This window comes from Rattus norvegicus, chromosome 11, assembly GCF_021556685.1.
Source record: "Rattus norvegicus strain SHRSP/BbbUtx chromosome 11, alternate assembly SHRSP_T2T, whole genome shotgun sequence".
In the NCBI taxonomy this organism is placed as follows: Eukaryota; Metazoa; Chordata; class Mammalia; order Rodentia; family Muridae; genus Rattus; species Rattus norvegicus.
The window spans coordinates 65,246,027-65,491,870 of NC_141544.1; the positions used below are offsets into that span (position 1 = coordinate 65,246,027).

A 245,844-nucleotide genomic window follows, 5' to 3' on the forward strand; every position below is an offset into this window, starting at 1 on the left:
CCTGGGCTTGAAGATAAGCCTTTGAAATAACCTAGTTGGGTATTTACTATGTATCTATGTACATATGTAAGTGAGTGAGTAATGTGTCTGTATCTGTGTGTATGTATGTCTATGTATAAACATGTATGTGCAAGTTAGTGTAAGTGCCTATGTGTGTATATAGAAACCAGAGGAGGGCATCAGGTGGCTTTCTCCATCACTCTATACATTATTCACTAAGGCAGCATCTTTCCCTAAGCCTGGAATAGATAATTGCCAACAAACGTAACTGTGGCTTTCCCACCTGTACACAAGATTCCTGAAATAAAAGCTCCAAGCTTCTATATGAATAAATGCTGAGGCTAACAGCTCTGGCTCTGTTCCCTGACCAGCTGCTATCTTCATCTCCCATTTATTTTATTCTATGTTTTGCCACATGGCTGGTTACCTGGTCCTCAGTTTCATACAACCGTCTCTTTCTTTGTCTCAAGGTGAATAGCCATGCCTGACTCTTCCATTAATCCTTTTTCCCTACCAGAGGTCCCGCCTTTTAATTTTGTCTCAGCTCATTGACCAATCAATCAGCCTCTTACTGACAGGTGATGTTTCCATTCAGTACAAGAGATTATCTTCACAAACAAATCCCAATAATCCTTTGTCTTCAGCACTACCAGTGCTGGAGAAACTTACTTCACCTGTAATGGCATCCTTTAGTCAAAGGATTGAAAAAGATGTACCATGAAAGTGGCACAAACAGCAGGTGTACTGTGACCAGTTCTCTGAATTCTAGTCAGAGTTCCCATCCTGCAGTAAACCTCTGTCGAGCAAGCTACTCTTCTATGGTTGGGCACTGTTTGCTGAGCTCAAAAAAAGCCCCAATAAGCATTAGATCAAAAGAGTCCCGATAAGCAGTAGTTAACATCACTAACATAGAACTTTCCCAATATCTGGATTTGTCTACACCTTATGCTTACTCAGCCTCTAATCACCTCTTCTGCTTTAACACTAAATAGCACTCTGAGCCCAGGTTTGCATCAACTCATCTGTAAACTTGACCCACCATATAAAATAAGGGTTTGGTAACCAGATGTTGGTGACTTTGGGAACATAATTATGTAGTCACTCATCGTTTCAAAATTCACATCTAATAAAATCTTTCTATTTATCAAGATGTGCACATTCTTCTTTGGATTGTCTGCACTGATTCACTTCAAAGGTAGATGTTCATTTTACATCAATTCTGGAGAGCTGTACACCAGCAGGAGCAGCTATGATTATATCAAATAAAACAGACTTCCAATAAAAACTTAGAAAGGGACAAAGAATGCCACTGTATGGTCGATGAGGAAATTATTGTCAATACATATTCATTTAACATCGGGGTGCCCAATTATATAAAGCAAGCATTATTGCATTTAAAAGGAGAGACAAACTCTAAAGCAGTAATAGTTTAGCACTTCAATATCTAATTTTAATCAAGACAATTGTGGGGCCAAGGACGAACCAGGGAGCCTTGGAGCAGCTCGGTGCCAGGAGTGGAGTCCAACTAGTCATGACCAAACCCTGGAAATCTCATCCTGAGATCAGCAGGAATGTGATAACTTCCCTGATGCCTCAGGTCTACTTGTTCCTGCACAGGTAGCCTATGGACTCCACATTTGCCCTCTCCAGGAGGATGTGTAGCCCAGAAGCTAAGTTTAACTTTCTAGCCCCTTAAATGGTCATGTCCAGCAGCACCTGGAATTCCTCCTTATGCTAATGAGGCATCCCAACACCCTGGCCCTAGCCAATGATGTACATTCACCCTGAATGCCCCACACCCCCAAAGATTCAAATAGCCTTTGTTCCTCCCCTTTAAATGCCTCTCAAGAGTCTGTTCCCACCATGAAAGCTACCTGTAGTCTCTTGGCTCCTGTTCCTGGCTGTTCTACCCCACCTCAATTCCTCTCTCAGTATCTATCAGTAGTGATTTTGGGTCAATCACCAAGGTCAGGAAAGCAGAGCCTGAATCACAACAGATCACCCAGACAAAGAGCTACAGAGAAACAATAGGATTAACCTATCCTAGAGATCAAATGAACTTAGCTGGTGTTTGTGAAACATTGAATCCAACAGTGCTTCCTAAATTTACATTCTTAACAGCAGCACTTGAAACAGTTGTCACCAGAGGCTGATATGGGATTCAAGGTCTGTCTAGGCTTTACAGAAACACACTGTCAAGAACAAAACCACTTTAAAATAAGTCTCATGAAATAAATTCAGACATCATACTCGATAATCATGTTTGTTCTTATTTTATATTTTAACTATACTATGAAAAGGACACATGATGTGAAAAAATTGTATATTTCTATCTGGAAATCTTTGGACACAACTATATTCGAGGCTATGAACAATGAACTGTTTGCTTAGAGTTTCATGGGTTGGTAGGTACAAATCAAGACTGGGTGTTGTCTTTGTGAAAAAAAGAACCTCAATCCAGGAGATACTGCCTTGCTGCTCTATTCTTGTTCACTCTTCATTCATTTATCTTTCACCTTCTAGAAAGCTTTCTCTGGCCATCTTATTTAAAAATGGCAGCTTCAGGGAATGGGCAGATAACTCAGTCAGAACTCCTAGAACCTATGAAAAGTTAGGTGAGGTAGAGTATACTTGTAACCCCAATCCTGAAGAGATGGAGACCAGTGGATCCCAGGAGTTCACTGTGCTAATTGTCAAGCCCCAGGTCTTAGTGAGGGATACTAACTCTCCCGCCCCCATTTCAAAAACAAGGTAGTTATTTTTGAAGAGCAACACCCAAGGTTGACCTTTGATATCCAAATGCATGCACATATACATGGGCACACATATACATCTGTGTACACACACACACACACACACACACACACACACAGAGAGAGAGAGAGAGAGATAGAGACAGAGACAGAGACAGAGAGACAGAGAGAGTAAAGTAAAATATCAGCCTTACTTTTTTACCATTTAATGTAGCAAATCCTCCTATGTGCTATGTCTGCTGTCTCTGAATAACCCCAGTAAAATTCAAGCTCCATGGGGTAGGATTTGGCCCATTTTGTTTTTCTGATAGCCACTCACACCTACAGCCCCCAGTACATGGCTCACAGGTTTCTTAGACGAACAAGTTCTCAAAGGCTGTGATGCCTTGGCCTTAGTGGAATTTATCTGTATCCAAGCAGATGTTTCCACAAACAGTTCTGCTCACAGACCATGTCTAGGAACACCAAGAATAAGCAACCTGCCAGTTTGAGAAGGCATCCCAGTGTCTGCTCTCCGGTTCCTTCCTTCATCATGATCCCTACCTTGTCCCCAGTGTCTCCTGCTCCACCTTCTATTTCAGAACCCACTCTTCCCCTTTCCACTTGTCACTATTAAAACACAGCTCCCTGCTTCTGTTATGCAAAGACCTGGCACCTTCTCTTCTAAGCTGATAAATGCACCGAAGCTTAAAGAGTAGTGAATTACAGGATCTGTACCTCCAGGAAAACAATTTGCATTTAAACGACTTTTGGTGTCTGAGTGCAAAGGGGTGTGATGGGGGAAATCCTGAGGAGACTGCAAGCCTTGGACATTTGTGGAGAGCTCCCAGAGGCAAACTCAAATTACAGTCCTCAATATTATCCAAGGACACAAAGTACCACAAGAGGCAAAGGATGTGAAGAAAGGAGCTCATGTACTCTACATAGACATACATTGGTAATCTTTGTGGAGAAATTTATGGAGTTTCCTGGAAAAAAAATTGCAAATAGATCAACTATATGATCCAGCCAGCTCACTATGTGGAATGTATCCAAAAGAGCAGACCAATTTATTATGGCACTGTTGACAGTAGCAGCACTAGTCTCAACAGTATAGGAAATCAAACTCGATTTCCATCAATGAACAAATGGATAGAGGAAATCTGGCATATGTATACAGTGAATATTCTGCCTTTTTATTCAGCCATATAAAGAAAACATCAATCCTGCCATTGGACAGTAAGTGAATTAAGTCAGACACAGAAAGATAAATCACATGATCTTACTCACAGATGGGGGCTAGCACTTAATCTCACAGATATTCAAGGTGGAATCGTGGTTACCAAAAACTGGGGAGGATAGAGAGTCAACAAGAAGAAAAGCCTTATCCTTTGATGGGGAGGATGGTGTGTTTTACAAGTGTACGGCACGGTGGGATGAGTATGATTAACAATTTTAATAAATTAATAAATGACTAATTATTAATAAATTAATTTCAATATAGGAGAAACTTGAAGAAATAAATTAATATAATAAAGGAGTAGTGGTTTTAATTAGAATGGAGAACTAGAACGCATAGGTTCATTTATTTGAGTGCTTGGTTACCAGGGAGAGGCGTTATTTGAAAGAATTAGGAGGATTGGGGAGTGTTGGAGGAAGGGTGTCACTGGGAGTAGGTTTTGAAGTTTCAAAAGCTCATGTCAAGCCCAGAGTCTCCCTCTCTGCTCACGAATAAGGATTTAATTCTCAGCTACCTCTCCAGCACTGTATCTGCCTATGAAGTACCATGCTTCCCACTATGATGATAACGGATTAAACCCCTGAAACTCTAAGCAATTCCCTAACTCAGTGCTTTCTCTTACAATAGTTGCCTTGATCATGGTGTCTTTAAGCAACAATAGAACAGTGACTAAGACAAAAAGACTTACCAATTTACTAATAAACTTGTTTAAGAAATACTTAGTTTACAAAGTAGAATCTAGCCAAAGGAGTTTTGCTGTAATATAACTTGAAGACCAGGTAATGTAAGGAGTGCAGTAAAGAAACTGTTGAATTAATCGATCACCTTATGGTTAAGGTGGAGGTTTTTATTGTAGGAGAGAGAGAGAGAGAGAGAGAGAGAGAGAGAGAGAGAGAGAGAGAGAGAGAGAGAGAGAGCAGTCAGAGGCATCTGAAAAAGTCTGGGGTGGAGAGAAGATGAAGCAGACTGGCCATCATCAGGCCTAAAGAGGTTGGGTGTGGAAAAGTCATGGGGCGTGGAAAAATAATGTAGGTTATAGTGACAAAAAGCTGACAGGAGGGAAGTCTGGGAACTGGGAGAACCTTGGAGTTTAGGGTAGAGGAGGAGGTGAGAAGACCTAGCAGACTTTGAAATCCATACAGGTGCATGCCAATTGGGACCTAAGGGGATTGCAAGGTGGCATGAACTTTGGTAGGTGACCACAGGGGCAAGTCGAGGGAACTGGCCTTTCCAGCAGGCAGAAACCCGCTTCACAGGTCTCAGAGAGCCAGCTTTTCTCTACCTGCCAGCAATCCCACTTACTTCAATCTGTTAATGTCCAGCTGAAGCTGAGCCCAGGTTGTCATCTTGGACATAGTGGGTCTTTCCTTTTGGGTTCATTTGTAGCTTCAGATAGCATGCAGTCTTGTTAGAACCTATAGGAAAAATTTTGTACCTCTAACAAAATTAAAGTTGTGGAATGTTGAGACTTTCTGTTAAGATTTGTTCACTAAGACTGCCGCCAATTAGGCCCTATTCCCAATTCCAAGGGATGATACTGGGTAACAGGCTCTCAGCTCATTAGGTCCTATTCTACCATTAGGTCCCAGTGTTCTTATTAGGGAAAGATAGTGCTGCCACACAGGATAACCCTTGGTAACAACTACTGGAAAAGAGCAACACTGGCCTATTTGAAATGTAATTGTGACAATATCGTCATTGTGCAAATCTCTCACTTGACCAAAAGAGCCAGACTTGCAGTCACCTGTTTCTGTTTAAACTACTCCAAGTGTGACTGTGTAGGTCATATTTAAAGCTTAAGGCCTGTATAAACTAGTAAAAAACAGTCTGTCCTGGCCCTGTTTTCCTTTGGGTGTTAGCCAGACATAATGCATGCATTGAAAAGCTTTTGCTTTGCTCCCAAAATTTTTGTAGTGAATTTTGGTGTGAAGGGGGATGGGAACCTGTTGTATCAACCACAAAAAAAAATGGGTGTAATAGCTATATTACCATTCCAGTACCAAAATTATACATAAACAAAAATAACATTGCATTTCATAAATATGTACAAATACAACATACCTTTAAATTATGAATATGCAAGTTAATAAATACCATAGTCCACCAGAAGCTGTTCAGCTTGTCTGTGTAGAACAAGTCCAACCATGTCTGTCTGTCTGTCTATCTATCTATCTATCTATCTATCTATCTATCTATCTATCTATCTACCTACCTATCTATCTATCTGTTTCCATCTACATATATATGTATAGGTGTGTATGTGTTACATATATGTATCCTCACAGTATGTCTTTCCCACTTCAGCAGGGTGCTGTTATAAGTGACTGGGAATATAAGCCCATTACTTGTGGTATATGTATGCACTTACAATACGATGGACTCCTTCCCTTAGTGATCTGACAACATCTTACGTAGCTCAGGATTTTTCCCCACCAGACTTTAAGTATATATAATAAGCATACAAATCAAGCATTACTAATAAAAAATAAATTACAGAGAGTTTTAATACATTTCTTTGGTATACATACAAATTTTCCAGACAGTAAAGCAAATTTATATACTAATGTGTATGTATATATATACATACATATGTATATGTATGTATATATATATACCTTATTGCTTATTTTTACATGATAAATTAAGTCTTGGCTAAACATGTAATACTGCAGGATTTTTTCCAAGTGGACTGATATTTTGATTTTATAATTGTCAGTGCTGTTTTGTATAAATGCATAGAGGCAATTTCGGAAATTGTTGAAAATACTATCCTAACCCCAAGCCAAAATTCATTTAACTTCTTTTCATGAACTCAATTCAGCATTGCACATATAAGATTCCAAAATCCAAATATTCTGATGCAATACAAGTTCAAAACATACTAATTTGAACCTAAACGACGAGGAAACACGTTTAAAATGTTAAAAAGCCTTTGCTTTCCATGATTAAATCATATGTCTGTAAGACAGAAATTTTTGTATATGCAGTGAACCACTGAGTTCATAGCTTAAGTCAGAGATAGGATCTGTTGGGCAGTGTTAGAGTTGGGTGCTGAAACAGTCTGGTCAGTGTAGAGAGTACATTGTGTTCATAATGAAGGCTTGCAGTGACATCACCTGATACCACATAGCTGAGGGCTGCGAGAAACACAAGGGTTCAGCACATGTTGGATTTTGAACCAATTTTAGTTGTTGCATATCAGGAATCATTTAGGGTTTATTTTGCAACCTCCCATTCAATTATATGATCTGCTATGAGTTATGACCAACAGTCTGAGAAGCGCTACAAGTTCAAATCACAGACAGTTACTCTGCAGTCAATTTCAAAGCATGCCCATTCTGCTTGTCCTGGAATATTTGACCCTCTAAGGATATAAAAAGCATTCTTAAAGATTGGAGTCTTTTTGTACCTTGGCCCTGAAGAGGAGATTTAGTGAACTAAAAAGTTGTCTAGGGTTATGACCGAGAAAAGCCTTGCTAGTGATGAGTTCTTTTGAATCATTGAAGATGTCGGGGTGTGAGAAGGCAGGGAGCCATGGAATCTCTATGCAGAGTGGACACTGTTGGAGGCATCAGGCAAGATGACATTTATTTCCGATCTTGTATTTGAAGGGTCTGTTAATTTTTTCTGTTAATTTCGTGACTGTACTTTAAGCACAATATTTCTCCCTTCCCTTTCCTCTGTCTAGCCCTTCACTCCACTCCTCTCTGCTCTGCCTCAGGTTCATGGGCCTCCTTTTCATTAATTGCTATTGCATGTGCACATGTGTTACACACATACATGTACACAGTTAATTAAGTACATGGCCCCAGAACTTCCAAGTGTAACACAGGGCATCTCCGGATCTCCCTGTCTGCAGTGTGTACAAACCTTTCTATTCACTTTCCAGCTTTAGAGAAAATGACTGCTTCCAAGGCCAGCTGACAGACTTAGGCAGCCAGCTGCTCAGTGATACTTGCCCTTGATGTCTCTTTTGCATCTACCACAGCAACAGGAGGAGACTCCATTAGCTCCTTTGATGGCCTTGTCATGGCTGCCACAGGAGTCATTGCCTCCATGATGATTAACCATTTCCTTACCAAAATGGCTGTCAAATACAATCAAATCTTACAAAGCAATTCTGTCTTCAGATCACATCTGGATACCTATTAACATACCTTTGATGATGGTTAATCTTGATAATCAACTTGATGAGGTCTAGGCTCACCTGAGAGATTGGGGGATTCGCTTGATTAGGTTAAATAAGGGGAGGAAATGCAGACACTGTGGATGACATCATTTCCTGAAGTAGGATTCTGGACTGTATGAAAAAAAAGTGAACTGATATTTATCACTCTGCTTCTTCAAACCCTGGACGGAGTGGCACAGCTCCAGCTGCAGTGGCTTCCTTATCAACATGGAGTGAATCTTGAATGGTGAACTAAAATAAACGCTTCTTTAAGTTGCTTTGTCAGGGTATTTTTTTCGTAGCAACAGAATTTATTTACCACACCTTCTGTTTGCCCAGCTCTGAAAGATCTTGAAGAAAAGGTATGGTACCCCTTCTGATTTCACAAAATGGTAATCTCTTCTAGGGGAGAGATTAATATGTTGTATAAATTATAAGTATATAAATATACAATACACTGAGACAGTATGCCTGAAAATGGTGGTTCTGTTTCTGAATGGTATTACTGCCATGGGTGTTTGGGAGGACATGTCTGAGGTAACTACTATGGGATGGCACTGTGAGAATGAACCTTTTGCAACATATGGAAGAAACCATATGTGTGTTTGGGGTTTGATGGTGGCAGGATGTGCAGTCCTCTGAGGAGCTGCTAGGACCTGACTTTTCGGGCAATTCATGTCTTACTACAAAAGATCAAAGCTGTAGAAAGACTTTTGCGTCAGGGTGAAGGGTTTGGCTCTGGTGACTCAGCCACACTGTGGCTTAGAGCCACATTTTAAGCCTACTTTTCAGGCACATGATTTGAACACAGCACAGAGCTCTGCACCAGGTTCCGGAAACACTTCCGGTAGAGGCTCCTGGATCTGTCTGCAGTGGTCCCTGTTCATCTCTACACATTTGTCATTTGCCCTATTTTAAAATATTCGCCATGCGTGCAGCTACTTGCTTACTTTACCCTGATCAGAGGATGAGATCGTTAACTAACTAAGAAGGAAGAGAGAGAATGTAGCGGTGTCCTCACAGACCCTGGAAAAGAAGCCACGAGGTAGTAACAGTTGAGGTGGGCTGGGAGCGCGTGCTCACAGCAGCAGTTCGAGGTTAACAACCACCTCCATATGTGGCCCTTGCTGGTAGCGCTGCTGTTAGGTTCTTTTCACTGTGGTAAGTGACTCCGATCTCACAGTCCTGAGGCCTGTAGGCTGGCACCCTGCCAGCCGCAGAAGGCATCTGCCCAGAATGCAGACCTGAGAGGTCTCCGTGGAGATTGGGTGCCTTATGCCTCCTCTCTTTACCAAGATGAGAGGAGGGCTAGAGAGCTTTACCCTCTCCACATACTCCAGTAAAAACCACAGTTCTGCAAACGCGAACTGCGAGGTGGGTGGGATCTGATACAGAACGCAAGCTCAAGGAGCAACAACCCCGGTAACCCCCATCCCCACCAACTAACACACACACACACTACCCTCAGTACCTTCACTTGGCTTTAGGGGGTCAAAGGACAAGAATGAGAGAGCTTCTCCATGCGGAGTAAGTGGAGGAAGGCCATCACAAGGGACTTTACTATGAACTTGTAATCATCATAATTAGGAGACGCATTCTAATATAAGTTTTAGGGTCAGCCCTTGGGCAATGGCATCTTTAAAAGGTAGACTTGAGAGACCTCACTTGGGAAGCCACTTAAACTAGTGAGCGATTAATAGTGAAAAGCAGAGAATGATTTATCCCACGTGGCCACAATAAGAAAAGGAACAAATATTTAGTAGCAGTGATCCTTTGCCACAAACCTATCTTTACGACTCTGACAGAAGGGTTGGGGTTAGGTTTAATTTCAAGAACAAGAGTTGTGTATAACCATGTAGTCTCTGTCCAAATCAACTTCTGTTCCAACCCATCACCTCTCATAATCAGCTGTGAAGGAAACTCTCCTGTAAGGTGGCAGCATGCTTCTGCCTTTTTCCTTCTCCCAGTGTGAGATATTTTTGGGAGGAAATTTCAGTTCTGTAGGACTCATTGTTTTGATAGTCTGAATAGCTAACTAGTGGGCAGAACCACCTCTCTCTTTTCTAAATATGTGTTTATTTCATGTGTGTCAGTTCTTACCTATGGATATGTATGTGCACAATGTATACACCTGATGCCTGAAGAGGCCAGAGGAGAGAGCACTGGATCTCGAACTGGAGCTACAGAAGGCTGTTTCTCACACATTGTTTCTATGAGAAGCTGGAGCTTCTCTGAGGACAAGGCTCTTAAGCTCTGAGCGGGCAGTAGTGGTCCACGCCTTTGCTCTCAGTGCTCAGGAGGCAGAGGCAGATGGATCTCTGTGAGTTCCAGCACAGCCTGGTCTACACAGCTAGTTCCAGGACAGCCAGGGCTGCACAAAGAAGCTCATCTCTTGAAAGACCAAGAAGAAAAAAGAATCATCTCTTAAAATACCTTCGTTCCTGCCAAGGTTTATCATTGTATTAATGGTTTAAGATTGAAAATAACCTACAGGACATTTTGTGACCTCAACACACACGCACGCACACACACACACACACACACACACACACACACACACACACACACACACACATATACACATCATTTATCCTCACTCTTGAACCATGATCTCATTGTATGTGTGTAGTGCCTCCAACTTGTGGGCCTGGCCAGTACATCAGCTCTTATGCAGTGGTCATGGGCTTTACTTTTATACTGGTTTGTTTTATTCTGGACTGCATTTTTAAAGTAGAAAAATGCTTTTTTTTTTGCTATTCATTTGCACATTTGTATGTTCTCTTCATGTTGTATGCTTTTTTTGTCAAAACATGTAAAAGAGCAAGCGCTTTAAAGACCTAAAGAAAAAAATAATAGTCACTTAAATCAAGCATCTGATTGAGGAGTATTATAGTTTATCCAGATTCATTTCTTTTAAATGCATGGGACTTAGAGTTTAAAAATTGTTGATATTGGATTTAGTCCAATCAAAGTGAGTATGTAGTCAATATTGTTAGCATTAAGGCTAACTCAGGTATGTTTAATTTTCTCTGTTGGATGCTGAGGAACACAAGATGGTGAGTTTCCCTGAGGTGCGAGAACAAAACAGAGCCTGCAGCTCTTCTGCCGCAGACACACTGACTTGTCTTTTAAGTTTTTTATGAAGGCAAAGAATGAAGACCGTCTTTGTTAATAAGTTCATGTAAATGGCAATCTTGGGATAACGGTTAAAAAAGAAATATAATAGATGTATATAAATAGGATAATCATTTCTAGTGAACTTTTAATATAACTTAAAATGTAAAGTTATGTAAACATAAATGATACTTATAAGGTCTGTGTCCTATCTAAGTAAATTAAATTCACGTAAAGCCTATTTTTCACACATTTTCACCTCACCTTCTCCTTGTCCCAACTCCTTCCGTGTCTGGCTTCCTCAAATTTATGACCTCTGGAATGCTTCCCGAGTCTTACATGTAGACGATGCTTTGCAGATTTATCATTTGGATATGGGCATGCCATGATCAGTTGCTCTCTTATATACCTCTGTCTTCTTGGAAAGATAATTCTTTCCATTTACATTTCTATCTATTACAAAGGGAGAAATCTTGATAAGATCTAGATCTGAGTTTTTCACCAAAACCTCTGATTTATTAAAGATGCAAAGAAACCCACAGTTTATCAAATAACCTATGTTACCTTACAAAGTTATAGCTGTATAACCTTATAACTAGATCAGTTATGACTTTAATTAATATTTCTAAAGTAATAATTAATATTATTCTAATTAGTAATTATTTCTGATTAATATTTTAAAGTAATAATTAATATTAGTAAAGTAATAACTGATTTATTTGTAACTGCAAATGATAGACTTGGACCTTTGTACAGTGTTAAGTATTGAGACCCATTCTTCACTAAAGTCTACAAAAAATACCAAAAGACTACAGTTAGTATAAAATTTCTATGTAGGATTTGACAGCCCACAAACTTATATCCTTGGTCCATAAATTGGTGATGATCTCCAGGAATTTAGTAATAAAATGTTGCAATGTTACAAGTCATATCTCACGACAGGTAACTACAAATATGCAAAGCCTCGTGTATGAAATCATCGGCTACACTCCAGTGGAATGTTTTAATTTTGAGGAGTGTCTCCAGTCATTCGCATACGTAGGAACATAAGGCCTCAATAAGAAACAAGGAGGAGGATCCAATGCAGTCTGTGATATTTTGGGATTCGATCTAAACACTGGCTTTTCTTTTACATGGCATCATCATATCCAAAGAGATTGGAGTCAGGGATTTAGGTTCAACAGTATAGAGCTCAGGTGTCAGATTTGTTGCTCTTGAGTTGGGGTTAGCAATGTAACATAATAGCATCCCATCCCTAGTTATGTGACATATAGATGACCTAGTAGCTTAACTCTCCATAGTCCAACAGACTTCTGTAGATCTTCGTGATAGTTTCGAATAGCCTAAGAGCTCTAGAGTGCTTATCAGTTAATCAAAGCAACATTTGTGTGACTTAATTTCATGAAAAAAGGTATCTTACAAGAAAAGAAACAAAATGAACTGAATATGAAAACCAAGCTCTTAGGGAACAAGCACCTCATGAAGTGTCTGGAATTGACCCAGCCAAGCGTTCTCATGGTTGGGTTTGCAGCCTCCCGATCAGCAGTCTACATTTTTTGGTATTGTTGCAGATTGTGCTTTTCACTGTTATCTTCAGGCTCTCTCTTGTTGTCTATCTAATCCTGAGAAGGCCAACTCTCTCAAAAGAGTATTGGCTCAGTGTTGTGGAGTGGGGGCTGCTGTGGGAGTAACAAAATAAAATCTTAACGTTGACGGCACCACAGAACTGCACTGAGACCACTTTTCCTTCTGCCTCTTCATTGCTCAATTGAAGCCTTGGCCATCATAGTGACTTTCATTGTTTTCCTATAATGTGAGGCCAGGGCAAATAAGACAAGTTCAGTTTGACCCTCAGGGATAATGAAAATGCCAACACAAACTGGTTAGTCAGCAAGGCTTTTGGAGCAAAAATCTTGACCTAAGTGGGGGGAGATGTGAAAACTATGCTGCCAAGTGAAGTTGTTGCAATCACAACCCACTAAAATGCTCCAAAGAACAATAGTGGGGGACACTCACCAGCACTTTCTCCAGTAAGTATTTTCCCAGGTCAGTGCAATGAAACTGCTTTCTATCACTTTAAGCCAAATTTCTCCTACCTAATGGTGCGGTGGCCAACTAGGATTTCAATGCTGTTTTGACGCAGTGACTGTGGCCACTCAGGAACCAGTGCTTGTCCACACTTGTGCAATATCTTGAGTACCACTGATCTTTCTCATAGATTAACTCATACAAATTTTCCTGCCCCAAGGAAATCTTTATCTTTTCTTTGTTCCTCGGACTTACCAAAGGTCACTCGAGCCTGTGCAGGTGAGTCGTGGATTACAATGCTAGTCTTTGTTTACTCCCAAATAAGAGTTCCCTTACTAGAAAGCTGTCATATCTTTGTGGGATTATGGCGCACCCCCTATAATAACCGATGATGGCACACTGTTTTCATGATGCCCCTGTGTGCCTGATTACTCCTTCCTTTCCTCCATAATCTCCTGGAATGTTGCAATCTAGTAATCAAGAGCTCTATTATCCAAGTGCTGAGAGTTTGCATAACGTTTACTGTTAGCATCCTCAGAGTGGCCTGATAACCATTGCCATCATTACAGCTAAAGTAAGTTTTTTATGCTATCTTATTTATCTTATATATCTTACAGTCATATCAATATCGAACTAGCGCTAACCACGAAATAGAATGTCCCAAAGGCAGACCATTGTGTATAAAAAGTATAAACCATGTACTGATTTTAAGATGAGAGAGTCCTGTCTTCAAGTAGATTAAAGAGAACGGTTATGAAATAACTTTGAGGGATATAAATTCTGGAAAGCCTTCACCAGCTACAGCTAAGATTACACTTAACAGACACTCATTTTCTTAGAGCATTAACAAGACTTGATTCTTCTGAGTCACATAGTTAAGAATTTATAGTACTTTATTCTACTTATTATTAACCTGAAAATACAAAACAACATAATAAGCATTTGGCTTGTGCTATGTTAGGTATTGTATGTAAAATTAAAAAGAAAAACCAATAATGTTTGTCAAAATGAAAGGCGTATTCTGTGCATATTTAATACATGGCTGCAAGAGGACAGGTAGAAAGACATGACAACCGTCTCAGAACACACACAATTATAATCTGAAGGACCGGAGAGACTGAATTTCTAATCTGGACAGAATTAGAACACCATGGATTCGAGCACTCATTTGTGCTGATATCTCTGATCTTGCTTTCAGTTTCACTGAAACTGGTAATCAGGGGCCAGGCTTGGTAACCTTCACAGTTTCAGTGACCCCTGTTGTAAAAGAAGTAACCACTAATGCCAATTAAAGACAGACCAAAGCCTACTGGAATGGTTTACAAAATACAGAACAAATGGCCATGTTCTTTCCTCTTATGTCCAATTAAACTTTGTTTAAAAGAACAGCAGTTTCTGTACTGGAGTCGTTAACTAGTGAGTGCGGCTTTAAATACTGTCAGCGCTGCACTTTTAACTGCCATGATGATTGGGTTGCTTTTAGAGACTTAGTGTGTTGTGTAAGTGGGAATTGTTCCCCACAGTCTTGTGTGTTCAACGCTTTGTCCCCAGCTTGTGGAACTGTTTAGTAAGCCCATGGAACCTCTAGGAGATAAGGCATCACTGAAGGAAAATATCGCCAGGCGAGATTTGAGCTGTTATAACCTACCTCTACATCTGTTTGCTTCCTGCTTCTGAACTGCCAGTGCAATGAGACTGGCTGGCCTCAGGTCCATGCTTTCTCTGCCATGAAGGACTGTAGCCGTCTGGGACTAGAAGTCAAAACAAACCCTGCCTCCATTAACTTGCTCTTGCCAGGGTCTTGCTACATGCCCTAGTCCATCTTACAAGGACATATTAAAATTCTGCTGCAAAAATAGTAGTGAAGAGATTCCATTCCAGCTGCCCCCTGACACTGTAAACACTCACACCCTAACAGTCTTCTCACTCCCCTGCTTCAGCCTGCTCCAGAAGAACCCCTGTTCACTTGTCCAGGGGAATGACAGCCCATCGTCCCTCTTTCATATCCACCACTTGGAGACCTTCTCCTGCACTTCGTTCCTCAGCCTTGTATCTGAGATCTTACCATTGCCGTTGACTCCTTCCCCCGAGCTCCCACAATCAAGTTTTACCTCATAATAAAAAAAGAAAACAGAGGCCCAAGAAGATTAAAAGAAATCCTGTCTTGTCCCAACTTTTGCACTTACTTATAGGAATTTCTTACTGTGTTAGTTTTATGTATGTATTTATGCATATTTGCTTCTGGATAGGTATAGAGGACAGAGGTTAATCTCACCTTGGCCATTTATTATTATTATTATTATTATTATTATTATTATTATTATTTTATATTATATTATTATTATTATTATCATCGCTGCTGCTGGTGGTGGTTTTGTTTTGTTTTTAACAGTCTCTTGATTGGCCTGGAACTTTGGCTGACTGGCCAGGGAGTCCCAGGCATCCCCCTGTCTCTGCTTCCCCAGCACTGAAATGTCAAACGTGGTACCTTACTGCCTCTGACATGAGCTCTGGTAGATCAAGCGCAGGTCCCCAAGCTTGAGTGGCAAGCATTTTACTCTACTGAGCCCTGTTCCAGGTTTACAGAATGAGAATCCCTATTGTTTTCTTTTTTATCACCTTAGTGCACATTCTATGTGGTACCATTTGTTTATCAACTTTGCTACTGATAACGAGCTAGTTTTCAATCCCAAGGCCGGTTTTCATCATTAACACTGCTTATATCTACCTTGTCCATATGATGTCTACCCGCCTGGCAGTCTTCCATATCAGCATGATGGTTTGTTTTGTTTGCTCCTTTTGCTTCTTTCACTCTTTTACTTCCTTGACATGATCTCTTTGAGAATTATTTCCATGAATATTGAAGCTCCCAAGCTTTTGTTCTCTGTTGTTTGCTGAGAGAGAGAGAGAGAGAGAGAGAGAGAGAGAGAGAGAGAGAGAGAGACACCCCGTGGGCAATCTTCTTTATGATGGCATTTCCAACTACCAGCAATATTCCTGCTGATTCTCAAGTCTGTATAGCTCTGTCCTTTCCTCAAATCTAGACGGTCTGCTGGACATGACCACTTTATTGTGTCACTGATGTTTTTAATGCTCACACCAAAACTTTTGAAGGATAACGTCCCTACATTTTCAGCTTCTTTTCCAATAATTAATCTATCACCAGCTAGTTCCATGACTATATTGGTTGCCTATTTTCATTTTTCCCCTTTGTATCTCTCGCTCATCTCCCAAGTGACTTCTGTTGACTTTGTTGTTTTTACATTTTTTAACTGCCATTTTTTTTAGGTTTTAGATATCTTCTTCAGTGGCCATTTACCCGGACTGTGACAGTACGTTCTTGATGGACTTCCTTCCCTTTGCTTTTTGCCTCCTTCCTGCCCTCCATCTTCCTTTCATACTGTTGTCAAGTGTTATCTTTTGGAGATGAAAACAAATCTGAGTTGAACCTTCTGTTGTCAAGTTTAAACTGCTCAGAATGACATTCAAGAATCTTTGCAGATTTTAAAAAATTCATTGCTCAAATCTCATTTCTTAAATGCCCCCCCAAAAAAACTCATGCTTTCATTTGTTTGCTTTCTTAACATAGATACTCCTTTACACACATATTATTGAAACTCTGAGAGAGCACTTTCTTTACCACAGCACTCCTGAACATCCTTAAAATCCAGTTTTAATATCTCCCCATAACTAAGTCGTTCATTTATGAAGACTTTGAGAAATATTTCTATCCATGCAGACAGCTGATTTCCCATTCCACGAAACAGTCCCATGACTCTATAAACAGGTAGAGAGAAGCGTTAGGGAATTCCCATGAAGTAAGAAGAGGGAAGATTTTTAAATGACTTTGCTTGAAATTTTTAATTTTGCTCTAAATGTTTCATATCCATAAGGTATGTGCGGTATTCTTTCTTCTGGATGCTTAGTAAGTTCCTTAAGATTCTAACACAGAATCATCCCTGAGAAGTCATCTTCTGAGACTACTGAAAGGTTAAGCAAAGCAGTAAGTCTAACATTTGGTGAGAGGTAAAGTGATAACAGTTGAATTCTGAACAGCTGCAGTAAGAAATGTCAAGACTGGCTCAGAGAGGCAAGAGTGATCCCCTCCATGATGCTAGGACAAGAAGAATGGAAGTAGGCCCACTATATCTGCATCTTTACTAAGTAGTTGCTAGGAATGCGAAAGGTTAGAGCTTCATGTTCATCTTCTCGTTAAATCTTCACATCTCACACGTTGTAGATGAGGACACCGACTCAGTTCAAGTATCTTGCCTAAGGTTCTACTACAGTGTAAGATATGTCTTCAATGTCAGTGTAAGATATGTGTGTGTGCTCTTAATCATAGTACATTCTCTACCGGAGGGAAAGATACGACTCTAAATGAGTCGTGGAACATGGGCTAAGGCATGGCAGAGAAGTGCATTTGTTTATTCTTGGGATCTCAGGAAGATCGCTCATGGGGAGTTTAGTTTCGAGATGAGAGAATGGACACAGGATACTTAGATGAAATGGCTCTTGGAGAGTCTTGGCCTGAGAAAGGGCGGTGTTATGAAAGGGAGGATGCTTATTGGGCAATGAAATGCACTTAGGCAGTTATTTTGAGGACTATAAATTGTACCAGGGTTGACATACAGAAATATTGAGGATAAAGACAGGGATCCAGGTCAGATTTATGGGAACCGCCATTGACAAGGGTAGAAATGTAATTCCTTCAACAAACATGCATTAGATTTAGGAACTATTGGATAGGGTGAGCCTCTCAGAAATTTTCCAGGATTAATAAGAGAGGGTAATCTTTATTTATTGCTGGGTGCAAGTCTGCTTGGTTAGTAGATAATTGTAAACAGTTGAAGGAGATAGAGTGTGTTTAGATTTTTGAACATGATGATTTAAAAAATCATTATTGCATAATAGAGCATTAACTAGGGCTTGCAATTAGAAGCAGGCTGTGACCTAGATCAGTAAGAAAAATTGTTAAAGACACAGCAGTGATGGAGAAAATGAGAAAAGTTGCTGACTATGACCCCACTAGGGACACTGACATTTAGTGGAAGCTAAGGGATAGTTTGAGAAGTAGAATATGGTAGAGTAGAAAAGACAAGGAATTGATTTGAGAATTACAGAAAAGTCAGGATAGAATGAGACACATATGTGATATTTTTGAAATGACTCACGCATATGTGATATATGTCACAATTTTTACTTCTCTCCTTAATTGAAGAAAATAAAGAAGTTTTTTACAAAAGCGTCTAAAAGAAGAATTGGATCATGAGGCTCATTTATAGAGAAATAAGAGTGCTAATGTGAATTTGTGAACACGTGCAAAACTAGTTTGGCAGCTTCAAAGAAATAAAATAACATCCTTTGGTACCCTCTTCCACCAGGTAGAAGTTAGTTGCCAACAAAATTTATATCTTCATGGGCATGGCTTATGCACTGTCCACAACTGACAAACAGCAGATAGCTCAGCTGAAGTTAAATGAAGCGTGAGCCCTGTAGAATGGACTTCTGAGAACCTACTAGACAGTTCCCAACCACACTGACAGGAGCCCCAAGGAGCTTTCTGTCCATTTCTAAATCATTTAGGGTATTTTCCAATGCTTGCCTTCCTCATACACCTGCTCTTCCCTTGGTCTCTCCCCTGTACACTTTGGTCCTACATCCAGTGACTTTTTTTTTTCTCCAAAGAAATAAATCACAACTTCAATGTTTTGGAGAATGTAATTGGATATCTATGTTTTGCCTGGGGGTTCCTAATACTTGTGTGGCAGAAAATGTAGAGAGCTATGAAAGTTGAACGTTGGACATCCCCAAGAATATGTATGGTAGCATATTCCTAATACCATGGAGAAGGTTCCAGATCATTATAGTAGATCATCCACTGTCCATATTTCCAGTATTGCCTTCTGGTATCACTTAGGGAGCATTTCTTAGATGTTTTATGCTATGATGTATCCCACTCTTCTAGGAAGTCACCCACTCTTTGCATGGATCCTCCTTATTAAACCGTGCCATAGAAAAGTGAATTATTTAAGACCTCTCACCAGTATGTGACAGGCAAAGGACTTGTGCATAAGTTTTCTTGAACAGAGTCCAGATTCTATTGTAGTATAGATGCTTATATTCAACTCATGGATATTTATATTCCACTTTGTATATTTATTAATAGTAACACGGTTAGAGTAATATCTCATGTCCTTGATTTTATTTCTAGTTTGTATAGGAAGATGAATTAAAGATTAACAAAGGTAATGTTTTATATTTGTTAGTACTTTTTTAAAGGAAAAGTTAAAAACCTAGATGAAAGTCTTGAAAAATGAGTGGTGTGGAAGACAACTGGCTTTTCCATATCTTTGTTATTTGAGTGACTGGTGAGCCTTGTGTATGGCAGGGCAGTCGGTGGTGGCTTGTGCCATTGAGAAGAGCCATGGGGTGTTTCCTACTTGTTAGCGGCATTCGTTCTTGATTTCAACTCGTTTCTTGAACTTGTGAGTAGTTAAGAGTTTCTTGGAGGAAGACATACTTGTAATCTATATTTGGGAATTGTTCAGTAGATTCAGTGAAATATTGGGTAGGAAAATGCCAGTCAATTGTGTATAACCTTTTGTAAGACTTATGTAAAAAATGGCTCTTGCTTTATTTTTAGCAATAGTTAGTAGCTGTGGAAAATACTTTCCTGAATATGCTTTAAAATGTTCCATCATAGTGGGCAGATAGGACTTTGTTGATCAGACTTACTTGAATATTAAAGTAGAGTAGAACTGGCCACTTGTTACAGACGTGTAGTATAGATATAACATTTCACAGCTGTTCAGCAAGTGCTATCTTCAAGCATATTGAAGATGAACGTGGTATCTGGGTAGTTTTGGTTTAAAAATTTCCCGTTGTAAGGAAGATGTATTTATTATTTGACAGAAATAATTGCTTCCACATCTCCAAAGGTATTACTATAACTGTATGCTCCAACACAGTTGTTGCATTATTTTTTTTTTTTCGGAGCTGGGGACTGAACCCAGGGCCTTGTGCTTGCTAGGCAAGCGCTCTACCACTGAGCTAAATCCCCAACCCCTTGTTGCATTATTTTTTAACTAAAATATATGGTGATGTATTTTTGATATTGCTGAAAATGAATGAAGAAGATTCGTAGTGTTCTGTGCCCTTCATAAAAGTTAACATTGGAATTACTTAATACTGTTTTTCACCTACCTAATTTCTGTCATTCTTTGCATCCACAAATGATTGCATCATTGTTTCTTAAGTGTTTGTAATAGCTGTAAGATTTGATAATACAGAATTACATAATTATATGAAATTATTTATGTTTTTCTTTCCAGGTTTGGCACAGCTATTGTTTAAAAATATTAGCTCTGTGAAAATTGACCATTGCAAGAACATTGTTCTCATTCCGTGCTATGTCTCCAACCTAGAGGCAGAAAACATCAATGAATTATTTTTGAAGTGGAAATTTGGACGTAATTCGGATATAATTTTTGTCTTTGATGGATATGCAAACAAATCTGCTGCATTTTATAAATTTTCAAGTGCACATATTTTCCCCTCAGAATTTCTAAAAGGAAATGCTTCTTTGAACGTGGCTAAGGAGGAAGTTAAAAATGGAAAATACACATGCGAAGTGACAGAATTAAGCAGAGAGGGACAACAGACCGTGGATCTACAATACACTGATGGTGAGTGACACACTTTGAATAGAGCTTGTCTCCTTGTAGACACATCTCAAATCTTGATTGACCTTGGGTCCATTTTGGTGGTAGTATTAAAGTAGAGGCCATTAATGCTGTTTTGAGGAGTGGGTTAATTATTGCCATCCAGGGTTTGTTGGAAAGCACCTGTGGATTATGCCATTTCCTCTTTGAGTTAATGTCATGTGAGAGGTATCCCAGGCAATATCATCAGAACCCATGTGGATGTCAGACTGGGGATGCAGCCCAGTTAAAGAAGTATCTGCAACTTGTGTGTGAAGACTTGTGTTCAGATCTCCAATGACCAATAAAAAATAAATCCTGGGTTTGGATTTGCATCCTCAGAGCCAGCCTGAGGATCAGCATGGAGACAGCCCTACCTCTAGAGATTGTAGTCAGGTAGTCCTGCCCAATTATGGAACTCCAGGATTACTAGGAGACTCATAGACTGGACTGATGCACATTCATAGAAAGCAACAGGAGGAGGAAGGAGGAAAAGTAGCAGCTACGAAGATGTCAATGCTATGACTGTTGTTTTCTCTGTTTCTAAAACCATATACCAACATAAACTCTCCCCTTTATAACTTCCCTAGATGTGGGTAGTCTGTTACAGCAATGGAACTCAACTAACAAAATTATATTTCTAAAAACCCTTTCTTTTTCTATGTCCTGTTACAACTGATCTTACTGGAAAGGAGGGAAATGGGTTAAGAGACTGCACTTAAAAAGCAAATCACCTTACTGCCATTATCAAATACTGCTAGAACATCCGTGATAGGTCCCGTGTGAAATGATCCCTACATGTTCATGTATTTGACCAGTTGGTCCCCAGCTGGCAGCATAATTTAGTTGTTAGCAGAATCTCTGAAAAATGCAGCCTAACTGGTTAAGAAAGGAAGGAAGGAAGGAAGGAAGGAAGGAAGGAAGGAAGGAAGGAAGGAAAAAATAGGGGGAGGTCTGGAACGTTATATTTGCTTTTGTGTGCTTGCCTTTGGTTCTGGCCATGCACTCTCCTTTCTGGTTTGCTGTCATGTAAAGCCCTCCTCTCCCCTCCCTCCCACCTGGCTCAACCATCCCTGTCTGTCCTGTCCCTACCACTTCACTTGCTATCCCACAAAACTGAACCAATGACAAACCTCTAGTTTTTCTGTCTTAGCAGAAAGAAAACCGTGCAAGGCCTTTCATCATTAAGGCAATCGTTTCTATCTGATTTCTTCTTTTACTTTTTTTTTTACATTGAAATTCACTATGTGCGTTTATTGTATAGTTGTCAGAATTTTGGCCTAAAGACTCTCCTATTTGGACAATGTGACCTGGTCTCATGCATCTTGCGTTATTTGTACCACCATCAAACTGTAATCGTTATATACATTTTTTCCTCTCTTTTCCCTATATTTGTTTCTTTTTCCCTTTACTTTTTATTTTTATTATATTTTTATTATTTAAAACAAATTTTAAATTTAAATGTTGACCATATTCTTCCCCTCCACTAAGTTCTTCCATATTCCCTTCCCCCTTCCCTATCCATTCACCTTTAAGTTCTTTCTCAAAAACCCAATACAAAAGCACAACTCCTCAACCCCCCCAAAAAAAACAAAGCAAAAAACAAAATAAAGTCTTACTTGAAATTAAACTGTAACCAAATATGAGCATGAAACAAAACAAAAAAACCTGTGAAGTCCATTACATGTTGGTCAACTACTCCTGAACTGAGTTGATTAACCCAGCGTCAGTCTATTGGAAAAAACTGACTTTCCCTCCCCCAGCAAGTATAAATGACAATCCAGTTATTAACTTTTAGTAAATAGGTGGCTAGACTTTCATTGTTTTAAAACATAACAAAAGAAAATATAGTCAGATAAAACAAATGTATCACATTAAAGTTAGACAAGATAAACCAACAGGAGGAAAAAGAAGGAAAGCTATGAGACAGCCTAGGTATAGGGTAAAAGGAAATAATAATGGTCTAAGAAAGAAAACTGTAGTGATAAGCTGAGTCCTGGTGACATTCTGCTATACTTGTTAGCTGTCACCAGAGAAGCTTCCTCTTGCTGTAGAAGGGAACAAATATAGAGACCCACAGCCAGACATTACAAGGAGAGTGAACGACCTGGGAACACACATCCCTGAACAGGATGTCTCCATTAAATCCCAGAGCTCCAGGAACCCTGTGGAAGAGGAGGTAAAAAGAGTGGAAGCCCCAGAAGGGGTGGAAGAAACCAAAAAACAAAGCCCTTTAAACCAACATAATGTTTGGATTTACCTTTTATCTTACACACCTAGGCTACCTCTGGTAGGTTTTTCTTTTTTTCTTGCTACTTTGTGGTATCATTATGGATTCTTCCCCTAAGAGCTCGGCTCACCTTCTCCTGGCTCAACAGTCTCCAATTTTCACTCTGCTCAATCTCTTTTCTTTTCTTCTCTCAGCCCGCTGAACCCTCTTTCTTCTTGCACCAACTGTCTTCTGTAACCCTACTCTCTGACCCTACTTTTCTGCCACCCGAATCCTACTCTCTTCCCTACTCCAATGCTACTCTCCTCTGTCAGACTCTGCTGGCTTTTTGCATCTTCTCTTGTTCCTAGAAACTCAAGAGGCAACTGAAACTGAAAGTCATAGGGTCAAGTAGTTCTAACAGCTAAACATTTCCAAAGGGCCAGTTCACAAGTAGCTGGGATTCCTTTAAAGAGACAGGCACACTGACTGGGTCAGTGCTTATGTTTCCCTTTTGAGAGTGTGCAAAGTATGTTCTTGTAAGGAGAGACAATAACACGTGGAGGTGAACGCTCTGTGTAGGCACCAGCTCAACATTTCCATCCTCAATGAGTTGTGTAGGTGTTGTCTTTAGCAATGGGATTTTGGTGTCAGTTTGTACAGGGCAAAATACAGTCTTGATTATGACCTGAATTGTTTGCGAATTCCTGTAGGGCCCTTTTGGCCAACAATTCAATCAGATATACTCCAATCTCAGTACTGGAAGCTTCATTTGATGACGAGATGGCCAGTTATGACTCTGACTCCCCCATTATTGGGTAATTTTATTTATACTACCTTCATGTATGTATTTATTTTCAGAAGTTTCTATTGCATTCGGTTTCCATACCACCCCTCAAATACCCCTTAATTTTAACTGTCTTTCCCTGTATTCCCTCCCACAATCCCCTTGTCCCTTCCACTTGATCCTCACATTCTATCCCCCGCACCTATCCATCCATAACTGTCTATTCTGTTTTTACTTTTGTAGTGAGCTATTTTTCCTTTAGTGCCTTACCTTATGCCTACTCTCTTACTCTCTATGGTTCTATGGATTGTAGATTGGTTGTCGCTGACTTCACAGATGACATCTCTATACACACCATCTTTATCTTTCAGGTTCCAGGATGCCTCATTCAGAATGATTTTTTTCTAGTTCCATCCATTTTCCTGACAATTTCATGATGTCTTTTTTGAAAAACGACTGCTCCATTGTGTAAATGTACTCCATTTTCTCTATCTATTCCAGTTTCTGACTATTATTAATAGAGTAGCAGTGAACATGTTTGGGCCTGTGTCTTTATGGTAAGAGGAAGAATTATTAGAGTATATGACTAAGAGTGTTTTAGCATGATATCGAGATGGATTCCCTCCCATCTTCCTGTAGCACTGCCACACTGATTTCCACAGGGACTGCATGAGTTTGCACTTCTAGCAATCTAGGAGTGATCTTCTTAGTCCTCTTCCCCTCTGGCATAGGTCTCACTCTTTTTGTTGACCTTAGTCTGACTACTTTGATAAAGTAGTTTTACTTGCATTTCCCTGAAGGGCTAAGGATGTGGACATTTTCTTTAAGTGTTTCTCAGCCATCTAAGTCCTCTGCTGACAATTTTCTGTTTAGTTCTGTGCCCCATTTTAAAATTTGGTTATTTGCTCATTAGATACTTAGTTGCTTGAGTTCTTTATATATTTTTCTATATTAGTCCTCTCTCAGAGGTGCAGTTAGTAAAAATCTTTTCCCATTCTATAGGTTTCTACTTTGTCCAAATGATGATGCGGGTTTTTGTTTGTTTGTTTTTTGCTTTTTTTTTTTTTGCCTTACATAAGTTTTTCAGCAGCATGAAGTTCCACTTATTGTTTATCTTAGTACCTGGGCTAACAGTATTCTTTTCAGAAAGTCTTTTCCTGTGCCAAGGAGTTTAAGAATATTTTCATCTTTTTCTAATCGTTTAGTCTCTTGTATGTTTTTCTTTGTTAGCACCCATCTCTTCAAAGACTTAGCAAGTTCTAGCCATGCTCCCTATGCAAAGAGAAGAAATAGAACCAGATGATTTTAATTGTGAAAACATAGAATCAGCAAGCAGTTATAACTAACCCAGCACACTGGTATATAACCAAATGACCACGGTTGGCAGCCATTGTGTTTACAGTATGGAGAGGTGATAGACTACATACCCAGGAAATTCTGATGTAGCTAGCATCCCCCAACATCCTGACCAGGAGATCTAATTTCTATAATGCTCATGGCTTTTGGCAGATTAGTCACTTGAGCCAGTTCCTCCTCCTTGCTTGGCTCCCCTCTGAGAGTTCCCACTAAGTCTTGCAAACAACTATCCAGCAAGACCTTCCTAACCTTTTGATAATCATCTAGCTGTTGTTTGGAACAGGCCGGTGGGCAAATCATTGCCAGAACCATGTTCCCACTGAGAGAGAATATGCAGACATTATCTGATGTACACGGAACAGGTTCTTGTAGTCACTCAGCTGCATCATCATTATTAACAAACAGAGGAGTATTAGTGATCTTTTCCACTCCCATCATCCTCAAATTCTCTGAGGCAAAGAAGAGTGAATTATGGCCCCAGCTTTCTTTTTCTGATTCTGGAGAAACATCTGTCACAGAAGTAGTAAAAGTAAACCTGCCATTAGCAGAGCCAAACATCAAATGGAAAGCAGATGTGAACCGACCATTCCCTCAGGAAGTGCCAGGCGATTCTGCACAAACATCCTAAAAGGCCCTTGTCATGTGGGGACCCAAATCCTCAGCCCCAACTCTACGGAGAGCAGTCTGCATTACATTCATGCACCATTCCCAGAAGAGGCTTGGCCACCCCCAGAAGAGTTCAATTATAACAATTAGTACTTTGTCTGTTTGTTTTATCTTTTACTATTTCAAAATGTGTATTATCTATTGTGGTACTGGAATTAGTGAACTTCGTTTGATGATATTTTTTGGAAATCATTTATAATTGGGAATCAGATTTTAGTTAAACATCCTCTACATGAGCGTATCCTGTGCTGCACCATATTCTGTACAGCAGAAGTGCATAGTTCACCTCTGTGATCTTGACAAGCTATTTCCTGAGCTCAACCACCATCCATTTTAAAATCAACACTTGCATTTATGTTAGCCACAGAATCAAATGAGCATCTAGTGAGATTCTGTGTTTGGAAATTCTTTGAACAGCCGCAGGTGTTGTAAGCATTCCTATTTTTCTTGGACGTTTACGATTTGTTTTTCAGCTATTTTTGACTAGAAATAAAACCAAATAAAATACTCCTCAGAATGAAAGATTAAGTGTTGCAGGATTTTGTTGGACAGTACATATTTGCTTCCCCCCCATCTTTATTAATTGGGTATTTCTTATTTACATTTCAATTGTTATTGCTTTTCCCAGTTTCCAGGCCAGGGGTTAGGGGGCTGTTCCCCTCCCCATCCTCCCCCCATTACCGCCCTTCCTCCAAGAATCCCATTCACTGGGGGTCCAGCCTTGGCAGGACCAAGGGCTTCCCCTTCCACTGGTGCCTTTACTAGGCTATTCATTGCTACCCATAGATTGGAGCCCAGAGTCAGTCCATGTATATAGTCTTTGGGTAGTGGCTTAGTCCTGGAAGCTCTGGTTGGTTGGCATTGTTGTTCATATGGGGTCTCAAGCCCCTTCAGCTCTTTCAGTCCTTTCTCTGATTCCTTCAACGGGGGTCCCATTCTCAGTTCAGTGGTTTGCTGCTGGCATTTGCCTATGTACTTGCCATACTCTAGCTGTGTCTCTCAGGAGAGATCTACATCTGGTTCCTGTCAGCCTGAACTTCTTTGCTTCATCCTCTTATCTAGTTTGGTGGATGTATATATATGGGCCACATGTGGGGGGCAGGCTCTGAATGGCCATTTTTTCAGCCTCTGTTCTAACCCTGCCAAGGGTGTTCTTGTTCCCCTTTTAAAGAAGGAGTGAAGCATCTGCATTTTGGTCATCCTTCTTGAGTTTCACGTGTTCTGTGCATCTAGGGTAATTCAAGCATTTGGGCTAATAGCCACTCATCAATGAATGCATACCATGTGTTTTTTTCTGTGATTGCATTACCTCACTCAGGATGATATTTTCCAGTTCCATCCATTTGCCTATGAATTTCATAAAGTCATTTTTTGATAGCTGAGAAGTATTCCATTGCGTAGATGTACCACATTTTCTGTATCCATTCCTCTGTTGAAGAGCATCTGAGTTCTGGCTATTATAAATAAGGCTGCTATGAACATAGTGGAGCATGTGTCTTTGTTGTATGTTGGGGCATCTTTTGGGTATATGCCCAAGAGAGGTATAGCTGGATCCTCAGGCAGTTCAATGTCCAATTTTCTGAGGAACCTCCAGACTGATTTCCAGAATGGTTGTACCAGTCTGCAATCCCACCAACAATGGAGGAGTGTTCCTCTTTCTCCACATCCTCGCCAGCATCTGCTGTCATCTGAGTTTTTGATCTTAGCCAATCGCACTGGTGTGAGGTGAAATCTCAGGGTTGTTTTGATTTGCATTTCCCTTAGGACTAAAGATGTTGAACACTACATATTTGCTTTTAAAAGCAAGATTTATGTATTCTTCAGCCTTAGGAGATTTTTGACGTTAAAGCCCTATCCTGGCTAGTTTCCTGTCAACTTGACAAAAGCTCCAGTCATTTGGAAGAGGGGCTTTCAATTGATAAAATGCCTTCCTAAGATTTTTCTGAGGGCAAGTCTGCAGTGTATTTTCTTGATTAATGGTTAATATGGGAAAGCCAAGCTCACTGAGGGACATGCCACTCCTGAGCAAGTAGCCCTGATAGGTTTATAAAAGCAAATTGAACAAGCCAGGAGAGACAAGTCATGACTAAATGGCATTCTTCCATTAAACTCTGCTCCAGCCCCTGTCTCCGGGTTCCTACCTTGATTTCGGGTTATGATATCCTTAATGACAGAGTGTGTCTGGAGACATGTAAGGTGAAATAGATCTCTTCTTCCCTGGGTCCTTTTGGTCACTGTGTTTTATCACAGCAATAACATATCCTAAGGCAAAGCCATTTTGACTATGCTGTGTTTTTTGTTTGTTTGTTTGATTGATTTTTTTCTCTGTTTTAAATGCAAGCATAAATGAACAGTAGAAATTACTCACTAGAGAACAAGTACTAGTGGTCCATCCTTGCTTTCAAGTAACAAGACTGACTGGATAAACACGGCAAGACAGTTTTGAATGTTGTCCATACCAGTCCGTGGTGTAGAGCTGTGGGAAGCAGAGGACCTGTATCAGGAAAGCCTTTTTCTGTACTGAATCATAGCCTAGCTTGAGAAAAGAATGTCAACAAATCCCCCCCACCCAGTTTTTTGTCAGTAAGTTGAGAATGTCATCTATACCACAGGAAGAATTGAATCGTATGTAACATCTCTCTTCATTGACAAAGCTTTGTTGAGTAAAATGTGTAAGTGCTAATATGGACACTAGATTCAGTGAAGGCACACACGTCACTGGATCTTAGATGTCACTACAGTGCACATAGGAAAGGTTAAATGAACTAACTCTGATTGGAGCAAATGCTTATACATTTTATGCCCCTTGTTCTTTACAAAAACTCTGATAAAGCAGACCGTTAGGGCAGACCTCATGCCAGCACTCTGGAAGCTAAGAAAGGAAGTTTTTAAATCTGGAGCCAGCCTGAGATATACAATATAACCCTGAAAATCTTTACACAAAACTAAAGACCCCATAGACGCAGATCTTACTATTTTTGTTTAACAAACCGGAGACACAAAAGAGATCCAAGATACTTGTTCATGGACAAAGCTATGGGCACATTTAAAAAAAATAATTAGATATATTTCTTTACTTACATTTCAAATGTTTTTCTCCTTCCCGGTTTCCTGTCCATAAACCCCCATCCCATCCCATCCCCCTCCCCCATACAGGTATTCTCCCTATACATCCCCCTTACTGCCCTCCCCATATTCCCCTGCACTGGGGGTCCAACCTTGGCAGGACCAAGGGCTTCCCCTTCCACTGGTGCCCCAACAAGGCTATTCTCTGCTACATATGCAGTTGGAGCCCTGGGTCAGTCCATGTATAGTCTTTCGGTTGTGGTTTAGTCCCTGGAAGCTCTGATTGGTTGGCATTGTTGTTTTTATGGGGTTGCAAGTTCTTTCAACTCTTTCAATACTTCCTCTATTTCCCCCCAAGGGGGTCCTGTTCTCAGTTCAATGGTTTGCTGCTAGCAATGACCTCTGTATTGGACATGCTCTGGATGTTTCTCTCAGGAGAGATCTATATCCGGTCCCTTTCAGCATGCATTTTTTAGCTTAATCAATCTTATCTAGTTTTGGTGGCTGTATATATATGGGCCACATGTGGGGCAGGATCTGAATGGCCGATCCTTCAGTTGTTGCTCTAAACTTCCCCTCCTATGGATATTTTTTTTACTCTTTTAAGAAGGAGTGGGAGCATCCGCATTTTGGTCATCCTTCTTGAGCTTCCTGTGGTCTGTGGATTGCATCTTTGGTAATTCGAGCTTTTTGGCTAATATCCACTTATCAATGAGTGCATACCAAGTGTGTTTTTCTGTGTTTGAGTTACCCCACTCAGGATGATATTTTCCAGTTCATTCCGTTTGCCTATGATTTTCATGAAGTCATTGTTTTTGATAGCTGAGTAATACTCCATTGTATAGATGTACCACATTTTTTAATCCATTCCTCTGTTGAAGGGCATCTGGGTTCTTTCCAGCTTCTGGCTATTATAAATAAGGCGCTATGAACATAGTGGAATATGTGTCTGTATTGTATGTTGGAGCATCTTTTGGGTATATGCCCAAGAGAGGTATAGCTGGGTCCTCAGGTAGTGCAATGTCCAATTTTCTGAGGAACCTTCAAACTGATTTCCAGAGTGGTTGTACAAGTTTGCAGTCTAACCAACAATGGAGGAGTGATCCCCTTTCTCCACATTCTCACCAGGATCTGCTATCATCTGAGTTTTTATCTTAGCCATTCTGAATGGCGTGAATTGGAATTTCAGAGTTGTTTGATTTGCATTTCCCTGGTGACTAAGGATGTTGAACATTTCTTAAGGTGCTTTTCGGCCATTAGATATTCCTCAGCTGACAATGTTTTGTTTAGCTCTGTACCCCATTTTTAATAGGGTTATTTGGCTCTCTGGAGTGTAACTTCTTGAGTTCTTTGTACATTTTGGATATTAGCCTTCTATCAGATGTAGGATTGGTAAAGATCTTTTCAGAATCTGTTGGTTGCTGTTTTGTCCTAATGACAGTGTCTTTTGCCTTACAGAAGCTTTGCAGTTTTATTAGGTCCCATTTGTCGATTCTTGATCTTAGAGCATAAGCCATTGTGTCTTTTTCAGGAAATTTTCCCCAGTGCCTATGTGTTTGAGACTCTTCCCCACTTTTTTTTCTATTAGTTTGAGTGTATCTGGTTTGATGTGGAGGTCTTTGATCCACTTGGACTTAAACTTTGGACATGGTGATAAGAATGGATCGATGTGCATTCTTCTACATGCTGACCTCCAGTTAAACCAGCACCATTTGTTGAAAATGCTATCTTTCTTCCACTGGATGGTTTTAGCTCCTTTGTCAAAGATCAAGTGACCATAGGTGTGTGGGTTCATTTCTGGGTCTTCAATTCTGTACCACTGATCTATCTGCCTGTCGCTGTGCCAATACCATACAGTTTTTATGACTATTGCTCTGTAATACTGCTTGAAGTCAGGGATGGTGATTCCCCCAGAAGTTCTTTTATTGTTGAGTATAGTTTCCACTATCCTGGGTCTTTTGTTATTCCAAATGTATTTGCAAATTGTTTTTTCTACCTCTATAAATAATTGAGTAGGAATTTTGATGGGAATTGCATTGAATCTGTAGATTACTTTTCTGGCCACAAAACTACCATGGTTTGCATTTTTTTCTTGCAAAAATACTGTGTAAGCAACCAAACTAAATCTGAGTGCAGCATGGAAGTCACTGAATAACGTTGGCTTCAATCTCTATGCTATTCCTTAGGTAAGCATTGCCAACTTTGACCAAGTAGCAAATTCCAGGAGTAAACAATTCCTAAGTTATAACTGAGCACCATTCTGTACATTGGGATAAAATCTTGCACCATTCAGCCCTATCTTACCTGGAATATAATTCATTAATTTTCATGTGACATCTCCATTGCATATACTTACCTAACAGCCAAATATTTACTTCCTGCTCACCAGAAGAACTGGCATGGAATCTCAATGCTTACGTTTTACCTGTTCTGCTTTAGTTATTGTTATGAAATACTTACTTTGCATTACACTGGGGGCGGGGTAGGACTGCAGCTCAGTAGTACAGTGAAAGTTTGCAAGTACCCGTGTATGTACACACACATAAATACAAACATAAACACATGTACATACACATATATGCACATACATATACATATACACATACATAATAATATATACATATATACATACATAACACATATACACACATACACACACATACATAGGAAGCAGAGATATGTTCAGGTAATTTGGGTGATCTGTTTTTATTTTTGTTTGTTTGTTTTTTTAATAGAGCTTGAGAAGTGAGGTCTTGGCCATTAGTAATGCTTAGGCTTGGAAGCAAAAATTAAATTCTTATTCACAGACCATATCCTCTGTGCTGATATTCACCCTTACTCAATGATAAAAGAAGGAGGTAGAGGAAGGGTGGGAGGAAGGAAGGAAGGAAGGAAGGAAGGAAGGAAGGAAGGAAGGAAGGAGAACATGAATGCTCCTAGGTGTGGTGAAAGAGAAAGTTTATTGTAGATATTAGGGAGAGGATAGTCAGAGGCAGGGCCATCTGGGAGAGTCCACACTGAACATGACCAGACTGAGCTGGGCCATGTGAGGAGGGGTGGGAGGGGAGAAATGGAAGGGGCTGGCTTGGGCCAAAGGCCTGGCCAAGAGGGTAAAAGGTAAACCAAAGGGCCAGGTAACCTAAATGGTTGGATTATATAGGGAAGGCAGATGGGGAAAAGACATCCCAGCTCCAGGGCAGGAGAGGTTTAGGATAAGGAGCTAGGTATGCAATCCATAACCTACAGCAGGGAGGAACTAAGGGATGCTGGGAGAACCCGGCTACCAGTATCTGCCTTGCTGTGTTAATGGGCACCTCAGTTAGCCATTTGTCCTGGGCTTGAAACCTAACACTTACAAACTTGGAATGTAGGAGACAGAGTTACAGTCATATTTTAGATGGTATAAAGGAATGAATGCCTTTGAAGTCTCCTTTCCAATCCTAAAATGGAAAGATATCAGCTGTGATTCTTAGATTGTGTTAAGCTTAATTAATTATCATAGTGTCCTGGGAAGACCTCAAAGGGGTCTTCAAGAAGTATCTTGCCTCACGCTCCCCTGGAAAAAGAGTTAATCACAGTTAGTAACACATCCATGAGAAATCAATCGCTTAATGGACAGCAGAGTGGTTTTATTTGAATGACTAGTATTTTTCCTGCCAGCAAGTTTCTTCTGAGACAGGTTCTTACTATACATGATTCAGGGTAGCCTGAAACTCATCATCCTCTCAAGTCATTCCTTAGGGTTGGGATTCAGACATATTCCACTAGACCTTGCTTAACTGATTCTTAACTATCTAGCTCAGTAGTTCTCATCATCATGAAAGGTTGGGGCCAGGAGCTAGATTCTAGCAGCTATCTTCACCAGTAATTTTAAACAGAGAGTCATAGACAGCTCCCCTATAACTTCTCCCATACCTACTTCCAGGGAATATGTGCATGTCTTAATGTGATAATGACAGGAGAGAGTGTCGTGAAGCTTGCATCAAACCCTGGGTAATCTAATGATCTCCAGCTAAGAAATCATTTGTCAGTAATAGTTTTTGTTGTATAATCTCACTTTCTTTCCATCATTAGACTGTCTGTTCTCTTTTTAATTTATATATATTTTAATTAAGTTAGAATTATGTCGTTTGTCCTCTTTCCCTGTAAGAGAATACCGAGAAGGCCACTGTGAAACAATCTGTCGTAGAAATGGCTGAATGAAAAAGACTGAGGAGAACTTCAATAGACATGCTAACGTGAAAGAGGGTGGAAATTCCAGGGGATCCCTTCCCAACAAAGAAGTACAGGCAACTTAAGATTGTTGAGAGAAAGGGAGAAATAGCCTCTCCCAGGGATGAGCACCCCAACTGGTTATCTAAGATCTGCTCTCTTCCATTTCTCATTACATCATCATAGGCTCTTTGAGTCCTTGAGTAGACAACAATGGTCATGGCAACTCATCTCTGCTCTCTCTCTTGTGCCAGGCAGCGTACTTGTGACCATTGCAGTTTGCCACCTAACTGCTTAGTGTACAGAGACACCATAACTTCCCAGGGTCCTGTCTGACTTTGCGAGACAGGTCTTCCTCCAGTGTAGCTGTGACTTGCTGTGCTGTGATTTCTTTCTCCCTTGCTGGAGGGAGCCAGAGCTGCTGCTCTCCCAGGCCTCTTATCTCTGATGTAGCCCAATTCACTCTGCCATAACTGATCCTCATTCGTATCACTCTCCTTTGGGTCAGTTCTCTCTTTCAACTTGAAGTGTGACAAGTAAGACTGCTCCCAGGATGGTACTTGCTGGTCACATGCTTCTCTTTCTTGGTCACTCATCATTAACTTTTGACTTTTGACTCATCTGTAACCTTTGACTGGTCTATTTCTCTGGGCTCCATCCTATGGGGCTGACAGACAGACTGGATGATTTTCCTTCTCTTCCAGTCACCTGCCGCCAAAACTTGGAATTAAATCTGTACTCCATAAAGACCCATATCACTAGATTTCAGCCATAATGGCCATCATTTGGCTTCCCTGTTTTCACATGGAAAGCTCCTTCCTCCTCAAGTTTCAGTCCAGGTCATCTCGCCAGAAGACTGTTCCAGAACCACTTCCAGAGAAGTTTGTTCTCCTACCACTGCTCCTTCTTCAACTGGAGGACTCATGTACTGTTAAAAGCTGTCTACTGAGGCCTGTAGGGCTTCATGTGAACACTGTTGGGATCAGGATAAAAAATTGTTGATCACTGCTCAAAGAATCTCCTTTAATTAATGGGTTCCTGCTGGTATATCTTAAGGTTGCTATTTGTTTAAGAGTTGAGGACTACGATGAGACACTTCAATTTCGGTTCTCATTGAACATGGCGTCATACATTAACTGTATTTGGGTATGAGATGCAGCAGAATTTTCTATCTGCTTACATGAGAGAATTCAAGCAGAACCATCAAGTTATTGTTCATTAGTTTATTTCGTTGGTTTCTTTTGTTTTGTTCTACCTTGTGTGATAGAAGTAATTTGTCTATCACCACTGAACTGAGAACACATGTTCTGTTGGTCTTTGTCTGCTTTTATTTTAAAAATCACCACAAGGAACATAAAGCAGACATGGATTAAAGATTCAGATATAAGTTCTAAAACTATAGAACAGACGAAAACCTAGAGGAACTACTTCAAGATAAAGCAATGAGCAAGAATTTTATTTTCTTTCTTTCATATTTTTAAATAAAACCCCAAAAGCATAGGCAAAAAGGAGATACAAAATATTTTCAATAAAAAATGTTAATATTCAGAATATGTGATGAGTCAGCTTACTAAAAACCAGCAACATCAAATAGAAAGAAGACCAACAACCAAATGATCCAGTGCAAACTAGTCACTGTCCTTAACAGTGAAGATGAGCTAAAGTAGAGGACACTCAGAGATCACACTGGGTCATGGGTCAGAGGAAGTCTTTTAAAATGTAAAGTGTTTTAATAATGTAAAATGTACCCATACTTAAAAACAAAGCAAGCAACAGACCTAAATAGATATTCTAATTAGATACCTTTTCTTATTAATAAATTTTATAATTTAATAATTTCATTCACGGATAGAATGGATTCTATTTATTTTAACCCTTATCTACTCTTCTCTTCTTCCTACCCCTATTATCCTCTTGCCCTCAACCCCCACTCATCACCATAGGATCCCTTCTCCAAGTTTGGGTTTCTTTGTTTTGTTTTCTGACAGACTGGCTTTAACGAAGGCCATCTATCTGTATGACCATAGGTTTGGAACTGTCCATTGGATCTTGGTGGGATTGTCACTGGGAACACAGTGGAAACTATACTGATTCCTCCTTCAGAACCCATCAGTATCCAGTAGTCTCCCTGGAAATAGTATGGCCCCAGAAGTTCCTCTCTAGTTCATGATCAGCTCTGGACAGGCTCACTCTTGTGTGTAGGCCCATGTAGGCAACCAAAGCTGAGTTCATGTTTGCAATGGTAGTGCCATGCTTTAAAGATAGCATTCCACAGCCCTTCTTTCTGTCTCCCAGTTATATTATTTTCGTTCCCTCTTCTGTGATGCTTCCTGGGCCTTAAAGGGGGTTGTAAAAATGTTCACTTTATGTCTGTCTCTCAGCTTCTACTTATTCTTAGCACCATGAACAGCCATGAGTCACTCCCTTCACTACAAAGAGACTATTCTTTGGTTGAGGAAGAGAGTAGCAATTGTCTATGAGAATAAACTTAAATATTTAGGCTGTAGTTTGATGCCCTGTCACTTTAGCTAAGCAATGGGAATCTGTTTCTACCCTAGAGCCTTTGATCTGCAATATCATGAGGTTTTGACTGGGTTTGTAGCACTGGGCATGTATTTTCTTCTGTGAAGAGGCCCTTTAATCTGATCAGAGATTATTTTGTTGCCCTATGATCGTCCTACCATATTGTGCCAGTGGACACATCTTGCTTGACAGATGGGCTTTGTAGCTTGTAGGGCTTACAAATGAACAAGACCACTAGTGTCCTATTCCCTCGATAGTCTGCATGCCACCAATTAACAACTAACAGCTTCAGAGGAGGACATGTCCAACTCAGTCGGAGCTGGGTTTTCCTGTCTTTAACCAAGATATGTGGCATCTTTAGGAATAAGGTTATATCATCTGGTTCTGGTGGGCAACCAAGAGTAGAAACAAGAGTGTGTGTTGGTTTTGGAGCCTGTGGGACTTCCCTATAGGATAATCCTGTGGAGGAATCCTATAATCCAGCACTGTGAATTTTAAACAGTGGCTTCTAGGAAGAACATTGTCTACTCACATGGGAAATCTCACTTGTACTTTTCTATCTATAGTGCGCTTACAAGGCCTTAGGTTTCCAAATGGTGTTTCATAGTTCCCTCACTTTACTTCAACCTCCCCATTCTTTCTCAGAATACTCATCACTTCAACATTTCTACCCCAGCATTTTCTCTCTGCCTTTATATCGTCTGTATTCTACTAACCTGCAGCCCTCAAGGACCCTTCCACGGACTGCTCTGTACTTTACTGGCTTTGACAGATACTCTAGGTTACATTGAAAGCTCTGCAGCTAGGACCCATGTATAAGAGTGACCATGCAGCACTTATCACTCTGAGCCCAGGTTACTTTACTCAGTATAATATTTTTCCAGTTCTTTTCATTTACCTTTAAATTTCATCATTTCATTTTTCTTTACAGCTAATTAGAATTCCACTGTGTATATGTGTCACATACTCATTACTGAGTCATCTATGGATGACATCTAAGCTGGTCTCTCTTTGTAGCTATTCTACATAGGGGCATAAAAAATATGGATGTGCAAGCATCTCTGTAGTAGAACATAGAGTTCTTTGGCTATGCTCTCCCATGTGGTAGTTCTGTTTGTATTCTTTGGGAGGAATCTTCATATCACTTTTATAGTGGATGCATAGGTCTACACCCCCTCCAAAAGTGAATAAAAGTCCCCTTTGTCTCCAAACTTATTAGTATCTAATGCCACTTGACTCTTTGATAATAGTCATTCTGGCTAGAGTGAGATGGAACTTTAAAGCAGTTTTAATTTGCATTTCCCTGATGGCCAAGGATGTTGAGCAGTTTTGAAGTATTCATTATCATACACTGATGTATCTTATTCTGAGCACTCTGCTTGGTGCTAGAATCCATTACTTTTAAGTTTGTGTGTGTGTGTGTGTGTGTGTGTGTGTGTGTGTGTGTGTGTGTGTGTGAGAGAGAGAGAGAGAGAGAGAGAGAGAGAGAGAGAGAGAGAGAGAGAGGGAGGGAGGGGGAGAGAGATTTTTATTTTTTCAGTTCTTCCTATATTCTAGATATTAACTCTCTGTTGGTTGTGTAAGTGATCGCAATTTTCCCCCCATTCTGCAGTCTTCATCTTCACTCAGTTAACAGTAGCGTCATTTGCTATACAGAATTTAGTGTTTTTATCTGCCACTTGTTGGCCTTATTCAGTGAGATTCCTGAGTGCTGTTAGAGATCATCCTTATAGACACCTGTATCTTTGTTACGGTGAAAGGGAAGTCCTAGTTTTATTTGACATGAGATCCAGTTTTCCCAACACCATTTGCGAAGAGGCTGTCTTTTCTCCAGTGTGCATTTTTTTGAGGAATTTTGACAATGTTTGCCTTGGTCTACATTTACAGCATTTTGAATAATAATAATAATAATAATAATAATAATAATAATAATAATAATGTAGTTGTAGTTGCATGGTTCAAATAGGCTACAGGTATATGAAAAATGTTTAGCATAAACAATCATCAGGGAACTCACAAAGCCATTATGAGATGCTCTCTAGTTGTTATCTAACAAAGGCTAGCATGGCTATGGAATAAAAGGAACCCTTACAAACTATTGAGATGAGTATACATTAGCACATTATGAAAAACTCTTCAGCTTCCCAAAAAATTACAAATAGATTTATCACATTTCCCACCAATGCCAATAATAGCTAATGCTGTCAGATTGATGGGATTTAGGAAAGAAAAGCACTGGGCCCATCTGTGATTGCATTCATAGGGCTATCTGTTTCCATGGAAGATTCACTGTAGTTGTGTATAACACCACATGGCTGGTGGTGTTGGCATGGACTGGCATCTTAGGCTAAATTAAAGAGAGAATGGTAACCGAGTGCCACCAGTCCTTGCTGTCTGTTTCCTAACTGAAATGGGATTAGTCGCCCTGCACTCTTACTACCATGCCTTCCCTGACATCACGTAGTGCACTCTTAAATTATGAGCCAAAAGAAATAAGACACTAATCTATGAGTATAGCCTAGGATCATTAGGAGTCATTTTATCACTAAATTTTTTGCTCTTGTTGTTTTAGACCAGTAATACTTGGATTTACCCTAGGTCCCTGGGCTATCTAGTCTCAGGTTTTGAGTTACCTAAGTAGTGTTGGGCATTGGTCTCACCTTGTGGAGTGGGCTTTATCTCAAATCAATTTTTAGTTGGTTACTCCCACAGCATTGTGCCAGTCACCATTGCCCTAGCCTATCTTGAAGGCAGGACATTCTTGTAGATAAAGAATGTGTGGGTGGCTTGGTGTATATGGTTCTCTTTTGATAGCATGCATAACACATCCCTATACCAAACATGCAGAACTTAGGAGTGAAGGCTCTATGTAGGCACCAGCTTGACGTCTTCATGTTCAATGCAGATATTGTCTTCAGTAATGGGGTCCTGCTGTCAGTTTGTGGAGATCAAATCATAGTCTTGGCAATAGCCTGCATTGTTTGGGGATATCCAGGGCCCTTTTGGTCAACAATTCAATTAGATGTAAACCTATAAGTTTTGTCACAGAGAGAAGGAAGATGGCTAATAGCATTGCTATGATAGAATATCTGGCAGAAGCAACTTAAGGGATGAAGGTTTTCTGTTTTTGTTTGGTTTGGTTTTTGTTGTTGTCATTATTCTTTAACTTTGACTTATGTTTCAGAGGATTGGTGTCTATTGTGAGGGAGAGAACATGGCAAAGGACTCTGAGAGTGGAAGTGAATACATAAAGCATCTTGTCACATTCTAGCAAGTAGCTCAGCTAGAGGTAGGGTCAGGCTGTAGTCTTTAAAGACTGACTTCCTGTGTCCTCTATCATCCAGCTCTGCCTCCCCCTTAAAAGCTTCCACAGTTTCCCAAAACAGTTTTTGCCAACTGGGGTCCAAGTATACATGAACCTATAAAATGGCAGGTGGGGCATTCCAAATTCAAACTATGGCATATCCAGTGAACACTAAATTACTAAGTCGAATAAAGATCTTCAATTCCTTATTGATTATAGCACTAGTCACAGTAGTCAGGAAGTGGAACTAGTCTAAAAGGCAACTGATGAATGAGAATGAAAAATGAGATGCATATACAGAATGGACCACTGCTTAATTATGAGAAAGGTATAAAATCCTATCATTTGAAGCACCACAAATGGAACGATAGTTCATTAGTCAGACAAAAGTGAAATACTGCAAGACCTCACTAGGTAGAATTTAAAATCCTTGGATTTTATGCAAATTTCAAGAAGACAATAGTTATCAGATAGGTGTAGAAGGGTTAGGACAGGGGAAAGTAGTGGATCAACTGTCACCAAGGCCAATAAGAAAAGTACTGAGATTCTATTACACAGTAAGTGATTATAATGATAATGTTGTTCAGAAAGCTAGAATGTTTACACTGTGAATAAGTGATGTTTGAGGGGTAGGTTAATTCATATTTGACTTCTATGCAATAAATATGCATCTCAAAATGTCACCTGACTAGCTGTATACACAATTTTCTGTCAGCTCATCTTTCTTACACTTACTTTCAGTGATGTGAGGACAAGCTGGCTGTCCAAAATACTCACTGTCCTTGGGGTCAGACTTTGGAGAAGTACATTATTGCTGCTTTAAGTAAATTTTGACACTTTGCACACACATAAAACATACACAAAGATAACCATAGTTCACAGTTACCTAGCGTATGGTAAGAGTCAACCTTTGAGGGTTGCCTGCAGATGTTCTCAGTTTTCACTGTTCCCTAAGACCAACAGATCACTAGACCAACAGATCAGCAGATCAACTCCCTCCATATCATTCCCACCCATCTCCTGTGGATTCCCACAGGGGATCTCTTCTAACCTCGCTTTCCTGATTTGTCACTGCATCCCGGTCTCCAACACCAGCACACATTAGTCGGGAACACACCAGCTGGGCAGGTGAGTAACACAGGCAACGAAGAATCATCACACTCCCCAAAAATCTAGAGAGAAAACAGAATCCAAGGAACAAAACGCCCACCCAACAAAGAGAAACCCAGAAATCAACACCTAGACCTATAATTGCCCCAAACCCAGATGCCTAAAAGCCAACTTAAAAACAAAATCAACAACATCCAAGGCAGGATGTCTCAGCCAGAGCCCAGCTATTCTATCACAGCAGACCCTGAATATTTCAACATAGCTGAAGCACATGCAAAGGACATTAAAATCAGCTGTAATAAGATGATACAGCTCCTTAAAGAGGAAACAAGTAAGTCCCTTATAGAAATCCAGGGAAGCACAGACAACTGTGAATGAAAGCCAAGAAAACATAAATACACAATTGGAAGAAATGAATAAATCCCTTAAGGAAATTCAGGGAAATATAAAGAAACAGTTGAAGGAAACCAATAAAAACAGTTCAAGACCTGAAGATAGGAGCAGAAATGATAAAGGAAATCACAATCTGAGCATGTTTGGGAAATCAGAATTGAAGAATTTGAACAGGAACTACAGAAGCAAATTTTATCAACAGAATCCAGGAGAAGAAACAATCTCAGGCATCGACAATACCATAGTAGAAATGGATACATTGTTAAATCTAAAACATTCCTGACACAAAACAGTCAGGAAGTCTGGAAAACTATGAAAGGATCAAACCTACAAATAATAGGAATAGAGAAAGTAGAAGAATTCCAAATTAAAGATGCAGAAACTATTTTCAAAGAAATGATAGAGGATTTTTCTCTGTTTTTCTTTTATTGGATATATTTTTTTTTTGGTTCTTTTTTTCGGAGCTGGGGACCGAACCCAGGGCCTTGTACTTCCTAGGTAAGTGCTCTACCACTGAGCTAAATCCCCAGCCCCTGATATTTTTTATTTTCATTTTAAATGTTATCCTCTTTTCCTGTTTCCCCTCCAGAAACCCATTATCCCATCCCCCCTTCCCCTGCTCCTATGAGGGTGTTCCCTTACTCACAGACCCACTCCCTCCCACCTCCCCACCCGGATATTCCCATACACTGGGCATCAAGCCTTGACAGGACCTAGAGCCTCTACTCCCAATAATGCCATACAAGCCTATCCTCTGCCACATATGCAGATGGAGCCATAGGCCAGCCCTGTGTACTCTTGGGATGGTGATTTAGAAGATTTTTCTAACCTAAAGAAGGAGATGATTATACAGGTACAAGAAGACTACAGAATACCAAATAGTTTGGACCAGAAAAGAAAATAGATACAGAAAAGATACAGAACAGAGAAAGAATATTTAAACGTTTCAAGGGAAAAAGACCAAGTAACACATAAAGGCAAACTTATTAGAATTACACCAGACCTCTACAATGAAGACTCTAAAACCCAGGAAAGAATAGACAGACATACCTCAGACTCTAAGAGACCACAAATGTCAGCCCAGACTACAATTCCCAGCAAAACTTTCAATCACCATAGATTGAAAAAAAGCATGATATTCCATAAAATAAGTCAAATTTAAGCAATAGCTAAGTCCAAACCTACAGAAGGTGCTAGAAGGAAAACTCCAACCTAAAGAGGTTAACTTCTACCATGAAAACTCAGCAAATAATCTCATACCAGCGAAACTAAAAGAAAAGTACATACATGGGTACACATACCACCACCAGCACTGTTGCTAGCCCTACCACCACCACCACCACCAACAACAACAACAAAGTAACTAGAATCAACAATCATTGGTCATTGAGATCCCTCAATATAAATGATCGTAATTCCTCAATAAAAAGACACAGAATGAATGCAACAACAGGATCCATATTCCTGCTGCATCAAAGCAACACATCCCGACATCACTTATAAATATTAACTTAAGGTAAAAGGTTGGAAAAAGATATTTCAAGGAAATGAACAAAAGAAACAAACTGATGTAGCCATTTACTATCTAACAAAATAGACATCAAACCAAAACTAATGAAAAGATATGGTGAAAGATATTACATACTCATCAAAGGAAACATCCACCAAGATAACACTTCAGTTAGCTCTTAACATCTATGTACCAAAAACAAGGGCACACAGACAATAAAAGAAACATTATACCTTAAATCAAATACTGATCCTATCACACACTGATAGTGGGTGACTTCAACATTCCTCACACCAATAGACAGGTCACCTAGACAAAAACTAAACAGAGAAATACTGGACCTAGCAGAAGAGATAAACAAAATGTAACTAACATATTTAGAGAACATTTCACCAAAGGAATGTGCCTTTTCTCGGTATCTCATGGAACTATTTCCAAAATTAACTACATACTAGTAGAAAAAAAAACAAAGCTCAACAGACACAAGAAAATTGAAATAACTTCCTGAACCCTATCAGACCACCAGATTAAAGTGGATATCAATAACAAAGAGAAAGCTTACAAACTCATAGAAACTGAACAACTCTCCATTGAAGAAAAAACATGGATCAAGACAGAAATAAAAAAAAAAAAGAAAGGCTGTAGAATTCAATGAAAATGAATACACAGCATACCCAGACTTATAGGACACAATAAAAACAGTCTTAAGAGGCAAGGGCATAGCACTAAGTGCCTATATTATAGAAGGAGGAGGAAGAGAAGGAGGAGGAGAATTAGGAGGAGGAGGAGGAGGAGGAAGAGGAGGAGGAAGAGGAGTAGGAGGAGGAGAATTAGGAGGAGGAGAGTTAGGAGGAGGAGAATTAGGAGGAGGAGGAGAATTAGGTGGAGGAGGAGGAAGAGAATTAGGTGTAGGAGGAGGAGGAAGAAGAAGAAGAAGAAGAAGAAGAAGAAGAAGAAGAAGAAGAAGAAGAAGAAGAAGAAGAAGAAGAAGAAGAAGAAGAAGAAGAAGAGGAGGAGGAGGAGGAGGAGGAGGAGGAGGAGGAGGAGGAGGAGGAGGAGGGGGAGGAGGAGGAGGAGGAGGAGAAGAAGAAGAAGAAGAAGAAGAAGAAGAAGAAGAAGAAGAAGAAGAAGAAGAAGAAGAAGAAGAAGAAGAAGAAGAAGCAGAGAGATCCCATACTAACAACTTGAAAGCATACCTGAAAGCTCTAGAACAAATAGGAGTAATCAAACCATGAGAATAGGAGTAATCAAACCATGAGAAGTAGACAGCAGAAATTAATCAAACTGAGGGCCGAAATCAATAAATTAGAAACAAAGAACAATACAAAGAATCAATGAAAGAATTAGTTCTTTCATAAAATTAACAAAATAAACAAACCTTTATCCCAAATAAGTAAAAGACAAAGGCTATCCAAATTAACAAAATCAGATAAGCAATCTAAATAGACCTGTAACCCCTGCTGAAATAGAAGCCATCATTAAAAGTCTCCAAAAATAAAAATAGAAAAATAAAAAAAATTTAAAAAAAACAAAAATCCTAGGGCCAGATGGGATTTTTTAGTACAGAATTATACCAGATTTCCAAAGAAGAGTTAATGCCAGACCCAGAAAGACAAATATGGTAAAGTATTCATGTATAAGTGTATATTAACCAGTAAGTAAATAAACAAAGTAAAATTCTGTAGACTGAGAGATGTTAAGTAAAGAAGGGGGTCTGTCTAGGTTAAGGTGTAGGGTTGATGCATGGATATTTCTGGGAAGGGGAAATAGCACATCTTTTATGGGTGTACTTAGGATAGGGTGGGCATAGGAATTGGAGGGATCAAGTGGGAGGGGGATATGAGATGGAGGAAGAGACTGTGGGGAGAGATAGCTGAAATTGGAGGGGCTGTTGTGGGTTGTGGGGAACCATAATGCAGTGGAAACTTCCTTAAATCTATGAAGGTGACCCTAAAGAGGACTCCTAGTAATGGGACACAGAATATCAACTGGCCATCTCTTGTAAACCTTCATTTGGATCTGGATTGCATTCAATTGAATTATTGGCCAAGGGGGTCCATGGAAATCCCCAAACAACCCAAGCTGATGCTAAGACCAAAAGGGTTGCTCCCCCCCCAAAAAAACCCAGACAGTGAGACCTCATTGCCAAGGACAATATCTGTACAACTCATTGAACATGGAGAAGTCGAGCTGGTACATACAAGGAGCTTTTACAACCCTATGTTCTAGAGGCAACATAGATTCACTATTGTAAAAGATACTCTCCGCAGGATACCAAAGAAGAAATGTGAACACCTACCGAGCAACAAACTCTTTGACCTACAATCTACCAGGCTTGCAATACACCAGGGAAATGGTTCAGGATAAACTCAGTCAAGCACTCCTCATTCAGCCTGCCCAAGTGGTATTTCCAACACCCCAGCAGCAGGGTGAAATGAAGACCCATGATAGCTATCTTTGTATTTTTATGGGACTCCTGATTGAAAACAAGTATGTTTCCAACTCTCTTGCCTGCTCTTGGAACTCTTTGGTTCCTGCTGTGTAGTTATATCCAACATTGATAGGATAATTTTTGCTTCATCTTATTATATTTTATTTTGTCATATTTGGCTTGTTATCCTTAGAAGACTTTTATTTTCTGTGAGAGACAGGGTGTGGACCTAAACAGGTGAGGAGAAAGTGGGAGGAAAGAATGGAAGGAAGAGAAAAACTATAGTCAGAATATATTGTATGAGAAAAAATCTATTTTCAATAAAAATGAAAAGCCAACCCTTGCCCTAAACCCTTTGCATATATTATTCTTGTCAACAGTCAGAGCTGTCTGTTAATGGGTAGGAACAACAGGTATCTTTCCTGGTTAAGGATAGTGACAAGCAGAGGCGCTCAGGTGCTATCTGTCCTCACAGATTGTGAGTCAGAGTGTGGTGAGGATCTGTTCTTAGGAACTGTGCCACGCTTCTACACAGTACAGGTCAGAAGGAAGGAGAAACGTCCAAGTAACCAGTACTTTGGGCATCCTAAATAAAATTTGTTGTATAAGAGTAAATCATATGTAAAATTTCATTTGTATGTAAATGTATATAAACTGTGGCTACAGCTTTTAGTTATTTTAGTCTTCCACCTGTATAATAAAAATATATTTGAGACTGTTAAAGATCTTTAGTTATTGTAAATACTAACTATGGTTTTTGCTTTTCTTTCTCCTCAGGTTCATTGTTTACTTTAAAGGAACATATTTCCATTATTATTTTGCCATTTTTGACTCTAATTCTGTTCTGGGCACAGTTTGGTATTTTAAGTAAGTATTTACATCTAGTTTCATTACTATTTGAGTGATAAAACTGCTATGCCAGGAGCACTAATATGAACTGTCCTGTGTCACCTGCTCTGGGAAAAGTCGTATTTTGATAAATAAGATATACATTGTTTGAATAATAATGGAATAAGGGTGTTTATGAATGATATAATGTCCCTAACATACTGCTACTATTGAATTTGTAAGATGTTTTATAGTATTTTAAAATTCTTTTCAAAGAGAAAGCTGGAAATACTATTTAGACCATCTAAATAGTATTTAGCATGGTTGTACCAACAAATACAATTTTATTTGATAAGCAGATGGTCAGAGGCTGAAATAATATAAAGGCAGAGCCCCACGCTCTGGAGCCCGATATCCCTGTTCATTTTCCCAGTTAGCACGTTTTTCCAGACAAAGCCCTATTTGTACTACGATGCAGCTTTGTGGTTCGTGCAGCAGCTGGAGTGGAACTGTGCTTTGTGATATTGCTTTGGATGCTGTGTAAAATCCAAATCTCTGGGGGGCAAAAACTGATGCTCTATCTTATTTTTATATGAACAATTAAGAATTTTCATCACAAGCTAATATAGTTTGAATATGAAACGTGGAGCATAGACTCATGTATTTGAACAATGCCCAGTCAAGACATTTTTTTTTGGTAGTTTGAGCTAATTTATTTGGGGTGTGGTGCTTACCTGGACAAAGTCAACTGGAGCTGATGGTCTTTGATATGCATAATACAACTTCCTGGATAGTCTTTTCTTCCTGATCTGTCTATATGAGAGGAAGTGGCCCCATGCTCCACTCACAACCCCTGAAAGCTGTTTCTGCAGCCATCCTTCCCTGACATAATAGAGTGTTTCCCTGACCATGAGCCAAAATGAATTCTCTCTCGATAAGTTGCTTCTTGTCAGGCATTTGGTCATAGAATTACGAAAAGTACACAAGGTGCTAAGTCATATGCCTTCCAGTTGGGGTTTATCCTTAACCATATTTCCATTCAAATTTGGCAAAGGAAAGTTGTTACATTACTATAGTCCTCAGGTGACAGACTAAACTTTCAAGCTTTTAAACTCTAAGATCTCTTCCTACTCAGTCTGTAAATCCCTCACACAGTGACTGAAGACCAGTAAACACCTATTCAGGTAAGGTGAAAATGGTGCTATTTAAATTTGCTCTGCAGCCTTTAGAGAGCTGTGCACTAGTGAATACTAAATTGTTGGGAAACCCTGCTACTTAAATGTAGCAATCTACCATGTCCAGATTGCTCCTCTGAGCCTAGTGCAAAATGGAGGACTCGTTTTTCCAATAAGACTTGCCCTTCTCTGACTCGCACCTTCTACCTGACGAAGGTCACTTAGTCCTTGGCAAACCTACAAGTCCTCAGAGATGGCCTTTTCTCCCTCTTCCCCAAACCCAACTCCAGACACATACCACAGGCAAAGGGTGCCTGCTGGATAGTTCATGAAGTTCGTTCCTTGGTATGTCAGGCTGTGTGTCCTCAGTGAGACAGAAAAACAAACATGAGATGACCGGCAGTTTATTTGAAGAGTTTTGCACAATGCACAAAGTCATGGAAATGCTTAGTGATTTCAGAAATGTCCCCAGATTATGTCTAAATGGACAAAGAGCAGAACACGGCCTGACTCTGGCAACTGCCAAGATACCATAGCCCTTACCTCCAAAACCGTAGACACTGTTAGAAGTCATCTTAGAATCTCAGTAAGCTTCTTATTTTAAGGGAAGGGCTGATATGGCCGCAGGCCCTGCTCCACAGTCACTGAAGTTAGGGAAACCTTTCAGTCACATTGGCAGACCTAGGCTTTCAGGTCTGAGTCCTGGGATTCAGACAGGAAATAGCCTTTATTGAGATCATTACATGATTTTCCAATGCTATGATTTGTTGAGTGAATGACAGAAGATTGTCTATCAAGGTACTATCATTAACAACATTACATTTTTGTTTATTTTAAATAAAAAATTAAATGTAGTGATAGAACTGATCAAAAGATATTTTTATCTGAGTATGTCATGAATTTGAACGTTCTCCTTTCTCTCCCTTCTCCATTGTATTAGTCTTCGTTTAGGCTCATGTTTGGAGAGGACGCTCCATCGTGTCAGGGTAGGATGGCTGCAGGAGCAGCTCTCAGCTGCTAAATGTGGATACTTTTTCATCCACAGGCTATTTCATTTTTAGTCTCACTTTATATATAAAAGTGATTTTATTTATATATAAATACGAATAAAAACCATGGTATTTTTCTAAGTCTAACTCATTTTTCCAAAGATGAGATTGAAATTCTTTTTGCATAGCAAATGAAAGAACTGAGTAAGAAGGCAGGTGACGTAATTGCACTCCTCTTTATGGTTGCATGAGAACTCTCTTGTGTATACGGGCTACATTTCTTTATCCATTCATCTGTTGACTGACACATCAGTGGATTCCGTAACCTGGCCATTGTGAGTAACACTGTGATAAACACATGTGTGCAAGTACTTCTGTGATATGTCGATCTGGACTCCTTCATGTATGTATGCAAGAGAGGTGCAGTTGGGACATGAATACAGGCTGCTACCTTGGTGAGGACCCTTCAGCTGATTTCGATCATGGCCGGAATAAGTTATAATCCACCATCTACGCCCTCCCAGCTTCCCTTGGTTGTTTTTCTAGTAACAGTCATTCTAACTGGTGTGAAATGGACTGTCCATGTTGACTTCCTCCAAATTCCCCTGCTGTCTAATGATGCTGAAAACCTTGCCATATGTTCCTGGTCATTTGTATTTATTTCATCTTTCAAGAACTGTTTAGTTCATTAGCTCAATTATTGATGGGGTGTGTGATTTCTTCCCATTTCATGATTGAATTCTTTATACAGATATGTGGATACCAGTTAGCAAAGTCTCTCTCCCATGCCATGGACGGACTTCTCAGTTGCTTCATTTCCTATGCAAAAGTAATTTTAATTTCACACAATCCCATTTTTTTTTAAATTCATGGTTTTATTGCCTCAGTCGTTGTTCTATTCAGAAAACCCTTGTTCATGCCTATGTCTTGAAATATTCCCTTTGAAAGGTTCCAGAGTCCCAGATTTTCCATCAAGGTCTTTAACTCATCTTAATTTTTGTTGTATTTAATGAGAGGTGCAGCTTGAGTTCCATGTTTCTACATGGGGATATCCAGTTTCCCCAGCACCATTTGCTATAGAGCATCTTTTCTCCAATGTACATTTCTGACACCATTGTCAAATATTGTGTGGTTATAGCTGTGTGTTATTATTTCTGGATTCGTTGTTTGATCTGATTCATCTACAAGTCAGTTTTATTCCAGTGTCATGCTGTTGAAATTAGCACTGTTCTTTCCGGGAAGGATTCTGTTGACCAGAAGTGGTAGTTGTCGTTGTTGCTGCTGCTGCTGTTGTTGTAGTTGTTGATGATGATGATGATGGGGGGGTTGTTTTTTGGTTTTTGGTTTTGTTTTTTTTTGTTTTTTTTGTTTTTGTTTTTGCTTCCTGTGAACTTTTAATTTTTTTATGTATTTCCATGGAAAACATCATTAGAATTTTGGTGAGGACTGCATTGAATCTGTAGATAGCCACTTTCACAATTGATAAATTCTCCTGATACATGAGCATGGTGTCTTTTTCATCATGTAATTTCTATAGTTTCTTTCTTCAGTGTTTTACATTTTTCAGTGTAGGGGCACTCAAGTTCCCTTGTTAGGTTTGTTCTTGGGAATTCTTTAAGCAACTGTTTGTTTGCTTTTTCTGATTGATTTTTTCATCAGTTGGGTATTTATTGGTATATATGAAGGTTGTTGATTTTTATATGTTGGTCTTTCATTTTGCCATTTTGTGAAAAGTGTTTATTTGCTCTAAATGTATTCTATAAGATGGAGTCTATCATACATACAGGATCACACTATCTGCAGATAGCGACAATTTCTTTCTTTTTGATCTGAATCCTTTCAGTTCCTTTCTCTTGTCTTTTGCTCTAGCTAAGACTTTCAGGACTTCACGAATAAATAGAGCTCACACTTTATAGAAGATAAGAGTGGAAAAAGTAGCCACCTTTTGTTTCTGATGTTATTGGAGATGCTGTGAGTTCTCCAGTTCATATGATGCTAGATATATGGTAAACACCCAATAGACTTTCTTATGATGAATTATGTTTAGTTTTGTCCTGTCTCTTTTCATGAAGGGATGTTGGTCTTTCTCAAAGAATTTTCTCAATCTATTGATATGCTCATGTGATTTAGTCCTTGATTCTGTGATTGATTTGAGCATATCAAATCATACTTGTATTGCTGCAGATTTGGTCATCGTGAATAACCTTCTTTGATGTTTAATTTGTTTTGCTACTATATTATTGAGATACTGGTGACCTACATTTGTGTCTTTATCTGGTTTTGGCATCAGAATAAAACTGGTTCCATAAATTGGGTTTAGTGTGTCCTTCCCTTTCTATTTATTCAAATAATGTGAAAAGCATTGATCTTATTTCTTTAAAGATCGGTTAAACTTCAAGAGGGAATACAGGTAGGCCTTGGAGTTTCAGTTGAGAATTTTTTTTCTCTACATATAAGCCCAGCTAGCAAAATACTCACTATGTAAACCAGACTCTTCTTGAACTCAAAGATCCTCTGCCTCTCCCTCTGGATGCCCGAGTTTAAAGGTGCACACAACCATAATTGGTTAGTTACAGATCCATTTGGGTTGTTTATAACCTATCTTTAAACCTTTTCCCTTTATCATTAGTTTTCATTTACATCTTCTTGATTTAATTTTAATAGGTCATGTAAGTCTAGCAGTGTATCCATTTCTTTGATGCTTTACAATTCTTTGAATTATAAATTTTCTTTTCTCCTTTTTCACATTCTACCTTCAAAGTGCACTTGGGAATTTCATTGGAATCTGTTTTAATGTTCTTCCTCTTTCATCTCTAGTTTTATTACTTTGGCACCTCTTGCTTTCTTTTTATTAGTGTGACCAAGGTTGTATCAATTTGTTAACTCTTTCAAGCCTGCCTATCTGGTCCAATGACTTGTTTTGTATCGCATTTCATTTTTTTATTGCATTCATTTCTCTCCATCTTATAATTTGGATTTAGCTTGTTACTGTTTTCCTAACGCCGCCAGGTGAGTCATTAATTATTTGTTTACATTTCTCTCACTTTAAGACTTTTATAGCTACAAAGCTCCTTCTTAGACTGGCTTTGCTTGTATTCTAGATGTTCTGTTGGGCTGCACTTTCATTATCAGTCATTTCTAAGAACTTTTTAATTTCTCTCCCTATTTACTCAGTAGCCTATTCATTGTTCAATTCTGTATTATTCTGTCTCCGTGTGTTTCTACATCTTCTCTAATTTTTCTCACTGATTGCCACACCCACTCCAGTAGAGTCTGTGTGACATGAAGCTCTTGTGCTTCGTTTCTATCCAGAGCAGAGGCCTGTGCCTAGAATGGCTTGGCCTCCTCCAGGTCCCTGGCCGTCTCCCTACAAATAGATGATGACCAGGGTCTATGCTTGCGGTTGAGGTGCCTTCTGTGTTCTAGCCTTGGTGATCTTGGCAACTTTAAGCCTGTCAGCAATATCTGATTTTAAGAATATAGCAGTGTGGGAAGATGGTCATGGACCTTTAGATGTCTCAGGAACTGAAAGTTCAGAGATAGAAACGTCTCATACCACCATGATCCTGATAAACTCAATGGCTGCGATGAATTCAGCTGTTGTATCCACTGGTTCCCAGTAAATAGGAGAGAAATTAATTGCAGCTACTAACAAAATGACTGTTCCAGAAAAGCTTTTCCCCCTTTTGGGAAAGTTTTGTTTACCATGATTCAGAATAGTAGTGACTCTTTTAGAAAGACCATGGATAAGTTCCAACAAGTTGAACAAACTTATCAAGAGTTAACTAAAAGGAAAAGAAAAATTAACATTGAGCAAGAAATGACAGAAATTATACAATGGTTACAAAGTTTCCTTATTATTCTGAGGGGCCATAAACATAGAGTTTAAACTTTATTAAAACAAAGGTAAATGTTGAATGCATACCTGGTGCCCACAAGTCTGGCAGTATAACTGCAGTTTTCTAAACTATTGTCTGCGGCTGAGAACTGTTTCATAGACTGTATGTTCAGCTTTCCTCCTTGCAAGAGACATTTGGTGGGGTGATGAATAAGAGTTGGATGATTGCCAATTATGATGTACCTGTTCTAACTGCTTAAATCTACGCCAAGAAGTAAAGCTTTTCGCAGCAGCACACACCTTAAGTTTGTGTCTGTCTGTCGAGCCGAATCCATTCTCTACCTGAAATCCAAGCCTTGGTCCCTCTGCTGACACATTCCCCTGTGTAGTCTGTGGCAGTTGATTTCTAGTTCTACTACACTGTGATCAGAGAGATTATAAGAAATTCAATTTCTTTTATTTGCCAAGACTTGCTTTGTGACCTAAAATATGGTTTGTTTTCATAAGAGCATTTCTTGAGCTTCTGAGAACCATCAGTATTCTAGAGGCTTTGGTTAGAATATTCTGTAAATGTCTGATAATGTGATCTATAGTGTCATTTAAGTATGATGTTGCTTTGATGGTATTTGTTAGTTGATGGCCAGTCTACTGATGAACTGGAGTACTGTCATCACCCACTATGATCTCTGCTTCCACTTTCTAGCAGAATTTGCTCTATGAATCTGAGCATGCTGATATTTAGAATTGTAGTATTTCTTTGATGAGTCATGCCCTTAATCAATACAAATTTGTCTTCTTTATTACTTTTGACTATTTTGGACTTAGAGTCTCCTGTCAAATGTTAGTGTAGATAAATGTGATTTAATTTGTTTGGCTTACTACTTGTGTTTTTTGCATTGGAATTTCTACAGCTTAAATTACAATTAACAATGAAACAACATATAGCTTTTCAGTATTGAGGTATTTGCAATGTTCAAAGGGAGCTTGGTCCTACCAGGATTGAGTTTGTTCCCTCAGTTAGTACTCTTGGGGCACTATAAGTAGTCTCTAGCACCACTTTGGAAGTAGAATATTAATTTCAGAATCAACTATAATTTTTAAGACACCCTTTATGAAACACAGTATTAGTGGACTTAAGACAATTGATCCTTCAACTCCAATAACTTTTAGAGAATAAAGGAACAAAACAGTAAGCACATATGCTAGAATATTATTCCCAGATGCAAGGCAGGACAGAAAATAATAGTCCGGGTAGAACTGAGAATTTTTATAAAAATAGCAGTAAAATTTGATGAAGAGAAAGTTAATAGGAAAGGATGGTAGTTTGCTTTCTATCACTGGAACAGATCAGTCAGTATCCTTAACTTTGTGACATCTTTAAATCCTCCTTTATAAATGTCAATATTTCTGTATGTTCTCTAACTGCCTCCTTTTTACCGTGAGCATCCCTTGCCTTGTCAAGTTTTTCATCCGCTTTCAAAATTATGGGTCAAATGTGGGTCCCCTTTTGTGCCGACCTAGGACAGTGATATCTACTCCCTCATGTCCAAGTCCAGAACTTGTACTCAACAGAAAAAAATATTTTATTGGAATGGATCCATAATCGATGAGTTCAGAGTCAGCTATATTTTTACAACTTTGTTTTTAAAAGTTAATACAGGTCACCTTACATAATATCATATCAGAATCAATCAAGAAAAAAAATTCATCTAGAAAAAATTACTGGTGTGTTCTAGTAATCCACAAACTTTTTCTGTATTGATTTTTTATAGTTTTAGCTTAGTGGCTTGAATATGGTTTAAATTTGTTGTCCAAAGGCTGTGGATTAGAGGCTTAGTCATTGGAGTGTTAGAGGATCCATTAAGTGTGGTAGAACCCTTAAATGATGGTAGTATTTTTAAGTGATGGGGCGTAGAAGAGTTTCATGGTCCACTGGAGGTACAACCTTCAGAAGATTAGTAAATACAATAATAAAACATTTTCAGGTGGCTGGATCATACTGAAACATAGATTTCTTTTAAATCATGGTTATTGTGCAGTTTGGTGGATTTGATTCATTCAATCTATTCATTTTATTAGAATAAAAGTCAAAGAAAACTGAAATTTTAAGTATTTCCCTCTAATCACCATCACCCACTGAATACCAAAAAGGAGACATTTGTGTGTGGTGAAATTATCAATGGCATTTCACCCAAACACCCTGGAGTTCTCAGTTCCTCTGCCTCTCAGCCTCACCTTGGGTGGTCTTTAATGGTGTGTGTGTGTGTGTGTGTGTGTGTGTGTGTGTGTGTGTGTGTGTGTGTAAATTAATACAAAATGTCCTGTTGTCTCAGGGAAAACACAGACACAAAAGGATGCAGACACACGAGGATGAGCCTGTTTTGGGAGCCATGATTTCCGTGATTAATCCTCTTGAACCTTGGGCATGTAATTTCATTTAATATCTTGGCTATAAGTCCTTGGCATTTTCTTCCATCAGAATTTGACCAACATATGATTTGCTCAATATTTAGTGTTTATTTTCAAAACAAATTTCCTAAATGTATAGATTTCTACTCATTTCATACTGTGTGGGGCTTGGTTCCTTTTTTCTTATGTTGCTAGTTAACTAGTTACTGTCTATCAGTTTTGTGCACTTCGCTACTGTGTGGTCAGTCTGGAATCACTTTGCTTGTCAGGGAATACTAACAATATTTAAGAGTGACATATAATGGGTGATATTACTGTGTGGAATCTAGATATTCCTCTCAAAGTTCTATCGTAATAATGTACAGACCTACCCCCACATTGAAAGACTGACACGGGAACTTAAAAATGCCCTAATTAAGAAAATTGTTATAACTTGCTCTGTAAAATAGATTAGAACTAAGTGCCACCCCCATACTCACATGCTATACATGTGTGTTGTCATGGTCCTACCTATCAATTACTTATAAATGGTGTGAGTATGAGTTTTATTTAAGTGTCACACGGAGTTGTCAATTTGTCTTTGCACTTTATATGCTGTGGCGATACCTTAGTTTCTGATTAAGTTTATGTAATTATTTCTCTCTTTTTTTAAGTACAAAAATATAAATCCAACCCTGTAAACAGGAAAACTATTATTTTATTTGCTACTGGACTATTGATCACCATCGTTGTCATTACTGGAGCCAGCCTTTTGATCCCAGGTAAGACGCACAGATACTGGGCTGTAGTGTTGGGGCTGATGTGAGGAGATCTCGAAAGGAAGTGTACTGATTCCTACAGTTGTTGGGCCGACTGCAGCACACGATGTGGTCTCAAAGAACAGAAAATACCTCATTGATCTGGACCCCACCCCTATGCATGAAACTCTGGTGTCCTCTGCCTGGGGAAGACGGTGCTATTCTATTTCCTGCCTCTTGTAACTTCCAGTGTTTGCAGGCAAAGGCTGGCTTCCTTAGCCTGGGGCAGAGTAGCTCCCATATCTGCCCTTCTATCTTCTCCTTTGTCCCGTTCTCCCTGTGTCCGTCTCCGTGTTTGTGTGTTGGCGATGCCATTGAAATTAAAGATACTTGTTTAACTCAGTTTAGGATCTTCATTCTAAACCCTTAATCATATCATCGTCATGTAATCACATAGGTTTAGGGGACGGGAAGGTGAGAATGTAAGGGGATCACCATTCAATCCATTGTGGGGGCAGAGTGCTCTGGCTAAGATGTGGAAATGGGCATGGACCCGGAGCTCTATCTGAAGTGATCGTTGCAGCTGAGAGCTGGAAGTGAGAGTGGGAAATAGAGGCAGGGAGAAGATGAGAAGGGAAAGTCAAATCCCGGGGCTCTCCGTGGCAGACCATAGCGTTCCACTGCCGCCACTGCCATCTCTTAGGAAAACAAATCTTGGAGCTCACATGGCAGACCATAATGCACCACTGCTGTCTCTTAGGGACACTGCAGCACGGGAGGATCTTAGGAACAGATTTGGTAACTATGTTTGCATTCAGGCCTGGTGAGGGCCTGAAGAGCTGAAGAAATCAGAAGACGACGGGAAAGAGCAGTAAATTTGGCTTGGGGGGCACAGACTGAATACTGAGAATGAGTGGATGGTTGAAGGTGAGGGCAACTGGAATTACGTAAGGCAGTTAAAGAGTTAAAGCCAAATGAAGGTTTTCATGTGAGGAAACTGATGCGATTGAAAACGTTGAGTCACTGTAAATTTGGAAGAAGAATATTTTCAACATTTCATAGTTTATGAGTGCAGTATGCAGGGCAATGAATTTAATAAATTCAGTACATTAACTTTGCAAGCAGTAGAAACACAGAGAGAAATAAATTTCTGTTTGTTAACAGGTGGCTTTGCAAAAAGGAAAGGCTATGGGTTTGCTTTCCTCACTACTCCTTCAGTGATACCTGTATTTCTCCAGTACCATAAGTTTAAGCCAGGTGAGCATTTGCTGTTCTAATGATTTTAAATACCTTTGCATTTCAAAGACAGCGTTTTGGGGAAAACCTTTTTTTCTTTTTCTTTTATTTTTATTTATTTTATTTTTAGCTAATTTTTCTCAACCCTTCTTCAGTTCCTCCTTTCCCTGCCTCCATATCCCCACAAAGTTTCCGTCACAACTTCATGTCTTTTTGTTTTTAAAATTGATAGCCTACTAAATCCACTTAAGTGCTAAGCCATATGTGCATGAATGTGAAGTCACCCCCTGGGGCATTGGGAACCCACCATTAGCCATAGCCTCAGAAGAATCATTCTCCCTGGGTGTGGCAGTATCCAGTCACTCCTTAGTAAGGCGGATCCTAGATTACACCTCCACTGTCTAGTCCAGGGCTCTGACTCTCCTGATCGTATCTTCTGGTCTTGCCCAGGTAACCAGAGTGATTGGGAGCTTGGGAAAGTGATAGCCATGTCATGTCCAGTAGGCAGCAACTCACAGTGGTCTTTCCTGTCATCAGCCTCCAACATGGCTTTCAACGTTTCCAAAATGTTCTATGGCCCTAGTTGTTTATTGTTGGTAGGTGATATAGATGACCCAGTAGGGCTGAGAACCCTCATTCTCACCTGACTGTTTCCCCCTGCAGGAAAGAAACTTTCTGACTGAGGGAGGGAGCAGCCCAGATGCATTGGGTATAAAATCTTCCAAAGGCAATTTGACAATTAGTAAAATAACAATTACAGGTTCTACCCTAAGGCCTGCGAACACCCCAGCAACGTGTTGTTGTTGTTGTTGTTGTTGTTTGTTTGTTTGTTTGTTTGTTTGTTTTTTGGTTTGGGGGGTTGTTTTGTTTTTTTGGGTTTTTTTCTCCAGGATTGTTATACCAAGCATGAGATGTCCTTCTGTTGAGCAAATCTCACACTCCATAGCAGAAATGCCACTAATGTACCAAGAAGTACATCCTGCCAGGCAAGGCTGCTATTGTAGCACGCAGGGTCTATACTGGGGAAAATCACTGATGGCTTCTGTACCCTAGAAACATGCATAGCACCTTTGGAAACTGTGAAAAGTAGCCAGCAGAGGGGAAGCTTTCCCATTTGTTTTAATAATGATGTTCATAAATTGGCTTATTGAAAATATTTTCCATGCTATTCTTAATGACATCTCCCCATAAGGATGAATTCCAGTGTCATCTTAGATCTTCGATGTATTTTTATTTTTTTAAAAATGTGATTTTTTTAAAATATATGCGACTAAGAACCATTTTGAATTTCAGTTTTTCAGAGTGTGAGATATTTGAATAAACTGTTCTGTTTGAACAGCCAAACTCAGGAGAGACAACATCCAATATGCTCCAAAATGGGAAAATTTTGACTACCAGACCTCAAGTTTTTGTGATAGGAATATTTGGCCTGCGATACCTCAAGATTACCTTTACATTCTGAAGTATATTATTGAATAGTCATAAACATATTTCAAGAGGCATAAACATATGCCTCTGCATTAATAAGACTATTTCCATAGGATGAGGTTACAAATCAAGAACACTGAACACAATTGTGTATGTGTGTGTCTTTTTGTTGTTGTTGTTGTTGGAAACCTTTACACAAATCTTAAGAAGAAAGTATGTGTATCAAAGTATGAATTAGTATTTTCTTTACACGTTAACCACTTGCATATTTTGTTATTGTAATTAAAAATGCCCATTTGGCCAGTGAGATCGCTCATCAGTTAAAAGTGTGTGCCATCCAGGGTCTCTCTCTTGGATTGCCTTATATGGTAAAGGTTCCATTTTAAAAGCACAGATCCTCAAAATACACAATAGAGTTGACCATGTCGTGAGTAGTAGTAATCATTCCTGATGTAGGATGACCAAAGACAGTCAAAGCAGCACTGGTTTCAGATTTACAGTTAAAAGTTTCAATACTGTTCAGAAGAAAATGGCAGCAAATGTATTATTTGCTGCATGGGTAATCTAGAGTCACGCTTGCTGGGAAGGGTGTGGTCACTGGAAAAGTATCTGTCATTTGAAAACTTAACCGTAGCCAGTCTTTGGTCAGAGGACTGTACCAAAGGCAAGTAGAAGTTACTGCTTCGTTTTCATTCTCAACATGCTCCTGCTACATCCATTTCTTTCTCTTAGCGATTGGGAGGACTCTCCATACCGTGATCATGTTAACCATCATTCAGGCAGTGGGCACTGTACTCACTGTGGCGGGACTCTATCACAGTTCATTAGGTAAGAGTCATGTTTTTCTGGAGTCTTGATTTATATTTCTCTGACAGAGCTCTTAATTTTCTTTGTACATAAACTTCATTGTTTTAAAAAGATGTTTAGGTTCATAACAAAATTCAATGGACATTACATACTTTTTATAAAAGTGTCTCTTATGTAATGTTCTTCACAGTCACATTTTCTTCACTATTACCAACCAGACAACACATTGTTTTCTAATTGATGAGCCAATATTGAAAGACCACTATCCACAGATTACATTGTGACTCCTCCTTTGCCTGTGGTGGATGCATATGAGATGTATTAGTCACTGTGTTTATAGATTGTCATTTTACCTTCACTAGTATACACCCCTTGTTCACTACCTATTTATTTCTCTATCCCCACAGTTCCCTGACAATGCTGATATTTTTAGTATCTCTATTGATTTGCATTTTAATAATGGTTTTTAAAGATTTATTTATTTTATGTATGTGAGTACACCATTGCTATCCTTAGACACAGCAGAAAAGGGGATCGGATCCTATTATAGATGATTACGAGCCACCATGTGATTGCTGGGAATTGAACTCAGGACCTCTGGAAGAGCAGTCAGGGCACTTACCTATTGAGCCATCTCTCCAGCCCCTTACGAATGTTTTTAATTTGAAAACATATGGGGTGTAACCTTTTGGCATAGTCTTCATTCACTTAGAAATGGACATACATGCTTTCCCTGGGCTTTTAGTGGTTTCATGCTTCACTATTGCCAAGTGCGGAGTATTCATGAGGACACACAGTAGTAGTTTATTGACATACTCACCGAACAAAGAATAAGCTGGTTGCCTTGAGATTTGTTGTAACTACAAACAGAATTGGTACAAACATACATGTTATTTACCTATGACTGTATGTCATCAACTTCATCTGCATAAATGCTGGATTGCAGACTAAGGACATAGTTTTACAACTGTTTGTATGAAAATACCTCCAGCGTTTAGCATCACCAGCACCAATGATTATCATTTCTTCACATGCTTAGCACCTTCTGGCTTAAGATTTTCTTTTTTTAATATATTTCTTCCAGTGGGAATTAACTTTTGATGCTGGTACAAGAATATTGTTTATATATACCTCATGAGTATCCTCCAGACATACAAATTATTATGGCTAGATTCACAGAAGAACTTTAAAAGTAACCAGGCTCAAATTGTTTGAGGACGGCATTTTCTATTAGTCCTGATAATGTATGTTATGCAGATGTGAATTTTTCCTTAAAGCAATTTGAAATCATTTTATTAACTGAGTTAATGATAATTAGCATGTATAAACTATCTCTTGAACAATGATTACTTTCCTTAAAATTCGATATTACTTATTTAGTTCTATAAGCAGTTTGTTTGCATCTATACTATGCAATTTCTTTGTTTTTACAGACTGCGTACCAAGATATGGCTCCATACTAATTTTAGGTTTGGCCATAGTAGCTCTAGGAGAATTATTTGGACTAATTTACATGAAATGCTTTGGTAAGTCAGTTTTGTCATGCTATCCCCTGCCAAGTATATCGAATTCATAACTTGGAATATGCTTTAACTGTTTCTTCCACTTTAGGGACACAGAAATGTACTACAGATAACTCAACTAGGGGATGGTGTTGTGGTAAATATGTGAATTTAGATGTGCTAACAGCATGGATACTGCAAGTTGTACTCCCTCAGGAACAGGATTGCTGGGTCAAAGGGTATGATAGGTTTCTTTACTGATTGGTTGAGGTTCCTATGTTTGTTATGCAGACAGAAGTTACATGGTGTTGTAACATTTTGTCATGTTGTTGTAATGCTCAGTGTTGTTTGAGGTATTTAAGATACTGTTTGGTACAGTACGGATTTTGGTGACCCCCTCCTATGTTTATGAAGAGACTGAAAATTTGATGAGAATATATCAAATTTATGTACCACTTTATGTAATATGAACTCTTTATAATAATGATTGTTTCATTTAATGGTCACGGAATGTCTTCCCATTTGTGTACAGGGCCTTTATTGATTTTTGTTACTGTGTTATAACTTACAATGAAGAAGTCTTTCACCTTCTGATTTACATTTATTCCTAGAAATTTTATTCTGGAAATACTGACATTGACATAATACATTGTTTTATTTGGTTGGCTTTTGTTTGCTTTGTTCTTGAGCAATGCTATCGCTATATAAAATGGTTAATGGGTTTTATATGTTTATTTTGCACCCTGCAACATTATTAAATGTGTTAATTCTAAAGAGATTTAGTGGTATTTGGTCTGCTGTAAAAGCTTATTGTTTATACTTTTGGAAATGATTTGGTAGCAAGAATGTGGAGACAGAGTCCTTGAATTAGAAAGGTGTGGATATAGAAACTGTAGATAAGAACAGTAGAAGAAATAGAAAGAGTGGACATATCTATTATTGACTTGGAGGAATTGGTGGTCAAAGAATTAGGAAACATCAAACACTAGTCATAACTATAAATGAAATAAGAACCTCAGATTTGGATTTAGAGAGATGTTGAAACTTTAAACAAAGGGTTGCCATAGGAGAGTGGAAAGTTGGTAATGATGTGTCCCAGTTTGTGACAGTGGGAATGGAATGCCATGATATTACATTTAAACATCATAAATCTGTTAATTCTTTTCCTTATGATTCTTAAATCTCAAGATTTGTTTAATGGCTTATGAAGGAAAAGTATATTGTATGTTGATCTATTATTAGAGTAAAAATAAATTTCGGAACTGTCTGCAGTCTTCAGAAATAATCAATATGGTGTCTCTACTTACATTTTACTTACAATACATGTATAAATACACATGAAGACCTTATTTTGAAATGAGTGCTGTTTCCTAACATTTCTCCCTTTACCAAAAACATCAATAACTTATCCAGAAAAGAGGGAAACTTTTATGGCAACGACTTTTTCAAGCTGCACACATTTTCTCGATTTGTTGTGTTTTAGTATTGGGAGCTTTAAAATTTTTCTATATTTATCTTACTACATCTATAATAAAAAATTGATAGTCATGTTGGGAAGATTCTCTGCCAAGTTTGTATAATCAATCATTTTTTCTAATACTATAAAATTGAAACATTAAATGACTAACCTGTTTAGTTTTCTTTTGAAAGAAAAAATAAAATAAAAATCTTGCTATGGAGGATAGAGTTAATCATTTTAAAATCTTCTATCCCACCATGGAATTAGAATTTATTCTGGTGACAGTAGCTCTCCTAATTGGTTCCCTTTATGTTTTCTTTTAGAGAATTTAAATCAATGCAAACATTCCTTAAAGTAGATATTTCTTAAAGACTAAAATCCCTAATCTCAGCATAATAAAAACAGGTTTATCTTATGTACACTCACTATATTGTGTGTGCACGAATATTTCCAACCATGCTTATCACTTCCTTGAGTATTGAGAGGTTCTTTGAAAACCATGATCACAATGGCTGCTTTCGGTTTGTACTATATTGGACTATATTTCATGAGTTGTGATATAATTAAAGCCATCATTAATATAATTGGCACATGAATTGAATTAACTTTAGCATATTTACTACAAAAGCAGTATGTGTCACATGTAGCCAGCTTTACAAGTGAGAAGGTATCATTTTGAGAAGCAGTATGCAATCAATGTCAAATGTGTATTCGCTCGCAGCCATTTCTAGCAGCTGCCATACAATGTACACTGATTCAGATGTGAGTGGGACCCACCTGCAAAGCTAACATTTTAGTGTATACAGAGTGATCGACCTCTCAAGGCTCTTGTATGCCAAACTGTGTGTGTGCTTTAAAAGAAAGACTATACTATTAAAAAATTGTAATAGTCTAATTTTTCTTCCACAACATATTAAGAATTTCCATTCTGCTGGACCTAGATAATATCAAGTTTCATGTTTGCAAGAGAAATAATACAAATGTAAATTAATTTAATTTCCTGGGGTCAGATACCAAGTCCTAATTTCTGTACATGTTTAAAATTTACACTGTGACTTTTTTGCTTGTCTTTGACAGACCCACTGATTGAATTTCAATAAGACTTGAAAGCACAGGCTGCGTCGTCTTTCTTCCCTACTTTGTCTCAGTAGCTCACAAGGTAATTTCATTGCATATGATTTTTTAAATGAAACAAGAGATTTTTCTTGTGTTTATGCCTATGTTTATGTGTCTGTATATAAAAAGTTGTATGTTCCAATGCCAATGTATCTCTAAGAGAATGTCAGTACCACTTGGAGCTGGAATTAAGATGGCCCATCGAATGTGGGTGCTGCATTCTGAACTCTAAGATCCTATACAAGAAAAAATTTCTAAGGTGTCTTTCTAACTCTGACATCCTGTCTTAACCACAAAGAATCAGGATGGGGCTGGAGAGATGGCTCTGCAGTAAGGAGTACTGGCTGCTCTTCCAGACGACCCAGGTTTAATCACACTTGGTGGCTCATTAACATCTATACCTCTAGTCTACAAGCAAGGGGAGAGTCTAAATCTTCTATCCTCCCTGGGCACTGCACAAATATCCTGCATGTGTACACATATTCAGGAAAACACTCATATACATAAAAATAAATAAAATGTTGAAAGATTATCAGGGAATAGCATGAAGGCAGCTCCCATTAGCATAGAGGAGGAAAATGCCCGGGTTTAGAGGAGAAGCCGGAAGAGGATGATCTTAGGAGGAGATAATAACATGAAGATGTATGTAAAGGAAAGGGACAGTAAAAAACCAAAAAACAAAAAACAAAAAAACTGCTGACATGACCATTCCATGATAGGGTTAAGGGGAAATGTTTTACTATCTATATGACAGAAAGAATAGCCAGAGGCTTCTGGAAGAGTCCAGAACAAAAAGAGAAAGAAGTAAGCTGAACACAGCCATAAGAATGGACACTGAACATAGCTAGGGTTATCTGTGAGAAAGGGGGTGACAGCAAGGAATGGCAAATTGCAAAAGCACAGAACAGCAATGACAGTGGGGGAAATCCTTGCTTTAATAAGGAGAACAGATGTGCATCTGGGAGGAGGGAAGCCTAGGGAAGTGAGAAACCATGCAGTGACTTTGAGATGTATAAGCGCTGTGATACTGAGGAAGGGTCCAGACTGAATATGGATAGCAGATTCACCAGATCATGAGAAGTGGGGAGTGAGGTTAGAGAGTGAGAGAGGAGAAAGGGAAGAAGAGAAGAGAGGACAAGAGAGAGGGGATCTGGGGAAGATTCATAGGCAGAACCAGCAAGAAACATGTAGCCAAGAGAGCAAAACGACAGGCCACCATCGATTTACTATTAAACCACAAGTATATGTCCATGGAAAGCCATGTATCCCTTCTGCCAGAACTGAGGGAAATTACTCCTTTTGGCAGATTGGACATAGTTTCACAAGTTTCTGAGGAATGTTGGCTTTTATCTAACCACCAGAAATCCTCCTAACATCCAGGTTGGGCTCATTTTTGGATATTTAGACTGCCTTGTATAGTTTGGAAATTTGGACTTGACAAAAGGAGGCAAAATCAGAAGTCATCCCACATCTTCCTAAGTAAATTAAGCCAAGGAGAATAATTTGTGGCAGACCACAGAGTTTAACCTACAGGACACAGAGGGCAGAAGAAGCTGGAGAACTGAAGGGGAAAAAAAAATGAAGACATGTATGAGTTGAGGGGAAAGTTTGTTATAGACATGTGGTAGAGCACAGCCAGAGGCACTTGGAAGGGTCCAGACTGAATATGGATAGCAGACTCACCAGAACATGAGAAGAGGGGAGTCAGGTTAGAGAGTGAGAGAGGAGAAAGGGAAGAAGAAAAGAGAGGACAAGAGAGAGGGGATCTGTGGAAATTCACAGCAAGAAACGTGTGGTCAAGAGAGCAAAACGACAGGTCGCCAAAATTGCTGACTTTATATAAGGATCAGAGAAGCTGAGGGAAGGGACTTGAAGCTCAGGGGTTGGAAGCTTCAGGGTAGGGATCCAGGTGAAAAGTGCTGAAAGGAACCAGGAGCCAGAATTCTATAAACAGGTATTGGAAATACTGAGAGACAAGGGAAGCCAGAGTTTGCTGTGCAATGTTAAATAGGCAATAGGTTAATGGAAGAATCATGTGTTCTTGCCAGAGATAAGAAAAATATGCCTTTTAGCAGCACAGAGAGGGAAAGGGAGAGGGAGAGGGAGAGGGAGAGGGAGAGGGAGAGGGAGAGGGAGAGAAGGATCATGCTTGTGAGATAGCCCTATGGTGATTGCTACCAAACCTGAGGGCCTGAGATCCATTCCTAGGCTCTACATGGTAGAGAGACCAACTTCTACAAGTTGTCCTTTGATACACACACACACACACACACACACACACACACACACACACACACACACACCACGCTATGGCATCTATATGCATTGTGCATGCTTGAGTGGGCAAATAGCAAATAAATGTAGTCTTAAAAATTAAGAAGTGTTCACATTCAAGACAACATCCTGAGTGGAATCAAGATTGCTATGCAGGTGTGTCATAATGTAGGCATAACGTAGCCTTGGGGAGAAGCTGAGACAGATCGTGCAGCCTTCTTTTTCATGAAACTGAAGGACAAATACCTCATCACTTTCAATAAACCTGCTTCCAAAAGGCACCATCATTGACAGCCCCCATTCCCTTCTTTATGCAGCTTAGAAGAACCATTTGGCAATTTTCCCCCCACCCATGCCCCCTCTCCTGTTCTGTGGTAAGATGACTGTTAGAAACTCAAAGTGAGAATGTTCTGCTGTCATGCCACCTTGTCAGCAGCTTTCCTTTACTCACCCAAGACTTCAGTGTTACTTGGGCCAGCATGAGAATTGGATGCCTCCTCTCCTTGTCCAAGCTCCCCACCATCGTCATAAAGCTCCAAGCAGAGGAACTTCTCTGTGACGTTGACAGATCAGAACCCCTCAGACAGTGGGGTTCTTGGTTAGAATTCTTCACTAAGTACACACACTGCATATGTGGGCGAGCTACAGGGAGAGTGGATTTGAGTTATAACACCTCCAGTTTAATAAGAGGAAAGAAATTAGGGTAGCTTTTTTTTTTTATTAACTTGAGTATTTCTTATATACATTTCGAGTGTTATTCCCTTTCCCGGTTTCCGGGCAAACATCCCCCTCCCCCCTCCCCTTCCTTATGGGTGTTCCCCTCCCAACTCTCCCCCCATTGCCGCCCTCCCCCCATAGACTAGTTCATTGGGGGTTCAGTCTTAGCAGGACCCAGGGCTTCCCCTTCCACTGGTGCTCTTACTAGGATATTCATTGCTACCTATGGGGTCAGAGTCCAGGGTCAGTCCATGTATAGTCTTTAGGTAGTGGCTTAGTCCCTGGAAGCTCTGGTTGCTTGGCATTGTTGTACTTTTGGGGTCTCGAGCCCCTTCAAGCTCTTCCAGTTCTTTCTCTGATTCCTTCAATGGGGGACCTATTCTCAGTTCAGTGGTTTGCTGCTGGCATTCGCCTCTGTATTTGCTGTATTCTGGCTGTGTCTCTCAGGAGCAATCTACATCCGGCTCCTGTCGGTCTGCACTTCTTTGCTTCATCCATCTTGTCTAATAGGGTGGCTGTATATGTATGGGCCACATGTGGGGCAGGCTCTGAATGGGTGTTCCTTCAGTCTCTGTTTTAATCTTTGCCTCTCCCTTCTCTGCTAAGTGTATTCTTTTTCCTCATTTAAAGAAGGAGTGAAGCATTCACATTTTGATCATCCGTCTTGAGTTTCGTTTGTTCTAGGGATCTAGGGTAATTCAAGCATTTGGGCTAATAGCCACTTATCAATGAGTGCATACCATGTATGTCTTTCTGTGATTGGGTTAGCTCACTCAGGATGATATTTTCCAGTTCCAACCATTTGCCTACGAATTTCATAAACTCGTTTTTGATAGCTGAGTAATATTCCATTGTGTAGATGTACCACATTTTCTGTATCCATTCCTCTGTTGAAGGGCATCTGGGTTCTTTCCATTTTCTGGCTATTATAAATAAGGCTGCGATGAACATAGTGGAGCACGTGTCTCTTGTATATGTTGAGGCATCTTTTGGGTATATGCCCAAGAGAGGTATAGCTGGATCCTCAGGCAGTTCAATGTCCAATTTTCTGAGGAACCTCCAGACTGATTTCCAGAATGGTTTTACCAGTCTGCAATCCCACCAACAATGGAGGAGTGTTCCTCTTTCTCCACATCCTCGCCAGCATCTGCTGTCACCTGAGTTTTTGATCTTAGCCAATCGCACTGGTGTGAGGTGAAATCTCAGGGTTGTTTTGATTTGCATTTCCCTTATGACTAAAGATGTTGAACATTTCTTTAGGTGTTTCTCAGCCATTCGGCATTCCTCAGCTGTGAATTCTTTGTTTAGCTCTGAACCCCATTTTTTAATAGGGTTATTTGTTTCCCTGCGGTCTAACTTCTTGAGTTCTTTGTATATTTTGGATATAAGGCCTCTATCTGTTGTAGGATTGGTAAAGATCTTTTCCCAATCTGTTGGTTGCCGTTTTGTCCTAACCACAGTGTCCTTTGCCTTACAGAAGCTTTGCAGTTTTATGAGATCCCATTTGTCGATTCTTGATCTTAGAGCATAAGCCATTGGTGTTTTGTTCAGGAAATTTTTTCCAGTGCCTATGTGTTCCAGATGCTTCCCTAGTTTTTCTTCTATTAGTTTGAGTGTGTCTGGTTTGATGTGGAGGTCCTTGATCCACTTGGACTTAAGCTTTGTACAGGGTGATAAGCATGGATCGATCTGCACTCTTCTACATGTTGCCCTCCAGTTGAACCAGCACCATTTGCTGAAAATGCTATCTTTTTTCCATTGGATGGTTTTGGCTCCTTTGTCAAAAATCAAGTGACCATAGGTGTGTGGGTTCATTTCTGGGTCTTCAATTCTATTCCATTGGTCTATCTGTCTGTCTCTGTACCAATACCATGCAGTTTTTATCACTATTGCTCTGTAATACTGCTTGAGTTCAGGGATAGTGATTCCCCCTGAAGTCCTTTTATTGTTGAGGATAGCTTTAGCTATCCTGGGTTTTTTGTTATTCCAGATGAATTTGCAAATTGTTCTGTCTAACTCTTTGAAGAATTGGATTGGTATTTTGATGGGGATTGCATTGAATCTGTAGATTGCTTTTGGTAAAATGGCCATTTTTACTATATTAATCCTGCCAATCCATGAGCATGGGAGATCTTTCCATCTTCTGAGGTCTTCTTCAATTTCTTTCCTCAGTGTCTTGAAGTTCTTATTGTACAGATCTTTTACTTGCTTGGTTAAAGTCACACCGAGGTACTTTATATTATTTGGGTCTATTATGAAGGGTGTCGTTTCCCTAATTTCTTTCTCGGCTTGTTTCTCTTTTGTATAGAGGAAGGCAACTGATTTATTTGAGTTAATTTTATACCCAACCACTTTGCTGAAGTTGTTTATCAGCTTTAGTAGTTCTCTGGTGGAACTTTTGGGATCACTTAAATATACTATCATGTCATCTGCAAATAGTGATATTTTGACCTCTTCTTTTCCGATCTGTATCCCTTTGATCTCCTTTTGTTGTCTGATTGCTCTGGCTAGAACTTCAAGAACTATATTGAATAAGTAGGGAGAGAGTGGGCAGCCTTGTCTAGTCCCTGATTTTAGTGGGATTGCTTCAAGTTTCTCTCCATTTAGTTTAATGTTAGCAACTGGTTTGCTGTATATGGCTTTTACTATGTTTAGGTATGGGCCTTGAATTCCTATTCTTTCCAGGACTTTTATCATGAAGGGGTGTTGAATTTTGTCAAATGCTTTCTCAGCATCTAATGAAATGATCATGTGGTTCTGTTCTTTCAGTTTGTTTATATAATGGATCACGTTGATGGTTTTCCGTATATTAAACCATCCCTGCATGCCTGGGATGAAGCCAACTTGATCATGGTGGATGATTGTTTTGATGTGCTCTTGGATTCGGTTTGCCAGAATTTTATTGAGTATTTTTGCGTCGATATTCATAAGGGAAATTGGTCTGAAGTTCTCTTTCTTTGTTGTGTCTTTGTGTGGTTTAGGTATAAGAGTAATTGTGGCTTCGTAGAAGGAATTCGGTAGGGCTCCATCTGTTTCAATTTTGTGGAATAGTTTGGATAATATTGGTATGAGGTCTTCTATGAAGGTTTGATAGAATTCTGCACTAAACCCGTCTGGACCTGGGCTCTTTTTGGTTGGGAGACCTTTAATGACTGCTTCTATTTCCTTAGGAGTTATGGGGTTGTTTAACTGGTTTATCTGTTCCTGATTTAACTTCGATACCTGGTATCTGTCTAGGAAATTGTCCATTTCCTGAAGATTTTCAAGTTTTGTTGAATATAGGTTTTTATAGTAAGATCTGATGATTTTTTGAATTTCCTCTGAATCTGTAGTTATGTCTCCCTTTTCATTTCTGATTTTGTTAATTTGGACGCACTCTCTGTGTCCTCTCGTTAGTCTGGCTAAGGGTTTATCTATCTTGTTGATTTTCTCAAAGAACCAACTTTTGGTTCTGTTGATTCTTTCTATGGTCCTTTTTGTTTCTACTTGGTTGATTTCAGCTCTGAGTTTGATTATTTCCTGCCTTCTACTCCTCCTGGGTGTATTTGCTTCTTTTTGTTCTAGAGCTTTTAGGTGTGCTGTCAAGCTGCTGACATATGCTCTTTCCTGTTTCTTTCTGCAGGCACTCAGCGCTATGAGTTTTCCTCTTAGCACAGCTTTCATTGTGTCCCATAAGTTTGAGTATGTTGTATCTTCATTTTCATTAAATTCTAAAAAGTTTTTAATTTCTTTCTTTATTTCTTCCTTGACCAGGTTATCATTGAGTAGAGCATTGTTCAATTTCCACGTATATGTGGGCATTCTTCCCTTATTGTTATTGAAGACCAGTTTTAGGCCGTGGTGGTCCAATAGCACGCATGGGATTATTTCTATCTTTCTGTACCTGTTGAGGCCCGTTTTTTGACCAATTATATGGTCAGTTTTGGAGAAAGTACCATGAGGAGCTGAGAAGAAGGTATATCCTTTTGCTTTAGGATAGAATGTTCTATAAATATCCGTTAAGTCCATTTGGCTCATGACTTCTCTTAGTCTGTCGACATCACTGTTTAATTTCTGTTTCCATGATCTGTCCATTGATGAGAGTGGGGTGTTGAAATCTCCCACTATTATTGTGTGAGGTGCAATGTGTGTTTTGAGCTTTAGTAAGGTTTCTTTTACGTATGTAGGTGCCCTTGTATTTGGGGCATAGATATTTAGGATTGAGAGTTCATCTTGGTGGATTTTTCCTTTGATGAATATGAAGTGTCCTTCCTTATCTTTTTTGATGACTTTTAGTTGGAAATTGATTTTATTTGATATTAGAATGGCTACTCCAGCTTGCTTCTTCTGACCATTTGCTTGGAAAGTTGTTTTCCAGCCTTTCACTCTGAGGTAGTGTCTGTCTTTGTCTCTGAGGTGTGTTTCCTGTAGGCAGCAGAATGCAGGGTCCTCGTTGCGTATCCAGTTTGTTAATCTATGTCTTTTTATTGGGGAGTTGAGGCCATTGATATTGAGAGATATTAAGGAATAGTGATTATTGCTTCCCGTTATATTCATATTTGGATGTGAGGTTATGTTTGTGTGCTTTCATTCTCTTTGTTTTGTTGCCAAGACGATTAGTTTCTTGCTTCTTCTAGGGTATAGCTTGCCTCCTTATGTTGGGCTTTACCATTTATTATCCTTTGTAGTGCTGGATTTGTGGAAAGATATTGTGTAAATTTGGTTTTGTCATGGAATATCTTGGTTTCTCCATCAATGTTAATTGAGAGTTTTGCTGGATACAGTAACCTGGGCTGGCATTTGCGTTCTCTTAGGGTCTGTATGACATCAGTCCAGGATCTTCTGGCCTTCATAGTTTCTGGCGAGAAGTCTGGTGTGATTCTGATAGGTCTCCCTTTATATGTTACTTGACCTTTTTCCCTTACTGCTTTTAATATTCTTTCTTTATTTTATGTGTTTGGTGTTTTGACAATTATGTGACGGGAGGTGTTTCTTTTCTGGTCCAATCTATTTGGAGTTCTGTAGGCTTCTTGTATGTCTATGGGTATCTCTTTTTTTAGGTTAGGGAAGTTTTCTTCTATGATTTTGTTGAAGATATTTACTGGTCCTTTGAGCTGGGAGTCTTCACTCTCTTCTATACCTATTATCCTTAGGTTTGATCTTCTCATTGAGTCCTGGATTTCCTGTATGTTTTGGACCAGTAGCTTTTTCCGCTTTACATTATCTTTGACAGTTGAGTCAATGATTTCTATGGAATCTTCTGCTCCCGAGATTCTCTCTTCCATCTCTTGTATTCTGTTGGTGAAGCTTGTATCTACAGCTCCTTGTCTCTTCTTTTGGTTTTCTATATCCAGGGTTGTTTCCATGTGTTCTTTCTTGATTGCTTCTATTTCCATTTTTAATTCCTTCAACTGTTTGATTGTGTTTTCCTGGAATTCTTTCAGGGATTTTTGCGATTCCTCTCTGTAGGCTTCTACTTGTTTATTAATGTTTTCCTGTGTTTCCCTAAGTGTGTTCATGTCTTTCTTGAAGTCCTCCAGCATCATGATCAAATATGATTTTGAAACTAGATCTTGCTTTTCTGGTGTGTTTGGATATTCCATGTTTGTTTTGGTGGGAGAATTGGGCTCTGATGATGGCATGTAGTCTTGGTTTCTGTTGCTTGGGTTCCTGCGCTTGCCTCTCGCCATCAGATATCTCTAGTGTTACTTTGTTCTGCTATTTCTGACAGTGGCTAGACTGTCCTATAAGCCTGTGTGTCAGGAGTGCTGTATACCTGTTTTCCTCTCTTTCAGTCAGTTATGGGGACAGAGTGTTCTGCTTTCGGGCGTGTAGTTTTTCCTCTCTACAGGTCTTCAGCTGTTCCTGTGGGCCTGTGTCTTGAGTTCACCAGGCAGCTTTCTTGCAGCAGGAAATTTGGTCTTACCTGTGGTCCCGAGGCTCAGGTTTGCTCGTGGGGTGCTGCCCACGGGCTCTCTGTAGCGGCAGCAACCAGGAAGACCTGTGCCGCCTCTTCCGGGAGCTTCAGTGCACCAGGGTTCCAGATGGTCTTTGGCTTTTTCCTCTGGCGTCCGAGATGTGTGTGCAGGGAGCAGTCTCTTCTGGTTTCCCAGGCTTGTCTGCCTCTCTGAAGGTTTAGCTCTCCCTCCCACGGGATTTGGGTGCAGAGAACTGTTTATCCGGTCTGTTTCCTTCAGGTTCCGGCGGTGTCTCTAGGGTAGCTCTTAAAAGTATACTTTATTACTCCCTGCCTCTCAAAGGAGCATCTCCCAAAGATGCTTTTGGCCTCCACAGCCAACAACCTTTTTTTTTGACCATATAAGTTTTACCTGAAAAAAAAAGTTACTTCCACAGAATTACGTTTGTAGAAGTTCAAAAATAGAGAGAAACCTGTGTTTCAGTCTGTGAGCCAAAAAACAAAACAAAACCAACAACTGTGTCGTGATATAAGTGGTATAGAGCCCAGGTTAGGAGTTAACGTCCAGGCACGGTGGGAAGATGGAACTGAGGACCCGTGGAATGCTGGGAAATGGGGCACTGTCTATTAACTTGGTGGAAACAGTAACCACATGATATTTCAATTCATGGCTCTGTTCATCTTTGCTCCATTGATAGTTAACAAAATTCATTATTTAAAATATCCATCCTAACTAGACAGTCATGGAAACTGCTCCATGAGGTTGAGTTTGCTGGACCTCGCCGTGCTTTAGCTTTTTATTTTATTATTTGAATCCTTCCAGTGGAAGACATTAGGAGGAGGAAAAGGACCATTTTCTAATGGTGTAATTATGTTTTAACTTAAATTTTTTGAAATATATTAAGAGAAAGTAAGTAGGAGAGTAACTTTGGTGAAGAGTACCCTGAGCACAGATCCATGGCCTTCACTGGATGCTTTCCGAGGGAGAGCCCAAGCTTGGAAGTCCTGATGACGCTGTGGGGATACCAAGCACATCAAGCACGTGCCTCTCTCTAAAGTGTCAGTTTAGGTGAAATGCAGCCAAGGGCTCCGTTGTACATTCCAAACTGCTGCCTTGCATTAGACTCCTTTTAGACTGAGGGAAAAGTATCATGAAGAAGCTAATTGAAGACCATCCCTATCCCATCTCCTGACCCAGAGAGGCTTAATCCTCCATTCTCATCACAAAGGGGTTTTTCTACAACCTCTCATTCTCAATTAAACCTGAATAGACCAGGAAGATTCTGAAACCCTCCATGAAGCCTGTAACAGCTGATAAACCAGCCTCCTCCATCTTGAGCCTGAAAGCCATCTTATCATAAGGACAAACTAGGTTCATTCCTATTTATGATTAAACCTCTGTTTCTCAAGAATTGGGCTATGTTGCACCTTCAACCTTAACTACAAGTGGTTCTGCACTTCCTATTCCGGGAAATGGCAACCACGCCAACTGCTGATATGACCATCTGTTATTATAACTACATTACGATCACCTTGCATTATGCTAATGCTTTGTTTCTGTAATCACCACCATATATTTGGATGTCAAATCCATTTGGAAACTCCATATCCATGATATATATGTAATTATTTTCTATATCCATCTTAGGAAGAGTCAGCATGTGTACACAAGTAGAAAAGCTTGCTTTAATTAATTTGGCCATTATGATTTGGGTAGGTAGTCTTTCTCCTGGAATCTTTGAGATTAACACAGCCAGTGGAACAGAGACCAGACTGAGCAGCCACAAAACTACATAAGAGCCTAGAGTTATGCTCAACCAAAGTGGTGTAATGCTAAATAGAATGAAATTATATGTCCTATTTCTTGGGGCTATTGAAACTACTTAATGTATAATGTTTCTATTCCCGCACAAACATCATGACCAAGAAACAAGTTGGGGAGGAAAGGGTTTATTCAGTTTACACTTTCCACATTGCTGTTCATCACTAAGGGAAGTCAGGACTGGAACTCAAGCAGGTCAGGAAACAGGAGCTGATGCAGAGGCCATGGAGGATGTTATTTACTGGCTTGCATGCTCCTGTGGCTTGCCCAGCTTGCTCTCTTATAGAACCCAGGACTACAAGCCCATTGATGGCACCACCCACAATGAGACCTCCCACCATTGATCACTAATTGAGAAAATACCTTACAGCTGGATCTCACAGAGGCATTTCCTCAAGGGAGTTTCCTTTCTCTGTGATAACTCCCGCTTGTGTTATGTTGACACACAAAACCAGCCAGTACACTTAGTATGAAGGGAAACTGAGAAGCACTTATATCCTCGCAAGCTTTCTTTAGCCTTGCAGTAGAAAGGTGTGCAAACATTTGAAAGGCAGCAGAACATCTTAGTCACTCCTTTTAAAGAATTTGAGAATAACTCAAAAAGGCAGACAGATCAATATTTCATTGCATATGAAATGCTACTTTATAAGTAGTAAGAACCTATTCAGAAAGCTGATATCTTTTTTCAGATGGAGATACCCATTTTAAAGGATACCCCAGGGAATAGATGATTTTCATTCTGAATTAGCCCTGTGCTCTGTACTTCTTATTAATTGGTAGAAAATATACTGCAAGATGAGCTAAGTGGGTCTTTAGTAACTCAGGATCTCCAAATTTGTACCTTTAGGAATCCTAAATTCAACAATTTCTAGTCCCGAGCAGTTTGCCAGATGTGCCAAGCATCATTGGGTCACCTCGCTTTTCTCATCACTTGCAGCCAACTGATCGTTCTCCAAGGATACTGTTTTCTCTAAGCCAGTGCGGACTAGAATGCTGGGTGAAGGCTAGTTTGTAGTCTTATTGCTTTGTAAAAAATGTCAATTCATTGATTGTAACAGAAAACAATAAAAACATTAAAATAAACAATAGCCTTAGTGCATCTCTTCTCCCTCCCGACCTTCGCTTTAACCAAGACTCCAGTTGATCATGTGCAGTGTCTGTAGGCTTCCCATAAAGAGACACTGAGGCTGGGAGCACTCTGGTCTCGCTTGGACTCTCAGCTGTGATCTTAGAAGGAAGAGCCTTTCCATTATGGAAGGTATTTTGTTTTGTTGACTTCTGCCCTCCACAAAAATAAGTTTTTAAAAAGCGATATATCAGAACGCCACCCCCAGAGCTACTGTTTGTTATGTCTTCATCCAATTCATTGATTCTAGTCTACACAGAACCGAGGCAATGGATCACTTCCTTATTTTGGGTTCCTAGCTTTGGTGGCTTCAATGATTTGGCTTTTCTGACTTTAGTAATAAACTTTCCCTTCAAACTGAGACAATACACCAAGGTTCACATGATTAATATGGGGTTTGAACTTTATCCAGAGGTACACCATGTTTTGTATATTAAAGATAACATCGGACAACACACGAAGCTGATGGGTACACAGATAAGACTTGATCTCCTGAAAAGTCATCTGTAAACTTTGATCAAATCTTTTCAAATGTTCTACATCTCCATCTAACCTACTTCCAAAACTTGATCATGACTGCATGACTAGGTTTTCTAATATGAAGTACAAGTAATTATTTTTAGTTTTTCTATTGTAGCCACTAAATACCAGTAATTGTTTCATGCTAAAAATCACATGTGCTTTTAACCACAAAAAAATGTATTAGGTATCATAACAAGTAGCATGAGGCTCCTCCCACCTAATACTGACAAAGAGCTGTAAAGAAGAGAGTCCTGTAACAGCTGCATTCGGACTTCCACAGGATGACCTTCACCCTTCACCTACTGGCACAGGTCCTTCTCCAAGCTTAGTATGTTTGGTGCTCCTTAAAGCTGCAGTGTCTTTCCAAGTTAGTATGTATCCTAATCATCCATAACTTTAAAACATAATCTAAATTGCATGTGGGAAATTTTTACTAACATATAAAGGGATACCTTAAAGGATACTAGACAACTTGAAATATGTTTTCACTATAGGAATAAAATTTGAACTGAGGATGACTTGTACAAAACTGAGACCTGACTCCTCTGCACATTTGACTGTTCGAGAAATGGGAATCCAAGATGACTCCGGTACTGAAAAGAGCTATGAAGACGCGTGTGCTCCTTCCAGTAAATCCAGGCCAACTAGTGTCAGTAGCTCTTCTCCAAGGAGCTTGTCCTTTATTCCAACACTTCCCTGAGAAGGCCCAGGATATCCTGGGGATTAACCCACATTCCATGGCCTTTCCATGGGTTTCTTAGTTGATCTTCATCTATCACCAACACCTGACACCCACCCCAAAGAAAGATTATGGTTTCTGAGAAACCATTATTGAGGAAGTTCCAATGACAATCTGGAGGAGGTATTTCACCAGTTCTGACCCCGTGAACATTTGTGCAACAGGGAGCTGCTCCTCTTGCTTCCTACACCTGTCCCTAACCGGGCAAAGCAATAAGAGATAGTTGTTTCCAAATTGTCTTCATGCCCAGCCTCTATGGCAAGGCTAGGTGTTCTGAAGGTGACAGTGGTACTAATTGCCTTAGAACTTTACTCATGCCTGCAAAGTTGAAGGAGACTGGCAGGAAGTAGGAGGAAAAGGTCCAGGGGAGCTGGTTATTGAGAACTTACCTTGGGCCTGGAGTAATAATTTTTCAACTGTCATAGTGCTTGGGGTCCTATAGTGACCTTATGTACATATAATAGAAACTCCTCTGTTTTTAACTACAAAATCTGCTACAGATTTTTGCTTGTTTCCCACTTTAGTATAAAACCATTCAAGGAACAAAATTCTAGAACATGCTCCTCCTCTTAGCTCCACTGCCACAACCCAGAGCTTGTATAAGCTGCCTCAGATTATGGTCCACACAAGCATGGAGTCTACATGTGTCTTGATTAGGAAGGTCTACCTAGAAGTTCAAAGCACCTAACTATGGCAATGCCTGCTCCACAGTGCTAACAGAAATTTTTGTCAAATGTCACCAAGATACAGGGATGATGTCTTAGTCAGGGTTTCTATTCCTGTACAAACATCATGACCAAGAAGCAAGTTGGGGGAGGAAAGGGTTTATTCAGCTTACACTTCCACATTGCTGTTCATTACCAAAGGAAGTCAGGACTGGAACTCATGCAGGAAGCAGGAGCTGATGCAGAGGCCATGGAGAGATGTTATTTACTGGCTTGCTTGCCTCCCCTGGCTTGCTCAGTTTGCTCTCTTACTGAGCTCAAGACCACCAGCCCAGGGATGGTACCACCCACAAGGGGTCCTCCCACCCTTGATCACTAATTGAGGAAATGTGTCACAGCTGAATCTCACGGAGGCATTTCCTCAAGGGAGGCTGCTTTCTCTTTGATAACTCCAGCTTGTGTCAGATTGACACACAAAGCCAGCCAGCACAGACGAGTCAAGCAAAGTTAGATAACTTGAAAATGCATTCCTCATCATGTAACAGACTCCATGAAGCATAGACAGAGGGTTCTTCTCTGAGTGCTAGGCATGGGGAAATGGAGGGAAGAAGAAGCATGCCTTTCTCTAACATCAAAATTGATGCTTATGTCTGTTTAGTCTTCTGTGTGAAACTTTAGGAGAGACTTCTCATGCTATTGAGAATCAAAAAGGAATCCATTAATCTAAGAGGCAATTGTCTTCCTTTGGATCAGGACGTTTTCTTCATCCTCTCCTTAGCTTGCTATTCATGCCACATATTTATTTCTTAAAGGCTTGCTTCCAGCTGTCTTTTTTTTTTTTAATGAAAAGAAACTCCTTCTTCTCGAACCTGGAAAACAGAATGTATGTCAGTGTGTGTCACGACATCCAGTGACTGGATGGCAGGGCACACTCAGACCCATGTGAACCCTTTCCAGAGGGAAGCAGGCCTCAACAGCTCTCCATGCCGCCCCCCCAAAAAAGCAGGGGTTTAGGCAATTATCCACTAGCAGAAAGCAGACTCTGGTGACTCACCCCAAGGGCTGGCTGTCACTCTTCATTTCTGCCTCCCCTCCCCCACTGGAAAAGACGCTGCAAACACATCACAGGTTTGCTCCAGACCCGTGCATCAGAAAACCCCTTTCCTTTGTGCACAGCAGTTGAAGGATTTTAGGCTCTTATGTGAATAGGGGGCAATTAGTCATCACACTGCTCAGCAAGGTTTCCCTGTTCATCTCCTGACAGAAGCAATTGCCGATTCACTTGTTTTATTCATTCTTGGACACAACTGTGACAAGGTGAAATGTGGGTGTGTTTTGAAGGCCCCTCCGTAAGCAAATCCTTCTGTGGCTTTGCTGGACAGACTCTGCCTTGGAGAGACCCCAAATCAGTGGGGTGACACTTCTCTAGGTAAGGCCAGCAGTCAAGCCACTCCCCTAGAGCCCTCTAACTGGGCCTTACACTTAAGGCAACCGTTCAGGCAGCTGTGAGATCTCTCTGGCCTACCAATGACTCAAATTTCTCAGACTTAGATCTCAGCATCTTCCATGGAGCCAACTTTAGCCTCCTCCAACAAGATCGATATTTATTATTGGCAATCCTGTCAGCTTACCTTGAAGGGCTACCAGTAACTCATTTACCAAAAATGAGTAGGCTAGGCATGTACCAAATTTTGAAAGTGAATGCCTCCATCTGTTCTGGGAACTGTGCTCACTGCTTTTCAGACATTGTATAAAAGGTAGCTACTTATTCAGTTTCTTCTAATTCCCTTCTCCTAAAGGCAGATGTCATTTACAAACCATGTTTCAATAAACTCTCAGTGAGGGTGCAGAGACACTTTGTTCCTGCCCAGCATCCATTTCTGAGTTCATTCTTGTTCCTTCCAGTTTCTCTTTACAGAGAAGCACTGGCCTCCCTGACATGGACATGGAAAGACATTTCCGTGCTTCAGGGAAGAGTCAGAAGGTGGATACTGGGACCTAGAAAGCAGGATTCCACAATTTGTGGTCGACCCCTGGCTCACTTCTGACCACCTTCTCCCTAGTTTTCAGTTTGACCTGATACAAACTCACATGCTTGTCCACTGTGAAAAGAATTCACTCAGAATTTCAAGGTCTGTTTGTACTTTAGAAATCCCCTTTGCTCCGTGAATTCCTCAGTATTCTGCACAAATGAATTAAAGGTCCAAGGCTTGGCACTCACAAGTTAACCTGGCATGAAGGACTTAAAAAAATATAACTAGAATGTTTTTCCATTTCAAACGCTTATCACTTCCCTACTCCCTGGATACGTAGAATTTAATAAGTAGGGGAAGAACTTTATTTGAACTTGTTTGGCTATTAAAAAAAAAAAGATTTGAAAAGAAAAGCAAGACATTCCTTGCTGTACTAACCCACATGATGCCCTGAGCCCTGAAGCAACAGAGTTTCCGAGGGATTGTACCTTTCTCTCAAGCTCCTTCGCTCTAGCTCTGAGTTTATTGACTTGCGATTCTGCGGCCTCTGCTCTCTCCTTGGCTTCGTTCAACTCGTGCTGCTGCTTCTTATACTTAGAAAGGTATTGATTAGCCTGTGCCTCCTGTCAAACGAAAACCACAGAATGTGAAGGTACAGCCGCTCCTAAATGGCGGTCTCTGCTCTGAAACAATAGACTGGAAACCAGAAGAGGATACAAACCCAGCCTGAATCAAATGTGTCACTTGGGTCTAAGACATACAAGTTAGGCTTAAGAGGAGGAACGGAGGCTGGAGAGACGACTCAACAGTTAAGAGCTATAGCTGCTCTTCCAGAAGACCCAGCAGGCTTTCCTGTTGAATACAGCTCACAAGCACCTGTTAACTACGGTTTCAGAGCATCTGATGCCCTCTTCTGGCCAATCTAGGCACGAGAAAATCATATAAAGATTTTATACAAATCTACATGTAACGCAAAGTGCACGTGCATATAAAGAAGAATGAAATCAGGAACTTTTGTTTTAAGAGAAAGAACAGAGATCCCTTTTACAGCTGTTGTCCCCTGGAAATTCAGAATGGGTGAATATTCACCAACTGTATGACTTTCACACACTTGCATACTAGAAGCAGTCATAATTATTGGCTTAAAATCAGATTCACATCCTAAGCTACCCTCAGGAACAGGTGGTTGTCCTTTCAAGTTATGCATTGATAAGTTATTCTTGGGCATAATAGCCAACTATACAATTCAAAATTTCCTAAAATATCAGGCATAAATTAATACATATGTCACTTAAGCTTTAATGTATTTGTTATAGAAAATTTGATCTGAGGCCAATTAGCTAAGGAGTAAGAAAAAGGACATTTAAATGATAGTGGGTTTGCTCACATTGTTGCTGGGTTCATCTGAAAAAAAGTGTATTACAAATTTTGATTGTGTTCACGCAAAATCTAAAGCTGAAGGAGACCCACAAAGAAACCCTACAAAAATTTGCCAATCCTGCATGGCACCCTGATTTTATCCTTGGCTCATTTCTGCTAATGTATATGTTTGAGTCTAGCCACCAGGTCAAGGGAGAGAGGTCCGGCTTCCTGCAGGGAAAGCAGCACAATTTTCTTGTTTCTCCCTCCTGTAAGCTATAGTGCTAATTTATATAAAAGCGGAGAATGGACAGATGTGGCTGGTGTTCAGATGGTTGTCTCTGCTGAGCAGTTTCCCAAGCTCAGAGCATTAACCAAAAGCAGTGGCTGGGAACTCCACGATGCTGAACCGGCACTTACGACTGCTTCCACCTGCTGTTTGTAACTCTGCACTTTCAGCTGAAGTTTGTCAGACAGAGCCTGCATCCTGCTCAGATTTTTCTTGTCTTCTTCTGCCTGAAATGCATAGACATAAATGGGAAATTCATTTGAAGGATCCAACAGTGTGCATTAAATGTACTCCCACATGAGGAATTAAAGGTTGGAATTATACACATATATATCTTTTATACAATCTGATAACAGTACATTAAAAGATACATTTAACTCTGTACATCCTGAGTTTTGAGACCGTCTGAAAGGCTCTGAGAAATGGCAATGACTTTTCTCTTGATCTTTACAGCCAGCCCACCAGTCTTTGCTTGAATGGAAGTCAAGGTTATTAGGTTTAATATATTCTTCAGTCTTTTCATTCCCGATAAGCTACCCTTACCTAGGATTTCTTCCTAGGAATAACATTTATTATTACAAAAGTCATTTATGCAAAATGGATATCCAAAAGCCCTCAATCAAAACAAGTGAACCTCTGAGCTTCTGAATTGGCATTTGACTTCATGTAATAAACTACAGGAAAGCTAAGTTTCTTGGCATTCGGCCACGAGCATCAGTAAAAGTGGTGAGCAATGGTTTGCAAACTGTGGATCTTGGTGTGGCCACCATCCTCAGTTCTGTCATTGCTTGTGCTTCAACACAACATGGAGACATGGAGAGGTAGAGTTTCTCAACAGTTCTCCATGGAGTCTTTGACATTCTAAGGAAGAAGGATGTTGGTGTGACACTTCATGTTCCTGACCCTCTTCCCACACTGCTAAAAACACTGCAGGATTTTCAATCCAAAGCTGTTGAACCTCCAAAGAAACCAAGTGTTTCTTCTGAAGAGTGAGAGACTAATTTAATAAAGATTACTTCTGAGCTCATTTCTTTACTGGCTGTAGTTTACCTCTTCTACCAAGTACATTCCCCCAAAGACACTAAAGTCAAGTGGTAAAAGCTGACATGAGAAGGTCTTTTAAGACCTCCAAAAGAGGGGTTGTAATAGAAAGTCATAGGATGTGTGATCCCCGAAAGAATGATGGATCTCAGATCCCTTTCCTGGCCTTGAGATTAGCATGTTTTGCTTTATAGACACCAAAGCAACAAGAACAACATCATGGGTCACTAAGGTCCTCTGTCATAGTGATGACAAGCTGACTTTACAGTGTGACATTGGTCCTCCTCCTACTCTGTAAATTCCCACTTCAAATAGGCTTGTCTCCCTCCCACAGCATTCTGCCTGCTACTCCTTATATTGGTTTGGCTAAGCTACGTCCAACACCTGACCACATTTCTGTTTGTTTGTTTGTTTGATTTTCAAGACAAGATTTCTGTGTGTAGTCCTGGCTATTCTAGAACTCACTCTGAAGATCAGACTGGCTTCAAACTCACAGAGATCCATCTCTTTCCACCCAGCATCTTTTTAACACCTGAAAGCAGCCTCCCATCCCAAGTTCTGTCTGACACTACAATTTGATACTAATCTTAAGATTAGCCAAGCCCTGAGGAAACACATAGGGTTCAACCTGGTTGGGGAGCTGAGGCTAACCTGTGTTTTAAATAAAATCTCTCCTCCACTTTCAACCACTGTAGAAGGATGAAGAAATTAAAAATTTTGTAACACTATCTATATACAGCAAATTCTAAAACCAAGAGAGTTAGTTCCTATTAACTTACCGAGGAGACAGATATAACCAAAGAGGCCAAGCAGAAGTAAGCCGGAAAAAGCTCTAAGTGGGTGCTTCTCCTGGGATTGTTCATCCCACTGAGAAGGTAAAGCCTCAGATGTGAAACCTGAGTTCACGTCTCCCCTTTCAGGCATCACCTAACTGTGTTAGTCATGACTGTGTGTTGGGTGTCCCTTCCAGAAAAGAACCTGTCATTCAGCTGCAGGAAGTGCCATCACATGACAACTATCACAAGCAGGGACTTTTGGAGTCAGTCACAGCAATGGCACCGAGTCAAACAGTTCCAGGGAATAACTGGACTTAGTGGAACAGGTGAGCCAAGTGTAACTACTGCTGTCTGGCCATTTCTGCCTGACAGGAGTCTCCTATCTAGGCAACTGCCATGCTGGAGATTTTCTCCACATTTCCCCAGGGCCTTCTGGAGCTACCTGGAGGCTCGCTTTGTCCCACCCATCCTTTCACACTTGGTGGCTCTCAGCCTGCACTTTGACGTGCCATCTGTCACTCAGAGTCCATCTTGCTCTTCAGAGCTGTAGCTGTCAGAGAATCCTGTGCACTTGCAATGTGATCCTGTCATCTTGGCCCTGAGCATAGACCCGACACTGTGACTTTAACTTTTGCTTCCCTGTCCCTAAAAATAAAGATGCTGTGTCTACACTAAATCGTGTAAAGTGTGAATAAAGTCCATGCACAGATTCCTGAATACAGGATGTGTCAGAGACAAAATGAGGTAGCTGAGTGGAGAGCGGAAGGGGCACGGTCAAGCTTTACCTTCTACACAGTGAAAAGCTACCAATCTTAGGCCTTGCATTCCTGGAACATTTCTTTAGGCTCCTAAGTTGACAAATGGACAGTGAGCACAAGCTGTTAAATTATTTTAGAATAAGATCACACTCAGTTGCTTTTCCAGTGTGCAGTTATAGACTCTTCCCAGAGGAATTTACTTGGAAAAGAAGACAGTTGTGTTCTTCTAATAATGACATTTTCCCCCTAAGTGACACCTGTGAATGTTCTATCACAAAAATTCTGCCCTATAGTCAAAAGTTTATATTGATGTTAGGAAAATGAACTAAATTGACTCAGAATCAACTTTAAATATTACTTTAAGAAAGCCACTAATATCAATCAGTGTGGGGATCTTTATAGACCACTTTCAACTCACAGGGTTCAGTTCTAACATATAAAGTACTGCTCAGTGGGTATCTTCTGACTTCCTGGTGGGAAGTCATATGTAACTGAATGCATATACTTGAAACACTGCAGAGACACAAGGGGGAAAAAGGGAAATGCACTCTATGGAGTCCCTGGGACTCTCTGCTTAGCCAAAGGGCATGTGTGAACGGCATAGCCTGAAATCTAATTCATGAGAACATGAGTCAACAAAAGAAAAAAAGGGAAACAGAGAATAACTCTAAGTCAGGACATGGGAAGCATCAATACTGTTGAGGAAAAAATTAATCAGCAGCAGAGCAAAAATGCACTCTTTGTGAAAGTGAAAATAAAATGCAGGTTTGGTTTTGGTTCTATAACAGCCGTTCTCAACCTGTAGGTTTCAACACCTTTGTGGGGGGGATTGAACTACACTTTCATAGGGGTCAGTTAAGACCATCCAGTATATTAGATATTTACAGTAAGATTCATAGCAGTATCGATGTTATAGTTATAAAGTAGCAGCAAAAATAATTTTAATGCTAGAGGGTCATGACAACATGAGGAATTATTAAAGGGTCATGACATTAGGAAGGCTGAGAACCACTTCTAAAATGAAATATTTATAGAGAAAAACAATAAAAACAGTTCATGGACAAGAAAAAAATACATTATTAACAAATGATGTCCCACTCCATCATAATAGGCAGTTTCTCAAATTTAGTGCAGAGTCACAAAATGCAGAATCTCTAAGGTTGTTACTTTTTTAGTCATGCCAACTTTGACTTTCAGAGCTCATTGTTTAAAACAATGTCAAGCTTATCTTAGAAAAAGAGCCATGTATTCAGAAATCAACTGTCCATGTGTCCGGAGAGATGTTGCAGTATGTATAAGCATTCTTTGTTCTTGTAGAGGACATAGCTTCAGTCTCAGCATTCACATGGTACAGAACTATCCAGAATTACAGTTCCAGGGGACCCAATACCCCATTCAGAAATCCTCAGGCTCCCAGTATACGCACAATGTATCTATGTACATGAAGGTACAACACTCAAAACAAATAAAATAAAAAATAAATGAATAGATAGATAAATGGATAGAGGATAGATAGGTAAGTAGATAGATAGATAGATAGATAGATAGATAGATAGATAGATAGATAGATAGATAGATAGATGGGTAGATAGATGGGTAGATAGACAGACAGATAGATAGATGATAGATAGATAGATAGATAGATAGATAGATAGATAGATAGATAGATAGATTGATTTGGTCACTGACCTCCTGTGGGAATGGTGTTAGTCAACCAGTTATAACAGAGCTGAAAAATTACTGTTATTCGGTGTATGACTGAAGAAAACGTAAGGCAAGAGGCCATGGCAGAAGAGCCCTAAAACAATTGCTAGGCCATTGTGAATTTAACAAAGGCTTTGGAGACCTCTGCAAGCTCCTTACAAAGCTTGAAACACTAAAAGGTTTACATGAACACAAAAGAATGATCATGATCATTATCTTCGGACGAGCAAACATATAATGAGAAAACGAAGCCAAGAAAGTTACCATGGGCAGATTTGTGAAGAGAGAGGTCCCTCCGCAAGAGGAAAATCAGAAAGAACCTTCGAGAGAGTATTTCAGAAGAAGCAGTTACTGTTGAGTGAGATGAAAGTCCACCTAAGTAACATATGACATCGGAGCAGTACAAGATATGCAGGCACAAGGCTGCGATAGTTAACAAGCCAAACCCTGTATAAGCCTAGGCTAATGCGTGTGTCTATTTTTCTCTCTTATTATATAATTAAACTTGTATTGTATATTCATTGGTGTTTTGCCTGCACGTATATCTGTGTGAGGGTTTCAGAAGCCCTGGACCTGGAGTTACAGACAGTTGTGAACTTCCATGCAAGCGCCGGGAGTTGAGCTGAGAACCTCTGGAAGAGCAGCCGCCCATGTTCTTAAGTGCTGAATCATATTTCCATCCCTTAATGTGTGTTTCTTAATAACAAAATAACTATAAAGTAAAAAACCTCTATGGACATGTATGAAAATGTCATAACGAGACCTATTACTCTGTATAGTTTAATATATGTTCATAAAGAAATTAAAAATTATAAAGTGAGAACAAAAAGGATGGATAATAAAGGTGTAGCACATATTTTTTAGTGAAACTTTACTAAGCTATAAAGAAGATAAAATTTTCAGGAAAATGATGAAACTGGCAGTGTTATATGAGTGAAATTCAGGCTCAGAAAGGCAAACACCATATGTTCCTTCGTACGCAGATGCTAGCTTCTGAGACACATATTATTTTCTACCTATAAATCTGCATGGATTATGTGGATGTTGGTGTAGGTAGAGACCAGGAAGGTAGGAACGTGAACAGAGTGGGGAAAGAATGCAGCAGAGAAAAACCAACCAAAACTTATGTATGAAGATGCCATAAAGCAACTGGCTATTTTGTATGCTAATGAAAAATAAACAAAAGAGATATAAAAGGGGAAATATACATCTATACAGTTACTTAAGAACTGGGAGTTACTGTGAGTCAAAAAATTAAAATATATTTAAAATTTATAAACTAAATCATTCAGCTGGGGAAAATTAAAAATACTGTTTCATAAATCCATGACAGCTAATATACCATGCTGATAAAGTCCACAGTACTGTGCAGTTATGTCTAGAACTCATATATTTTCTCACCTAAGTAACTTCTGATTCTTTAAGATCCATTAATAATAATGCCCTACATATAAGGTATATCATTTTTAGGGTATTAAAAACATTTTTAATCTGGCAGTTCCTCAGAAAATTGGAAATAGTTCTACATGTAGACCCAGTTATACCACCTTGAGCATATACCCAAAAGGTACCCCACAATACCACAAGAACACATGCTCCACTATGTTCATAGCAGCCTTATTGGTAATAGCCTGAAGTGGGAAACAGAAGAATGGATAACAAAAATGTGGTTCATCTACACCATGGAATGCTATTCACCTATTAAAAACGAGGACATCATGAATTTTGTAGGCAAATGGATAGAACTAGAAAATATCATCCTGAGTGAGGTAACTCAAACACAAAAGGACATGCATGGTATGTAATTACTGATAAGTGGATATTAGCCAAAAAGTACAAAATACCTAGGATACAACCTACAGACTGTATGAAGTGTAACAAGCAGAAATATCCAAGTGAGGAGGCCTCAACTCCACTTAGAAGGGGGAAGGAAACAATCGCCAGAGGGAGGGACCTGGGTGGGAGAGCAGAGGGGCAAGGAGAAGAGTGAACAAGATCAGATATGGAGGGAAGGGGCAAGAGAGAAGTTCAGAGGACCAAAAGAATGAATGAAAATGAATAGTTTTGAGGAGTGGGTGGGGGGACCCTCTAGAGAGTACCAGAGACTTGGGAAGTGAGACACTGTCAGGATTCATTGGGGGTGTCCTTAGCCAAAAGTCCCCAACATTAGGAAAAAGGAACTCTAAGAGTCCACCTCCAATAGATAAACAAGGTCTCAAGTGGAGGAACAGGGTTACTGAGCCACAATCAAAATTCCTGACCCAGAATTGTTCCTGTCTAAAAGAACTGCAAGGACGAAAATGGAGAAGAGACTGAGGGAAAGAAGGTCCAATGACAGGCCCAACTTGAGACCCATCTCATGGAGGGACACCAAGACCTGACACTACTATGCTACACTGTGCTCACAGATGGGACCCTGGCATAACTGTCCTCTGAGAGGCCCTACCGGCAGCTGCCTGAGACAGAAGCAGATACCTGCATCCAACCATTGGATTGAAGTCAGGAACCGCTGTGGTTGAATTAGGGGAAGGATTAAAGAAACTGAAGGGGAGCGACCCCATAGGAAGAACAGCAGCCTCAACTAACCCAGGCCACAGGGAGATCCCAGAAACTGAGCCACCAACCAGAAGCATACAGAGGCTGGTCCAAGGCCCGTGGCACATTTGTAGCAAACGTCTGCCTTGTGTCTCCCTCAGTGGGAGAATATGCACCTAATCCTGAAGAGTGGGCTGAGGAACTGTGAAAGGGGGGATTAAAGGGGGTAAGGAATGGAATGTAAATAAAATAATTTAAATTAAAATTAAATAAAAACAATTTATACCATGTTATTCTTTACCTTCTAAGTTTAGACATGTGTATAAACAAGTATTCAGCACTGTGACGCACTGTCTACAGAACTCAGTCCAGCAGAATGCTGAACAGGTTTTAGAATGAGAGCAGCTTTCCTGGGTATCAGGCTACAGGCATCAGGTTTGTAATACTCTGTTGATACATCACCACTGAACTGCCATGTTCCCTTAAGTCACTTCTCAAACCACAGCCTTGTCCTTTAGCAATGCAGAAACAGATACATACCAACTGGGTGCTAAAAGGATGCTGTACCCTGGAGTGGAGAACAATCAATGATCTCTGCTCTCAGGGGCTCTGTTCCATTAGAAAGAAAAAGCAAGAAAAGCTGAATGTGGTGTCTCAGTCCCCTTGTCCCAACACTTGGGAGGCTGGGGTTGCATGATTGTTGGAGTGCACAAGGTAAAGGCCAGCCTGGTTAGCACAGCAAGGGTCCAACTCAACAACAGAGGTCGTAGGAGAAAGGGAAGTCAGAGTGTAGATGTCCTGGATTTAGAGCTGCACTGCTTATAAGTAGGAAACTTGTCCACCTACTCTCAGTTATTTTTTTCGAGCATACGTAAATGTTATTTTACAGGTTGGCTCCAGAAAGCCTCTGCAAAGAGAACTACATTGTAGTATAGATGTTTTCATTTAGCCCCAAGAACAAACTCCTCAAAATTGTCGACTTGTCTCCAGTCCAGTTAGCATCCCATGCAATCAACTGGTGAGGCAGCCACTCTTAGTGTGTGCCAATCACTTCACTTACATGTTATCTTCAATGAGCATCTTTTTGACAGTGCCACTATGTTGGAAAAAAAACAGAGATGGCAGAAATAGCCTTTCACCTCAATTGTACCTTGTTGCCTCGCCCTGTGAGCTCTGGAAATGGTAGACCCAAGCCATGAGAGCCAGCCCAGACAGGGTAAGAAAATGTCCTCCACTCAGAGACAACTGCAGAGTCCCAGAAGTTCTATTCAGTCTGGAAGGTTCATATGGCTGCAGGAGGACCCTAACAATATCCTAGAGAATGGCTTCCTGGAGTACCTGATAAGTCAGTTCTTTGATGCCTCTCTCCAGTCTGCGAGCTTCCCGCTGGGCTTCTGCACTGCGCCTGACTTCACTCTCCAGTTCACCTTCCAGGTCCCGCACCTGTAACAAAAGGTCACTTCAGCCCACAGGCTGGTAACAAGGCTGTTGCCTTAGGGTTTTACTGCTGTGAACAGACACCAAGACCAAGGCATGTCTTAAAAGCACAGCTTTAATTGGGGCTGATTTATAGGTTCAGAGGTTCAGTCCATCATCATCAAGGTGGAGCAGGGCAGCATCTGGGCAGGCATGGTGCAGGTAGAGCTGAGAGCTCTACATCTTCATGTGAAGGCTGCTAATGGAAGACTCGACTCCAAACAGCTAGGTTGAGGGTATTTAAGCCCACATTCACAGTGACACACCTACTCCAAGGCCACACTTCTTAATAGTCCCATTTCCTGGGCTGAGCATATACAAATCATCACAGTTGTCCTACTATTACCCACTGAAGAGTGTACTTAAAGAATAGTTAAAGGAAGGCATATCCATTTTCGTGCTTGTAGTGACTAAATAGGACAATCTCTCTGGAATTAAAGCACCACCCAAACTGAGGCTATTAACCTACGGGTGTTCATGAAAGCATGGTTAAGACCCAACATTGTTAGAGACTGATTCAAGGAGAGGAGGTAAGCCTCTCTTCTTACATTGCAACATTGCAAAATTGTGTGTGTGTGTGTGTGTGTGTGTGTGTGTGTGTGTGCATGCACATTTGTGCCTATGTGTGTATTTGTGTTGTATGTGTGTATTCTCATGTTTTGTGTCTGTATGTCTGTCTGTATATGCTCTCTGTGTGTGTATGTATGTATATGTGTGTATATATATAGATATATATATTTAATTTTAGTACTAAATTTTTAAGGATGAATGGTTTTTCTTTTCGAAATAAACTTGTTTTTTTAATTGAAACATAAAAATTACATGATTTTTCCATTAAAACACATAAAACAGTGAATTTCAAAGGTCTAAGTTCCATCTCTTTTGGTCTCTTCTTAGGACGACTTGTTTTTATTGGTCTTTCTTGATCAGAAGATTGTAAACACTTTGTAACACTTTTACTACCTTTATATTATTATTCATGATCTCCAGAATATATTACTGAGACCATCCTCATTTTTTCAGCCAACACAACTGAATAGATCACTAGTCTGTGTTGATATTTCATTACATGGCTGTGCCAGAAATACACCTAAGTGTATGTGGTACTTTTCAGGGGTCCCTCCGAGCCATTCAATCCCTGCAGAATAGTCTTTTAACTTTTATGAAGTGTACTATACACATAATCATTGTAATCAAGTCAGTAATCTTAAAAATCCTGTTTTAGGGTAGTGTCATTAAGTGCTGTTAACGTCCCTTATGGTGGATTCCACATCATTTGTATCTGGCTTGCTTGTATCTGCACTGAGTCTGTCTGGATCATGGGTGTGTTTTCTCCCCTTCCTTTACCTGTTAGGAAAGCAGTGTTCTCTTTAGAGAAAATGATGGAAACGTTGGCACAGGAGCAAGACTGCAAGGGTGTATTTGGGGAGAGTGGGCTAAGAGCCTAGAACGGGTGTGCCAAATGGGGGAAGATGTTTTGTCATCCATCAGTAAGAGCGAAGACAACTTTCCTCCAGACCCAGAAAAGCCCTATCAGCGGACCCAAGGTCAAACGATAATGAACACACGTATTCAGATCATACGCTGCCAGCGTCTGAACGTGCCATTAAACAACGTGATGAGCTGTGATGTTCCAGGACATTAAGGCCTTGAATGAAGGCTGTTAGGCCCCCACCATTACCCAAACAAATGCCTACCCTGGATTCCAGTTTCTGGATTTGCTTTTTACTCCCCACCACAGCAGTCTGTTCTGCTTCATCCAGCCTTTTCTGCAAGTCCTTAATCGTCTGCTCCATATTCTTCCTCGTCCTCTCCAAGTGAGCATTCGTGTCCTGTTCTTTCTTCAGTTCTTCCCACATGTTGGCTGCCTAAGACGGGAGGAAAGAAGGACGGAGGAGATTGCTCAGTGGTTAGGGTGCTTGCCGTTCTTCATCTGAGGCAGGCTGGTTCCCAGAACCCATACTAGAGCTCCAGCTTCAGTGGACTCCATGCCCTCTTTCTGGCCTCTGAGGGCATCAAACACACTTTGGTTCATGCACATGTGGGCAAAGAATCATACACAGAAAATAAAAATATACACATCTTTTAAAAAGAAGAATGGAAGGAAATGGACTTGGCTAAAACTATAGGAAACATCATATTCCAATGAGCTTTGATTCCCAATCTTATGGAGGAAGGGGGTATATAACTGACCTCCATATACATAACCTCTTTCCACCCTGCTCCCCCTAATCCCTTGGCTTTGTCAAATCAGTCAGTAGACAATGAAGTAAAGAGAGTTGAGTATTGATGAGAAAAAGCCAAAGATACACTGTGTACATAAGACAGCTCATATGTGGAAAGCAAGTGAACTAAGTGAAACAATGACTTTTAACTAAATACAGTGCCATAAATCATGTGTAAGTGAGTAAAATAAATGCTGTCATATAAGGCACCAGGAAAGATGTAGGAAAATACCAACAAAATAGCTATGGAAATAAGTATCTTCTGATTTGATACTGTAAACATATTTACCTTCCAGGAATTTGATAGTGTCCAATATTTTGTGTACAATTAATCTTACAAATAAATTTACAAAGAAGGTAGGTTGTGGTTCTTCTTTGGTCTTTAGCTCTGTGTACAATGGCTTAGCTTCTTTTTTTAATTTTATTTTTCTTGAATATTTTATGTATTTAAATTTCAAATGTTATCCCCTCCCCTCCTTCACTCCTCCCCTCTCCCTGCTTCTATGAGGATCCTCCCACTCCCCCCACCCACTCCCACCTCAACACCCTGGCATCTTAATAGAATTCAAGCTGTTTCCACTTTTTGTGTGCTTTACTCATGAGCAAATCTTTTCTGTCTATCTTGTTATCTTTGTGTATGGATTGGGTATGGTGATATTGGGAGCTAAGATCTTTAAGAGTTGGTACCTAATGGGAGATCCTTAGATAAATTAGAGATGTCTCAAATTGGATTGTGGGAATGTGGGCTCTTTGATTTTCTGATAAAATTATAGCTTCTTCCCATTGTGTTCTGTCCCCTGCAATGTCTTCTACCAGGAAGTCCTCTCCATAGCATGGTTAGCACCAAGCCTCTGAAAACTCTCAGGACCATGAGCTAGACAAACCCCTTTGCTTTATAAAGTTACTCAACATCAGAATTTTTCTATAGCAACAAGGTTCATGACTTAAATAGGAAGTTGATATTTGTATTAGTTACTTTCTTGTTGCCATGGCAGACTATTTGACAGAAATATCTGTTAAAGGATGAATGATTTATTATGGCTTACAGCTCAGGGGAAACATGCCCACATGGTGAGAAGACATGGGGGCAGGAACAACTTGCAGCTGTGACAGTGTTAGACAAGAGTGAATATCCTTCTGTCAAGGGCATAGACTCTGGCCTCAGTGACGACTCAGCATTCCACCTGAGTGAATCAGTCACTTGGCTAAGAGAAGAACCCCTAAGGTGGAGGGTCTCACTGTGGGTCATGATGAAGAACAGACGAGTAGGATAATTTTCTCTTTAAGGAGATACCATGCATTCTCCTTCCTAGAACCCCTAGGGAAGTAGCGAGTTCCTATGCAGTAACTTACCACACCATAGCCATGCAAATTCATACAGCTGCTCATTTTTCTGAGTCGCTCAGAAAAGTGTCATTTTTCCTTTTTCTTCTATGGTTTTTTTTTCTCAGCACACTTTTCTTAACATTTGTCCAAAATGTTGGGCTTTCTAACTCTTTCTCTAATACCCTATTCCCTGGTACTTGTCACTCAAGCATTTGGCCTCCATGTCAGTTAATTAGCATGGCTTTATCCATCTATCCTCCACTCTCCTCCCCTGGGTGGGAGTCACAGTTTACAGCTAGTCTGCCCTAGGGTTTTCCTTTCAATCTCTTATGAAAGTGTTCTGAAGCTCCCATTTGAATCCATTTTAAAAATTCTTTGAATTAATGAGATTAAGAACCCCAAAAGGGTGGTTACATCAATCACTCTGGTAGTCAGGAAGCAACAAGATAGTCCAGGATGCTCATTGCCTAGTGCTCACTTACTCCAGCTCGGCCTCACTTCCTAAAGGCTCCCAACAGCCAAAACCAGCACCATCAGCCATGTACCCGTTGTTTGACAATGGGAGACATTGCAGAGTCAAACATTAACTTTTCGGAAAGGAGTATCATTAATATAGTGGTGGGTGTAAAATGGAGCAGAAAGTCCTGATTCTCTGGTTCTCACGACACCCAAGCAGGAGGATTACCTTCCCGCAGGGTTAGCTGTACAAATACAAAGCTTAAGTCCAAGTGGATCAAGGACTCCCCATCAAACCAGATGCAATCAAACTAATAGAAGAAAAAGTGGGGAAGAGCATTGAACACATGGGCACTGGAGAAAATTTCCTGAACAAAACACCAATGGCTTATGCTCTAAGATCAAGAATCAACAAATGGGACCTCAGAAAACTGCAAAGCTTTTGTAAAGTAAAAGACGCTGTCATTAGGACAAAACAGCAACCAACAGAATGGAAAAATATTTTTACCAATCCTACAACGGATAAAGGGCTTATATCCAAAATATACAAAGAACTTACGAAGTTAGACTGCAGGGAGACAAATAACCCTATTAAAAAGTGGGATTCAGAGCTAAACAAAGAATTCTCAGCTGAGGAATGCCAAATGGCTGAGAAACACCTAAAGAAATGTTCAACATCTTTAGTCATAAGGAAATGCAAATCAAAACAACCCTGAGATTTCACCTCACACCAGTCAGAATGGCTAAGATCAAAAACTCAGGTGACAGCAAGGCGAGGATGCGGAGAAAGAGGAACACTCCTCCATTGTTGGTGGGATTGCAGACTGGTAAAACCATTCTGGAAATCAGTCTGGAGGTTCCTCAGAAAATTGGACATTGAACTACCTGAAGACCCACCTATACCTCTCTTGGGCATATACCCAAAAGATGCCCCAACATATAAAAAAGACACGTGCTCCACTATGTTCATCGCAGCCTTATTTATAATAGCCAGAAGCTGGAAAGAACCCAGATGCCCTTCAACAGAGGAATGGATACAGAAAAGGTGGTACCTCTACACAATGGAATATTACTCAGCTATCAAAAACAATGACTTTATGAAATTCATAGGCAAATGGCTGGAACTGGAAAATACCTTCCTGAGTGAGGTAACCCAATCACAGAAAAACACGCATGGTATGCACTCATTGATAAGTGGCTATTAGCCCAAATGCTTGAATTACCCTAGGTGCATAGTTCTAACTCAAGAAGGATGACCAAAATGCAGATGCTTCACTCCTTCTTTAAAAGGGGAACAAGAATACCCTTAAGAGGGGATAGGGAGGTAAAGTTTAGAACAGAGGCTGAAGGAACGCCCATTCAGAGCCTGCCCCCCCCCCACATGTGGCCCATACATATACAGCCACTCAATTAGACAAGATGGATGAAGCAAAGAAGTGCAGACCGACAGGAACTGGATGTAGATCTCTCCTGAGAGACACTTGCCAGAATATGGCAAATACATAGGTGAATGCCAGCAGCAAACCACTGAACTGAGAACGGGACCCCTGTAGAATGAATCAGAGAAAAGACTGAAAGAGCTGAAGAGGCTTGAGACCCCATATGAACAACAATGCCAAGCAACCAGAGCTTCCAGGGACTAAGCCACTACCCAAAGATTATACATGGACTGACCCTGGACTCCAAAAGGAATGAATCCATAGGTAGCAATAAATAGTCTAGTAGGGGCACCAGTGGAAGGACAAGCCCTTGGTCCTGCCAAGGCTGGACCCCCAGTGAACGGGATTGTTCGGGGGAGGGTAGTAATGGGGGAGGATGAGGAATGGAACATCTATATAGAAGGGGAGGGGGAGGTGCTAGGGGGATGTTGGCCTGGAAACCAGGAAAGGGAGTAACACTTGAAATGTAAACAAGGAATACCCAATTTAATAAAGACAGAAAAAAAGTTACTAAAAAATAAAATAAAATAAAAATAAAGCAGGGTTAGAACACTGCATATAGCTGCACATTTGATAGACTCCAGAAAAGCCCCCAGAGGCTAAGCAGAGACTGAAATCATGCTCACATACATTTATAAACCCTGAAACTTCCCGCCCTGGGCTCTGAATACACAAACTTCCCTTTTCTCCATTAATAGCTTTTTCTCAATAGCACTGTTCATTTACTATGTGTTTTAATAGAAGCATAGCATCTGCTCATAGACAGTGCAGGGACTGGAGGGCACGAGTTTTTCTTGTTGGGTTTGGCAGCTAGCACTTGCACTTAGTGCCATCAAGGAAAAGCAACACCACCGCCAACTTTCAGTTCACAAAGGAGTATGGTTCACCAGCCCTGACCACTGCTTTTCCCGTCTGATTTTGCTACCCCAGTAGGAGTATGGATTGTAAACTGTAAGTGGCTTAACCACTCTTTTCAGATCATCGTCATCATCATCACCACCACCACCATCATCATCAATCATCGGACCATTACATAACTGAAGAGAAATGGAAATTTGTAAGGAAGTACAGAAAGAATTATTTCTAAACACTGCCTATATTGAATCACAATTGAAAAATAGCTAACCTAAAAAGAAAGACTCTTTTTTTTCCCCACAGGATTTTGCTTTTAGCTTTTCAACCATCCCTTCTCATTGTCAAGGTGGGTTAGAAGACAACTGTCAATTGGCCTAAATGTTCTGGCTAATGGGGAAAGGGCAAGGTCAGCTAACTTCTTCCTGATTGTATAGGGGATCAATAGAATCCATTTGGGCTGAAGCAGGCCCTGCCTTTGGGCCATAGTGAGCTATAGTGAGTTTTGTTGCTATAGTGAACTCCAGAGGCCAGAAGTGGGCAGGCAGTCAACAGACCCACCTCAGCAGCTGTCTTCTTGGCCTTTTCTTCTGCCTTCTGACAAGCCTGAAGCATCTCCCCAGCTTCCTTCTGCGCCTGAGCAACATCAGCCTCCAGTTTCTTCTTCTGGCTGAGGAGGCTTGCGTTCTAAGGAAGGACAGCATTCCGGTTAGGTAAGCTGAGGCCAGCGAAGTACAGGCAAGAGCTCTGGGTACTGAGCATAGTCAGCCTTAGGCAGTTAAGCAAGATCTCCAGCTTGAGTGGTGGCTTGGTCACAAAAGGCAGATCAAATGAGGGGGTTTTATTTAGAGGTTCGGGAGGAAAGAGATGGATGCCTGACTCAGAAAGGAGGATTTGGAATATTGCAGAGCGAGAGCATGGATTTAGTTTCTAACTTATTGAGGAATGTTTTTCTGCCTTTACAGTGTGATAGAAACAAATGTCCTCGAGCAGAAGTCACAGTCACCTGCAGCCACCTGGAGGTTTCCAGCACACTGCTACAGGAGGAAAACCAATTTCCCTCTTTCCCACTTCCGTCCTTCTTATTCTTCAGTGAAGAGGCGGAGGAGGAGGGAGAGAAGGGGAAGGCCGGAGAGGGAAGGGGATGAGGGGGAAGGAGATGAGGAAAATGGGGTGATGGCGGTAGGAAAGCAGATTGCAGAAAGCTCAGACCCAGTCCCTAGAACTCTATTAAAGGAAGGCCTTTGTGTTCCACAGCCACGCTGCCCCAGTTCCTTCCTGATTGTGGCGCTGGAGGCCAAGCTCCCGTCTACCGCATCTGCCCTGTGTTTGAAGTACAGCTTTTGTGAGCATGGGAAACCTTAGCACAAAGAGGGTGCGCAAAAAGCACGGGCTGCCGGCTTTTCATTTCTCTCTTCAGTTCATCCTTTCACACCACCTTTCCCTTCCCTCCCTTACAGCCTTTCTCGGGGCAGATTAAGCCTCAAGCAGAGAAAGAAGGCATCCAGGCCTCACAGGTTCTACCTGCCCTGTACCAGCTCCATCAAGCAAGCCGCTCTCCATCCTATGGAGGGGCAGGGCCTGGGCTCTGCAGGATTGCCATTGCTTTCAGTGTGGTCCGGGGGAATGAAGTGTATGTTCCTGGATTGTGTTATGGGTGCCCACTGCATATAATTCCACAGGAGTTCTCTCAGTGTGAAGGGCAGTACAAGTCCACACACTGATCTGATTGTGATTTGATTCCACCCCAGCTTCCGTTTTCAGAGGGAAGAAGTTTAAGGTATAATGTGGAGAGGACTCTTTGTGTGAGTTTTACTTAGCTGTATGTTTCTAAGCAAGGGAGTTTTAAAAGGAGTGCCACACCTCCTGGGTTAATGCTGGACGACCAGGGGCATCACCTGAGATTTTGTTGAGCCTCTATCTGCTGGAGAGCTGTGGACCTCATAGATCGGTGAGATTTGAGTGTTGGTACTCATGCTAATGACTCTTTGAAGTTTCAGGAATTGCCCTATAGACCAAGGCCCTGTTACCTAAGAGTCCTAATTGACTTCTCTGTTGCTGTGATAAAACACTGACCAATGCCATCTTGGGGAGGAGAGATTTTATTTCAATTTATACTGTCTTCAAGGAAAGTCCAGGAAACCAAGAGGCAGGAACTGATGCAGAGGCCACAGCTGAGTGCTGCTTACTGGCTATGGCTTTGTGCAGCCTGCTGTTTTATATAACCCAGGATCACCTGCCCAGGACCTAAGGTGGGATGGCCCCAATCACAGCAATCATTAATGAAGAAAATGCCCCACAGTCTACAGGCCAATCGTATGGAAGCGGTTTCTTAACTGACATTTTCTTTCTAGGTGTCTTCTGTTTATGTCAGGGTTACAAAAAGTAAGTAATATACGTCAGTACATTGCTTCATTTTCCCTCCCTCAAAACCATATTCTGCTGTTGCCTTTGTGTTCTCTTCTTCCTGTCCCCCTTTTCTCTCCTTCTCTTCTACCTCCTTCTATCCTTTTTCACAATGGAACACAGTACATTATTAGTTATGACATTTACATCTAATGACTTGTCACCAGTAGTTACTATGCATGGCAGACAATGGATAATATAGTTTCAAAGAAAAGATCCAATATGCCACATTTTATTATTGAGCTAAACCTTCTTAAGGGAGAAAAAAATGTGATTTGTTTGCTGGGTTTTGTTTTGTTTTTGTTTTTGTTTTCTCTATTGCAGCTGGGTTGAACTCAAGGCTTCATATACTCAAGTCAAGTGCTCTACCACTGACAAAAACTCTCAAAGATGAGTGTTGAAATTAGTTGACCTACTAATAATTATGCATACACTGCAGCATATTTGTTCTTGAACCATGGCACCCAGAGAAATGATGTCATTGCATAAACCTACTGTAGACATGGACTAACTGTAACCCCTTGAGGGCACTACTGATGTTCTGGGAACAGTGATTCCGAGATATGGGAATCAGATGATACTTCTGTGATATGGGATCATATGGTATTTCAAAGGAAGTCTCTAGACCCTGCCCACAAAATGCAAGTGACACTTCTGAGTCAAATGCAGCCAAAATGACCCAAGATATTTTCAGCACTTCCCAGAGCGACAGTCTGTCCTCAACTGCTTTAATCTATCCTTCTCAACAGTCACCAGCGTCCCTGTTTCCATCCACTTTCTTAAATTTTGTTTCTACCACCATTTCTCTCTCCCACATCTTTCATGACTAGGGAGAAAACTCTCGTGCCTGCCCAACATTATCTAGGACCACTGAGGGCATTCTGCAGTGTCCTGTATTCCATATGGTGCTCATAATAGTACAGTATGGTTATTTACATTTGTCTTTACTTGTTGGGGACAGTAAGGACACTATTTATCATATTGAGTAATACTTATCTAACTTATAGCATGTGCCCTAAAATGCTCAGTGTTTGACACAGTTACTCTCAGCATTTGTCCCTGCTATTGCCCAAGAGATTAAGTGATTGAGTGATCAAGGAATAATCAAGGAATCCCACTAATTCTCACTTACATAAGTTTATAGGAGAAACCAGAATATTGACAGAAACCCTTTGGAATAATGGAGATTCCTAGATGGTGGGAAGCAAGTCTCTGAGAGAGACAAGGGAATAAGGGGGCCAGCAAATACTTTTAGACCAATGAGAAATGTTCATCTGTTTTCCGCCATCCTGGCTGAGGATGCCCTGACAGTCCAATCTTCATACAGAAACTTAGTGTGACAATTGCACCATACTCTCACCATGCCACAAAAGCTTATATTGAACTCCTTAGTCATAGTTTTGAAAAGTATCACCCTATTCAGAAATGAGCTAATCAAGCTTTAAATGAGTTAAGTTGATATTGGATCATTAAGATGGGCCATAATTCCATATGATGTATCTGTATATAAAGGATGAATTCAAACATAGACACAAGAGAAAAGAGGCAAGCAGAATACCATGTGAGAACAAGGAATTGAAACAGGGCATCGATAGAAAGAGTGTCAGGAAACCCCTCAGAAGCCAGGATGAGCTGATTCATCTCTGGGTTTCAGAGGGAGCATGGCTCTTAAAATATCTTGATTTTTGATGACTAGCACCCAGGTCTATGAAAAAATAAATCTGTTGAAAGACATCAGTTGATGGCATTTTGTTACACCTGCTCTGGGAAGCTAATGCTTGGAATGAAAGGTGTGACCAGCTCCTTGGTTGCATAGCTTTCTGTGCCTCTCTTGTCACAACTAAGACTCGACATGGCCATCATACCTATCCTAGCTGACTCAGAGTTGGCAACTACGTCTTTCAACCAGCTGACTTTGCTAATAGAGAGAATTCAAGGGTCTCACCTGGGTGTGGAAAAGACTGATTCTTTCTGTGGCTTCTAGGAGCTCCTTTTCTGCCAGCTTTCTCCCGCGCTCTGTCTGCTCTTGCAAGGACCTCAGCTCTTCAAGTTCAGACTGAAGGAGAATGTTGCGCTGCTCAGCCAGAGCCACCTGGTCCTTCAGGTCTTTGTTCTGGTAAATGCTGTCATCCAGGTGTTGTTGAAGGTCCTGCAAAAGAAAAACATGGCCCTGGCATGGATACCTTCGAGTTCAACTGTTAGCATGGCAGGGGGACCACCAGACAAAGACAAGTTTCCGAGTTCTTGATCACATAGATAGAAGGTTTCTAAGTGACCCCAAGAGGCAGCTCTAGGATAGTTTACTGAAATCAAAGTGTCTTGAGCAACAGGGCAGAAAGCTGTTGCTCTCAGCAGCTGCCAGTAGGACTGGGATATAGAGAAAGCCAAGAAGCTAAACTCTCTGTGTTAGAAGTCAGAGAGCAGGCAGGATCAGCAGAGTATGCAAGCAACTGACCTGAGAGGTAGAGCTCTGGGGATATGTATTGGCAATGGTTCACTAAGGAGTCAGTTATTTCTCCTTAGTTTGCCCTTAACTTCTTCTTTTTTTTTTTTTGGTTCTTTTTTTTTTCCGGAGCTGGGGACTGAACCCAGGGCCTTGCACTTCCTAGGCAAGCGCTCTACCACTGAGCTAAATCCCCAACCCCTGCCCTTAACTTCTATGGTATTTCTTCTAGACTGTTCGCTTATGCTGGACCTTAGGTTATACAAACACAATCTTCTTTAGTGCAGGAGAGAATTTACTTTCAAGGAAGTCTGTTTGACAAAAAAGCCCCTGCTGTTGGCCTCAAATAATGCTACCCAACCTACTGTGTCCACCAAGAGGAGGCTCCGAATTGAACTGTCATTCTGATATACCTCAAATAGTGTCTTGGAAGCAGATGACTGCCAAGACTGTCCATTCTTTTTTCCTATTTAATGGCCTGCTCACAAAATCGGATGTGTCCCTGTGCATTCATGATTCTGCTTCACCTATGTTCAGTGTAAGCCTGCTCTAGCTTTCTGGAAGGGTGAAATGGTTTTTTCTTTCACTGCTCAACAGATTCTGTCACTTAGTTTCTGCATGTGTCTGTTCTTCAGTGTTGTTTGAAAGTACCTTCATTTGACTCTGAAGCTGGCCTAAGGCTCTGGTCGTTTGTGACACCTGTCTGTTGGCAGTACAAAGCTGAATCTCCATCTCCTTGAGGTCCCCTTCGATCTTCTTCCTCATCTTAGTTGCCTCAATTCTGCTTGAAGCTTCAGAATCCAGACTAGACTGCAGGGAACCCAGAGCCTGCTGATGCTTCTCCCTGATTTCAGAATAACATTTGGGGAGAACATCAGACACCCAAATCAAGAGCAGTTACCTCTTCTTTTCAAGTTATGGGAAACACATTAAAATAAAAGATAACTCCCATAGATTAAAAAACGAGTCTAAAGATTTTTTATTTTATAAATAGCAAAAGGTTGGCATTAGATTAATGAGTCTACATTATAACAGACTAATAAGGATTCTAGGTTAGATTCAACATAGAACCATAAACCACTAGAATCATTTCAAGGTTGCTGTGTTAGCTTTATCTAAGACTTATGAAAGGATTGTTCTGGGCAGTTTTATGTCAGTTTGACACAAGGTAGAATCATTTCAGAAGAAAGAACTTCAATTGAGAAACTGCCCCCACTAGGTTGGCCTATGGGGAAGCTGTGAAACATTTTCATTTATTATTGACAATCGGCACTCTTCTCTAGGCTGGTGGTTCTGGGTGGTACAAGATAGCAGTCTGGAAAGCCATGAGGAGAAAGCTAGTGAAAATCATTCTGCCATAGCTTCGACTCTAATGTCCATTGTGAGTTCCTGCCCCCACTTCCTTCGATGATGGAGTTAGAAGATGTAAGATAAAATAAATCTTTTCTTCCCCAACTTGCTTTTGGTCACAGTGTTCTATGACAGCAACAGAAATCCTAACAAAGACAAGACAGAAATGATAAATTCTAGATTTCCTAAGGTGTTTACAGATGAAGAATATATATTCTTTTAGACAAACATAATATTTAAGCTACCCTCAAATCTTACAAAAAGAGTCCAAACATAACAGGAAAGAGATACAGAGGCTGAAATTAAAACAAGCCCAGATATGCAGCTATGCTCCCTAATGGTCTGAGACATGCTGAGGTTAGGTCTTTTGCTGTATATTGTAACCAAACCTAGTTGCTCCAAGACAAGAATATGTGACCTTGCCCCCAAGTTATTTCTGATTGGTAAGTAAAGATGCTGACAGTCGATAGGTAGGCATAAGAGATAGAGGTAGGGTTTAGGGTTCCCTGGGTTAGAGGCTCTGAAGAGAACCACAAGAAGAGAGAAGGTGAGGAGGAAGAAGAAGCTGCCCTGGGCTAGGTGAATTCATGAAACCGTGGCCCTGAGGGCTGGCCAATTGGAATTAGAACAACCCAGGTGAAACATAGTAAGTAATAACTCAGGGTTATCAATAGGAAAGTAGATTCTAACAGCACAGAGGGTAAATATCTGCCCAGCTCTTGTGTTATTTAAGGCTTATAGTAATTACTAAAAGTTGTGTCTTTTAATTGGGAACTAAATGGTCAAGGTGGGGTAGAAAGCTCAGATTGTGATTAAAATGTTTTATAACACAGACAGCCTACAATAATAGCATGGGGTTTTGTTTTGTTTTACTTTATCTCCTTAAAAGTTCCAAGGATAGTAGCTAATTGAGAAAACTAATTCCTATGAAGTATAGACATACTTCAATACCCTTTTGTAAAATAAATGTTTATACAAAATTATAATCGTAAAGTACTACCAATTCAGTTAATTTCCCTGTATTCAAGAATGCAAAGAGAAATTTGAGCAAATCTCGGAAATTTTCCTTTGTATGCAACACTGGCAGAGAGTTAAGTACTATGGGACCAACTGCTAATTTGTATATTGGGACTGCAGTGCAATAGACCATTAAAACCTCTCCCATAAGATGTCAAACCACAGTTTCTACAACTTCTCCTCCTCACCTGTGGTATCACAGGGTACCGAAGACTTTGGTCTGTGCAACAACTTTGAATAGTGACTTACTCCCCATTCTACCCTAGTTCAGACTCTACTCAGAAAAGTACACTGACTTCTCCTGTTTTAACTCCTCTGTATTTGGTGGTTGTTCATCAAGACATATTGACAGTTATTAGAAGTCTATGTCCTCTTAAGCTCAACCATTGCAACAGAGCCCTAGTTCTAGATAAATAAGCAGAAGATAGAGTTCTTTTATCTTTTTTATCCTTATAGAGGTTTTAACAACAAATTGGAAACATGTGTTTGTTATGTGTCTGAATTGGATGCCATGCCAAATTGCCATAGAGTGCATCCAGACCTCCCGTCAATCTGAAGAGCATCGCTGTTAGTAGAGTTATGTTTGCATTTGAATGTGCTTCTCAGGAAGGGGACTCTTCACATGACCACATTCCATTGTGGAAGAAAGGGCCTCAGACAGAAGTAGTTATAGAAAATATGGGAAGTAACTTTTACTTCATAGCTTAGTGTTAAAGCCGGTCTTCTGTCTTCTGTTTAGTGCATAGCCCTAGTGCGTACACCTCACAGTTCAATCAGCTTGTAGGCATATGATAAATGGAGCTGTTATAGATTTAATTGGGTAGCCTCCAAATTATGATGCTAAAACATTAAGCCCCAGGAACACAATACTGTGCTTGGAGATGAAGCTATAAGGACAATGCAAGTGTCTTTTTTTAAAAAAAGATTTATTTATTATATATAAGTTCACGGTAGCTGTCTTCAGACACGCCAGAGGATGACATCAGATCTCATTATTGATGGTTGTGAGCCACCACTTGGTTGCTAGGATTTGAACTCAAGACCTCTGGAAGAGCAGTCAGTGCTCTTAACCAGTGAGCCATCTCTCCAGCCCTATGCAAGCGTCTTTAAAGAAACAATGCAGGGGAAGGGCCCTAATCCACTAGCAGAGTGATAAGAAGAAGACAGCAGGAATATGTACTCACAGATGAAATACCACGTGGAAACATAACAGCTATCTGCCTTCAAGTTAAGGACAGAGGTCTCGGGGAAAATGTACTTGTTTACATTAGAATCTCTGATCTCTAGTGCCCAGACTGTGAAAATGTGAATTTGTATTGTGTAAGTCATCCAGTCTGTGGGATTTTTGTTTGTTTAGTTTTGTTTGGTTTTGACAGCACCCATTGCAAACTAGTAAAGGAACAGGCATTCTCTCCATCACTTAAATCCCGAGGAAGCCTGCCTGCCTTCCCATAGGGGAGCTCCCTGTTCTGCTTCAGGTAACACTCCCCTACCAGAAACACTAAAATCTCTGTGGCCTGCCATCAATCATCTGTCAACAAATATATTCTGTTTCAGCAAACTGAGTGTTTCAAATGCTAGCTTTCCTGTAGCTATCTGCAAAACTTCATAAATGTTAACGAGAAGCAGAAAATTCTATGGTTTAAGGAGAACGGAATGACAATGGCCTAAGTGACGACTATAACACAGTCAACACCACTCAACAATGTCAAACAAATCCCCAAACATAGCTTAAGAAAGGAAGGAAGGAAGGAAGGAAGGAAGGAGGAAAGGAAGGAAGAAAGGAAGGAAGACAGACTGATGATGAATCAATGGTTTATGAAGATTTGCTTCTTTTGCAGAGGACCCATGTTTGGGTCCCAGCACCCAACATTGGGCAGCCCAAACTTCCTATATCTCAAGCTCCAGAGGATTCAATACCCTCCTCTGGTGGTGGTAGTGATGATGATGATGATGATGATGATGATGATGATGGTGGTGGTGGTGGTGGTGGTGGTGGTGGTGGTGGTGGTGATGGCGGTGGTGGTGGTGGTGGTGGTGGTAATGATGATAGTGTGGAGAAGGAAGAGGTGGTAGTTGTGAATTAAGAGGGAGTTTAGAGTAAATTTGAAGAATTGGAAGAGGAAGAGAAGATACAAGTTATGTAAATATATTCATATATGAAATTCTCAAAAATAAATTTAAAAATTAAAAATAAATAAGTGAAAAGCATTATCCTTGAAGAAAATCCATGTTTTTAATACCTTGACGGTTGTTTCTGCATTTATATTATCATAGATTTCTTAAAGGCTATCTACTCTAGTAATGTTACCAAGCAAAGGGAACTTTTGAAAAACTGAGTTGTTTCTACCTTAGGAAATAAAGACATGAAAAAGATCCAAATCATCCTTGAGTTTGGAAGCCCAGACTACAGCAGCACAGGAAGCATCCTGCCCACACTGACAGCTCAAATATTTGTTAGAAGTAAATATCTCTCAGGCCAGATGCTTGGCTTTTTCCTCACCAATGGGCCTCTCTCTGGGGCGCACCCAGAATTCCTCCCTAGACTCTCAGAACATTCAGCAGTGACAAATAAGTGGGGACAGTCCCACAGGTGCTGTGTTATTAAAGCCTTGCCTTCTCTTTTACCTTCTTGGCCTCTTCTACCTTCTGGTTCATCTCCTAATAGACATCTTTAGTTTCTGTGTTAATGTACATGATTTCTGTTAACATAGAATCTTCAACAGTGTCCTGCCCTCAGATGATATTTTTTATGAGGTCTATAATTTATATTTGTTATTCTTTATTACCCTTGTATATTTTCTTTATTACCCAAGTATATTTTCCCTTGTATTCTACTCCATCTCCTCCTAGCCCTAGACTCAGATTAGGGCAAGGCATTCGCTACAGTCTGCACCCCCACAGAGCAGAGAGGGTTTGGGGTGGGGTGTGCACTGTTTTGTGAGATGCTCATCTGTCCTTTCTGGATGTACTGATTATAGCCACTGTGAATCATCAGCTAAAGCGTGCCCTGAGCTCGTGCCAGAGCCTCAGCCGCCCCTTCCTTTTCCAGCCCGTCACAGCTCATGTTCCCTTCAGCTTTCTCCTCTTAACCTTCGCTGTTTGGATCTCTGACTTCCTTTGCTCTGATGATTATAATTGGGGAACTGTTCTCTGACATTCAGATGTACCTGATGCGACACAGACTCTCTGCGGATTCATTTTCCTCCCAGGGTTTATTTATAGCTGAGGTTTGACGTTACCTGAAGTCAAGCATTTTTTTTAACTACAAAAGGAAATGTTCATTTTTGTTCCTTTTGTACAGATACACAAATATTAGGGTTTATATGTTTCCCCCTTTCCAAAAAATTATTTCAGATACTCTGAGGTACATCAGATATCTTCTCTACAGCCAGTTCCATGAAAATGCTTGTGAATTAGGGTTGTGTTAATTCAGAGCACACAGAAGGATAAACTTGGCTCCAAATCCTCAGTAAATATTGACCATCTGGAAGTTTGCATCGAAAACAAGCTATGGGGGAAAGCCTAGTTCAACAGACACCATTAACATGGCATTGGCTTGTTTCGTTAGTTTAACAAAGACATTGCAAACAAGTGGCCACTTGAGCCCCGGTCTAATATATGATCTTTGCAGACTTTGGTTAAGGCAGTGGTTCTTAACTTGTAGGTCATGACCCTTTGGAGGTCAAGCTGTCCTTTCACAAGGGTCACCTGAGACCACTGGAAAAACACAGACATTTATACTACATTTTATAACAGTAGCAAAATTACAGTTATGAAATATCAATAAAAATAATTTTTATGGTTGGGGGTCACCAACCATAAAAGAACTATATTGAAGGGTTGTAACATTAAGAAGGTTGTGAACCATTGGGTTAAAGGAACAAAATAACCAAAGAGGTCATTTAGTCATCCCTAACTTTGAGTGTTTATTGGAGATCTGTAGAATAAGAAGCACTTTGCAGGAATCAGCTTTCTGACCAATCCCAACTACCTTATGTGGCATGTGGGGCCATTTTGTCCCTCCCCTGAATATCTAAGCAGTAGAGTGTCTAAAGTTATCAGCCAGAAAATAAAGAAAAGGTCCAGCCACTGGAGATCCTGTCTCACTTAGCAACTTGGCAGGTCAGACTCTGCAAGACCCTGCTGTCTCAACAAACAGCCTTACTCTTTCTTGGCTCTGCTTTCATCCTGGGGACAGGCTCGCTCTCTCTCTCTCTCTCTCTCTCTCTCTCTCTCTCTCTCTCTCTCTCTCTCTCTCTCTCATCCAACATTAGCTTAAAAACACAGAGCCGAACAATCTGACCTTGAATGGGACTTGATAGAAACAGACCCACACGTCTCAGATTGTCTCTACCTAACACAGTCCTCCCCACACTGGAGAACAGAAAAACAGTAAGAGTAAGCAATGGTTGTATGTGAGTATTCCTCCTTAAACAGTTATGCACTTAGTGGGAAACCCTCATGTCAATTCGACCAAGTGTCCTTGGGCCATGTTCTGGCGGGGGTCTTGAAAGCAGCACCACAGTGACTTCTGCTCATTCTGGGACTTTGACATGCATGGCTGTTGTTCAGCAACAGGAGCCTAAGTACCTCAACCTCCCTGCTTCATCCTCTTTCTCTGACAGCTTTCTTCCCAGCTCTGCTTTAGCCTCTGAGAGGTCCAGCTGGAAACGAAGGATCTTGCTTTCATTCCGTTCCAGAGCTCCCTGTAACAGAAAGCACCCAAGGAAGTCTCTTTTTGAACAACAACAACAATAACAGAAAAAAAGAGTTTTCTTCCCTTAAAACCTGTATCCTGAACGTAGCTCTCTTTAGAGTAACTGGATGAAATCTAGGTTCAAGTCAGGCCCCCGAGGTTAGACTAGGACAAGCGATGGCTCTCATCCATCATTCTGTATCTAGCTCTGACATTGTTTGTTCTTTGAATAGCAGCCTATGGCGGGACCAGAGATACCACTCAATCATAAAGTTTTTGCCTGGCATAGATGGGGGCTTGTGTTCAATTCTCAGTACTCCTAAAGGAAAAATATGTAGCTTAAAAACTAAAATGGTGAAGCATTTTAAATAGAAAATCTCGATGAGCTCTGTCACTGTGTGTAATATTTAATTGCTGTCTGTACTCGTCTGTATTTCTAATTCACTCCATCTTTTGGGGTGAGTGAAAAAAAGCTTCAAGGCAAGAATAAGGGAGGGGCTGACACCTGCTCAGAGTCACTGCTGATTTTGGACACCTAGGAAGTGCTCTCACCTAGGAAGTGAGCCACTTAATCGTGACTATTATTATCACTACAAACAGGAGCTTTAATGTGTAGAAGATCTTCTGCAACTGAGTATTCAAATAATAAAGGCCGGGGACATTTTTCCCAAGAATGCTCTTAAAGTGTCATTCAATTATAAAGTGGAAATTTGGTAAAAATCTTCGAAGCCTTTTCTGAGGAAAACTTGTGTCAAAGAAGTACAATCAAGCAAACGACAGCTTTGCCCCTTCTCTGAGGAGTGTGTTTTATCTCTCGCAGAGTGAATTGTGTAGTCACAGTCAAACAGTGACAATGATGGCGACAAAAGTAAGCTGTGGGGGCTTTTAAGAAGGCCTCCTTAGTTCCTCTCTCAGTCCCGACAAACATAAATCAAAAGCAAATGCTCTATAAGCAATCTCCACAGAGGGAATGGTAGTTTCTTGGAGGGGAAATTCACCCTCTAGACTGTACTAAGAAAGTTAATCGTTAGAGGTGACCTCAAATCATTTCAGTCTTATGATCTGAGAGGGATTATTGAGTTTTTCATAAAGCCACAGCCCCCAAAAGAAATAATCTGAAGTCACCAATACACTGGTAAGTGATGCCTTTGTAAGGCTCAAGTCAGATCTCCACAAGAAGACAGAGAGGTGTGCTGCCATCTAGTGGTAGTGAGCGGTACAAGTGTAATGGCCGAAATACAGCTTTGACGCGGTTGCCAGTTGTTGATTTAAAATACTTCTATCCCGATATATTACACAACACTAAAACTGCCCCGAGTCGTGTCTTATTGCTATAATGTTTAAATAGATAATAAAAGTTACTTCTTTCACTTAACACTGTGGCGTTAGAAAGTTCTCAGCCAATGGAGCCAGAGCCCCAAAGACAAGAAAATTAAAACGAAGTTCTCAACTTTGTACAAAGCAGTCTTCCCAAGGGGTGTCACTGCCAACTGAGGGGGTTGTCAATAGAATGAAGAGGTCCTTCAGAAATATTTATGCATAAAAGAGCAATAACGGAGTTGAGAGCTCTTCACATCAAAGGGGCACACAGAGGTGTGGCACATCTGACTTGCCAGGCTCTTACAGAGCTGAAGCAGTGAGGTAACTCTGACAGTAAGTGCTCAGAGGGAGAAGTTGTCACAGCATGATTCCGTGTTATTGTACTCCCCAGAGGCCCCATCTACAGCCGTCTACCCCATCTTTCAAAACTCGTTTTCTCCATGGGAAGGGTACATGAATTTTAATATGTCCAGACAGACATTCTCAACTGCTTCAAGATGAAATGCAGTTGAGAGAGCAAAGAGTCTCTCTAGAGCTCATGACTAATCGACCACCTAGTGGCTCTGGAAGGGTGACTTCCTTTTCAGGACACATCATCTTCGTTAGCATCAGATCTTCTCAGTGGCACTGTCAATCACCCAGTCCACATCTAGGGATAAAGCATGAGAAGTTTCCAGAACGCGGCAAACATCCCTGTCAAAGACTCTGCACACGACTGACCTTACAAGGCTGGGATGTCTGAGAATTTCATACGGAACCTCATCTCTCCAACAGATTTTTTGAGGGAGAAGAGTGCATTCAACAGACTGTTTTAAGAAGACATACATACAAATGCATTTAAACTTCTGACTTTGGGTAAATGTTTACTGAGTATCCTCTGGGCCAACAGTCTTCCAGCAAATGCATCTCTGGGTTATAATATTCCAGGAAGCCCCACGGGATCTAGTTTAAATGCAGATTTTGATTCAATAAAGTTTGGGACAAGGAGGATATTCTGAAAGTCTAACAAGCTCCTAGATGTTCATGCGCATGGTCTGTGAGGCTGTAGGCTGGGGATAAATTAAAGAAACACATCATGATTGTTTGCCCCGCCACTGGAGAACTTGCATTTACAGGTGATTATCTTGCTTTCCAAGCCTGTTCGTTTCCTTTGTAAAATGGAGAAAGGGGTTTGGTGGGTTGATTAAAGCATGTGGCATGGTTCAGAGCATATACTGAACACCCCCGAAGTAAGTGCCACATGATGGTGGCCGTTTCTAATGAAGACAGATCTGCTTTGCCTCTGAGAGCGTCACCCTCCCTGGCAATCTACCTCTGCTTCTTCCAGCCTCGCTTGGATTTCAGTCTTCTCTTGCTCAATCAATTTCTTGGCCTTTTCCACTTCAGTCAAATTCTTGATCCCTTCTCTCACCTGGTTTGTGAGACAACAAATCCGTTCTGAAAGGAGGAAGATTAGGCATGTTAGTGGAAACCCACTCCCATCACAAAATTCTGGGACCGTGTAGCCTCAGCAACTCCCCAGAAAAGCTGACTCTCATCTACAGAGAACCCTATTTGGGATTAGGGAAAAAGGAAACCCTTCTTCAGGGTATTCCTTTGTCATATGCCAAAAGTTGACCTCAACAGTTAGTGAGCAGAGTGCTTCGTGGGTTCTTGAGCATTGGAGAGCCTGTGCAACTTCAGACAGCTTTCTGCTTGCTGGGATCATGACTAAGTCCACGTAGAGATCCACCTCTACCTCTCTCTCTCTCTCTCTCTCTCTCTCTCTCTCTCTCACACACACACACACACACACACACATCAGGTATCCCCACACTTTAGTGGGTAAGTTTTAATGTCAACACCACTGGCTGCCATTGTTCCAGCCACCACCCAACACTGGAACAGAAAACTTAAGCATAAGCCAGGTCATCACCTACAACAGTCAGAAAAGTGGAGGATGCTCTGGGAAGACAATGGCTGTCACTCAGGCACATGACAATTCTGGTTAGACTTTCCTGAAGCTGTGACAGATTAGGTCAGCAGTGAGGAACCCCCATTACCTGACACTACCTTGTGGTTGGGTCTGACACTTCACACCGAGGAACACTCTAGGCCCTAACTGTTAGGCTGTATAGCTAAGAAACTTGGGGATTTACCAAGCCCAGGAGAGAACTCAACAGCTCACCTGTTTCTCTGGTCCTCAGTCCTGGCCTAAGATTAAATAGGTGCCAGGTGTGAGATATCTCTGTATAAGATGTTGTTGGGGAGACCCGAGAGCCCCCTTAAAACATAAGCTATTGGCATATGTCTTGGCTAACTATCATAACTGAACTGTAAAACCCTATTTCTGGAGCCATTATACACCTCAGTTGCAGGAAACAGAGAGAGAGAGAAGCAAGTTGGAAATGAGCTGGAAGGTGCCAAACGAGAAGGTGCCAAATAGGCTTCTGTGGGGAAAATTACCAGTGCTTTCCCTGTGAAGTTTGCATGACCCAATACTGACCTTTCAGGCAAAATACACTTGCTGGCACAACAGGGACATGACCATTATGTGGGTAACCCAACATTTGTTGATTTGATTTAAGGCTCACTCTACGATAGGAAGTTCATACCTGGCACTATAAACTTGGTCAAAAGTCTACTGCTGGGGCAATCACAGGCCCCAGTGAGGAATCTAATCCCACTGCTCTCTAACGGACTTGCTGCCAAGTTGCCTTATTGATATTGATGTTTACACTCACAAAGTAGAGCTGCCTGCAAGCCTTGGTCAGCTACGCTTCCCTTTGCAGCAGGCAGCAGTTTATACGGAGATGCTGGTTTAAATGCCGAGACTGAGTGATCGTTGCGCATTCTACCCTGCACTAGATACCTGTGCTGTCACCTTCAAGTCTCAGGGAACAAGGCAGAAGAGGATGCAGAAAGAATGTAAGAACCTGAGGATGGGCAGAGTGTCGTGAATATCTTCTCTTGGACATACATAGAAGTCACACTCATGAAATCACACCAGCTGTAGTTACACGTCACAAGACATGCACAAGACTGGGACCACCCATCATGGATAGGGGAGGAAGTGATAAGGCCCCAACCTGTCCCTGGCCCTCTGTAGGCAGTTAAGGGCTGCTAGGGGAAGAGGAGTCATTTTCCTTGGTCATGGTCATTGGTTTGATGCCCATGGTCCAGTAAATGTTCAGTCCATGTTCATGGGATCTTCACTAATTAAACTCAGCCTGTTAGCAACAACAACGGCAGCAAAGGAGGGAACATAAGGGGCAAACTTGTTGCAGAAAAGAGAAGGTACAACAGAAGAAGGGAGATAAGAGAGGGGATAGCGATGGAGGTTTATGATTAAAATATATTATATGTGTGCTTGAAATTATTACAGAATAATGATTTAAATGATTTCAGAATTCTTGCAAAAAATTAGAAGAACATATATAATCTTTTTCTGCAGAGAAAAAAACCTCAAAGCAGGTTCTTCTCAACTCTGACTAAACTGTATGATCATCTTAAGAACTTTAAAATAAAAGGCCAAACATGGGGTTTGGGATTTAGCTCAGTGGTAGAGCGCTTGCCTAGCAAGCACAAGGCCCTGGGTTCAGTCCCCAGCTCCAAAAACAAACAAACAAACAAACAAAAAAAAAAGCCCAAACGTGTGTAAACCCCATACCAGGCCACACGTGGAATCCATTGACCTCGATTGAGAGCTTATTAAAAGTGAAAATTCATAAGCTCTACCTCAGATCCACTGAATCTGGACCTCTATGGTAGGTGTTGCAGTCTGTCCCCAGATGGAAACAGCTGGAACTCTGTTGCCACAGATCTAGCACAGCCCAGTGAGTTAATTGTGAACTGCACGAGGCCACCAAGAAGACTCATGCCTCCGAGAGTAATGAGTTTGCATCCAGGGCACATCAGCGTTTTCATGCATATCACTGTAGGCTTTGAAATAACTTGGCAGTCTCTTCGAGTTGCTCTTTGGCAATATACCAGAAAGTTTAAGTCTATTTCCTCAACTCGTCAATTTCACTTCTAGAGATCTATCCTATTGAAATATTTTAAATATGCATAAATACATGTGTAGGAATATGTAGTATATAATTATTCAGAGTTGTGTTTAATCAGGTTTAAAATTAATGAGATCTAGTTAACTAGGTGTGAGTTATACTTATTATGAAGTATTATGCAGTTTCTTTTTTTAACAGTGTAGCACGTCTCCAAGGCTTGGCATGCTAAGAACCACAAGGTGCATAGGACAGTAGCATAGCTCAGTAAAGTATGCACAGATAGGAGCCCAGATGGTTGGGCTCAAGTCCCAGATCTATAACTTATGAACTGTAAATTCAGATAAGTAACCTAACCTTGTATTTTGCAGATCAGGACATTAAAATGAAGGCTAATCTCACATTTGAACTATGAATAAATGGATGTAGAAGAACCCAACATATAGCATGGGTTTCAGAAATTTTAATATATTCAAAATGTATTGATAAGTGAAAGGTAAATTATACAGAAAATGTATAACTTGGGCAATATATTTCTATGAATATGTATCTGGAAAGATCACAATAAGGCTATAGAAATGAAGATATTCTTGAGAGTGGTTTCTTTATAGTAAGGAACTAGGTCAAAGGTGTGGCCCTAATATTGCCTTTAGAATTAATTCAATAAAATAACATTTGCAGTATTCTTTTTTTCAGAATCAAGTATTAAAACTTTGAAAGTCGAACATAGATGAGAATATGAAAACGCCAAGGCTCTCCACCCCAGGAAGATAGCTTTGCCCAAGCCAGACTCTCCCCAAGCCCTTGTCTTGCTTTGGCTGCGAGCCCAGCTGACAGTACCCTGAAGGTCCTGGTTCTGCCTCTTCAGGGTCTCCTGGGCCTCGTTGCTCTCCTCACAGGCTTGCCTGAGCATGAGGACCTCAGAGCTGAGAGCTCGGGCCTCCTTCTGAGAGGCCTGCAGCAGCTCCTGGGCCTCTTCCTGCTTCTGCTTCCAGGAAGCCAGAGCCTTGTCAGAGTGCTGCTGTTTTTGCCCCAATGCTGCTGCCACAGAGCGAGCCTTTCCCAGGTCAGAAAGGGCATCCCCCAGCTCCAGCTGGAGCCTGTGCCTGGCCCTCTCCAGGGAGGCATTCTTGGCATTGGACACCTCCATGGCTTCAGCGGCCTCCTGCAATCGAATCGCCAGCTTCTTCCTGAGGAGAGAGCCAAAGGGTTCGGTATGGATAGCTCGAGCATCAAAGCGTTTTTTCACAAAGCCAGCCTGCTACTGCTGCCCAGCCTCTGGCTTCTGTGTCAACATGGATGTTACTTACCCTCCCTTACCAGCCTGGTTCTGAAATTCTGACTCTCTTTAAACTCCTATTAAGAAATATTTGCTTATCCTAACCTTTCATAGCTAATAAAATGACACTGATATTTCATAAGAAAGAGGGGAAACAAGTTTGTTTTGAACACCTTAGCAAGCTGGTTCCGATACTTACGCATGTTGGTAGAGTCCCAAAAGCGTTCCTTGGATGTGTCTTCCAATGGACACTATTGTGCTCTCCTGCCCAGCCTCTTCCTGCTATCACTTGCTTTCCAGTTCTTACAATACCTTTCTCTGTGATTTCCCCCAGCATCTCGAACCCCCAGATATGCGTTCATCGCAGATCCACCGACCGCACCGACTTAGCGGGTCTTACAGTTTTAGCCTCCCGCTCTCCCGCCCCCAGCACCGTGTATGTTAAGAGTGATGTGTTCAGTGTACCTCCTCTGTCCATATGGTACATAACTCTTGGAAATTTTAATGCATGGGTTATGTTTTCTTGCTCACGTGTCCTGCAGAAATGCAGCTTCCCCGCCACACTCCTTCATTAAAATGAGTAGATTTTCTTTCACGAAACGAACTGTAGGTACCAACGCTTTGGCCCCACTGTGACTTTATGAGAACAGACTGCACAAGTATCACTCAACCAGCCTCAAATCAGTGTGGCATGGCTGCCGACCTATGGGATTCTAAAGCAATCCGGTCTGTGCTTGTTATCTGGAAGGCCATGTGCTCTACTCCTTCCGCGTTCACTGGCTTCATAATGTCACACATGGTTGCACTTTCATATAGGAAATGCTGGCACTCATACCAGCCTAAAAGAGTATGCTGCTAAAATCATCATATAATTTTTAATTATGCCTATGATGATTGGCACCAGAAAATTGCTCTGGTTTGGAGACTAACTATCCTGGTTTTCTAAGGACGGAAAGTTTTTAGTAATACTAGAGACATTTAATATTTCGTCTGAGAAATCCCAGAGCAAACTGGACACACTGATCGCCTCGTTTTATTGCTAATTTGCTGTATATTTAATAGCAACTATTACTTTTTTTTGTGCTGTAACTTTCCAACAGCACGTGCTTTCTCAACTACCTACCTTATAAAAAGAGATATGAGAGAATACGAAATTAAACACGCTATTCTCAGAGCAGAACCAGACAATAGACTCAGGGAGAGGATCTTTTACTCTCCACCTGAAAAATCCCAGGACTTTTCACTTCTCTTGCCTTCCTGAGGCGATTAGGAGAAAAGGTATATTTATGTAAAATTCAAATAATGTAAACACAAAACCATTCAAATACTACCCTGTTACCCAGTATTTTTTCCTTTGTCCATCATCTCTATAAAACCAATTACAACAAATACATGTGATCAAATGCATTATCTATATTTTTTCCTTCCTTTCTAACACCCAAAGAATCAGCTATCAGCTGTGATAATGAGTAGAAACTTTCACCTGGAATCTTCCTTCAATCATTAACAAGAAAACGAGAATAGCTTGTTTAGAAGTGAATGACAAATTTGGGTATAAAGAGGAGTTTCCGGTCAACTCCTCCCTTGGGTCCAGAATTTTGTAAACCCCTACTATGGATATTTTTAGTATCTGTCATTCCTAAGTCATTCTTGAGGTACTGTGGACAGAGGTGGATTATTTGGTTCCCTTCTGGGCGACAGCATAACAGCTATTCTGTAAGTGGGCTCACAATTCAGGTGAGGAACTGCACGTTATTTCTGGCTGAAGCAAAAAAAAATGTATTGATCATTCTTGGATCTTTGCCAAGCTATCAAATCATGTTCTTTGAAGCCTTTAATGGTTGTAAGCTGGAGAGCCAATTTTATGATTTCTCTCAAACACACACAGTTACTCAGTCCATAAACCAATAAGCACTTTTTGGTGCTGGATTTTGGACTAACTGCTCTCCCAACTCCTAAAGATTTTTAGAATAGCTTTCAAAAATATTGTGCGTCTAATTTTAGGAGTGTCCCAAGGATGAATTCTTTAAAAGGGGCCTCTGTTCCACAAGACAAATAATAACTGTGATAATAAATATTAATAGGTTTTCAGTTGTCCCATCTCCACAGGCCCAGTGTCTCTCATGGTGGATACACATACATATATGAAATTAATTATTTGTGGTACCAAATAAAATGTATGATTACAAAGCGACGGAACCATTCATCTACATGCAAATGAGACTGCGTGACAAAGTTCTGGCCTTCACCAGAGAGGTGCCTGGCCTAAGAAGTTTTGGATAAAATCATTTATTTATACAACTGTTTCTGGTGTTCCTTACTTGCCCTACTCTTTTTTTTTTTTTAAATAAAACCATGCATGGTCTGAGATGGTCTCGGGGAGAGAAACAGAACTGGAACTAATACCTGGATCAAAACTGAACTTAATTAATGAAACCATTAGCAGGAAGTCTTTATTTTGCCCATCCCCCCTACAGGCTGGAACAGAGGCCAAGATTGTGGATGGGTAAGAACCCACAAATAAATTTGGAAACATTTCCTGCTTATTCTGTAGTGATAATGTCAGTCTGAATAAGCTTCTAGAAATAGATAATATGCAGAGGATTTTAGGAAACCAAGAGTCAGGGAAGCTAGATTAGTCATTAGGCGTCTTACTGCATCTAACTGGAGAATATTACAATAATAAGGATAGTGACTTTGAGGAGACTAAGATTCGGTACAAAAATAAAGGGACATGGTTTGCATAAATTTCTAGCTTCATAGGAAGGCTGGATACACAGGGCTGCCTGCCCCTACAGAATTGTAGAACATCTGAAGAAAAATTACCCTTAAGGAAACAAGTGTTAAAGGAAGCTTTGGAAGCCCTAAAACACTCTCCTCACACACAATGGTGGAATGAGGTTAAAGAGCATATGAGGAGACAGACATATATGACATACAAGAACTAGAAAGGAAATGAGAAGTGAAAAGGCTTCAAATGGGTTATAATTCAGCTCATTGAGTTTTCATTTGCTTATTAAAATCAAATGTAAAAGGTTAATTTTTTCTCAGGCTTCAAATGGTTTAGCACCTGTAACTGCAAAGTTTTGACTGGGGTTGCGGGGGGGGAGTGAAAGCCCCTCCCTGGCTTAGCTAAAATTTGTCTGACTGGCACAGGATATGTGGCCATTAAACTTTAGGCTATAACCATTTTTAAAAGGTTTTGTTTCATTCTCCTTGAATAGCTATGTATTAGAAATTCTTTGAAATGCAAATATGAAATGTTGTAATTACTGCTGTAAGAAATAAAAATGAATCCTGTGGCCCTGAGAAAGCAGCTTCAGTCTCTGTGATTTGTCTCTCGAGTCCAGACACAGACAACACATTCTCGTTTCAGAAGCTCAGGAAAAATTCAAACTGCTGTCTGGAGTAATGCTTTTTTGTTGTTTTGCTCTTGTTATTTTGTTTCTTTGTTTGTCTTTAGGATGTATTTATTATATATAAGTACACTGTAGCTGTCTTCAGACACACTAGAAGAAGGCATCAGATCCCATTACAGATGGTTGTAAGCCACCATGTGGTTGCTGGGATTTGAACTCAGAACCTCCGAAAGAGCAGTCAGTGCTCTTAACCACTGAGCCATCTCTCCAGCACTGGGGCAATCCTTTTTAATTCACCTGCTACATCCACCTTTCTTGGGTCCTGTATTCTGATGGAGCTGTTCCCCAGCAACAAGTGCTAGTAGCTCAAAGTCCCAATCGTCTAGAAATATTTTTATTATGCCCCTACAAAGAGCTTTTTTCTTTCTCTATGATCCTTTTATAGTCTCAATAACCTATATCATAATATTGTAGCTTTTCTATATTATATGATTCTTACCAGATGTAACTGTTTCAGCTTTTGTCTTGAGCTTATTTTAAAAAAACTCTCAAGAAAACAGGGATCATGAGGAGACATTGCCATTCCTCTCATTCTCCTGTACGTGACCAATTTTGGATTGAACATAATCTTGACCTACTCACTTAGCTTCCTCCAAGTCTTCAGTTCTTTGCATAGCATCGTGTTCATACTTTGTTCTCCATTGTACTGTTTCCTTGTTGCCTTTAGATAAAGCCCGGTGCAACTCAGACTTCACTTCCTGTTCTTCTTCATACTGCTCTCGTAGAAGGTCATAGTCATGCTTGGTTGACTGCAGAGCATGGGCCAGGGCACTCTGAGACTGTAAAAGACGTACACATGCAGATTTTACCATTCGGAATGCAATCTTTGGAAGTGACATAATCTTTTCAAGCAAAGCTAACACTATCTATAAAATTAAAGTTGAACTTAAAACCAGTGAGGAATGACTAAGAAAAGGTAAAAAGGACAGAGTGTCTAACCTGTCACCAAGGAAAGAAATGTGTATTTAAAGAAATGGAGCTGATCCAGTCCCACAGCTCTCTGTACCCAGGTCCCCTGGGGAGAGAACTGGACTCTCAGAAGTGCAGACAATCCTGAGAGCATAGGGGAGACCACCCCTTCTTTCAATTTTGAATATCTATGCTCCAAATAGAAGGGTACCTATATTCATAAAGGAAAACTCACTAAAGCTCAAAGCACACATTGCGCCTCACACAATAATAGTGGGAGACTTCAACATCCCACTCTCTGCAATGGACAGATCATGGAAACAGAAACTAAACAGAGACACAGAAAAACTAACAGAAATTATGAACCAAATGAATTTAACCGATATCTATAGAACATTTCATCCTAATACAAAAGAATATACCTTCTTTTCAGAACCTCACGGTACTTTCTCCAAAACTGCCCATATAATTGGTCACAAAACAGGCCTCAAGAGATACAGGAAGATTGAAATAATCACATGCATCCTATCAAGTAAACAAAGACTAAGGCTGTTTTTCAATAACAATAAAACTGACAGAAAGCCCACATATACATGGAAGCTGAACAGTGCTCTCCTCAATGATAACTTGGTCAAGGAAGAAATAAAGAAGAAATTAAAGACTTACAATTTAATGAAAATGAAGGTACAACAAACCCAAACTTATGGAACACAATGGTAGCAGGGTAAGAGGAAAACTCACAGCTCTGAGGGCCTCCAAGAGGAAACGGGAGAGAGCATATGTCAGCAGCTTGACAGCACACCTAAAACCTCTAGAACAAGAAGAAGCAAACACACCCAGCAGGAGTAGAAGGCAAGAAATAATCAAACTCGGGGCTGAAAACAATGAGGTAGAAACAAAAAGAACTATATGAAGAATCAAGAAAAACAGGAGCTGGTCTTTGAGAAAATCAACAAGATAGATACATCCTTAGCCAGACTAACCAGAGGGCACACAGAGAGTATATCCAAATTAACAAATCAGAAATGAAAAGGAAAATATAACAACAGAATCTGAGGAAATTTTAAAAAAAACATCAGATCCTATTACAAAAGCCTATCATCAACATCACTGGAAAATCTGGAGGAAAGGAACAATTTTCTAGACAGATACCAGGTATCAATGTTAAATCAGGAACAGAAAAACCATTTAAACAGTCCAATAACTGCTAAAGAAATATAAGCAAATATAAAAAATCTCCCAACCAAAAAGAGCCCAGGACCAGATGGGTTTAGTGCAGAATTCTATCAAACCTTTATAGAAGATCTCATGCCAGTACTGTCTGAATATTCCACAAAATAGAAACAGAAGGAACACTACCTAATTCCTTCTTTGAAGCCACAATTACACTTATACCTAAACTACACAAAGACCAAAAAAAGAAAGAGAACTTCAGACCAATTTTCCTTATAAATATCACTGCAAAAATACTCAATAAAATTCTTGCAAACTGCAACTAAGAACACATCAAAATGATCATCCATCATGATCAAGTGCGTTTCACCCAGGGATGCAGGGATAGTTCAATATATGGAAATACATTAATGTAACCCACTATACAAACAAACTCAAAGGAAAAAAATTATATGATCATCTCATTAGATGCTGAAAAACACTTGACAAAATTCAACACCCCTTTGGGTTAAAAGTCTTGGAAAGATCAGGAATTCAAGGCCTATACCTAAACATAGTAAAAACAGTATACAAGAAAGTAGTAGTCAACATCAAACTAAATGGAGAGAAACTTGAAGCAATCCCACTAAAATTAAGAACTAGACAAGGCTGCCCACTTTCTCCTTACCTACTCAATATAGTACTCAAACAGAGCAATCAGACAACAAAAGGTGGTCAAAGACATACAAATTGGGAAGGAAGAAGTCAAAATATCACTATTTGCAAATGATATGATAATATGCTTAAGTGACCCCAAAAGTTCCACCAGAGAACTACTAAGCCTGTTAAACAACTTCAACAAAATGGCTGGGTATAAAGAAGATCTCAGAAGACGGAAAGAGCTCCCATGCTCATGGATGGGCAGGATTAATATAGTAACCTTAGAGATTTTGCCAAAAGCAATCTACAGATTCAATGCAATACCCATCAAAATTCCAACTCAATTCTTCATAGAGTTAGAAAGAACAATTTGCAAATTCATCTGGAATAACAACAGCAACAACAACAACTGAGGATAGTGAAAAGTATACTGAACAATAAAAGAACTTCTGGGGGAATCACCATCTCTGACCTCAAGCTGTATTACAGAGCAATAGTGATAAAAACAGCATGATATTAGTACAGAGACAGGCAGGTAGATCAATGGATCAGAATCGAAGACCCAGAAATGAACCTACACACCTATGATCACTTGATCTTTGGCAAAGGAACTAAAACTATCCAGTGCAAAAAAGATAGCAGTTTCAACAAATGGTGCAGGTTCAACAGGCAGTCAGACTGTAAAAGAATATACTTCGATCCTATTTTATTGCCCTATTTAAAGCTTAAGTCCAAGTAGATCAAGTACCTCTACATCAAACCAGATACACTCAAAGTAATAGAAGAAAAAGTGGAAAAGAGCATCAAACACATGAGCATAGGGGAAATTTTCCTGAACAGAACACCAATGGCTTCTGCACTAAGATCAAGAATCGTCAAATGGGACCTCATAAAATTGCAAAGCTTCTGTAAGGCAAAGGACAAGGTCATTAGGACAAATCGGCAATGAACAGATTGGGGCAACTTCTTTACCAATCTTACACTTGAAAGAGGGCTGATATCCAATATATAAAAAGAACTCAAGAAGTTAGACCCCAGAGAATCAAATTACCCTATTAAAACATGGGGTACACACCTAAACAAAGAGTTCTCAGCTCAGGAATACCAAATGGCTGAAAAGTACCAAAAGAAATGTTCAACATCGTTAGTCATCAGGGAAATGCAAATCAAAACAACCCTGAGATTCCACCTCACACTAGTGAGAATGGCTAAGATCAAAAACTCAGGTGACAACAGATGCTGGTGAGGATGTGGAGAAAGAGGAACACTCCTCCATTGTTGGTGGGATTGCTAGCTGGCACAACCACTCTGGAAATCAGTCTGGCATTTCCGCAGAAAATCGGACATTTTTCCTCCTGAGGGCACAGCTATACCACTCCTGGGCATATACCCAAATGATACTCCGACATACAACAAAGACCCATGTTGCACTATGTTCATAGCAGATTTATTTATAATAGCCAGAAGCTGGAAAGAACTCAGATGACTTCAACAGAGGCATGGATACAGAAAATGTGATACATCTACACAATGGAATATTACTCAGCTATCAAAAACAATGATTTTATGAAATTTATAGGCAAATGAATGGAACTAAAAAATATCAGTCTGTGTGAGGTAAGCCAATTCCAAAAAGCACACATGGCATGAACTCTCTGGTAAGTGGATATTAGCCCAAAAGCTCAAATTACCCAAGATACAATTCACAGACCAATTCTTGAGCTACAATTCATGAAGCTCAAGAAGAAGGACAACCAAAATGCAGATGCTCAGTCCTTCTTAGAAGGGGGAGCAAAAATATTCATAGGAAGAGATACAGAGACAAAGTTTGGAGCAGAGACTGAAGGAATGGCCATCCAGAGACTGCCCCACCTGGGGATCCATCCATATACATATAGCCACCAAAACGAGACAATATTGCTGATGCCAAGAAGTGCATGCTGACAGGAGTCTGATATAGCTGTGTCCTGAAAGGCTCAGCCAGAGCATGACAAACACAGAGGCAAATGCTAGTGGCAAACCATTGAACTGAAAACAGGACCCATTGGAGGAGTTAGAGAAGGGATTGAAAGGAGCTGAAGGGGTTTGCAACCCCATAAGGACAATACCAACCAATCAGATCTCCCAGGAACTAAACCATCATCCAAAAAGTACACATGAACAGTCCATGGCTCCAACTGCATGTGTAGCAGAGAATGGCCTTGTTGGGCACCAATGGGAGGAGAAGCCCTTGGTCCTGCCAAGGCTCGATGCTCCAGTAGGGGAATGTCAGGGTGGGCAGACGGGAAGGAATGGTTGGATGGGTGGGGAAGCACCCTCATAGAAGAAGGGGGAGGGGAGATTGGATTGGGGGGAGTCTATGGATAGAAAACTAGGAAAGAGAATAGCATTTGGAATGTAAATAAAAAATATCCAATTAAAAAAATAAAAAAATAAAAACTAAAAAAGAAGAAATGGAAGCCTGACTGTGTGAATTTTAGTAGCAGAAAGGCTCAGCATATAGTGGGAAATCTTCATTCTCATTTATATAATATGATTTATATTTAACAATACGTCAGTCAGATTCTGTTCAAGCCAGAATGTGAAAGATTTACTCTACCCTTTCATTCTACTCATCAGAAAACTAAAACCCTTATGTTTACATTTAGATAACTACAGTGTTATAGTATTTTCTATGTTTGTTGGACAACAAAATGGCACCAGGAGATAAGCTCCTGAAGAGACTTAGGCTTCCATCAGTTTCCATGGGTCTTTTTGGATAAGTTGAAAAGCAAAACAAAACAAGCACCATCTTAGACAAGGGCCTGTCTGCAAGTGCATGGAGGAGCTAATGGCATCTGCGACATATCCCCATGGTGATTGAGGAGCATTAACACCAAATGACATTGATAGAATGGGGATGGAAGGATGAAAAAAATCTCTAAAGATTTACAAAAATCATTACATAAAAATATTCAAATTATGAGTATTTCATAAACATCCGGGTTGAAGGGGGAGATGAATGTTGAGTTTTTCGGAAGCATTTCACCAGTCTTGGGAAAGATGAAGATAACAGGCATCAGGTTCTAAGATTTCTGAAATTTCCAAAGCGTTTTGACCAATAAAGTCTGCACCATGATAGTATATTCAACTAAATCAGAAATCCAAGTCAAAAGAGAGTTAGAAAACTAGAAAAGCAGTACTGACTCACATGCTCCAATTAGACTAACAGCAAACTCTTAGCAGAAAATCCAGAAGCCAGGAGGAAATAGAATGGTATAATCAAATTCTGAGGAAAGAATCTTTCAACCGTAAAAGAGAAATAAGACAATCCAGGGTAAGCAAGAAGCAAAGGACTCCTAGTTGTGACTGAGACTGGTTTCATAGGAAGCACAGAAGCTGAAGGAGAAATGAAACTCCACACAGTTGAGTAGCATCATTATAAAAGGACAATACATGGCATTCTAGGAGGTCAGTAGTACCATAATGAAAGCACACATACACATGGATAGGACATGACTGCTGCCATCTTGAAGGAGAGCAGCTCTCTCTCTCTCTCTCTCTCTCTCTCTCTCTCTCTCTCTCTCTCTCTCTCTCTCTCTCTCTCTCTCTCTTTCTCTCTCACTTTCAGGAGAGTCTCTAGAGACTGGGCCTATTAATATTATGTTGTAGAGAAAGGTAAAGGCCCATGCACTCACCAGGCTTAGCAGCCTGACTGGGGTCATGACTCTGTGATAGCCTCACCATGTTCCTCTACTCCTTATGGTTATAAAGAACTAAGGTTATAAGGAATGTGTAAAGTTGTCTCAGGGTAGGAGATTTGGGGTGTATAGCTACCAGTATGTCACGTGGTAGGACATTCAGTAGTGTAACTTTTTGTGAGTGAATAAAACTCCTCACTTGTGTCCCTGCCCAGACACCTCCCAAGAGTTTCCTGGTGGTATCTTCCAGTCATCCATGTTCCTATAGGTAAACCCATTAAACTCATTGGTCCACCATACTGGACCTGGAGGAAATCTTCTCTTTGATATGACGGTACCCTCTTTATCTATGGTGGATAGATGTTTCTTTACTTCTTCCCAAATCTCAATCGCAATGCAAGTATACACAAATAATTTTTTAAAAAAGAATCAAACTTTATCGCAATAGAAAATCACCAAACCCCAAAAGTAAACCAGAAGAGAAATGGAAAGGAATAACAGAGAATATATAAAATAATCAGAAAACAGTGAACAGAAGTAAATGCTTACACATGCATATTGTGAAACTCACTGGAAATGTACCACTTGGTGATGGACGAATAAATGCTTAACCCCTGTTGACCTTCAGCTCAAGCATGGTAGAAACACACATCTTTCTTGCCCCAAATCTGACAAACTACAGATGTAATTTTAATAATACGAAAATCCTTCCATTACCAGAGGTCCTCCTGGCACAAAGACCAACATGTCACTTCCCCACTATATCTTGAATGTTTTCACCTTTCTCCTTTTCAAGAGAAAACACTGATTCTCCCCATCCAAGCACTACTTTTGTTTCACTTTGGTTTTTTAAACATATAACATGTGACTGGGAAGAAACAATTGCCACGTTACCTTGCTCTCCTCCTCCAGCTGCACCCTCAGTTCTTCAACTTGCAGAATGAGGTTGCTCTTTTCTCTGGAAAGTTGGCTTATCAGGGCCTCCTTTTCTTCCAGTCTTTTAAAAAACTCCCCTGGGGAAAGATTTCATGAGATAAATTAATTATGGTCCTTCTAAGTGATTGCCATTACTGCTTATTGACTTTCAGAACCATGACAGCGACTCCTACACAAACACTGTTTACATTTAGAGAACACCCAGGAGTCCACATGCTAGCAAAACCAGGACAACGAACCTTTCCCAGACACAGAAGGAAACTCTAAAAGAACCGATCTTAAGCAGTAAGTCTGAATCTCTTGGGTTGGAGAATTACTCCCAGGAGAGGCAGCCACACGTCTACCCACCACTCTCGTTCTGAAGCTTTGTCCTCTGTGACGTCAGATCCTTTGCTAACTGAGTCGCCTCATCCAGTTTTGTGTTTGCTTCATTCAGGCGCCTCTCATACAGACCACAGAGTTTCTCAGCATTTGCCTGTGAGTTGCAAAAGAAGGGTTAGTCTTGGCATAGAAGGGCCACAATAAATCAGCTACATAGGAAGGATGGCAATGCTTTCTGCAAGACCTATATGACTTCTGCTTCTGGAGTAAAGACCACAGCCAGCATCAGGAAAATGTATATTTTAAATTAAGCACCTTGAAAAGCCCAAAGCTTCTTGGTCCTCAAATCCAACTCCCTGGATTCTCAGAGCCTCTCTAGAATTCTACAGTCTTCTAGAAAAGGCAGCATGTCACACGGCAATGTAGTGTCAGATATAATGATATAATGATACTGTATTAAATATTCATCTGTCTCTTCCAATAAGCTGTGTTTCTTGGGGATAAATGTTCTGCTCATTCTTAGATTATTGATTTCCTAGAATAAAACTTAACTGCATTAGAGGAGAAAAGGCAAGAAAAAAAGGATGGATAGGAAGGGGAAGGGCATAGAAGAAAATCTAGTAGGGTGAGCAGGGTTAAGAGAAGAACCTGGACAGATCTGAGCTTCAATAGCTCAGTACATCCATGTAAAGACCTGTACCCTCTCATCAAGAGGGCTGAGGCTCAAGACAATGCTGCTAACATTGCAGTTTCGAACTCTAACTTCTCTGAATTCGCTTTTCATGCTCAGTCAAAGGAATACATCAGCCTTTCTACTCCTCCCTGATATAAGTAACAAGTCTAATCACATCCAGGCACCATGTTCTTGTCACATTCTGGAAACTCACGCAAGTCATTTCAATTCTCAAGACCCTCAGAGAGGAGTAAATGCAAGATCGAAGTGTGGTGACTACCTCAGAAGTAACTGCAGCTTACACTCTCATGCTTTATATGATTAAAAATGATAAACTATGTTGGTGTGCTCTATGGTTCTATACACTTTAAATGGTGGGGTTTTGTTGTTCTTTTGTTTTATTTTGTTTTGTGAAACTCTTCTGCCTTACCTACTGACGACAGTAAATAACAGCAAAAATAGCTGGAGTAGAAGTTAAATAAAGTAATGTACAGTAAAGTTCAATAGCCTCTTTATATTATGTTAAATTTCAATCTGTAACAATCACAGAAATGCATTATCTCTCTAAAGAGAGAGGACTGTAGAAATTAAATAAGGAGATGAGAGATGATTTACTCTGGCATTTGAGGAAACCCCGAGACGCAGGGAGGTGGTGAAAGATGACGGTAAACTTGAGGGTTGCAATGTTAGCTTAGTTGTTATGAACTACTAATGGTTAAGACCAGCCAAATCTCGAGGCGCCCAAAAAACAGTGGGAAACTTCTGAGCCAACAAAACCCTTAGACATTTGTAGCTGGAGCTTCTGTTTTGTTGGAGATTGCTCTCTTTAAGCTTATGCTAAGGAGTAGTCTAAGCTTCCCACAACCAATTACTAGCGTGTACCCTCTTATACCTCCAAATGTATACCTAGCATAAAATAGGTACTTAACACATGCCTAAACATTTAAACTATTGTAGAGCTTAGTAAGAGGTTGACTAGTATATCTACTGGTCATATTTAAACTTTCCTCATAAAATAGATTCCAAGTATTGGTTTTATTACAATGATAGAATATCATCCCCAGATTAGCAAAGACAAAGAAGCAGGAAGAAGAGGAGCAGGAGGAGGAGGAGGGGGAGAGAGGGGAGGGGAGGGAAGAGGAGGAGGAGGGAGAGGAGGAGGAGGAGGAGAATTCCAGCACATGCCTATTGGGGGGCTGACAGAGAATACCATAAAGTTCCAGCTTATGGATACTCTACAGTATCTACACAGGCTTGTTGGTAATTGGTAAGCCAAGTCTGGTAGAGAATCAATGACCAGATTCTCATACAATACCACCAGCATAAGGGTAGCCACAGCATTAATGTTAAATGCCAGATGTGTTTAATTATCCACACACCACAAACAATGAAAGAAGATGGAATCATGATTAATGTAACCATTTGGGGGTCACCTGCTATTACAAAATGTCTTTTAAATGTGGAACATTTTCCTCTCATATTCAAAAGTGATTTTGATAATTACAGTTGGTGCATTGTTTCTTTCCTCACGATATCCCTCAGAAGTTGAAGACGGCTTTATTTTATGAAAAAAAAAACAGTATCCCAGAGGCTTAATATCCTGCCCACATTCAGAAGGGTAAGTGTCAGATTTGAACTAAAATCGTCTGTGTGAATATAATTAGAAAGAAAACATAAAATATTGAATTCTTAGGCATCTATCATATGAAGAACTAATCATAAAGGCGATGTTAAATATTAAATCACTAGATGTACTAATTGATACAGGCTGTCCAAAGTCTGGGTCACTTAGAAGACCAGATAAATGCTTTACCATATAAACTATTTTAAATCTCCAATGAGAAATTACTCTAACCAAATAAGGGACCAGGAAAGAAGCAGGTTCCAGAGAGAAAGAAGTGCCAAGGGAAACATCTGCTTCAGGAGGAGGTGGTGGATTTGGATTTATATGTGCTGATTTGTGAGAAATAAGATATTACTGAGTATGAAAGATATTATGCTTTTAAGAAGAGCATAGAGGGTTGTAAGATGCACTTCTGGTCATACCTTGAGGTATACTGCATTATATATCTGTCTTAAAGGAGTAAAAGATGACTTTATACATACATAGAATATACATACACATATATACACATATGCATATATACACATATATACACATATATATGCATATATACACAATACATATATATACATATACACACACACATATATATGTGTATGTATATATATATATATATATATATATATATATATATATAAATGAATAAATGATACCTCACTGGGAAAGGCAAGAAAATGAGCCACAGTGTGGTAGTGTTTTAGGAAACATCCTGTGATGACATATTGCTGAGCTGTACCTACTTGCAAGTTATCAACCCACCTGGGAAGACAAAAACCTGTTTCCTTTAGGCACAGCTTCACATGCTGGGTACCTGTGAGTAGTGTGGTATTTTAATTAATAAAGCGCTTTATAATCAGGATTTGCAATAGACCGTATGGATGTGTATCTAATAGTTGCCTGCACAGAAATATATCTTGCAAAAGAATTACAGCTTGAAAAGAACTTCAATTAAAACCTAAAGACAAATAATACATTTTGATTTGGAGAAAGAAGAAGCTAATGGGACGCACGTTCATCTTAATTCTCCTTTTCTCCCCCCATGCAATCGCATTAGGGTCTCTTTATTCAAGCTGGAGCTTGAGCCGCGACACTGTCTCTGATGCAGGAGAACGGGAGGGAACAGTTTCAGGAAAGCATTTATAGAGGCAAGAAGGGGGTGGTACACATCTCATTGCGGATGCATTATGGCCTTTAACATAATTGGCTGGTGCTGGGAGCCAAACCATAAACTTCACTTCTGCTTTTCTCCTGATTGGTGGTTGCTAGGAAGTGAAGTGTCAGGGGCGGGCTTGTTGGGAAATAACCTGGAAACTGGTGCTAGACATAGATCTTGTTGAAGGGTAGCCCGGATCTGGTGCTGTGTGAGAATTTTTTATCACATCTCAATTGCCCCGGGGCTCTCTATCGGAATTTGAAAATGCTTTAGCCTCCTTTGAGCAATGCCAGTCTTTCTATTATAACTTAGGAAAACAACTCAGATAAAAGTTCAGCATAATATTTATGCCTTTAAGAGTGAACACAATTTAAATTGTGTATGTACATGTATGTGTGAGTGTGTGTACATGCATGTGTGTACATGCATGTGTGTGTGTACATGCCTGTGTGCACACATAGGCACAACTGCCACAGAAGTCATCTGGAGGTCAGAGAACAGCTTGCCGGCGTCAGTTCTCTTCTTCCAGTATGTGGGCCCCAGAGACTGTACTCAAGTCACCAGGATTGGCAGCAAGCACCTTTACCTAGAGAGCCATTTTGTCAGCCCCAGAATCAATATGTATTATCAAAACTAGTCAAAGCATCAAAAGAATGTGGCCATGTGCTTGTGTGCATCTAATTAGGAGATGAAGCCAATCTCTTCTGCCTAAATGTGACACTTTGAGCAAAAGGCATATGTGGATGCTAATGCCAGCGACTGCAGAGAGTGTACAAATCATTGTAAATATGAACAAAATAAGACTTAGTTTCACGCAAGGCTACTGAGGCAGGAGTGGGGGAGCACCCTCATAGAGGCAGCAGGGAGGGAAGAGGGCCTAGTGGAGGGGAAACTGAAGGGGAATAACATTTGAAATTAAAAAAAAAAGACTTAGTTTCTGCTTTAGAGAAGCTTTTCTTTAAGAATGTTTAAAAACTGCATGCCAGAGTAACGGAGAGACTTTGACAGCCCAGGTTATCACAGTGCCTGCTGTTGCCACTCAGCTCTCCTATATGTTTTTCCACTGGAGTTATGAGCTGCCTGTCCTTCTGTCCTGTGGTATTCAAAACAAACTTTCCTTCTGCAGTGTGCACTTGGGGGCGGTTCTTGGAAGAGTGAGGAGACAGCCTGTCAGCCTCTGCTCATTAACCTAAGGACCATGTGACCAGTGAGGTGGCCATCTTGTGATTTGGTCTGCATTATTTGTTGGAAAAATGCCACAAGAAGATCACACTGGGATTTAGAAGTTTCTGGCTAATACTTAGCCAGGTAGCCTTTTGTGGCCAGATTGGTCTACAAAGAGAAACAGCATTTTGGAAAAGTGAAATAGCTTTGTAACCTAACATGCAATTGGTTCAATAAAGACTTCAAATTTCTAAAAAAAAAAAAAAAAAAAAAAAAAAAAAAAAAAAAAAAAAAAGAATGTTTAAAAAACTTTGAATTACAACAGTGCAGGAAAGATTCCCAAAGTGCGACTAGATTTCTAGAACAGGGAAGATTTTAAAACAGAAAAAAGAATTTGAGTATTCCAGAGAAGAAATTAATGTAGAAAAACTGATGGCTGGGTGAGGTGGCACACACTTTTAATCAAAGTACTTGGGAGGCTGAGGCAGGTGGATCCCTATGAGTTCAAGGCCTGGTCTACATAGTGAGTAAATGAGTTTCAGGCCAGCCAGTTACATGATGAGAGCCCATCTCAAAACAAAATGAAAACAAAATAAAGAGGGAGAGAGGGAGAAGAAGAGGGAGAGAGAGAATATGATGAGAAAAGTGATACTTTGGTGAAAGACAAACCTTTATATTTAAATGAAAATAACTCAAATTAGTGAAATCTAGAACTGGTGGCAACGGAGTCCATGTTTTACTCTGAAAGCAGATAGGTGGTGTTCATCTGTCAGTGGAGGTATAATTCCGTAAATTCATAGTTTAGAAAAGAATGATATAGATACTGTATAGGATGGATTGGAATAGTAAAATATTAAAACAAAAACAATAATTTAGGGAACCAAAATAGTCCAGCTGCAAGGTAAGAGAGACCAACGTGAGAATGGGGCAGGGGTGGGGGTGGGGCAGAAAGACAATGAAGCGTTGACTTGTTGCAGTCATGACATGGAAAACAAAGAAGGCAGAAGAAGCAAGCGATTGAGGCACAGAGCCAGGCTGGTTGGAAGAACTGGATGCCGGAGGCAGAAATGCACAAAGGGAATGAACGCCCTACTGCAGGTGAAGGTGGTGGGCTTGGTTTTACACGTGCCGATTTGTTGAAAATAAGGCCATTAGGGATCTTTGAGAGAACCACTTAAGAGAACACTTCCAGAAAAGGCTGGGGAAATAAAGTTAGGTCGAAGGGATGTACGGAATGAGCAGGTGATTAGCTGTACACACATCCCACTTGGAGAGAAAAAATAGCATGAATGTTTTATTGCAATTTGAGTTGCAACCAGCAGTTATCTGATCTTTTCAGCGGCTTCTAAAGATGAACAAATTCTTCATTTGTTTATATATTTGCTAGCTTTCAGGAACCATCGTGTTCATGAATATAAGCATATTTCATTGTATGACCAATTAGAATAGCTATTACATTGCCCTCATATTTGTTGCTTCATCTACAAGTCCAGAAATGTGAAGACCTCCAGTGCCAAGCAGTTCAAAGAGGAAGCCTATATTGCATATTGGACTTCAGGACTCACTGCTGGGGGATATTCTGAGTGCCTGTTGCCTGCATGCCAATGCTTTTCTCTCCTGCCATCCCATATGTGGCTCAGACCAACAATTCAACATGCACTCTTTGATGACATCCACACGTTATTAACTATATAGGACCACAATACAAGAACTATGCGAATGTTGATATATCCCACCTTAAATTAAAAGTGTGTTTTGAAGAGCTTTGAAGTTCAGACAGGACAGTAGGAGCTTTGCTACAGCTGAAAATTTTGATTCTCTATAATTTGGAATGGCTAGGAGAGTTGCCCGGGCAACCATGACTTCAGGCCAGTTGCAATTTCAAAGCCCTTCTGAGCTACAGTCCATTCTAGGCAACTTGACGAGACCCTGTCTCAAAGTTTAGCTATCCCAAGGTGGCTGGGGCTATCATCCTGTGAAGCAGGCATGTTTAATCCCTTCAATACTGCGAAGGAAAAACTTACACTATCCATTAGTAAACATTTTCAATTAATCTGATTTTTCTCTGCCTTTCCCTCCTCTGCTACTTCCGTGTCGCGATGTCTGTAAGGAAAGTTTAGACGTGTCTACCTTAGCTCTGGCCATCTGATCAACACGTGTCAGGAGGTCATCCACTTGAAGCTGCAGGTCACTCTTCTCTTGATCGAGCACTTGCCTGACCTGCTGTAAATGTTCTACCTGGCCCTCAAGCTCAGCCACGTTCTCTGCATGTCTCCTTTTCAGAGAGACAGAAGTTGCCTCAAAGTGTCGTGTGGTCTCTTCCATGTCATGGCGAAGCTTCTGAAATCTTGCTTCCTGTTGCCTAGTTATCTCCATCTGAGCCAAACTGGTCCCCCCTGCCTCCTCCAGCCTCTCATTCAAATCTTCTAGGTCTTGAGCGAGGTCACCTCTCTCTCTTTCCACCTTGGCTCTAATGGTCCTTTCGCTTTCCAGCTCCTCCTTCAAATTTAATATTTGAGTCTGGGGGAATAAATAATGTTGACATGTAATAATTACTTGTAACATATTTCTATGTGCAACAAGGTTATCACATTAATTTTTGTCTCATCTTAAAAAGCAAACATGACATTTTTCATTGCTAATTTATAACTAAAGGAAATTGAACACCTTGAAATGAAGTGATTTTTCTCCAAATCAATACAAGGAGCATAATTACATTTTTAGTACTTCCAGATTCCCCCGGCCTTACATTATAGCCAGCATCATTAAATTATGCACATGGAGGAAGATTCTTACTAAAAGAGCCCCCCTCAAAAAAGAAAGGTGCGGTAGGTATGTGAGAAGGATCTGGAAGGATTTGGAGGAAGGGAAACTGTGAGGAAAATATATTGGATAAACAAAATCTATTTTCAATAAAAAAGAAACAGGTTTCTCATAAAAAGAAACATTTTAAAGGAACTTCTTTCATATGCCAAGAACAAATTTTAAAGGTAGCTTACAAATATATAACATAGTGACTCATGTATGCAAAAAAAATGTTTCCATCTGCAATTTGTTTAACCATCTTAATAACTAAAGATTTCAAAATTCTGACCACAGAATAAACACCCATTTAAGCAACTTGCCCTTAAGAAACAGCATCTACTCAACCCTACACACATGTCAGGCCAAGTTACTCCATTGTCTTCTTAGTTTTCAGATTCCAAGTAGTAGATTCTCAGTGATGAATTAGAATTGGTGAAGGAATGGGAACTACTAAAGTGAAGGGACAGTGGTCTCAGTGGTCTAAGATACTATTATAGACAGGGGTATTAGTAAACAAAAGTACTGATAAATTTCTCAGAACTCTGGACCTTCTAGTGCAGTGGTAAAACGTTCTGGAAACAATCATAGAGCCAGTGTATCCAGTGCAGTGATGTACATTAATAATGTCTTGGGTAATTAGGTTCAGGTTAGTGGAGAAGATTATTTAGAAAATGTTTTTCTTTACATTAAATAAAGTGGCTTAGAGAAAGCTATTTCTCTAGGTCATACCAGCTAACTAATTTACCAGTTTTGTATCCAAGGTGTCTCCTGGGAAGTACTTAAAAAGCTTTAATTTCTACCTACAAGTAAATGCAGCTCCTGTTAAGTGGTTATTGAATTTGAAATATCTCAAAAAATACTGTGCTTGGCTCAAAACCATCAGAAGCATTTCTTTATAAATAAACTTCAGAGAGTCGTTAAGGTACAAAAATGTTTCTTTTGGATGAATTGACAGTTTTATTTTATTTTGGGTAAAGTTAAGTGTCATTTGAAGATATGCCCAGAAATTATGATTCTTGGTGCTTAATGTTGTTTCTGAAAATACAGCATATTCACAATGAGAATGGTTTTCTTATCAGGCTCAAAATATCCCAGATGATAAGAAGCAAAGGAAGCATTATTGAGATGTTAATGCGACATAAAAACATTTATATGGATATATATGTAACATCATAGACGCATATGTGTATAGCCATAACAGTGTTTTTTAATTGCCTTATAACATGGTGATGTAGTGTAAAATAACCACTTCGTCTAAAACTTCCAAATTGCTATCCATTATCAAATAATGCTTTTGGTTTATGAATAGCTACAGAATCTACTGAATTTTAAATTAATTGCTTTCTAACCATAAAAGTTAAAACACTAAACTAATGGCACAATGGGTCATCTACTGTTTTTCTCATGTAAATATCTTGTTGGATTTAATAATTTGAACTCAATGGTGTTAAGATTAATGTGTTAAAAATTATGTGGTTGGAATTTAGCACAAAGTATAGTCCATAACAAAAGTTCAAAGAACAACCTACTTGTTATTATTCCTAGTAGAAAGGAATTTAAGCTTAAAAGGTAATTATCCCTGCAGGGTCATACATTGGTAGGATTCCACTTGCCTTCTTAATTGCTACTCTTTACTCCCTCTGTCTATAGCTGGCTAAGGGTATGGGTTGTGGAGTGCCAGCATTCATGGATCTAAATGCTGGTGTATGTACAGAGATGTCTTATAACTGGTTACCTGGAGCTCTTTCACCGTCTTCTGAAGCTGAGACACCAGGTTCTTCTCATTCTCCACTTTTGAATTCATCTGACCCATTTCAAATTCTTTCCTGTTTCAAGAAGTGTGACAAAGGTAATCTGTCAGAATAATAATATATATTTATATACTTTAAAATTATGAAATAACATACGAGTTCCTGGTGTAAAACTCTAACCATTACATCTACAACTGAAGTCTTCATGAGTATTACATAGATCCTGGGCTCTTTCTACAAACCGTGATCACATGTTTCATGTGTATCTTTCTGAACTTTTTTCTGGGTACTCAACAAATGTGTGTGTGTGTGTGTGTGTGTGTGTGTGTGTACGTGTTCACACATATGCACACGCACATGCGTGCACACATCTGTGTAATACTAGAAATACTTTCCTTTTCTTTACTGTAGAATCTGTAATATTGAATGAATTTTATGTACAAATATATAGCATAACCAGAGCTACATAATGTAAGGGACATGCTTCTACATGGTCCTTCACAGGGATTGCTTTATAAGTTTATGACACAAATTAAACATTTTCAAACTCTGGCCTACAGCCTACAAAGGCACAGAGCATAATCTTCACTTTGCCAAACTGACATAATTCTCAACACTGACAGCAAAGAGAACCCTGTCATCATCTTCTAGCATACTGTTTAATTAAACTCTTAAGGTTATCCCAGACACATGTCAAGTGTAATAAATTAGGAATAAAGAATTAGTCAGGTTTCACCAAGAGCAGGCTTGAGATCAAGGCACACATGCAAACAAAGCCAGAAACTCAAGCTGCTTGCCTGACTATTTTTCAAACTATGGACCCCAATTTTGATATGTTCTCTATCTATGTCTAACTATGTTTGATAGATTCTTTAACCTTGTATTTTAAACTTGCCTTTTCCCTCTTCTTTGGTAGAATCTAAAACTTTAAGAGAATCTAAAACTTTAAGCATTATCCAAAAAAAAAAAAAAAAGGCTAGGAAACAAAAGATACAAAGTGTTAAAATATATTTCACCAACCAACAGATATAAACAGGAAGCCATTTTCTCATCAGTTCCATGTGGCACAAAGAATTCAAGGGAACTTAGCGAAATTTTCCATAATTTTTATCACTTCATGTAATTACAATTTTAGGTTTTAAGAATCAATATTTACATATTTTACAAATAAAGACCCAACAAAATAATAATGAAGGTGTATAAGACAAAGAAAGGTGATATTATTTAAGTGACCACACAGCTTTCTAGACTTCACATGACGGTTAGGATTTTGGCATGTTCATGTTACCACTGGCCTTATCACAAGTAAAAGAAACCAACCACTTTTTGTAGACCTGGATAGCCATAATTCACCTCTCATATACCTTATACCTTTCAAAATTCTCATCGTCTAGGTGGATTCTTTCTGTTATATCTTCTTTTTAAATTTTTTATTAGACATATTTCTTTACTTACATCTCAAAGGTTATTCCCCTTCCTGGTTTCCTGTCCATAAGCCCCCATCCCCTCCCCTACCCCTACCCCTCCCCCATACAGGCATTCCCCCGTATACATTCTCCTTATTGCTCCCCCATATTCCCCTGCACTGTTATATCTTATAGATTATGTCTTTACTCTATTTTTGCTACTGTATAATAGAGCCCATCAAATAAAAACACTCCACTTTGCAAGCTTCTAGTCACTGTCTTGGGTCTTGAGATATCTGGCTCTGACCTAGAAACCTGTTGCTAAAGGAAATGAGAGCCCTGTTCCTCCCAGTGTTGAGATTTTTCCAGAATCCCTTGGTAGTTAGTTGAAAGGTGCTCACTTCCTCAGCTGCTCTATCAGCTGTTGCCGGCTGCTCTCCAGGTTCTCAGCACCCTCCTGGTTCAGCTTTAACTCGCCCTCCAGCTTGTGCTTCTCCCTCTCACACTTCATTCTGGCTTTCCTCTCCCGTTCAAGGTCTCCTTCCAACTGACAGAAAGAAAGACTGTTTAATCAAATGGAAGGCAGAGTTTATATTTATTGCAGGTGTTAACATTAACCACATTCGGAAAAGCGGAAGAACAAATTTTGCAAATGGTGCATAGAAGCGTTTTGGGGGGTCCAAACAGGGCTCAGCGAAGTCTGCTGAGACAAATCTAAAGACCTGAGTTTGACCCCCAGGATCCATGTGCTAGAAAGAAAGAATCAACTCTCAAATTATAATCTGACATCTACTTGTGTACTATGCATTAATGTGCACCACCAGAACACAAAAATCAAATAAATCACTCAATCAGCCTCATTTTAAAAGGTTAAGGAGTTAAGTAAAAATTACACACATCAGTAGGTTACAAAGAAAATTGAGAAATCAATAATGGGTGAAAGCTCTACAGACTATAGATAAGGTCCATCCTAGAATGGCAACCAATAGTGAGTGGCCAGTTTGCCCATTTGATTGCTTCCTGTGAAAGGTATCTCACATTTTCACCTGTAGGTTCACTTCCTAGATGGATAAGTCCCATTTAGTCACAGGTGCGTCTTCAAAACCCAAATGTTCTGCTTTCTAGAGCTACAGCAAGCAGTGGGTCTCTGTGTAAGTATCCATGAGTATTCGCAGCCTAAGACTCATATAGCAAGATACTTTCCCCACCTCCTTTTATACTTCCTGCCTTCATTTAGTCTATAGCATTTGTCATATTCTGACATTCTACAAAACTTCTTGGCACATTCCAACTGTCTCGGTTCATGTCAATAACAGTGCTAGAAAAGCTGGTTTAATAGGAAGCTAGGAATCAAAGTACTATCCTCTGTTTGTTGGTAGGTTTTAACAGTTTCTCATAACTAGTAAAAATATGTGAAATTCAAGGTATGCTGAAAGGGCTGCTTCTTGAAGGTATGTGTTAAAATGAAAACTAAAAGTAGACAAATTACAGATGTTGTAAAAATAGATGTATGTGTTCCCTAGAATATGATAAAATCCTAAAGTCCAAAGTGATAGCAAAGGAGAAAAGGTCCTTTGGAGTATATAGTTCAAAAGGACAGAGCTCTGATAGAAAATATCTAAGTATAGTTCATCATAACTGACATCATGTAAGGACAAGGCAAAAAGAAGTAATTTCTGAACAATAGAGTATGTCTTCACCCGACGTAACATCGGCCTGTATTTTGATTTCAGAGCTCCGAGTCTCCAGAAGTGATCACTTCTGGAAACTGGTCACTGTTGTTGATGAGTTTGAAGTCTATGTAAGTGAACGAAAGCACCTGAAATGGACTGGGCTACCAAAGAGTATGCATGTGTTTGTCCTGTAATTTCTTACATTAAGGTTGTGTAAGACAGGGAAAACAGAAATAGAACAAAAAAACAAGTAACAAGTGATAGAGAAAAAGTAGATGAATGCAAAAGCCAAAGGATTCTTGTCAGCAGTTTTGTAGAAACCAATCTATACAAATTAGTGAGAGAATGGTTGCATATACTCTGTCATCGTGGGTAAAGGAAGAACTGTGGATATATACGTCACCCAGCAACTGATGAGAGCAGATCAAGAGACCCAAAGCCAAATATGGGGTGGAGCCAGCAGAACGTGGAAGAAGAGGGAGAGGAAGGATTGTAGGAGCCAAAGTAGATGAGAACATGACCCCCAGAAACAACTAAACAGGGTTCATAGATTCTCACAGAAACTAAAGCAACAAACGTTGACCCTCCATGGGTCTGAATTAGGTCTTCTGCATGTACCTTATGATTAACTTGGAGTTCCTGTGGGGCTCCAACAATGGAGTGAGGAATGTTTCTGATTACTTTGTTTGTGCTTAGGATCCTTTTCTTTCTTTTGGGCTGCCATGGCCAGCCACGATATGAGGATTTTGCCAATCTTATTGTCTCTTGTTAGGCCATGTCAGGTGGATATCCATGGGAGGACTGCTCTTTTTCTTTCTCCCTTCCTTTCAATGGAGGAGTTAATATGGGGCAGAGAGGATGTGTGTGGGGGAATAGAGGAAGGGGTAGCTGTAGCCAGGATGTAATATATGAGACAAAAATAAAAAATAAATTTAAAAAGCTGGCCTAAACTTCTAATTTTGTGGAGTACTTGGCAGAACACATCTCCTTTAGAGTCTGACAAGAATGTTTCAAGAATGTATCACAGAAGACTACTTGGACTTATAACCTTTTTTTATAGAAAATTCGCCTTAGCACACTCATGAAGACAACATGGTCTTTAACCAACCACCACTTTTACTAAACAAGTCCTCAGGCTGGAGAGGTGGCTTAGTGATTAAGAACATTTTCTATTCTTCCATAAGACTTGAGTTCAATTTACAACACCATGTGTGGTGGTTTAAATCCACCTGTAATTCTAGCTACAGGGGTTTGATACCATTTTCTGGTCCTTGGTGGAATCTACATAAATTTAGCATGCTCCACATAGACACACACACACACACAGACACACAGACACACACACACACACACACACAGACATACACACACATACACACACACACACACACACACACACACACACAATTAAACATAGTAAACTTCCCAAGAACCCTGGGGAAGAACCAATCAATGAAAGACATTACTTTTTATTAATTACTTCAATGTTTTTTCTCATTTTCCAGAAATTAAATGCTAAGCCTGCATTTAAGTATGCTTAACCTCACTCTGTGTGTGTGTATGTGTGTGTGTGTGTGTGTGTGTGTGTGTGTGTGTGTGTGTGTAAAATAAAACATCTATCATCTATGCATGGTGGCACATGACTTTAATCACAGCACTTGGAAGGCAGAGACAGATAGATCTCTGGGTTTGAGACTAACCTGGTCTATAGAATGAGTTTCTAGACATACTGGGTTATGAAAAAAAACAAAAAATAAACAAACAAATAATAGATAGAAAGAATAAAACAGTACTCTATTGGTAAATAATAAAAGGAGTTCATTGTGTTACTGAGTTTTCATGCAACTCTTAGGATAAATTAACTAAGTAACAATTAGAGATGCCTATGTATAAAGACAGACTGCTGACCAGCCCATTGCTGTTCACGCATATATGTAACATATGTATGGAGACAGAGAGACAGCCTACTTTTGATCACTACATGTATGTAACATATATAGAGAGACAGACAGACAGACAGCCTACTGCTGGTCACTGCACATATATAACATATGTATGGAAAGAGACAGACCACTGCTGATCAGTACACATATGTAACACATGTATGGAGACAGACAGGCCCCTGCTGCTCACCGCATCAACTTGTTGGCTGAGCTTCTGATTTACTTTGCTCACGTTGCTGAGTTTCTCCTCCTCTATGTGCAGATGCTCCTGGGTCTGCTGCTGGGCCTCCTGAGCAGCCTGCATGGCTCTGGTGAGTTTACTGACGTCCTCATGTAGAGAGTGCACCTCCTCAGTCAGGTTCCTCACCTGCAGGAAGACGGCAAATCTGGCTTCCTTAGAGCCAGCCCTGGAAAGCTGGTGTAGCACCAAGGACATCTCTCTCTCTCTCTCTCTCTCTCTCTCTCTCTCTCTCTCTCTCTCTCTCTCTCTCTCTCTCTCTCATATCTCAAAATACTCATGGAATATTTGATGTCATCAATACCATGTACAAATGTCTAAATTCAATTTTTCCCACAAAACTAAGTGAATCCTTAATCTACCATGATCAGGAAGTAGAATATTCTGATCACCAAACCACAACTTGTAAGCTATTTTTGGAGTTTATGTCTGTATAATAATGATATCATTAGTCATAATTTAAAGTTCTGTTGAGGATCTGGGGGAACATGAGCTGACACCTCATGCCTTGGTGTCCCCATAGTGTAGCAGTTCAAGAAAAGTTCCAGCAAACAGTACATGTGAAGGTAAAAGTTTGCTTCCCCAGTGGGAAGCAATACAAAACCGAATGTGGAATCATCTGCAAAGGACAGTTTCATCTTGGAGATTAGCTACTTGTCAAAGGTTTCACTCAGACTCCTCACTAATCAGTCCCCATGTGTAGACACACAAACTAAAGTCCATAGCTAAAGCGAAAAGCCAAAGTCTTTAACTGGAATTAAGGAGGTGGCTTCAAGGTCAGACTCAGAGTCATTGCTAAAGCTGGGGATTTAGAAATATCCCACATTACCTTTTAGCAAAGGCTACTCTTTTCATTCCCATTCCAAACGTGATGCTCAGAGACCCAATGAAAACAGTTCTCGCTATTGCATTTAGGTGCAATAATAATAGTTCATTCAGTACATTAAAGGGATCCCATGCATTCAAAGCAGAAGTCTGAGTAGGAACAATACAATTCATCAGACCCTTTCCTTTTTGATGATCTTGGATCCTATCACTATAAGTTTGCAGGCCACTGTGGTGATAAACAGGACACTTGTGGTTCCAAAGAATCAAGTCTTCCTAACACCACAGAATGAGTACCTTGTGCTCCGCGGCACACTTCGCCTTCTCTGACTTCGCCAATATTGCTTCCAGGTCATAGATTTCCTTCTTCAACTCAGAACATTCGTCTTCCAGTTTCCGGCCCCTGGCAGTCAGCTCAGAATTTATCTCCTCTTCTTCCTCCACCCGCCTGGAGAGCTCCTTGATTTTGGCTTCCAGTTCTATCTTGGATTTAATCAGTGATTCACACAGCTCTTCAGAATTTGCCAGGGTTTCTTGTTCCTGCCACCAGGGATGAGGAGAAAATTGTTGCCAGCAAATAGGAGTCATTCACTAGCTGGGCGACAGTGCTGCTTAACACAGTAAGGAGATAATTGCCTGCCCTCTGCCCAGGACTTTTCCCTACCTTTCATGGGCAGCTGAAATAACATTTCCAGATTCCTAACCCTGTTGTTGAAAAGTAGAGATGTTGTTTGTGTTTGGAAGAGGCTTTTAAATTTCAAGCCTATCTAGTAGAATAAGTGAGCTCTTCTAAGGCACTTAATAGAAACCTGGTGGCCTAAGAGAATCAGCATGCTTCCAAAAGCAAAAAGTATGCTATTTAAATCAAGTACCTAGAAGTACTGGTGTGGGCCCATTGACTGACAACTGCTTAGAATATTATGTAAGAGATATTGCACAATGTAATATTTATAACATTATAAATGCTCTGATGTATTTTGTTTAGTATACATTTCTATAAACTGGGCTAAGTAATACATTTTAATGCTTAGGTTAAATTTAGAACTCATAAATTTATTTACAAGTCATTAACTTTTACTATTAATTCCAACTAGAATTTCTGCTTCAGTGATTCTGCCAGCAGCGAATTTCACAAATTATGCACATAGAACATAAGTTCTGCTTATTTTTTTTATACTCTCAAATGTAGTCACCAAATACCACTGTTTTCTATTATTCCTATGTTGTATATCAAGTAAAGATGAAAGGCTGCTGGAAGGTTCTATGAATACTACTAGAGAAAGAAAGGTCATCTACAGTCTTGCCCAGCTGTAAGACCACTAAGAGTCACTGGTTTGGAAAGCTATAGCCAAACAGTACAACACTGGCACAAATACTATGTGAAAAACCAACCAGTTTCTGGTTGGATTTAAAGCCCATTCCACAAGATGTAACCCCTACCTGGTGTCATTAACTAGGCCAAACACCCGTTGCTGGCCAGATCATAGGCACCAAGGGAGAGCCTAGTACTGTTATTTTGCTAAATGAATATAGTCACAAACTTTCCCCTAAATTCTTTGTACCCATAAACTAATGCCCCTCTCGGCCTTCATCAGAGAAATTCCTTCTTGCTGTATGTGTTAATGCAGACACCTACAATTTGTAAGAGACTGAAGGGCTCATCTATAAATGGAACATCTTTATCACACTCCTCCCAAGGTTTAGGGATCATTATGGGAAAGAGGGAGAAACTATTGCAAGACACGGGAGGAGTAGATATCTGTTCTTGCGGAGGACCCACATTCAGTTTTCAGAGCCCAATGACAGCTCACAACTGGCTCTAACTCCAATACCAGGGGATCCAATGCTCTCGTCTTGACTTCATGAGCACCAGACATGCACGTGGTAAACATATATATATATGCACCACGTGCATGTTTTATATATATATATATATATATATCACTCATAACATATAATAAATTATAGATGAATAGGTAAATAACTAATCTGTTTAATGGGATACTGTGAAAGTAGTTGAGGATGAGAGCAAGCACATGGCAGCATTCCTCCATGCTTTTGGCTTTAGTTCTATCTTACCTTTACCTCCAGCCTTGACTCCCTTGCTGATGGGCTCTTTCCTCTAAGACACAATAAATTCTCTTTCCTTCCTCAAGTTGACTTGGCTCAATGTTTCATTATTGCCACAAAAAAGCAAACCAGAAGCAAGACTGGTATCTGGAGTTTGGTCTTGCTGCGATAGACCTGATCATGTTTTGGGGGAAAAGGATTATGGACAGAATTTGAAGCTCTGGGCCAGAAAGACTTCTGAGTACTCTGAAGAAAAAACCTTCACTCCTCCAAGTTGCTTTTGGTTGGTGTTTTTCACAGCAATAGAGATGTAAGCTAGGTAGGAGCTATTAGCTAGAACTTTAGGTAGAGTCTAATGAAAGACCCTTGGGTCACCAAAGCCATTCTCCTGAGAGCAATCAATAAGCCCATTTGTCTTTTATTTCACTGTTCTACTTGAGCTCCCTGATACTTTCACCCAACCCCCCCAGCAGAAGCCCAGAGGCAGTAGGTCTTCTGAGCATTGACTGGAACCCCTAAAACTAAGTTAAAAGAAACATTTTTCTATTCCTAAGTGAATTGTCTCAGGTATCTAAATATAGTTAAAGTAAGCCACTTCTACCATAAGCTTCATATTTCATCTTTAAACTTCCTATGCATCTTAACTGAAATGACAGTTTTGGAATTTATTAACTATTCATTTACAACACCCAAGTTACGTCAGTTAAGAAGATTAAAAAGCAGCATACAGATATAAATCTAGGTTTTTTTGAATTCTTTGTAACTCCTCTCTTGACAACTCCATCTAAACAAATAGGGCTCAAAGCAGACATATGGAGAGAGAGAAAATAATAAACTTAAAACTTTGCTGAAGATTCAAAGCATGGGGCCAATTTAGAAAGCATTACCAGGGTACTTAGTAAATGTCAAAACAAACAGAGAAGCTTCCAGTGTTTGGGAAATATTGAGAACATCTGGTCTTCCCATCTCAGGCTGACAAGAAGAACAGCTATTTTCTACTGTCCATCCAGTCTGTGAACGGACCCTAACACTCAACACTGAAAGAGGACAGTCAACTGACCATTACTTCTCCCTTCACTAAAGATAGGGGAGGGGTGCCTTGGCAATTTCATGGCGGTTTAGCAGATCGGAGAACTTTTCTTCTGTTCATATTCTCTCGCATGGAACCACTGTAAATTGGTACATTGTTGCCTTAGTTGTGTTGTAGTGTAAGTAATGGATTGAAAATACCTTTGTCCTTTTGTACCATTTTGTTTATCTGTACCTTTAAAAAATAAATGATGATAAAATATCTTATAGAGGTTTTAACATGTATTTTCAGTTATCACATGACCTCAAACAGACTCATGTGGTTTCTCTGGAATTTCCTTCCATATGTTTTCAGTGTCACCCACTATGGCCTTTAAAATGTTTCTCAACTCTGTGCTCACTACTCCCTTATACAGGCTCCCTTTTCCCCGAGTGTCACAGACCATTTTAGACCTCTAAGATAGGAACTGAAGGCTAGGTATGTGGTTTGGAAGAGTAATGTCTCTCATAGGCTCATGTGTTCAAACACTTGGTCCCTAGTTAATGGTGTTGTTTGGGAAGGCTGTGGAACCTTTAGGAAGCAAAAGTATGTCTAGAGACTTTGGGGGTTTAGTGTATGGCTTCCAGTTCCTGCCCTGCCTTTCTGCTTATAATGTGTGGATAAAATGTGATCAGCCAACATCCTGGGTCCTGAGATTGCCTCACGCTCCTATTTGCTTTCCCTGAAGTGATGAACTTTATTCCTCCCTGGAACTGTAAGCCAAAATGGACCTTTTCTCCCCCAGAGTTTCTCTTGGTCAGAGGTATTCTATCACAGCAATGGAAAAGTAGGTGATATATTAGGTCTCTTCTAAAACTGATACAAAGTGCCATTTTTTTTCTTAAAAGTACAGATCAACAAGTAGATTTGGAATGGGAACCAGGTATTCTTATTGTTAATAAAAGTGGCTGGCGTGCAATAAAGTTCTAGAATAACTGCTCTGCTTAATACACTTCAGAAATGTCAGTCTTGATGTAAAGTGTTACTTATGATATAGCCTATTGACTACATTGGCAAATAACATCCCCAAACAAAATAATAAATTGTCTCTTTCTGAAAGTAATTATTTACATTTGTTTTCAGTTAGTTTTGCGTTCAGTAGATTTAAGTAGCAAGAACTTCAAAATAAACTACACATAATTGTTTTCGAACCCAGGATTATTCAACCTAGTACCGTGTTTTGCAGAGAGCTTAATAAAAGTAAAATTGCATCCCTGCTCTTGAGGGTATTTGGGGTCATGGTAACCCAAAGGACTATAGAGAAAGAATGTGGGAGGGGACTGGAAATTGTATATATGTGTCAGATTAAATGTGAAGACTGGTGTGCCCAGAATGGGAATTTAGGAACTCAAGTGTACGTGTTACAGGAGCAGAAGAAACCTCAGCAGGAATGCGCATGGCCTCTTTCAGGCCCTGGCAAAATCAAGATCATATATTCAGGTTCTCTAGATTCACGTATCCTCTACTTAATTACAAAATCCGAGAATAAGGCCTTAGTATCTTCACTTCATTTTCTCCTCACGGCTGTGTTTGTTACTACATCAAGGTTGAGAAGGATCTTCAAAGAACTCAACTCATTAGTAATGACTGGGGCTATGGGGAGGAAGCAGGAAGAGAAAGTTGAGGAAATATGAGTTGTATTATGCAGAATATATATGTTAGGCTTCTGTGCGACCTACTAAAGTCCAATTTACTGACTTGCTAATGAGTCACTGTCAGTTAAGATCCAACAAGAGTAGGATGTGATGGTCATTTCTGTAACCTTGGACTCAGAAGGTCGATGTAGGAGGAATGCCATGAATTCAAGGCCAGCTTGTGTTGCATAGTAAGTTCCAGGTCAACCTGAGTCACTGAGTAAGAAAGACTCAGAATCAAAGATCTAGGTCTTCCTGGCCCCATATGATATTATGCACAAACACCCATTGGTAATTTGACATGTTTTCTTTTTCTTTTTTAAGATTTATTTACTTATTTTTATATGAGCATTACAGATGGTTGTGGGCCACCATGTGGTTGCTGGGATTTGAACTCAGGACCTCTGGAAGAGCAGTCAGTGCTCTTAACCACTGAGCCATCTCTCCAGCCCCAACATGTTTTCTTCTCTTCCTCTTTCTTCTTGTTTTTCATGTATTTATCAGTGTAGTAGACACATATATATGCATGCACATATACATACACATATGTGGAGGTCAGGAGCTAATATTACGTGCTAATTTCTGGATGGTTCTTTGTCTTAACAATTAAGGCAGGGTCTCTCAGCTGAACCAAGATATCATAAATCAGTTAAAATAACTAAACAATTTGCCAGAGGGATCTCCCAACTCAGTGTTCTGAATTTATTCTGAAGATACTGGTGGCCACTCCACTTGCTAAGCTTTTTCATAGGCTATAGGTGTATAAACCCCTGTCCTCACACTTGGGACAAGTGCTTTATCAACTGAGCCTCTCCCCAGCCCAGGTTTACTCGTTTTGTAAGATGTACTACCAATAAAACCACTTCGTTTTGATACAAATTTTTTGTTTATGTGTTTCCACGGTCTCTGTTTAAATAAGCACTTAACGGTGTTTTTAGAAAAGCTAGTGCATGCTTCTGATATTTTTCTTAAGTCAGCAGTGTGGATGGAACTACTTAGCCAAATTGAAAGCTAGCTATAAGGAAGGGGTGGGCAGCACTCACGGCCTGCAGCTGAAGAAGTAGATCATTCCTTTCTTGGACAAGGGAGACTTGCTTTGTTTTCAGCTCCTCCCTCTGGGATTCTGAAGTCTCCAAAGATTTTTGTAGCTGTGCACACTCCTCCTTCAGGCCAGCTATCTCTTCTCCAGCTCCTACAGACTTAGCAAGGGGCTTGACCTTAAAGAAGAGCCCCATCCAGGGCCAAGTCTTCACAGCAATGAAAGCTCTTATGTTCTCTTGGATCAAAGCAAGGGCATCCCTAGAGTATAATTGAAGAAAGAAAGAAAAAGTTAGGGCAGACTATAAAAAAAATAAGAATGAATGCCAATAAAATTATAAGTAAAATAGAAAATGCCACAAATGACCCCTCAAAAAACTTGTAAAGGGTTATAAAAGACTGCTGTGAACATTTATGAAGCAAACATATGATAGTCTAGAAGAACTGTATATATTCCTAGACACAGAATCAACAAAGTCAGGTCATGTGGGATGATGAAACTCTTACATCTGCCTTTCGCTTTCCATGATTTGAACAGTGCCATTTACAATAGCTACTTATCTTGATTTATCACCCAGCTTCACGGCCTGAGACAACAAAACTAATTATGGACTGAAGCATCTGAAGCTGTGTACTAAAATAAATATTTCCTCTTTATAAATAACTTAGCTCAATTATTTTGTCATAACAATGAAAAAAAATAAAACAGCCAAAAATGCAGCCCAATGACAAGGGACTCTATTAAATTCCTAAAGGAGAATTCAAAATACTCCAGGAGAAGTCAGTGAGATACAGGAGAATTTAGTAAAATTAAGAAAATAATTCATGAGAATTTTCACAAAGAGAAAGAAGTCACTAAACAGAAGTCTTGGAAGCAACAAACTTAATCAGTAAGAAAGGCTAGAAGAAGCTGAAGAGGAGGAAAACCCCACAGGAAGACCAGAAGTCTCAACTAACCTGGACCCCTGATATCTCTCAGACACTGAGCCACCAACCAGGCAGCTGATATGAGGCCCCCAGCACATATATAGCAGAGGACTGCCTTGTCTGGCCTCAGTGGGAGAAGACTTGAGGCCACAGGGAGTGGGAAGGCCTGGCAAGGCGGGTAGGGTCATCCTTTTGGAGACTGGCAGGAGGAATGGGATGAGAAACTGTAGGAGGGTGGACCAGGACGGGAGTAACGATTGGATTGTAAAAATAATAAAATTTAAAAAAAAAATAAAACTAAACTAACACTGGTTAGCTTCAGCAACACATTAAGCCAAAAGAGAAGGAGAGCTTTGAAGAAGAATAAAGAACGCTCAAGAAATTTATGACATGGTACTAAGAGAAGAACACTTAGACCCAGAAAGCCTTATGGACTTTGAAACTCGGTGTGAGAAGGTGCTTTCCTAACAGCACGGAAAGCACATGCTGTTAGAGAACCTTCAGAGCCACGCAGACTGAAAACACATGATTTTTACAACCAAAAGATTGTAAATGTTTACTGCCGTAAGTTTGCAAACTGCCTTAAAGCTCAAGCTTGCAAAAGATTCTAGAAAAATAGTTTCTAATCCTGTATGATTAGGATTTGCAGAGGAAACTTGGATGGATTCTTTTTATCTAAACTCAAGGGGTTTGATATTGATAGGAACAAAAGGTAATAACCATAACTTAGACCTAAAAGTTGTGTCGTTTCTAACACTGCATCCAATAGAATAAGCAGAAAGATTTAAGACTTTATTTCTACTTCTACTAATAATGTGTGAATGCAGCCTCTAACAAAATGGTTTAATCTTCAAAACTGTAGATGGGCTGAAAATTGGTCCTTGGAATACAGACAATAATTAAAACTAAACGTGAGGTTACTCTACCCGATGTATAAAATAATGAGTTTTAATGAACACAATCAGAACAGTTACATAAATAGATTAATGGAACAAGGAAAAGAGAGAAACTAAGAAAACAATTCCATTTATTACTGTATCATAAAACAAATTACCTAGCAATAAGTAAGGCACAGAGGTAAAAAGTATCTGCACACAGAAAATTAAAATATTAATGAAATGAACTGTAGAAGATTCACATACATAGAGAAAAATCACATGCTTATAAAAATACTCTAATATCACTAGATTGTGGATTTACAATCCGTACTGACAGAGAGTGAGGATGAAGGAGCATGAGGTGGGTAGGTGGTCACTCTTTCTCTGAGGGCAGGAAGCAGAAGGTGTAGGGCTTCAGCCCCTGTTGTTGCTACCTCCAGTCAGGGTTGACTGTTGGGAGCCTCTCCGCCTGGAGAGGGTAGTGGTGAAGTGCACAGAGTAGGACTCTGGTGTGGCTTTGAAGTCTGAGGGCCTCGAGGTGTTCTAGTTCTCTAACTGTACTGAAACGCTGATGATAACGTCTAAAAATATCCTAAAAACTTCCTTGCTTTTTCTCAGGGTGAAAGGCTGCTTGCTGGCTTAGGTGATTAGCATCTGTAGCCTAACAGCAGAGGATTAAGTACTGTTGCTTTTGTTCTATCTCAGCAGAAATTGCATGGCTCTAACTTTCAGCCTGCTAGTCTAAAGTCTCAAGAAAAAAAGGGACACTTTGAAAAGTGAGCATAGCATTTATTACTAAATTGTAAAAAGTTCCAATGAAATCTATCTTTTAAAAAAAATGGGAAAAGATACTAAGTAGGGTTGAGGGGGGTGTAGAAAATTCTTCTCTCCTGGGAAGGGAAAAAATTTTTTTTCCTTTTTTTTTTTGTCTTCACCTGCTAAGATTTTTCAGAATACATGATCACATGTTAAAAAGATCACCATAAGTTCACACAAAAAATCAAATCATAAATTGAAATATAAGTTTACAACAGAGAATGCTTGCTTGCATATCCATTAGGAGAAATTATCTGACTAAATGTCCACCACCTGTCACAGCTCTGCAGTTATTAGTGAAGTTTTGCATAGATAAACCCAGTCAATATTTTTTCGGTTTTTTTCATTTTCTTGTATTTACATTTCAAATGTTATCCCCTTCCCCCCCTCTCCCATCCCCCCTTCTTCTGCTTCTGTGAGGAACCTCCCACTGCTTCCCACCCACTCCCACCTCAACACCCTGGCATTCCCCTACACTGGGGAAACGAGCCTTCACAGGACCAAGGACTTTTCCTCCTATTGAAGCTGGACAATGCCATCCTCTGCTACATATGTGGCTGGAGCCATGAGTCCCTTTATGTGTACTCATTGGTTGGTGGTTTAGTCCCTGGGAGCTCTGGTCTGGTCTAGTTGGTTGATATTGTTGTTCTTCCTATGGTATTGCAAACTCTTTCAGCTCCTTCAGTCTTTTCTTTAATTTCTCCATTGGGGTCTGCATGCTCAGTACAATAGAAAATTGGACATAGTACTACCTGAGGTCCCAATTATACCACTCCAGGGTATACACCCAAAAAATGCTCCAACATATAACAAGGACAAATGCACCACTATGTTCATAGCAGCCTTATTTATAATAGCCAAAAGCTGGAAAGAACCCAGATATCCTTCAACAGAGGAATGGATACAGAAAATATGGTACATTTACATAGTGGAGTTCTACTCAGCTATTAAAAACAATGACTACATGAAATTGTTAGGCAAATGGATGGAACTAGAAAATATCATCCTGAGTGAGGTAACACAGTCACAAAAGAACACACATGGTCTACACTCACTGGTAAGTGGCTATTAGCCCAAAAACTTAGAACAACTAAAAAAATTCACAGATTATATGAAGCTCAAGAAGAAGGAAGACCAAAATGTGGATGCTTCAGACCTTCTTAGAAGGGAGAATAAAAATATTTTATCTTCTGTCCTAGCAACTATAATAAATCATTGGTTCCCTTTTTAGGACCTTTGGTTAACTGTTTTACAACTTCTTGGAATGTGTTCTGAGTAGGAGAAAGTCTGGTTACTCTCTAAGAGCAATTAACTCGTGACACATGGGAGGTTGACAGAGTTCTCATTGAAGTTTTGACTATCAGAAAAGAAGATAATAGCAGTCCCACTGTAGAAAAGCTTAATAATCACTGATACAGTTTTAGCAATTCTTATACTTATACTTAAGAAGTCATCTATTTGTCTATATAGCATCACTACAAGGCAGTACATCTTCGTAGATCTGCAGAGATCTGATCAAAATGCTGAGCTAATAGCTAATAACTAGTGATTGTTATATATGTTTAATAATAACAGGCAAAGCATATTAATAGCATAAATCTTTCCTAAAATGAATTCTCCTGAGTCTTGCCTGAGCCCACAAATCTGTCACAGATTATATTATAATCCAAAGTATACTATCTCAGGAAGATCACCTGCTAGTTTTTATCTTGTCCTATTATGGCTCCTGACAGTGGACCACTAACCTTTCTTACTCCATTAAATCTCTCTAGAAACAATCCAAAATAGACCCTTCCTTTCATTGGCTTGTTTTACTCAGATATTTAATCACAGCATTGAGAAAAGTAGCTGATGTGTCCACTTCTGGGGAGAATATATTTTAAATACATATTATGTAATATATACATAGCATACAATCCAGATGGTTTTTGAACTCCTGATCCTTCCTTCGGTCTCCATTCCCCAAATACTGGAATTACAGGCATGCAACATCATGCCTAGTTAAATACAGTTGATCTTAAATGTTCTCAGCACACACAAAATTTATCTATATAAGGTAATATAGTAATTAGCCTGATTGCTGCAATCATTGCACAAAATGCATACATATGAAAACATCAGATTGTGTACTATAAACATATAATTTTTCAATAAAACTTGAAAAACACCGGAAGAAAGAAAAGAATACATTGAAAACAAATTGAAGGAAAGCACAAAAATGAGGTAACAAATTAATGAAGTTGAGGAGAAAAAGAAAATGGAATAAAAGTTATCATGTTGCTACATTAAATATACATACATGTGCACATATATATATACATATATACAAAAGAAAGGCAAAATAAACAATACAAAAATAATGACTTTTTGAGGATTATTTTCTGGGAATACAATTATAGACACAGTAAATACTTAGAAGTTATAATTGATTATTGTATAATATAAACAAATAATTCATAATATCACATAATTATTTATTTAGTAAATAATTCATAATCTGACTCAAAATGTAATATGTTGACACATTAAGAATTATGAAATTCACCAAAAAGAATTAAGTTCAAATTATGATAAAGGCAAATGTACCTAAGGGTCAATGATGAGAATATGGAATATGGAATTAGAAAAACATCCTGTATGAAGAAAGAAAACATTCTCTAACTCTTTTCAGGGTTAGGATATCTAAAACTATATAGCACAATATAAATTAAATAAAATTATAGGCCAGTCAATTTATTTTTAAAAATTTCACTGTAACATTATTACAAAATGTATCAGTGTGAAATCAAAGTAGGTTAAGTGTTTTAAAGATCTATCAAACTTTAACACATAGGTTAATTTAGAAAAACAATGTGTTAACAGACACAGAAAGTTTAATAAGTTCCTTTTTTAAAAAAAAAAGTTCTACAAAAAGAAAATGGAAGAAATGACAATAATCTCTAAAAAAAACACATCAAAAATTTTAACATCATTCTTTAAATGCAAATGACAGCTTTTGCCAATGTCAGAAATATATCAAAGTCTAAAGTACTACATATATATGAAAGTATGCAGCAAGGGGACTCTGATGGACAATTGCTGAGTTGTAAATCAGAAAATAATATCCTACAAAGTAAAAAGTGGGGGCAACCTGAAACCCAGAGAATGGCCATCCCTATCTGTGCTTTGTCACTAACTAGTCAGAGAATAGAAAATTGTGAGTTATAGAATCTTCAAGAAAATCTTACATAAAACAATGGGAGAAATATTAAAATATCACTTGAAAACTGCAACATACTGGAATGGTGCATGACATTTAAATAGCACAAATTTAATCTGTACTATTTAAGGAATATATAGTGGTATATTTAAGCAATGGCCTACTATTGAAGATGCCAAGAAGTGCATGCTGACAAGAGCCTGATACAACTGTCTCCAGAGAGACTCTGCCAGAGCCTGACAAATACAGAGGTAGATGCTCACAGCCAATCATTGGGGACCCCAATGGAGGAGTTAGAGAAAGGACTGAAAAGAGTTGAAGGGGTTTGCAACCCCATAGGAAGAACATCATCAACAAACCAGACACCCCAGAGTTCCCAGGGACTAAACCACCAACCAAAGAGAACACATGGAGGAACCCATGGCTCTAGCCACATATGTAGCAGAGGATGGCCTTGTCAGGCATCAGTGAGAGGAGAGGTCCTTGGTCCCGTGAAGGCTCAATACCCCAGTGTAGGGGGATGCCAGGGCGGGGGGAGGGAGTAGGAAGGTGAGTGGAGGAGCACCCTCATAGAAGCAGGGGTAAGGGGGATAACATTTGAAATGAAAATAAAGAAAATATCCAGTAAATGAAAAAAGACTCCAAAGTGATATTGTGGGGTTGATGGATCTCTTTGTCTCTCTTCCAAATGTGGCCACAATGAGTAACTGTAATATTAATATAATATAATATAATATAATATAATATAACTGTATTATTGAGGATGAGTGACCAATATAACTTGATGTGGCCCCAAGTCCAGCATCGAAGTCTAGTCACTCACAGAAAACACACACATACACACACACACGTGCACACACACACACACACACACACACACACACACACACACTCAGAAAGCATAAGGAGGACCAATTAGCAAAATGAAGGCAATGGCTGATTGTAAGGGGCAAGGAGATAGGAATGGCAATAAATACAATCTGAATACTTCATAGATATGTATGAAACTGTCATAAAGGAATCCATTATTAATTAGCATAATTAGCATAATTAATAAATGCTATCAAATAACTTTCTGAAAACAAAACAAAAAATTAATGATCTTGATTTTATGAGTCCTACATTCATCAACACAGATATACTTTAAAGGGGGCTTTGAGCATAGATAAATCATTTAGAAACAATGGGCTTAATGGCCTCACTTTATAAATAAATGAAATAAAGGTGAAGAAATTAAAATTTTTATAAGTATATACAATTGGAACTAGGTATGGTAGTACACATTGGCAATCCCAGTATTGTAAGAGGCTCAGAGATAGATGACTAGAATTTCAAGGCCAGTTTGGTCTACACAGTGTAGGACAACTGTAGCCCACCTACAGGTCTAGGCTAGTCAGGGCTGACATAATACTCTCTCTCAAATAACAACAAAACTAAACAAACAAAAAACCCAGAAGACATGGTCCTTGCAACTAAACTCCCATGCTGCACTGATAAGAGAGTTACAAATATCCTCAGGAGATGTCTCACGAATAATTGTTATGGTCTCGTCTTGATCAGCTTTGGACAAAAAGAATTAACAAAATGTAAATCGAACAACTTATACTAAGTTTTGTGGGTTTCTCTCCAGAAGTTAAACTACATCAAGGGAAAATTATTACCAATATTGAATTTCTTGTTCATGGTTTGTTCATTTAAAGAATTACTTTGCCTTACACATTCACCTTCCAATGTCCATAATCCTAAATATTAACTAACCTTCCTAAAGCGAAGATAGGAAGAAACAGAAATAATATCTGGATCATTGGGAAGACAGAAAGGCCTTTCATATGTCTTTTTTTCCCTCTTTTTTGTATACAGATTTTCAAGACGCAGCCTCAGCAGACTCGGCTCTGTACCACAGTCTATTAGATGGCACTGAAATAAAGTCACATTGGTTGAGGTATGAATTGCTCTAGTACTGGGAGAAGAACAGAGAGAGTTAATACCTTTCTTCTAGAATCTTCTGGAATGTAATGCGCATCAGCTTTCCTCGTGCTCTGGCTTGGAACAAAGTGAAGACTTTAGATATTTTTTCATCTCTTCTTTCTTCTAACCGGTCCAGAATGCGAGCTTTAAAAAACACCTAAAAGAAGTCAATCAGACACAATGTCACTCATCAGATGAGTTCAGCAGTCTTTTGAAAGATGCCACGAACAACTGAAGTTAGTCTCCGGGAGAGCTGAACCAATCCTATGTCTTTGCACGTGTTCATTCATTGTGTAAAATTTAAATCCTAAGGAATGTCATGTTTTAACTCTGAAGGTTATAAAGGACATTGTATATTGGACACATTGACAACCTGTGCTCATTCCTCTGTACTTCCCCTTGATTAATAATAATTATGTTTGAAGAACATGATCTAACTTTTAAAATGGGCTCGGGTACCCAGCACTCCAAAGGATGTGGCACAGTCCACAGCTATCTCTGTGAGGGACAGAGCAAAAAACATTTCTGGGATGGTGACTCATAAACAGTTGTGTTGAATACTTGTTTGCTTTTCTAAATATAAAATGATTTTAGTATGCTCAAAGTGGTTTATTCAATATAGTTTAATCGAAATAAAATCAGATGCCTTTCCTTCTAGCTATCCTCTTTTGAATCTTTCCCAAGTTTCTCCTCCAAACTGATAGCATATTTTAGTTCTCTCCCTCTCCCTCTTCCTCTCCCTCTTCCTCTCCCTCTCCCTCTCCCTGTCCTTCTCCCTGTCCTTCTCCCTCCATCCCTCCCTCTCTGCCTCTCTCTCTTCTCTCTCTCCCTCCCTCTCTCTCTCTCTCTCTCTCTCTCTCTCTCTCCCTGTGTGTGCACCCATGTGTGTGTACATGCACACTCACAAATACATAATTAGGAGAGCCTAATTCTCCTCAGTCTTTAGTTGCCAGTGGTTCTTTGGCTAAGAGTGGGACCCCATGAAATTATACATCCTGTGTTAATGTCCATTGATATTACTGTCCAGGGAAATAGAACCCTAATGTCCTTCAGCAGATGAGTGGATAACGAAAGTGCGATGCATACCACAATGGAATACTATTCTGCTATAAAGAAAAATGAAATCATGATATTTGTAGGAAAATTGGTGGACCTAATGAAGATTATATTGAGTGAGGTAACCCAGATCCAGGAAGACAAAAGTCACACGTTGTCTCTCATCGGCAGTTCTTAGCTCCACATTCTACAATGTGAGTATGCAGCATGGAGAAATCACAGAAACCAGCTAAGCATAAAAGAATGTGGTACTAGTTGGGATATAAGCATTCCAGAAGTGATTTATAAACCAGCCATATAGTTGTTGCACCATAGTTTACTGACCAATGCACTAGAAGATACTTTTGTCCTACACGTGAGAGACTTGACATTTCCTGAGAGTAATCAGTAAGAACAAAGGTGAGGTGAATAGCTACCTAAGACACAAATTTCATAGAAGAAATCATGTGGTCCTTCTTAGATGTGCCTTGAAAAACTGTGAAAGTGAATCTTAAAATATGTCCCTTCTTGTCATAGGTCCCTCTCATTTTCGTTTGCCCATCTATGATGAAACCCTCCTAAACGTCAGTCACTTAGGATTCTCATTAGCTCATGTGAGCTTTAGCCCTGATGGGTGGCATGTGGCGAAAATAATGAGCTATAAAGAAGAGACCACAGATGATACACAGGATTCCTAGTTACTCAAAATATAAGTAACATTCAAAAAAGCAAGTAATATTCATAAAACTATACTTCAGGGGTAGGTTTGTTTACGTGTACTTAGAATCCTAGCAAATCAGGAGGCAGAGGCAGAAGGATGAGGTGACAAGCTCAGGGAGGATGGATAGACAAAAACTAGACAGATGGATAACTCTTCAACCTGGATCCTCCCATTCTCCTTCAAAAAATTACTCTTACACGGATGTCATTAAGAACAACATGGTATTGACTACTACATAAGATCAAACTTATTACCCAAAAACCTGGGTTTCTTGGGTAAAGTAGAATTTACACGATCATGTTTTAAATAAGTTGGGTTTGGTTTATAATTGATTTTTTAATTACTAAATTATTCAAGTAATACATTTTTCCAGTGCAGCCCACTCCATAAGACATTTCACATAGGCAAGCATTATCTCTGAGAACCTGATTTACACTCTCTGTTTTCTAGCACAGAAAGGTCAGTTCAGTATTTTATATATTGACACAATTTTGACTAGACAATTAGTTATACAAATTTATATGCAATACAGAGTGTAGTTCAGTTACAGTGTTCTTGCCTAGATCGTTCAAGGTCCTAGATTTAACCCTCAAGACTGAAATAAATAATGTAAACTAAATCTTGACTTGTTTAAGTAAACATGGATTTTCTTTCTCTAACAGAATTGAAGTTTCCACTGTGAGTTTGTCTCTATTTTTATTATTTCTCTTCACAAGAACTAAAGAGCTTATTTAATAATTAAGAATTGACCTAAATTTTTAAATACACACCCTTTCCTCCCACTTCCCTCCAAATGCATTCTTGGACATTCTGGGTTACCTTGGTGACTCCACACTGGTATTGAGACTGGTCTATCTCCAACAAGGCAAGTACTTCTTCAGTTGCCTTTCTGATGTTCACAAACTTGCTCTTCGAAAAGATCCTTGGGTTTAGAATACAGTACCTAGTTTGAGAAGGAACCAGGGTATCATATGACTCAGAGTAATCTGAAACAAGTTAGAACAGGCTACTAAAGATATCTCTCTCGCCTTCTTATACTCTCAGCTATAACAAGACCCCTGGCCTCAATTAGTGAAGATGCTGTCAGTGGTCTGTCCTGTGGGTCAGGTTATATTTTCTACAGTGCTGTGGTGATCAACTTAATTTGACTGGGTGAGCAGGGACGTAGAAGAGAGGAAATGGGCAAAGCGTAAGGATGTCTATTACATGGACAGGGAAACTAAAAGGTTGAGTTGACTTTTGTAAAAGCTTTTCACCCTGATGATGAATTGTCTTTCAATTTCCAGACAGGTGCTCTTCTTGCTCTACCATGATTTGCTAAAATTTCCTTGATTAACTTGATGGTTTTCACTATTCAAGTCAGAATGTAGAAAGCAAAGATGCCTGCTTGCTCCTACCTACACATTGCTGGTATCCGTCTTTTCACAGCTGCTAAAAAACAAAACAAAACAAAACAAAAAAAACAAACAAACAAACAAAACCACCGGTTTGATTGGGTGGCCGCATGTACACTTCCAAGATGCACTTCAGGCTCTCCATCTTCCTTTCATATATATTTCTTCTATATATGGGCCTAATATCCACTATCAGAGATTTAAAGGCACCACAGCTATATAGATATTGAAATTAAGAATAAATGATATGGAACTGTGTCAGCATATATCTCATCAGCACAAAAAACACACCAGTTTATAGAGTGGAGTACACCAAGCAAATTAATAATGTAGGCATAAACACTCCATGCAGAGGGAACAGAACAGACTGCTTCAGAATTTTGGGAGCTCAAATGTACATCTACCTTTGTTTAAAGTCATCATACAGCATCCGAATTGGAAATGCTTTGCAGCACACTCTAGTCCCTTCTAAAACACCATTACAGCGGAGCTGCTGGAGAACCCAGAAAGGATCCATTACGCCTGAAAGAGAGGGATACACTGACTCCACATTTCAAGCATCAATCATACCAGATATTACCTTCATTGCTACATCTCAGGCTTTAAAATGTTTGAATTCAGTGCACCATGCATGAGTGTTCACAGGACTTCACTCACTCCCATCCCAATGATACTTACAGAACTCGTTCTACTAGGATGGATTCTACAGACATGATTTACCTACAAATCTTTTTAATGTACAACACATATATAGATATAGAAGATGTTGTAGGCAATTTCTCAAGGAACATAAAAAATCACATATTTTGCTATTTGTAAATGACTGACATCATATATTTGTGCTATCCACTTAATGACTAAAAGCAGCCAGAGAGGGTGACCAGATCACAAAAGTGAGCTGTTATTTCCAGTAGGAGGAGGGAGGAACTACAAGCAGGATGGGTAAAATGATAGGGGGAGGTGGACCAACCACAAAATTCTGTTTGCATTTATGCCTAGAGTCTAGAGTGAATTTGGCCACATTTGCCCTCCCTTCCCCCTTATTATGTTGCCAGTGCCTGCATTTATTCTATAGTATGAGCATTCCTCTATTACCACTTTGTTCAAAAAGAACAGCCCTTCCGCAGCTGTCAGCTGGAATCTCCGTTGGAAGGCTTTGAAAAGCCTTTCAAGGAGCCAGTGTATCTGACCTTCATCAAGTACTCTGAACAAAGACAAGGACCATCTTGCACAAAAAAGCCTGCTGTGTCTCTGTATCTCAGATCACAGACCTAAGCTAAGCCATATGTCAGTATTCCAATCCTCTTATGATGATAAGGACTGCATCTTTTATAACGAGGCAGGGGTGGTCAGAAGTTCCTGACACTTTAAGATCAAACCCACTCTTCCTCTTTATTACATACGAAGGCTTGTTTTATAGCATAACACTTTTGTTGAAAACTTGATGAAATTCTCACTGATTTCATAGAAGTCATCTGATAGGTAGCAGAATTGCCCCAAAGTTCAGAGGCAGCTGATTGCATTCTTTGCTAGACTAAAGCAGAACCCTTAGATGCATTCAGAAGCCCAGTTGAGATCTAAAAATGTGGCTTAAATATGGCATCTTTACTTAGAATGTGTGGAAGCCTTGTATTATTCTAGTCCTAAGACACACACACACACACACACACACACACACACACACACAAATGATCTTGTAATGTTGAAATGTCTTCATGTAAAAATTCCAATAGCCTTACTTCATATCACAGTCTACCTAATTATATCACAGTCTCTCAAGATTACGTTCTTTATTATGATAACTAATAGAAATATAAGATAGTGCAGACCTACACATATCATAATCAGCACTATTAGAATATAAGTTTCAAGAGTGTTTGATGCTCCAAAGACACAGTGCTTGTGATATAGTTTCCTTTAAACTCCTCAAACTAAAGCTCTAAGAATATTACTCTTCCAAATAGTTGGCTGAAAAGCTTTAAATTGTGGCTTAAGGAATGTGATCCAGATAGTTTAATTTGGAAATGCTGTTTTGAGAGTTACAAATGGGAAAATCATCACCATTCTCTCATTAATATCCTTCCACCATTAATTCACTGCAAAAAGTGTCTACTGTCCAGAAGTATATAACTACATAAATAGGCATCTTAAGGAAGATAATATGGGAAAGATTACTAGAGAAAAATGTTTAACATTTTCTGAAATGATCTTCCTGGTCAATTTAGAAAATGAAGACCAAATGCTATTCATGTGCTAAAATATCATCCTGATTTAATATCCAATCTCTTTAAAAATAGTTTCTCTTTCTAATGAATTAAATGGGAGCACATCCACGTTTTAACCTAAAATTCAAAGACCAATTTCATTTGGAGCATACTTTGGGAAATCTTTTTGCATGACAACCCAGAAGTAGTTCGATAAGCCTTGATGAGGGTCCAGAGACCTCACATTTCATTTCCTCTCATCTTTTCATGTGAAAATCTGCTCATATATAAAGGAAATAGTAAATAATTCTTCAATGTACACTCAACAGGTCTGAACTAAAATGCATTCTTTACTGCAGAGTGTAGAGATGTCTAGTTCTTACCTGGAATTTTGTTCTCATTAGGATTTATACATCTCACAAAATGAGGTGCTGTTGATTTCAAATCTGCCATCAATTTATTTATGCTCTCCTGAAATAAAAGCCATAAGAAACACAAAATCACTTTTCAAGCCACAAAAGAACCCCAGAAAGTCTAAATCTGTCAGTTGAATCTGACACACAACATGAGTTCAATAGTATTACATGCTTACCAAACACATTATTTCTTCCCTGTGGCAAGTCAATACTTACCCAACAGACACAGTTCCACTGTGAATCATCTCCAGCTGCTTTGCATTTCAATGCTGTAGCTTTTGAAGCTAAGAAATGAGATTTCTTTACAAAAGAAGTCATTTCTCCACTTTTCTATTTTGAAAGCCTTTATTCTAGGTCAGATTCTTCAGAATCACAATTAAGATTGTTTAAAGCATTTATTTTAAGAGTGATGGAAGCAGCAGGATAGAGAAAGGGAAGAAAGGGCTGCGGTGCTGTTTCCACCTTGGCTTGGTTCTGCACACCTTGCGCCATCAGCGTTAGTTCTCTCTTGAGGCACAAGAGACCCATATTCTGGAGAGGTAAACAATGAGGTGCCTTAGCTTCCTATTACCTAAGAACAGTCTATCCAGTGGGAATCATTATGAGACAAGAGTCCCACCAGCCACAGGACTGACAAAAGAACCTAGTCCGGGGTGCCACCAAAGTGACTTCCAAAGCCTGTCACTATAACCAGATAGCTCTATCTTTTCCACCTTAGTGTAAATGTCCTTTCCATAAAAGCCTATTCACCTTAGCTTGATCCCCGGGATCCACATAATGGTAGGAAGGAACTACGTTTCCAAAGCTGTTCTCTGATGTCCACATGTATGCTATGACATGCATGCTCACACCCATCATACACACACAAGATAATAACAATTAAGTAATCAACTCAAGAGATGTGCATTACTTTATGCAGCGATGTAATCAATTGGAATGATGTTGCTTTCCTCCTGGGTTTCTCACCAAACTTGAAAAGAAAAAGGGAAATAATTTACAAAAACTCCTTTGCCCAAATGTATAATATTATAACAGTGTGGATAAAAACAAATTCATACAAGTTTTTAAAACATGGTAGTATGTACCAAAAAGCTTTGGGAACATGTGCGTTCTTCAGAAAATGCCTATGGTGCTTCTCCCTAAAGAAATAATCAGAAATCTATAGAAAGATCCACATTCAACCATTATCTAGTCACTGTGGAAATTTTTGAGCAAAAGAGAAATTAAGAAATGTCTATAAAGATGCATTAAATTACGAATAAATATGCATACAGTAGAATACTCCAAGCTTGTAAATGATTATGTAGATCATATAACAAATATGGAAATATTTTAAGTTTTATTTTAAGAGAAGAAGTTACAGAAAACCTATTCTGGATATCATTATCCTGATTGTTTTAAGCACAGTGAGGTTATAATTGACTGTAAATGAAATATCTTGGGAGACCTGCAAACCAAAATGTTATTAATAGTTACCTACTGTGTAATAAGATAGGCCCTTTTATGTTGATCTTTTTAATTTCCCTACATTGATTGCTTATTTTCAACACTCATGTGCTTTCAAGGTTCATTAAAAAGGCAAATCTATTTCCCATTCCTTACTACTAAAGCAAAAGAATCAACACTAAGTTAAAATATCTTACAAACTCGCTTAGATAAACAACAGCAGAAAGGACAAAAGCCACTGGCAATCTGGACCCTGCAGGACACCAGTTAGTAGAGAAACTTAAATACATATTTTGTGAACCAGAATAATAACTCTGTAGAGATACATGCCATGAAATTTAATCAAAAATGTTCTTTTTGGAGGCTCCCATCCTTTAAATGGATCACATGACTTCTGTACACACCATTTTACCTGTTTTTGAATGGGACCTGACAATATTTTGAAACTCTAACTTTGATCTAAAATACTACAACTTATCAAGGGAAATAAGGATATTTGTGGACAATTTAATGAGAGGATGAGTTAGCATTTTTAGAAACAATTATTTACAAGAAGTGCTAGAATACTTTTTCCAACAATCTTCCTTTCCATTCCATTCTTCCCTTCTGGATGAAAAGAATGCAGACCTTGATCATACAGACTCCAAATTCCTTCCTAATTATCTGGCCATCCTTCCTCTCTAATTCTTCTATGAATGGTCAGGTAATTAAACTAAGAACTGTAAACTATGCAGCCATTATCTCACCAACTCAGAGACACCATAGAAGACCAAGATGAAACGTAGGTACAGCATTCTCTGTCAATCACACTGGAATTTTTAGGAGACTGGGGTAAAAGGTTAAGAAGCTTGAATCCAGTCACTGTCAAGACAGTTTTTAAAGCAGAAAACAGGGGCTGGAGAGATGGCCTCGTGGTTAAGAGCACTGACCAATCTTCCAGAGGTCTTGAGTTCAATTCCCAGCAACCACATAGTGGCTCAAAACCATCTGTAATGGGATCCAATGCCTCCTTCTGGTGTGTCTGAAAACAGCTACAGTGTAAATAAAATAAATAAACCTTAAAAAAATACAAAAAACAGCAGTAACAAAATACTAATAGTAGAATCAGGCAGCTGTACTTCCCCCGAATTGTTAAATTAAGCACAACCACTTTCATTTCTTTATCTCCTGTTGATACAGGTCTGTAGTAAAGCACGCTTGTTCCTTGATTATATATTGTGAGCTGAAGAATCTAGGAAAGCTAAATTCTTCATCTCCTTCTTGACTGTGTTAATCAGGAGACCTAGATCAGGCTAAGAGAGACCAGGATTAATGTGAAGCTGAGTATAAAATAATAGAAAGGTAAGAATGTTAGGAAGTAAGACTGCATATGCTACTGACAGAAGAGCTGTGCACTCCATGCTATGTGTGTAGAGGGAATCAAAACTTTCTAGACTTAATATTAACCAAGAGTTTCCATTTTGCAAAGAAAAAAAAATCATGGGGAAATATTTTGATTTTCCAACCTGTATAAACCAAAGATGATAGATAGATAGATAGATAGATAGATAGATAGATAGATAGATAGATAGATAGATAGATAGAGACAGATAGACAGACAGAAAGACACATACATACACATATACATACATACATACATACATAGTACATAAATACATAAACTTTGAATGAAAGCTGCCTAAACACATCTTGAATTTTGCTCAAATGTTTCTTTGTATGATGTAACCTGTAAATTAATAAGAAAACAAATTATAACTAACCCTGAGCAAGTTGCCAGGTCCTAGCCAAATACAGTCACTCAACTATTCAAATCATGTTCACATACAATAAATGTGAGATATAATTAACAAGGGTGTCTCAATAACTTCCAGTTTTGCACATCATCCTTTTGTCTCTAGATAAAATAGCACCTCTTACTCATGTCATGGTTTGCTGTAATAGGAATCTTTTTTGTTTTGTTATGCTTTAGACTGCCAACCAATAAAGCCAATTAAGATTCATAAAACTAGATTGGTTTTTAATATATATGAGGATTATTATTGTCCCCAAACCATACATCAAGCTGTATTGTCAGTTATTTCTTTTGTAGGTAAGTCTAGAAAAAAAGCATGAATTAGTCATAAACACTCTAGGACAGAAAACACACCACAGAAAGCAGAAAGGACCTGTGCAGAAGCCAGGTCACCAAACAATCAGATCTGAAGGTAAAACTTCAATAGAATCTAACTCACCACTACCAGCAATGGTATTGTTTGTAAAGAGACTCGCCAGGACTTTGTTGGAGGACTTCTGAAGTAGAGCCACCACTGTTTCATTAAGAAGCTCTTTGTTCTTTCCAATCCAACCACTGATATCATAAGGGACCTTTGGAAAGGCATGTGTTTCAGGTAATGAAATAAGAAAAAGCATGCATTAATATGGAAAATTGTACATTGCTTTAAAAATTCCACAAACATATCCTTTTGTATTAATTTAGTAACAATTTTGAGTAATATTTCAGAAGGCCATCATGCAGCCCAATTTGGTTATTTTTTAAAATTTACACTTTTAAAGGAAAAGAAAATATAAATATCTAACAGTGAAGGAAGTAATGAGTGAGAAAAACATAAAGGAAAGGACAGAAAAAAGCAACTGAGGAAGGATGGGTTGGTCTTTACATCCATTGGAAATAATTCATATTGGAAACTTTTATAGGCAGCACTAGGAAAAGGATGCTCTTCTCTCTGATGTATAGTGAGTTCTCAGGCAACGTTAGCACATGCAATGGTGCTTTACATATTGTTATAACCATATTTCATGATTTCAAGAAAAACTCTCTGGGAACACTTGGGAGATCATTTTTGTTTGAAATGTACACCTGCTCTCTTACAATCACTAGCTCTAAGAAGGAAGAATGGCACATATCACTGGACAGGCAAGAGAGCACATTAAGAATTGTTTTTGCGGGTTGGGGATTTAGCTCAGTGGTAGAGCGCTTGCCTAGCAAGCGCAAGGCCCTGGGTTTGGTCCTCAGCTCTGAAAAAAAAAAAAGAATTGTATTTGCAAAAACTTAGAGACCTAGAGACCATTACTTCACACTATGTCTTCTTAAAAAGGTGATTTTTGCAATCACTAACACAATGTCAAGTTAAAAGAAAGACAAACAAGGGGAAATGTCCCATGACCTTAATGGTCTCTAGGTCTTCCTACAGTGGCCGTGTTTTGAGACCAGATGACGGCATTCACACTGAGATTTCTGAGCACGGTGTATAAGTAATTGTAGTATAACCATGTCACTAAAAGGTGACACCACCTCTTCTCTAGCACTTAGATGTACTTATTCATGTTATCATTTAATCTAAGCAGTACTAAAATATTAGCTAAAGATTTTAGACAAGTTCATTTGATATAGAGACCAGAAAATGTGAGACTGGAAATGTAGGACTAACTCACCACTCCTGCATAATGAGCAAGTTCAAAGTGAACTTCGAAGTTCTTCTCAGGAGCTGTGGGTTTCTGGAAGTAAGCTGACTTTCCAAAATGGTGGGCAAAGAGTTTGGTCTTGAAGGTATTGTCAGTAGCTTTAGGAAGCATACATTCCTCTTCAAGGATAGAAAGAATGCCCATGGGCTGCAGGAGAGGATAAGAGTGAGTTCCAAAAATGATCAGGAAAGAGTGTTTCCAGTAGTATGTCAATATGGCTCTCTCACAGAGAACTCAGTTGACAAGAACAAGCTAACCACACTCTGTGTCCTGTGAATACATATTACATGAATTGTCGTGCTGACACCAGCAGGGGCAGTGGTGAGCTTCACACTGTAATAACATTCATGAGGGACAGAGTAAATAGGCAAAATGAGAAAATAACTATGAAAGAATTAACTTAGTTCCATGTATGTGCTTTGAAGAAATCATGTAAAGTAGAAAGATTGATAATGAAGAGGGTGGAAATGATTTTACCATGAGGCCTCTTTGCCCTGGATAAGAGAAATCCAGAAACATCTATCTGGTTAAAGTATTCTGATAGAGAAAGGAGAAAAGGAAGATGACAGAGATTGCACCGCAGAAGACGCTTGCATGTGTGAGATCCCGTCAGAAGCATGTGTAACACCAGCAAAGCCAGCCAGGACACATAGTACAAGGAAAAAGTCACAAAGTTAAATAAGGCCGGACTGCAAAGAACTTACAGGGTGTAAGACAACTGGAGTTTGAATGCAATGCGAAGCCTTTTGGGAGACATGTAGCATGAAGTGATGTGATTTGATTTGTGTTTGAAGGAAAAGATGGTTTAGGGCAGGAGTCAGTCAAGCAAATTGGAAAGTTATGATGTAATGATGGTGTTTACATTTTAAAGGGCTTTAGGGATGTACAAGAAGATGGGAGATAAAAGGGTATGACTTCCTGAAGCAATTTTCCTCTAAATGGTCATAGTCTTTGCAACCCATCTGCTACCCGCTCATTCGCTGTGGCACCTGCAAACAAAAGAAGTGGTGTTTCAGTAATACCAGGCTGCAGGCTTACCAAGCATCGTCATTTGTTCAAGGACACAGTTTCAGAGCTTGTGGGAAGTCACTAGAATTGTGAGGGAGTTGAAAGTAGAACTGTGTCACAACTGCCTAATGAAGAGGATCATGAGTGTAGGACAAGTTTTCAGCCTGAGAAATTCTAATGAATCCTTCTATTAAACAATATGCACAGAGAAACACACACAGGGAAAACACATTTGACAAACAAGGAAACATCATGGGTGCTGATCTTTATATATATATATATTTTATATTAATATCATTTACCTATTCGCTATCTAAATAACTTCAAAGTGCTTTCCAAGATCCACTCACCATTTCAGATAATCAGAGATATGGAAATGTGGTTTAGACATAGGCTCCAGTCCTGAAGTATGTAGCCAAAAAGACTTATAATCCATCACAAAATAGCTCAGAGAAACAGGTGCAGTATGAGTCCATAACCACTAAGATAGGAGAAGCTTACTTGTTGCAAGAGCACAGGTCTTTGATTCCCTCCAGCCCTTTTCACTCTTGAGTCTGGAGGAGAGACTGAGGATCTGGTCTAACTTACCTAATAGATCCTTGAATTTTCATCAGAACTGCTTTCTAAGGGTAACAGCTTATGTTTAAATGTTTTCAGGCAGAGAAATCACACCAGCATCAAGGTTCTGGCTATATAATGTATTAAAAACAAACTTTATATGTAAAATCCCTTCTTCTAAATATCTCATTGGAGCCACAGAAATGAGTTTCATTTTTATTTCACATAATGATTCATCAGACGTTTGAAAATAAAAATTTCAATTATTTGTCACTCTGATCTATATATTATATATATTATGTTTTCCATATTTTAGCTTGAAAACTTATTAGTATTGTGTAGTTGTATGACAGGGCGGTAAACACACATACCACAGTGTGTGTGTGTGGTGTGTGTGTGTGTGTGTGTGTGTGTGTGTGTGTGTGTGTAGACTGTAACACAACTTTGTAGAGTGGGTTCCTTGATTCCACCTTTGTATGTGTTCCATAGATCAGAATGGATTGCAGGCTTCTGTGACAAACACTTTACCCACTAAGCTATTTCGCAGATCCTAGCTTTTCTATCCTTTAAATTTTTTTCTTATGGACCTACAACCTACATTTTATAGACAAAACATTGAACATTCCAAAAGTAATTTCTGGCTCCTCCATTTATCCAAAGACTTGAAAAGCAGTGAATAAAGAGGTGTTGTCAGCACAAAGCATCTGGTGTAAAATAAATGCCCATCTTGCACATAAAACACTTGGTTTTGTGAGTTCTTGGCAACATGAAAAAATAAGAACAATGAAGGAAGCAGGAGAGGAGAAAAGAAAAGTGGAATGACAGATCTTGAATAGCTGATGAACTCATGCACACATGCGATCTCTTGGGAGAACTCCATCTCATACTGTGTAGTTTTCTATATAACAGCAGCCAAAGCTGGAATGACTCATTTAAAAAATAGAAGCATCGACTAAGAGGAAGCCTGTTAGAACAAACCAGAGCTCCCAGGGACTAAACCACTACCCAAAGAGTATACATGGACATTCCCATGGCTCCAACTGCCTATATAGCAGAAGATGGCCTTGTTGGGCACCAATGGGAGGAGAAGCCCTTGGTCCTGGCAAGGCTGGAACCCCCAGTGCAGGGGAATGTCAGAGCGGGGAGACTGGAAAGAGGAGATGTTGGGGAGTGGGGACATCCTCAGAGAAGCAGGGGGAGGAGGATGGGATAGGGGGTTTATGGACGGGGAAAGCAGGAAAGGGGATAACATTTGAAATGTAAATAAAAAATATCTAATAAAAACAAAACAAAAAACAAGGGGCCATGGCAAAGCCTCATAAGGACAAGCATTGCTCACAGTATCCACACCTGGAGAGGCCCTGGTCCCTGGTCCCCAGTGAAGTCAATACTGACTTTGTGAGTAGAAGTTTGATGGTAAACAACTAGATTTACACTTTGAAGTGTAAATGGTTTTACAGCACCAAAAAAGGGCAAATCACCATCTTCAAGGTCTTCTTTATTTCTCCGCTGCTCTAGAGATGTAAACTTCTAATGAATGCAGAGATCTCCAACAAGTTAGCTTCCAAATAAGTTGGAAGGAGTAATTCTTTGCTATTTCATAACGTCTTTGCTATTGCCTTAGGTTTTTTTTTCCTGTTACTATAATAAAATCTCTTACGATAACAGCATCTGAGGAGAGCAGGGGTTCCGAGTTCCAATCCATCACTGTAAAAATGTGACAGCAGCATGAGCTCAAGACAGCTTTTGGCATTACTCACAAAGCCAGGAAGGGGAGAGCATTGAGCACTGCTCATTACCACTCAGCTTGCACTGCCCTGAGGGTTCTCTACTCAGGGAATGGTCCTGCCCACAATTAAGATGGCTCTTTCCGTATTAATTAACCTAATCAAGAGATTCCATCACAGACATTCTCAGAGGTTAATGTTAATCTAGATAATCCTCCACAGATTTACTTTGAGGCATTAAGTTGACAACAATTATATTACACTTATATTTCACAGTAAATGGTTTGACTCAGAACGCTTGTACTATGGTTCTCTCTCTCTCTCTCTCTCTCTCCCCTCTCTCTCTCTCCTCTCTCTCTCTCTCCTCTCTCTCTCTCTCTCTCTCTCTCTCCTCTCTCTCTCTCTCTCTCCCCTCTCTCTCTCTCCTCTCTCTCTCTCTCTCTCTCTCTCTCTCTCTCTCTCTCTCTCTCTCTCTCTCAAAAATCTTCCACAATCATTTTCTTATTACCAGAACTTTTGGGGCCTCTAGCTCAAGACCTCTTGATTTCTCAGTTGTCTACCCACCCTTCTTATTTTACAGCAGATTAAACATCAGTTCCTCTCATTTCTTTATTGCCATGTTTAGAACCCAGCCTATGTCCATTGCTTAAAGTAAGAAATAAATTCATTAAAAGCCCTTCACAATCTGTCCTTCCTTTTCCCTTAGGTATTTCTTTTTGAATATTGGAGGCTCCAAGTAGGGACATGACATTTCTGAAGCGAACTTTGCCTGTTCTCACATCATCTCACTATTTATCTATTTTAACTTGAAGAAATAACATTTGTTCCTGATGTGCTAACCTAAATATTACCCCTTTCTTGTCAGGACTTTATAGATCTCTATATGCACATGTTCTGGTCACTCTGGACTTTTCTCTCTTTTTTATTCTAAATAAATTCTGTGTTTAATTTTGTTTAGTAGCATTTCATTTATACTCTATTTTTATAATGTTGATAGCTGATTGCCTGAAGACCTTCATTTTAATTGTTTTATTTTAGATTAGGACATTTTCCAAACATTTTGCTAAATAAAAATATCTGGACTGAAGGACTATGTTCTTAACACAATTCACCCTTTGCTCCCATTGTGAAGAGGCATCACAAGGGAGAATGAATTTCCAGCAAATACTGTAATTTCCATAGTGGTTTCATTCAAACAGCATATGTTATTATACAGTCATTATCTAAATGGTTCTCTAGATAAACTTAAGGGTAGAAGTTTAAAAGTGCCACAAATAGGGATTTAATGACAAAATCAAATTCAATAATCACGAATCTTTAGTCAAAATAATGTTAATGTTTATAGTTTGGAGTTTATCCCTCAATGGAATTCATACTGGTTCTAATAAATGGCATTTTAAATTTACTTCATATTTCAGAGTCTTCTTCCAATGAGGGGCAGCTTTTAAATTATATCACAGGGTTTGTTAAATTTATATGCAACTAACATCACTAGCATTTGTGCCCTGGTTGATGTTATTTGAAGGAGTTTAAGAGTCCACTCAGATGTAAAACTCATCTTTTTTTGACTCTAGACCTTTCTTTGTTGTGTGTTTTAATATAGTTATTTTACATCTAGCCATTTTAAAAGACATTATACATTTATTAATTAAGTTCATTATCTGCACATTGCTGTGTGATCATTTAGATCTGACATTGTTGGGTTCCTTGACATCTCGAGAAATCCAAAAGGGGCTTAGGTATACCTTGAATTAGGTCCTCCAGCAAATGATGCCCCTTCTGAGATGAACCAGGTATAATGCCTGCGTTTCTATTCTTTCTCGGCAGTGTAATTAGACATGGCCATCCTATCCTCCTGCAGAAATTGAAGGTCACCCTATTGCCTCAAAGCCCGACTTCTTTTTTTTTTTTTTTTTGGTTCTTTTTTTCGGAGCTGGCAAAGCCCGACTTCTTAGCTGTTCATTCAGCCCCTGATTCCACATTGTGTTCCGCCAGCAGCTTTCATGTGACCTTAAGTGTAAAGGTGTCAAATTCCTAAGAATATGAACAAAATATGGACACCATGACAACTAAGTTGTTGAGCTACTGTGCTCAATGTTAGAAGCCACATGTTCATCCATCCACATAACCTAGAGAGACCCATACCTCAGCAACAGGACGAAGAGACAAGTAATTGATTAATAGATTTATCTATGTGGTGGGAAAAGGTCTTGGTTTTAAGACATCTTTTCAATTATAAGAGAAATTTCTTGATTAGAAAGATGATGCCTTTCAGGGATGTACACCTTTTTACTCTTAGTTTAAATCCTCAGGAAATTTCTAATGAACAATTGATGGGTGAACATTGAATACATGCTTCAATATGGAAAAGTTTGAATCCTGGAACCTAGCCCGCTTGGATGGGAACAATAGACAGAAAAACTGTAGAAGAAGAAGAAGGAGGAGGAGGAGGAAGAGGAGGAGGAAGAAGAGGAGGAGGAAGAGGAAGAGGAAGAGGAAGAAAAGAAAGAAAAGGCATGAAGTTAAAAAATCTGCACGGGAGCTGGAGAAATGGCTCAGACGTTAAGAGCACTGACTCTTCCAGTCTTGAGTTCAATTCCCAGCAACCACATTGTGACTCATAACCATCTGTAATGGAATCCAATCCCCTCTTCTGGTGAGTCTGAAGACAGCTACAGTGTACTCATATAAATAAAACAAATCTTTAAAAAATATGCAGGCAAACAAGATATAACCTGATACTTGAAATGTTAATATTAAATGTTAATTATTTCATATTAAAATCGTAAAATTAGTATAACCAAGGAACTCCTCTTTGGAGACTGCAGTATCTATTTAATGCTGGGATGTTACCAGGGTTTAAAATATTTTAGAAAATTTTTGCAATATTTGCTGCCTAGTGATATGGAAAGTCATTGACAGCATATCACTATATAGAAGCAATCAAAACTTATTCCAAAAAAGTTCATCCATTCCTAGCCATGAACTTATTGAGATTGTTAGTAGCTGAGAGAGGGAGAGAAGAATTTTCTCTAAAAGTGTAGCCCCTAGCAGACCGACTATGTCCCAGCAGAAGACCACACAGTCAAGAATAGTTTGGGAACACATACTGCTTTTGTAGGATTAAAAATCAAGACAAATTTTAATAGTTGGGTGGATAGAGAAGGACGGTGGACCTGGAAGATTTAGGTGAGAGATGAGTATGGTCGAAACACATCCTACAAGACTTTGAAAGAATTAATGGTTAATAGGTCTTATACATAGTTTAGTGAAATAGGTTTAGTTTGAAAACAATCCTTTTGGCATGGGTTCTATCAGATAAACCTCTCAGAAAGTATTTCTGCATAATGAACTTCTATTTCGTTTGTTCTGCTTCAGGTTTGATTTGTGTAGTCCTACTATAATCTCATCTCTTGATCTTATATTTAAACCAAAGTTTTTGTTTTTGAGAAATATGAAATTGAATTATTATTATTATTATTATTATTATTATTATTATTATTATTATTATTATTATTATTATGTTTTAGTAACTGGTATTGGTTTTGTTCCTCCTAGATGTATTGGCACGTTACAAAAACCAAAAATTTCGTGTTAATAGTGAATTTTTAATACTCATTTAGTTGATTTCTTTGGAATGAGTTCTTTTTTTCTTTATGAATTGTTAATGGAGAACAGGTGATGGCTAAACTTGAAAAAAAGGAAAAGGTAAATAGGCAAATGTAAGAGAAAAATGTTAATTTGGGCCAAGTCAGCCATGGAAGGCTAATAATGTAATCCACTATGTAACACGCTCGGCATCTGTTACGATGCTAAAACCTGACGTGAATTTTTTCTTAAATCCAATATAATTCTAAAACCTTATCCTAATCCCATGGGAGAATATTAGAGACTTAAAAGACATACTGAAAGAGTAACAAGCTCTCAAGCACAAAACTTTGGATATTTGTCAAGAAATAAGAGGGATAATCTCTTTATGAAGCCTCATACATAGTTATAAATATGTAATTGTATGATAATGCTTTAGTAAGTAAACTAAGTTCTAAACTACAATATTTCAATAATAAAACTGGTGTGAGTTAATCCTTTAATAGGTTTGTTCACAGCATTTACATGGAAGGAGGTCACTGTAAGCTTCAAGAAATTAATTAATGGCTAAGCTTGGTACTAAATTCAGTATGAGACAAATATTTCTGTGAACTCAAAAACATGCTACTTTTTATGTTTGAAAATTACTTTTTCAAGTCCAGCTAATTGATTTACCAGTAATATAAAAGACAAGAAACTCATATTTTGAAAGTCAAAAACTCTTATTTTAAAAGATGCCTTGATGTGCTTTAAAATAACTGTAATATCATCCAATTATTTAATAAACCAATGCTGAGCAACACTCTGTAGCCAGCATAGTTGTTTTATGTTGTGGTGAAATCTTCTAGGAAGAGGAGACCAGACAACAGTCACAAAGATATAAACAAATATCCATTCTGTGCAGGGAATTGGCATAGGCTTCATTATAGTTCCAAGGAACTATTGTTCTGAAGTGGTCATAGACCACCAAGCTGATAGTGAAGCTAAACTCCCAATGGCAAGGACAAAGAACAAGTCTGTCTGACTCCACGTTGTGTTGCATGTGTGACCCGCACTGCATTGACCTCATTATCTCAAGTTCATAGATGAAAATCTAAAGGAGGTAGAGATGGAGGACCATGGCTTGCCTGTCCCTGAAAACATAAGAAAATGGATAGGGGAGGAAAAGACAGAAAATTCTTCTGCCTATAAATATGCATTATATGTATAATACAACATAGTTTGTACATATTGATGTACTCTAGTTACTTTAAATTTAAATTCTCCCATGAGTCCTTCTATATCAAGAACTAAATTTCACCATTATATAAACAATTTTCTCTCCAAATCTATATACTGTTTTTTTCAAAATATTGTATTTTTCAAGAGAATTTTTGCTATTAATCTAACCTGAGTTCTTTGAAGTAGTTGAAGACTTATCTTTGCTTTCTAATACCCAGTCAATATTTTTTCACATTTTATCAAACCAGTAGAAAATCGACAGGAAATAACATCGACATTGCTAGAATATAACTGGAGAACTCGAGGCCAGAATAAATGAGGCAATAACCTTGGGTCAAATGAGAGTCAATGACATTGACCTACCATGGTCTGAACAATTTCTACATCCCTCCTTTCTATTTGAAAATAGTGTCTTATTATCAGCAGTGTCAGCAGGTGACAGAAGTGACAGTTGCTAAAAATTAAGTTTTTCTTTCTCTGCCAATCTGAAGCTCTGTTTTATCTCTAGTCAGAAAACCAACATACACATGTGCATACACACACACACACACATACACACCAGCACACACATATATGCACACATCAACATACACATATAAATATACACACCAACACACACACCTATACACACACACCAACACATACATACACACAGTTCACCACAGTATGGCTAGTTTATTACTATTATTTTAACAAGTTTATGTGGTATAGGGAATCCATTTTTCTTATCAACCTTCCCTCTCCATTGGGAAGTCACTGACCAAAGTAAATCAACGTCATGCTTCTTCCTTTTAAGAATAATAGGATTTGTTTTTATCTAAAACCTTAAATTATCTTTACAGTGTATTTATTTAATTTTCACATCCTTCCTGACAGGGTTGGTGACAAAGTTTAGAGTATCTGAAGAACTTTCAGGAAGGCAAAGGCTTTGGCCTACTTAGACTTTTTTCCAAATAGTACTACAATTCCTGATTAAACCAAGAATAGGCACAGAGTTTACTACTGTGTGACAATGCTTGTTCTTGTGGACAAAGGCACAAAAAAGAGAACATGAACCCTTTTACCAAACCCCATAGCATAGAGCAAAGGAAGGGGCCTCACACAATTCAGAAACCACATACTACAACTAATTTAACAAGCCATGAAACATTCTGATGAATTACTTAAACTAACGGGTACTGGTCCAATTAAATGAACAAATAATATTCTGCTTGGTATCAACTTTAAGAACTTAGATCAGTTGCTTACCAGCATGCTAATTTGTCAAATTCCCTTAAGCTTCCCCGGATATGGGTATACTCATTGTTAATAAGGCAGGAGCTGCAGAGTTTACATTTTCAGCTCTGTCTTTCCCTTGAGAAAAACAGAACGTGGTCATTTGATTTCAAACAAGGCCCCTTGCATTTTAACAATGGAGATAATGCACAAACTACAAATGTATAGGCAGGCTGTGTTACACATGATGGAGTATGGCAGGTTACAGGAAAGTTTAGCTGCAATGTTATGGGTCTTGAACCCAAAATCCACCAGGAGAAAATGGATGGAGCCTTCCAGACCCATTCCTCATGTGCTAACAGAGGCCCCTTCCTTAGATGGATCAACATGGTAAGCTGTGATAGTTTGTAAATGAAAAAGGACAAAGGAGGACTGGTACATGTATACTGTACCTTCTCAATGAGATCGATGCAGGCTTGCAAATCCAGACCATAGTCAATGGACATCCAGTCAAGGCCTTCTTTCCTGCATTCTTCTTGCTCCAGAACAAACAGTTGCTGATTGAAAAACTGTTGTAACTTTTCATTGGTAAAGTTGATGCAGAGTTGCTCGAGACTATTGTACTATAAATAGGGAGGAAGGAGAATTAAATGTTCCACTTGCAAGAATGCATGGTGATGAGAAAAAAATTGTAGTTGTCATCACATGATGGCAAGAATACTTAACCATTAAAAGTACTCAGCTAAATTCCTGTCTCCTTCAGATATATCTACAAACTAATGATTATTACAGTAAAATAATGTTCAATTGAGCTATGACTAAAAATTCACAAAAGGCCTCTATTTACTCTGACTTAAATATAGATTAAGAAATTAGATAGTTAACACTAATTTAATAATAATAAATGTTAATAATTGTAGCTATCCTCTAATGAAAAAGCCCTTAGAATTTAGGTATAAAAATTATTTTTATTTGTTAATTTGGTTTTCTTTAACTATACCCTAATTGAAATAGACATATCAGTTTCCCGTCTTTTTCCTTCCTGTAACTCTTTCCATGCTCCCCCACTCTCAAGTTCATAGCCTTTTTTCTCTAATTACTACTGTTAAATGTGTGTGTGTGTGTGTGTGTGTGTGTGTGTGTGCAAATGCATTATAACAATCTGCTGAGTCTGTTTTTGTTGCTTACTTGTATATGGTTTCAGGGCTGACCAACCATTCTGTTTGGACAGCTTATAACAAGCTCATCCAGGGGAGAAACTAATTTTCCTTCTTTGAACAGTGATTAGTTGACTATAGTTATTATCTAGGAATGATAACCTGTAAGATATTCAAAATATTACTCTTTCCACATTAGCATGCCCATTGATATCAAGTATAATGATTCTTAGCATGCTTTGATCATGTTTTCTAGTAGTTACATTTCACAAATTGAATTTTTTAATCTCCTTGAAATATTCATTGATTTTGCTCTTACCATGTATACTTACATCAAGTATTTCAAAACCAGTGATGTCAAGAATACCAATGAAGAAGTGGCTTGTCACCTTGGCATCCAGGACCTGGTTCATGCGTGCCACTAGCCACTTAAACATCCTCTCATATATTGACTTAGAGAGTGCACCAACTGCATAGGTTACCTAGAAATCATATGTAAATTTTTTCCTCAAAAATTATAAAAATAAATATTTGTAAAGGGGTGTGGAGAGATGGTTCAGTGGTATAAGACTGCTTGCTACACCCAGGCAGCTCACGACTGCTTGTAATTCCAGTTCCAGAGGATCAAATTTTTTCTTCTAGTCTCACATGCTTACCCCCACATACAGATTCATACACATAATTATAAAAGTAAATCTTTAGCATCTTCTTTCAACAATGTTTGATTTGTTAATCTTCTATGGTCACAGAATTCTGGTGAATATAAGGAGAAAAGGAGAAGAAAAGCAAGAATGGGTTGGAGGAAGGAGGAGATTTAAAAAAAGTTAACACTGTGCCTCCTTTTCAAATGTACAGATGAGATAAATGATGTTTTTATTAACAATAAACTAAATATACCCAGGTATGTTATGATGGTATATGCCAGAGCCTGGTTTGAACGGTGTGGTCTTAAGACCTGCTATCAACAGCGGGAGCATCTGGAGCAAATAATTAGAAAAAAAGATAGCAATCCCCATCAAAATACCAATCCAATTCTTCAAAGAGTTAGACAGAACAATTTGCAAATTCATCTGGAATAACAAAAAACCCAGGATAGCTAAAGCTATCCTCAACAATAAGAGGACTTCAGGGGGAATCACTATCCCTGAACTCAAGCAGTATTACAGAGCAATAGTGATAAAAACTGCATGGTATTGGTACAGAGACAGACAGATAGACCAATGGAATAGAATTGAAGACCCAGAAATGAACCCACACACCTATGGTCACTTGATTTTTGACAAAGGAGCCAAAACCATCCAATGGAAAAAAGATAGCATTTTCAGCAAATGGTGCTGGTTCAACTGGAGGGCAACATGTAGAAGAATGCAGATCGATCCATGCTTATCACTCTGTACAAAGCTTAAGTCCAAGTGGATCAAGGACCTCCACATCAAACCAGACACACTCAAACTAATAGAAGAAAAACTAGGGAAGCATCTGGAACACATGGGCACTGGAAAAAATTTCCTGAACAAAACACCAATGGCTTATGCTCTAAGATCAAGAATCGACAAATGGGATCTCATAAAACTGCAAAGCTTCTGTAAGGCAAAGGACACGGTGGTAATAAGGCAAAGGACACGGTGGTTAGGACAAAACTGCAACCAACAGATTGGGAAAAGATCTTTACCAATCCTACAACAGATAGAGGCCTTATATCCAAAATATACAAAGAACTCAAGAAGTTAGACCGCAGGGAAACAAATAACCCTATTAAAAAATGGGGTTCAGAGCTAAACAAAGAATTCACAGCTGAGGAATGCCGAATGGCTGAGAAACACCTAAAGAAATGTTCAACATCTTTAGTCATAAGGGAAATGCAAATCAAAACAACCCTGAGATTTCACCTCACACCAGTGAGAATGGCTAAGATCAAAAACTCAGGTGACAGCAGATGCTGGCGAGGATGTGGAGAAAGAGGAACACTCCTCCATTGTTGGTGGGATTGCAGACTGGTAAAACCATTCTGGAAATCAGTCTGGAGGTTCCTCAGAAAATTGGACATTGAACTGCCTGAGGATCCAGCTATACCTCTCTTGGGCATATACCCAAAAGATGCCTCAACATATAAAAGAGACACGTGCTCCACTATGTTCATTGCAGCCTTATTTATAATAGCCAGAAAATGGAAAGAACCGAGATGCCCTTCAACAGAGGAATGGATACAGAAAATGTGGTACATCTACACAATGGAATATTACTCAGCTATCAAAAACAACGAGTCTATGAAATTCGTAGGCAAATGGTTGGAACTGGAAAATATCATCCTGAGTGAGCTAACCCAATCACAGAAAGACATACATGGTATGCACTCATTGATAAGTGGCTATTAGCCCAAATGCTTGAATTACCCTAGATCCCTAGAACAAACGAAACTCAAGACGGATGATCAAAATGTGAATGCTTCACTCCTTCTTTAAATGAGGAAAAAGAATACCCTTGGCTGGGAAGGGAGAGGCAAAGATTAAAACAGAGACTGAAGGAACACCCATTCAGAGCCTGCCCCACAGGTGGCCCATACATATACAGCCACCCAATTGGACAAGATGGATGAAGCAAAGAAGTGCAGACCGACAGGAGCCGGATGTAGATCGCTCCTGAGAGACACAGCCAGAATACAGCAAATACAGAGGCGAATGCCAGCAGCAAACCACTGAGCTGAGAATAGGTCCCCCGTTGAAGGAATCAGAGAAAGAACTGGAAGAGCTTGAAGGGGCTCGAGACCCCAAAAGTACAACAATGTCAAGCAACCAGAGCTTCCAGGGACTAAGCCACTACCTAAAGACTATATATGGACTGACCCTGGACTCTGACCCCATAGGTAGCAATGAATATCCTAGTAAGAGCACCAGTGGAAGGGGAAGCCCTGGGTCCTGCTAAGACTGAACCCCCAGTGAACTAGACTATGGGGGAAGGGCGGCAATGGGGGGAGGGTTGGGAGGGGAACACCCATAAGGAAGGGGAGGGGAGAGGGGGATTTTGCCCGGAGACCGGGAAAGGGAATAACACTTGAAATGTATATAAGAAATACTCAAGTTAATAAAAAAAAAAAAAAAAAAAAAGATAGCAGGATTCAAACACAGCCCCAAACGTACTGACTCTGAAATGCACTATTCCCACATTCACTCCAGCTAGTTACTAGAACATGCTTTTCTATCATTTAATGAAGACTTTTCTGCCCTTAATACTTGATGATATGTTTTATTCCTCATGTCATGTATAAATTTGTAGCCTGTCCTTAGCAAGAGGTCTGTTATTTCAGTCAACCATGGTCCCTTTTCCATGATGTCTTCGCTTAGAAATGTGCTTTCATTCACCCTCTTTCCCCTTTCTTTTTTTTTTTTTTTGGTTCTTTTTTTCGGAGCTGGGGACCAAACCCAGGGCCTTGCGCTTCCTAGGTAAGCGCTCTACCACTGAGCTAAATCCCCAGCCCCCTCTTTCCCCTTTCTTGACCTATAAATTCCTACTTGCCATGGCTGTATTAGGAGTTAAGTCCAAAGTCACCTCCCTGTTGCAACATCTCTATTACAGTAGTCTTAAATAAAGTCTCTCTCATTATCGAAAAAAATATTAGGCGATTTCTTTTAATGAACTGTGTCAAGTAAAGTTTTTAAAGTGTTAATATTTAATGTTAAAATCTATAATCCCTAGGACATGCTTGACTATTGCCGATACAGCTGATTGATAAAATGAGTAACCATCAGCAACTCACCTACCTTCCCAGAAGTTCCATCCCAATAGTGCTCTTGGAGACTCTGACTAATTTTGACTTCCAACTCTTTATTATTTTCATTCTCAGTTTGATTCTCACCTTCCTGAATCAAGGTTGACCTCATGGGACAATCATCATGTAACAGATTTTCCTATCATGATGAGGCTAAGACAATTCTCTTTAACTGTCCCCAAGACGATGAGGCAGTTTGTTTCTTTAATTTTGAAAAATAACATACTAGTTTTATTAACTAGTTCTATTAGAGGAAAACCTGGAGTTCAAATCAATCCTCTGTAGCACATTATTTTTAAGAGGCAGGTGTTACAGTCTTCATACAGGCTCTTTGGTTATGTAAACAGAAAGACCCTAATCAATTGTCACTGCATATCACACATCCATGTTATAGTAGATGTCTAGGAAACAATGACACTGACAAACATGTCTAACACTAGGAAGTAGCTCAAATACTTTTGATCATATGACTCAACTTCCACCTAAGTTAATTATCTTCACATTTATAGAGCATCTACCGTTTATAGAGCACTATGCTAAATGTTGGCCATAATCTATGGCCTTAAAGGTCACCAAGGTTACTTTAAATGTCTCTGTGTCTCTCTGTGTCTGTGTCTGTGTCTATCTGTCTGTCTGTCTCTGTCTCTCTCTGTCTCTCTGTCTTTTTCTCTGTCTCTGTTTCTGTCTGTCTCTCTCTGTCTCTCTCTTTGTGTGTGTGTGTGTGTGTGTGTGTGTGTGTGTGTTGCATTGACAATTAAATCTATGCTAGGCAAATTCTACTACTGAGGCACATCTCCAGATGTATGGTAAACAGAGTTACAACACTATCATTTTCACTACTAGACTTAAGTTTAAAGAAGGCATTGGTAGTGTAAAATAGATGAGACATTTCCCTTACCCCTTGTAAACTCTGCCACTGTTCTAATTTCTCAGTGAGGCTGAAGGTAATTCCATGATGTTCATGCCTGCTATGGTCTTCACACATCCAGTCTATCAACTATGTTTAGTGAGATTTCATTATTGGTTTTTGCTTCTTTGCATTAGGAGAAAGAAGAGTTGAGATAATTTCACATGGCCCTGAATAGCCTTAAACTAATTCATCAGAAGATGATCTTGAATTATGATTCCCAAGCCTCTGCCACCTGAGTGCCTCTTCAGTGTCACCAATGTCTAATACTGGGGGTGGTGTATGTGTATATGCATGCACATGTGTGTGTGTAAATGTATGTGAGCAAATGTGTGTGAGTGTATATATGTATGTGCAAGTATGTGTATATGTGTATGTGTATGTCCACGTATTATGTGTGTGAGAATGTGTGTATGCATGTGTGTAAGTGTAAGTGCATGTGTATGTGTGTGTATGTGTGTATGTGTACATGTGTGTATATGTGGGTGTTATGGGTGACAGAGACTAGGTTATAACTTCACTGTACCATTTCCTCTTTCTAGAACAATCGCATTCATCACCTCTCTTACAGTGAGGAGACAATCTGACAAATTCTCTTCATTGGACATGAGTGAAAGTCCTAGCACCACTGGCCCAAGTTGATGTGTGAGGCCTTCCCTCCACAAATGACTTGTTTTCCCCTGTTCACAACTTCATAGGCTGTGGGTCCAAAGTAACATAAGAATGCAATTCAATAATTTCTTACAATAAGTACTAAATTTAGTTTGGGTAAAAGAAAAAAAATTTGTTGCCACTGAGATTTTGGTATATATGCATTTCTGCAGTATAGTCTGTACCACACTCACATGTATATATATATATATATATATATATATATATATATATATATATATATATCATACATAAATTAAACTGTGCTGCTATACTTAAATTGCCTCAGTACTCAGTAGCTCTGGACATATTTACTGTATGAGGAAAAGCCTTAAGTCAGCCATTTTCAGAACATTTGCTATTTATACCAAACTAAATCAATAGAGACTGTTATCTTTCATGTCTGTTCTCAATTTCTTATTCTTTCAAATGCTAACTATCTTCAACATACATACATTCCTCTCCTCCACTAATGTAACCAAATGTCAATTACACTAAGAAAGTGGAAATATAAAGGTGTTTCAGCTTCAAGATGATTCACATAAATACTCCACAGCTCTGAAAGTTTCTTAGCTGGACAACCAAGATAAAAATCACAAGTAAAATGTTACCTAAGGGAGAATTGTCAAATATGCAGAATAGTCATGTACCACTATAACATCTTTCTTAAGAACATTTTAAATACTCACCACAGTAGCCTTTTTCACTACTGTACAATAACTACAAAGTTATTGCTAACATTGTCAGTTGTTGAAAATATGTAAATATGATGTGTGTAAAGTAATTACATGTTCACACAATTACTATGACCTCAAATATTACCTTACCTGTTGTATGTTTTGACTTCTGGTAACATATTCATTACCAACTTTGATTCTAGGATATATAAGACCTTTCAACAACTCAGAAGCATTAATGCCCATGAGTAAGGCAGCTTTGTCAGCATCTGGTCACAAAAGAAAGGAAAGATGTCAATAAGGGAAAGAATAATGGAGTAGGGATGAGACAAAGAATAAAAGAGGGTAGAAAACACTGTTGAAATCATTCCATTGTAGACAGATCCACTGCCTAGAAGACAGAAATGCAGTTAGATCAATGTAAAAATATAGATTGCCGCTTTGAAATAAATTGTTGAATGTTAAATGAAATAATCTCCTTGCAGATACATATCAAACCACATTGAAGCACCACTTAAAATTCCTTCGGAATGGCTCTTATTGAACAGAAGTAACAGGCATTGGTGAAGATACGTGTGTGGAATGGCCTTTGTAGAAAATAATCTAACACTTTCTTAGAGAGTAAATGCAGAGTCACTGTAGGACCAAGCAACTTCTCTCTTGCATATGTATTTAAGAGAAATTAAGACATTTATAAAAAATGTACACAGTATTTCTAATAATACTATTATAGGTGACAAATGGAAAAAGTGCACATCAACTGAGGCAAACAAACAAGATATGATGCTTATACACTAGAAATGACATGAAAAAGAAATGAAGGTTGACATAGTCTATGACAGGGCTTCATTCACGAGGGCTTGAGGAAGATGATGGGAAATTGTAGGAACTTCATGAAACAAATATATAAAATGGGAAAATTGTTTTTATAAATACTATGCTCATAGGTATTTTTTATAAAGATCAGATCGATATTTACTTATAGAATTATATTTCTCCTTTTTGTTGAAGAGCTTTAAGAATTTAATACAAGGGAAATGATTTATACTTAGGTGTATGCTACTGTTGTATTCTTTTGTTTTTGACTCTTTACTATTCTCTCTCTATACACATCCAAAAACCAGAGTGCATATGTGATGTATAATGTAAATGTTTGAGATAAATCCGAGTGATTAAGAAGTAAACCTAGAATAATGGATGTAATTTTTTCTTTAACTTTTAAGGTAAGATAGCATACTGAAAACTTAAATTAACCTTTTGTATGGATAAAATTAGATTTAGGGGCAGTACTTAACAATAGAGAAAACATGCTCAAAGTCTATCTTTATATAGAAAGTATTTTTTTTTAGTCCTAAAGCAGGTATGGGTGGGGAAGATTAAGACACTTGGCAAGAACTAGAAAATATGTCATCAGAAAGAGTGGATAAGATTAGTTATTTGACACATCATTATTTCTGAGTTATTAGTAAATATGTCTGACTTCTGAAATAAGAACATCTCTTCAAAAGTATGAATATGTCATAATAAAACCTAGAATCTTGTACAATTAATATATGCTAATAAATAAAGATGTTTAAAACAAAACAAAGCAAAAGAGGCAAAAGTAGTCTTTCTCTTACTAGCCTTAGTGGTACACAGCTATAGTCCCAGTTACTTGGAAGGCTCACTTCCAAGAGGACACTTCAGCCATGAAATTTAACCAGTTACATGGTGAGAGCACAGTCTCAGAAATTAATAATGGAGCAACAGTAACAACCCCTTTGTCTCAAAGTATGAACAAAACAACAGAGCAAAATAAGTTGACATAAAAGCCTATCTGAGACAATATAAGAAGATTACAGAATCTTCATATCATTTTCCCATTTTATCAACATCTATGTTCAAGCCTGTGACTTCTAAAGCACATGACCAGTGTATCTACACCAAACCCATCCATATCTTCATAGACATCATTCTTTCATTCTGTTTTATTTTCAGGGAATTCTCACTTGATACATATTTGTTTGACCTGTATCTCTCAGAGCCAGGATAATATCATGTTCACACATGTATTCTCAAGAACAAAAATATTCCTGGTGCTGGGTTAAACAGTAAAAGGATATGCAACACTGTTGCTGTCAAAATAAAAAATAGACACGACCAGTTCCCACATGTCACCACTCCACACTCTTGGAGGTCACTCCCTATCATTACTTCCTGCACTGTAGCGCCATATAAAACTAACATTAATTTATCTCAAGGCAGCTGGTTCCAGTGTGGCACCACGCTACATTAGCCTAGCTATCTTCTAGTCCAAGCGGTCTCTCGGCTCCCACTGCTAGTCACCCTGTCCATCCCTAGCCAGTCAGGAACTCTCTGGTCCCAGTAAAATCATGACTCAACAAACTGTAACCCAACAATCAGATTTATATGTTAAAATCTCAATCCACAATACATCAACACAATAAACTTACAACCAATTGCTAAGGATATAATCTGCCCACCTAAATAAGATAAATTTGCCTACAGAAATCTATCCCAACTACCTTGTCAATTCAAGACCATCTGGATCTGGGTCATCTTTCTCCATCTCCATCTTGATTCTCCTTCCTTCTCCGTCTCTCCTGCCTTACAAAAACTCTGTCCCTGCCTTATTTTTATTACTAATACTGGCCTTGAACTAACTGGTGCTAGCCCTCACCTGCATATTGACATCAAGCTACACAACACAGTCATACAAACTGAGAAAAGGACCTTAACAACCTTAACAAAGATTAATTTCAAACACACACACACACACACACACACACACACACACACACACACACACCACAATGATGCTCAAATCAGGAGTAAAATTCAAACCAAAATAGTAATGAGACATTACTATATTTTTATCAGAGTAGTAGTTATTATAAAAACAAAAGCAAGACAAGTGTTGGTATAGAGATGAATAGGAGCTTTTGTGTATTGTGTGTGGTACTATAAGATGAGACAACTGAAGAAACAATGGGTCTGCTCCTCAAAAGCACAGCACAGAGTTAGCATCTAAAACGGAGATCCAACTTACAGATAGATTTACACAAAAGGATTAAATGTATTGAATGAAACTAATACTCTTATACTAACATTCCTTTAGAACAAGTAGTGGAAGCAATCCGGATCTATATAAACAGATGAATGGAAAAAGAAAACAATATAAATATGTACAACAGAATATTAATTAATGTTTAAGAAATGAAATCCTGATACATACTACAATACATATCTAACTTGAAGATAGGGTACTTAGTGAAATAAATCAAATACAAATATATAAGTATTGTGTGGTTCCCCTTACATAAAGTACCTAAACTAGTCAAACTCATAGAGATAGAAATTACAACTATGGTTTTCAGTGGCTGAAAATAAAGCAAAAAAGAAGCTTAACATAATTTAATTTTCAATGACACAGAAAATAATGTAAATATACTTCTTTTCGGAGAGATGCACAGATATCATTGGTGTGCTCAATTTTGTTATGTAAATATTATGATAATTAATATTTAAAACTAAACCTACTATTCTATGAAAGTATTAAATGGATATAGCATCTCTTTTACATGGAATTTAAAAATTCAATATAATCATTCCACCGCTGTGATTTATTTTTAAATAATTGTGATGTTTTGCTTTTATATCAATCTAGAGAGATGACTAATGTAATATGTTTCTCATGCTTTCTAATAGATTAAGTACATAGTTTTTCATAGTATTTTTACTTACTGTTTGGAATTTTTATACATGCATATATTTTAATCTTATCCATCTCCCTCCAAGTCCATTGAGAATCAAAACCTCTTTTAAATTTATTATTATTATTATTATTATTATTATTATTCGGAGCTGAGGACCGAACCCAGGTGCTTGCACTTGCTAGGCAAGCGCTCTACCACTGAGCTAAATCCCCAACCCCCTATTACTCTTATTATTACTATTATTACTGACTTGGTCCCACATTCCCGAAGAAAAGTCTCCCTTATCAGCTGTCAACTGCCGATGGCCCTCACTAAGGGCAGAGTGCTTAAGAGCCCTTTCCCATTCATGCTAGAATTCTGACATTTTTTAATGGGGGTAGGGAGAGTACTTGAAGCATTCTAGTTTTGACAGGATGGAGTCAGTTTGCCTTTGAAATTACAAGGGTTTTTTTCTCAGACCAGCACACCATCACCCCTTATACCAGTCAAAAATTTTTTTTGACAATTTGCTCCATCATTTTTACTAATTGTCCATGAGCTAAAAGTATATTCCACAAGTGCTCAAAAAAAATCTACTGGCATTACCAGTAATTAATGGAGAAATGCTTCTTATGCTGTGAGAGGAAGACACTATAGAACAATGACTGAAACAACACTTTTTAGCAACAATAACAGAGGGCTTGGTATAGAGGGCTTGCCTAAGAGGGATGAAGCCCTAAATTCAATTCTCAGCAGCACTACATGAAAAAAATCAAATAAGTAACAGTAATTAAAGAAAATAGTATTGATTATTTTCAGTTTTCTCTAAAACAAACAAACAAGTTAAAAAAAGATCAAGTGAAATGCAAATAAAATAAGGTGAGCTTAGGAACTGATACTTGAATAGAACTATGAGCTATGTGTTTGTAAAGTCTTACTTTCTGTGCCATCAGCCTCCAGCTGCTCTTCTCTGGGATTCTGTCTAAATTTCAGGTTTCCAAAGTGCATGATGGCTCCAACGAGCTTATAGCACCCGAACTTCTCATCAGGAAGAAATCCCAAGACATCTATGGCTTTCTGTGAGAAGAGAAACAGATGGCTGGTTGTGCCTTCCTTTGTCTGATGGCTCCAGTAGGCACCTCACCCTGCCATGTGTCACACAACCCTGCACTAGACTGTGGGCTGCAGGAATGAGAGGCAGAACACCACAGGCCCAGAGACAGCTGGGCTCAAAGCAATGGAAATTGGTCCCTTTGGCACTTGGCCACTAGCACTCTGCTTAGTCCTTTAAAGGGGAATTAGGAAGGCTTAGGACTTGGCTTGTCCAGTGTCCAGTAGCTTCAGTAGTTCCCTTCAACACCCCGCTCCTCTCTTCTCCTTTCCAGCAACGGGTCACTAAGTGGCCACGAGAGGTTCATTATTCTGTCTTTCATGGTTATAAAAGCTATCACTGAATCTTTTGGGGGGCTTGTCCCACATGTTCAACAGCTTTTATTCCAGAGCCTGCTCATCTTATAACAGTGAAAGGTGTCAAGAAAGGCATATCATCTTGTGATGACTAATGGCAACTCCATTTTGTGCTAAGCAGCTGTTTCAGTAGCCTTTTGTTTCTGACCTAATTTCCTAAAATGATATACTTGGCAACCCTGACTCCTCACCCTCTCCCCAGAATTATTTGACTGCTGTGGAGTAATTAGCCACTGCTCTAGTTCATGTAAATTTGCTTATCTTTGTGTGCTGGGGGAGTGAGACTGTCCCTCACGTAGCCATAAATTTTGCAGAAATGAGGTAATTGTGACCTTAGCCTTTAAGAGCCCTCCCCTTTAAGCTGGACCTCAATCTCAAATGCAACAACAGGACCTAAGGCAGATTCAGAAGAAATAATATTCAGCTAATTACAACTGGATAGAGTTAAGATGGTCTCTAGGTGTTTCCTAACTCCATAACAATATCACCACATCACTGTACTCTAAGAAGACACAGCATGTAGCCCCAGAAGAATGTAGTTATTATAGTAACTAATTAGAATTTGTATAAAGAAAGCATGGAAGAGTCTACATTCAATATTCTTTTTCAATAACTTTATTTATAGAAATGTAAGACTGAATGAATATAATACATAAAAGACTCTCTAAGACATTGACAGGATAAATCTCGTTTGGAGGAATGATTCAATAAACAACAGAACAAATGCCTGACCAAAACATATTGAGGTTTTATCTAAAATGCTTATAAAATGAAATTGAAAAGTCAAACTCTATAGACCACATGGTCTTATAGTGTACTTATAAATAAATAACAATACCAAGGCAACTCTATATAGATAGAAAGCAAAATTTAGACTTTAGAGTAAGTTAACAGTTTACTATAAAGTTGAAATTTGTCAACATTTCTTTAGCTTTAATGCTACTCTTCTGAAAATATGTGATTCTCCAGTTAGTAAACTTTGGAGAGAAGCAGCCTCCACCTTCAGGTGGCGTAAGGCCAGATCCCCAGACCTGAAGATGACGTGTTATGATGTTAGCTTCATTTCTCACTGCCTTTACCAGACTTCACTTCTACAACTACCATGTCTTACTTCTGTGGCCAGAAATCCTTTAGCATCATCCAAGTTCTCCACAGCAACCACTCCACAGGAGCAAATATGAAAGTCAGAGGGGTTTGTGGATACCAAAAGCATGTCTATAATGGAAAAAATTGGTTAAACAGCTTAGAGAAATATACAAGGCCTCAGGAAGCAATTGACTAAAACTCAGGTTACTCTTACAGTTTATAAGATACTTATAAAGATGCCAAAATCAATTCCATATTCTAGACACACTCCTTTGTCATCAGTATTTTGTCCTCAGTCATGTATCAAGGCCTCCCAAGAGATCATCAAGTTGGCCAAAGCCCAAAGAAAATTCAATTGCTGCAGCACAAAATGGTGGTGGTTGGCAGGGAAAAGTAGATAAAGTATGATTATAGGGACTTGGCCTAGATTCGTGACAGAGGGTCAGGAGATAAAAACATTCTCTAAAATTATAACAGACCTGAGGTTCACAGCTAGGGAACAACCAGGTCTGGGATCAGCAAACAGGAAGCATTAGCTATATAGTCCTGTTATGTCATGTGCTCACTTACAGAACATTTCATTCAAGGGAGCCATACATCAGACATGTTGTGACCATCGTACCACTGGTGGGTTATAACTCCCAACATGATTCATTTCATTGAAAAATATAATACAGGACAAAGCTAAGACATCTGTCAATGGATCAACTGACTTGACAGAATACTGCCTAACACTTGACCTCAGGTCCTGTGGTTGTTTGTTTGTTTGTTTGTTTGTTTGTTTGTTTGTTTTTAGTCTGGTCATTTCTTTCTGTTTATTACCCTTGAAGTGAAGATTTGCTTTGGGGAAAACAAATCTTAGGGACAACAAAAGTGGCTTACAGGAATGCTCATGAACAGATCTATTTGCAAGCATGCTGAATGTTGAATGTGTTAATAAAACTATCGTTTATTCATAGAATAGGTTATTATTCATCAAACAAAGAAATAAATCCAAACGTTAAAGGATCAAAATATTCGGCCAGACCAAAGGAGAATGTAGTATATCATGTGTGTATTATAAAATTATAGAAAATGCAACCTAATTATCATGTTTATACATGGATGAAGTAGAAGGGTTCCAACAATAAAAAGGGAAGGAAAGGGCAATTAAAGAACACCCTGGGGCTTGTGGTAATGGTCTCTTACACACACACACACACACACACACACACACAAACACACACACACACATATATATATATATTATACATAATATATGTACATGTATATCAATATCAATTGTGCATTTCAAACATGCAGCTAACTTTAGGTCCATGATTCTCCTTTAAAGCTACTTTCCTTATAAGCCTAGATTTTATAGCTGGGTCATCTCTCCAGTGCTCATTCTACCTGTCACTGCAGGTCATATAGATTCAGGGTAAGCTAGGAAGGCTGAAGGGTGGCTTAAGAAGGAATAAGGAAAAGAACCTACTCAGAAGCACAAAGAGTTAGTTGCAAGTTGAGTGGCCCAACAAGGAAGCTGATTAGCTTTGAACTATTTTATAAAGATTTAAAAATAAAATGAAGCGTACTTACCTTACATTGAATTTATATAATCTGCAGTGCCAGGTAGAACCTTCACTTTCATGTGTCCAAGGCTTCCCAACACCTTCCAGCCTTTTCAGGACCAAGCTCTAAAACTGCTATATGATAAGGTCTCTCCTTCTTCATAACTAGATTATCCAAAACCCTGCCTGCTCTCCCCTAAACTAATATAGTTTAACTAACATAGAAATGCATACAACTCAGCTTCATCCTAAGTTCTGCCTTCTCCTATCTGGGACCCTCTTGAGGCTCCCAGGCAATACTTCAGGCTAGACTCAGGAGGAGAATTATTCCTCTCAGCCTTCTCAAACATACCATGCTCCCAAGCTCCCCAAATGGTTCATCTTCAGGACATTCTTCGGTGGCTTACATCCCCTGAAAGAGACCCACTACCACAGGCTCTACCTCTAGTCTAAGCCTGCTGCTCTACCAGGGGACTTCACCCTGATGGATGAAAACACTCATTAAAAGACATACCTAATAATAACCTAATCCAGATGCCCAGTTTGCATTGCAAAAATACAGCAATGGTAATTTTTTAAAAGTTGATTTGTCTCTTCCTCAAACTACCAATGTAGTAATAGTTGTCATTAATGAGAATAACTTTGCCAAACTTAAGGCACAAAATTTAAATGAATTTTCAAAAATTTTAAGGAATTCAAATATGACATCAACAAATACCTTAACAAATTTAAGGACATGAATAAACTCCTGATTGAAGTTCAAGAAAATACAAGAGATAGAAATATTAAAGATACTGAAGAAAATCCAAACTAAATCTGGAAATAAAAGTATTCATAATTCTAAAAAAAAACTCAATGGGAGCACCATCAACAAACTAGATGATATAGAAGATAAAATATCAGAGCTTGAAAACAATGTGAAGAAATTGGATTATTCAATCAAGGGAAATGATAAGGTTTTTAAAACTCATAAGTAGAACATTCAGAAACTCCAGAACACCCTAGGAAAAAAGCACAAACATAGGAATTTATAGGCATAGAAGAAAACTATTTGCACATCAAAGGCACAGAATATATATTCAATGAAATAACGGAAGAAACTTCCCAAATCTAAGGAAAGACATGCCAACTCAGGAACAAGAGACAGATAGACTATCAGATAGACAGAACCACAAAAGAAAATCTTCATGTCATATTAAAACGTTAAAAGAAAGAAGAACCAAGTCACCTGTAAAAGCATGTCCATCAGAACAACTGATTTGTCAATGGAATCTTTGAAAACCAGAAGAGATTAGAGCAACAAATTCAAGTTTAGAAAGAACATACCTATCATCTAAGGATACCAGGACTACAAGTAACACTATTCATCATAATTAAAGGAAAATGAAAAGGTTCTAGGGAATGAAAAGGCTAGAGAAGTTTCTGACCAAAGAATTAGCTCTACAGAGAACAGTTGAAGAATATTTCAGATTGAAGAAAACGATAAACACACTGAAGTGGCTATGATTTCAGGACAGCACTTTTGCAAAGTATGACTTAGTATGACTAAGTATGACTAAATATATAAAGAACTCAAGAAGTTATATTACAACAAACCAAATTACCCAACTTAAAAATAGGGTACAGAGATAAACAGAATTCTTAACAAAGGAATCTCAAATGGCACAGAAGCACTTAATGAAATGTTCAACATCCTTTGTCATCAGGGAAATGCAAATCAAAATGACTTTGAGATTTCATCCTACACCAATCAGAATGACTAAGATTAAAAAATATTCCAGGGACAGCATATGCTGGTGAGGATGTGGAACAAGGGGAACACTCCCCCATTGCTGGTGGGGTTGAAAAGTGGTACTCTGGAAATCAATTTGGTGGTTTCTCAGAAAACTGGAAATAGTTCTACCTGAAGACCCAGATATATGTTCCTGAACATATACCCAAAAGATGCTTTACCATTCTGCATGAACACATGCTCCACTATGTTCATAGCAGCTCTATTCCTAATAGTCAGAAACTAAAAACAACCCAGATATCCCTTAACTGAAGAATGGATACAGAAAATATGGTTCATTTACACAATGGAATGCTATTCACTATTAAAACAAGGACATCACAGATTTTACAGGTTAATGGATGGAACTAGAAAATATCATCCTGAGTAGGTAACCTAAACCCAAAATGACATGCATACTATATACTCACTGATATTAGTCATAAAGTATGGGATACCTATAATAAACCCCACAAACCCAAAGAAGCTAAGCAAGAAGGAAAGCCCAAGCAAGCATGGTTGAGTCTCATTTAGAATGGGGAATAAAATAGTCATAGGAGGCAGAGGGAGAGAGGGAGTTGTGTAGAAGGGGGCGTGGGAGGAAATGACATGTTAGGAACAGGTGTGGGGATAGACAGATGGGAGGGTCAGTGGGCCAGAAGAATGAATGGAAATCTGCAGCTCCTGAGGGAAGGGGAATAGAGGGCATCTATAGGTAGTCCCAGAGACCTGGGAAGGGGGAGGCTCCCTGGGGTTAATGAAGGTAACCTTAGCTGAGAGGCCTAACACTGGGAATATGGAACCTGAAGAGGCCACCTCCAGTAAAGGCAGTAACCCCAGTGGAGGGATAAGGACACCAACCTACTCACAAAACTTTCAACCCAAAATTTGTCCTGTCTTAAAGAAATACAAGGACAAAGATGCAGCGGAGACTGAAGGAAAGGCCAACCAATAACCAGCCCAACTCAAGACCTTTTCTATGGGCAAGAACCAATTCCTGAAACTCTAAATGATACTGTTATGCTTATAGACAGGAGCCTAGCATTAACTCTTCTCTGAGAAGCTCTAGCCAGCTGCTGACTGAGACAGATACAAATACCCACAGTCAAACATTGGACAGAGGTCAGGGACCCTTACGGAAGAGTTGGGGGAAGGATTGAAGGCCCTGAAATGGATAGGAACTCCACAGGAGGATCAACAGAGTCAACTCACCTGAAATACTGAGAGTTAGCAAAGACCGAGTCACCAACCAAAGAGCATACATGGACTGGACAAAGGCCCACACATATATGTGGCAGATGTGCAGCTCAATTTTCATTTTGTCCTTCACCAACTGGAGTGGTGGGGCGATCCCTAAAGATGTTGCCTGTCTCTGGAATCTGTCCTCCTAATTGGGCTGCCTTGTATGGCCTCAGTGGGAAAGGATGTGCCCAACGCTGCAGACAGTTGATGCCCCAAGATCAGGGGAAACCCAGAAGGCTCACCTTCTCAGAGGAAAAGGGTAGGCACTATGGGAAGGGACAGTGTTTGGGAGGAAGATAAATAAATAAACAAAAATGAAAAAGTACAAAATCACAAATAAATAACATAAAGATGTACTTCAACAGTTTGGTAAAGCAACAAACAATAAAACTCAAAAATAGCAGATGAGGAAATAATCAAAACCAGGGCACCAATTAATGAAATTGAAACAAACAAATAAAAACAATACCAAAAAAATCAATGAAACAAAAAATTGATTATTTAAGTAGATATGCAAGATTGGCAAATTCCTAGCTGAATTAACTAAAATATGGGAATAGAAGATCCAAATAAATAGAATTAGAAATTGGTTGGGATCCATCACAAAACATAACAAAGAAATTGGTCTCTAGTCATAGGACCATTTTAAAGTGTGCTCAATATCCTCAGACATCGTGAAGCAAAAGTTATAACCTCAAGAATTGATCTTACTGTAGTCAGAGAGGCTGACTCTATAATCAAGGAAATGACAGCATATGCTGGTGAGGAACAGGGAACCCTCATTCACTGCTGGTAGGAGTGCAAACTGGTACCCACTATGGAAGTCAATACAGAGAATGTTATCAAGGTAAAGATAGAACGCCCACACCACTCGGCTCCATAACTTTCACAGCTGGGCATTTACCATAGGATCAAATAGCCTGTGGCACGAATACTTGCTACTTCTGTTCATTGTTGCTCCATTAATGCTATACATGCACACAATGGTATTTTGTTTAGCTCCAATTAAAAACTAAACTTTCAAATAAATGGATAGAACTGGGGAAAGTATTCTGTCAGGTAACACAGCCACAGAAAAACAAATGTTGCTTGTTCTCCCTCCTAGATGGATCCTAGTGGCTAACTTATGTGTTCAAATGGGAGTATAGAAAATGTCAGGAAAATAGAAAGAGGACATGGGGAGGGGGTAGTTTAAAGGAGAGGGATAATAGAGTGTAGGTACTATAAAAGTAGAAAGGGGGGATTCAGGGGGAGTAGCAAGCAGGAATGTATGAGAGGACTGGGGAAAGAAGAGATGGGAAAATGGGTATCCTAAACAAGATCTGTGAGAATAAAATACATAAAAACCTTCTATCTCATAACCCACCATTCATAACCAAATTTAAAAAATAGTTTATAATTATTAAAATCATTTTCAAGGAAAGTTTCCTTGCTTGACTAGAGACCACAATTTCCTGAAGTCAAAGGTTAGTAAGAGGAACCCAGGGCCAGGGTAGGATGTCTCCTTAGGAGTAGTTAGTTGATCAGGGAAGCCTTGGAGGGTCCCCAAAATGATACAAGCTCTTGCCACTGCAAGACCCTCTAGAACTTGATGAGACACTTGTGCTAGAAATATAACTGGGAAGAAGGGAGAAGGACCTCCATGACGTATAGAAGTCAGATGAAGCTTGCCCGAGGCTAATATACCACCTCACTTCCAGCCTCTTTGTGATCCAGGCTCTGCTGTGATTTTTCCTGCTTAATTTTTTGTAATATAAGAAAATGCTCATAACTTAGGAGAGTTATTGAGATGTTCTCTTTTATAGCAGTTGTCAGGATGCCCTAGGATGGCTCTGCACGTTATTAATCATGGATATCCTGTGAGGCCTCAGCTGCTTCCTGTATTAGACACGATGAGTCAAATGCCTATCACTGGATAGAACTTCCTGTCTCTTACAGGTAGGGATAAACGTACGTGGTAGACGTCTTGCCTAGCATATATGAGGTCCCATATTTGATTCTTAGCAGTAGCAGCAGCAGCAACAACAACAACTACTACACAACAACAACAACACACACACACACACACACTTTTTGTTTTAGGTTTATCTGTGGCAAACAGCTGCTGCTTACATATCACCAACAAACACATGCTGAATGTAATTGTCTAGTTCATCCATCGTTTCCCAGATTGGGAACATATAGAAGGTGAAGCCTAAGAATTCAAACCACTTCCAAGCTTTTACCATTCTGATCGACTCTGGAGAAATTAGTACCATCAATTTTCTGACCAAAACCGGCTACCTATGGGTGCATGACTGTTTGCAGTGTTTCCTCAAATGCAACAACAGCTTGTCATCCTTCCCTTACAATGACTTCCCATGGCACTTAAAGTAGTAATTAAATGCTGTGCGACGAATTATAAATGGCACATGATCTGGGCCCTGGCAACTTCCCCTTATACGAGCCTTTCCCCTTGGCCATTTCCTATTGTAATAAACAGTATAAAGTCAGCCTTCAAGACATTTACACTCAGCATTCCCTCATCTGGGAATGTGGTTCCTGGAAAGCTCTGGATGGTCAATCACCCTGTCATGTCTGTAGCTGCAGAGTAGTGTCTTCCCAGAGAAAAATTGCCTGACTATTTCATCTAAAACCTAGCCAATCGCCTACATATCCACCAAATCACACTCTCTTGCCTTCCACTGTTCTTTATTTTTAGACCTACCAATAATCTGCTATTATATATTTCTTTGTATGTTGATTGAGGCCCATTTCTCAGTCCAGAATGTAAGATAAAGAAGGCAAGGGATCTTATGTTCCCTTTAGCCCTGGTGCTTAAATAGCACTGTCTGCTGCCAAGCAGCCATACATTCTGTCTTTTATCGGCGGGACCTATGTGACATGAATTCATTCTCCACTTCCCATAAACAATGCCTTGCGTAACTGTCCTATCATTTTCAGTCTAGTGCTATTGTAATCCCTTCTAGAATATTAATGCCTCTATAACACCATACTGGGCTACAGCATTCTACACGCTGACATCAACAAAATCAATAGCATGCTATTTCCCATCTACCCTCTGGAGCATCAAACACACCATGCATACACTCACTTCCTGATGTGCAGAATTACCACAATAACTTCCCTGTGTTCTTCTAAGCAGATCCCTAATCCAATAAGCTTTTCTCCTTTTCCTGCTCTTAATCTGCCCTCTCCTGACCTTGTATATATGGTTTTAGAAAACACCCTTGGTTCTAGACTCTACATAGTCTTCACATTCAAAGCCATGTACCCTTTCTTTATAAAATTCCCATTGGACACAACAGTGACTGTCTCTTCTGTTATCTTACCTATGACATCAACATAGCTCGAAACAGTAAAGGCCCTACATTATCTAATATCCTCTCCCTCCTCCTTTCCTTCTCTCTCTTCCTCACTCCCTCCTTCTCCCCTTCTTTCCTCCCTCTTTCCCTCTCCCCATTCCTGTCTCCCTCTCCCCTTCCCTCTCCATACCCCTGACAGACACTTAACCTTGCCAAACCATTTTATTCACTGCCAATTCTTGTCTTGCTTTTGTTCTCAAGTTAAAAAGCAATGTTGCCATTTATTCTACCTTCATTGGTTATATAAGTCTTCAAATTCCCCATTGTAGCATGAATAAATCTTGCTCTAAAAACCCTAAGAGACTTACAAGAAAGTATTCTTCATCCACTAAGGTCTGTTTGTCTTAGGAGAATAAATGTGGGCTCCAGCCTAGGACTTACCCTGAAGTTCTTGTTTCCCAGACAGAATTTGGTAAAAGATATGGTAGTTCCTCTCTCCAGGCTGCTGATAAACCACCCGAGATTTTTCGAGAAAATCTAGATTTAAAGTGGATAAGGACTTATACTTCAGCATAATTGTAAAACTTAAAAGAAAAGCAACCAGATAGTACATTGGTTACTTACAAATCTGGATATCTGCAAATGACAGTGTCCCTCTTACACCAAAATACATCCGAATGAATTTTCCCTGAGTAAAAAACAGAACACAGTGTCCCATCCAAACTTGTTCAGCAGCTGCAAAGGCCTCATGTGCATAATAATCAAAGTGACTACACACGCTAAAGATTGAAAAATGAAATGCAAGATGTTTTTGAAATGAGATAGATCAGATAATGTCTAGAGAATCAGTTCTCAACCTACGGGTAGTGACCTCTCTGAGGGTAGAACGACCTTTTCCTAGAACTTGCATATCAGTTATTTACATTATGATTCATAACAGTGGCAAAATTACAGTTATGAAGTAGCAACAAAAATAATTTTATAGATTGGAGTTGCCACAGCTGTATTAAAGTGTTACTTCATTAGAAAGGTGGAGAACCTCTGGTCCAGAGAGAACTACAATTGATTGGCAAGACTGCAGCGGTTGCTAGTGCCACATCTCCTAGTTTCTGCCTGTATGTTTTATGTGCCCTATAGAATCTATGGGAGCCTCCATACTCTTATTTGAAATAGAGGGAAGTAGCATCTTCTCAGCATGCTCTTTCACTCATTCAGTGTTCACTGGCTGTCTGCCATGATCTAGGAAACTCCGGAGAAACTAAAAACACCTTATTTTAAAAAATAAAAAAGGGAAAGAAAAAAAACGTGTTCCTGACCCTTATGAAATATTTCAGAAGAACATTTTGGAGTATTTTTGAATCAAAATAATAGCCACTTTTGCTGTGGTTTAGGAAGTAAGAGAAAAGGGATTGTAAACCAATACCAGGAGATAGACAAAAAGACTAGGGGTTCTACTTTCTTTATTAAGTTTAAAAGAAGAATCTATCAAGGCATAAAGGCTGCACAATGCTACCAATATCATGACACAATGCCAGGTACAATAGCAGCCATGTTTTATGGGATGAGAGGGTGAGAGTGAAAAGTGAGGGTTGACTGAGGTCCTCCCATGCCAGGAAGGCACCACAGCAAAACATCATCCCAGCAGGGAAAAGAGTGGCTACAACAGGGGACTGAGCTAGAACAATGTCAGCTACACAGACCGTTGTACACTGCCTTTATGCACATGTACTTGTGGAAAGCAAATATGGATGCACTTAGTATTAATATTCAAAACCGATCTTGATTTCTTCATTTTTATTGAATGTCCTTTTGTCTTTTTCCTCCCACTTTACAAAACCTTTTCTTTTTCTGTTTTTTCCTGTCAAACCTTCCAACTTTATCCTTGTTTTCTTTATTCTTCATTTCCCTGTTTCTTGTTCACTCATTCCTAAATTTCCTTCCCTTTCCCTCTCCATCTCTCCCTCTCCCTCTTTCCCTCTCTCTCTCCCTCTCCCTCTTTCCCTCTTTCCCTCTCCCTCTCCCTCTCTCCTTCCTTCTTTCCCTCTCCCCTTCCCTCTGCCTCTCCCTCTTTCCCTCTCCTGCTCCCTCTCCCCTTCTCCCTCTCCCTTCCCCCTCCCTGCCTCCTGTGGATTCATCTTGGGATCTCACACATGCTGGGCAAGTGCCTAGTGTTTAGCTCTCTCTCCTGCCTTTACTCTTTTCTTTGATTCTTTCTCTTTTCTTCTCTATTCTATATTTCTGCCTTTCATATTTCATAAAACATGCACCAATATTTTAAGCGAATCTTTAAAGTAGCAATTGTTTAAGGTGTAAGTATAATCATAAGTGTTTTATCACTAGGCTTTGGTCAGAAATGAGGTAATTAGCTTTCATCTATTTTTTAGGTATGTTTGGATAGTCAAACATGAAGCTTCCTTCAGTTTCCTTAACTTATACAATGATCCCTGTCACTCATTCTTGGAACAAAATGACTTTGTGAGACTTGGTTTTTACATCCAAATGTTTTCCTCCACCATGGGGATTTATAGTTATCAAAAACACATTGGAAAACCTTGTTCAATAAAAAAAAAACCTGTTAAAGTTAAACATGCAGGAAGAAGGAGTCCATAAACAAGAGCAGAAAGAATAATTAACAGAATTAGAAAGTGGCTATAAAATTGACTTCAGTATATATTCAAGTCTATAAGATATATAAAACACTATTATAATTGACTAGATGAGCTTCCCTACTACCAAGGTAAAGAAATATGATTTAAGATAACTGCATTCCTCCTGAATGTGTTCTTCCAAACAGAAGATACATAGACAAAGGCAGCTTAATCTCAGCGATAGCTGGTAAGACAATTTTGAGTGATGTAACAATATGATAGAATTTAATCAAAAACATTCTTCTAGATTTCTGTTACTGATGTGCTCAGATGTGAGTTCTGATAGCCTAAAAGTTATAGTTTCTGGGGCACTATCATGGTACTTACAAAACGAGAAGAGTTATCATTTCTCAGCGTTTTGGCATTTCCAAATGCTTCCAAGATAGGATTCATTTGTACAATTTGATCTTCTAAGTTCCCCTAAAAGTTGTGGAAAGAAGCAGAGCTGGTTAAATTCACCAGGATTCTACACTGAAACAAACTCCACAAGTGCATATCTAGTCCCATCTCTGCTATAATAACTGATGGCCTAGAGTTTCCAAATGAGATTATAAAACACTACTTTGGGACCTGACATTTAGAAAAAATGGAAAGATAAAAGATCATAGTTTCATACATTTTCTACAAAGAAATTATTCAGGTGGGCATTAATTAGTAATGTCTTTGTTTGAGTACAAGTGAATAAAAATGTTTATTAACACAGAAAACAAAACTAGAAATTTGTCTTAGAACAATAATTCAGCTTCTTGCCATGATTAATTTATATTATCCTTACACTATTCCTAGGTAATCTAAAAGTTCAAAACAAGCAGGGACTAGTAATAATACTGATCTTGAATTTGAATTTTGTGTATTCAGTAATATGGGCTTTATACACAGAATGGCCCTGAAAGCAATCCTGAAAGACAAGCTACTTCTCTATCAATTCAGAACTGTGTGTTTTATAAATTCATCTTCAAAGACCTGTCTTATGGGATTAATTATATACTATATGATGTTCAAGAATATCCAATGCATAAACACTATTTCCCTTTGAATAATATGCATCTGTTGTCTTCCAAAGAATTACAAAAGACTATGCAAGCGAGGATGCCCATAGACCCACTGTACATATTAGGTTTTATATTACATCATGTAAGATCATAAGACTCAATGTCAAGATAAAAACAACTAATCCACACCAAACAACAACAAAACTGAGATGCTCATTGAAATAAAGTTTTACATAGGGGAAATCAGACTTTAAGGATATTTAATGGACATCAACCAAGTTCAGAAATGATGTGATAAGAAAAGAAATTTTTGGAAGTTTAAAATTTGAACAAAGTGGGTCTATATTTTGACATATTTCTTATTTGTGACAGCAAGATCAGCAGGTGATATACATCATTGGATTGAAAACACAAAGTCACAGTGACAGACATGGACTGATGAGAGGCACATCAGCCCAGTAACACGTGGTTCTGAGAATCTCTCAACACTACCTAACTTTGCTTTACTTGGTTGAATTATTTCCAAATTATTATGAAAGCTCACTTCACAGCTAAAGTTGAAGTTAAAAATAACCAAGTGCGATGACTGACTAACTGTTTACCGATACTACCAAGAATAACCTGGAAAGGGAGTCTCAGGAAGTGATTATCTAGCTTAGATTGATATTTCTTGAGTGGGTTTATTGAGGTGGGAAGATCCACCCTGCATATGAGTAGCACCACTTCGTGGACTGGGCCCTGCACTGCAGGAAAATGTAGGAGTGAGCAGAGAACTGGCCTGCATATATTAACTCACTGCTTACTTGACAATGGATGCCATGTAACTAGAGTACGGAAGTCATGTGATTAGTTATTTCAAGTGCCTGGCACCTTGACTTCCTCGAAATGATCAGAACCTAGAAATATAAGCCAAATGCTTTCCTCCCTAAGTTACTTTAGTCAGTATTTTATTACAAAAACAAGAAATGAAATTTAAAGACCATGGCTAAAAAAAATTTAATAGAGAAGGTAAAGTTTAAAGACAATGTGTTATGAGTAAAGTTGAGCATTGAGGATGTTTTCATTGGGCATTTGGGATCTGATAAAGGAGTTTGGGCAAAGAAGGCCATCATAGATAGATGGATGGATGGATAGATAGATAGATAGATAGATAGATAGATAGACAGACAGATAGATAGATGTGTGTGTGTATGTGTGTGTGTGTGTGTGTGTGTGAATCTAACATAGCATTGTAGCTAAAGAGAAATATAAGAAGAGGACATTGGAGGCTATGGTCCCTTGGTATAAAAAGGTTTGGATCCTGAAGGGATATTGACCAGAGGGGCAAACCAAATGAGGCTCTGCCAATAATTGTCCTTTGACGCAGATGGAGAAGTGTGTGATGCATGCTTTTAGTTTGATTTCGATAGTTTACTTTGCTCTGTTGATACTCTCAGACAGTAAAGAAAAGATGAAAACCTGCCTCTGGATTTTCATATTTTTGTGGTGGTGTAAATGTGAAATGTTCCTCTAAGCTTGGGTGTTTAAAAACTTGATCCTAAGCTGGTGGTACTGTTTTGGGTGTCTGTGAATTCTTCAGGAGGTGGAGCTTTCCTGATCAACCTGAGCCACTATTGGCCAACCTTAATGGCTTATAGCCTTGGCTCTGATCCGGTTCCTGTTGGTCTCCTGCTTCCTGAGTGCCCTAAACTAATACAATGTGATTACCCAGTCTCCTGCTCCTGGTTCTGCCTCTGTCACTTATGCATTATGCTGAATTCTCAAATAGTATGGCAGAATAAAACTTTCATCTCTGAAATTGCAGGATCAGATATTTTGCTACAGAATGAGAAAAGTAATTACTACAGCTTTGCTAATTGTTCTGTGGTTCTTTCCTCCTCCACATCCCCCATACTGGTGAGGGAAGAGTTTCCATGACTCAGTAGATGAGGCTACCTCACCATTCATGGTGTTATGGACACTTACCAGCTTTTTTTTGGGCTCACTTGTAGCTGCCATGGTGGCAAAATACTGAATGATCATTTTGGTGTTCACTGTCTTTCCAGAGCCAGATTCTCCTCTGTGATTTGAAATTGAAGATAGTTAACTGCTTCTGATGATCAGTATAATGAACACTATCTAATTCTGATCATACACAGCCTTTTTCTTAGAAAACGACATGCCAATCATTTCACCAGGAAGCTGTGCTTTAGTATTCTCCTTTTCCTTCAAGAATTAGGTACATCGGGCCTGCCTTTAGGTATATGAAATTCAGAAATCAGTAATCGCTATTTGTAAAGAGGTAAAGAGCATAAATTTGAACTAGCCACTTAGCTCTAAGATTCTAAAAAAAAAAAACCTATCATTCTCTTTAAGATAACAGAAACCGAGACCCGGTGAGAGAGAGACCCAACCGCCTGGTCAGGTGGGCACTCCTAAGGCTGCAGAGCGGAAGAGACCACCAACACTGCTCACCCCTGCCCACATCCCTGGCCCAAGAGGAAACTGTATAAGGCCTCTGGGCTCCCGTGGGGGAGGGCCCAGGAGCGGCAGGACCCCTGCCAGAGACACCACCGGACCCTGAAGGAAACAGACCGGATAAACAGTTCTCTGCACCCAAATCCCGTGGGAGGGAGAGCTAAACCTTCAGAGAGGCAGACAAGCCTGGGAAACCAGAAGAGACTGCTCCCTGCACACACATCTCGGACGCCAGAGGAAAAAGCCAAAGACCATCTGGAACCCTGGTGCACTGAAGCTCCCGGAAGGGGCGGCACAGGTCTTCCTGGTTGCTGCCGCTGCAGAGAGCCCGTGGGCAGCACCCCACGAGCAAACCTGAGCCTCGGGACCACAGGTAAGACCAAATTTTCTGCTGCAAGAAAGCTGCCTGGTGAACTCAAGACACAGGCCCACAGGAACAGCTGAAGACCTGTAGAGAGGAAAAACTACACGCCCGAAAGCAGAACACTCTGTCCCCATAACTGACTGAAAGAGAGGAAAACAGGTCTACAGCACTCCTGACACACAGGCTTATAGGACAGTCTAGCCACTGTCAGAAATAGCAGAACAAAGTAACACTAGAGATAATCTGATGGCGAGAGGCAAGCGCAGGAACCCAAGCAACAGAAACCAAGACTACATGCCATCATCGGAGCCCAATTCTCCCACCAAAACAAACATGGAATATCCAAACACACCAGAAAAGCAAGATCTAGTTTCAAAATCATATTTGATCATGATGCTGGAGGACTTCAAGAAAGACATGAACACACTTAGGGAAGCACAGGAAAACATTAATAAACAAGTAAAAGCCTACAGAGAGGAATCGCAAAAATCCCTGAAAGAATTCCAGGAAAACACAATCAAACAGTTGAAGGAATTAAAAATGGAAATAGAAGCAATCAAGAAAGAACACATGGAAACAACCCTGGATATAGAAAACCAAAAGAAGAGACAAGGAGCTGTAGATACAAGCTTCACCAACAGAATACAAGAGATGGAAGAGAGAATCTCAGGAGCAGAAGATTCCATAGAAATCATTGACTCAACTGTCAAAGATAATGTAAAGCGGAAAAAGCTAATGGTCCAAAACATACAGGAAATCCAGGACTCAATGAGAAGATCAAACCTAAGGATAATAGGTATAGAAGAGAGTGAAGGCTCCCAGCTCAAAGGACCAGTAAATATCTTCAACAAAATCATAGAAGAAAACTTCCCTAACCTAAAAAAAGAGATACCCATAGACATACAAGAAGCCTACAGAACTCCAAATAGATTGGACCAGAAAAGAAACACCTCCCGTCACATAATTGTCAAAACACCAAACGCACAAAATAAAGAAAGAATATTAAAAGCAGTAAGGGAAAAAGGTCAAGTAACATATAAAGGGAGACCTATCAGAATCACACCAGACTTCTCGCCAGAAACTATGAAGGCCAGAAGATCCTGGACTGATGTTATACAGACCCTAAGAGAACACAAATGCCAGCCCAGGTTACTGTATCCAGCAAAACTCTCAATTAACATTGATGGAGAAACCAAGATATTCCATGACAAAACCAAATTTACACAATATCTTTCTACAAATCCAGCACTACAAAGGATAATAAATGGTAAAGCCCAACATAAGGAGGCAAGCTATACCCTAGAAGAAGCAAGAAACTAATCGTCTTGGCAACAAAACAAAGAGAATGAAAGCACACAAACATAACCTCACATCCAAATATGAATATAACGGGAAGCAATAATCACTATTCCTTAATATCTCTCAATATCAATGGCCTCAACTCCCCAATAAAAAGACATAGATTAACAAACTGGATACGCAACGAGGACCCTGCATTCTGCTGCCTACAGGAAACACACCTCAGAGACAAAGACAGACACTACCTCAGAGTGAAAGGCTGGAAAACAACTTTCCAAGCAAATGGTCAGAAGAAGCAAGCTGGAGTAGCCATTCTAATATCAAATAAAATCAATTTCCAACTAAAAGTCATCAAAAAAGATAAGGAAGGACACTTCATATTCATCAAAGGAAAAATCAACCAAGATGAACTCTCAATCCTAAATATCTATGCCCCAAATACAAGGGCACCTACATACGTAAAAGAAACCTTACTAAAGCTCAAAACACACATTGCACCTCACACAATAATAGTGGGAGATTTCAACACCCCACTCTCATCAATGGACAGATCATGGAAACAGAAATTAAACAGTGATGTAGACAGACTAAGAGAAGTCATGAGCCAAATGGACTTAACAGATATTTATAGAACATTCTATCCTAAAGCAAAAGGATATAACTTCTTCTCAGCTCCTCATGGTACTTTCTCCAAAATTGACCATATAATTGGTCAAAAAACGGGCCTCAACAGGTACAGAAAGATAGAAATAATCCCATGCGTGCTATCGGACCACCACGGCCTAAAACTGGTCTTCAATAACAATAAGGGAAGAATGCCCACATATACGTGGAAATTGAACAATGCTCTACTCAATGATAACCTGGTCAAGGAAGAAATAAAGAAAGAAATTAAAAACTTTTTAGAATTTAATGAAAATGAAGATACAACATACTCAAACTTATGGGACACAATGAAAGCTGTGCTAAGAGGAAAACTCATAGCGCTGAGTGCCTGCAGAAAGAAACAGGAAAGAGCATATGTCAGCAGCTTGACAGCACACCTAAAAGCTCTAGAACAAAAAGAAGCAAATACACCCAGGAGGAGTAGAAGGCAGGAAATAATCAAACTCAGAGCTGAAATCAACCAAGTAGAAACAAAAAGGACCATAGAAAGAATCAACAGAACCAAAAGTTGCTTCTTTGGGAAAATCAACAAGATAGATTAAACCCTTAGCCAGACTAACGAGAGGACACAGAGAGTGTGTCCAAATTAACAAAATCAGAAATGAAAAGGGAGACATAACTACAGATTCGGAGGAAATTCAAAAAATCATCAGATCTTACTATAAAAACCTATATTCAACAAAATTTGAAAATCTTCAGGAAATGGACAATTTCCTAGACAGATACCAGGTATCGAAGTTAAATCAGGAACAGATAAACCAGTTAAACAACCCCATAACTCCTAAGGAAATAGAAGCAGTCATTAAAGGTCTCCCAACCAAAAAGAGCCCAGGTCCAGACGGGTTTAGTGCAGAATTCTATCAAACCTTCATAGAAGACCTCATACCAATATTATCCAAACTATTCCACAAAATTGAAACAGATGGAGCCCTACCGAATTCCTTCTACGAAGCCACAATTACTCTTATACCTAAACCACACAAAGACACCACAAAGAAAGAGAACTTCAGACCAATTTCCCTTGTGAATATCGACGCAAAAATACTCAATAAAATTCTGGCAAACCGAATTCAAGAGCACATCAAAACAATCATCCACCATGATCAAGTAGGCTTCATCCCAGGCATGCAGGGATGGTTTAATATACGGAAAACCATCAACGTGATCCATTATATAAACAAACTGAAAGAACAGAACCACATGATCATTTCATTAGATGCTGAGAAAGCATTTGACAAAATTCAACACTCCTTCATGATAAAAGTCCTGGAAAGAATAGGAATTCAAGGCCCATACCTAAACATAGTAAAAGCCATATACAGCAAACCAGTTGCTAACATTAAACTAAATGGAGAGAAACTTGAAGCAATCCCACTAAAATCAGGGACTAGACAAGGCTGCCCACTCTCTCCCTACTTATTCAATATAGTTCTTGAAGTTCTAGCCAGAGCAATCAGACAACAAAAGGAGATCAAAGGGATACAGATCGGAAAAGAAGAGGTCAAAATATCACTATTTGCAGATGACATGATAGTATATTTAAGTGATCCCAAAAGTTCCACCAGAGAACTACTAAAGCTGATAAACAACTTCAGCAAAGTGGCTGGGTATAAAATTAACTCAAATAAATCAGTTGCCTTCCTCTATACAAAAGAGAAACAAGCTGAGAAAGAAATTAGGGAAACGACACCCTTCATAATAGACCCAAATAATATAAAGTACCTCGGTGTGACTTTAACCAAGCAAGTAAAAGATCTGTACAATAAGAACTTCAAGACACTGAGGAAAGAAATTGAAGAAGACCTCAGAAGATGGAAAGATCCCCCATGCTCATGGATTGGCAGGATTAATATAGTAAAAATGGCCATTTTACCAAAAGCAATCTACACATTCAATGCAATCCCCATCAAAATACCAATCCAATTCTTCAAAGAGTTAGACAGAACAATTTGCAAATTCATCTGGAATAACAAAAAACCCAGGATAGCTAAAGCTATCCTCAACAATAAAAGGACTTCAGGGGGAATCACTATCCCTGAACTCAAGCAGTATTACAGAGCAATAGTGATAAAAACTGCATGGTATTGGTACAGAGACAGACAGATAGACCAATGGAATAGAATTGAAGACCCAGAAATGAACCCACACACCTATGGTCACTTGATTTTTGACAAAGGAGCCAAAACCATCCAATGGAAAAAAGATAGCATTTTCAGCAAATGGTGCTGGTTCAACTGGAGGGCAACATGTAGAAGAATGCAGATCGATCCATGCTTATCACCCTGTACAAAGCTTAAGTCCAAGTGGATCAAGGACCTCCACATCAAACCAGACACACTCAAACTAATAGAAGAAAAACTAGGGAAGCATCTGGAACACATGGGCACTGGAAAAAATTTCCTGAACAAAACACCAATGGCTTATGCTCTAAGATCAAGAATCGACAAATGGGATCTCATAAAACTGCAAAGCTTCTGTAAGGCAAAGGACACTGTGGTTAGGACAAAACGGCAACCAACAGATTGGGAAAAGATCTTTACCAATCCTACAACAGATAGAGGCCTTATATCCAAAATATACAAAGAACTCAAGAAGTTAGACCGCAGGGAAACAAATAACCCTATTAAAAAATGGGGTTCAGAGCTAAACAAAGAATTCACAGCTGAGGAATGCCGAATGGCTGAGAAACACCTAAAGAAATGTTCAACATCTTTAGTCATAAGGGAAATGCAAATCAAAACAACCCTGAGATTTCACCTCACACCAGTGCGATTGGCTAAGATCAAAAACTCAGGTGACAGCAGATGCTGGCGAGGATGTGGAGAAAGAGGAACACTCCTCCATTGTTGGTGGGATTGCAGACTGGTAAAACCATTCTGGAAATCAGTCTGGAGGTTCCTCAGAAAATTGGACATTGAACTGCCTGAGGATCCAGCTATACCTCTCTTGGGCATATACCCAAAAGATGCCTCAACATATAAAAGAGACACGTGCTCCACTATGTTCATCGCAGCCTTATTTATAATAGCCAGAAAATGGAAAGAACCCAGATGCCCTTCAACAGAGGAATGGATACAGAAAATGTGGTACATCTACACAATGGAATATTACTCAGCTATCAAAAACAACGAGTTTATGAAATTCGTAGGCAAATGGTTGGAACTGGAAAATATCATCCTGAGTGAACTAACCCAATCACAGAAAGACATACATGGTATGCACTCATTGATAAGTGGCTATTAGCCCAAATGCTTGAATTACCCTAGATCCCTAGAACAAACGAAACTCAAGACGGATGATCAAAATGTGAATGCTTCACTCCTTCTTTAAATGAGGAAAAAGAATACCCTTGGCAGGGAAGGGAGAGGCAAAGATTAAAACAGAGACTGAAGGAACACCCATTCAGAGCCTGCCCCACATGTGGCCCATACATATACAGCCACCCAATTAGACAAGATGGATGAAACAAAGAAGTGCAGACCGACAGGAGCCGGATGTAGATCGCTCCTGAGAGACACAGCCAGAATACAGCAAATATAGAGGCGAATGCCAGCAGCAAACCACTGAACTGAGAATAGGTCCCCTATTGAAGGAATCAGAGAAAGAACTGGAAGAGCTTGAAGGGGCTCGAGACCCCGAAAGTACAACAATGCCAAGCAACCAGAGCTTCCAGGGACTAAGCCACTACCTAAAGACTATACATGGACTGACCCTGGACTCTGACCCCATAGGTAGCAATGAATATCCTAGTAAGAGCACCAGTGGAAGGGGAAGCCCTGGGTCCTGCTAAGACTGAACCCCCAGTGAACTAGTCTATGGGGGGAGGGCGGCAATGGGGGGAGGGTTGGGAGGGGAACACCCATAAGGAAGGGGAGGGGGGAGGGGGATGTTTGCCCGGAAACCGGGAAAGGGAATAACACTCGAAATGTATATAAGAAATACTCAAGTTAATAAAAAAAAAAAAAAGAGGCTCAAAAAATAATTTCAGGCAATTGTATGCATTCTTCCAAGAGTGCCATCAATTTTACACACAAGCTTTATTGTACTGATTTTTTGACTTTTGCTCTATCAGTATAACTACTGTACAATTAATTAATATACAAATAAAACATATTAATGTAAGACAAAAAAAAAGATAACAGAAACCAGCAAAGAGTCAATAACACATTCTGTCATGACCCCTTGAGTCTCAGTCACCTGCTCACAATAATATGCCCACTTGGTGTTCTTTCCACTAAAATGAACGTTTAATAAGGTATTCTGAAGGGTGAAGTCTTCTTCACCCTTGTTTGTTATCCTGCAAAGATGCACTATGCACTGCTATATGTACTGTGCCATGGCTACTCAAAGCAACAAATGATCTGTTTCACGGCATACTCTATGGACCTTCAACCTCTCTGCTCAATTAGTGAGCATAGAGACCTTTGAGGTTGATCATTTGCAAGACTGAATGGCTCTTCTCTGAGAAAGAACTAAACTAGCCGGTACACTATGGTTTTTAAGGCGTCTCTTTAAACGATGGGGGCAGATTTCTATAAATCATATTTACAGAATTCTCCAAAATAGTATGGCTACTTGCAGAGTATCTTTTCCTACCTGAAATGTATTTTGTATCTAAAGATTAAACAAGACAAATTTGGAAAACTTAAGTTTTACTCTCAGTAAAATATATGTATCCATTTCCAGTTAAACTTCACATAGGTCAAAAAGAAAAATGAAACACTTACGTGAAGAGTATGGACTGGTTCTCTCCATCTACAAAAGAGAGAAAGAAAGAAAGAAAGAAAGAAAGAAAGAAAGAAAGAAAGAAAGAAAGAGAACAAGAAAGATGCTGGAATAGTCTTACGCTTATGTACTGGCATGACTTCATTAACAATTTTCTTAGTAATAGTTTCAACTTAATAAGTATTTCAAAAAGGGAGAAGTATCTGTTTCATCTATGCTTATAGGCTCCTCATTTAGAAAAAATTGCAGTATAAAACAGATACCTGTATTTTTACTAGTCACATGAACACCTTAATTCTAAGCCCATATCCTTGCTCTAAATATAATGAGTAACTACCTAATGGTTGACAATTTTAGCCTTTTGAGAATCATCACATAGTAACAGCTATAGAATAGCTTCTGTGTCAGACAGTATAGCAGATGTAATGAGAACAGACATCTGCAGGGGGCATTATCTGGGCCAGCCTCCAGCCTAAGCACTACAAATGTATTTTTTCACTCTGAAGTACAAGCTAATTGTCCCTGTAACCATAGGAGGCCCATACTATGTTGCCTATATTTTATCTGGTAGGAAACAGAGGCTTCAAGAGATGAGGCAGCTGTGAGGCCACGCTCTGTTACAATACCTAAGTGTCCTTTGGTGACACGGAGAAAACTAGAATTAGGGATTCTCCCTTTTCGTTTTGTAGGGCATCTACTTACTTCGAAGCATATCCTGAAAGGCATGATTGGCCACAGCAAAGATGTGAGGGGGAGCCTCAGATCGCCTCTTCCTTTTATAGGCAGCCATGACCTCTTTCTGATACACTGGGAGCCACTTGTAAGGGTTTATAGCCACACAGAAGAGACCTGAATATGTCTGAGGAGAGATCAGAGTGGATTTCAGAAAATAGACTAGCAACACTCCCAGGTTTAACAGGGCTTCCCTGTCATGCAATGCCAGTTTGATGATTTACTTGTAAGGGAACATGGAAGAGGGGAGATTTGAATTCTTGTGAAGAAATGATTTCTAACAGAAGCCAACAAATCTGGGTTAGGCCTACATCAAGACCTTGGATTGCCTCTCTATCTCTGAGAGATGAACTAACTTCTAAAAATATCTGACCCATGTATGCCTCTTTTTAAAAAGATTTTTATTTTTATGTGTAAGTGCATTTGCCTGCATGCATGTATGACTGTGCACACATATGTGCTCGGTGCCAGCAAAATCGAGAAGAGGACACTGGATTTCCTTAAACTGGAGTTATAGATGGTTGTGAACCTCCAGATCGTTACTGGAAACCAAACCAAACTCCTCTACAAACTCCACAAGTGTTCCTCTTAGCCATTTCTCTAACCTCTACATGTGACTCTTGAAGAGAGACTGAAGTGAAACCAACACAATGAATACCAGTAGCGATAAGAAGCCTAAGAAGTCAAGAAAGCCTTTTCCTCTAGTGCTTTCACAAGAAGTACAATGCCAGTGTTTTTACTTTATTTGAGATGAATGTACTTCAGGACTGCATGTGAATAGATAAGGTTTTAAAGTACCCAGGAGAGAAGTCCAGAGGGCCAGGAGAATGAATGGAAATATGCAGCTGAGGGCAGGGGTTGGGGAAACCTCTAGAAAGTCCCAGAGAGCTGGGTTGTGAGAAGCTCACAGGGCTCAATGGGAGGTGACCTTAGATAAAATGTCTAACAGTGGAGAGGTGGAACCTGAGGAGATCTCCTCCAGTAGGTACACAGCACCCAGTGGAGGGATGGGGTCACCCCACCCATCTTCAAAATTTTTGACCCAGAATTGTTTCTGTCTAAAGGAAATACAGGGACAAAAAATGGAGCAGAGACTGAATGAAAAGCTGTCCAGTGCTTAGCCCAACTTGGAACTCATCTCATGCGCAGGCACCAAACCCTGACACTATTATTGATGCCATGTTGCGCTTGCAGACAGGGTCGAACACGGCTGTCCTCTAAAAGGTTCTACCAGCAGCTGACTGAGACAGATGCAGATACTCATAGTCAACCATTGGACTGAGGTTGGGGACCCCTATGGAGGAGTTAGAGGAAGGATTGAAGGGGCTGAAGGAAATGGCAGCCCAATAGGAAAAACAACAGTATCAATTAGTCCGGTTCCCTCTGAACTGTCAGAGACTCAGCCGCCAACCAAAGAGCATACATGGGCTGGTCTGTAGCCCCTGACATATACGTAGCAGAGGACTGCCTTGTCTGGCCTCATAGAGAGGATGGGCCTAATCCTGTAAGACTTGATGCCCTAAACAAGAGGGATGTGGGAGGGGTGAGGTAGAGATGGGTAAGTGGGTGAGGAGGTGAAGCACCCTCTAAGAGGAAAAGAAGAAAGGGATGGGTGAAGAATTCTGGGTAGGGGACCAGGAAAGGAGGGGCAACATTTGAAATGTAAATAAATAAAATAATTTAATTTTATAAAATGCTAAAAAAAAAGTACCCATTCAGTGTCAATTTTGTTAAGAGACAAATCTTCAGAGAAACTAAGAGTTACCTGGTAAGGCAGATAGTTGAAAACTAGGATAATTACCTGTCACAGTCTCGGATCCCTATGGCCACTACCTTTGCCTGTTCTCAGTGTTGCTTCTAATGCATAGGTTTGGAAAAAAGAGGAGGAACTAACCATCGGGAACTTAATGACTAGAGAAACCAATTGATTTCCCAAGTGCTGGTGAATTACCTGTATGTGTAATCCTCCAACTTATATGTAGAGCTAACTACTAATATTCCATTTTCTTATACAAATGTAGCATCAGGGAGTTTCCAAGACTGGAAATATGGAGAAAGGAGAAAACCTTCTTCACTTGGAACTGCATGGACTTTCTCAGCAACATGGACAGTGTGTCATTGAAAGAGCTAGTCCCATCTTCTCTCAGGGGCTTGCTGTAGTGTCCTTTCAAACACAAGTGTCGTTCACAGGGTCAGGACGAGCCTTAATGCTGCTCTTGGACTTCCATGCATAAAGCAATAGGTATATACACATGACGAATACAAATTCAGGTCCATATATAGTGAATTCCTGTCTATATCTGAATTAGCAGTGTTCCAGGTCCATAAGTGGAGTATTTTTATATTTTGTTTGTTTGCTTGTTTGCTTGGTTTTTGAGACAGGGTCTCTCTACATAGCTCTAGCTGTCTGGAAATTCACTATGTAGACAAGGGTGGCCAGAAATTCACAACAATTCATTTGCTTTTACCTCTCAAGTGCTGGGATTAAAAATGTGTATCACCAAACCCAGCCTTTTTATCTTTTTCATTAACTGATTCTAAGTAAATACACACAAGTGTCACATATATGAATACAAGCATGTACTTGTCTTATCTTTATGCAAAATTATGTTGAAAGAACAACATTTCGAATATATTTTCCTCCAGAAATATTTTTGGTAGACTGCATTGCCTTAACTAATAAGTAACTGAGCTGTCATGTGGACTCTACTCTATGAGATTCTATGCTTCATACTTTCAATTTAGTATGCCATTCTCTGAGAAATGACATGCATGCTCACCAGATAAAACTAAAGAATATATTGAGACAGTGACTTCTGAGTGGATGTTCATGTGATGCTATTATAACTAAATATAAGATATCACTGAAGGAAGTTGAGACAGCGAATACAAGTTCCAACATGAGATTTCCTAGTAAAGCCTATATACATACATAGATCATCCAATGGTCATATCGCTTCCTCAGGGTGTGCAGTACAGACCCTTCATTGATGTAAAGCAGCATTGACAGATCTTCAATCATTTCAAGCTCAGCAGGGTTCATCTGTTGAATTTCGTCCTCCCTAATTCTCAGACTCTGCAGAAACAGAAAAGGAAAAGGGTTGTGCATGCCTTTAATCCCAGCACTGCAGAGGCAAGACGAGTCTCTGTGAGTTCAAGGCCAGCCTGGTCTACATAGTGAGTGTTAGTGAGCCCAGGATAGCCAAGGCAACGTAAAGAGATCTTGTCTCAACACACAAGCTTCTTCTATCTCCCTTGTGCACACATGTTTTTGTATACTTTTGAAAAGACTTCAGAGTAGACAACCATTCACATTGTGGTTTTCAAGGCTGGTACAATTTGAGTCCTCAGTGTTCCCCAAAAAACTTATATGTTAAATCCCTGCTCCTGGGATTGTAGACCCTTTAAAAACTGTGGCCTTAGGTGATTGGAGGCATGTCCTTTTAGGGTTGTGGGTATTGAAGGTATTGTGCAGCCCCACCATCCACTTCACATTCCTTTGTCTACAGACCAGAAAGTGATAGGTTTATGACTGCTTGCGCTCTCACTATAATGTCCTGCTCCTGCCCACTGCCAAATGACTCCTAATACAAAATCACTACATTTTGAACTGTGTTTCAGGTCAGAATCTAAGGAACAGGTAGAGGATGTTACAGTTTGGAATATAGTTTGGGAATCTCCCCCAATAGTACGTATTTTGGAAACTTAATTTACAGGAGGGCAAAAATAGAGAGGTGGTGGGAGACACGGAAGAGATCCAACCTAAAGTTTGTTTCGGACCCTGAGATTGCTGCACTGGAGTGGGCTGAGGTAGCTCTCTGGCTCTCAGTTCTCATGAAAGGATGCTGTGATGTACCTCAGACAAGAGCCTGTTATCACTGCCTCCAAGATATCCAACAAGCAGCTGGAAGAGTCAGATGCAGATATTTACATCCAACCAGTGGACAGAAGCTCAGGGCCCCCATGGTGGAATTAGGGAAAAGCTGGATGAAGCTGAGGAGGAGGGCAACCCCATAAGAAAACCAGCAGCCTCAATTAACCCGGACTCCTGAGATCTCTCAGACACTGAGCCACCAGGCAGCGTATACCAGCTGATATGAGGCCCCGACACATACAGCAGAGCACTGCCTGGTCTGTCCCCAGTGAGAGAAGGTGTACCTAACCCTTAAGAGACTTGAGGCCCTAGGTAGTGGGGAGGTCTGGTGGGGTGGGGTGGGGTGGGCCATCCTCTCAGAGAAGGGGGAAGAGGTATGGGATAGGAAGCAGTCAGAGGGTGGACAGTGAAGGGGATTATGACTGAACTGTAATAAAAGATTAAAGAATAAAAATAAAAAAGCCTAAAAATTAAATACATTTGGTTGGCCATTCCCTCTGTCTCTGTTCCATCCCTAGTGCCTGTATTTCTTGTGTGACCTAAATGGGAGAGGAAGCACCTAGCCTTGCAGAGACTTGAGGATATGGAGGGGGAGAACACACCTGCTCAGAGGAGAAGGAGAGGGAGGAGGGAGGAAGGATTGTGGGAGGGGGTGACCAGGAGGAGGGCAGTGGGCAGAATGTAAAGTGGAAAAGTAAAGAAAAATTAAAATTAAATTGTTTTAAAATGAAATGAGAAAGAAAGGAAAGAAGGAAGGAAGGAAAGGAGGAAGGAAGGAAGGAAGGAAGGAAGGAAGGAAGGAAGGAAGGAAGGAAGGAAGGAAGGAAGGAAGGCAGATAGACAGACAGACAGACATTTGGCTAGTCAGCAGCCTCTTTATCCCATATCTTGCTATGTGATGTCTCTCTTACACATACACTCCCATTATTTACTTGCCGTCCCCCATTACGATTCTCAGCATAGCTAAGCTGGCATGGAGAACACGTTCGTGAGACTCTAGAATTGTGAATAATTAACTCATGTTATGGTGTAGGGGGAAAAAAAGCTGGTTTAAAGAACTGGTCTCTGGCTAGCAGCACCATTGAGAGATAATTTGGTCACCAGGGTATCACTTCATCAGTACATTGATCTCTTGATGAGTTTAAAGCTGGTTGTCCTATAGCTAGCAGAGCCTAGCTTAGGAACATGTGAATATGAATATATGACATGAAAGCATATACGTTCTCTCTGTGCTATTTGTCTCCATTTCTCTTTGTTTCCTGCAAGGTTAACAGCTTTCCTCTGCCATCGAAGCCTTTATTCTCTTTCTCTAGAATTTACCTGGACCTTACCTATCCCTTAGTTATTCTGATATGATATTATTTTATTAAAACAACGATCCTTCTTCTAGTAAAAAAAAAACATTTTGAAAGTGCTAGAAATTAAACCTAAGTTGTCATGCTTAGTAGGCAAGAGCTCTGTCCCCAGTCCGCCTTTTCCTTGATGCTGCACAAAGCGAGATTCAGCACTTGGGAGACAGAAGGATCATGAGCTTGAGGTCATTCTAGAAACCATAGATTGAAACTGTGTATCAAGAAAAAATAAGCAACAGAAGTTACGTAAGGGAGGAAGAGGAGCAGGAAAGAAAAGATGGAAGGAAACAGGAGGAAGTAGGAGGAACTTGAAATGTTATTAAAACAGGTGGAACAATTGTAAGTCCAGAGTTTGTATTCTCTACTCTAACCACCTTATTTACAGTCACTGGATGTCTTGGATGGTAAGGGTAAGAGTACCCTAAACATGAACGAGGACTTCAAGATTTATCCGCGGCATCATTTACCCTAGGAGCACAGCATTAAAGAAAGGATATACTCAGTGACTTGACTAGGCAGAGAGCACAGACAACCCAGAAGGAAAAAGCCTGCTTTACCTCCCCATCTCTAGTCTCTACAATAACGTGTCCATCACCGCTGCTTTCTTTAACCTCAGCCTCAGTATAAGCATTCTTCCCATCAGGAACCCAGCATTTCTTCTTCCCTAGAAAGAAAAGATGGGTTATAACTACAGCACTCAAGGGCATCTCCATTCGTTGTTTTCACACCAATAGTCTTGTTTCTACCAAGTCTTGGAGCTATCAATATAAGTCACAAACTTATATAATCACAGGAATTCTAACTATGACTGACTACTACATACTTGTAAAGAAACAAGATAAATTTCCACAAGCAGATGTCTGCCAGCATCATGGGCCCTTAGGTTACAAGAAAATTGTCCAATTAACTCACCTTCCCCATCCAGATCCCAGATCCCCTTAAAATACTCATTCAGAAATGATCTAGTTACTTCTGTGGAATATTATATGTTAATGGACCTGTCCTTAAGGGTTTCTATACATTATATTTAAATCTTTGAATGACAGTCTGTTAAGAGAAGGACATGCTAAATTGAAGAGATTGAAGGAGAATATCAGTTATTTTGTTATATAATAAAATCGACTTGTATTTCCCATCATATATTATTTTTCCTTCTGCTGTCCCTTCAGTCAATGCCTTAACCCTAAGAAATGGAGTCTTTCATAAAGGTAACCCATAAAATACTTGGTGAAATAAGTTAGGAATCCTGTGAATAAAGAAAAAGCTTCTCTAGGTTCATTTAAATACTTAGCAAATTGGTGTCCACCTGGGGCAATTAGCCATTTAAGATGAATAGGAAAAATTCTCTTCAAAGAAAATGAGTCTTAGCATGCTACAAGAGTTCCTCAGTCAAGTAGGTAAAAGGGCAAGGGGAAAACCACATTTGACTATGATGCTAATGGGAATGACAGCTAGGCTACCACCTCCGTCTCTAAAATATGAGTTATCAAAGTATCATGTATTTCAGTGCTGCAGGACAAGTGGCCTTTACCAGAGGCTTTCCCTAAAGGTGGGCTGTGTGTCACAGTGATGAGTGTGTACAAAAGGAGGAAATGAACTGGGTACTATTCTCGTCTTCTCCCTCAGTTCTTGTCTCTGCATAGAACTTCATTGCTCACTATTTTCTTACTATAACAGTTTACAATGTGCTGCTTTCTCCCCTTCCCTAACTACAAACAATCCCCCCTGAAAACTGCTTTGTAAGCAGATGTGAAAATCCCTTATAACTAAGTTTTCACTGCCGTTCTTATTTTTTTTTTTATGCTTTTGAATACTGGTTTTGTGTTGTACTTATTATTTTGCTCCCTTTTATGCAAACACTGATGTTTTCATCTTAGTTTGTGAAAATATATTTGATTTTCAAAAGTACTTCCTTAGCATTTTAAAGGCTATGAATTTCAAAACATATTATTACTTAAAAGAAATTTGATGATTCTTTCTGTCTTTGTCTCTCTGTCTTTCTGTCACTGTCTTTCTCTGTCACTGTCTGTCTCTGTCTGTCTGTCCCTGAACTTGGAAAGAAGGATAACACATGTACACAGTGCCAACAGTGTCATAGCTAAGTATTAGCCGTGATTAGACTAATGACTCTAAACATCAAATTACCATCCTCCTAAATTAGTTTTACTCTATTATCTTGTGCTCCCTTTAACAAGTGCTTGGCTTCTTTGTTCTCCTCAGTATTTCTCTCAAGCAAGGCTCACCTACCACCCCATGGTGAGCTCTTTGTTTCATCATCAGGGAAACACAATAATGCAGAGAGCTCCGGATGCAGATGGCAGTGCATTTGAATTGGGTCATCTAGACTTTAGTACTGGTCTTGCTTCTAAGGAGTTGTCTAGCAACCATTTTGTCTTATTGAGTTTTGTTTTTCTCATCTATAAATGAAGGATATTTTCCCTATATTATTTCCTTTTTCCTAACTTCTCTGGTTATATATCTCATATAATATGAAGATGGTCAACATTTACTAATGAAGATTTGAGATGTATAAAAATATTTAAAACACTAAAACCACCATAAATAAGCTGGGAAGTGACCAACGTTGTTTCTTTGTATCATTTCTTATGGGGCACTGTTCTATGGTATGAGAGAAAATTAAATTAAATTTAAATGTATAGTTATATTAAATAGAAATTTACCTTCTTCTAGGAAAAAAAATCATTGGTTTGCCTTGGGAGAGTTCTTTTTATATTCACCTCTAAAATCATTGTTGTTCCTCCCTAACACCCAGCACTTCTAGTTTTCTTTTCTGGGTATCATTATGTTCTATTAAACTTACTCTCGAGCTTATAGCACTAGTTGGTGCTAACGGCAATCAAGGAAAGTAGGCAGGACAAGTGTTTTTGTTCATCTAACTTTGGCAGGTGAATAAAAAGAAGACTCAGTAAGGCAAGATGCTTCATTCCACTGATAAAGCAATAGATCCTCACAAACAAGGGATTGAAATCCAAGCTGGCCAACTACCCATTATTAAGCTGTTTCCATTTGGCCTGAGTCCTGAACACAAACCCTGCTGTCACCTAGCCCAGAGAGAGTAAGAACTTTTGTAAAATTTTTTTAATCTTTTGCTGCCAATGAATGTCTATAAAGAAGGGTTATATGTTTAAAATGTTATCAAGATTATACTGATTGCTCTATGTTAAGCCATCAGAGTGTTGACTCTCTAGATTAAATTCTCTTCACTGTGTTGGTGGAATTTTGATTTTTTCCCTCCCTGGTAGCACCATCACCATCTTGTCTTAGTTGCCTAACTGCCTTTGAAATGCCTCCGCACGGCCACTTCTGACTTTGGGGAGTGCTCTGTTATTCTATTTGATCTGAAGGATTATAATTAGCTACTTTGAAATGCAATCACACTAATGAAATACAAGGACGGGAAACTGGGAGCTGATCCAGGACTGGTAGGTCTGTGACGGAAATACAATTTCCTTCATAATTGGCTTGTATTATAATTGGTCACATTAAAGTCTAATGTTGACTAATTCTGGGTACCAGAACAATGTTCAGTTTTTATTGTGCACTGTTAAATAATTTTGGAATTAAGACATGTAGGTGACCTGATGCCAAACCACACTGTGAATCTGACTTCCAAATCTCCAATTAGCTAAAATTTAGAGAATGGTCATGCAGCCCAGAAATATTAAAAAGAATGAGGGTGAAGGTTACATTTATTTGGAAATTTTAATGTAAAACTTGGCCTTTTTATTTGAAGCTAAATCCTCATTAACCTTTGGCCTTGCTTGAAGGATAAAGAAATTGTGAATTCCAATGGCAGTCTCCTAACTGATCTTTCTTTTACTTTGGCTGAGAAACCCCGCTGACCTATGCCAGAAGGCCAGGTTCCAACAGCAGGAATGTCTTCAAAGACAAGCTCTCACTTCCAGCCCTGCAGCTCACAAACATCATTTCCCTCCTTCTTCACAGTGTGCAAAGAAGCCAACTTTCAGCCAAGCCACAGACCTCCCCCCACTAAAATGTGCTCACTGATAATTAATAGGTTTCTAAGGAAACCTTGATCTATGGCAACTCCTAGAAGAGAGTACTAGTCAATGGACTACATAAATGTGGTGTGGATTCCTCCCAGCTACCTTCCTGTTTTCTTTGAAATTACTATTCCTGGCTCGGACACTTTGATGTCTTCAATTGTTCAAAGATTCATAGCAACTGTTGGCAAGCCATTTGAATAGGTTAGTCTCCAGAACTGGTGGTTCATTGCCACCTTGTTCTGCAAAATAGTTCTGCTTCCTTGAAGTAATAATATAAAGTCAAGGCAGCAGTTTCCACAGTCTTACCATCGAAGGCTGGGGGCTGGAACCAAGGCTCAGCTCTATTTCTTCTGAGGAAGGCTGCAGCATCTCCAAACTCAGACAGATCCATCATTCTTAAAATAGCCACTGGGGGACGATGGAGGGCCGGGGTGATGTAGGACTGCAGGAAATGGAAAAGGATTTGTTCTGCAAAAAGATATAAGGAGAGAAAGAATTGAGGCACTCATCCTAAAATGGTAAATCATTCATAATAGACCAAACAATGCTTCTTCTATACCTGTGTCATAGTACAACTGAACTCAAGGACGTCTAAATCCATCAAAGGCAGGTCATTCATTAAGCACTGAAGGCTCAGTGCCTAGGGCCAAATGTCCTTTCAGGAAACTATAAAAATGCATCACTTTAAATGTCAGAAGAAAAATATAAATAAAATATCGATGATCTATAACCATGATCCAGCTTTTCTTTGTCTTTATACCATCAAAATTTCAAAACTAAATTTTAATAATTTTGTAGAAGAAATGCCTCTAAAATCACAAAATTTCCTGAGTCTGGTAGAGATCAAATTATAACCTCGGGTCACAGAATTCCTACTTAGGCAAGGGGCAAAGTAGGTAAAATTGACAAATGTCAAGTTGCAGACACTAGACCTCTTGATATAAATAGAGGATAGACTCTAACTGCCTCTAGGTATATCAAATATTATGCAGAGAATAAGATGACCAAGGAGAGAAGGTATTCAGATACGTTTTTAGTATGGGTATAAAGTAAGAAAAATGTTAGAGTCCTTTCAGAGATGACTATCTTGGTCGGAGAGTTTATAAAACCAGAGGCAGATGGACACTGAGGGGCTGAGGAAAGCAAGAGCTGGGAGTGGGAAGCTGGTTGGCGTTGGGGGAAAAGCAGGTATGAGTGGAAATGTTTACTGAGTCAAGAAATATTTGCCAGGCAAATAAGTCAGCCTGAAGTCTCTGAATCCCTTCATCTTGGTTATATTATAGGCAATTTTTATAAAGAAGCCACCCTTCATATAATGAGGGTCAGCAAGGTCAGAATGAGGGAAGCTGGACGGAGAGCAACAGGAAGAGGTGCACTCATAAAGCTAAAATCCCATCTCTTGCCCTGAGCAGATGCTTTTGATGGGGTTGCTTTGTATTTGGAAATATTTTTGCTCTCTACTTTCTAACACATACTCCTTCCCTCCATCCTTTCCTGACACTCAAATAGTCCCTCCCTGGACCTTGGTTTTCTGATTCCCCACACATAGAACCCTTGCTGTCGTCTTTGATTCTTCCTTCCTTGCCTTGTCTATATTCAATCAATCACCACATGGCATTCTTTTCATAGTTATTAAATCCTTATCCACTTTCATTCGGCACAGCTTAGATTACCACAAAGCCTACCCATTCTCTGAGAAGAGCCCGGCCTCATGGCTAACGAGCCAGCTGTAGCTATGTCTGCAATGCAGCCTGTGTGTCTAAGGCCCGGATTACTGGATCATGCTTGAGTACATGTACCAAATGGAAAACCAGAACATTTCCAAGAGGTTAGATTTGGAACTTAGGTGCCACTGTAAGACAAAATACTGCTTCAATGGAGGGATACAAACTGGAGCACTGAGGTTGGCACTCCAGTGGGATTACCAGTGTCACAGGTGTTCTAATCAGTAAGGAGGAAGTCACAAGACTGAAGAAAAGAAGCAACGCAGGAGAGCAAGGAAGAAAAGTGAGAGTAGCTTTCCTAGCAATGGTACCCTGGAGACTTAGATCCCATTCTTGGTTTTGCTTCCTGTAAGTTCAACAAACTCTCAACTAACTCCTTCTTTAAGCCCCAATTTAAGTGTTCTTGAGTGTGTTTCTCTTGTTTTCTATTCAAGTACTGATACATATAAATATCCATCATTATAATCAATAATTATTTTGTACACAGGAAGATGCCTCTGTGTGTGGTAAGGGTACTTGCTTACAACCCTGACGACTGGCAACTGACAAGCTGAGTTTGATCCCTGAGATCCATATAATGGAAGGAGAGACTGTACTTCTTTAAGTTGATCTCTAGCCACAAACCAGGTCTACACACATGCAAATGTATGTGCGGGTACGTATATGCTCTCTCTCTCTCTCTCTCTCTCTGTTTCTCTCTCTCTCTCTCTCTCTCTCTCTGTTTCTCTCTCTCTCTCTGTTTCTCTCTCTCTCTCTCTCTCTCTCTCTCTCACACACACACACACACAATAAAAGTTTAAAGTATTACTTAATCTTGCTCAATATTTGTATGATTTCCGAGAGCTATGTTAAATATGTGGGAAAGTATCTTTACTTCCTAAATTATTTTGTGGATCTAAGATACATAAAGCCATAAAATGAACAGTAACAAAGGCTGGTATTTCAGTTTCTTTTCTGTTATTGTAACTGCATATAGAACAAACCCATACATATTTACTTAGTTTGTGGTTCTGAAGATCTGGAAATTCAAGGGCATGATGTCATAACTATTAGCGTCCAGTAAGGGCCTTCTTGCTATGTCCTGAAATGACAAATCTCATCATATGATAGATGATAAAACCATGCCAGAATAAAACCCTGCTTTTATGGTTAAAAATAAATAAACCATTTTCCACAATCCGTAAATGGGTTAATTCATTCATGAGGGAAATCATGATAAGCTTGAAAATTAATTTTCACATACATTGAAAGCGTAGCAGTAAATAAAGAGGGAAATTTGAAAGATGGTAGCTATGGTTAAGTAGATGTAAATACAATAAAGCAAAAGTCTGCGTGGATTGTGCCCTTTCCTTGATTATATTCCCTTTAGTCCTTCCCCTGGCGGCCATAGTTGCTCCAACCTCTCCTGATTGGAGCCGAGCAGTAAGTTTCATAGGAAAGGGATGCAGAATTGCGTACAATAATAGTGTTTCAGTGCCTAACTCTGAGCCTAAACGTAGTTGGTCTCTCTTAAGAAACCGATAAAAGAATTGAATGCGTCTCATATCAGCAGCCTTGATAGTTTTCCATGTTGGTTTTTTTCATAATTTATGAGATTTCCTCGTTATCTTCTGTGGGTATTTCCCTTTAAAGCTTTCCAATGCCAAGAAACCATGCCGCAAATAGTGCAGAAAAAAAAGAGTAAAGATTTATCCAGTGTGAAACACTAATATCTTCTAGCAAAGCTGCTTTGATTCTTCACAGGAAAGACAACGTGGGAAAGAAATGAGACTGGATCTCTCCAGATGTCAAGAGAGGGCGGAGAGAATTACCAAGCATGCAAATGATTCCACACAAGCCACGGCACATGGCTCAAGGCAGGAAAGAAAACTCATTGGAAATACAAGGCCCAGTGAACACTACAAATCTGGGGAGTGCTCTTAATTAGGGACAGGACTGTGTAAAACAATAATGTTGGGGTTGGGGATTTAGCTCAGCGGTAGAGCGCTTGCCTAGCAAGCGCAAGGCCCTGGGTTCGGTCCCCAGCTCCGGGAAAAAAAGAAAAAACCAATAATGTTGGTGACTGCTAATATGCATGCTGCTTAATAGTCTTATTGTCCTTCCCTTAGAAAGATTTACTAGATGGAAAATCCATAAGTACTCAGTCTTTCTGAAGAAATCTACCATGCTTCTTGCAGCTATAATACCTGTATTATATTTACTCATATGCAATTTGGATCGCAATTTTAAAAAGTGCCTCCAGCAGGCTGTCTCCTTAAAGAGAAATGTGAAAGTGTTTGAATTGGGAACCAATAACTCTGAATAAATAATTGGTCTACTAATTAACTCTTATGATTTGGGTATAAAAAAATGATCTAAAAGGCGTATGCGCTGAAGGTTTGGTTCCAACTGGCAGTGCCATCGTGCAGTGATTGGATATGAAGGTTATAACTTTCTCTGTGAATGAATCCATTAATGAACTTCATCTCCGATTAGATGAATGGGCTGCTACGAGGTGGAACCTACTAGGATGAAGGCTGCCCTCGAAAGATATGGCCTTTTCTGGTTCCTCTCTCCTTGCTTCTAGGGTGCCACAAAGTGAGCCGCCCAGTTCTGTCACGCTGCTCTGCTACGCTGTGTTCCTTCACTTGTCCCAGAGACAATTGGGCCAGCTGGCATGGATTGAAGCCTTGGAACTATGAATCAAAAGTCCCTTATATTTCTCGGGTATTCTGTCACAGTGATAAAAAGCTGTCTAGCACATTCAGGACCCACCCCTATTGACATTGTGGGCCTTTCTGTTCAACTGCTTCCCTTCTCTGGTTCCCCTCTCCCAGCTAGTTCTGGAACTCAATCCAGTACAGTGCTACCTCTCAGTACACTCCCTCATCTCTCCATCTCTCATTAAGATCTTGGGTCCATGCACTGTGCTAATTTATTATTTATGTAAGGAAAGTTTCTGAATAAATTATGTCATATATTAAATTGCCTGGCATGGCCAGAAGCTTGTGGATTCAACAGTAAGGCACGTTTAGAGTAAATTGCAGTCTTTCCCACAGGACAAGATCTTAATGAACATCTAGGGAATTAACCAACTGATAAAGATTAATCTATCTCCCAACACTGTATAGTATATTGCTGTAGTGTCTCCTAGCCAAGATATAGTTCAGGAGGTGTTGGGTTCTAGATGGTCTGCTCTTCCTTTCCTAGGCACGAAATTTTTCGAATTTGACTATATATCTCAGAGAATGTAGGCTTGAAATAATATTTAAGGAGGAATGTCCTGGGGCAGGAGGTAAAAGGGAAGACCACAAGGCTTGGAAAGTGCTAAAGAAGGAAGTCAGAAAAGGGGTCAAAAAGATGGTTTTCTTCAGCTCTGTTTGTAAGGCTATATTTAGTATATTTAGTATGCTGGCTCAATGACACACAAACATCAGAAGAAAAAAGTAAAGCTGTTCATTCCTGAAGAGGACCCTGTGTCTTGCATTTCTGTGGACAATTATTCTATTCTTCAGGTCCCTGAGCTGCCCATAGCTGCAGTAGCCATGGCAAGAAGGGATCATGCTCTTGGTCCCAAGGGCTCTAAACAAGATCTAACCTGTGTGGACAGGCAAGATGTGTTTAGTTTAAAGGTGGAGAGAGGTAGAAGATGACTCATTGGATAAAATCTTCCATTTCACAAATGTTAGAACCCGAGTTTTAATTCTGTAACCGCTCTAAAACCAGAGCACTCATGAAAGCCAGACCCATGGCATAAATGTCTGTAAAACTAGAACTCCTGCAGGGAGTGTGAAAGCAGAAGCACGAGAACGTTTAGACCCTTCAAGCCCAGCTAGCTCCAAGCACACAGCAGACAAACAGGAAAAGAGACCCTGACTCAAACAGGGTAGAAGGCAAGGACCAACATGCAGAGGTGTCTGACCTCTACATATGTGCCATGAGAAGCCATGAGACACCCTACCACATAAACACACATGTGTACACACATGTGTACACACACAAATAGATACATTTAAAAAGTATCATCTTTTTTCTAAATTATATAAAAATGTTTTTTAGATCTATTATTCAATTACTCAAAGTATAAAGATAAAATCAATATGAAGGTTGAACTGATGGTGGATCTATATTTGGATATAAAGTGAATAAATAAATGAATCTAATTGTAAAGAAGATAAAATCAACTGATCGCATCAAGAAAACTGAGTTAGAGGAACATATTTAAGCATAAAGGGTCATTTTTAAATAAATATATTCAACCCAATAAAGATATGTTGAATTACCCAAAGATTCCCCTTTTCCCTTCCAGACAGGGTTTCACTGTATTTTCCAGGCAACCCTGGAGCTCACCATCATCTTGTTTCAACCTCTCAAGTACAGATATATCAGGAATCTAACCACAGAATCAATTATCTCAGGATTTTCATAGTTCAATTATAATATCAGCTAGCTCAGTGCTCTGTAACTTATAAGTGAATAAACAGACACTGGCAAGTAAATTATTGTCCCAAATTCACCATCCGGCAGTAGTAGAGCCAGGTTGAAAGTACCCACGTTTCAGAAGAAAAAAATTAATTATAGTAAAAACAAAACTTAGGGAATAGTAAGACTGAGGGATTTTTAAAATTCTATTCTTCACAGCAGCCAAACACTAATTAGTAGATAGCAAATTTTGGTTATAATAGAATCTGATGGCATTCCTAAAGAGCAGGAACTCATAATCTGCACAGTACAGCTGCTGATGTACTGACGTCATTGAGCACAAGAAGATACACGTTAGGTACCTTTAGTGAATTTAAAGGCTCTTGCAAACCTATGCTATTATTTGTATCATTTTCTTTATTTTAATATATTCTCAATGCTGTGGCTTCATTCCACTATAATTATGGGGCTTTTTATTAAGTCAATCTGCAATCCACGTCTTCACAGATATTCAATAATACAATTACTTCTCATAAAGTAGGGCATTATATAATCAATTCCAATGAAATCCAACAAGCACTTTTAACAATATCTATCAAGTGTTAAGTGTTAAAAGTCATACTTAGGGTACCAGAACTATCATAACTTGGCTTCTGTTTTCCATATTGAAGTCTAGTAGAAGATAAAACTTGTCAACAGATAGCCTTCAGTATAGGTACAATGATGGATTTTTTTCTTCACATTGTAATAACTGAAAAGAAATTGTGTTGTTAAAATTCTTACCTCAGATCAACCATACCATTTTGTAAACAAATCGTATTAACACATTACACTGCATATAATGAATAACACCATAGATAAAAGGTGAGTCAGTAAAGCAAACTGCTACTTAATATGCTGGTGGAGAGAAACAAAAACCTACCTGTCAGAGAGCAAAAGAAATGCATAGACCATGGCTAAGACAGACTTTATACACTTCTGTCAAGGTCGACAGTAACAACCTCGGTCAATTCTGACATTGTTTCTAAATTTGTCTGCTGGTTTTTGAGAAGTTGAACCCATGGATATGAATTTGGCACCCAAAATGTCTCTAAGACAAGTGTGCAAGATGCCAGAAAACAGTTCCATTTAGAGAAATGAAATCCACAGGCTAATTTGACCCATTCTCCAAATGTTTGCTGCATAATGAGATTAGGCAATATTAAAAAGAGAAGCAACAAGAGAGTCCCTGGCTCGAGAGTCGCCTCTTCTAGTGAGCCCAACAGTTAATGGTCTCAACATTTTTAATCCTTGCAAGAAAATACTCACTAGCAATTCTCTATGACTTATTTTGATCATGTTTGGAATACTAGGAAATAAAATGGATTAAGGGCACACTATGTCCCAATCCCTATTCTATGCTGCATAAGTGACCTCACTCCCTTAAACCCTGAAACAAAGTACAAGGAAGGTTTTGTTATTTCCTAGTTTACAAATAAACAGGCAAAGGTGATAAACTAATAACTATTCACTCAATTCTTCAATGGAACAACTCACTAACACGAGGACCTCACGCAGGCTCAGCAAGTTATCTGCCACTGAGGTAAACGCATGCTCTTCCTTACTTTTAAAACATGAAACCAATTCTCACTAGGTTGTGCAGTCTGAAGTGTAACCTGTGATTTTCCTGCCTGAACCTCAAGTAGTTAAGATTGCCAGTGGCTACCACCATGCCAAGCTGAGTCAATGAGACAAGATTAGAATTGAAAATTTTGAAAGTCAAACCTTCTCTTTTCTAATCACTATGGTAGATAATTATCAACTCAAAGGTCATATTAAAGTTTTTACTTTTGTTTTCGCCTCCCTAACCAAAATTGCAGTCTTAAAAAAGACTTCCATCTATCCAAGGAAATCCGTTGCTATTTATGCCTTTTCCAACATAAAAGACACTCTTCTTCTCACTCTCTAGATGAAGCAGTTATCTAGTGGTTCTGATAAAAACAAAAATCATCATAATAATAAATTAGGCAACCAATGTCCTTGACTTCCATTCACTCTTCCAAGATTTGAAAGTGTTTTGTGAAAATTGAAATGGTCTCTGGAGCAAAAGATTTTTCTGAACTATGTTTAAAATAACTTTGTAGAAATGGGATTGAAAAGTGAAACCCGGGATAGACAATAGTTTATGTAACCAGTTCTTACTAATGGTGGGCCACGTCTACAAAACCAATGAATTAACCTTTTCCCATTGAAGTGGTAAAGACAATAGTGAGAGACGCTGGACTGAAGCCTTCCTAGTCTGGAGGTTTGGGGGACAGAAACAAGCTAATAATGAATGCTGAAGTGCTACACATTGTGAAGGATTGGTTAGACAGGAAATGAGCCAATGTAGACTCTAATTGTGATGAACTTTGTTTCTTTTAACAGGAATGCGATTTAATTAGAACGAGTAAGCTGGCAGCAAAAAACTCACAGAGACCCAGGCTAGACAGGAAGGGGCGCTGAGAAAGTCCCTTCTGGCTGGCTGCTGATTTGAAAGACACAGACATTAAAGTACCCCATTTGACCTTTGGGAGATTAGAAGCCATTGTAATGTGTGCTTAAGGCTAGAAATAAAAAAAAGGGGTGTGCTGTGTTTGGATGTTTTTTTTAAAAAAAAAAAGAGTCTAGACGAAGCAGACACAACAACTTGACTTACATCAACCCTCAGTGAGCTGATGATTTCAAATCACAGAGGAAACTAACCACACTGGTTTTGAGAAGGGTTTAATTTGAAATGGATGAGAGACAGCTGTTGAAGATTAGAAGCCAGTTTCCATTTCTGACCAGTCAGGAGAGATATCAGCCAGGATTCTGAGGCCACAGGGTACAAATACACAGTGATGGTGGTATGGATGGCTTTGTCTAGAAAACGTATCTCAAGCTGGATGATGTCTGTGATCTAGTGTTGTGAATAGTTGGTATTTGGTCATTGTCATGTCTATGGGGTAGTCAGTCATGTAATGGAATTCATGCTATAGAAATTCAGATTTGACCTATGAGATCATTATGCCAACCCCAGGAAGGTGTGAGGATGGGTACTTCATCCTTGGGCTGAATAGAGAGTAAGGATAAAAAAAAGAAGAGCTTGTATATCAAGTATAATGTCTTTTTTAAAAAAAATCATAGAAAAGCTAAATTCTCTCACGTTGCCATATGCAAACAATCAAATCCCCATATTTGATTTGACAGTAAAATTTAATATCTGTCTTGAGATCCTTTATATATTGATGAACACAAATGTTTCCAGTTGAAATTACTTGGAAATTTTACATGGAACTAAGACAGACACACTCTAAAACTCAAGGTTCCTTGCTTAACTTAGTTCCGTTCTCTTGTGACAACCCAAAAGAGACCTTGTATTCTTTGAGCCTTCCATGAAGATTATTGTACATTGTCCCCTCCTATACAGGAAGCTAGTTAACCACTTTATTTTGTGCTGATGAGAGTAGATCCTAGGCCCCTGCATGTGCCGGCCAAGCACCCCACTACTGACCCTCCTATCCTCCAGTGAATCAGTTAGAATGAATTTCTCAGTTCTTTTACTCACACTTCTATATCTAGGTAGCACATCCCACAAAATTACTCGTCTGTTGTTAGCAGTGATAGCCATTCTCATTCAATTTTCTAAATTATATATTTTATGTGCGTATGTGCATATATGAGTGGGTGAATGTGCATGCATGTGTGCTTGTGTGTGTGTGTGTGTGTGTGTGTGTGTGTGTGTGTGGTTGTGAATACTCATGTACCATGGCCCCTTGTGAAAATGAGAAGGGAACTTGCAGAAGTCAGTTCCAGTTACTCCTTCAGTTATGTAGGTTTCTGGGAGTCATCAGACCCCTTTACCCACTGAGCCTCCTCACTAGCCCAATATTGTGATAAACAACAACAAAAACTACACTTGATCTGGGCCAAAAGGCTGAGAGGTGACATCATTGAAATAGTTTGGGTCACTTCAGTAGTAATATCTCATTGTTACTTTAATTTCAATTTCCTATGAAAAGTTTGAACTTTTTTTTTTCAAATGCTCATCAGTCATGTGGATTGTCTGTTGCCTGTGTGACTTGAGTTACCTGTTTGTTTTGTTCCTTTCTTATTAGGGTATTCCTTTTTCTTTTCAAATGCAGTTGCCCCTTGTTTGCTTTGTACGCTTTCTAAAAACGCTATTATTTCTTTACATGCATAGGTGTGTCTCTGTATGTGCACATGCTCGCAGGGCCCAAAGAGGCCAGAACAGGTGTAGCTGTTATAACTCCTGTGCTGAAGTTATAAGCAGGTGCCTGGTGTCAGATCTTGGAATCGACATGGGTCTTCTGTAAGAGCAGCAAGTGCTCTTAACTGCTGAGCCATCTCTCCAGCCCCAATTTGGTCTCTTAATCCTATCTTGTCATTATTATTATTATTATTATTATTATTATTATTATTATTATTATTTTAATTAAATAACTACCATTTATCATTTGAATTTATTGATGTTTTGTTTTATATCAATAAAATTAAGCACATCTATCTGTTTATAGTGTAATTTTTTTCCTCTTTATCCTTGGGGGATTATGTGCGGTTATATTTAGTCAGTGGCTGTGGATAGCCCAGTATTAGTTACCAAGGGGAATGGCTAACAATAACAGAATTGCTCTTTGCCAGTATATGAGAACCGAAATCCCCAAAATAACAATGACTCAAAGAGGTCAGAAGTTTATTTATTTTATGAAATCTGGAAGGAGACAATCCAGGGGTCTTAAGTGTGTATGGGGTCAAGTATCTTCTATCTTGATGATCTATAACCATGGCTTCCATTCCCTGGATAAAATTACAGTTCAAATTCAGTTGGTGATCCAGGCATTTTGTCTACTTACACGTAGAAAAACAAGACTAAAAGGAACCATGCCTTCCAAGGCCCAGCAACTGTCCACCATTTGTGTTAATATCATATAAACAAAAAAGATGCTTATATGCCTCTGGTTGATAGAGGCAGGCCTATTTAAATGTGATGAAATGTTTAGAAAATGAGGAAAACTAATTGGCTCATTGCAAAAAAAAATTCAAAATAATAGCTAGCTAAGATATTTTCAGACTAATCATTTGGTGTAAAACATAAGTTATGTTTTACACCATATATATGATATCATATATACATAGACATGATAACTCCTTGAGCTCACTTTACAGCATTTCCCTGAGTTTATTTACTTCTCTTAGCCTCTTGTTTTCTACAGTCAGGTAGGTATCAATTTCTTAATGGTGTTTCTTGCTTACTTGGAAAGTATCAAACACAAATAAACCAAACCCACCATAAACAGAAAAAAGTCCTTCTGCTCTCTACTGCTTTGTAGACAGTAGATGCCGACTGTCCTCACTTCAGCTCAGTGAACTCAACGATTGAGAAGCTGGGAGAATTGTCCAGAGCAGAGCTGGGAGAAAACAAAATAACAGCAAAAACCCACTTTTCAGTTACAAGGGTTTTGATGGTGCTGGATGTTTTTTAAGTGAATGGTATGGTGTGACGGAGTTATTTTGTTAAATGTTTTCATGCCCATCTAATAACTTTACAAATTGAGAACTAAATATAGTTGGTTTTATCTTCAAGAAGTAAACATATAAGAGACCTATGCCATATGTTATAGTGTGGGCTGTTACCCATCTTTGCATCTAAAAAATGATTTTCAAAATAGGTTTCAACAGTGTCTGCTGCATAGTAAAAAAAAAGTTTACAAACTTTTTATAAGAAAAAGCAATTCACTAATTTTGAATTACTAAAATATAATTAGAATTAAAATGAAATGACTGGTAAACATTTCTTTTCATTCTATCCTTTTATCATCACAGTGACTTTAAGAAAGAAATATCAGTTATAAACTTCTAATTTACACTTCCAGCATCTCCCAAAAATGTCTTTCAGTGAGATGAAGCCTTCCCTCATGATAAAGTTGAATACCAATGGAAAAATAGGCCATATAGACTCTTATGCAGCAAAACCATGAGAAACAACTTTCCATGAAACACTTTATTAATCAATGTGTACCTGCAGCAAGCACATTTAAATTTCACAACATACAAGTCAAGTACCCCAAATAAGCTTTGAAGCATATAGTAGTATACAGTATTTTTATTTGTATTTAATGTATACAGTATACTAAGCAATAAGGTTATGTTTTCAAGTTTGGAAATAATGTTCCTCTTCTATATTTTTCCTTTGTTTCCTTTTGCTATTTCTATTCTCTTGTGTAGTTAATATTCTCATATTCTCTGACCTCTCATCTTAACTCATGACCCTTTTATTGAGTAGCTGGCACTTAGCCTGTCACACAATGGACACTAGCAAATAAGGCAAGTGTCTGTTTTGCTTTAGATCTCTAATACCCCAGAAGCTTGTGTGTTGGAAAGCTGGTCCTATCAGCAGTGGTGTTCATAGGTGGGCCTTAGCATGGGGGATTGAATCATTCAGGGTCTGACCCTGGTGAAAGGATTAATTTATTTATGTACTAATAATTTACTGGGATAATAGGAAGTTAGAGAAAATTTACGAGATGGGCCCACATTGAAAGAAGCTGCTTGTTTTGGTGTTCATACAAAAGGTACATTTTGTCCCCAGACCCTTCCTTTCCTTTTGCTTTCTGGCTGCTGTGAAGTGAGCATCTTCCTTCTCTTACACACCTGTGCCATGGTAGACTGCCCAAAGGGCACAGAGCTACTTAACCATGGACTGAATTGTCTGTAGCTTTGAGTCAATTCCTTGAGTTTCCCAGGCATTTTGTCTCATTGAAAGAAAGCTATCATAGTGTGTATCTTAGGAAATTCAACCTCCAGAGCACAGATACCTAGGCCTGGTTTTAACCCTCTACAAATTACTTGAAATTGGCCAATAATTGCAATGCTCACATTTTCTGGCTAATTAGAAAAATATTAGAGCAGAGTTTGAATTACTCGTGTGTCAACATAGTACTTGCCCTCCTCACTCAAATGTTTTCTCTAGTGGAAGGAATTTGCTGACACCTAGTCAAAGACTCGAGTCCATCTGTTCTATCCTAAAGTGTTTTGGTTTGATGTCAAGGAACATAATTATGCAGCTGAGGAAAAGGTGAGGACTGAGGTTCTGGTTCTCTTACTTCATCAAGGAGATTTAGAAAACTGATCAAATGCAGTGGATCAACATTAGTTTCCATTTCCTCTCATCAATTGCACTCAGAACTACCATAGAGTAGAGGTGTTCCCTCTAATAAGGAAGCAAAGAGAACCCATTAAGCAAATGACTACTAAGTTCTAATTGTATCGCCTAGACAGCTAGCGCCACAAAGCAGCCCTGCCTAGCCTTTGTCCAGTGCCCTAGGGACTGATACTTTGCAACACTTCACCACATTCCAAAAGGGCAAAGCTTTGCCCTCATGCGCATCTTTTCCTAGCCTAAGTCTCCATAAAAATATTTCTATGGTCTTCTCTTGGCGAAAAGAGTCTCGGCTGTGGAGTCAGTTTTATTGAGAAAGATTATGATTTTATCTCGCTCTAATAGCATTTATGTGTTCCCTGTCCCATACCTGTGCGACTCATGAGGTATATTTCATCACTGCTATTTTGTGTTGAACATATCTCAGAATTTCTCAATACGCACATTACACACTTTGGGGAAGGGTTATCAAACTACGCCACTTTAGATAAATTTTGTCCTGCCTTACGAGAAAGCAGATAGCCTCCAAAGCTAGACTTTTAAAGTTCAAATTCCAAATTTCCTTCTTGTACTTGGTTGTATTCTTGGCTTTCTTTGGAATGTAGCTTTCTAATCCAGATCATGCCTCTGCTCTAGCCTCCATAATCTGTAACAAAATAGTCCAGTTAAGCAATTTATAAACAACAGAAAATTATTTCTCCTATTTCTGGTCTGGAAGGCTGAGATGTTCAGATGTAGAGTACGGCATCTGAGGTGACATTGACTAAACCTTTTTGACACTTCTAATAACAATAGCTCATTATTGCTTTAATTTTATTTTCCTACTAATGTTTTTCAAGTACTTATCACTCATTTGGATTGCTATTTGTCTCTATTGCTTGAGATACCTGTTTATTTTCTTAATTTTTTATCAGGGTATTGTATTTTTCAAATACAAATGTCCCTTGCCAATTTTATTTTTTTCTAAAATTGTTGTTATTTATTTAAGTGCACATATGTGTCTCTGTATGTGCACAATCTTGCATTGCCCAAGAGGCCAGAACATGTGTCAGAGCTCCCCGGTGCTGGAGTCCCAGGCAGGTTTGATCTGCCTGGTGTGAATGCATGGAATCAACTCAGGTCTTCTGCAAGAGCAGCCGTGCTCCTCACCGTTGAACCATCTCTCTAGCCCCATTTTGTATCCTGATTCTGTCTCTGTCATTGGTATTACTTTAATTTACCATCTCAAATTATTTATGCTTTGTTTTATATTTTAATGATATTAAGTAGAATTTCTCTTTTCATAACATACTTTTTTCTTCTTTAGCACTGAGAGGTTATAACAAAATCTCGAGTAGAGCCTTTATTAGTCACTACAGAAACTTACCATGACCAGATACAGAAATGAACCACTCTCTGCATCAGGACACTCATGGTGAAAGGAAAATGTTTCAGTTGCTGAAATTAAAAGCCAGATACAGCTGCAGTGAAGAACTTTCTGCTAACTGTATGTGACTTAAGCAATTCAAGCATCACTCAATCACAATGTGAAAGTTAATGATGAGTCTTCACGTGTTGTAATGAATGCAACCAAGTTTGAGAAAGTCTAAATTATGTGATTGTAGAGGAAAATTACTTGGCAGAAGAGAAACCTTCCAAGTAGACAAATCTCTGCTTTTCCAGAAATGGATGCCTGAAAGAATTGATCTTCAAACAGAGGCAGAGTCCTTCAAGGCTTTTGAGGACAGGCAATAGTTTTCTCAGATGCAATGTTGCAGTCTAAAATAGAAACTTATTTTTTCTGGCACAATGAGAGCCCCACAAGCTTCAGATATTGCAATAAACAGACATTGTCAGTGTAGTACACGAACAACATGATGTCATAAGCAACAGAGCTCCACTTCTAATCTCTCTTCTCCTCAACTGCGACAGTAGCAAATTAGACGAGTACTCTTGGAAGAATAGCATAGCTTTAAAGATTTTCAAAAAGGTTTCTTTTTATTTTAATTCATGTCTATATAGTTATGCCTGTGGTGGTTGGATGAGAATGGACTCGATATGGGCTTGGATATCTGAATTCTTGGTCACTAGCCGGTGGAACTGTTTTGGAAAGATGTGTGACCTTGTTGGCCATATGACCTTGTTCAAGGAGCTGTCACAGGTGTGGACATTGAGATTACAAAAACCCATACCAGGCCCAAGCATTCTCTCTCTCTCTCTCTCTCTCTCTCTCACACACACACACACACACACACACACACACACACACACACACACACATACACACACACATTTGGGTGAAATATGAAATGCTCAGTTACTGCTTAAGCACCATTCTAGTTGTCTAGCTCCCTACCACAGTGATCATGGACTAATGCTCTGAAACTATAAGCAGAACTCCAAGTAAGTGCTTTATTTTATAAGTTGCTTTGGTTATGGTGTCTCTTCATTGAAACGCAAAGGTAACTGAGACAGTGTTAGTTTAAGTGTGTGCACATGTATGTATGTATGTATGTATGTATGTATGTATATATGTATGTATGTATATGTATCTACAGAGGGCAGAAGAAGGTGTTGGATTCCCTGGATGAGAAGTTAAAGGCAATTGTGATCTGCCCAACTCAGGTGCTAAGGACCAGAAACTTGGGTCTGTGGAAGAGCAGTGGTCACTCATAGCTACTGAGACATCTCCGCAATGTGCTTTCAAGATTTTCTCAGTGATAGTAATGTTCTTTCACATCCTTTTTAAAAAGTATGCTTTTCTTTTGTAAAGCAAAAGACACTGTTATTAGGACAAAATGGCAACCGACAGATTGGGAAAAGATCTTTACCAATCCTACATCTGATAGAGGGCTAATATCAAAAATATACAAAGAACTCAAGAAGTTAGACTCCAGAGAGCCAAATAATCCTATTGAAAAATGGGGTACAGAGCTAAACAAAACATTCTCAGCTGAGAATTATCAAATGGCCAAAAACCACCTAAAGAAATGTTCAACATTCTTAGTCATCAGAGAAATGCAAATCAAAACAACCCTGAGATTCCACCTCACTCCAGTCAGAATGGCTAAAATAAAAAAATCAGGTGACAGCAGATGCTGGTGAGGATGCGGAGAAAGAGGAAAACTCCTCCATTGTTGGTGGGATTGCAAACTGGTACAACCATTCTGGAAATCAATCTGGAGTTTCCTCAGAAAATTGGACATTCCACTACCTGAGGATCCAGCTATACCCCTCTTAGGCATATACCCAAAAGATGCTCCAACTTACAACAAAGACACATGCTCCACTATGTTCATAGCAGACTTATTTATAATAGCCAGAAGCAGGAAAGAACCCAGATGCCCTTCAACAGAGGAATGGATTTAAAAAAATCTACACAATGGATTACTACTCAGCTATCAAAAACACTGACTTCATGAAATTCATAGGCAAATGGAATGAACTAGAAAATATCATCCTGAGTGAGGTTACTCAATCACAGAAAAACACACTTGGTATGCACTCATTGATAAGTGGATATTAGCCAAAAAGCTCAAATTACCCAAGATGCAATCCACAGACCACAGGAAGCTCAAGAAGAAGGATGACCAAAATGCAGATGCTCCCATTCCTTCTTAAAAGGGAGAAAATATTTATAGGAGGGGATATGGAAGCAAAGTTTAGAGCAGTTTACACACACACACACACACACACACACACACACACACACACACACACACACACAGCGCCACCAAAACTAGATAAGATTGATGAAGCTAAAAAATGCATGCTGAAAGGGACTGGATATAGATCTCTCCTGAGAGACACATCCAGAACACATCCAATACAGAGGTCAATGCTAGCAGCAAACCACTGAACTTAGAAAAGGACCCACTTAGGGGGCATTAGAGGAAGGATTGAAAGAGTTGAAGGAGCTTGTGACCCCCATAAAAACAATGCCAACCAACCAGAGCTTCCAGGGACTAAACCACTACCGAAAGACTATATATGGACTGACCCTGGACTCCAACTGCATATGTGGCAGAGAATAGCCTTGTTGGGGCACCAAGGGAAGGGGAAGCCCTTGGTCATGCCAAGGTTAGACCCCCCAGAGCAGGGGAATATGGGGGAGGGCAACAAGGGGGATAGATGGGGGTAATACCCGTATGGGGGGGAGGGGAGGAAATGGGGGCTTATGGATAGGAATCCAGGAAGGAGAATAACCTTTGAAATGTAAGTAAATAAATATAGAGTAAAAATTTTAAAAAATGCTTTTAATTGAAATATCGTTACATACTTGCCCCTTCTTTTCCTCCCTCCAGTCAGTCCCAGCTACCCTTCCTTTACTCCCTCCCATGTCCCCCACTCTCAAGTTGCTAGCCTCTTTTCCTTTACTATTGTTACATACATTTATGTTGTGCATATTGGTACATACATATGTATGAATGTGTACACACACACACACACACACACACACACACACACACACACACCACTCAACCTGCTGAGTCTGTTTTTGTTGTTTCAAGGATGACCCTCTGTATTGGATAACCAAAAAAGGGGGGGGCAGGGGAACTCAGCCATGGGAGAGGCTTATTCTCCTTCTCCCAGGAGTCACTATTTTCTATAGTTCTTTGTTTAGGAATTCACAATAGCCAAGGAATCAAAGCAATGCAAACGTCCTAAGATAGATGAAAGGATAATGAAAATGTGGTACTTACACACAATGGCATAGTATTCATCCATTTATACAAACAAGTACATGAAACTCTCACCCCAGTATGGGTGATGGCTCATGGAATCTGGAAACCTAGAACTCCTTGCACAATTTTCAGGCAGCTCAAGAGGTTAGGGTCCCATTCAATAGCAGTCCCTACTATGTGCAGAGTGAGGGAATCTCGGGGTGTTAAGTATTAGGGTGTCCTGAGATTTGTGAGCTGTTTTCTACCTAAGTCCTAAGGGGCCTCCTTTCAGAAATCTCAGAAACTTAGGGTACTGGGGTCCAGGAGGGAATACTGCAGTTCAGAGGAAATTTCTGTTTAATGCATACATACTACCTTCCCACATAGAGCCCCAAATACTGCATGTTTGTGGCTTTGTAAAGTACCCAGTTCTTTCAGGAAAATTATTCCTTACTTTGTCATCATACATTTTAGAATGGACAGTCTTTTCAATAAGTGACAAGAAACTTGGATAATCACATACAGAAAAAATGATAAGTAGACATGTATTCCCCAATAGAGGCAAAACCCAAAATAAAACAAAACCAACTTAAATGAGTTAAAGACAACTTTAAGCCACATAACTACAAAACCAGTAAAAGAAAACATAGGTGAAATGTTTCTAAACACCAGAATTAGTAAGGAATTTTTGGACAAGACATTAGAATCACATGGAATAAAAGCAAATTCAGACAAGTGAGATATTGTATCGAAAAGCTTCTGCAAACAAAGAAAACAATCCACAGAATCTAGAGACAACCTACAGGATGGGAGAAAATATTTTGAAACTGTGTGTCTAACAAGGATCTGTAGGAGACTGCCAAAACTCAAAAGGGAAAAAGAGCATGTGCTCTAGACCTAAATAGACATTCCAAAATAAGATCTGCAAGTGGGTGGCAGATACACGAAAAAGTGCTGATCATCACTGTCCGTAAAGGGAAATCAAAGTCACAATGAGATATCACTTTCCTGCTAAGAAACTCTGTGATTTAAGAGACTAAAGACAGCATACTAGTGAATATGCGGTATAAAAGAAACTCAAGTGCACTGTTACTGGGAATTCGAGAGGATACAACTAGAATGCAACACAGTAAGGAAATTTACTCACACACTTAAAAGTTGAACTACCATGTATGGTTCATCATAAGGAAATACAATCCGTAGGCAGAAATGTCCAGTCTAATGTTGTAGCACTTTCCAGCACAGCAAAGTTGAAAAAAATACTAACTGAATAATGTATGCACAGAATAAAACATTAATCGGGTATTTTAAAAATACCATATATAAGCATATGGAAAGGAGCAAAGATGATTTGGTTATATAAATGATCCAGGCATAGAAAGACAGGTACTGCATGATGTCCTTTGTATGGATGGGTGTTGTCAGAGGTGGGGAAGAGGAGGAGGGAGGAGGGAGTAAGGAAAGGTTGGTCAATGGGTGGACGGTCTAGTGCACTTCTGTGCCGGGTAGTATTCATTGTTGCAATCTAGAATCACGTGGAAAGAGGAAACATCAACTGAAGAGTTGCCCAGATCACATTTGCTGATTGTCATGAGTCTTGACTGTTGATTGATGTGGGTGAGTCCACCACAAATCAAGCCACTAAGCAGCATTTCTCTATATTTCCCTTTCAAGCTTCCGTCTTGAATTCTTGCCCCAACTTAGGTCAATGATGGATTATGACCTGGAGGTAAAAGCTGAAATTAGCACTCTCCTCTTCCAGGTTGCTTTTGGTCAGACTGTTCTATCATGGCCTTGGGAAGGAAACTGGGGTAACTACTTAATTGCAGGGCAATATTGATAATGACAAAGTATTGTATATGTCAAAAAAACTCAGAAGGAAAGATTGTGAATGCTTTTATCATAAAGAAACAATGTTGAGAGACATGTGTATCCTGATTTAAACATTACACAATATATACATGAATTAAAATGTGTTCAATTTTTGTTTATATACAAATTAATATTAGTTAAAATCAAACAATCAAAATGGCATGATAAAAATCTTACTTAGAAATTTAAATAATTGAGTCAGATGCATCGGCACATACCTATAATCCCACCACTCAGGAGGCTGAAATAGAAATGCAGGCGCCAGGCTCACCACCGCTCTGTAAGACACTAAAATCAGGCAAAAACAAACAGACAGACAAAACAAAACAAAGTTAAAAACACCAACACCAACCCCCCAAAAAACTCACCACCACCACAACAAACTTTTGTATTATTTACTTTTTTTTAATTACTGTGACCAACACCTGATAAGAAGTAATTTAAGGAAGGGTTTTATTTTGGCTTACAGTTTGAGGTCATATGTCCCATCATGGCACAGAAAAAGCTTGGTGACAGGAGTAGCAGGTGGCTGGGGACATCATGTCTACACTCAGGAAGCAGAAGGATCGATGTCAGTACTTGTCTGTTTTTCTTCTACATATTCAGTCCCAGACCACCGCCCATGAAATGGCACCGCTCAAATTTAGGGTTTACCTTCCCATCTCAACTAACCAGATTGAGAAAATTCCTCAGTCACACACACAGCTCATTTCCTGGGTCAAATTGACAATCATTATTAATTACAATACTCCTGCTTCACCAACCATTTTAAGGGTGGTTGGAGAATAGACTTTATAAGATCTCACAAGCACATACAGGATGCTTGCCCAAATATGTAGGCACATAGAAGCTCAGTCAATTAAAAATACTAAACATGTCAGATTAGAATGAATAGAAAAGATATTTAATTTTGATCTCTAGCTCTTCTATCCCTCTGCCTCTGTGGTAGCGATGAAACCCTAGACCCTGCAGATGGTAGACAAATGTTCTATATCATTAGGCATTTCACCCTTCATGGAAAACATCCAAGCACTCTTTCCATGTGCTCTATTTCCTTTGAAGGCTTCTGCGTTTCTTGTGACAAGGAAGCTCCCCTATAAACTGTGATAGTTCCCCCTTGTTCTAGTTTCTACTATACTATGGCACTATTAGAATAATTAGCTTCCTCAGTGCCAAGGTTTAATTCTTCATATGAACTTGTTACTAATGGGTACTGTTAATAATAAACTACCAATTAAAAACATCTCTCTGTGACCTCACAGGCAACCTTTGAGTTAAAAAAAAATCATTTCCCCGCTGCCTTAATTAACTCATCCCTGTAATTGCTCGTGGTCACTACCTCAGTTTTATCTAGTATCTCATTATCTTTCAACCTTTCTAAAAATATTTTCATGCTGAATTTTGCTAAAAACCTTCAACTGCTTCCGGTAACCTACAGTAATAATCACCCAGCTGAATTCCACTGAATTCTATGACTTTTGTTCCTTAGTCAATGTTTCATGAATAAGAATAGTAATCCCAGGTTCTGTCATGCTATTTGACATCAATACATAGCAGACAGTTGTAACTACTATGCGGTTTCTTCTGTCATTGTCATTTCTAAGTCCCTTTAGGTTAGTTCATTTATGCATTTTTCCAGCTCTTTGAACACTTGGTAATTATTTTTCAAGATCTTAAAAGTTTGAGGGCAGTTTTAGGGTTGCAGAAAAGTTGAGAGGAAGGTTCTCCAGATCTCTCCTCCCAAGGCATACCTAGCCTTTTCCATTATCAATGACCCCCAAAATAGTGGTGCATGTGTTGCAGAGGAGTATACACAGACACTTTGCTACCCCAAATCCCCACTTTACAATTGAAAACAATGTAAATTTTAACTTTATAGAATTGAGCAGATAGAGTTGTATATTAGCTACTGTTCTCCACTCCGCATGAATGTGTGGCCTGTTACAATTAGTAACCAATATTGACATATTACCACTATTCATATTCCACAATGTAGATACTCCATATCACAATCTCATTAGTAACAGGTCTCAGATATCATGGGGTTCCATGATAGGTGAAAATTTCTATTGCTTAGGGAGATCAGAGTTCCATGCATAATGATTTTTTTCTAGCTCCAATCCAATTTTCTTTTTCATGGCTGAGTAATAATCCATTGTGTAAATGTACCACATTTTCTTTATCCATTCATGAAGATATGGGCAAAGTAAAGACTTTATATGAAATGTTTCAACAAAGCCTTTGCTATGTTTGGGTTAATCGGTAGACATGGAAAAATTGTTTTGAGACTATTCGAACCTTGAGTAAATGTTGTCTCTCTGGAAAGTCTGCACTTGGTTATACATGAGAGCTTGCTGCTGAGCAGATCTTGGTCCTGAGACACTCTGGGCAAGTGAGGAATTCTTACTTTTCCTGAGATTTCTTTGAGTTGTCTGCTCTCATGGGCAGCAATTACAAGATAACTTTGATAGTGGGAGTCTTTCCCGGCCCTAAAAAATATAGTGGCCTTGAATAAAGTAACTGGAGTGAGATTTATGAGTGTCAGTCTTTTCCAAGAAGGCTGAATCCCTTGCTCTTTTGGAAAATGAAGGATTTGCATCTTGGTGAACCTCTCTCTCTACTGTAGCACCCATGACCAACATCAATCAATACATTCATCTGTTGAGAGACATCAAGCTCGTTTCAAATTGAATTGAACAAATGTCTCTGTGGTAGGACAAAGAGTCCTTTGTTTATGTCCAAGAGGGGCATTGCTGGACTTTGAGGCAGATTAATTCCTATCTTCCTGAGGAACTGCCACACTAATTTCCATAGTGGTTATGCAAGGTTGCATTACCACCACCAGCGATGAAGGAGTGGTCCCTTACTCTACATCCTCACCAGCGCGAGCTGTCCCTTGTGTTAGTAATCATAGCCATCCTGACAGGTGTAAGATAAAAATCTCAAAGTAGTTTTTTATTTGCATTTCCCTGACGGCTATGGATGTTGAACATTTCTTTAAGTGTTTCTCAGCCATTTGAATTTGCTCTTTTGAGAATTCTGTTTAGAAAAAAAATTTTTTTTTATTAACTTGAGTATTTCTTATATACATTTCAAGTGTTATTCCCTTTCCCGGTTTCCGGGCAAACATCCCCCTCCCCCCTCCCCTTCCTTATGGGTGTTCCCCTCCCAACCCTTCCCCCATTGCCGCCCTCCCCCCACCAGTCTAGTTCACTGGGGGTTCAGTCTTAGCAGGACCCAGGGCTTCCCCTTCCACTGGTGCTCTTACTAGGATATTCATTGCTATCTATGAGGTCAGAGTCCAGGGTCAGTCCATGTATAGTCTTTAGGTAGTGGCTTAGTCCCTGGAAGCTCTGGTTGCTTGACATTGTTGTACATATGGAGTCTCGAGCCCCTTCAAGCTCTTCCAGTTCTTTCTCTGATTCCTTCAACAGGGGACCTATTCTCAGTTCAGTGATTTGCTGCTGGCATTCGCCTCTGTATTTGCTGTATTCTGGCTGTGTCTCTCAGGAGCGATCTACATCCGGCTCCTGTCGGTCTGCACTTCTTTGCTTCATCCATCATTTGGATTGTTTTTCTTGATATCTAATTTCATGAGGTCGTTATATATTTTGGACATTGCTGCCTGCACCCTGGACTACTTGCTGTCCAACTCTAGCTATTCTTGGGGGTTAGAGGTGAGGTGGCATGGAGTCAATGATAAAGACTCCAGGAGCAGGTGAGAAATCCGGCAGCAAGTTCATCTGAACACTGCTGCAAGCTCCTTTAATACCCTCCACCCTCGCCTCACTGGTTCCAAGAATGCATTTCTTCTGAACAGCTGTTCCCAATTGGCTGGCATTGTCTGCCAATTCTTGGTCTCTCAGGCAGTTTTCAATTAGGTCCTGCAGGAGACGCCTTTGCGGCTGCAGGGCGCCTAGAATTTACCTAGAGGTGGCTGCCGCCATTCCTTGTACAGGCCGTTAGTCATCTATCATATTTGGAGTAGGTAAAACATCTTTTTCCCAGTCTGTGGGTTGTCGCTTTGTCCATATATATGATAATGTCCTCTGCAATGCAGAAGCTTCTCAGTTTCATAAGGTTCTATTATTAATTATTGTTCTTAGTGCTTGTGCTATTGGTGTTTTCTTCAGAAAGTCTTTTTTCTGTGCCCACGAGTTCAAAGTTACTTTCCACATTCTTTTCTATCAGGTTGAATGTGCCTAACACATTCAACATTATGTTGAGAACTTTGATCCCTTTGGAGTTCAGTTTTGGGCAGGGTGATTAAGTACAGATCTACTTGGCTTCTACATGCAGCCATTTAGTTTGACCAACACTTTTCTGAAGATTCTGTCTTTTACCACTGTATATTTCTGACTTTTTTTTTAAAATAAAAAATGAGGTGTCTATAGGTGTGTGGTTTTATGTTTGGGTCTTCAATCGATTCCACTGGTCAGTGTTTCTTTTTTTGTGCCAACACCATGCTTTATTGCTATAGCTTGAAATTGGGGATGGTAAAACCTCCTACAGTTCTTTTGTCATTCAGGATTGTCTCAGCTCTCCTGGGTTTACTGTGTTTCTGTATGAAGCTGAAAATTGTCCTTTCAATGTCTGTGAAACATTATGTTGGAATTTTGATGGGGATTTCTGGAGAGGTGGCTCAGCTGTTAGAGGCTAGGCTCAAAACCAAAATACATTCTTATTCTCAACAATATTTGCTTTTCTTTCTTCCTTTCTTCCCATAGGTGAGACTTGAAGGAAGTCGTTTGCCTCATTCCAGTCTCACTCTCATAAGGGAGTGAAGTTTTTAAAAACAAGAACATAAAACATTTAACAGTAATAATTCCTAAAGAAATTTATTTTGAAACAATTATTTGGTACACCAATAACTTTACTATTTATTAAAGATGAAAGAAAATTTGAATATGAATGAGATGTATTACCTTCTTAGTTTTGCAAGAAGAATGAATCTTGGTTGAGTGTTGCATATGCCAGGATATAAAACATATTCTGTGTTTTTCAGAACTAGTCAATATTTTTATTTCATTAATTTTCATAGTTGTCAAATACAGATGATTACAAAATGTTTTAAATTTATATTATAGTTTTAAAGATTTAAAGTATTACAAATATTTAAAACATAGACAAAAGTCAGTAATTTTAATAAGAACCTACCACTGTTTATTATGTACTTACATAAATGTATATCTGTTATATATATATATATCACATTTTCAAAAAAAGCTTGACTTGATTCATAATTTTCCATATGCCATCACAATTTTATGTACCTAAATATATTGCAAAAATCTAGGTGACTGTATTTAATATTGATCTATCAATTTTCTTTTATTATATATGGATTATTTAAAAATTACCATAACAATGTTGATAATACTACTGTGACTAAATTTTTTAGTGTATATTGTACTTCAAAATAAATATCTATGAGTAAAGAATATTTATAACATTTTAAGCATGCGTTACTTTGTATTTAAATCATGGGGATACTTTTCCTTAAATACAAAATGAGACTTAGCAATCATTTTCTAACACAAGCTTGGACACACTATTTTCTTTGGATCATCGCTATGGGCATTTCACAAATTATGTAGGCTTTGTGAATCTAATTGAACAGGAACAGTGTTGTTTTTTCCTAGGGCTTAATCATAAGCTCTCCTATTTGAAGTCAGAGAAAAGGATAAGGCTAGATACACCATCTAATATGTTAGATCTTTTGGCTTGTTGAGATTAAGATGAAATTCAACTCTAAAGTATCTGTCTAGAAAGTACCACAGAGTAAACTAATATTGACTAGTAACACACTGCCAAATACTGTGCCGCTACTGGAAAATTAGTTTTTAATAACCCAATGAAACTGATCCAATCTTCTCTATTAACTTTGAAAATGTCACTTTCTTATCAGATTAACATTAGTAGCCTTTTAAATGTATTATAGAATTATCTATCTTCTTTTGAAATGGCAACACCCTGTAAACACTGGGTTATTGGGGAATTACATAACTAAAATACCCAGTTATATTGTCCATACTTAAAAAACAATTATTCTGAATTTAAGTTCAATGAAAACTAAAAAGTTATCATTATTTTCTTAATCTACAAGAGAGGAAAATACACATTTAGCACTTATTGGTAATCATCAAGAAACAAAGAAATGTGATACCCAAATAAATAAAACCTAATGCATGATTTAATAATCTTTAAATAAAAAAGTGTGAAAAATAATACATCGTGGTTATCATGGTTTTGAAAAACAAAATATCCTTAACATTCATTTTTTCTCTTATTGTAAATAGATATTGTTGTCATATACTATATCCGGATTGTGTTTGCCACTTCCTCTACTCCTCCCAGTCTCCTCACTCCCCCTTCCTCTAGAACCTTCCCAGTTCTGTCTTTCATTAGAAAACCAATGAACCTCTAAAAAACAAATAGGAGTAGGACAAAAGCAACAGAAGGAAAGAAGCTTTAAAAGGAACAATTAAACTGATGTAGATGTAGACTCCCTTGTTTGCACACTCAGCTATCTCATAAAAACACTAAGCTTTTCAGCCCCCAGCTCCGAAAAAAAGAAAAAAGAAAAAAACAAAAACAAAAAAACACTAAGCTTGAAGCTTTAAGATATGGACGAAGGGGCTGCAGAGATGGCTCAGTGGTTAAGAGCACTGACTGCACGCTTCACTCCTTCTTTAAAAGTGGAACAAGGATACCCCTGGGAGGGGATAGGGAGGCAAAGTTTAGAACAGAGGCTGAAGGAGCGCCCATTCAGAGCCTGCCCCACATGTGGCCCATACATATACAGCCACCAAACTAGATAGGATGGATGAAGCAAAGAAGTGCAGACCGACAGGAGCTGGATGTAGATCGCTCCTGAGAGACACAGCCAGAATACAGCAAATACAGAGGCGAATGCCAGCAGCAAACCACTGAACTGAGAATAGGACCCCCGTTGAAGGAATCAGAGAAAGAACTGGAAGAGCTTGAAGGGGCTCGAGACCCCATATGTACAATGCCAAGCAACCAGAGCTTCCAGGGAGTAAGCCACTACCCAAAGACTATACATGGACTGACCCTGGACTCTGACCTCATAGGTAGCAATGAATAGCCTAGTAAGAGCACCAGTGGAAGGGGAAGCCCTGGGTCCTGCTAAGACTGGACCCCCAGTGAACAGGATTCTTGGAGGGAGGGCGGTAATGGGGGGGGGATGGGGAGGGGAACACCCATATAGAAGGGGAGAGAGAGAGAGATTAGGAGGATGTTGGCATGGAAACTGGGAAAGGGAATAACATTTGAAATGTAAATAATAAATACCTAATTTAATAAAGATGAAAAAAAAAAAAAAAAGGAAGACTCAGCCAGGCTTTGCAGACGATCATGCTTGAAGGCTGTTAAACAATATTTAACTTGCACATTAGCTAACTATGCTGAACTGGTACCAATTAAATCCCCTCACACTGATAACCATAGTAAAAGGATGTCTTGGAATAATAATAATAATAATAATAATAATAATAATAATAATAATAGCACTGATTGCTCTTCCAGAGGTCCTGAGTTCAACCACATAGTGGCTCAAAACCATCTGTAATAAGATCTTAGCCCTCTTCGGGTGTGTCTACAATATATTTAGATATAATAAATAAATCTTTTTGGTGTCTGTTCAGTCTTTTTCTGCGCCAGTAAGTTAAAGGCATTCACCATTTTCTTATTTATAGCAGGTTCAGTGGATCTGATTTTATGTTGAGATCTTTGTAGTTGAATTTTGTAGTGTGTCCAGATCTTCTTGGCTTCTTCTATGTATAGCTACCCAGATTGACCAGCACCATTTGTTGAAGATTCTTTTTCTAGGATGTTCTGGCTTCCTTATCAAAAATCAGTTATTTATAGTGTGGATTCATGTCTGAGTCTTTAATATAGATTCCACTGATCAGTGTTTTTGTGCCAATATTATTACTACAGCTCTGAAGTACAATCTGAAATTGGGGACAGTGATACCTATACAGTTCTTATATTAGTTGTGACTATTTCTGCTATGCTGGGTATATTGTTTCCATATGAAACTGAAAACTGTCCTTTCAAGATCTGTGAAGATTGTGTTAAAATGATGATGAGACTGCTTTTAGTTGTATGGCCTTTTACTATATTAATCCCGTTGATCCTTGAGCATGAGAATATGTTCTATGTTCTAATATCTTCTTCAATTTCTTTTAATGACTTAATTTTTTTTATCAGACAAGTCTTTTACTTACTTGGTTAGAGTTACCCCAAGATATTTTGTTATTCGAGGTTATTGTAAAGCATGTTGTTTCTCGAAGTTCACTGTTTGTCATTTGTGTATGAGTTATTGATTCTTGTGCGTTAATTTTGTATCCAACCATTTTCTTACAGTGTTTATTAGCTGTAGTTCCAAGTCACTTGTGTCACTATTATATTATCTAAGATATTTTGACTTCTTCCTTTCCAATTTGCATTTCCTTGTCCTTCAATTTTCTTAGTGCTCTAGCAAAGACTTCAAGTACTATACTGAACAGGTATAGAGAAAGTGGACAACCTTGCTGATTACTGATTTAGTGGAATTGCTTTGAGTTTTCCTCCATTTATGTTGATGTTGCCATAGGTTTGCTATAAGCTGCCTTTATTATGTTGAGATATATCCTAATCTCTCCAGGACTTTTACCATGAAGGGATCTTCAATTCTGTCAAAGTAATTTTCAACATCTAATGACATGATCAAGTGATTTTTGTCTTTCAATTTGTTTATGTGGTGTATTACATTTATCTATTAAGTAGATAAATGCTGACATTAAAAAGTAAGGGAAAACTGGTAACCATCAGTTTAATAACTGATTTAGTTAAAAAACTAGAAACAAAAAATTAATGTAAATATATAAAAACTGCAAGAGAAAAAAGGTATTGGCTGACTCTGCCTACAACTTAGTACTCCCAAATCACGGTATAAAAACTACTCTGCATCACAAGCAAATACACAAATATATTGTCGATAAGAGAGATTTTCCATTTATCTACTTAATACAGATATAGTAAAAACTATATGTGAATTTACGTACATATGGACAACATATATAGTCAACTATAACATAAATGATGATGTGATAAATGGTTCTACAGAAGTAAGGTTTG

General features: G+C 39.3%; 2 protein-coding genes and 1 pseudogene across 3 annotated transcripts; 2 read left to right on the forward strand and 1 right to left on the reverse strand.

Annotated features, from left to right (window-relative positions):
- Positions 1–9,005: 9,005 nt before the first annotated feature.
- Positions 9,006–73,868, forward strand: LOC100909977 (leukocyte surface antigen CD47-like). Of its 2 annotated transcripts, XM_087577222.1 has the most exons (10): positions 9,227–9,301; positions 20,617–20,970; positions 45,330–45,419; positions 53,716–53,809; positions 54,445–54,552; positions 55,693–55,785; positions 57,925–58,020; positions 59,433–59,525; positions 62,038–62,119; positions 73,633–73,868. In XM_087577222.1, the coding sequence occupies exons 4-9, from the start codon at positions 53,737–53,739 to the stop codon at positions 62,058–62,060; spliced, it is 486 nt and encodes a 161-aa protein (XP_087433348.1). In that variant the 5' UTR covers positions 9,227–9,301; positions 20,617–20,970; positions 45,330–45,419; positions 53,716–53,736; the 3' UTR covers positions 62,061–62,119; positions 73,633–73,868. The 2 variants fall into 2 exon arrangements, with proteins under 2 accessions (XP_087433347.1, XP_087433348.1); XM_087577221.1 differs by lacking the exon at positions 53,716–53,809 and having other exon boundaries at positions 9,006–9,301.
- A 2,112-nt stretch (positions 73,869–75,980) lies between these two features.
- Myh15 (myosin, heavy chain 15) lies at positions 75,981–217,337 on the reverse strand. The gene is made up of 41 exons (NM_001446751.1): positions 217,187–217,337; positions 213,410–213,516; positions 210,559–210,702; positions 207,597–207,753; positions 206,897–206,924; positions 199,349–199,442; positions 196,719–196,811; positions 194,368–194,431; positions 194,185–194,280; positions 185,901–186,004; positions 184,261–184,399; positions 179,778–179,896; positions 173,959–174,108; positions 172,922–173,092; positions 163,123–163,299; positions 161,902–162,054; positions 159,155–159,214; positions 158,212–158,299; positions 156,029–156,146; positions 155,050–155,173; positions 152,495–152,631; positions 144,692–144,947; positions 139,173–139,415; positions 138,003–138,179; positions 134,598–134,743; positions 132,775–132,865; positions 130,365–130,754; positions 123,648–123,774; positions 123,258–123,376; positions 116,545–116,741; positions 112,105–112,454; positions 108,594–108,718; positions 105,856–105,971; positions 99,547–99,739; positions 98,398–98,601; positions 94,608–94,733; positions 89,446–89,616; positions 87,611–87,715; positions 79,590–79,685; positions 78,299–78,433; positions 75,981–76,706 (listed from the first exon to the last, which is right to left on the reverse strand). Exons 1-41 carry the CDS (start codon positions 217,269–217,271, stop codon positions 76,677–76,679), a joined length of 5,805 nt encoding a protein of 1,934 aa, NP_001433680.1. The 5' UTR covers positions 217,272–217,337; the 3' UTR covers positions 75,981–76,676.
- LOC120095735 (small nucleolar RNA SNORA44) lies at positions 128,019–128,126 on the forward strand (annotated as a pseudogene).
- Positions 217,338–245,844: the final 28,507 nt, after the last annotated feature.

What these genes read in the sequence shown, in the direction of transcription:
- LOC100909977 (XM_087577221.1), top strand. Translation starts at nt 9,256, where the DNA reads ATGTGGCCCTTGCTGGTAGCGCTGCTGTTAGGTTCTTTTCACTGTG. An exon ending in GGATCTACAATACACTGATG is followed by an intron (nt 20,971 to 45,329) that starts GTGAGTGACACA and finishes CTTTCTCCTCAG; the next exon opens with GTTCATTGTTTACTTTAAAG. An exon ending in GGCACAGTTTGGTATTTTAA is followed by an intron (nt 45,420 to 54,444) that starts GTAAGTATTTAC and finishes TCTTTTTTTAAG; the next exon opens with TACAAAAATATAAATCCAAC.
- Myh15 (NM_001446751.1), bottom strand. Translation starts at nt 217,271, where the DNA reads ATGGATCTGTCTGAGTTTGGAGATGCTGCAGCCTTCCTCAGAAGAAAT. An exon ending in AGACGGTGAAAGAGCTCCAG is followed by an intron (nt 130,755 to 132,774) that starts GTAACCAGTTAT and finishes TTATTCCCCCAG; the next exon opens with ACTCAAATATTAAATTTGAA. An exon ending in ATCAGATGGCCAGAGCTAAG is followed by an intron (nt 123,775 to 130,364) that starts GTAGACACGTCT and finishes TGCAACTCACAG; the next exon opens with GCAAATGCTGAGAAACTCTG.